The sequence below is a fragment of the Podarcis liolepis genome, assembly GCF_965112155.1.
Source record: "Podarcis liolepis genome assembly, chromosome: 11".
Lineage (NCBI taxonomy): Eukaryota > Metazoa > Chordata > Lepidosauria > Squamata > Lacertidae > Podarcis > Podarcis liolepis.
In genome coordinates, this window is record NC_139565.1 from 37,887,774 (window position 1) to 38,176,131 (window position 288,358).

The 288,358-nt window shown below is 41.5% G+C and overlaps 6 protein-coding genes across 19 annotated transcripts in view; 4 read left to right on the top strand and 2 right to left on the bottom strand.

The window, feature by feature from the left end:
- The window catches only part of LOC310688673 (betaine--homocysteine S-methyltransferase 1), a 16,464-nt gene extending 9,637 nt beyond the window's left edge, over window positions 1-6,827 (top strand). Inside the window, exons 5-8 of the mRNA XM_083465454.1 lie at window positions 109-256; window positions 1,433-1,615; window positions 3,065-3,293; window positions 4,922-6,827. Coding sequence (XP_083321580.1) covers window positions 109-256; window positions 1,433-1,615; window positions 3,065-3,293; window positions 4,922-5,114 — 753 coding nt within the window. The 3' untranslated portion in view covers window positions 5,115-6,827. The remainder of the gene's footprint in view (window positions 1-108; window positions 257-1,432; window positions 1,616-3,064; window positions 3,294-4,921) is intronic.
- Window positions 6,828-26,911: 20,084 nt separating this feature from the next.
- JMY (junction mediating and regulatory protein, p53 cofactor) lies at window positions 26,912-71,288 on the top strand. Of its 4 annotated transcripts, XR_014517059.1 has the most exons (12): window positions 26,912-28,990; window positions 40,329-40,502; window positions 43,858-44,008; window positions 45,929-46,098; window positions 52,911-53,076; window positions 53,749-53,936; window positions 56,842-56,922; window positions 59,145-59,240; window positions 59,836-60,367; window positions 61,550-61,860; window positions 64,055-64,110; window positions 64,215-71,288. XR_014517059.1 is itself a non-coding variant. In XM_083465226.1 (11 exons), exons 1-10 carry the CDS (start codon window positions 28,010-28,012, stop codon window positions 61,855-61,857), a joined length of 2,847 nt encoding a protein of 948 aa, XP_083321352.1. In that variant the 5' UTR covers window positions 26,912-28,009; the 3' UTR covers window positions 61,858-61,860; window positions 64,055-71,288. The 4 variants fall into 4 exon arrangements, 3 of the variants coding, with proteins under 3 accessions (XP_083321352.1, XP_083321350.1, XP_083321351.1); XM_083465226.1 differs by having other exon boundaries at window positions 64,055-71,288; XM_083465224.1 differs by lacking the exon at window positions 64,055-64,110 and having other exon boundaries at window positions 26,913-28,990; window positions 61,550-61,878.
- A 2,582-nt stretch (window positions 71,289-73,870) lies between these two features.
- Window positions 73,871-147,489, bottom strand: HOMER1 (homer scaffold protein 1). Of its 4 annotated transcripts, none has more exons than XM_083465457.1 (9): window positions 147,264-147,489; window positions 118,677-118,833; window positions 114,341-114,472; window positions 111,285-111,377; window positions 104,726-104,868; window positions 92,316-92,472; window positions 82,278-82,388; window positions 80,873-80,953; window positions 73,871-76,966 (listed from the first exon to the last, which is right to left on the bottom strand). In XM_083465457.1, the coding sequence occupies exons 3-9, from the start codon at window positions 114,440-114,442 to the stop codon at window positions 76,778-76,780; spliced, it is 876 nt and encodes a 291-aa protein (XP_083321583.1). In that variant the 5' UTR covers window positions 114,443-114,472; window positions 118,677-118,833; window positions 147,264-147,489; the 3' UTR covers window positions 73,871-76,777. The 4 variants fall into 4 exon arrangements, with proteins under 4 accessions (XP_083321583.1, XP_083321582.1, XP_083321584.1 ...); XM_083465456.1 differs by lacking the exon at window positions 147,264-147,489 and adding an exon at window positions 143,882-145,373; XM_083465458.1 differs by lacking the exon at window positions 147,264-147,489 and adding an exon at window positions 144,984-145,147.
- A 15,191-nt stretch (window positions 147,490-162,680) lies between these two features.
- Window positions 162,681-197,631, top strand: TENT2 (terminal nucleotidyltransferase 2). Of its 3 annotated transcripts, none has more exons than XM_083465363.1 (15): window positions 162,681-162,979; window positions 166,007-166,171; window positions 166,470-166,586; window positions 167,659-167,908; window positions 168,724-168,838; window positions 168,942-169,033; window positions 171,394-171,460; window positions 172,563-172,632; window positions 176,359-176,435; window positions 177,878-178,006; window positions 181,019-181,062; window positions 189,044-189,180; window positions 192,595-192,686; window positions 194,147-194,226; window positions 195,786-197,631. In XM_083465363.1, exons 2-15 carry the CDS (start codon window positions 166,044-166,046, stop codon window positions 195,858-195,860), a joined length of 1,473 nt encoding a protein of 490 aa, XP_083321489.1. In that variant the 5' UTR covers window positions 162,681-162,979; window positions 166,007-166,043; the 3' UTR covers window positions 195,861-197,631. The 3 variants fall into 3 exon arrangements, with proteins under 3 accessions (XP_083321489.1, XP_083321490.1, XP_083321491.1); XM_083465364.1 differs by lacking the exon at window positions 162,681-162,979 and adding an exon at window positions 163,427-163,604; XM_083465365.1 differs by lacking the exon at window positions 162,681-162,979 and adding an exon at window positions 163,791-163,813.
- Window positions 197,632-198,597: 966 nt separating this feature from the next.
- On the top strand, window positions 198,598-249,279 carry CMYA5 (cardiomyopathy associated 5). 6 transcript variants are annotated; one of them, XM_083465105.1, is made up of 13 exons: window positions 198,598-199,203; window positions 206,696-214,415; window positions 218,028-218,123; window positions 219,207-219,440; window positions 221,795-221,817; window positions 225,018-225,136; window positions 230,288-230,437; window positions 231,846-231,992; window positions 233,204-233,351; window positions 242,447-242,580; window positions 242,785-242,884; window positions 243,747-243,920; window positions 247,838-249,279. In XM_083465105.1, exons 1-13 carry the CDS (start codon window positions 199,118-199,120, stop codon window positions 248,088-248,090), a joined length of 9,384 nt encoding a protein of 3,127 aa, XP_083321231.1. In that variant the 5' UTR covers window positions 198,598-199,117; the 3' UTR covers window positions 248,091-249,279. The 6 variants fall into 6 exon arrangements, 4 of the variants coding, with proteins under 4 accessions (XP_083321231.1, XP_083321232.1, XP_083321233.1 ...); XR_014517054.1 differs by having other exon boundaries at window positions 198,617-199,203; window positions 221,795-221,847; XM_083465107.1 differs by having other exon boundaries at window positions 198,639-199,203; window positions 206,699-214,415.
- A 27,555-nt stretch (window positions 249,280-276,834) lies between these two features.
- The window catches only part of MTX3 (metaxin 3), a 13,645-nt gene continuing 2,121 nt past the window's right edge, over window positions 276,835-288,358 (bottom strand). The window contains exons 3-9 of the mRNA XM_083465524.1: window positions 287,369-287,445; window positions 285,824-285,916; window positions 284,329-284,511; window positions 283,181-283,257; window positions 281,333-281,490; window positions 280,896-280,984; window positions 276,835-279,056 (exon numbers count right to left, since the gene is read on the bottom strand). Coding sequence (XP_083321650.1) covers window positions 278,946-279,056; window positions 280,896-280,984; window positions 281,333-281,490; window positions 283,181-283,257; window positions 284,329-284,511; window positions 285,824-285,916; window positions 287,369-287,445 — 788 coding nt within the window. The 3' untranslated portion in view covers window positions 276,835-278,945. The remainder of the gene's footprint in view (window positions 279,057-280,895; window positions 280,985-281,332; window positions 281,491-283,180; window positions 283,258-284,328; window positions 284,512-285,823; window positions 285,917-287,368; window positions 287,446-288,358) is intronic.

Sequence of the window (288,358 nt, forward strand, 5' to 3'; positions counted from 1 at the left end):
TTCACACCAAAGGTAGTATTATGCTCTGAACTCTCTCTCTCTCTCTCTCTCTCTCTCCCTCTCTCTCTCTCTCTCTCTCTCTCTCTTACTCCTTTCATCTCTTTTTAGTATTTTGAACATGTTGAAGAAGCTGTGTGGGCAGTTGAAACCTTAAAAGAAGCTGGGGTTCCAGTTGCAGCAACTCTTTGTATTGGTCCAGAAGGAGATATGCATGGCATATTACCTGGAGAATGTGCTGTCAAACTTGTAAACGCTGGTAAGATTCTATATTTGATGTATCCATCGTGATACAAGTTAAAATATTCGTGATATGGAATGAGATGAAAGAAGCTCAGCAAAAGTAGGTGCATGTTTGAGTAGGAAAATATTGGACAAGGTGAAAGGGAAGGCCTGTTGGATCATAGTGGACCCAGCTGGGGGGGGGGGGGACATTGCCCCATTCTCCCTAATGGACCAATTACTCAAATAGTTCTACTTTTTATTTTAAAATTTCGAATCTGCTTTATTAAAGCTCAAAGTAAAAATGTCATTTTAACAAGTGCTTTGCAAATGACCCTATCGTCCACTTTAGCTATTGCAGCACAGAAAAACAGGCAAGTGGCCCCATCCACAGGCAAGTGGGGAACAGCTATCAATCTCTTGATTCTGCCTGAAAAGGTGCATGAGATGCAAATCCCGGCACAAAATACTTGAAGCTTGTACCCCACACCCATACTTGGTTGCTTTACAACACCAACAATTCCACACTTAAATCAGGCGGCTAAAGCAAATAAGCTTTGGTTGGGAGGAATCAGGAATGGGTTTTTGTGTGAAAGGACTTTGAGCAAAAAACAAAAACACACACAACCAAATTTCTGGACTGGGAGGTATCACTAAGAGGTACATCCTGCCCTTTAATTCTAAGTATACATTCACCTCCCTTTCTAACGTAGTATTTTGCATGTGATTCCAACCTGATAATTGCCACCTGCCCAGATTTTAACTTGTCTGAATTAATTTTAAGATGTATTTCAATTAATTGATGTCTGTTTTTATGCATATTATGTTGTTTTTATGATGTTAGCCCAGCTCTACCGGGGAGGGTGGGATACAAATTAAAATATTTATTTATTGATTGATTGATTGATTGATGCCAGCTTGTGGTCTTTGGGTTTTGTGGGTGGGAACTTAGCAAATCCACCTGCCCACCCCAGGTCTAGAGTACATTCAGCCCAGCCCTGCAAGGCGTGGATCTCATACTTTACTCTGACACTCCCAGCATTTCAAAGACAATAAGTACTTTGCTATTTATGTCTGTTTCCATACATGCATATTTAAAGTGCAGTTCAAAAAAAACCCACAACATCAAAAGGGGCCCTTTATGCACAGATCACATTAGTTTAAAACATTGAATTGAAAGACGTTGTGAAACACTTTACTTCTTGTTCTTTAGGTGCTTCTATTGTTGGCGTGAACTGCCATTTTGATCCAGCTACTTCCCTCAAAACTCTGAAACTCATGAAGGAGGGCTTGGCAGCTGCTAAACTAAAAGCGCACCTCATGTCACAGCCACTTGCGTTTCATACTCCGGACTGTGGGAAGCAGGGGTTCATTGATCTACCAGAATTTCCTTTTGGTAAGACTTTTGTTGTTGCTGCTGTTTTTAGCATGAAGCTGCGAGAAAAATAGCACTTATACCTCAAATAGTAAGTAAAATACAGTATACATCAAATATCCAGTACATGTACTGGAAATAGGCCCCATTGCCTTCAAAAGCATACAGTTGGTCTGGAACTGAAGCCATGTTGCATTGTATAAAATGTATTTATTAATTTTTTTTAAAATGCACCATCATTCTATTCATATTTCAAGAGTGATTTATAGTCAATTAGATTAATTATACGGATGCGGGTGGCACTGTGGGTTAAACCACAGAGCCTAGGACTTGCCGATCAGAAGGTCGGCGGTTTGAATCCCCGTGACAGGGTGAGCTCCCGTTGCTCGGTCCCAGCTCCTGCCAACCTAGCAGTTCAAAAGCATGTCAAAGTGCAAGTAGATAAATAGGTACCGCTCTGGTGGGAAGGTAAACATCGTTTCTGTGCAGTGCTCTGGTTCGCCAGAAGCGGCTTAGTCATGCTAGCCACATGACCCGGAAGCTGTACGCCGGCTCCATCGGCCAATAAAGCGAGATGAGCGCCGCAACCCCAAAGTCGGTCACGACTGGACCTAATGGTCAGGGGTCCCTTTACCTTTACTTAGATTAATTATAAAATACAACACTAAAACAGTAGGGTCAGAGTCTAAATATTTAAACCTAAAGATTGCCGGCAGGTAAACGTCTATAGCAAGAATAGGAACCATTTTTCAGGCTGCAGACCACATTACTCAGCAAAAAAGCTATTGGGGGGATGTCACATTTCATTCGTGGACAGAGTCCAAAAGTAGACAGGGCCAGTTACCATGCAGATCAGCTGAGGGATGTGTGTTATTTTCATCCACGGCTGGGCTTGATGTCCGTGCTGAGACTGGGATGAAATTGGGCCATCTGCTTCCCAGATGATCTGCAAATATCATCTAAGGAGCAGGAGAAAGCTACTGATTTTCATCCCCATCTCAGTATGCTTAAAGCTTCCCACCCGGCATGCTGAACTGGGGATTAAAAAAAATTAGAACCTCCCTGTTCATCAGATGATCTATTCCATTTGGTGGGGAAAACATGTAGGTAATTCTTGGAACTAGAAAAGAGTGCTGAAAAAATTGTTTAGATCACTTTGTGGAATAGGGAGCCCTACCTAAGTCAAGCCAGTTTGGAAACAAAAAACTTGTTCCCCAAGAGTGGCTACTGTGGCTCTGCCTTATGGTACCCGGAAAGAGACTCTTCCCCAAGGTTGATTCACTCTTTGCTGCTGTTTGCAAACTCAGTAGTTGTGAATAAATACACAATTGTCTGTCCTGGTTAGCGCTGTCTAAAGAAAACAAGCATATTTTGTAAAACATTTGAATGACAATGGTAGTGTTTTGCACAGATTTTTATCACCGAATGTTCAGATAATAATGAAGTTAAAGTAATTACATATCATTACAGCTTTGGAGCCAAGAATTCTATCCAGATGGGATGTTCACAAATATGCAAGAGAGGCCTATAATTTGGGGGTTCGGTATATTGGAGGGTGCTGTGGGTTTGAACCATATCACATCAGAGCAATTGCAGAGGAGCTGGCCCCTGAAAGAGGATTTTTACCACAAGCCTCTGAAAAACATGGCAGCTGGGGGAGCGAATTGAGCATGCATACCAAACCATGGGTCAGAGCAAGGTAAAGTATATTTTTAACTCTGATACTAAAATAACCCACTATATATATTTCTTTTTCAGAAATGCATTGCTTCATATAGCAAATTACTTGATAGTAGTTGAACTCTATGTCATGGTACAAAACCATGCACACAAGCAGTTTTGAACAGTAATTTTATAGACCTAAAGACCAAGATGGAAGTAATGGATGCAGGATATTACTAAATATGTGCATTTAGATCAATACAGTGACTGAGTTAAATACCCTCCAATTTACAAGGGTACCTGTTATTCAACCATTGTACAGTCAAGTTTCATTCAGATTTCCTGATGATATAAATGTTGTTCCTTTCATGTTAGGCTGGAAGCATTTGCTATGTATAGTAAAGCTAGAGAGACTGAATTCAATCAGAATACTAGCTTCTTAGTTGTGCAGTTTGCCCTCATGCTCCAAACATGTGGGGACATTTAGAAATCAATTTCATAATTAACTTGTTTTGTTCATACTACTTCTTGGGCGCCCGATGCAGTGCCCATCAAGGCCTTCTGTCCCTACCAATTTTTAATTTTTTAAAAAAAACCTGTGAGGGTTTTATTTCAGGCCAGGGGTTTCTCTTTTTGGGGGGTCTGTGTTTTCTTTGTTTTGAGTATGTAGATACGTTGCCTGGGCCCCTGGGGATATTTTTTTTCAGGGGGAGGGGGCAGTTCCAAGCATCACCACTTTCATTCTGTGAAATGGGTATTTTGTGGTGCTCATAACAGTTTCTCAGATTTCCAAATATTCTCCCTCCCTGACACAAAATGTTGGGGATTCTTTTGTTGTTGTGTGGTATTGCCCTCCTTTTTGTTGCAGCTAAGCCAGAGGGCCACTAAAAAGTTCAGCATATATCTGTAGCATGGTTGTGAAGGTTGTCTGAGGTCCTGAAACCTCATTTAAACGTCTTACATTGCAATCATTATATAGGTTGCCTTTGAAGTTCAACAATGTGCTGATGTGCTGCCTTTGAACATTCAACAATGTTTAAAGCTATAGTCAAGATTTCTGGGAAACTACTATCCATATTCCTGGGGCTACAAAGTTCATTTTAGCCCCCTCCCTCTTATCACTGTATTATATATGTCAATGTTATTTTTGACCTGGCCTTAGGAGGAAAAGAAACTAGGAAATATCCATATAATCCTTTCAAAAGCACCTGTATTTCAAAAGTGATATGTTAGGGTTTTATTCCTCAATATCCTTGGGGAGGTGGGGTGGGGAGAATTAGCAACAATACAACACTACCAATGTTGATGTGCCCCCTTATGCGTTTGAGGCCCTTGGTGCTAGATCTCCGTGTCCTGGCTGAATGATTACACTATTAATTCCTCTGGCAAGTCCATCCTAGGGTTGCCACATGTCCTCTTTTTCCAGGACAGGTCCTCTTTTTCATGGGTATGTAAAATCAGAGTCATCATAGTGAGCCATAGTTAAAAGTAGAACACCTTAAATTGAGTTATTAAAACAATCCTTTGCACTGTTAGGTTTACAACCAAAATTATTCTATGACAATCTGTTGATTTACATGCTAAAACATTTTGTAAAATATCTCATACTGTATCCCACTTTGATTAAAAATATATTGAATAGGATTTGTCCCTTTTTTAACCTAGGGCTAGGAAGGAATACTGGGAGAATCTCTTGCCTGCTTCAGGAAGACCATATTGCCCCTCGCTGTCAAAGCCAGATGCCTGGGGGGTGACCAAAGGGGATGCTGAGTTGATACAGCAGAAAGAAGCAACATCTGAACAACAGCAGAAAGAACTCTTCAAAAGACAGAAATTCAAATCCAGCACTGTAGCATAGATTATTAGCAATTTTGTCTATGCAAAAACAAGCATGTCACTGTATGATTGACAACTCAGTGGAAAGATCAAACAGAATTTATTAATTGCAAGTTGGAAGTATAATAAATCTCAAAACACTTTTTAAAAATGAAAATGCGCCCATGCTATGTGCTGCACTTTTATTGAATACTCCAACTTATTTGCAGTACACACAATTCAGAGCACGTTCATCCTCTAATCCTATTGAAATAATTGGGATTTAATGCTTACATGTAAAATAGTCCAATCCTAAGCAACTTTTCTCAAAATCAAGTCTCACTGCGTTTAACAGAATTTCCTTCCTAGTGAATGTGCTTAGGATTTCACCAAAGAACTTGGGTTAATTGGAACTTTATATGGATTGTGCCCATTATCTTAGATGGAGAAGTTTTATCTTCGATCCCCCCCCCCCCATAAGCATAGCACTCTCTATGAAAGCAAAAAAAGAGGTGAATTCTTACTTTGGAAAGATATATTTTTCTCAGGATAGGAATAGTTTAGATCACTGCAATTATATAATTTTAAAAAATAAAATGCTTCTGATAAACAGCAGGCTATTTTCAAAATATTTGTTGGTTTTATTCTCCTAGGCCTCAGATGCCATTGCAATCTCTAAATGCATATTGCAGGAGATCAAATTTAGCTAAAAATTATTCTGCATTAGAAAAAAAGTTTATTAAAAAGGGTTATTTACAGTCCCAATTAGAAACAGAAAAATGTAAAGAAGATACAAGAATATAAAACTCTTTTCTGCATGTGAAATCCAAACATGTAACTTCTGGAAATGTATAAAATCCACTTGGCTTTTCCATCACAAATTAGCAAGAAGTCTTATATAGATCATGACTGAAGTTTCCTCTTGAGCTGCTTAGCTTCCCAGACTGTGGGTGGTATCCAAAACTGATGGTACTGAAATAATCCACCAGTAGAGTCGAGAGGAAGCCATTTCAATGACCCCTAAATTCCATGCCCTCTCTAAATCCCTCAGATTTTTGTCCCCCCTCCGCCCCGTATATGGGTTTTGAGAGGTGCTAAGCAGGAAGGGGAAATGGACAAAAAAAAACCCTGCCTGTTTTGCTGACCAATTCCTTCCATCAATAGTTGCCACTGGATACCACTCTATAACTATGCAGATATTTAGGTCCACTTCACCATGTAGCATCTGTTGAAGCTGATCACATTTACTTTCACCACTCAGCATGATTGATCCATTCCAATATAATTCACTGGTGCACCTGATCAAGTAGTTGAAATAATCTTTCTTACATCTAATATCGTATGAGGGCTTTGGTACCCGCTTTTAGAAAGGGAAATCTCCATTTCTCACTGAAACTAAGGTCACATGTTAAAACCTTAACGACTGAAAATCTTCTGGCATGTGGCTTAGGGCCGGCCTGAGACATTTTGGCACCTGAGGCAAACCACAAAATGGTGCCACCCGCCCTGCTAGGGAAGAAGGGGTGAGTGAAGATAGGCATCAGGAACAAGGGGAGAAATAAAGATCTACATTGGAATCTGCTGCCCCCTGTGGTTACTGCCACTTAAGGTGCTTGCCTCACCTTGCCTGAAAAAGCTAAATAGATGACTAATATCTGCTATATACTGAGGGGTTTGGCCTATATGTGACATCATTCAGTTCTTTTATATCTAAGAGCAATGTTCTGTATTAATACCAATAAAGATTTACAAATTACCCTAATGTCTTGCTGTTTTAAGAGTGAAATTATATTTAAAACGTGCAGTGTTAAGAAAAAATGAATAAAGGTACCTAACACAATGTTTTAACATGCTTCGTTTGGCACAAAATATTTTTCCTGAATATGTTTGCCCTGACACCTTTCTTCTCCATGACACATTATAGAACTCTTTTGTAATTGTGCATACACATAAAAAAGGCTATATCAATCTTGTAACAATAAAGCAGGAATGGGAAGTTCTGGCCCTCCAGATGTAGCTGTAACTATATACATACAGTTAAACTTTGGTTGTCAAACATAATCTGTCCCAGAAGCCTATTCAGCTTCTGAAATGTTCAACAACCAAGACTTCTGGTTGGTTGCAGGAGCTTCCTGCACTCTGGAGAGCCAGTGTGGTGTAGTGGTTAAGAGCGGTAGTCCGGTGAACCGGGTTCGCATCTCCGCTCCTCCACATGCAGCTGCTGGGTGACCTTGGGCCAGTCACACTTCTCTGAAGTCTCTCAGCCCCACTCAGCTCACAGAGTGTTTGCTGTGGGGGAGGAAGGGAAAGGAGAATGTTAGCCGCTTTGAGACTCCCTAGGGTAGTGATAAAGTGGGATATCAAATCCAAACTCTTCAAGCAAAAGCTGTGTCAGATGTTCAGTTTCTGAAAATGTTCAAAAACTGGAGCATTTACTTCTGGGTTTTCGGCGTTCAGGAGCTGAAACATTCAAAAACGGAGGCGTTTGGGAGCCGAGGTTTGACTGTATATATATCATTCCTGTTCTTTGTCACTGGTGTCCAAAAGGTCTAGTCTAATACTGTAGCTGTCAACAACTTGAATCTAGGACTTTACTTCATTTTGTGTGTCTTGTGTCCAAGAAGATGCTTTGCCTGGGTGTTCTGGAGCAACCATAGTTTGTTTAAAAACAATAGCAACAGACAATTTTTCAACCCTTGAATGTTTTCAGTTAACCATCCACTGAGAATTGAACATTTGCTGCACATCCTGGAAGCCAAATAGGGCATTTCTGCAGCAGTTACTTTGAAGAGTTTGTGTTGCCTTTGCACACATTTAAAGTATTTGGATTCATTCTCTATTTTCTCCACAAGGAGGAGCTGGCTGAGGGAAATCATCTAACACCGTCTCACAATTCTCTGGGGCAGCCTTTAGGTTGGGCATAAGGGTGTTCTGTTCTGGTAATATACATGGTAATAAACAGTCCTTAGGAATATATGCTCCTTAAATCAGGGGTGGGGAAACCTGTGGCCCTCCAGGTGTTGGACTCCAGCTCCCATCATTCTTGGCCATTGGCTATGCTGGATGGGCCTGATGGGAGTTGGAGTCCAACAATATACGTATGGTGGCCCACAGGTTCCTTGCTTTACATTGACTGTATTTTAATCCACTGTTTAGAGAGCCTTCAAGTGGAAAAACATTTACAAGTAAATGTTAATAGTAACAATGGAATGCTTCTTCCTCACTAATGTCTCTGAGCAAGAGTAAATAACATGAATTGCTTATTAAACTGGAATAGATGGTTGCCTCAGAAGAATGCTCCATTAAGCAGTCATGAAAATCCACATCCACTCAACTTGAGAAACTTTTCCATTACATATAAAATGTCCATTCAGCTGGCAATAAAGTGAATTAAACCAAACAAAATGTGAAACAGGTTTTTTTATTAAAACACATGAAATTTCTCCTTAAGCTATGCATGGCCATAAACAATAGTGTGACTGTTTCTATATATAGTATTTTTAAAAAAATAAAGTAAAATCGCTGCACATCTGTTTGCAGTTTGTGGTAACAATGCAACTCTTCCCTACCATTGAGTGAGATAGCATCATGGAAATGCATTAACGTTCCCACTGCACTGGGATGTACTGAATGTGCATGACGGTCAGTTTTTAATTAAAGATAATTGAATTCCAGGATCTTCACATTAGAGCAGCTTTTTGGTTGCTATTCTGGGATCACTTCCAGACAACCTGTTCATTGAACTTTCATCCAGATTTGTTTGCAGAAGGTTTGCAGGGAGATGAGACGGTGTCAGCTAATTTTTGCGTATTAATTCTGATTTGGTTGCAGGGTGGTTAGTTGATGCTGAGTCAAGCAAATCTTATCCCATACTTTCCAGTGCATTTTTTAAAATATTATTATTTCCCCCACTGTTTTTCTTATTTATTATATAAATAATGTATTATTTGTTATACATTCCAGTGCATTATTATTATTATTATTATTATTATTATTATTATTATTTATTTCACCCACTGTTTTTCTTATTGCAAAACGTCTGGGGGCTTTTTGGGGGGGGGGAGTGGAGGAGGAAGCAGGATTGCTGCACAATAGATCAGAATCAACTTTTATTGTGTAAATTGCAAGCCAAAAACAGTGGCTGTCTAGAAGTGCCCTTGGTTGTCAGCCATAAAGTGAAGAATGAGAAGAAATTTGTAATTCAACAGGGATATCCAACAGTTACTATCTGATGATGACCTAATGGAATAGTATTTGTAGTTCTGCAGCCTCTGTTTCCGTCCTTGCCCCAAACCGAAGACTGGTGCTTAACCTGAAGAAACATGAGCTAAACACTGGCGAAACCCAAGGTGATGCATTAGCACGGAATGGATGTGCTTGTGCTGAATTTTGACATCAACAGTTTCGGCTTCTTTCTCTTTATGTTGTCCCAGAAAGTGGTGCAACTATGTGGTATTGTGAGGCATTTTGCCTTGAAAAACCATCGTAAGGGTGTTGCTCTGGCAGCAGAGCAGAACCTCACACTCTTTATTTGTAGTTCAACACTAATACAAAAAAATAATCTAGAAAAGCAGGTAATAGGTAATGTCCCTAGAAAACATCTTTATAATTATTTTTTCCATCTTAGCATTCCCTACCCCACCCCACCCCACCCTACACATCACTAGGTGGATTTTTTTAAAGTACTGTAAAAATGTAAAAGCACTGCCTCCTTGTGGTGAGCGAGATAGTTACAAGAGCAGTGAAAGATAAGGCAACCCTCCCAAGGGATTTATTCCCAGTTAATTAAGTTGTGAACAGTTGCTTTGCTTATTTTGCATACATTTAAGCTTAAATTCAACTGCCACAGGTGCTAGTTAATACATTTAATTGCCATTTGGCCCTACTGGTTACAATTTTTCTACTTAAATCCATGAGGATATATACTTGCAAACTGAGAATAAGGCTTCATGTATCTGATTGCATTCACAATACTTGTTCTATCTTTAATGTGTTCCAATATTGCATCACAACGACTTCCAATCGGGACTTCAATGCCTCGTACAAGGCTTGCAAAGAGTCCTGCACAGTTTCTAGCCAACAGGCTTGAAGCCAACTTCTACTTTCTGAAAGGATCCGCTGCATTACCAAGAGCCCCACAGGCAATTGGGCAACTCAGTTGTGCAGTTGATCAAGTCACATATCTACCTGCTCCACACCTAACAACAAATACACTGTCAGGTGGGAGGCTGCTCTAGGAGCAACGGACTGATGATAACTACGCCACCTTGTCATGGTGAATACACTCCAGGGACAGATTCTCCACGCAGGCACCCAGTGCTCAAGGTCTACGCCCATGTGGCTTTTCAGGTAGTACAGAGCAGACACTCACCAATAGAGATGTCCAAAGGGAGTATAGCAATGGAACATCACTATTGTGAAACACGGGAGACTGTTTCCTTCTTGGACATGGGGGGGGGGGGAGGATCACAGCCTGGGCCCAAGAAGATGTTGGGTTGATGAGACTGTGCGGCTCTTCACAGCAATATACATACTGTTCCGTTGCAGCCCATGACATTTGTGCGTACACAATCAACATATAAAGTTCACCGGTGCCACATAAATGTTGGTAGGTTGGGGTATTTTCCTGCTGTCCACACTTTGCTTCTTGAATTCTAGGACAGTTTGGAAAGGTCCTAACCATGGTTTATTTAAATTATTACATAGAAATGTGCCCATCTAGTGCAATTCTGTCTACACTGACTAGCAGATGGATTTCAGATAGGGTCATCTCCCTACCTAGAGATGCTGGAACTGGGACCTTTTGCATGCACAGCAGATGCTTATTCACTGAGCTATGGCCATTCCCCAGAGGATAGAGCCAATGTGGACAACAGTAACCAAAGTGTAATTTATTTTCTCCCAGTGGTCTCTTCAGCCCCAAGTTTTAGCATTCTGCTTTGAATCGAATTCCTGGTGTGTTATCCTGATTAAAAAAAAAATACAGATGAACAAATGTCACCATCATAATAAAAGCACAATAAAAGTCATACAGTAACCAAAACTGCCCAGACAGTGCATGTGGACCTTATCCTCCAATAAATAACTGTACATTATGCAAGTTACTTTGTTATCTGGAAGGGTTGGTGTGTGAACATGGCAAGACAGAGAACAGTTATGCCGAGGCAAATCCACACCATTTAACAGGTAGGTTGCTAGACCTGTTGAGAAGTTCAATGGGTGCAGCATTTACCTGGGTCCAGTTTCTTTTGAAAGGATGTCACTAGAGGCTTATTGACATTTTATAACATTTCCGTGGGTTTTTTTAAAGGAATTGCTTGAGCATAGGTGAAGGCACAGCTTAAAAAGCTCTGGCAAACAAACAAAGGCCACTGCTTCCACATCAGACTTCCAAATAGAATCAGCTAGCAGTGGCCCAAAACAGAACCCAATCTCTGCTATAACTTCGTTGGCTTTGCTAAATTATGGTACTAAACTAGTCAGCCAAAGTTATTACCCTCACAGATACAGGATCTCAGGTTTGGAAGGGTACCCAGAGTCTCATCCAGGCTGGACCCCCCCCCCCCAAATTAGATTCCACCTAAACATAAGGAAGAACTTCCTGACAGTAAGAGCTGTTCGACAGTGGAATTTGCTGCCAAGGAGTGTGGTGGAGTCTCCTTCTTTGGAGGTCTTTAAGCAGAGGCTTGACAACCATATGTCAGGAGTGCTCTGATGGTGTTTCCTGCTTGGCAGGGGGTTGGACTCGATGGCCCTTGTGGTCTCTTCCAACTCTATGATTCTACGATTCTATGAATTAATCAGCTCAGTATCAGCATCACTAATTTGTACCCCGTCCATCTGTCTGGTTTGCCCCAGCCACTCTGGGTAGCTTCCAACACATATAAAAACACAGTAAAACATTAAACCTTGAAAAGCTTCCCTATACAGGGCTTCCTTCAGGTGTTTCCTAAATGTTAAACAATTACTCATCTCCTTAACATCTGATGGGAGGGCATTCCACAGCCGAGAAGGCCCTCTGCCTGGTTCCCTGTAGCTTCATTTATTGCATTGTGGGAACTGCCAGAATGCTGGATCTCAGTGTCTGGGCTGAACGATTAGACTATTAATCCCTTTGGCAAGTCCATCCTAGGGTTGCCATGTGTCCTCTTTTTCCAGGACAGATCCTCTTTTTCATGGGTATGTAAAATCAGAGTCATAGTGATCCATAGTTAAATGCAGAAGTCAGCAAATGTGTCTGCTTTTTTGATCTTCAAAATATGAAGAGCAATCTTCTTTTGCTTTCAGCGTCTATCGGGTCCCTCTTTCTTGGGTAGACCTGCTCTCTTTCTTCCCATTCCCACTTTCACCTCAACCTTTGGCTATGCCCCAAAGTCTTGCATCCTCCTTCCTCTGACAACCTTCGTCTCTATTTCTAAAGCAGGTGGCTCTGGTCAGCATCTGGTTCCCTTCTGGATGCCCTCCACCTCCAGCTAAAATTTCCCCTTCTATCTTTAGTCAACATCTTTTTTCCCCTTGACCATTTCTCTACATCTTACAGTTTCTATGTGTTTTGATGCATGCTTTTGCAACTGGCAGCTTGAATCATTAGGCATGAATCATTTAAAGCTATTGTTAGTGTTAAATTGCTTGAATGATACTCAGTGATGTTTTCTGACTTCACAGGATGCCAATTTAGGGGCACATTGAGGTCTCAGTGTCAAAAGACACCAAAAGGAGGAGTGTCAAGGTTTTGGGGCAAACGGCACACTTTGTAAGCAAGTGTATATTGCTTTGTGCATAGTGTGATTATTAGGATAATGTATTTGTTAGCTGGATCAGAAGCATATTTACTCAGAAATTAGTCACACTTTTTCCAGTGGGATTTATCCCCTAGTAAGCGAATTTAGGATAACAATCTACCTTTACACATTGAAGTGATGCCTTTAACAGAGCATTTATCTTATGGAAGTCAGACTTTGTTCGCTTGGTTTTGTGTACTAGTTTACCCTGTTTAAGAAGTACAAAGGAAAATCCTGCTCTATTAAAAAATATTCCCTAATGTTTAGGTGTACTTGAATTTCAACAAATCAAGGAATCCAGTAAATAGGAATGGAGAATTGTTTATTGAGTTGAGAAATGAACCAACAGCTTCAGAAATGAATAGAAAGAGGTGTGTTGCTGTTTACAAGGATGTGTTTCTAATAGTTTTGATGGATTAATAACCTCAGAGTCTAAGAAATCCACCTTATTCATCATCTCGAAAATTAGGTATGCCTATGTCTTGTTTAATTAGCATACCAGACTAATGCGCTTTCATTTACAGTATGAATATATGCACGGTAACATCTACAATTTTAGAATAAGCCTAATTACCATATATGCAGCATAACTTTTTTATGTTTTTGTGCCCTCTCATTATGTCTTTAAACAGAATACAAACATAGCATTGAATAGGTGTTTTTGAGAGGCAATATGCTCTGTGTCACCTGCAAACGTGTATGAGTTATATAGTCATACATACTATGGCAAATATTTTTCAGATTTTCTAAACCCCATAGTAGTCACGTGAAGTTTGGCAGCACACTAATAACAAAACATGATCTCAATCAATCAAAAAAAATGCCAGGGGGAGGGTGGGGAGAGTAAGTCTTTAACTGGAGCCAGAAATATGTCATTTAAGGTGTCAAGCAGACCTTACTGGTGTGAACATTCCACAGATGGGGAGCCACAACTGAAAAGGCCCTCTCCTTTGTCACCACTCTCTGCGGCTTCCTAAGAGGAGGGACCCAGAGAAGTTCTAATGATGGGTAAAATAATAACAATACAGTAATAATAGTAAGCCTGAAGAACTGGGCACTGGGCACCAATTACATTTAACAGAAGAAACCCTGTCTATTGACATGCAATAAAACGGAGGGCATAAGACCTTAGAAAATAGGGAAAGATACAAAAAGAAGTGGGTTAAGGAAAGGGAAGGCTAGTATTAGAGGTCAAAGGCACAGGAGAATAAGAGATAAACTTTAAAAGCTGTTTGAACAGCAAGGAGGGAGAGGCTCAGATGCTGGGAGGCTGTGATTTCTAGAGAAAAGGGCTGAGGCATGAAGGAGAATAAGTGACTCAAGGTTTAGCTATGAGGAAAGTTAGGGAAGAACAAAGACAGCAAGAAGACAAATAAGAGACATGAGCAAACAGGTAAAAAGAAGGCAAAGGGTGTTAAGAGGTTTTAAATCAACTAAAATCTAATAACTTAAACATTATAGAATAAAGAAAGAGAAGTTAATGGCAGTTGGAGGATGGATGGTGGCAAACAGATTGAGGTTGAATCCTGACAAGACAGAAGTACTGTTTTTGGGGCACAGAGGGCGGGTGGGTATGGAGGACTCCCTGGTCCTGAATGGGGTAACTGTGCCCACGAAGGACCAGGTGCGCAGCAAAGGAGTCATTTTGGACTCACAGGTGTCCATGGAGGCACAGGTCAATTCTGTGTCCAGGGCAGCTGTCTACCAGCTCCAACAGGTACACAGGCTGAGGCCCTACCTGCCCTGCCAGATGGGCAGATATAAGTTGTTGTTGTTGTTGTTAAACTACTGTTTTTGCTGCTGCTATTATTCTTTAAATGCACCACTTGGAGATTCAAGCCCTCCACTGGACTTCAGGTCAGACCTGGAGGTGTGGCAACCCTATTTAAAAGGTATTTGCCTTTGGCACCGGCTTTCAGCAGCAGCTTTGAGAAACAACAGCCTTATGGAGTCCAGTAGGGCCTTGCCCTCTTAGGAGCTTGGCATTATGTACAATGTTGACACTATACACAGTTATTAGCTGTTAATGCTTTGGTTTTATTTTGTCATGGTGTTTTCAGCTTCTTTCCTTGTTCTGATAGACCCAGAATAACTGAGATTCATCCATCACCGTTGTCAGATTTTTATATGTATCAGAAAGGGCAGAAAGTGACGTGTGACCAGGATATGTGCGAAGGGGTAAAACCTATAAAATCTGTGACTTGCATCCAAACATTTTTTTTACTGATGAAAAATGCAAATTACTTCAGTAGGAAACTATTTTTGTTCTTTGGTAGCTTTTGGAAGGAACAACAGGACAATTCTGTTAGGCGAAATAATAACAATGATCAATCAAAATCAGCTTGCAAGCCAATATGTTAGGACAGCCAGAGTGAAATTCATAACCACAGGAAACTAATCAAAATCACCAAAATAGCTGGACTATAAATTGCTTTTGCCCTGAATAAGCCACCACTTCACTATTCCATTATCTCTCATTGAGTACAATTAAATGTAGGGATCAATTGTGATTTTAATTGTAAGTCTTGTCTCTTTGGTATGATTGTAATGTATAAATATGAATGGAAAAGTCTGGATCATGGGTACCAAAGCAGTGGAAGGAATTCTGGGATGTTTCAGGATGTGTAGGGAAGCTAATGTAAGAGAGAAAAGGCATTTCCTGATACAAACTGGGTCTATACACAATTAGGCATATTGTTGCATGTTAGAAGAAAACAACAAGGTTTATATTAAGGGATTTATAATGTGCTCATTATAATTGATAGGAATTAGGCATATGCCTTGGTGTCTCCCTTACTGTTCCTGGATGTTAGGAAAGTTTAGATAATCTCTGACTTTATTATTCTGTGTTGTTTTATTTTTAAGTTATGTATTTAAAATCATTTATAAATTGCTTGATATTTTACAAACCTGTTAGCAGTATTCTATAGATCTATATTTTGAAAACAAAAATACAATGTAACACCAATAAATTAGCAGTGTAAAAGCATATAATAGCAAATAAAACAAATGTTGAGGGATTCAAGCATAAGGGATTCAAATTATATAGATTTAATTATTATCCCTGTATGTAGCATTAGAACATCGAGGTACCACTGTAGAATGTAGAATTTGGGGGAAATGGTAGAATCCTTGAAGCAAAAACCTGTAACAATTGTAACAACTTGCAAGAGCAGGATTGTAAAATTGTTATTTAAGCAAAGTGGCATCAGAATAATGTTAACGGTACTATAGACCCACTCCATTAGTATTGCAACATCACTGCCTCATATAATTTTGCAGAAAACTCTTTTGCAGAACTAGTTCATAGCTCCAGAACGTTTCTCCTTTTTTACTTTAATTGGCAGACTTAACCAGAGCATAACAAAGGCTCTTTGTGTTACTGCACAGGGGAGCCAAAAAGTTCCTGAAGCAAAGTTTGTTTACAAGAGGACCAAATACAGTACTTACATAAAAGGAGCGATCAGTCTGTGTAATGGAAGATACATTCCTTCAGACTGTAAGGAAGACAGAGCTATTGCATACTAATTGAAGGAAATATAGGCCATTATAACTGCCTTGTCATTTCTGGGCTCGTGTCGATCTAATACCACAATCCTATATTCAAGACTTGTGTTCAAAACCTGGAAAGGTGAATCTGCTGCACAGATGGTAGCCAGACATGCTGGAATTGTTTCCAGATTGAAGCGCTTCCAGATGATTCTATGCAGCTGGCACCTGTAGCCCACGTGCTGATCGTTGCTGGTCCACAGGGCCAGATATATGTGCAAACTAAGCAGGCTGCAGTTTAGGGTCTCAGATTAAGTAGGCTAAGTAGGTTGCAATTTAGGGTCTCTAAATACAAAAACTAAACTAAACTAAATTTCAAGTTTTATGTAATTGGTTAAGAAAACAAATAGACTTATTTATTGCAAGATACACATTTTTGTTAGCTTTTAGTTGCATCCTCAGCTATGTACCAGTTTATATGCAAATACTGTATGAAAGTTAATTATTTCTATTTTCATTGTCCTTTCTGTTAAAATAACAGTTTGTTGTTGTTAAGGCTATGGCATCTCTTAAACTTGACATAACTTAGAACTTGCCTTGATCTAGCCCTGCATGGTCTAAATTGACCAGCTGGATCCATGTGGGTGATGCTGAAATGGCTTCACCTTGACTATATCTATAACAACCTTGGCTTTGAAATCCCATGCTATATTGCATACCTTCCTAGCATTATTTTCTACCCCAATTTGCTGTTGCTACCATTATTGAGAAAGTTTATTTGGAAGCATAGAGACTAGAATCCCAAGCCAGTTGAGAATGATGGCCAGTGCCACAATTCCGAATTGTAGGCTGCACCTTTTGTAGGTGCCCTCTTCAGGTAGCAAGACAGAGAGAACATTGCCCAGCGCAGTGTCTTGTGTCCCCACTAGAACCTAATAGTCGCTTCTTCCTTTCATACATCCTGATCCACTCATTCTGCTTCTGATCTTTCAAATCTCATATTCCATTTTACTCACTTACCTTTGTCTTTTCTTTGCCCAGATTAATTCAAAGAATGGGAGACTCTTACACTTCAATATGATAAAATCAACTTTATTGTCACTTTCATATTCTCAGTTATTGTATTTAAACATAATATTGGTCCTGTATATGCTTTGCAGAATTTTGTGCATATGCTAAATTAAGCTTCTATTGTAGTGTTTGAAATAACTATCATGTTGCTTGAAGAGATTGGACCCACCACATAATATACATTTATGTTTCCTCTTAACTAGTCCTTTCAAAAGCACACACACAAAATTTCCCATTCAATTTTAGTGTCAATGGGGGGAGATTTGCACATCTCAGGTATTCTGAAGTTACTTTAATCAAGTCGTTTCGCTATGTTTATCCCTTCTACCCAATTCTGAGAACCAGGTGTTTAGACAAGAGCCTGCCTTCAGATAACTGATGTGAAGAATAATACCTATCATTATCTGGAATCAATAATACTTAATAGTGACCTGCCTTGATTCTTAACATTTATGCTGTTCAATACAAGGAGAGTTGAAGTCAGCCAATTTTGTTCCCTTGTTTACTTTTGCCCCAATTCTTTTTAATGTTTCAAAGCCATGATCACCAGATTGATTAAGGGGCCTGGAATTTCTAGCAACTGTAACTGTGTGGTGACCCACGCAACCATCAACTGTATATTTTGTTACCTGACACTTTACTTTATTTGGTTGCCTCTCACTGGATTTTATGTACACAGTGTTAGCTTCTATTCTATAACCATTTTTAGAGCACGCTAGCTGTGTGTGTTTATTATCATGCCAGATGGATGAGTCATCCCAAACTGAACTCAGTACCTGTCAGCCTTCCTCCAGATGTTAGTTTAAAAGCCTCTCTGCAGCCTAATTCATTTTAAGTACCAGCAGTAGAGTCACATTTTAGTTATAGCTAAAAATATTTATCTGTAGCTAACAAATGTAATCCCTCTTTCCTAATACCATCTTGTCATACATGCAATGACAGTTTGAGACCATAAAGTTTTGCTTGTAAATAGAATAGGAAGCATTTAAGGAAATGGTACTTTGGAAACCTTAGAACTTTACCTTCCACCTAAGTTTGGGATCTGGGGTCTCTCATTTTTATTTCACAATATCTCAGAATCTGATTAGCTTGCATTCAGGAATGGATGTTGCAGCAGCAAATTTGGACTCAAATAAGTGGGGCTCAGAAGACCCCCACCTGTACCGCCTTGTACTCAGTTTGTGGTTTCAGGCAAGCAATTTATTTTGTCCAGCATGCTGAGCAGCACAGTTAGGTACTTTTAGACCCCAGTTTAACACGTGCTCACCTTGTGTTGAACATATGTATTACTCAGTTGTGAAGAGTGCACATCAACATTTATCTCCTGTTCCCACAGTCATTCAATTATTTACAACTGCTTCTACATTCAAGATATGTTGGCCAACACTGATAAAAAAGAATCAAAGAGTCTTGTGATATCTTAAATGCTAAAAATTTCCTATTTAATAAGTTTTTGTGGACTCAAGCACACTTCATCTGATGCCTTTGCTCTCTGTTTTACATTGTAGGTGGAGCCACAGCAGGATGCCGTGTGGTAAATATGGCTTCCTCAGCCTAGTCCTAGTCCCCTTTAGCCAGTAGATTTGTTAATCAGGGTTGCTCCAATATGTATTCTTATGAGTTTGTGGGTGCCAGACCAGTTTGCTGGAGGTAGGGCGGAAGTAGGCTGAATGGAAGACCTTCTGATTCCTGGATCCAGCATGGATTCAGTGGGTGAAATAGCCAATGTAGTCTGGGTTGAGAGAAATGAGGAAAGGGGGCTCTGTGCCAGAAGGGAAATGATTGGAGCCCTTCTTTCAGTTTCCTGAGATAGTGAGAAAAACAAAAGTCTGGTTTGAGAGCAGATCTTCCTGTGATGTGAGCTAGAGGGGAAAGCTGTGGTCTGGAAAGGCAGAGAGAAAGCCATGGCTGGTTTCTGCTTGAATCCAAGGCTATGGATATGGGAGAAACAAGACTTTTGGAGTGTTAATGCTGTGAACCTCTCCATTGTAGGCTCAGGCTGTATATTTGTGTAAATAAAACATATATAATAAAGACACCACAATCTCCTCTGCTCCACATTTCCAAAAGGAAACACAGAACCAGGGTAAAGAGCCTGCAAACCCTGAAATCTTGCACAACTCTGAGATGGAGGTTGTGTGCAACAGTATGTTTCTAATTTGGATTAAAGAACATTTTCATTATGGGGACACATGGTCATTAATATTGCATAAACTCAGTGATCTTTGATCTAGTAAATACAAAATGTTGTTTCATTACACAAAGGAATATTAAATTTCCCCACATACTGTGTGTAAAGTTAAATAAACTGTTTTTAAAAAACATTCTGATCAATGTATAGTACTGACATTGCTGACACATCCATTAAAACCAAGACAGCTTAGGATTTTCCATCTATCCATCCATCTTTACTGTATAGCTGTATGGACAAGCTAAAAAAGCTCATGAGACTGAGCTTTTTTACTTTCCTTAGCCAAAACAAGTGAAGATCTGCACATAGCTGATACCTTTTAAGTGTACCTGGCTGAAATTGCTTGATAGTTTTATAGAAGAAAGGAAATAAGCTGATTATATTCATTTATTTGAGAGATGTAGCTATTAATTTGTTGCAGCAAATACAGTGTTTGGATTAATTAGTAAACTGTTATTAAAGAAATTTTGGAATAATTATAATTCAGAGAGATGGTAAATTGAAGCAATGCACTTCATAATTACAATTTGGGAAACAATAAAGGAAGCATCACTCAGTTGATTTTAAATTTCACCAGATATGCAATGTTTGATGAGAAAATGTGTAAAATTAACGAGAGGAGTTTCAATTTTTCATTTTCATTTTCATTTTTATTTATGAGGATACAAAAGTTTTATTACAAATAAGAAATTAAAAACAATAATATCTACTAAAAGTGCCTGTATGTGCCCAAGTTACATTCCCCAAGAATGCTTCAAACAAATACTTCTGTTGACAAAGAGTTCCCTAAAGCCAAGCAATACTAAGTCACCAAACAGGAATGTATGACAACTGAGATATCATTTATATACTGCCTCATATGAAAAAGAATGCAAAAATTCTGACACACCTCTAGCAGCAAAGCGCTGGCAAAATAACTTGTCGAACCAGATAGAGATTGGGGGGAGAAAGGATAGCCTGGCTTTACTTCAGAGAAGCGCTTTAAGCTGATAACTATTTTAGGATCTAAAAATGCCAAAATGGAACAATATTTAAATATCTACTTTCCTGACACATTTGTCATAGCATATCTAATCTGTAATTCCTCAGTTATACCAAGGTAGGATGAATCCTTGGTCCTTTTGTTTCACTAAACAAGGGCACAATGTTTTTATGAATATACAATATGCAAGCTTAAATAGGCCATCATTTATTCATAGTATATCATTAGCATATGCTCACTTGGAAACTAGGTTGAGAGGTGAGGTAAAAATATATATTAAATAATATTGTTTGTTTTCTATGAATCAGTGTCTGCGTTAACAAGAAGGAAGTTTTGCCTTAACAATAACATACCAGCCTGCTGTTAATTAGACACCATATTTCAACATAGTTGTTACTTCTCATAGAATCATAGGGTTGGGAGAGATCCTGGAGGTCATGCATCTCAACCTGCTACTCAGTGCAGGATCCAAAATGCAGGATGTAACTACAGCAGCCTTGACAGATGGTTGCCTAATCTAGCTTCTGTTTAAATAGCGCTGGCAGAGTAAGTCCACCACCCCTTGAGGATGTCTGATCCATTGTTGAACTCCCCTTACCAAAGAAAGTTTCCCCTAATATTTAGCTGAAATACGGTTCTGTGCAGTTTGGACTCTTGGTTCTAGTCCTACCCTTGTAAACAACAGAGAACAAATCTCTTCCATCTTCTTTAGCAAACCTATCGCCTCCCAAGTTGCAAGGGTTGGTGTTTTCCATTGTGACAGTGCTGGGAAGCAAAGTGACATGAAGATATCCATGTCAAAATCTGGCACCTCAATTATAAGAACTGTTGTTGAAGAATGGGAGACTGGGAGATTCATCTAAAAAGCAGTGCTGAAAGGGTAAAATATTATTTGCTTCTTTCTGGAAAGTTAATGGGGAAATGGCCTGGACATTTTAGTTTATAGAATACAGTGGTACCTCGGGTTACAGATACTTCAGGTTACAGACTCCGCTAACCCATAAATAGTACCTCAGGTTAAGAACTTTGCTTCAGGATGAGAACAGAAACTGCGTGGCGGCGGCAGGAAGCCCCATTAGCTAAAATGGTACCTCAGGTTAAGAACAGTTTCAGGTTAAGAATGGACCTCCAGAACAAATTAAGTTCTTAACCCGAGGTACCACTGTACTAGAGTAGTAAAGTTCAACCTTTTCAAACTCAGGACCCACCTAGTGTTTTGGGACCCATTTATTGAATTTTTTTACCATATATTTGTATGGTGATGGTACTGCTGTCATGACCCACCTTGGATAAAGGTTAGGGAATAAGACCCAAACCCATGACCAGATAGTGGGTCCCAACCAGTGCTAGAGTAATGTTTTCATAGTTAACCTTGGTCAATCCTTTCTTTTATGAATGACTTACATTTCCATTTTAAAATAAATGTACCCAGCAGCTATTACATAATACATATTGTGTGGTTTGTGGCATTTCCCTCAGTTCCTGATTTACTGTTTGGAGGACCAGCTTCCAGTTGTGGTTACTTGCTAAATTACTTAATTCTGTTTTGTTTTTGGAATAAGTCTTCTGTTCTAGTGAAATTATAGCATTAGTCCATAATCTAGAGTGCCCTGATGCAGTCTTTCCTATTTATTTTATAGGGCAAATATATGTGCACACAACTGGACATGATTGTTGGAATGGGATACTTCTATTCTTGTAGGAAACACAAGTAGAGATTCATTGGCTAGTGAGGTTCTCCATCATTTCATTAAAATATAACCTAGGTAAAAAGGTAAAGGACCCCCTGGACAGTTAAGTCCAGTCAAAGGCGACTATGGGGTGCGGTGCTCATCTTGCTTCAGGCCGAGGGAGTCAGCTTTTGTCCACAGACAGTTTTCCGGGTCATGCTGGTATGCTTTTGAACGGCTAGGTTGGCAGAAGCTGGGACAGAGCAACAGGAGCTCACCCTTGCACGGATTCGAACGTCTGACCTTCTGATTGGCAAGCCCAAGAGGCTCAGTGGTTTAGGCCACAGCTCCACCCACGTCCCAGAATATAACCTGCTATTATATGATTCACAGTTGACAGGAGTCTCCTTATTAAGCAAACTCACTATGTTACTCCTTACCAATGTAATTCTCAAGACTAATTCTCATTTTCCCTTTTATATTTGCATAAGTGAATCTGGGAACAACCCTCAAAATAGCCTTTGGGTGTTTTGAAAAATTATATTTCCAAAAACACTTGGAAAGCACACCATGGCAGGGGCCATCAGTACCTGCTATGGTGCCCATGAAATGTCAATATCCCCTCAAAAATCCATTTTTTTGGTCTTCCTGCTCAGTTCCTGTTTGCACTGGCTCAGCTTCTCCCACATTGAACACCCCCCTCTGAAATATGCTCATTGATGGAGTGTCTGATGGGATGACATGCCAACATCATTTTGTGTTCTTGTCTCTTTTTCTGCTCTTTTAAATATGGCAGCCATTACTCCTGTTCTCACAGCAGTCATTTTGTGTTATCCCACTGTAGTCATTTTTTTTAAAAAAAAAATTTTGCAATGACATATTCCCACAGAAGCCATTTTGTGACTGGCACTCATGGCACTTTTTCAAAATTCCAGGTGTGTCCCCTGGTCCAGAAAGGTTGGCAATCCCTGCACTAGGGCATAACCCATTGCTGTGTAAACACAGGATTACAATTGACAGCTGCTTTAACTGGAGATGGTCTTATAATCTTGTGATGTTTCAAGGACCAGCAAGCTTTTATCTTGTCGGGCAGATGAGTCTTCATATGGTGAATGCTGCTTAGGGCTTTTAAACTGCTGAGCGTGTTTTAATATCTGTTGAGCTGGTTTTTATATTGCTTGGTTTTATATGGTGGTTTTATTAGGGAAGTGGTAGTTTCATTGTTGTAAGATGCTCTGAATAATGCAAATACACCAGAAAGGAGAGATATAAATCAAGAAAGAAAGAAAGAAAGAAAGAAAGAAAGAAAGAAAGAAAGAAAGAAAGACTGTATGTGCTTCAGTTGCATAAGCTGCAAGGAGAGCTTTGTTAATACTTGCAACTAATAACACTATGCATTAGAGCCTGGATTGCTAAGTAGCCAAGGCATCTGCTTGGAACTCAGTATGCAGTCTGTTTGGAGCACAGTGTTATATACATGCTGATGACACACAGCTCTGTTTTTCTCTAACATCTGAACCAGGAGGTGTTGAGCAAGTCCTGAACCACTGCCTGAACTCAGTAATGGGCTGGATAAAAGCCAATAAACTGAAGCTGAAGTTTAGCAAAATGGAGGCCCTGTGGGTGAGTGACTGCCAGATCTGGGGAAATGGTCTGTTGCCTGCTTTGGATGGGGTTTCACTCCCTCTGAAAGAACAGGTGCATAGCTTAGGGGAACTCCTTGGGGAGGGGGTACTACTCAGGTGTGCTCAATGTCTTTGAATGTCTTTTGCCAGCTTTGGCTGGTGTGCCAGCTACAATTGCTCCTGGGCAGGGATTGCTTTGATACAGTGGTGAATGCATTAGAAACTAGATTAATTAATAGACTTGATTATTGTAATACACTTTACTTGGGGTTTCCTTTGAATATGGTCTGGAAACTGCAGCTTGTAGGAGCATAGCAGGGGCAGGGGCCCTGGGTGCAAAATTCTTGGGGTGCAAAATTTCAAAAGAAAAGGAAAGAAAGTAGTCATAATAAATCATTATAATAATGAGTAATTATATATCTTTTAGGAGACATCTGAAGGCAGCACTGTATAGGGAAGCTTTTAAGGTTTAATGCTTTACTATGTTTTTATATATGCTGAAAGCCATCCAGAGTGGCTGGGGCAACCCAGTCAGATGGGTGGGGTATAAATTATTTATCATCATCATCAATTAATTAATTAAATACAAATTAGTGTCCCTTCCCCCTTGCATAGAAAATCTCCCAATGTTTGCACGGGCAGACTGAGGAGTGGATTTGGGCAACAGCTGGTTGCTAGGGTACCCTCTACATGGGCTTTAGAAATATACCTGCTCTCTGCCGCGCTTGGTGCTCACTGGGCACTACGCCTGCCACTCATGTAGGTTGCCAAGCTATTGCCCGTTTGTTCCGTCTACTGGCAGGTGGTGGAGAACATACAGTATTTTTCGCCCCATAAGACGCACCGTCCCATAGGACGCACCTAGTTTTTTGGGGGGGAAATAAAGGAATTTTTTTTTATTCCCCCCCCCAGGTGCGCTGCGCTAATCCCGAAGCTTGGGGCGTGCGGAGCTCAGCACGCCCCAAGCTTCTGGGTGCCAGCAAGGTCTCCGTTAGCCGTGGGAGAGCCGCGCAGCTCTCCCAGGGCTAGCGGAGCGCTGCGCTAATCCCGAAGCTTAGGCCGGGTGGAGCTCACCGCGGCCCAAGCTTCTGGGTGCCGGCAAGCAGTCCGCTAGCCCTGGGAGAGCCGTGCGGCTCTCCCAGGGCTAGCGGACCGCTGCGCTAATCCTGAAGCTTGGGGCGTGCTGAGCTCTGTGCGCCCCAAGCTCCTGGGTGCCAGCAAGGTCTCCGCTAGCCGTGGGAGAGCCACGCGGCTCTCCCAGGGCTAGCGGAGCGCTGCACTAATCCCGAAGCTTGGGGCGTGCGGAGTTCAGCGCGCCCCAAGCTTCTGGGTGCCGGCAAGCAGTCCGCTAGCCGTGGGAGAGCCGCGCGGCTCTCCCAGGGCTAGCGGACCACTGCGCTAATCCTGAAGCTTGGGGCGTGCGGAGCTCCGTGCGCCCCAAGCTTCTGGGTGCCAGCAAGGTCTCCGCTAGCCGTGGGAGAGCCGTGCAGCTCTCCCAGGGCTAGCGGAGCGCTGCGCTAATCCCGAAGCTTGGCGCGGGTGGAGCTCACCGCGCCCCAAGCTTCTGGGTGCCGGCAAGGTCTCCGCTAGCCGTGGGAGAGCCGCGCGGCTCTCCCAGGGCTAACGGACCACTGCGCTAATCCCGAAGCTTGGGGCGTGCGGAGCTCAGCACCCCCCAAGCTTCTGGGTGCCAGCAAGGTCTCCGCTGGCCGTGGGAGAGCCGCGCAGCTCTCCCAGGGCTAGCGGAGCGCTAATCCCGAAGCTTGGGCCGGGTGGAGCTCAGCGCGCCCCAAGCTTCTGGGTGCCGGCAAGCAGTCCGCCAGCCGTGGGAGAGCTGCGGGGCTCTCCCAGGGCTAGCGGACAGCTGCGCTAATCCCGAAGCTTGGGGCGTGCGGAGCTCAGCGCGCCCCAAGCTTCTGGGTGCCAGCAAGCTCTCCGCTAGCCCTGGGAGAGCTGGGTCTCCCACAGCTAGCGGATAGCTTCCTGAAGCCTGGAGAGCGAGAGGGGTCGGTGCGCACCGACCCCCCTCGCTCTCCAGGCTTCAGTGAAAGCCTGCATTCGCCCCATAAGACGCACACACATTTCCCCTTCATTTTTGGAGGGGGAAAAGTGCGTCTTATAGGGCGAAAAATACGGTACTTGCCTTGCCCGGGCCCTGGCAACCCATGCTACACCACTTGCAGCTTGTGCAGAAAACTTCTGTGTGGTTGTTCTCCAGGGCAACCTACTAGCAACATGCAACACGTGTGTTGAAAATATTGTATCGGCTGCCAATTTGCTAATGGGCTAGACTCAAGGCATTCAAGATTTCTGTTTCAATCCAAGGCTGCAGCTATGGGAGAAACAAGACCCTTTTGGAGTGTCCATGCTGTGAACTCCTCCATTGTAGGCTCAGGTTGTATACCTGTGTTAATAAACCATATACAGTGGTACCTCTGGTTACAAACTTAATTCGTTCTGGAGGTTTGCTCTTAACCTGAAACCGTTCTTAATGTGAGGTACCACTTTAGCTAATGAGGTGTCCTGCTGCCGCCACACTGCTGACGTGCGATTTCTGTTGTCATCCTGGGGAAAAGTTCTTAACCCGAGGTACTACGTCCGGGTTAGCAGAGTCTGTAACCGGAGGTGTTTGTAACCCGAGGTACCACTGTATCATAAAGACATCACAGTCTCTGCTGTACCTCATTCCAAAAAGCAGCACAAAGCCTGGGTAAGCACCTGGTGCCCCTGGAATCTTGCACCGCTTGGAGATTGGTGTGGTTGCTACAATATATTCCAGGATCAGAGACAGGTATTTTTGTGCTGGAAGTACAAAACAGCTTCTACAGACTAAACCAGCTCAAAATTAAGTCCTCCTGATTTCCAGGGGAATCAGAGATGTGCTTTCTGACCACCTGACCAGTAGCACATGAATGCCCGTTTGTGTTGTTGCACACATCTCCTTCCCAAAGCGTTTGGATATTAACAAAGACTCATTTGAAATGAATAGATTTAATTTAGGAATATAGACATTTACAATGAATAAAATACCACCCTCCTCCGAATAACACACCCACCGTCAACATTCATACTAGCAAAAGCTGGCGTGTCCTCATGAGGCGCAAAGCGGTTGTGAGATGCAGCTGTCAGGAGAGCCTCCAGCAGCTGGGCTACCATATTTATTCGCACACACCAGGTCCACAATCGCCATTGCTTTTCCCTAGGCACAAGGGCCGCTAGGGGTATATTGTTATGTTGGGAGGACGGTGAGGTTATTGTGCTTTTTCGGGTACGGTGCAAGTCCCTCAGCGAGGGAGGAGCAGGAGGCTAAGCCTGACGTGCGCTGCCTGCGTGGCTTGAATAATAGGAACATTGTTTGAGGGAGAGGGATAATGAAGGCGCTCCTGGCAGGCGGGAGAGGGAGAAACTGGAGAAAGGAGGCAATCTGGTCGGGCCGGAGACAACAGGAGGGGGGAGGGAAGGACTGTGCAAACGGCTTCGGCAGCCCCCCCCCCCCCGCTCCGTCGCCTCCCCACACCCAGGGCTGGCGTCGGAGAGGAGGAGTCCCCGTCTGCGCCGGGGCGCAGTGTATGTGTGTGTCGTGAGGGGGGGAGAAGAGAGTCCTGGAGGCGGGGCAAGAGCTGAGCAGCCGGAACGCAGCAGCTGCCGCCTCCTCCTCGTCGTCGTTGTCGTCGCCGCCGCAGCGGCTTGTAAACAGATCCGGGGCCTCCACGTGACCGCCTCAAGTACCTGTGTGAGGGGACTGTATTGACTTGCCTCTCGTATTGTCTCCGGCAGGCAAGCAGCAGCAGCAAGAGGAGCCGCCGTCGCCGCCGCCGGGCTCATGACAACAAAGCCGAGCGGGAGAGCGCGAGGGGAGCGCGCGCCGCGGCGGCAGCAGCAGCAGCAGTCGCTGACGACTCTCTGGCGCCTTCTTAGCCTATCCCCCTCGTCGTCCCTTCCCCTCGCATCCCACCCGGCCCCGCCAGTAGCGCATCCTTCCCTTCACGTTCCCTCCCTCCCTGCCGGCCGCCGCCGCTAAAATGGCTGAGGCTGTTGGGCAGTGACTTGAGCGCCCTCCCGGTTTGGTGGTCGTGAGGAAGCAAGGGAGCCGGGCGGCGGCGGGCAGCGGCTGCCCCCCCCGGCCACCATGAGCACCTTCGCCTTGGAGGAGACCCTGGAGGCGGACTGGGTGGCCGTGAGGCCTCACGCCTTCCACGAACGGGAGAAGCACAAGTTCGTCTTCATCGTGGCCTGGAATGAGATCGAGGGCAAGTTCGCCATCACCTGCCACAACCGGACGGCGCAGAGGCAGCGCAGCGGCTCCAGGGAGATCCGCCGCGGGGGGAGCCCCGGCCTCGAGCACCAGCGAGCCGCCGCCGCCTCTTCCTCCAAGGTGCCCGGGAGCCCCACCGTCCGCAGGAGCAGCCCGGCCTGGAGCAGCGGCGAGCCGGGCCAAGCCAGGAGCTCGCCGGTTTCTCCCGCCCGGGCCGAGCCGCTGCCTAGGAGCCCCGGCAGCCGAGTGGCGGAGGCGCCGCCGCCGCAGAGGAGCCCGGCCCGGGCGCGGAGCAGCCCTGCCCGGAGGCCTCAGCCTGCTGCGAAGGCGCCGCTCAGCCCCGCGGCCTGCGCGGCCGAGGACATCGAGGTGCTGGAGCTGGGGAAAGACGAGCCTGCGGGAGGCGCCGCTTTCCTGCTGCCGTCCCCGCTCGCCGGGCCTGCGGTCGCCCCGCAGCCGCCTTCGGCGGCCGTCTCGGAGACCGAGGCGCCGTCGGGCGAGGAGTGCAGCTGGGCCGGCCTCTTCTCTTTCCAGGACCTGCGGGCCGTGCACCAGCAGCTGTGCTCAGTGAGCTCCGAGCTGGAGCCCTGCTTGCCGGTCCTTCCCGAGGAGCCGTCGGGCATGTGGACGGTCCTCTTCGGAGCTCCGGAGATGTCTGAAGAGGAGATGGACGCTTTGTGCTGCCGGCTGCAGGTCTACCTGGGCCACTGCCTGGACACCTGCGGGTGGAAGATCCTCTCCCAGGTGCTGTTCACCGAAACGGACGACCCGGAGGAGTATTACGAGAGCCTGAGCGAGCTGCGGCAAAAGGGTTACGAGGAAGTGCTGCAGCGGGCCCGCAAGCGCATCCAGGAGGTGAGGAAGGTCCCCACTGCTGATAAAATAGAAACCCCTTCAGCCCGATCCTGAACATGCTTAGTTCCCCTGAGTCCCATGCAACTTACTCTCAGTATAAGCTTTCCTTGGATTTCTGCCTCCAACTCTGCTGCTGACCTGACTATATTTTCATGTAAAGTCTTTATTGGGGGAAATAAGACTTCGGAGAAGGGCAGAAAGATGCTAAAGGCTGAATCCAGTGCATTATCTCTCTCTCTCTCTCTCTCTCTCTCTCTCTCTCTATATCTCTAGCCAGCCACATGTGCTTCCAAGTAAACTTTCAGAGGATCTGGCTTTCTGTATCTAAGGCCCTTTTTGTATCTTTCCAAAACTGATGTATTCTTATACAGTACTTACTGGTATCTTGACTTTTTAAGGAGGAGCCATATGTTTTTATTTTAACTGGATGGGTCAGTGGGGTGGGTGGGTACTGGACTTGACCATGTTTACTCTGGTACTTGGATATGTTTGCCAGTTATTCTGCTAGCTAGACACTATTCCTAATACAAGGAAATGGATTGTAATAAAATCAGTCAGAACTAAATTGTCCTGTCAGATTTACATCTAAGATCAGCATCAGTGTGAGTCAATATCTTCTATTCACCTTGTGCATTTTTTATTTATAGTTGGTGGTGGATACGTCAAACAATACTTCCTATTTTTTTAAATTGGGCAAAAATTACATGCATCATTTTGCAACAGATACTGAATTTTTTATATATTTCCATTTATGATGAAATCATATTATTAGTGAACTTAATGAGGAAGATAATTAGTGAATGATGTTTCCAACATTGTCAGTTTTGAAGCAGAGGACCAACATTTTGCCCACAGTATTTCGACTCTGAGTTTGATCTTTGTTATCCTATTGTGTGAATACCTCACGAGTCTGTCTAGTTGTGGTTTTCATGAAGATATATATTTACAGTATTTGGAATAAGAGGTTGGGTAAGGACCAAAAATAGTCTCACTCATTTCCCAAGTAACTAATTACTCTTGTTTGCCCAACATGCTTGTCAAGTGAAACTTTGCAGCGTGATGTGAAGGCCATGCTTGGCTTGAATTAAATGTGATTCTAGAGCCATTGGCTTGGCTGCTTCAGAGTTCTGATGATTATATGCCTTTTATTGTATGGTGGCATTTGTAGGAAATGCTGGTTGTGGTTATTTTTAGAAAAGTGTGATTTGATTCATTTAATATATTTTTTTAATAATCTGCATGGATTGAAGGTTGCTAACTTTAGTGAAAATCTGTTGTATTTGTAATTTAGTGTTAATTGGTGTTCATTTTACATTTACCTAGTTGACCTGAGAATGCTGTTGCCAGGGTAATGAATAGTTACTAGTTTATGTTAAAATTCAATGCCTTCTGTGTTTCCTCTTTCTTTTTTGGTTTTTAGGGCCATGTACAACTGTTCAGCTTCTCAAAACAGAGTTGCCACAGGTATATTCTTTTGGCATGAATATATGCAAAACTTCACTTCTGACATTTTTTTAAAAAAAGGATGGTGGAAGACACCTGGTTGCCTAAGTGCCTAAAAACTTTGATACTGAAAGCTAGGAAAGAGTAATTGTTACCACCCGTAGTAACAAGCAAGCGACTTCAGTAAAATTTCAGTTCCTCTACTGTAGTTCTGTGGGACAAATGCATTATGGAGACAGAGAAAATGTGAGGCAGATACATGAATAGGTGAGATGCAAAGAACCAAAGGCAAATGTGTGGAACTTTCCAAAATAATGTGAAGTAACCTGTAGTGTAAAAAAAGGTAAAGGACCCCTGGACAGTTAAGTCCAGTCAAATGTGACTATGGGGTTGCGGCGCTCATCTCGCTTTCAGGCCAAGAGAGCCGATGTTTGTCCACAGACAGCTTTCCAGGTCATGTGGTCAGCATGACTAAAGCGCTTCTGGTGGAACAGAACACCGTGATGGGAACCAGAGCGCATGGAAACTGTTTACCTTCCCGCTGCATCAGTACCTGTTTATCTACTTGCACGGGTGTGCTTTCGAACTGATAGGTTGGCAGGAGCTGGGACAGAGCAGTGCGGGGATTCGAACCGCCGACCTTCTTAGCGGCAAGCCCAAGAGGCTCAGTGGTTTAGGCCACAGTGCCACCCACCACAACCTGTAGTGTAGATATGATCCAACTGGGTAGGATATTGTGTTTAATTGCAAGGCAGCTCTCTTGGTGACTCAATTAATTTAATCCAGTGAATATTAATCCATATCTGGTGTCAGTATCTCTGTTAGTGTATGTATGTGGTGTAAATTGACCCATCTTTAATTAAAATGTGCTTCATATTTAAGAAAGAAGATCATTTAGGTAGCTCTCTGTCCTTTGGCTCTCAGGTTTCTACTGTCTGTTACACGCTTGATAGTGGCTTTCTTTGAAACAAGAAGCTCATATCTCATTTGGCTAAGTTATTCCATGATAATGGAACAATAGATGACAGCCATTTAATATTAATGTGTAATTCTGATGCAGTGCTTTTCCATACTTCAGGATGAGACTGTTCTCTCCCTGAAATATGAACCTAACCAAGCTCAGATATATTTTCTTCCATGTTACTTTTGCCACCTGCACTTTGAAAGTAGCTTTCAAAAGACTAGAGATGCAGATAGAGATACTGGATTCTGGCATTTGTGTGATTAAAAAGCTAGGAGAACTTTCAGGAAAATGTGGTCTTGGTTTCAAAGGGAAACTATAAAAGTTGACATTGTTCATAAAATGATATATTGTGAACTGCCCTGTGATCTTTTGATGAAGGGCATTGTACAAATTTAATAAATAATAATGAAGATAATATTTTATTAGCATAAAACAAATGAAGAACATTACAGAAAACAAAGATATTCAAAAATGTGTGATGTTATTAGACTTCTGCTAAAACTCTTTCTAACCGACAGATTCTACTGTATGTATGACTCAACTTGTTTGAACAAAATTCTTATTGTTTTAGAGTGCTAACACTGCCAGTCTTTTGTTCAGTTGGTTAATATATCATTTAGTTTAACTCTGCAACATTTAAAACTTGTTCTGATCAGTACTGTACTAGATTTATTTGTAAAATTCTAAATCTTTCTAAATTATCGTATGCAATGCTTTTTAATGAGGCAGTGCATTAGAATCCAGGTTGGAAAGCTCAAAATTATAAACAAATAAAATATGAGAACTTCACCGTAAATGTTCTTCAAGGCATGAAAATAAAAGAATGGCTATGATTTGTGCTAAAATGAAGTATAGTAATTTTAAAAAAGGCCAATCACACAAAGGGAGCGGAATTCTGGTCTATCTTCCCACACAGGAGATTTATGTTTAAAAAGAAAACATAAGTTGCTTAAATTCTTCACTATGAAGTCAAACCACTGGAAAATCACAGTGCCCTCTGTGGCTGCAGAGACTGGTAACTCCTAACTGCTGCCTCCCACATGGTTTTCGCTGTGTTCACAGCACCGAAGTGACCTCTTTGGGGCACAAGGCTGGGCAGTGTGTATGGAGAGGTCTTTGGCTGCCCAGATGACAAGTCCGCCCTCTTGGCCTTGCTGATGTGGTCCAAAGGAAAGCACAGCAATACACTTGCCACCAGCTTTACTGCTGGAGTTGCTGGAAGGAGGCATACAAGGCGCCATCCAACTGTATTCTACTCCAGATTTGTGTAGGGTTTATTCCTTAGTCTTTTTTTTCTCCCAAAAAATGTCGCACAAGGATCAGTTACAGATTTTTCATTGGGGTTTACTCCCAAAGCCTTTGTCATGAATGTGCAAGGCAGCAGAGGTTTAGGATCAGAGTTTTCCTTCTCCTACCTTCCCAGGTTGACGAGCCCCATCTTCCCCTACTATACATGCCCAAGGGATCAAGATGGACAGCTCAGTAGCCAAGTGATTTCCTCTACCTGTGATTTTACAGTTCAAGCCCATACATGTCTACTCAGCAGTAAGTCCCATTGTTCTCAATAGGTATAAATTTGTATACTATTGTAGATCAAGGTGCTTTTTTAAAAAAACCCTAGTAAATGTAACTCCAGGCTTTTCATCCTTATCTATCCTTCTGCAGCTTTAATCACAATGTAATAAGTGAGGAGCAGTCATTTTATTTTATACAACAACTGTAATGCTTTATCTTTATTAAAATACTTTATTAGAGGATCAATAATTTGAATGGGCATTAATGACTGCATTTGTACTTTAGAAAAGATAAAACTTCTGCTCAATTAAGCCCAGAGTAATCTAGAATCCAAATTGGTAAAGACTGTGTTGTGTGTGGGCGGTAGGCCTTAAAATGCTTTGCTTACTTCTTATCTCCATCTGAAATGTTTTAAACTGAGCTTAGGTTGTAATAGTCTACTACTCCAACATATCTGTCATAAATTCTCAGTTCTGTGTAAGTTAAAAGAGTAGTTTTTTTTCAGAAGCAATGAAACTTCCATGTGCATCATGTGGGGTGCTACCACCATGTGATTCTCCATGCCCTCATATCATGTTACTGGTGGCTTTTGGTACGTACAGATGTGGAGTCTCTCAGTGCTATGGTGGCATTCCACATATTGAGTACTTCAAAATGTTATCCAGAACTCACTAATGGGGTTGGCATTTTTGGTGGCATCTCCGTAGTTGTCATAACGTATGCTCTAAGGCTTAGATATATTTCAAAATTAATGAAGGTTACCTCTTACCAGTAGTTTTGACATCTATATGGAATCGCAATATTCAAAAGGAGCAAACTGCTAATTACCACATAGAGAAAAATAATAGGGGGTGGTTATTCTTATTGTACTTTGCATGTGAGCGTCCCAGACACATTAGAATAGCTTCTGTTGGAAGATGTGTTAGGCTGTGGGTGCCTAGATCTGATACAAGAAGCCTGTTCTCACAAAACATCTGTGTTGGGTTTAGAACGGTATACTTCTAAGAAGATGAAGAGATTTATTAATAGCTGAAATAATAATAATAATAATAATAATAACAAATAATAATAATTTATTATTTATACCCCGCCCATCTGGCTGGGTTTCTATAGTTCTTGCACTTTGTGTCCTTTTAATCTAAATAATTCTCTTGCTATAAAGTGTTACTGCTTGAACCCTTTCCTGGTATGAACATAGATTCTCTTTTAATAGTATTCCATAATTTTTCATTCCAATGATGATTGAGTTTTTCCAAGATGTCATCTGCCACTGCTGACACATGAGCCTAGATTTAGGCTTTGGCTTGTTACAACTGCTCCCATGACATGGAGAATCATCCTTCATGTGTGTGCGTGTCAGTGGTTATGGGCCTAGTGGCAGGTCCGTGCAGAGGAGCAGGGCAGCTGGATACACTTGCCTTGGGCTCAGAAGGCTAAGCTGGTCGGGGAACCCCGCCAGGGACTGGCTGCTTTTTTGTTTGAGTTTATAGCTTTATTCTAACTAGACTCCTGTCCTGGGCCTCAGACAAGTGCTGCACAGGCCTGCCTAGTGGTGGTAGTGTGGGTAGTGACTTTGGCCAGAAAATGGTATTGTAGGCTAGGGACTATGTTGCTCACCCTTTTTTACTCTAAAATTTCTTTAGTACAGTATGTATGACCTTCTATTTCTAACAGCTACATGTCTTCTTGTAGATAAGTGACTTTATTTCTTTAAAGAAATAATGAACTGTCATTCAAACAAAACAAAATGCCCCAATATTATGTACAATTTCAGCCTTGAGCATCCTGACCCTATTAGCTGCATTTTTTCCTTTTATTCTTGACAATGTTGGCCATGTTTTTAAAAATACTAAGGTTTCTGACTTCAGCTTTTTCTTAATTGAGCATCCATAACACTAACTATGAAAGTAAACTCCTCACCGAGGAGTGGCATTTTAAAAAATACAGTAAAAGAGTAATTCTTTGAGCTAGTAATCTTTTTTGGGATTTTCTTTTGCAAGCAGGGCTGTTGAAATCCATTTGTAAGTTTGGAATTGTAAACAGTAAGTTTTTGGATATGTGTTTTTGTGGAAAGATGTTTAAGAATGCCACCTAATATTTGTTACAAGATAAAAATTTGTGCAAAGTCAATGCCTTTTTATCCAGGATGAAATGTACTCTGAAGAGACGCATGTCTATCAGTCACCCTTGCAAGTTTTCTGTGCCTTGGACAGTGGCTGAACAGATAGCAGCATATTAGGTTCAGTGTCACTCATGGCACCAGCATCAGCCCTATGCTTAGAATCATAGAATCGTACCGTTGGAAGGGACCATGAGGGTCATCTAATTCAACCCCATGCAACACAGGAATCTTTTGCAACGTGGAGCTTGAATACACAACCCTGAGATTAAGTATGCTACGCTCTTCCACCTGAGCTATCTCAAGAACGCCATTGGTAGGAACATCTTTGCCTGTTGCATGACTGTCACTCATTGAGCTTGCTAAGATATAGGAGGAATAACTGGAGGAGGAATAACTGGAACATCCTGGTCACTGTTGCTGGTCATGGTGTAGATCTCGTTTGGGACCTGCATAGAACAGGGTGTAAAATTAATCCTGTAGCTGTGGGGGAGACTGTGAAGAACAAAGGGAGAGACAGGGAGAATGAGCAATAGACCTCAGTCGGCGCTCATCATTCCTGAATCTAGATACTCAGTGGCTGTACGTGGGTGGGAGCAGAGGGCGTGGTGCCACCTGTATGTTTAGACAGCACTAATGCCTCAGGCTCCCCTCTCTCATGTGGGAAGGAGAGGAATGCAGTGACTGTGTGTGTGTTTATCTACATATCTCTGTATCTACCGTGTATCCATCCCTTGGGGGTTGCAGTGGAATCCAGAACATGCATGCAGTTGTTCCTCTAAAGCCAAACTGCTGATGAGTATTTGGCCAGCAGTTGTGATGGTTGGGGACAGAGTGCCTGGCCTTTGCCAACTGGGAGCTTAACTGTATGAGAATAAGTGCCTCTCCTCTGCTTGAAAGACACTGCTTCCTGCTGTTGATAGTAGGGAACAGCATTAGAGCAGTACATTTCAGACAAGATTTGATATTCATATACAGTGTTACCTCAGGTTACAGACGCTTCAGGTTACAGACTCTGCTAACCCAGAAACAGTACCTCAGGTTAAGAACTTTGCTTCAGGATGAGAACAGAAATCGTGCGGCGGCAGTGGGAGGCCCCATTAGCTAAAGTGGTGCTTCAGGTTAAGAACAGTTTCAGGTTAAGAACGGACCTCCAGAATGAATTAAGTTCTTAACCCAAGGTACCACTGTATGGCAAAAGGGGTAGGTAGGAGACAAGGGAGAGGATTCTGAAGTTATACTTCTGCTTAGCCTACCAGTCCTAGTTGTGAAGTGGGGTGTTGGCTGTTTGTGTTGAGAGTCCTGAGGCAGGAGTACTTCTCAGGGTTCTAGGTAGAGAAGTGTTAATAATGTCCCAGAATATTCTGAGGACAGTTTTGTGCAAAGTTCTCCTTTGCAGCTCTAAATAGTGTAACACCAGGACAGAGAGTTGTACTCCATGTCATATGTCTTATTTGAATTATGGTCTTCCTGTTGGAGGTTTGGTGCTAACATTATATCCCATGCTTGGTGGTCCTATTTGGTGATTTGGTGCTAACATTATATCCCATGTTTGGTGGTCCTCAATATAGTGGGGATTTTTAATACCCCCTTCATTGGAAATCAAAGGGAGGGAAATTTATTGCATCATATCCAGCTGTGCTGTCAGAAGTGGGATAGCTCTGATCTGGAGGGTTATGGGGTATGGTTTAAGTGTGTACATTCCTTGCTTTATTTTATGATGCAAGTTTGTGATCTCACAGTTTTAGTTACCATATACAGTAGTACCTTGGTTTACAAACTTAATCTTTTCCGGAAGTCTGTTCTTAAACCAAAGCGTTCTTAAACCAAGGTTTGCTTTCCCATAGCTGCAGGGGACTCAATTTACAAATGTAACACACCCAACAGCAAGCAGAACATGTTCTGCTTCCAAGGCAAAGTTCACAAACCAAAACACCTACTTCCAGGTTTGCAGCGTTCTTAATCTAAGTTGTTCATAAACTAAGCTGTTCTTCAACCAAGGTACCACTGTATGTCTACTTTTTGCTACTAGTGAAAAATAATTGATATTTACAAATAGTAATATAATAGAGTATTTGAGAGCATAGTATAACCTACATTCTGTCTACCTCAGCAAGGTAGTCAAAGCAAGTGGTGAATATGTTAACAGTGGGTCATAAGTAGGGTTGGAAGTATAAAATCCAGGTTCAAATAGTGTGGCCTCAGACATGTCTCTATTCCTCTGCCTTGATTTTTGTGAGGGTAGAAAGCCACTCTTAAGTTCCATGGAGGGATGGATGATGGATGGGATAAAAAGTAATGAATAATGTCTCAGGAGTGTTGCTGCCATGTGGGTCAGACAGATGTCATATTAAACAAAATGTGTTCTGGTCTGACAAATTTGCCTTGCATATTTTAGAGAAGTTCTTTATGCCTCATCTTTCATTTTAAAACATGGTACTGCAGCATATAATAGCCTAAGGCCATAAATTGCTGGTGTAACAATTTACTTTATTCAGTGGGTACAACTGTGGAGGGTTTGTGTACACAGCACACTTTTGCCTAATTCCCACTCCCTTGTCCCAATTTCCCTCTACCTTTACACCACATTGCAAGCTGTTTATAAACTCTACTTAATTTCACAAGTAGTATGTCATAAGATGCTGTACTTCTGCTTCGGGGAGGAGCCAAAAGACAAAAGCCCTGCTGTGTGAGCAGAGCTAGCCAGGCAGTTCTGTCAGTTGCAGCCTTAGTTTAATTGATATTTCTTTGAAGAATATAAAAGAAATATTGTGCAAATAATAAATGCAAGTATCTTCTTGCATCTTTTATCTTGGAATATATATTCTGATTCCATCAGATGCTTATCTTGGCATCATTTAGCTTAATGACTGTCCAGAAAAGATTTCCACTGTAAGCATTTATAAAAGTTCTTTAAGTTCTGTATATTGATTACATATTGTAAAACCATTAAAAAGTAGCCAGGGGCATGGACATTGTTTTCCCCTTATACCTACACTTTCCACTTTACTTTTAAATAAGTAACATCAAGGCATAGCCTTACAGAGTTTTTATACTTCAATTGGTAGATAAAACAGCATGAGAAGTTGTATTCCAGTTTTGTCTTGATATGAACTATGCATTTCTTAGTATGGGCAGTTAAACTCTCTGATCAGCTGTTTCCTGTTCAGGGTTTTAGAATATGGTTTGCACTATTCTTTGTTGTTTGAGTCACTTGATTCAAAGATAAGAACAAGGATATGGAGGAACAAAGATAAAGAGCTCTTGTCCTTTGACTGAGCAGGATTTTGGGCATACTTTGCATTCAAGGACCTAACACTTCTGGTACCATGAGATGGGGGTAAGCGGTACAGTATATACTTGCTTACATAGTGTTGGAGAATATCTGCATATATGTACATCTCCTGATTGAGAGGCCTGGATGCAGAGTCTACTGAGCTGGGTAGACCTGGCCTCTGAAAAACTGGGGCTGCATACATTTAAAGCCTTCTGCTCCCACAAAAAGAAATCTGGTAGCTGTAATATACCACTAACAGTTCACAGAACTACAGTTCCTGGGATTCTTGGGAAGTTGGGAAATGTGCTTTCAATGTGCTTTCAATTTTCTTCCTGATTCTAATCTAAAAGTATGATCCACCTCTTCATGAGCACAGCTGCAGGCACACAAAAAGGTCAGCATGGGACTCAGTGGAGCCCAGTTCCCTACTTCTTCCCCTCCCCCACATTGCAATCTGCCAAGCCATTACTGGGAATGGGAGGCTTCTGTCCGCCTCCCACAGCTCCTTGCCTGGTACAAATTACTCATGTTTAGTGTACTTCGTGTGGCAAATCTGTCCGCACCCACAAGGTGATGGGAGTGCGAACAGCGCACTCTGTTAAGATTTGTGGCAGTCCCTCTGTGCATGGGCAGCTGTACCTTCTTGGGAGTAGATCGTGCTATGTATTTTTATATTTTACTATTTGTTTAACAGTGAGATATTTCAACGTCTTAAATATTTACAGACAAACTATACATCTTCAAGCTCTGGACAGTTTAGAAAAACAAATTGGCTTTCTTAGTTTCTACTTATCAAACTAGGTTTCCTACTTTAGGAAGATTTCATCATAAAATTGTAGAGAACATAGAAATGATGCAGAACAGATATTATATACACTACTTCTACATAAAATTAGTTTGCAGAGGTTTCTAAAACAGGATGGATTATTATTATTATTACAGAAAGAACAAAAAACTTAGTTCAATGTAGAAATGGTATAAAAGGTAAAGGGACCCCTGACCATTAGGTCCAGTCGTGGCCGACTCTGGGGTTGTGGCGTTCATCTTGCTTTATTGGCCGAGGGAGCCGGCGTACAGCTTCTGGGTCATGTGGCCAGCATGACTAAGCCGCTTCTGGCGAACCGGAACAGCACACGGAAACGCCGTTTACCTTCCTGCCGGAGCAGTACCTATTTATCTACTTGCGCTTCATGCTTTTGAACTGCTAAGTTGGCAGGAGCAGGGACTGAGCAACCCATGTCCCTAATGGTATGTCTTTTGCTAAATGACAAAAAAAAATCTTAAAGATAGAATTGTAAGTCATATACGGGCGTAACAGTCCAACTGAAGGAAGCCAGTGTAATTTACACTGGGGTAAATTATACTGGTGTAACTTACCCCTGTTTCAAAAGCCATTTAGGAGTGAAGCTACTGCTGGCTGAGCCAGCCCAAGCCTGGCAGAGGGGAACAAAGACTTTAAAGTAGAATATGACTTACTCTAGCCTTTTTGCCACTGTAACTTCCACTGGGTTGCTAGGTCACAACTGAGTGGAAAGCGTTTGGAATAGGAGTAAGTCTCCCCTTGTGCCACTAGACCCCTTTTAGGGGGCTTATGCCAGCTTATTTTTTGACTTGGACAGGATGAGGGACTTCAGGCGCTGGAGCCCAGCCAGAGATTTGCTTGTTTCAGACTCCTCTCATTCTGTCAGACCATGATTTCGAATGCCTTCCTAACACTGTGTACTTCCTACATGGTTGACATATAATTGGAGATCAAATATTTTAGGTTGCAATCCTAACCACACTTATCTAGCCTCACTGAATTCAGTCTGGCTTGCTTTTAAGTTGGATTGCCCTGTTAACCCTTTTTTAGTTTTATAACTTTATGCAAAAGAGAGAGAGTAGGATTAAGTGATACTGGTGCTATTCACCGAGATATCAGAATACAAAACTTGAAAATGTTAGTCATTATATCTGGTTGCATTTTGATAGCAGGAAAATGTGTTTATGCTTTGATGTATTATTATTTCTCTTTACTTAGCTCCTAGAGAAACACAAGAATACAGAAAGCATGGTAGAGCTGCTTGAACTATATCAAATGGAAGATGAAGCATATAGCATTCTTGCTGAAGCAACTACAGAACTTTATCAGTACTTACTGCAGCCATTCCGAGATATGAGGGAGCTTGCAATGCTCAGAAGACAGCAGATAAAGGTACACATTAACATAAATCTTATAATTTAAATTTATTTATTTATTTATTTTGAAAAATAACAAAGAAGATAAAATGTATATAAATCTTAAAAGGTGTTACATGTGTTTATGCATAATTTGTTTTTGTCTTTTAGAAATTTTGGTCATTTTCAAATCACCTTGTGATGGTTCTGTTTGAAATTCTTGAAAGTTTGAGTTCTGTATTTACTTGTATGTTCTGCCTGTCTTATCTATATGATCTATAATTAGGGCATGAATTTGGAGAGTTTGGAATTTTTATTTGGAATTCCGTATTTTTATTGCTTTTATTGATTGATCTAAATTCTGTGCTGCTTTCCTGTTAAAATATCCAGAGTGACTTAGAATAAAAGTGGGCCCAGTTAAAACAATAAAAACAGTACAGGTGGCAGCAGCCATATGCAGCAGAATAGAGATCTAGTAAAAGTCAGGTGAACATCTGAAAATGGCAGAACCACAGGCCAGTGACTAGAAGTCTTGAAGAATAAAAAGCCACTGACCTGCTGTGTAAAAATATAGTTGTGTTTGGGTGCCAAATCAGAATGGGTCCAGCTAGTTAATGGTGGTCATAAAAGCTAAAATTGATCCTCTACCACAGAGCTTTCCAAATTTTTCATGTTGGTGACACACTTTTTAGACATGCATCATTTCATGACACATTAATTCAGTTTTACTAGCAAACCAGAGGTTAAACTAACCCCTTTCCGGTCCCCGGAGTAGTGCGGGAAGCGTTTGCGTGACACACCTACACACTGCAGCCGACACACTAATGTGTTGCAACAAGTTTGGAAAGCTCTGCTCTACCACCTGTGGAATCCCCAAATATCCCCCAAACTTGTGACTGGCTGATAGTTGTTGATATTTATAGTTGTTACAATAGTCTGCATCGAAGGAGGGCTTCTGATGTTGTTAGAGTTGATCTAATGACTGCTTCCTACAAGGTGGCAGGGACCACTCTTCTTATAATGAAGCATTAACCACCTGAGGTGTTACTGAAGTGCTTTGTCCTAATGTCATTCTAAGTGTACCCTGAGCGCCTTGACACAAGAAGCTTCATGCTGTAGGTGACTGTTTAGAGCAAAGACTTATGCAAGGCAGGGCAAGGGACTGAGCAGTGAAGTACCCCCCCCCCCTTTCTCATTTGAGTTATGTTTACCCTCATTGCCTCAGATATGAGAACTCTTGATATATGCAAATGTTTCTCTCTGCACCTGACCGCTTTTGCATACAGCCACTACAGGCAAACGCCTCTAAGGACATAAGAACAGGATCAGGCCATTGGCCCATCTCATACAACATCCTGTTTTCACAGTGGTCAACTAGATGCCTATGGAAAGCCCACAAGCAGGGTCTGAGTGTCAATTCCACTTCAGCAGAGCCTGTTCTTTGTTCTTCAATATGCTTGGTTATTTTACCTTTCAAAAAGTTTGCCTGGGGCAGATGGAACACACCTCTAGCTCTACCTTTCAGCTATGGGCTTTGAGTCTTTAGCACAGGGATAGCCAATATAGTGCTATCCAAATGTTGGACTGCAACTCCCATCATTCCTAATTGCTGGTCACGCTTACTGTGACTAATGGGGGTAATAGTCCAACAACATCTGGAGGGCACTGTGCTTTAGTAGCTAATCACCTACATCAGAGGTTTTCAACCTTTTTGAGTCTACGGCTCCCTTGACCAACTACATTCTTTCTGCGGCACCCCTGTGGGACTCAGGAACCCAGTTATGTTACCCCTTGCTTGCAGAGATCGTAGCCTCTCACCCTTTTTTGAACCTCTCCCATTTGGAGTGTTCCTTCAGCCTCCTCTCCTCTCCCCTCTCCTTGGGCATACTCTGAGCAGCCACAGCTGCCACCCCTGGTCTTTGAGCCTCCCCCCTCCGCCCCAAAGAGAGGTGCCTCCTCACTTCCCCACAGGGGCTTGGGAAGCACCCCCTGGCCAGCCCCAGAGGCACTATTTGCCTAGGGAGCTTGTAGCCAGGGCTGCTGCAATAAACAGTCGTGCAAGCCTTTGGGAGGCAGAGACGCAGGAGGGCATCAGAAGAGGGAGAGGAGGAAAGAGGGTCAGAGGCTGGTGCTGCCCATGGCACCCCTGACTATCATTCAGGGCACCCCAGGGTGCCATGGCACACTGGTTGAAAACCACTGGCCTACATGTTTCAAAGTATTTCCCCGCAGTTGCCTCTTTCTTTGAACAAAGGCTGAAATCATGTAGGAGACACCAGAGTCTATTTTATAAGTTGGATTTAAATTTTAATAGCCATGCAAGCACATTTCATGTACAAAATTCAGAAACAACACTAATACCCTTTAAAAGACAGTTCCGTGGATGTACTTTGTGAACCAGCCAATCAAATTTTCCGTAGTGCGAATTCACCTACCGGTGTAATAAAACCTTTGTTAAAGCAAAGATAAGTTGATGTTTCATTTTGCTCTTGTCCTTTGTACAAGGAATAGTTAAAAATTTAGGCACTCTAACATTTTTATAGTGTTCTAAGGATAGGGAACACAGGGTATAATTGTGTTTAATGAGTAAGAATGCTTTCCTAATACGCCTTTTTATAAATCTCTTCAAACCAAATCAGTTAGATCATTTAAGGGGTAGAGATTGGGAGATATGCCAAAATATGCTTTTAATATATGAATGGCATGTTATCCGTAGTAACATGCTAATCATTTTCATTTGTGAGGAAAAACAGCCCAAGTTAAGCATGCTTTCCCTACAGAAAAGTGATATATTACAATTGCAGACCCCTTCAAAAGCTTTTCATTAGAAGTAGGGTAGGATTTGTGCGCAACTGCTCATGTGATACTTGATTTGCAGAGTGCCTCTCAGTACAAATTATGTCTTGGAAATTTCTCCTTCCAGACAGTAGCATTCTGTGGGAGCTTTGATTGCTTGTGAATTCTCAGCAAGAAGCTGTATTGTTCACCTTTCCAAACCTTTATCTCAAGGATGGCTCTCATCCTATTACCTGATTCCTCCCATTGGTAGAAAACAGATGTCAGAGTAAATGACTGTGCTGTGACTGAGCTTGTCACTTCAAAAAGTCCCTTTCTCATGCTTCGATCCAATGCAAATTTATGAAGATTTACCCATGCTGTAATGCTTACTCAGATTAGTAGCTAAGAGCAAATAATTTAGGAAACATTTGCTTGTGAGATTTATCTCCCTAAGTTATTTCTAAACAGTTCCAGAAAGCACATGATCCTTCATCTGTCCTTCCCAGTTAAGTGATTTCATCCATATCATAATTGTTAGACAGTTTAACTTTTTGAAGTTTTCTGTGTAGCCTTTAAGCTTTGGTGGTGGATATAATGGACTGATCTATTTTCAGATATCCATAGAGAATGATTACCTGGGACCTAGAAGAATTGAGAGTCTACAAAAAGAAGATGCAGACTGGCAGCGGAAGGCCCACATGGCTGTGCTTTCTATTCAAGACCTCACTGTTAAATATTTTGAAATAACAGCAAAAGCACAGAAAGGTAATGGAGTTTTACTACTTCATGTTTTCCAATAAAGGCCTTTTAAGAACGAGGAAGTCTTATTTACATGATCCAAGGTCTTATAGCTGCACCTTCTTACTTTATCTCAAAGCACTGTCATTGCTTTTTTATGAATTGCTAGTAGAGATGGACAAATAAGACTTCCTCTGGTTTGTGTCACTTTTCACATGTATTCATCTATAGATTAAATCTGCCCTTCCATGTGGATTATAAAAATCAGTACAGGTTTAGCACATTCTTTTCATTAAGTACTTACAATATGAAGTCTAACATTACATTTTATTTATTTATTTATTTATTTATTTGTTTATTTATTTATTTATTTTAAAAAACCCACATACTAGCCGTCTGGGATGGCCAGAAAAAATGCATTAAAATGGGTCCAGTGTTGCCCATGCTAGCAATGGAACATGATTTTGTTTAAGGAAAGAAGGAGAGAGAATGAGAGAGATGGTATTGTACCCAGGGAGGCAGCCATATTTTCCCTTGCATTGTAACGGAGAATCTCCCAGGAACATTGTATGGAAAAAGATGGCGGGCTGCCTCCTTGGAGACAGTCATGCTGCTTTTGTACAAAGTCCATTGTACAATATGGACAATGTGGATTGATGCAATGGTTCTTGAAGCTTAATCATTTTGGAAAAGTTAGAATCTTAGAGTTTCCTTCCTTCCTTCCTTCCTTAAAGTCTTCAAAAACATTTACACGTTGGTGCATAGCAGTAGGTAAAGGGGCTGGTATAGGCTTTAATTGAGTCATTTCCTTCCTCCTCACCTTTCTCCCCCTTCCTCCTAGGATAGTATTTCTATGCATTATAGTGTACTAGCCACTTCTCAGATTGGAAGGCCCTGATATTCATTTATGCATCCTTCTGTCCGATTCTTTCTTGTGTTCATAGCCTCCCAATTACTCAACTCTTTCTCAGTCTTGAGGTATTGAGATTTCACACTAAATTTGGAGAGATCCCTTAGATTTTTTAAAAAATATGCTTGGTTTGTGATTCGATTTGTAAACTGAGTACTTGTATGTTCGAACTGAAAATTGTATTGATGTTGAAAGATCTTGACATTACTGCTGCTATAGGCTGCTAACAAAGTGAAAAGGGATTTTGTAAACTTCTACCATATACGTTAGTCTGTTCCTGTTAATTAATGTTCCTGTGAATTAATTAATTAATTAATTGTTCTTGTGAATTAATTAATTTGTAGAATGATGCAGTATAAGAAACAGTGTAATAGTTCATTCACAAGTAAACCCCTTGTGAAATGTATCCCTGTTCTCAGGATCTGTCACTAAACAGCAAAACAGGTTATCTGAAAATACTTAATTCAAAATTTGCTGGATATGTAAAACATTGTGACGTTTTAGTCCTCCATCTTGATTCAAAATGGCATCCAAATAGTGGCAAAGTTTTCTGCCCTCAGGAACCCTCGTGCTGTGTTTGGCGATGTTATGTTGAGATGTGTCTGAAGCTATACCAAAAAAGTTCAACCAAATTCATGTTTTGGTTCACCATCTTGATTCAGAATGGTGTCTGGCGTCCAAACATTGACAAAGAGTGCCACCCTCACCTCGGAAACTCTTGTGCCAAGGTGTCCGAATGTATAGAGAACAAATGGACAGACATACAAACCATTTTCCAAAATATATAGTAGCTTTTGGATATACCATACCTTTTCTTTAGGGGGCAATAAATTAATTTATGTCCATACCTGCCCAACCTTAGTCCCCGTAAAAGTTCTCTGTCTGATCCTGTGTAGGATTATGCCCTTGGCTAAGCAATAAAGATTTTGTTTTATTTCTGTACACAAACATATGCTTAAGTCCAAGTTTTGTAATGAAATATGAAGCATTTCCATATATGACAAACCTGCTGTTTTTTAAAAAATCATTTTTTACAGCTGTATATGATCGAATGCGAGCAGACCAGAAAAAGTTTGGTAAGGCAGCTTGGGCAGCAGCAGTGGAACGAATGGAAAAGCTTCAGTATGCAGTGTCTAAGGAGACTTTGCAGCTTATGAGAGCAAAAGAAATCTGTTTGGAACAGAAGAAACATGCGTTAAAAGAAGAGGTAATTTTTTAGAGTAATTAGATTTTAAAAAGACAAAAATAAATTGGCTTGTTAGCTCAAACTGATTTGAAAACAATATAAAATCCACTACTACATTGATTTATTGGAGGGACTGGATTTTTTTTTAAAAACGTAAATGTATTTATCTTTCAAGAATGCAGGAGCTAATTGTGATTTACTTTCTATGAAAATTTGAATGGCAAGATAGTATGAATATTTCCCCCCACTTGGAAGTTATCCTTGTATAGAAAAAAGTCACTTCAAAATATGGAGTGCCCCATTTGTGATTAGATTATTGTGACACTCACCACATTTTCTTTCTTCCTTTTCTTCCCACTGTCTCCATGTTGTCAAAATGCAGCTTATAAGCTCTTGAGTCAGGAGCAATCTTTGATTATAAAACTCTGTGAAGTGGCCATACACATTGATGGCATCATTTAAAACTGTAGTCTCCATTTGAAGCCAGTATAGAAAAATATTGAGCATTTTCTGTTTTTCCCCAGAGCTCCATTTTAAAAGGAATAACATGAACTGATTTGTACAACTGACTCACTGCAAAATCTGACTTATGTCTCTTTCTCACTTAATTGATTCTGATTCTCTTGAACATTTTGAGGGACATTTATCAAAGAAAGTGCTTATTCATGTTGAAATGTATTACCAGACATGCATTACTGCAGAAACTACCCCTGCAAGTAAATACTACTTCAGTAATTCATTGGAAGTTTGAAGCACACAAGTTGTTTCAACGTGCTTGTTGTGAATTAGTGCATTAGTTATTTTAAATAAATGTGCATGCTATTATATACATAGATTCTCTGGGTGACAAGCTACAGGCCTTCAGTATAACCATGGATTAAGGCTGCTGTTAATAGACAGGTCAGATGATAGAAATGTAAAAACTGCTGTTTCAGCTCTCCCCAGTTCTTTTCCCTGTCTACTTTCCTTCTTACCAATGGTTTTAACTGAGGACAGATTGATGAGGCAGCAAATGTAGGTGGGGAAAAGAGAAGATTTTCTTGCTGTCCTGTTTGATCAGCAAAGTCAACAAACACCACCTTAGCTTCAGGATTTGATTGTGGTACCCTCCGTCAATTACCAAAGAGGCAGCGCTCTTCAGGTAGCAGAAACCTAATCTTCCTGTCCATGATTATTGCCATAGAATTTGCACACATACCCCTTTCTGGATCAAGGCTGATTCATTAGACCATGGGTCCCAACTCCCTGGGTGCCCGGGCACCCACAAAATTCCCCATGAAGGGACCAGGCACCCACAAATTTTGGTGCACCCATAGCCCCAAGCACCCAGTTAGCACTTCTGTATTAGACTGTCCTTCCTTCTTTCCTTCCTTCCTAGGCGAAGGACAGATTTATTTGCCTTTCATTTTCGCCCTCTCAGGAGGCTGGATTGTTAAGCCACCATGGGCAGCACACACTTTTTCTGCAGATTAAGGATGGTCTTTCCCACCTGTCTAAACAAGTAGTTAAAACACATTGTAAAAGAAAGGTGTTCGCCCAAAGGTCAACAGTTTCCATTTCCCCATGTCTCTCGGCTATGGCTTACTGTCCAGGAAGGACTTTGATTGGGGTTGTCACCAGTTCTTTTTTGGACCGGTGGTACATTTTGAATTTTGAGAGAGTGCTGGGGGCATCAGTCACAAAATTGTTGCAGGTTGTCATGAAGGGCTGTAATAGAAAATTAAGGGGGAGTACTGTCATGGTGAAGCTTTTCCCCTAATTGTATTTCTATTCTAGAAAATGCTTAACTTACTGAATTTATGCCCACCATACAGCTGTCAAAGGTACAAGAACCCTGTTCCCGCCCCGCAGTGCCAAACCTAAACCAAAGCCTAGGCTGCCATCCTGTACCCACTTAACTGCAAAGAGACTTGTATCTAATTAGACTGTACTGTGGATCCTTAAAGAATGCCTGGTCTTTAGCTCTTACATAGCAGGAGACATGCTTACGCTACTTTGCAAAGTTTTAACATTTGCCTTCTGGGAGAGGGGGATTCTTAAACATACACCCATCCTTATTGTGTAATAGTATTTGCTGAAAATAAATTCTAGGGACTTTCAATTCAAAGCCCAACCCTTCAGTGTTGCTTCACTGCCCAGAGTCTTAACCAAGATAATGATGGTAAAGGTGTTGCATCAAGTCTGCAAGGTATTCACATTTATTCCTATCTAGACAACCTGCTGGTCAGGTCCCCTTTGTTGCTTCAAGCGAGGGAGGAACTTGTTACAACACAGTTTGGGGATGGAATTGGATAGTAAACCTCGAACAACAGCATTGCTTTGTGTGTGTGTCAAAGTGATCAGGCCTGAAAAACAGATAGCTCAGGATATTTCTTTGCACAGGGAATGCAAAGATGGCAGCCTGTGGTATTCCTTTGCAAGGGAATACAAGGACAAACAAACAGACCAACAATGAAGGCCCAAAGCTTTATTATTTAAAAATACTTACCCAGTGAGGTGTTCTTTCCCTTGTGAAGATTGACTCTGGAGGAAAAGGGAAATAGAAGTTGGAGTGAAGATACTACCCTACCCAGCACACTAACTCTAAACTCACACACCCCAAGGACCTGAGCTAGAGATCCTGTAAGAAAAAAATAGGAAAAACATCAGGCCTGCGGATACCTGCTGCCTCTTTGGATTTCTGCAGTTTTAAATCTTCTCTGAATTATAATCCTTTCTTCAAATTGTAATCCATTTCCCAATTGGCTTCTTCCAGTTGGCCTTCTCGGTTCTACTTGATCTTCTCCACCACTGGTGTCTCTGCCCCATATTTCCTCTGAGTTGATATTGAGAGAGAACTGTTTTTATAGTCATGTGTTGTGGCATACAAAAGTTCTTTCTCATAGAATCCATAATTTCAATTGGCTTGTGAAAACATCATTCATCTCTGCCAAGATCGAGGTTTGAATTGTTTCAATATTGTTCTCTATGCTTGCATAGGAACATCTTCCATTTGTTTATAGCAAAGTCCACATTGCCAGCTCGCTCATCTGCTAGGCTACATCTGTTTCTTTGCTTCTTAACCCTCTTTAAGGGAAATCATTCGTATAAAAACACATATGTAACTCCTGGTTTCCTTGTATTATTTCTTATCAAAGTTATTACATTCTGTTCTGCAAAGTTCACAAACAAATTTTCAGTCCAACTGAAAATGCAACTTTAACTCTCAAAATGATATAATAGAATACAGAGATAAGATGCATGTTCTTAAAAGCATTATATGTAATGCTTGAACATAAATTTATTTAACAAACATGTACTTACAAGGTTATCAAATACACAAGTTGGGCTCTAGTGCTTCTGCTTACTGGGGTTGCCAACTGACTAATACAATGTTTAAAGATACAAGATGCATTTTAATTGCGACAATCTAGCCAACAAAACGTGCTTGGTCTCCTGATTTCCAGCATCAAAGTTTTGCCGTGGGCCAAGTTCCACTCTGGTCTCATCCACTGGCTGCCCTAATTGTTTTAGATTCAATATTGCCCCTAGGGGCTCTGGAAAAGACCATCTAGTTTCCCCTCATTTGGCAGCCTCTTTTGCCTTCACCCATGATAGCCTATGGACAATACATCAGATCAACTGAGGAAGGTGTAGGGGAGAATGAACTAGCCTCATTCAATGCACAGGGAGTCCAGTCTCCTGTCCCACAAGACTGAGTACATTCTGGGAACTCAGAACAAACAGGAGGATTTTTTGAGGTCCTGCCCAATAGTTTTGGGTGGGTAGGATGTTTTGTTTTGTTTTTGCATTTTTCATTTGGATTCAGTATTTTTGCCAACTGAGCCTCCCTTCCTGCCTAAAGTGAACTCCTCATTTCACTGTTTGCAGGGAAAATTGCTCTCTTCCTTTTACCTAAACTCTCTCATTAGAGTGGCCAAGGCATTAACCAGATGTTTGAAGGGCTCTCACAATATATCTCTAAATAACTTAGCTAATTCAGAAATCTGACTTTCTGTTCATCTTTCATTCCATAACTTTGGGTAAAAAGATGTCCTTCTCTACACGGTCTAGAATCTAGATGGTTCAGTGCCTGAATCACTACAGCATATGAGGCTTAGTATCTCCCTTCACCCCCTGTGTGGTGTAGTGGTTAAGAGCGGTAGTCACGTAATCTGGGTAACCGGGTTCGCGTCTCCACTCCTCCACATGCAGCTGCTGGGTGACCTTGGGCCAGTCACACTTCTTTGAAGTCTCTCAGCCCCACTCACCTCACAGAGTGTTTGTTGTGGGGGAGGAAGGGAAAGGAGATTGTTAGCCGCTTTGAGACTCCTGAAGGGGAGTGAAAGGCGGGATATCAAATCCAAACTCTTCTTCTTCTTCTTCCCTAATGTTACTGCTCTTTTTACTAGGGCTGCAACTACCTCTGCTGCCTGTTCAAATAATGCCTCTTCATTGGAAATGTGCAAGGTCTATATGGGCTACTCCAACCACTTTTACCAAGCATAAAATGGACAATGCTTTAGCTGAGGCAATGTTTGGGGGAAAGGTACTTTAAAGGGTTATTCCTGCTTCCTAGTTTTCATGGGTAGATGAGTGTTTCCCGTCCTCAAGGGCTGAGCTTTGGCACATCCCATGGTGGTACTGGAGAACTCCTAGACATTATCCAGAGAATGGATCATTGGATATTTGCTATGAATGCTCCTTCTAAAATACCTTTGGGAAGACTCCAGGCCCACCTTGGATCTGCCTCTGTTGGCAGCCTTTACTTGCCTTTTTAAATCTGGTCCTGGATATTTTCTCTGGTTCTTGGACCTCTGGTTTGTGTCATGCCGTATAGAGGGAACTGATGGTTCTCTGATATCTCTTCCTTCTCTGTGTTACACTTTGCAATCTTGCCATAGTGTCCTATATGCTGTCATTTTTTAAACGTTTTCCAGTGTGCTTTTCTTTTGCTAGATAATTCTGCTTTAACTATTTGTGCTTAAAATTTGGGTCCCTTCTTTGAAAACGGCATACTGAAATAATGTTGACCATTGTTGTAGTTCTATCACTCATAAAAGTTGTTAATAACATAATTAGGGATTTTTTTGTCCCTTGTTGCATCATTTAGCAGTCCCTGCTGGATTTTGGGTCCTAATTTGACAATGTGGATAAAGACTTTTGATGCAAGGAAAGAAAACAAGACTGGGTTTCTATTTTACTTGATACCAAATACATTTAAACTATTTTTTTTTAAACCCATGAGCACAGTTAGTTTCTTCCTTTAAGCACTTGTATATAAATACATAGAATATGGGTAGTTACAGCGTGAAAGGAACAGTGAAGAGTTTTCTTGGAGGCATACCAGATCCTGTTTTGCAGTTCAGCTGCCAGGCCTTGTCTTTGTGATGACAGCCAGAAACACCAAATCATCAAGTAGTCTTTGTAGTTCTCTAAATGTGTAAAACAGCGTAGGTACCTAGAATAGAATGTTAGGACATTGCATTAAGGGCTAAACTGCATGTTCACAGGCAAACATTTCCCACTTACTGTAAAAATAGGGCTTTTTTTGGTAAAAAATTCTTCAATAGATTTCTCCAAAGCTTACCTTTCAGAGAGGTTCACAGCAGGTTTGGCTCCTCCTCCTCCTCTTCTTCTTTATAAACACAACTGCTTCCTTGTTTGCTATCATGTAGCTAGTCAGGTTTGGTTGTGCGACAATATTAGCAAGGGGAAATGAAAATAATTGTGTGGCAGTGTCACTGTTTTACTTGGGAGATTTTCTTTTTGCCATAATTGGTACCAGAGCAGCGGCCTCTGGGGGCTGTGAAGAGCCCGTTCTGTGATGTCATTGCTGCCTGAAATTCAAGTGCCAAGGGAACATCATGTGCATCGGGGCACCTGAATGTGTGCCAGGGAGACTTCCCTCTATACAAATACTGTTGTTCCCATTTCTGCAGTCTGAAAAATTGCCAAAAGTGAGGGTGTATTTCATGGAGCAGAAGAAAAAAAGTGTCCTGTTTTTCTTCAGCCCTTGTTTTATTCCAATAAGGTTTTCGGTGTGAAAATTAATTTCTGTGTGGCTGTCTTTAGTTTTATAAAACAATAGTTACACTTAGCATTTTTACAGCTCACATCAAGGGTTCAGTTTGCTTATGTACATTTCGGTCATTCCAAAAGGCTTGCAATATATATAGGTCAATATTATTATCCACATATTGGAGATATGTCCCTTTGAATAAAGTGGGGAGAGTTAGATGATGCATATGAAGCTAAGGTTTATGTAGTATTAGTATACTTTTTCATTTAAAATACCTTTAAATAGTTTTGTTTTATTTTATTGATGGATTGATTTGAATTTATATTCCGCCCTATAACCAGAGGTCTCAGGGCGGTTAAATTCAAATTATAAAATTCAGACAGAATAAATTCAAATTATAAAATCACAATGACGTAATTAAAATACAGTGGTACCTCGGGTTAAGTACTTAATTTATTCCAGAGGTCCGTACTTAACCTGAAACTGTTCTTAACCTGAAGCACCATTTTAGCTAATGGGGCCTCCTGCTGCTGCCGCGCCGCCAGAGCACGATTTCTGTTCTCATCCTGAAGCAAAGTTCTTAACCTGAAGCACTATTTCTGGGTTAGCAGAGTTTGTAACCTGAAGCGTATGTAACCTGAAGTGTATGTAACCTGAAGCGTATGTAACCCGAGGTACCACTGTAAAAACAACAAGCCAATAACCCACCCACCCCCACATAAAGCTCAATAACTTCACAATACCTCTTGATAGGAGGCTTTGTAAACGTTTTGTGACAGAGTTAAGATTTAATAGGTCATCTTGTTGTAACTATTATATATTTCCTGTTCAGATGCAGAGTTTACAAGGTGGCACAGAAGCCATAGCCCATTTGGATCAACTTGAATCTGATTATTATGACCTGCAACTTCAGTTGTATGAAGTACAGTTTGAAATTTTGAAGTGTGAAGAACTGCTGCTGACAGCACAACTTGAAAGCATCAAAAGACTTATTTCAGGTGACATACATTCATTTTACATGTATATTATTTATAACAATATGCCATAGGCAGCTGTAGTACAAGTTGGTTATTGAGATTATCCTGTGGCTGCAAATTTCCCACTCCAGTTCTTATGCATATTTACTCAGAAGTGAATCTAACTGTATTCAATAGGGCTCACTTCCAGGTAAGTGTGCACAGAACTGTGGCCTTAACTGTTTGCCTTTTGATTTCTTTCTCCTTCTGAGGTATCAAAGATTGTCCCAGCTAGAGTCAATATGTTGGATAAATTGAATTTATTATTGAGGGTGATGAGAGATGTAACTTCCATGTTGAGTGGAGTTTGCCACACTTGGAGTCGGTTCGAGCACCACAATCCTTATATCTGTTTGGGAGAAAATACCTCTGTAGCCTTGGTCTTAGTCATCTCTAATGTAATTTCCATTAGATGCTCTTCTTTCCTGCTCTGGTCACACTATAGTTGGGATTTTGTGTGGTATTAGATCAGTGTTGGTGTGTGACTATAACCCTCAAGCCCTTCTGGCTCTGTGACCCATTCCGATATCATTAAACAACTTATTTCTACATAATTCTGTTTATCACAACTGAAGGTTGATCTAGATTTTACTGCATTGTGTAGTTTGTGTGTGCATGTTTAAAATTATTAAAATTGTTAGTATTTTCTAACAGAGAAAAGAGATGAAGTAGTGTATTATGATACCTATGAAAGTATGGAAGCCATGCTCGAAAAAGAAGATATGGCAGCATCTATACACTTGCAAAGAGAAGAGCTACAGAAATTGCAACAGAAAGTCCGCCAGCTAGAAGCAAGGCGTGGGCGCATTTCAGCCAAGAAAGCCTACCTCAGAAATAAAAAGGTAAAACACTTAATTCATTCACTACTCAGCAAAGAGTTCCTTGCCTATTTGGCACAGGAACATAGGAGGCTGCCTTAGATCAGATCAGACCATTGGTCGTGTGCGCTTTCTTCTTAGTTGATCAGTTTATATGGGGTGATGTTAGAGGGTTAATGCAGGTAAAAAGGTAATAGGTAAAGGACCCCTGGATGGTTAAGTCCAGTCAAATCCAACTATGGGGTGCAGCACTCATCTCAATTCAGGCCAAGGGAGCCGGCCTTTGTTCACAGACAGCTTTCTGGGTCATTTGGCCACCATGACTAAACTGCTTCTGACGCAACTGAACACCATGATGGAAGCCAGAGTGCACAGAAACGTTGTTTGCCTTCCCACTGCAGCTGTACCTATTTATCTGCTTTCAATGATGTGCTTTCGAACTGCTAGGTTGGCAGAAGCTTGGAGACAGGGCAATGGGAGCTCACCACCATCAAATGGATTCAAACAGCCAACCTTCGGATCAGCAAATCCAAGAGGCTCAGTGGTTTAGACCACAGCACCACCCGTGTCCCTGCATTCTTGTCAGGGACGTTTAAACCTTTTAGCTCACCCCAGCACTGTAATGACAGTAATTTTTGTTTTGCTTTGGTAATAATGAAAAGTACATTGCACAAAGGGAAGAGTCTTGTCACTTCAGCCTACTGGTGATGTGTGTGTTACATATTTTGGTGTTTTCCTTTGCTTTGTTGCATGTATAAAGTTAGCATAGAGTATCAAGAACAAACTAGGCTAAACTCCTGGTCCCTAATGTGGAGGAACCTATTTCGTTTTACATACAGCAAAGTGTTGTGTTAAACACATAGGGGGAAAAGGTAATAAAGGTTTGGGGGCAGCAGAAGTTAAATGGATAAAACGTGAGATTTAGAATAGGAGGGGGATGGGAAAGAAAATACCTGGGAGTAGTAGAAGGGAAGGGAGACCACTAGCAGCAGGATGTGGGTGTAAAAAATGGTATTTCCAAACATAGTATTACTGGGAAGCATATTGATTCACAACATGCTACTTTCAAACATTAGGGCTGAAATTGTGGGGCTGTGGGTGGGAGTGGGGAAAGCCCTTACCATGGTAAAACCATTTCCTGCAGCATCTCTAGGGTGGCCATCGCCTGCAGTTTAAAATAAATGTTTTATTTTAAAATATGTTGAGATGTACACAAAATAATGCTAGTTGTAAGTACTTGCTTTCATGCCGTAAGCTGCATTATAAAAGTGATATATTGTTCCCTGAATTGACTATAAGTTTTAGCTAATATATTGCTGTTTTGATCAGCTGTAAGCAAAATCATGGACGTAATTTAACAGCCTTTTCTTCCAAAGAAACTAATCATTAGATTTTAAAGTTAAGGGAGTAAATTCTAGATTTTCACACATGGATTGCCTTTTTAATTTTTCACCCACTTTCCTCTGTAAGCTGTGTGCTGTGGAGAGAGGAGGAATATTTTGTTCAGCTTTTTTGGGGGGGGGTGCACCATCAAAGTGGTGATTTGGTGTTACTATACACAGTGGGCATGTATCCTGTTCCTGCATGCAGCGATCTCAGGTTCATGTTCATAGTGTGGAGGCTAGAAATTCCTTCATAGGTGGTGTCTGTTTTGCTATGGTTAGAGATTTTGTGTGTGTGTATTTGTGTATTTATGTATTTATTTGGATAATGTAATTCTTTTCATAGTACCTTTATAACAGCTACTTATAGGTAATGCTACCTTCCTGATAATGTCTTGATAGCAGGTTGATATGGGATCACTGTGGAAACAGTTTCCTATTATCCTGGTGCTACCACCTGCTGGCTAAGCACTGGTAGTCGTGGTTTATTGTATCCAGCAACTGTTGGTGTTAGGAAAGCTAGTTTTGAAATAAATTGGTAATAGGAGATAAATGCTGAAATTGTACACACTGTTTGGCAGAATATTTTAGTACTGATTGAGGTTTTCCTGTAGTAAACTAAATCAGCACAGCAGCCAGTGGATATATGTGTTCTGAAATATATTTGTCTTTGAATTCACAATAATGGATGTTGCAAACGTCTTAAACTATTAAGCAAACAGGCAGATACACACACACTGGATTGTTTCTGTAAACTCACTGACACCTTTAAGGCTGTCAAGCTGAGGCTATAGATTCCACAAACGCAGACCCACTTTACAAAAAGATACAGAAAACTGCACAAGTTTCCAAAGCCACACAATTGCCCATTTACCCCTAGTTCTGACTTTGCTGTGTTGAAATCTCCTTTGCAACAAACTCACTGAAATGCATAAACATGGACAAGGTTTCACACTCTTTTCCAGGGCATGATTAATTGTTATTATGTATTCCCTTTACAAAATCCTTTACGAAGCATATCTAGTTCCTTTCCTATCCTGACTGTGGCTTTCTTTTAGTCTAGATGTTGACTTTTGTGTCCATCTACACCTTACCAGTGACTGCTTTTCCAGGTTTTTAAAAAACAAACATACAGAAAATACTTAAAAGCGTATTTTTAAAACAAACCTCACATTTGTTGCTGTGTTTAGACTGAAATTATTTTGTGCTACTCATTTTATACTTTCTTAGCTTGATTACTGTTGATTATTTCAATTGAACCAGACAGAGGGCCTTCTCGGTAGTGGCACCTGCCCTGTGGAATGCCCTCCCTTCAGATGTGAAGGAAATAAGTAGCTATCTTATCTTTAAAAGACATCTGAAGGCAGCCCTGTTTAGGGAAGTTTTTAATATTTAATGCTGTATTGTTTTTAACACTCGATTGGAAGCTGCTCAGCCAGATGGGTGGGGTATAAATAAATTATTATTATTATTATTATTATTATTATTATTATTATTGTTATTTTATTTGTTAATTATATCTTATACAGTATCTTGTGTATTGACAGGAGATCTGCATTGCAAAACATCATGAAAAATTCTTGCAGCACTTTCAGAGTGAAGAAGAGTCACAGCATACTGCACAGTTTGTGAGTTTCATCTTGGTTAATATTAAAATAAGCCTCCAGCTCAAGGTTTCCCCCCAACTTAAGCAAATTTAAATCCCCCCGCCTTGCTTTTGAATGTTACTGTATACTGAGCAATACACAATAGGACAGTAATAGGACATTATCACTACAATCCTATGCACATCTCCTCAGAAGTAGGTCACTTTGAATTCAGTGACGCTTTGTCCAAGGTAAGTGGGTAAAGAACTGTATCTTAAATGACCAAGAGCTGACAAGAATATTATTTTATTGATTTCATTTTTCATGTTATTAACCACAATTCTGTTTTTTTTTAAATTGCTATATTTTTTATAAAGCTGCGCAATAACATTGTACTCTGGAAGCTCACGTATAAAATCATTATAATAAGATACAATTAAAATACAGCATCAGAAAAATAACAGTTTGTAGCATAATTTATCATCATCGTCATCTTATGCTCTACATTAGTTTATCTGCACTAACTACTATCTACAGATTCCTAGGCAGCATCACTAACATAGATTGAATCCCAATTTCTTCTAAAAGCATGAAGGAGTCTAAATATGCAGGTTATGCCTCTTTCTAAGTCATGATGCAGCTGAGGGACGTTCACCTATAATTTTGGTATCTGGTGGTGTCCTAGTTTGCATTTATGACTGGTCTGGTCCTGCTCTTGTTACAAAGCAATGAATGCTGTATTTGATAATTACTGTCATTTTTAAAATAAAAATGGCTGCAACCCTACAGCTAGCTAGAAGCTAACTGACAGATGTTATGAAGTATACAGTTTGCCTGTAAACTTGTAGTTCTCACATGCAACCTTGACAAACCATTTCTGATCTTTTGACATTGAGACCGGAACATGTCCCATACCTGGCAGTTTATGTAGTCAAAGAATACCACAGGGTATCATTCAAACAATTTATTACAATAAAAGGAAATCAGCATGTTGATTGGAGTCAATTAATACAGACTGGGGCCTAGGGCCAGTTGCTTTAGAAGAGATGGGGAAATTGTCAAGAAGAAGGAGGCTGGTATATTGTTTTTGGAAGGCTTTGGGAAGGGGTTAGGGCAAGAATTGGAAGAAAGCAATTGGATGACTTTGGGACATGGTTTGAAAAAAGTTCCATTTTTGTAAAGGAGCAGAACTACAGTGGTGCCCCGCAAGACGAATGCCTCGCAAGACGAAAAACTCGCTAGACGAAAGGGTTTTGCGGTTTTTGAGCTGCTTCACAAGACGAATTTCCCTATGGGCTTGCTCCGCAAGACGAAAACGTCTTGCAAGTTTGTTTCCTTTTTCTTAACACCTTTAATACAGTTGCAACTTGACTTCGAGGAGCAACTCATAGAACGCGGTGTGGTAGCCTTTTTTTGAGGTTTTTGAAGACTTTGGTGATTTTTGAAGCTTTTCCAAAACTTTTCCGACACCGTGCTTCGCAAGACAAAAAATTCGCTAGACGAAAAAACTCGCGGAACAAATTAATTTCGTCTTGCGAGGCACCACTGTACTAAGGAAGAATAAAAGGGCTTGGCAAAGAGCAGATCACCTCAGGACAGCAGAAATGCGGGTGGGGAGAAGGAGAAAGAAAGACAGACAGAGAGAGAGACAAAGCAGTAGGATGTCTGGGGACATGAAAAAGGGGAAGGGAGAGACAGAAGGATGGAGGGGGAGGAGAAGAACATGGTCAGCTGAGGTACTTGCCAGGAGAGGGGAGAGAGATTTAGTACCTGTCCTTAATTTGCAAAGCTGGACTTTGATGGGTGGTTGGTGTGGAGATCTCTTCTGCACTGGAATGAGAAGAGGCAGAGGGCAGAAGAGAAGAGAAGAGAAGAGAAGAGAAGAGAAGAGAAGAGAAGAGAAGAGAAGAGAAAGCTGTCCACAAGAAGTGGTGTTGTGTGGAAGTAGTGAAGTTTCTTCAGGAGGTTCCAAAGATTTATGGTTCCTAAGGCAAAAAGCAACTCTTTTTACACTTAACATTGAGCTCCTGGTGATTAAAATGAAAACAAAGATTAACAATCCCATTTTCCTGTCTCATCAAAGACAGGCTGTGTATGATGCCTGGATTAAGAAGTTTTGGTTTAAAACCTCTAACGAAAAGAAGAAAAAAGTTAACTTTAACTGGGACTAAGCAGTAGTGGGTGAAAGTTACTCCATCCAAATTCGTCCCTCCCAGCCTGGTGTTTCTAACCCACAGCTTTCATCTTTTTGTTTTCATTCTTAGAAGAGGGAGCAGTTGCAAGCTGAAGAAGAAAGAAAAAGCTCATGGGTTACTCAGGAACGACAGATAACACTGGACAGACTTCGAACATTTAAACAGGTAAATGGAAGAAGGTAGACATTCTACTGATGCTTCGTAAGTTACACACACATACATATACATATACATATACATATACATATACATATACATATACATATACATATGATTGCCCACCAATAATAGCGCCTTTGACACAAGTACTTGTTCCAGAGAGCATGCATTCGCTATGGCTTCGTGTTGTTTGCATATGTGATGGCAACCATATATCATTGCCATATAATGTGTGAAACAAACCTTCTTAATTATTAAACTATGTATTCATATTCACAAGAAAATAGAAAAGAACATTGGAATTATTCTTAGGAAAAAATTGTGCTATACTTCTCTTCATATTAATTAATTCCCATGTTTATGTTTCTCAATTTACAAGTTAACCTGACAATTTTGAAAGGGTTGAATCATAATTATATGTGAACAGTTGAGGTTAGCAGTATTAAGTCTCTTGGCCTGCAATCCTAACCCCACTTACGTGGGAGTAAGCTCCATTGAATTCAGTAGGACTTGCTTCTGAGTTTACAGGGTTAAAATTGTGCTGTTAGTCACCATGCTTTTGATGCTTGCCTAATTTTTAACTCATTTCCCCCCTCCTAAGCGCTATCCTGGACAGGTAATACTCAAATCAACCAGACTTCGACTGGCCCATGCAAGAAGAAAAAGTACGGCCAGTTCAACTTCATGTGCTGATCATCGTCTGTCGCTACCTGTAACTACACAGACTGATGTGGTGGGGCAAGAAAAAAGAATACAACCTTTACAAATCCAGGAGTCCAGGAATTTAGGACCTCTTGAAGATACTTCACCTCCCTGTGGTGTTATCTCTGAATTTTCTCAAATTCCTTCTCCTCCTGCTCTTCTCAGTAATGAACTCCAGCCCAATATAGTTAATGAGGCCCCAATGCCTCCTCCCCTTCCACCGCCGCCGCCACCACCTCTGCCCACCAAGGAAGAGTCTACTCAGTGCTCTGAGAAGAGCAGTAGCCCTGTGAAACAACCCAGCATTGAGAAGCCAGCACTGCTGACCACCATAGCACCATCAGCTCATTTCTTTGATAGCAGCCAGTTGGTCAGTGCCAAGAAGAAACTAAAGAAAATGGGCGATATGGAAGGCTTGCAGAGGAGAAGAGGTAACTTCATTTCTCTTGAATGTGATTCGGGGAAAAGAAAAAAGCAGTTCTTCTTACCTTGAGTAATAAAATTAAAGGGTCCCTACCCCCCAAGAGAGCATGGCTTTGTGATTTTTGAACATGATCTCCCCAAATCATGTTTGAAACTGGGGGGGGGGAGGGTCTTTTAATAGCATTTTGTGATGTTTCCCAGGGGAGGGGTGTTGGTGGCTTTGAGCAAAAAATAAAATAAAAAGTTTTTATACCTGAAGTCTGGATTCCAGCTGGTGGAATTAATGAAAACTCTTGATAACTCTGTTGATGTTTTTATCCAAATTTTGATTTCTGTTTTGACAACATTGAACAATGGGGGAGGTGGCGTTGGTATATTTTAATTAATAAATGGTGACATTTTCAATGTCTTGAGTACAGGGTGTTAGTCCGCAGCTCAAAGTACTTATTTTGTACTAGTACCAAAAGTTTTTTTGGTGTTTTTTTTAAACAGAACTTTTAAGAACAAGGTTCCACACCTCTGCCGGTAGTAAGTGGTGTATCTTAGCAGATCTGTGGTTTTTAAATGAAAAGAATAAATATGACACAGTGGATCTTAAAAATTAAAGGCATAGTCCAACCCGTTCCCTAAGCGGACATGCATTTGTGGGCAGGTAGACCAGGAGGTGTCCAGGTTTGGTTGTTGCCCCTGTACACAAGGACAGTTGGGTATGTAGAGGGATTGGGTTGGCTCTCTGAGGAATAGCAGCCTCCCTCAATACCAGCTGCATTATCCTAACATAGAAAGTTGAGCCAGATACTTACCGGACATTTTGTGAGAACCAAAGACAACAGTGGGGGCTCATCTCTTGATGCAGGAGCTTCATTTCACCTTTTGAACTACATAATCCTCCAATTGTTTTGATCTCCTTTCTTATGGGCTTGATTATTGTGATCTGAAAATAATGTAATTTTTTTCCAGAATTGTAGAAACAGTGCATTAGAAATATATAGCAGGTTTTATTTTTACCTTCCATGTAGGAAATGTGCTTTGTGGGTTGGGGAACCCAATGGAGAGGAGGTGGAGCCGCAAGGAGGAGGAGAGGAAAAGGAGATTTCAGACATTGTTGGCTTTTGTGACTGTCTTGTTGAATTTTCATAGCATAAAATATGAAAAGTTGCAATGCTTACTGAACTCTTGATTTTCTGCAGTGAGTTCCCCAATGGATGAGGTGTTGGCTTCCTTGAAACGTGGTAGCTTCCACCTGAGGAAAGTTGAGCAGAGAAATCTCCCGCCTTTCCCTGATGAAGACGACAGCAATAACATCTTGGCACAGATAAGAAAAGGTGTGAAACTGAAGAAAGTGCAAAAGGACCTTATGAGAGAATCATTCACAATTCTACCTGATGATGACCCTTTGACACGCAGCATCCATGAAGCACTACGGCGAATTAAGGAAGCATCACCAGAGTCTGAAGATGAAGAGGAGAACCTGCCTTGCACAGACTGGGAAAATTAAGGAGTAATGTTTCTTCTTTTGGTATATATCTGGTTTCCTCAAATAGTAGTAGCACCTATAATAGTAGATCCTTGTTAGGAATGTGCCTAAGTTCTCCTACGTTTACACAAGAGAAGTGCATGTGTGGCTTAAGATCCGCAGCCACTGTATAAGCTCAAAATAGGCAGATTAATGTATCTGGGTTTATTTCTGCTTTTAGACTAAAACACAAAATGGCTTTATCCAAAATATTTATTAGCAATAAATCATTTTCAAGTTCAGGCAAATTTTTGTATATTAATATTTCAGTGCAGAGCACTGCTGTGCATAAATAGATTAGTTTTATTTATTTTTATTTATTAAATTTCTGTACCACCCTTCATCTGAGCATCACAGGGCGGTTTACAATATAAAAACACAAAAATACATATACCATAGTAAGAAGAAAAAAACAATATGCCCCACAGTTTAAAAGGCCAAATATTGTTTAAGTAGCCAAAGGCCTGGGAAAAGAGGAATGTTTTAGCCTGACACCTCAAGATGAGCTTTCCACAAGCAAGGAGGCATAGTAGAAGAGGTCTGCTCTCATGTTGCCATCCTCCTGAACTTTCACAGAGGAGACGAGGATGTTAGTACATTTAGGAAATCCCAGAACTATATTCATTAATTGAGTAGGATTGAGGATTGAGGCAGGGGCGGGGGGGGGGGGAGTGTATGGGAAAAGAAAGTTGGAACTTCTCACAAGATACTTATCTGAAGGAAACTTGCTTTGTCAGAATGGATATAGTTTCCTTACTTCTGACTGACAGATGCCTCTGCTGCTTCCATTTTTACCAAAGTGTGTCTTAGCTAGTACTCCTAGAGTTATATGACGTGGCTTCCTTTCTAGTCATTGATTTGGGAGGAGTTTTCATAATTCAGAGATCTGTTGCCCATTTTTTCTGGGTTGTTGAGCTGGGTGGCTAGGGGTGTTATATTCCACTGTTCTAATCGGAGAAGAGAAATGCACACTATATTCCTCCCTAACTCATCTAAAACATCTAAATTACAGTTTGATGATATGGAATTTTGGGGTATATTGATGCTTGTGCTTATTTGAACAAAAGCTCTAGACATGTTTTTTTTTTTTAAGAAAAGCAAGATCTTTTCCCATTTATAGCATCTTTCTTAAATGGTGATACGTTTTCAGGATGCTGGAAACGTGGAAAGGCAGTATTTGCAAGCAAACCTTGACTGTTTGAATCAACAGCATGAACAAAGTGGGAAAGATTGTGATCATGGAGGGGGTTAAGCCTTAGTGAAAAATTGTGTGAAAACCTTAATCTGATTTCTGGGTTGCAGGTGGAAACATATGTTGCATTAGTGGAATGTAAGATTTGTCTCATCACGGTTGTTATCAATTTGACGGAGGTGACCCTACTGGATTAATGTGTGAATTGGCATGCCAATAACTAATTGCAATATATTTAATCAAAATTAAGGTCACTTCCAAAGTCTGCAAGGCAAGTTTTCCCGTAAAGGGGGAATCGATTTAAAGGATGAAATTACTAATTTACTCTGTAAATCAATCTGCAGTGGAAAAATCTCTATAAAAAGTAAAGCATACATAAATTAAAGCTACAAATGTTCCACTCGTCCACAGATCTTCACGTACAGTAGTTAGACCAGGCATAGGCAAACTCAGCCCTCCAGATATTTTGGGACTACAACTCCCATTATCCCTGAGCACTGGTCCTGTTAGCTAGGGATGATGGGAGTTGTCGTTCCAAAACATCTGGAGGGCCGAGTTTGCCTATTCCTGAGTTAAACGATGCTGCCTTACAGTGAGTCGGCTCATGAGTCCCTTTAGCCCAGTATAGGTGACTTAGACTGGCCGCAAGTCTTCTCAGGTTCTCAGAAATGAGATTCTCCGCCAGCCCTGGTATATAACTGGAGATTACATTAACTGGAGGTACTGGGGGATTGAAAATGGAACTGTTGATAAGCAAAGCAGGTACTGCTGTGGTATCTGTGTTTTCATATGCACACCTGCAAAACAGTATTGACATTGAGTTCTTACACTAGCACTCTTGTTGTGGGCAGAGGAGGAAAGGGTCCTCTTGATTCAGTATTCCAAGCAGGTGATGTGGGGAGGGAAAGACTAATCATATTAATGAGCTGTTGGGAGAGTTAAGCCTCTCCTTTTCTTCTACTAATTTTGTTTCTGTCATATCTTCAGCTAGAGCAGCCTGTCACAGAACGTGGCCTGCAGACTCAGATGCCAAGGAGGAATAGGTGCTTGAAAATCACATTTTGATGCGGCCTCTAAAGGAATAGAATTTGATTTAAAAAGCAACTTTATAGTTTGTCCTTCAGCTGTTTTTTGTTTGTTTAAACAGGTGGTGAGGATTCCACAGAATAATGATTTTCCTTTCACTTCTGAACATCCATAGTCAACAGTTTGCTCACCACCTTCTGTCTGGGAAAGGCGTCATCTGACAAACAATTTGATATGTGCAGAAGAGCTTAAAATGCATTTTTTAAAATTATGGTACTAAATTCTGATGGGATCAAAAACTACCTTATTAGATGTGTATTTTGCAGAACACTGAGGAGAACGAACCATTCAAGATATTTCTGGTTCTTAACTCACTTTTTACAGTCGTGTGAAACACTAAATCAGCACCTATTGCAGCAGAGCTTCTTCCCAACATACTTTACCAGGACAGGTATGCAATCTGACCTTTGGTTCACTGAAGACTTCACTGTTTAATCAACAAATTGCTACTTTCACATCAGCTTCTATTACAGCAACAGGAATTCTCCTAAAGGTCTTTATTTCTCACTATATTTGTCATGTAGGAAGTGGATTTCAGAGATATAATGCATTTTAACTATTCATTGTACAAAATACAAGTTATTTTGAAAATGGGAACAAATGGCTCTACAGAATAACAGGAAGCCCCCTAAGAGTGGAATACATATACTTAAGAATGTATTGTTTACAGCCTAGTACATTTAAAATGGCATATAGCAAAACCCTTTAGAAGGCCATGTATACTGTGTACATCTTGTATTTTTAAATTAGAATTTCCCATGCTCGTATAAATAGAAACATTTTAATTGCAGGACTGAGTGATAGATAATAAAGTTACATAAAATTTTATTTATAGAAGCAATATTTTGTAATGAGAATACTTAAAATTATTTTTGTCTATTAGTTTGACTTCTTTGATTACTCTAAGGAACCTTTATTTAAAGAAAATTCAAAACTGAAATCCCATTTTACTGTTAAGTTGTGGAAGTTATAATTTTTTTCCAGTTTTCATTATTCCTGTCATTGTTAAAATATTTGAATTATGTAACAGCCTGCTTATTTGAAAAACACTTCATTTTTAACCCTGGTTGTATAATGGTCTAAAGGAGGTACAGCCTTTGGTACAGTGAATATCTAAAGCAACGTAATCCCAAACAGCATGACTAATAGCTGCGGGCAGCTCATTTTTTAATAACAGAGTACTGTACGGAATAGTATTTCTGCACCAGGGCTAATCTTACCCTTATTAAAATGCTCTCTAATGAAAATTTCTGCTTGTAGGAGAATCTTGTGCTTGACAAACTATGATCCCTTATGATAGGAAATATCCATTTTAAAATGATTTACTATATTCACTGCCCTGTTATAAGTAGATGCATATTGGATGGAATGCATTTAGTAAGCCCACTCACCTTTCATAGTAAGAGGTTAAATAAATGTCTTGCTGTTTTTCATTTTAAAAATACTTGGGAGTACCCTGAATACTTGACAATACATGTAACAGTCCAGCTCAACTCTTGGAAATATTTGGGTGTGCAAAAGTTACTACCTAGGCCAGTAATAATAATGAGAAATATTTTATCAGGATACCTGCCATTCTGGTGTGTTTTTTTAAAAAAAGCTTATTGCCTTATATAGTCTGAAATGCTATCCTTTCCCAAAGGTAAGCTTGAGAATAGCATGAGTTCAATTATTGTGAGAACGCCTTCTGTTGGGGAGACAAAGAACTGTATTAGGAACTGAACATTAATTTTCTGAAAAACAAGACAACCCATTTCCTTTCCAAGTTACTGCATATTAACCAAAATCGCATTATGCACTGTGGGGTTACAGTCACAGGTAATGCAAGATTTGGTGGTGGCAATAATTAAATAGCTGCAAAATATAACTGTTGACCTTTAGCATAAACCATAATATATGTAGTTGGTGTGCCTTTGCCATTTAGTCACCTCCATTTAGTCACACTCCAAATTTCCACTGTATAATATATTGTGTTTGAAATTTTAGTTGTAGCCCAAAACACGAACTTCTAAAAATTAGGATGAGATGGATCATGTAAAGCTTTACACAATCAGTTGCAGCAGGAGCTTTGAATGGCAAATTTTGCTAGACAATTAACGTAATCAAGGAGACATAACTTATTGGAAATTGAGAGTAACACTCCTTATGCTAACACTCTTTTGCAACTATAAATTTTAAATTCATATGGAAAGTTTATAAAGCTCTCAAGATGATTGTGAAATGTTCAGGCTGTATATATGGAATCTTTGCCTTGAAAGCTCTAGTTTGTTTTTGGGTTTTTTTAAAAAAATATTTCTGACAGTTTAATTAATGCAAAAAAATAAAACCGGCTTTTGGCACTATAAAAATGGCTGTTTCAGAGGAACATATTTTATACATACTTGGCTGCTGTACAGTGGAACCTCGGGTTGCGAATGTGATCCGTGTGGGAGGCACATTTGCAACCTGCAGCGCCGCGTCTGCACACGCGCGGGTTGTGTTTCTGCGCATGCGCAAGCGCCGAAACCCGGAAGTAACCCGTTCCGGTACTTCTGGGTTCGGCGCGGTGCGCAACCCGAAAACACATAACCTGAAGCGTCTGTAACCCGAGGTACCACTGTACTGTGGCTGATCTCCTATCCAGAGTTTTCCTTTAGACTGAGTATAGTTTTCCCCCCATAATCTGTTAGGAAGAAGAGATTAATCTGGGTGCCAGTAGTGCCTGGATAGCATTTTACACAAATTTGTCAAGTTAGGACCTTGTCCATCTTATCTATGTGCAATTCCTTATAATTATATTCCCACATGTTTTGCTTTTGCTTTTAATTAATAGTGATTCCTAATTTTATTTCTTGAAGCCATTGCATACCAGCTGAGAACTCACAGTACTCTAGTCTAGTACATTTATTGCAGCAGACTTAGCAAATATATGTGCATTTAAGAAAAGTTATTGATGAATGCTGCTTGAACTGGCATTCACACCTAAATCTATGCAGCTGACAAGTATGCATGAAAAAGTGCATTCCGGTATTTTGTATGCTGTAGACGGACTGCGGTACATGGTTGTACTGCAGCCGTTGTTCTCAATTTATTGTCCACAATGCATTCTGTCAAGAAATGTGGTGATCTACCTGGATGCCCCTGAGCTGGTGGTAGACTAGCTCAAGGAACTATAAATGCCAGGAGGTGATGAGTCATGTGTTTGGCAGTTTGGCAGCAAGGGGGCCAATGTGTTTTATTTCCACTAGAAAAATAAATTATGTTGAACAGCAACATTTATTAAAGTGGTTTTATCTTCTGCAGCATGATCCCATAAGTCTTTAATTTTAGTTGCTTGGTTTATTTGTATACTGACTATATTCTTTAGTATAGATAGTTTTGCTTCTTATTTCAACCATTTGCTTGTAAAGCTTTTCAGAGTAGAGCAGCTTATATTATAAAATTGGTAACCACAAAAACTAATGAACATCACTAAATTATGTCTTGCTGGTGCAGTCTAAGTTTTTGCTTTTGAGTTGTGTTTCATGTAGACACTGTCTTCAGAGACTCATGTGCATTTTTGTCACAGTCTAGTGAAAAGGGGGAAAACTTTCACTCAAAGTCAATGTTCTCTTTTTATTTGCACTGACTTTAAAGAGCGAACTGTAAAACTATTTGGATTTATGAGCATTCTTTTATTTTCGCTTTAATGCTTTTGTAATTTGGTTACCTGTGTTACTCATAACGAACCCAGAACCATGAAACAAGGTATATCTAGTGTTGGTGAACTGTTAACAAGCAAATAAGCTTATTGAAAAGGAGGCATAAGAGATGCTTGTTGCAAGAGATGTAAGCACCTTATTGAGAGGATGTGGAATTCTAAAATGCTACTAGAGTCAAGTGTCAATAGTTGTGTGCTATCCATATTGACCCTAATCTATTAGCAATCTATTCATGGAAGCAGATGGCAGCACCAACCACCATGAAAGGGGACACCCAGAGTCAATATGGTGTCCTGCTCTTCTGACTGCTTTGATCATGCCTTAGGCAGGCTGATGCTCTGTGGTGAAGCAGCAGCCACACAGCCTTTTGCTGCACACTCATTTCCCTGGATTGGGGCCAAGTGTTCTTTAGTAGAGAAAAGCACATTGTTTTGTTCCTGTGTGTAATGGTTTAAAAAACAAAGCACTAGCGGTTTTATTCTATAACTCATTTTAAAGCCTCCAACAAAAAATAATGTATATTAATTGCTACATGAAATCTTATGTAATTAAAATCTAATTTGGGCCATGGTGAACGTTCTATTTTGCAAAGCTGTTTTCTAATGTTTTGCACAACCTTTTCTGCTATTTAAGACAATTTCCTGGGCATTCCTAGCTTTGAGCATAAAAATCAATAGCAAGCAGATAAACATAAGAAGAGCCTGCTGGATCAGGCCAATGTCGCATCTATGCCAACATCCTGTTCTCACAGTGGCCAACCAGTTGCCCATGAGAAGCATGGCAGCAGGACCTGAGCACAGCAGCAGTCTACCCACTACTGGACGTGGAACATGGTCAATGTGGCTAGCAGCCTGTTATACCTGGCCTTTATTGGTCTATGTACTCTCTAGACCTGGGCATCAGAATTTTATTTATTCTGTTTTCTAGTATGGGTGTTCACACTATCTTTGATTAAGAGTCCAGTTTAGAAAATACTTTCTTTGTGGCTCTATTCCCAGGAGGAGCTGAAGAGTGGGCTGCAGATTAAAATGGTCCCTCCCCACCATTAAATGTAGGTAAATCAGAACCTCTGGTCACTCAGCTTGAACATGTGAGGTCAAAAAGAAGGGGGACAGGGGTGGGCTCCCTCCCTCCCAATACCTTGCCAGGTTGAGTGGGGAGCTTCTAAGCCTGTTCAGCATGCTGATAAGCACCCTCATGGTTGAGATTGGGCTCCTGGTTGCAGAGAGATTTTGGGGCACTTTGAGACTTCCTTCAGGACTTGATGCTAAACATGCAAATGGCTGAAGTGGAAACAGGACTAGCATATGTGTCCCCAGCCTCCTACACATCTTTTGCCCTCATATGTTTGGGCTGAATATCTGAAAAGGGCTAACTGAGCCACAATCACTAGTGGCCTTCATAAATAAATTCTAGCCAACGGGAGAAAGCCTTTTGTATGCCGCACCATAAAAACAATGTTTCTTTCAGTAACAGCAAGGGCCAAGGGCCGGTTTGAATGTAACAGTAAGCCATAGCTTAATGTTACAGAAATGAGCTGCAAACCTTGGGCTTACACTCCTGTATATTCACTGTCTAGTTTAAACAAAGCACTGTTCGTTGGTAGGTCTGAAGTAGTGGTTAGTTTTAAAGTATGGTTTGTTGAAACAAACCAGGGTTAAACTCTTAAGCAGGCTTGTTCACGTGACACTGGCTAAACTGTGGTTTAGTATTATATCTGAGCCAGGCACAAAGTGCCTTCTTTCCAAATGTACCAGGCATTATCTTTAATTTGGAAATGGCAGCAGTGGCGTGGGTTGAAAGGGAAGCACCCTTCCCTGTAGGAAAAATGATTGCAAGCCCAGCTAAGACATCACTGGTCAACAACAATCTCCTGCAGTGAAGGGGCATGTCAACTTGACTTCACATTGGGTATAATCCTGGAAGTAGTCTCATTCCCTGAACAGCCCCAAGCTTGTATGATTTGGCATGTGGTGCTGCGAAGGGCGCTTAGCTGGTATGAGCATATAATAGTTGGCTGCGTTGCACAGTCGAGTGGTGGCTAACCTGTGGCCCTCTAGGTGTTGCTGGATTACAACTCCCATCAACTCCCGTGAACATGGACAATTGTTAGGTATGACAGGAGTTGTAGTCAAACTGTTTTCTCCACTCCATTGTCCTATTCCCCACTCCTCTTTTGGAAATTTGAGTTTATTACTTTCAGAGCTGATTCAGATATATAAACAGTTCTATGGCAGATTACAAGTGAGAATGTTTTCTGCAGATTGAAAGCTAGGAGATGGGGAGGCCCCTAGACTAATGTGATTGTTCCTTGTATGTGGGGAGTTTTAAAAAATCTTACAGGAAGCAATCATCCTCATGTACTCAGAAATCATACAGTCTAGGAATGACTATCACATGCGGTGTCTACACACTTGATGTAGAACTTCAACCTCAACAAGGCAGGACATTAGAACTAGGACCAGATCTTGCAAAGTTCTTTTTAAAAGGTGAAAGCATCCACAAGGTTCCCATATAGGAGTTGGACTGTGATGCATTTTTTGTAACCCTTTCCCTGCTTCTCTATTTTGCTGATTTGAATTGCCCCCTGAAACTCTATGTTTCCTAAGTGAGGTAAATGACAATTTCAAAGGGAGAGGAGATTTAAATAGGGGAAATAATAAATTAGGAATGAGATAAAAGCAAAGCAGCATTATGGCCCAAATTAATTCTCTCCCTCACTGATTGCTTTTAACCCCCCCCCCTTTCTGTTTTTTTAAAAACAAATCTCAGGGGAGCCTGTCATGGATCTCCCACTACCACATCTTAACTTTGGCTCTTTAGTCTTACATTCGTATGGCTACAGCCCACTTGTTGTTTGTCATTTTATGAGTTGCCAAGAGCAGAGCTGTGTTAACATATTTGCTGAAATGTAGAAGGCTGTTGATTATGTTGCATGGATAAAGCTTGTTAAACATTAATGGAACGCCTCATTTTTGAACAGCTAAAAAATTAAAAAGAAAACCAATTCACCATTCACTAACTTAGTGCAAAAAGAATGAAAATCGGTGTGCTGTGCTGCACTTCTTTAAAACAATTGTATTTAATGGACATTTGTAAATGGACATTGCATTTCTGAAATGCTCCAGCAAACTTGCAATACCTTTATAATGCTCAGTGTTCCAAAGTATTAAGCACGAAGTATAAACGAAAAGAGCATTGTTAGCAATATTTTGAAAACTAAAAGTTTTAACTGTTTGCCCTTTTGCTTTTTTCCCTTTAAGTGCAGCCTTCCTGCAACTTTATTGTACTGCTTTGTACTTCATGTTTTTTACTATCATGGCTTCGAAATTCAAACCTATACCCAAAGTCCTGAATGACTTGTCTCGTGTACATGCAATGTAACAACATACTTAAAAAATTTGGTGCTTAAAAGTTGTTCCTTTTTTTTCTTTAATAAAGGATATTTATTTGAACAGAGTTTCTTTCACATTCATTTAAAGGACTTGTGGAGCTCTGAAGCAGACATGCTAGTATAATATTGTACCGTTATGTTAAGCATAAGCAATCCCTATCAACTCTCTGTACATTCTTATACTGATGTGTCAGAAGATGATTTTTTCATTGCAACTGAAGGATCACAGGTAGTTCTGACCCTCTCATTCCACCATGCAAGATTTCCTTAATGAGACGTAAAACTCTGAAAACAAAAGATTTAATTTTGGATAAATTAAAAATGGTGGACAACCACTACAGTAGGAAGCACACATGAGTTCCATTCACACTGGCTGCAGAGTTGAATGGGGAGAGCAGCAAATGTGTTGCAGCCACTCCTGTGCCATCAAGGAAAAATAATGTGGCTATAGTGGAGTAGCAGGGGTTTTGTGTGTTTGTTGAGGACACATCAGGGCACCGCAAGACCCCTGAAGTCTGGTTCCAGTCCTGGATAGTCCTCTTTGGAGGCAGCTGGCTGACCAGGGATGCTGCAACCTTTTGTGTTGTGGGCCTCTTTGTTGGCAATGAGGCAAGTCTGAAGGTTGAGAAGGTGGTGTGTCACTAGAACCCTCATCATTGCAGCAGCAGAAAGCTCTGCTGCTGTCACTCCACTGATGGTACTCTGGCAGGGAATGAAAAGGACCACCTTGGGGGAAGGCTTGGATCTGCATGATTCCAATCCCTGCCCCCCAGTCCCCTGACATACCTCAAACAAACTATGCCAATGGGAGAAATAATAAAAAGACCAAGTTCAAAAAGAAGAGGGGAAAGCACATTCCATCTTTTGTGGCTCATGTGAACCGGATCAGGCTTAAGAAGTGGTGGCTCCTCTGTCATAGACTGTCCCTAGGATTACTCTTGGTAAGTCTGTTCTTTCCCCCCAAGTGTAAGTGTAAATTGGTACATCTGATTTAACACAAGAGAATACATTTGTTAGTCTGCACATTCAAGTGCACAGGTGCCACTTCACAGATTATTTTCCAGATTTGTAAGAGACTGTTTACAACAAGAGCAAACATAAGTCAAGACACCAATATGTATTTTGCTTTCTTTATTCCAAGGCTATGTCTTCAGAGCTTGAGAACGCTGCTATGATCACATGTACAGAACTAGTAGTCTCTCAGCAATGCTTCCTTTTTCCTGGTAGCAAAACCAAATTTCAAGCGCTTTTTGTGCCATTGAGACCAAACTTAAGAACTATGAACAAGCCCTGCAGATTGCTATGAGTTCCAACATGTAATTAATCAGATCCTGTGCAACTGGTTAGTCACCCACCTACCCAGACTACTCACATGAAAGACCTGCTTGCTACAAAGTTGCTATGAAGTATTAAACTCTGGCAGTATTCTATGTGAGTCTCCCTAACCATTACCCCCTCTTCTCTGCCAGGATCAGAAAATCTATTGGAAATTGTCCAATAATACTGCCATTTTGGCACAAAAATCAAAGAACCAGTACAGTGTGGAAATGAATTTTTCTACTTACGTTTTCCAAAAGGAACCTTGATTTTGTGGGGAGCTGGCTTGCAACAAAGGATGGGAAAAGCTAATCTGCTGTCTAGTTCCATACATGTTTTGTTGAAAGTAATTCACACTGAATTAATTGAGGCTGTTCAAGTGTAGGTGTCCTTCGAACTACATCCTTATTAACTTTAATGAATTATATTATCTATTATCACATAAGAATTTTAGAGAGTTATTTTGGCTTGGGTTCCTATGAGCAGAATTCCGTTCCCAGGATGTTCTTATGGAAGGAGTGGGTGGTGCCTCTCCAAAGCAGCCGCTTGTGTTCCAGGTGGGGGATTAACAGTGGCGGCGGCTGCCGCCTTCTTGTTGCTATTGGCTCTTGTGCCCAGTGCAGGGTTTGCCTTTTGCCGCAAGGCAAGAAGTTGAAATGGAGCTCAAGGTGGAGGCCCTACCTCCTGCAGATGATATGTAGACGACTGCTTCTCAAGCCCAGACATTGAGAGTTCAGCCTTTTCCAAAGAAGCTGGTCTCTTGCACCAGAGGGGAGAACAGGGCGGGAGGTGGCTTGGGGGTGGTGATGATGATGCAAGAGGAAAGGGGCATCTTGGGAGCATTCACTGGATTGTCATCCCTTCTATTTATCAAAGGGCAACTCTGGATCCAGCCTTACATTTACAATCAGATCTCACAGATCTCACAAAGCAGCAAGGAGGAAATTGGCCACATTAAACTCCAGATTGCCTGTCAATTGGTTTCTTGGAGACCTGACCAATCAATCAATCAATCAATCAATCAATCAATCAATCGGACTTTCTGTTATGCTCCATCTTGCTTACTAAGGTTCCATACATGTGCTGTAGTTAAGGTACTGTTGGGATGGAACCAGACTTGGTCATTATTACACTAGACCCACAGAAACCAATTAGACTTAAGTTACTCATGATTAATAATTCCCATTGATTTCAAAGCATCTAACTTCAGTCACATTTCTTTCAATGGATCTACTTGAATCCAGACTAGGTGTTGGGGGAAATATTGGAATATTCTGGAGTAGAGTTATGAGAAAGAGGCTCCAATAACCAACTTCCAGACGGGGATGTACTTATAAAACCTTTTTATGTCAAAGTCAGAATTTCACAACATGACACTCTAATTCAAAATCCAGTAGCACCTGAAGGATTAAGGTAAATGCTGCCATCCATTGAACAGTTTGTAATACTTAAAAAGAGCTGAAGAAGAAAAAATTGAGTAAAGTACATTCTCCAGAACAGCAATTGTATTTCAAAATAAAAACTGTATTTGTTGGGTTTTAAAAGAATGGTTTTTTTTTAAAACAAGTCTCCATAATTGTCACATGACAAGTACACAGGGTAATTGTTCTCCTATGTAATTTCTTGTTTGTTTGTTTGTCCACAGTACCCAACATTTTCTGGCATATATATTCCCACAGTTTCTCTTAAGATAGATACAATATGTAATACCAGTCTCTGGGGAAAACATGACTTTGTCCATTATGCCAATTATTACCTTAATAATACAGAAGTGTAGTGGCTAAAGTAGGTATGATTAGGAATTTCAGAATACAATTTCTAGAATACAATTTCTAAACACCCACCTACCGTAAATGAACATTAAAATATTCTTAAGAATAGGATTTTATTTATATGTGCACTTAATTCCACTTATCCCATATACATATTGGATGACTTTTGGGAGTTCAATGGTGCAGCCCTCATAGATTTTATTTTTACAAACAAAAGAACCCAAAGTCAAGCATCTTAATATACATGAGAAAAGAAATTCTCAAATATTGATTTCCAATTTTCAAATTTAATTTCAATAGGAAAATATTAAAAATGTGCACATTTAAATTTTTCCATGTGCTGTATATACATGTGTGTGTATGTGTACATATACAAATAAATTTCTTGTACCACACATATACACAGCATTTCAGTGGAAATATTTTGTAAACTATTTTCCCACATGTAAATGTCATTGTATTAAAAATTTTGATCTCATTAAAAATAATGTTACATTTTTTGCCATCAAATTTCTGTTCTAACTTGTTATAATTAATAACACTCATGAACATACTTCATTCCTCCTACAATTACACCAATTTTATACTTTTCTGAAGATGTTTCCAATTGACACTCATATAGCAAGAGAATCAGGTACAAACTTCTCCAGGTAAATTAAAATCAGGTAATCACTACTGTCCTGGACCTGATAAAGTTACACATCGTTAACATCTAGCTATAAAAAAAAAATCACCATAGAAAGCTTTTACGTATGAATGCAATGAACAAATATTTTCTCCAGTAATAAATAAAATAAGTGGCAGAATACTCTAAAATATGGATGAAACTCAAATGATGTGTACAGTACATACAGTATAATACATGATAATTTACTGTTAGCTAAACAGTAATCCTGACATTTCAGGAGACACCTGTTATATTACAGATAAAGAAAATGGCATTTTATAAATTAACCCACCATGTATTTCTCCCACTTTGAATACAAATTAGAATGCGTGTATTATACAGTATATACATACAGTACACACATAAAAAACCCGACTTATATTATCTAGTTTTGAATAGCAGTCCTTAAGTGGAAAAAAAATTCTATTGTACAGAGTTTATATTCAAGCTGGATTTTGCATTTAACATTCAAATTAATTTGGGTGTAAAGAAAAGGTCAGTGCATCTTTGTGTTTGATTCCCCCCCCCCATTCATTTTAAAAATCCTCTCCAATATTAGACAATTTACAGCAAGATTGTCCCATAATGCAACTCCCATTCAGTAAGCAGACATTTGACACTTGGCTTACCTTTCATTTTCCCCCCTTTAAAATAAAAAATATTATATAAAGAAATACATGTTTGGCAAAAGTCTTTGTAAATCACATCAAAACAACTTAAAAACATGTTCACTGAGGATAACTGAATTCAATTCCTGTTTTGAAATTCAGAATATTGCCTGGTGTGGTTCTGATAAACATGTGATGTGAAGGTTCAAAGAGGAGGGGAAAAGATCTCCAATTTCCTGTGATTATACAGTTTCTTTGAGCAAGGTCAACGTAAACACCCTGGCAATTGCTGTATATCCACAATATATCTATAACAAGCTGCACTGATTACTCTGAAGAAGTTTTGGTTAAAAGAATTATTAAAACATATGTTGGTAACAGTGAATATTAAACATATGTGGTATTAATAAATAAGACTAGATGGATACTTATCTGTATATAGCAAATTTGAAAATACTTTTCAGGGACTCACCTGTCTTCATAGATAGGCTTCAAAATGGAACACAGAACTTCTACATACATGAACTTAAATAGAGAAAAGTAAACCATACACTGGACAATATTAGTGAACACCAGAGTGAACATCGTAAATAAATACAGTATCTTCCAGTATAAAAAGGGGAAGAACTCTATACAAGCAGGTATGAATTAAAGATGCAACTCTCTCTCACTCCTGGCAAGAATTAATTAGTAATGCACTATTTCTTAACAGTGCAAAATATCCTGAGAAATTATTAAGATTACAACAAAAGAGAGGGCTGTCATCGCAAAGTTCTTGCACAAAACACAGCAATTGAGTGTCTTAACCAACAAAATAAAAACAAAATAAGACAGATCATCTACAATGTGTCTAACACTAAAAGGGATGCCATATGGGGCACTTCTTATTATTTCACTGGCTAATAATAGAAAAGGATTGCATTCAATTACTGTTAATATCTTTCGAGTTATCTATGGCCAATTATATACAAGGAGGTAATTTGTAGTTCAAGTTATTATTTTTCCCCAACTAGCTACAAGCTGAATTCTAAAATTTTACACTGAAATATATTGTTGAAAATTTAAAACAGGCCCTCCTGGAGGAGCGTTTTCCTAATTTTGTGCAACTTTGATGCAGAGCCCAACAAAGTCCTATGAAGAGAGACAGTGCATCTTTAAGAAGGTTGGCACTGAAATCCCGTTTTCTTTAGCTGCATTCTATTAGCTTGGCCAGGTTATCTCGTAGTTCTGTTAGTTCAAAGATTTTGCCATCAAGAATTTCTAAAAGTGTTTTCAAGTTATTGCGAAAAGCTTCTTGTTCATTCTGACTTTTCTCCAGACGCTGCTCTAGGTCAGACAGTTGTCCTTCTAGGTCCTTGTTTCGAACTTCCACTTCCTTAAAAAAAGAAGAAGCAGCAATATATGTCATTTGTAAATGCAGTATTATCTTTATCAGTTTTCTATACAGTTAACATGGAGCTGGAATGATCATCAGGCTCAACAGGGTTATCTCTTACTCACAAATAGGGAGAGAGGCTCACATTCCTAAATGGAGGTATCTACGTAGGATAGCATCTTCATCAGGGCTGTCCAACTTTTCATACCAAGTGGGCTGCAACAGAACTTTGACCCAGAAGCTGTAAGCCCCACACTGCTTTGTTGGTTGGGGGGCAGAGGCGAGGCCAAAATTTGACACACAGAGACCCTGGCAGGGTCCTAGAGCCCTCCCACCCCCTCCCCAAAGCTGGGAATGAGCTAACTAGGCTTTGGGATGGAGGAAGGAGGAATCTAGGACCCCATCAGAGTGCTCACAAAAATGACCTCGAGGGTCGCATGCTACCGTATTTTTCGCTCTATAACACGCAGATTTTTTCTCCTAAAAAGGAAGGGGAAATGTCTGTGCGTGTTATGCAGCGAATGTGTGGTCCCTGGAGCCGAAAAATGAGGCAAAAATCAAACCGCGCTTCAGGGAGAAGGGAGCTCCGTGAGAGAGGAAGTGGTGGCTTTCCTGCATTCTGCCTCAGGGTCTTACTGCCCTCCCTGCTCTGTTTCGTTACTGTGTTTGCTCAAACGGAACAAAGAGCAGGGAAAGCCCCTCCCCTCCAGGCAAGTAGAGGGGAAAGCAGAGCGTCCCTCTAATTCCTCTCCCTGCTCCGGAGGGAACAATGTTTGTGAAGGGAAGAGAGATTACAGGTTCGGCTTAAAATTCTGATTTGACTTCCTGCTTTTTGTTTTTGGAGACACACAGCATTCAAATATGCTTTCTTCCATTTAAAAGGATGAAATCCTTAAACAGTGTTTTGCCTGTAAATTCATGCGATCTGGAAGATTACAGTGTCTGTACCTCTTAAGGGATGGCAAAGCTTAGGTTTCGCTGCTAAATAGTTCTTAATGCAGTTAAAATGCTTTCTTCTGTCATGCTGGTGGGAGGGAGAGGGAGAGGGGGAGAGAGAGAGAGAGAGAGAGAGAGAGAGAGAGAGAGAGAGAGAGAGAGCGCACGCTGGCTGGCTTGTGTGGGTGGGTGGGGGGAAACTTTTGCCTTCCTTTCCTCACGTTATAGCCCTCTCCTGCATTCTTAGCCTTCTGTGTTTTTCCTTCCCTCCCCACTTAAAATGTGGTTACAAAGCATGGATCCACATGGATCCTCAGGATCTTTGCATTGGGTCACCCCAAATTCACCATCAGAGCACACAGCATGTCCATGGCTACAGCCTGCCCCCCCAAAATCACACACCCATTGTTGCCTGGGGCTGCAATGGTGCAAAAACGTGGTTACAAAGCATGGATCCACATGGATCCTCAGGATCTTTGCATTGGGTCAGCCAAAATTCACCATCAGAGCACATAGCATGTCCATGGCTACAGCCTGTCCCCCCAAAAAAAAATCATGCACCCACTGTTGCCTGGGGCTGCAATGGTGCAAAAACGTGGTTACAAAGCATGGATCCACAGGGATTCTCAGGATTTTTGCATTGGGTCACCCCAAATTCACCATCAGATCACATGTCTGTGGCCACAGCATGAAGCACAAAAATGATACGTCCACTGTTTCATTCAGAATATTTTTTCCCTTGTTTTCCTCCTCTAAAAACGATGTGCGTGTTATGGTCAGGTGCGTGTTATAGAGCGAAAAATACGGTATATACCATGATTAGCTTTCGCTGCTGCCTCACATACAATTAGGAAGGGAAAGGAGGATAGATAGAGATGCATGGACTAGCCTACACAATATGATTTAGCATCTAGTAAATATATATTTTAGTCATTTAAGCATCATTTAATTACAAATGGATTTAAAAGGAAAACTTTGTTTTTGGCAGTGTCAGGAGCCAGGTCATTGTTAACAGGATTTTAAATGGTAGTTAAGAACTCCCCCCCCCCCCCAGTTACAGATAACTCACATCTTTCACAAGCGTTCAGTTCTGTGAGTCCACGCATATATGCAAAAATGTGTAACACCAGAAGCCCCTGAAACCAGCCCCACCCAAGTTGTAAGGCTGCCTACCTGGCTGTGGGAGGGTGGAAGGGCTCTGCCAGGGTGCAAGAGCGCCTTCCTAAAGTTAGCGGTGGCCTGGCTTTGGGAAGGCAGTGCAAGGGCTCTGGGATGCTGCCAAAGTGCTCACACCGCCTTCCCAAAGCCATGTAAGTCCACAACCACAGCTTTGCATGGGGGTGTGTGGGTGTGGATTTCCTCTGCTCCTTATTTATTTATCCTTCCCCAGGCCCCACACAAAGCTGTGTTCACGTAAATAAAATAAGCATAAGATACGAGTTACCTGTAGGAAAGAACATGTAACCACGTAAAATTGTTTTGCAAAGGATTCTTTTGTTGCACTTATTTAAGATTTTTTTTTAAAGTTTGTCAAGGGCATAGATTCCACTGAATGGTCATACATGTCAAATGAAAATGCACTGTGCAGCATTTGGCTAATAACAGACCATGACATCATTTGAGTGTGTATATAATCTTGCTATCTCCAAGTAACTTGACCAGTCAGTTTTGAAAACACAGAATCTACAGGCAATCAAGATCTAAAACATACGCTCATTTGAAGAGATGAAAGACATCAAGGCCTGCAGCCATTTGTTAAGGAATGCCGCTTCAAAAGCTATGAACGCTAAAATTCCCAGCATAAATTGCAACAGATATGTATTTCTGTGTTCTAGCAGAAATTACTCCTACCTGCTTATCAAAGTTTGGTTGTTTGCCATTCAATAGAAATATAAAAATATAAAATGCAGTCCAAATTTCCAGATACTAATTTCAGCATTTTTACCTGCTTAGGAAAGCATCAGCATAAGGCTTTATTTTGGCCCTCCAGATGTTGATGGACTCCAACTCCCATTAGCTTCAGCCAGCATGGCTAATGGTCAGGGATGATGGCGGTCAGAGCGCAACTATGTTTAAATGCCCACATGTTCCCCAACCCTCCCTGCTCTAGACAGCCCTCTTCTGCTTCGTCCCAAGAAAATACACTGCCGTGTTCCTGACCATCAAATATCCCCAAGTAACTCAAGGGGCAATATATTGCATCTGAGCATTCTGTTGACCTGTCTGCATGAGATGGGAGGATTATCTTCGAACAGCTTGTGCTCGTGGGCTTGTAATTCTTTGCTGATCTTGGAGGGATCTGGAAATTCAACTCTAAGGGCCTTTCTTTGGAAAAGAGGCATAAAGCTTTGGCCTCCTCCCCAAAGCTGGGAAAGTGCTAACTAGGAAGGAGGCAGGGGGGCTCCAGAAGCCTATCAGAGCCCTCACACCTCCTTCTCAAAGCCCAGCACCTTGCTTACCCAGCTTTGGGAAGGCAAAGTGAGGGCTGTACAGGGACATCAAATGTTGCTGAAAGCCGCCAAAATAGGGCCACACATTGGACCACCCTGGAACTCTAGGAATACTTACCGGTATGTAACCTTTTATTAAGAAAAGGAAGTCTGAAAGGGAATTCACATACCCACACCAGAGCACATCACTTCTTTTATTTGTTTGCTCCCCCCTTGAAAGATGTACAGTCCTTCTCTTCAGCACTAGGACACTCATCCTCATGATTTGTTTGTTTGTTTAACATGAACGGGCTTTCCCTGCGCAGTGACAAAGCTTCCCTTCTTCCATCACACTTGTACAATGTTCACACAAACACTGCAGGAACACAGTTAGCCCCATCAAAGAAGCAAGGAGGTGGGGGCTATTCTGCACCCCCAAACTGTCTGTCTGTACAAGTCTTCAAGATCCAAAATTATCCAACTTCTTTCCTTTTTATTGTTACCTACAAGCAGATACAACCCTATTCGCCCTGTAACTTACTTGTAACTTCTGAGTCAAAGAGTCCCTCTGTGCCTGAAGCTCTCTGGCATTGTCAATTTCTTGTCTCAATTTTTCTATTTCCTAAAGGGGATAAAACAGCATATTATCCAAAGTCAACCTAACTTTCATCCTGGACAAATCCTCCTCATCCAATCTGGACATACAACACAGGGTTGCCAATGCTGCAGAACCCATTGGTACTTCTCCCAGGTACTTATGCAGCAAAACTAGAGTCAGAGAGTGGGCCAAACTGTATCACCCTGAGAGCCATCTGGCCAGCCCTAGAGCTTTGAACTTCAGCATGCTTCTCAAAACATGCACAGTTCCCAGTAGGAAGCATCATTTGTGCTTCAGGTTCATAAGCATAGAAATCTGCTAATGATTATGCAGCAATAGCTGAAACTGAGTCATAAGAATCGGCTGCCAGAGAGCCAGTTTCTCAGGGCTAAAGACACCAGGGAGGGAACGCTGCAAAGAACAAAGTTGAAATTTCAGTTACAAGGGACTGTGAACAACTGTCTATTTTATAGCAAGAAGAAAGCCAGAGGAATCGTAATGAAATATATGCAACAATTCATGACCAAGTCTAAAACAACACTGGAATCATTTAGTCAGGCTAGATACTAATAACGTTGGCTTAGAGCCTAACTTGCCTTCTGTGAAGAGAATGATTTCAAGAATTAAAGTAGACATCTGTGGAAGTAGTGAACAACTCAACACTTCTTTGTGCAATAAAAGTCTACCAGTTAGGTGACTAGGAAGAAGCTTCCCTGAAGGCATGCTATTTCGGAACTGCAGTGAGATATCTTGAACTGTCCTCTGAAACATCTGGCGCCAATTACTGACAGCGAAATAATAGCATGCTTCTAGGACTAGAGAAGTGATATAAAAAGCAATCCCTACCTATTATTCACTCTTTGGGGAAGTGAGTGTGCTTTGCCAAAGGCAACAAAGACGCTTTTTGAACTTCCCACCAATGCATGGCCTCATACTGCAGGGGTCAGTCTGCCGATCATCATCACTAGAGGAAGTACTTTTAATTCTAATACACCTGACTCTTCAGGCACTTTGAACCAGTATATAAAAGCCATCTTTTAGAAATGAGTTATGGCCTGTTTGTCAGCCTGCTTTCACACTTCTAGGAAGGACAGAGGAAAGCTACTGACTTTTGAAAGAAATGTGTGCTTTTTGGGGGAAACAACCCATATTTATCTAAATGGTTTTCCCTGTGCAAAGAATTTTGCATCTCATTCTAGATGTTAGTCAACAGAATAAAAAAACAACAAATTAGACAACTTATTTTTGTAACCCGTATTTTGATACAAGCTAATGCAATACTATGAATGGTGTATGAGATAAATAATCAGGGCTATTAAAAAGTCAATTAACAAATGCAAGCAAGTACCTCTTCCTTTTTCTTCAACGTTGCCTCTAATTCTTGTATTGTCTGGTTTAATTCTGTTTTATGTGTGTGGACCGCACTTGCTTGACTACTAACACACTCCAGCTCAGTCACCTGTAAAAATAAATACAAATGATAAATATACAATTATAGGACCATATGGGACATTTCTGCTTTACTAAGCATCTGTATCACAGCATTAACACTTATTGAAATTACAGATAGGTAGCCATGTTGGTCTGCCATAGTCAAAATAAAAAAATTCCTTCCAGTAGCACCTTAAAGACCAACTAAGTTAGTTCTTGGTATGAGCTTTTGTGTGCATGCACACTTCTTCAGATTCGTATCTGAAGAAGTGTGCATGCACACGAAAGTTCATACCAAGAACTAACCTAGTTGGTCTTTAAGGTGCTACTGGAAGGAATTTTTTTATTTTTACTTATTGAAATGGTTTCATTAGCTTTGCACAGTATTTTATGAAATGATGGTGGAGCACTGTTTAAGTTCTGTGCCTGATGCTAGTGCTTCTAAAAGTGACAAAGTTTGAATCAAATAATGGGTTGGTTGGGAATTAAAGTGATAAATATAAACCTAAGAATGGCTTATTTAATTATGAAGACTGTTCTCCTTCAAACTGCACTCTTCTAGTTGACACTATATAGTAGAATGATGTGTAACTAGTTTGCTAAAATGATTCACACAAAGATTTTAACCCCACACCTATGATGATGATGATGATGATGATACCGCCCTATACTTTAGTAATTCATAAACCTTTACCATCCAAAGACTTCCCCAAAATTCTAATTAACCTCTGTATTTTTCCACCAGCACTGTACAACAAAACCAATGGACGCTTAAAACAATGTGATTTAAACATCAATACTTACAATTCTACAGACCATGTGCATGTTGTCACTTAGGTGCTTGTAGAAAACATTAATAGAATTGAAGTATGCTTAACTTTCTCTAGATTGCGCCATTCAGTGGGACCTAACTGTACAATTAAATACTAATGTAGCACTAAGTTCAACAACTCATAAGCATGCTTAACTTTCTCTGGATTATGCCCAATGCTATTTTTTATTTAACGGCAGCCAAATCCTCTGAATGTGACTTGAGGGCATTAAAACATAAGCACAAAGGAAAAACTCTGCTGGATAAGAGGGCTCATCTAATCCGGCGCTGTTTTGACCAGCCAAAGGCCTGCAGAAAACCCACTAGTAGGCCATGAAAGAAACACACCTCCTCCATTGATTATTGCCAACATCTAGTATTCAGAGGCATACTGCTTTTAACTTCAAAGGTCTCATTTAACTATCATCATTCCACATAATAGCAAGCTCAGGTGTTTGAGCGCCTATCATTTTGGAAGCAAAATGGGGCCACTCAAATACAAGGCTGTAATTTCTGCATGCTTTGTGGACTCCCTAGGTACTCAGAAGTATAGAGGTTTGTAAAGAAAGAGAAAACGGAAATTAATAAAAACAGCTCAACCACAACATGTGAGCTCACAGAATGCGGTGGGGAGTTGAACCTTTACAAAAGAAGAGGGAAACTAGAAGTCAGGCAGACTGTATCCCTTTTCATAGAGAAGAAACTCTCTGTGATTAAAGCAAAGCAGGGTCATGCCACCAAGTTGACCTCCCTGGGATGCAAGCCTGGGCAGTGTGTATGGAGATCCTGGGCTGCCCAGACGACAAGATCCTTCTCTTGGTCTCACTGATGTGGAGCAAAGGAAAGCACAGCAATACGTTTGGTACCAGCTGGGCCTAAGGAGTTGTTGGAAGGAGGCGTACAAGACACTATTCAACTACCTTCTTGACCACTGGACCCACTATTGGTCTCATCCACTCAACCCACCAGAGCCTGTCTTTACATGCAGATGAAGTTTCTAATTCATTATGCAAATTATGAAATTTTCCCACAGCAGACAGCAAGGTGAATAACAGTATTTGATGGAAGATGAACTGCAGCAGAATGGAAACAGTGCTGCATATGACAAATACGGGGTGGAAGAGAAAATGATGCCTATCTCACATTCCTATAGAAAAATTAGTTGGCTGGTGTGTAATTCTGGCCTGAGATGTAGAAAGTGAGTTTTCCATGACATAGCTACTATAAAAATCCTGTAACTAGCAACTCCAGGACTTTTTTTTAGGGTAGAAGCAATAATTGTTCAACCCAGACAAAGAGGTCCAGTGCTGAGGGCCTTCTGGCGGTTTCCTTGCTGCAAGAAGTGAGGTTACAGGGAACCAGGCAGAGGGCCTTCTCGGTAGTGGTGCCTGCCCTATGGAACGCCCTCCCAGCAGATGTCAAGGCAATAAGAAACTAACTTACTTTTTAAAGACACCTGAAGGCAGCCCTGTTTAGGGAAGTTTTTAATGTTTGATGCTGTATTGTGTTTTTAATATTTGGTTGGAAGCCACCCAGAGTGGCTGGGGAAACCCAGCCAGATGGGGTTAATAATAATAATAATAATAATAATAATAATAATAATAATAATAATTTCACCTGGCCACCTTCCCACCTTCAACCCAGACCAGCTCAAATAAGCCATGATGGGCAGGGGTTGCTGGGGGCGGGGGACATATTATAGGCTAAAGAGCTGCAAGCACCTTGTCCATATTTTCAGGCCTCATCAGCTGAAACCAATCCCACAGGATTGGGCAATATGTTTTGCTGGACAGCTCCCTGGCTCTATAATAATGGTGGCACTAAACTTAGCATGAAGACAAGTACTTTTATCCTCAAAGGCCTGTCAAACTCGTCACAGCAGGCCTCCCATGGTTCCAACACTATTCCCTGGGACAGATGTCAACATTCCTCTCACCACATAGAACAGTTCTGCTGGCCAGCTACTCAAATATGCAGTGCAGTCAGCACACTAAGCCTTCTTTGCTGTCTTCACCACCACACAAAAGGCCCGACTGTGAACTCAAATATAAGTCCCATCAGTTTCATACTGGGTCTTTGGACATCATGCTAAACCAAGGATTGTGGTTTGTTGCTTCTGCCTATGCTATGGGAGTAGTGAAGCCAGAGACATCTGCATGTTCACAGAAAACCATTAATTAGGATCTACTGCCAATGTATTGGTCCTGATCATCTGATAATTACAATGGTTTATTAACAGCACACATGACTCTAACTGGATTTAGGCCCTATTGTCATGAACCAAATTACTCTTTGGCTTCTAGCAATAAGCTGTTAAAAGATGCTGGTGTGCTTACTATGTTTTGTTTTGTTTTTTAAATAATTTTTATTAACCGGCCAATCAAATCAAATCACATCACATAAATTCCGAATTACAAAGCCAAATTTTAAATTTTGTTGAGGGGACCCATATTTCAAGATCCGAAGAGGGATTCTGATCATCTTCTTGCTACTGCGTTAATGTCCAAATCAGTCCAAACAAAGTTCATAATTCTATCCAGTCTTATCTTGCTGTTTCCACGTCACATCTTGTTCATATATTTTCTCTTTTTTCTTTATGATCTCTTCTGATGGTCTCCTTAAGCCGATAAACACCAATAATAATCCTGTGTGAATTTTTCCGTTCTTCCAGTCCTCAAATCGAGATGGTTTCCATATATAATCGCCTTCATAGATAACATTGCTCTTTCCATCTTTAATTACAGAACTGTCGTTCTTAAGTCCCTCTGAGGAGTTTCACCCACAATATAAAAACAGCTCTATTTCTCTATTTCTCCTCCCAGACTTAAGTCCTCCGACAGAACTTCCCAATATGGCGACGGCACTTTTAACTGCGTCATTCCAAAGCCCTTATACATTCCACGCTCTTCTCAAAACATGCTTTGGTTTGAAAGTTTATCTCCACACAGCCTTAAATCCACAGCTTAAGTCCTTAAAACAACATTTCTGACTTGTGGGGGGGGATTCTTGTTTAATCACATAAAAGAAAGGAAAGTTTCCCTCCCCCCATCAGTCCCTTTGCCATACCGAGTCTTGGCGTATCTTCTCAAGATTTATACTTGTTCCTCCGACTGGTCTTGTTTTATCAGAGATCTCTTCTGTTAGCAGTCTTCACTCCCCCTCCTTCCTTGAAATATGTGCATTCGCTTCATCCAAATTGTTTCTTTTGAAGTTCTTGCAGCTAGTGGCGTGGATCAGAGACGGCGTCCAGGAGCGCAAAAATCCCACGGGAGGGCATTGTGCCTAGTGCCCCATCCCCACAAATTTGGGGGTGATATAGGGCACAGCAGGCAAGGGCAGTCCCACCCCACAATCCTGGGGGGGGGTAGTGAGGCTATTTACTCCCATCACAGCCTCCAAATTACCTCGTGTGGGTCGGAGAGGTGTTATTGTCAGCCATCTTCTGATGCGCCCCTAGTGGCCCCTCCGGTGTGCTTACTATGTTAAAAGGTATTGCTAAAGAAGACTAATCCAGATTTCCAAATTAATCAGAATACAAATCTCAAGGGTCTTGTTACAAAGTTTTTAAAAAGAGAGAGGAAAAAGAAACATCACACAACTCATTACATGAAGAACCAAGTCAAATATCAAACAATTCAAATAAAAGTTTTCTATATTTCAAGCAATGTCTCCTTGATGTTAGTTAGGCAATTCCTGATTGCCAGGGGGTTGAAAAATTGTCCAAGGATATCTGAAAGCTTAGAATTTACATTTTCAGTGTAGAAACCATTTTTGCATGCACTTTTAACCTTAACACATTATGGTAACATGTAGAATTCCAATAGTTAGTTGATTAGTTAGTTAGTTATTTAGTTAATTTACCTAAACACAAGAAATATGAACTCTCTACAAAATGTGCTTATAATAAATATACAACCAGCATGTTGCTTTAAAAGAAGGATAGTATCAGCAGAATCCACAATTACTCTTAAACCCCAATCCAGCAAAGCATGAATAGAAGACCCATATAACAATTTCTATCTAATTCTGCTTATCCATTCCTGATATATCCAAAGTTGCTTTTAAACTTCCCTTAGGTTAAAAAAGGCAACTTGTAATATAATTATGTACCTTCATGAAGGCACTGTTGTATGTAATCAATCCCTTATGTCAGTGGTTTTCAACTGGTGTGCCGTGGTACCCTGGGGTGCCTTGAATGATGGTCAGGGGTGCCGTGGCCAACACTGGCCTCTGTCCCTCTTTCCATCCCTCCCTCCACTGATGCTCTCTTGTGTCTCTGCCTCCCAAAGGCTTGCACAGCTGTTTATTGCAGCAGCCTGGCTATAAGATCTACAGGCGAATGGTGCCTCTGGCAGGCACCTCTCTTTGGGGTGGGGGGCGGGGCTTAGAGGCCAAGGGCAGCAGCAGCTGCCACCTAGAGGACTCCCAAGGAGAGGGGAGAGGGGAGAAGGATGAGGGAACACTCCAAGGCTGTTTGAAAAAGAGTGAGAGGCTGCCAGCTCTGCAGGCAAGAGGTGACATAACTGGGCTCCTGGGCCCCATGGGGTGCTGCAGAAAGAATGTAATTGGTTAAGGGAGCCGTGGACTCAAAAAGGTTGAAAACCTCTGCCTTATGTGAAGAAGCAAAATAGAGTGGAGCTCCCATTTATAAATGTATATGTTCTTCTATTTCTAAAACTCCAATTGAGAATAGGTGTTACATCAGCTGAAATGGAAATCCTTTGGCTTGCTAAGTTTATAGGTCACATTTCTAGGTATCCAGGAGGGAATGATCAACTTAAACTATGCATGGAAGGTAAGTTGTATATACAGCACTCAAAATCTACAAAACAAGTAACTGCATAGCACTGCAGTACAAGAGTTGTACAACTGAAAGTGGGAGCAAACAAAGAAAAGGATAATAGCCCCAGGCAAAATGTATGGATGGAATTTTGTTTTGCTCTGTTTCCTTAGCTTGTTTTTATTATAACTGATGTTCCAGGACCTGTTAAAACAATATCCTCTGTCCTAGAACATTCATGATACTTGGGCAAGAAGCTGAAGCAGGAATTGGGAGAAACACTCCGAGTGGAATGTAGAATATTCAGAATGCCTGTGACAATTTAAACAGTACTGGGCACAAAACACGCACAGAACAGCTGACACATTTAGCAGTTTGTTTTTTCACCTACAATATGAATGTATCAACTATGGTAAGATTCTGCATTAATTGGATTCTTCTCATGTGCATGGCTAACCTCAAATTCTACAATTCCAGCTCTTACTGGATGGACAAATAGAGGAAAAACAACAAGGGACACACTTTCCCCAGCAAATTAAGTCTTCCAGTAATGCCAATAAAGGACTATGAACAAATATGTGCTTTGGGGCATTTTTTTCACCTGGCCGAGGGTGGAAGGACTACACTATGCTTTATTGCATTAATATATTTAATATATAATATTTAACTGCTTTAATTAAGGGATAACCAATAGTATCCCCATGCTAACAAAAGCCTCTTTAATTCAGTAGAGGCTTCTGTAAGCGAAACAGTAAGGGAGACAATTTTCACCTTTCCCCCTCATCCTTTGAGGATATCGCTATGCAAAATCTGCTCTAGAGACCAGCTGACCCTTCGCAACAGTGTGGGCACAGAAGGAGGGGAAGCAGCAAACTTTGTTTCTCCCTGCATTCTGATGACAAGAGCCTTCACTGGATCAAAGTCTTCCACCAGCAGAAGGATGCCAGTTGAAAACAAAGAAAACTGAAGTTGAAATCCTATGCACACTTAACTGGATGCAAGCACCACTGAATACATTATGACTTCCTTTGGCATATACATGGATAGGTTTACACTGCATATCAGTAAAAGGGCCATAGTTTTATGACGAGATGGAAAAGGGAAAGGGGAAAAAATGCCACAAAACCTGTGTTCTCTGCTAAGGCTTGCCTGTCACCTACTAAGCATTCCTGAGGACCAATTATGCCAGGGGGAGAGAGGGCCAGAAAAACCTGCTATTGCTGAGGATGGAAGTAGCCCAGGAAGGAAGCAAACAGTGTGTGGTCAGCCTTTTACAGGAATAGGCACATTGATTTCCCAACTTTACCCTGTTTTGCTTCACCTCTACAGCTATTGAGGTGATCACAAATTGAAGTTGATTTGTTTTTTAAATACAAACATGTCCTAGGTTTCCTTGGAGAGTTAGATTTATTAGTTTGGCCGTGTCTGTCAGCTACGCTTAGTAATTCCCAAAGAGGACAGCACACTGCAGGAGCCTTCCCTGGTGTGATTTGTGGCCACGTTTATACACATTTCTCAGCATAAACATGCAGCCAACTTCATAACTAACCCTCTGTTATTATAACTTAAGTCAATAATTTCACAAAACAAAGGAGAAATTATACTAGGAAAGGAAGGAAAGAAAACTATAGAAAACAATGTGGCAAGGAGGTATCACATGCAAATCCAGCTTTTGCAAAATACACATTTTCTTATTTCTTTAAGTTTAAATTGTATTTGTAGGCACATGAACACGCTTAAAAACATCTGGAGTGAATTGGACAGTGTAGTTTCTTCATGGTGAATGAGAGACGCTCCCACACCTACAGTAGCAAATGTTCTTATGTGATGCCAATAAAGGTTACTCGACTTGACTTGACCTACAGTGGCCACAAAGTGCTTACTGTGCCTGTAAAATATTCTGAAGTTTTTATATATATTAATATTATGGAGGCTCTTGATGTACCTGTTTCAATCATCCTTACAGCTTTGAAGTCTGCTGTTCCCAGAAAAGTGGATGGATCAAGGGTTAACGACTAAGCACTGTGAAGGCTATAGGCCTTTTAGCAATATTGCTTGTCAGCAATTTGTGCCCATACAAAAAACAGTATTGAAGCTTACTGAAACATCTTGCTTGGATGGATTTTAGTGAAACAAGTGTGAACAAGACTACAGTCTTTTAGAGACAAAAAGAACCACGTGTGAATGCTGCTCCTCCAGCCACTTTTTCTGAAGAAAATAGGCTTTGGGAGAGAACCATTTTGAGCAGCGAAGCATTAGATAGGGAGCAGGCGCTTAAGCCTTTTCCCAACAGACAGACTTTTCTTTTCCAAATTATCCTAGCTGATTACCATCCTGATTACCATCAGGATGCAAGTATCTACAGTAGTACCTCAGGTTAAGAACTTAATTCATTCCGGAGGTCCGTTCTTAACCCGAAACTGTTCATAACCTGAAGCACCACTTTAGCAAATGGGGCCTCCTGCTGCCACTGCACTGCCGCTGCACGATCTCTGTTCTCATCCTGAAGCAAAGTTCTTAACCCGAGGTAATATTTCTGGGTTAGCAGAGTCTGTAACCTGAAGCGTCTGTAATCTGAAGCATCTGTACCCAAGGTACCACTGTATTTCCTTGTTTGAGAAGCTAGCTGTCAGGGAAAGGGTTAAAAGCCTTTCCCCACTTTTCGACTGAAGATATGCCCCTCCCAACCCACTTTTATTCAGAAATGCAGCTGCCAGGGATTTGTTACAAACATTTGCATATGATGTGTAGTTTGCCCCTTAGAGAGTTTCAGAACTTCCATCCTTTATCCTCTGAAAGGTTCTTATCACAGTGGCATGCTGGGATAAATACTTTGCAGTGATCCTCCCTGGAGAATGGGATATGCATAGAAAAATCTTTTGCATCCAGTGATGTTGGGCTTTAACAGATTTGCATACAAAATACAGCTCCCTTTTGTCTACAACCACCACCCACCCAAAATTCCAACACATTTAATAAAACTTGATGTAACAAAACAGTACCAAGGGTGTTTCTAACAGCAATGCAAGACTGGCTTCCTTCCAGCTCTACAGCTGAAATGACAGACACACATACCAACAAATCATGCGTGAGCTCAGCCAACATTCTTGACCTTCCCTCCCATACTTCAGATGGCTATCCACTTTTTAATTTTATTTTAATCTGCTCACTTGTCAACTCATAAATTGAAGACGGGGGAAAAATTCAAAAGCACAAAACTTCTCTAGGAGTATTTGCTTCTGGATGACACCAAGAGGAACAGCTGGGCAGAAGAGTACATTGCAGGCTTCTACTTTATCTTTGCAGAGCTATTTTCCTCCAGAGGTCAACAAGGTATGTTTGAACTGAATGCGGTGAATGTCCTTCCTGGGCAAATGCTCTTCTAAAAATGTTACATATGCCTTCACCCTTACAGAATCTTAATTCATGCAGTTACTTAACTTGCCTTAGTTTATCTTATTAACAGATCTAAAGAGAGAATATAGTTTAGAGTGGGAGGAATGTACAAACTAGAGGATAAATGAAACAACAAGAGATGAAAAAGAGAGCAGATCATTTTGAATATCCACAGTTGTCTACATTATGAGTTTATCGAATTAGTGCTCAGTTGAATATGAATCAATGCAGTATATAAAGTGAAAAAAATTGTGCTTGCTACCATTTCACAAGGCACATAAATATACACAGACAAAATGACACTGTGCCTGCCATATATCTGGACTGAGATAGTTTGCCCCTGCACTTCTCCATGAATAAAGAATTTATTTTCCAGCTTTTTTGCACTGGTTTCAGTTGTCTTAATGGGCACAAGCTCACAAAAGCAAACTTACAGTAGGTTGCAGCTCATGGTTTGTTTGGAGAAAGAAAAACCATGAGCCCAGGTTGAGACCTAACGCTAAACCAAACCAAACCATGGTTTAGCTTCCAGCACTGAAGCAGCAGCATGAGAAGAAGAGAAGCAAAGTTGCCCACCATTTTAGCCCCATGCACCAGTACACTGCACATTCACCTTTAAACCAAAATAATGCTTAGCTATGGTTTAAATTGACTCACATACAGGCAAGTCCAAGTACACTAGATTAATCTTATACGTCTGACCCAGTGCTATAGACATCACTTAGTAATACATATTTATATGATTTGTTAGATAAAACTCAAACTATATAATACAATAATATATAATTTATTACTACGGGATAATTTATTACATGAAAACTTTATAATATATTTCATCAGAAGAGAAAATAAAGCTCAGCTTGCATGAATGCTATTGTCAGATGGCCAGAAGATTTTTACTGCACCTTTTTCTTAGTTCATAACATGCAGATCCACTAACAATATATAGTCAAAAGCTTTAAACTTACCCGCTTGTGTAGACGTTCTGCTTCCTCTTGATATGCAGCAAGCTGTTGTTTCCATTGTTTCACGTTGGCAGTGGACTCGAGCAGAGCTGCTGTAAGCTTGGCATTGTTACCCTTGAGTGTTGCAAGTTCTGCCTCCCAGTGCTTGCCGATTGCTGAACTATGGACAAAAAAACAGTTGTCACAATAGTGGAGACCACAGCATCAGTGGGTTATTTTTGTTCTCTGGCTCATGCCTATACAATTGTCTTCAGAAGCCAGCAAGTCTTGTGGTCCTTCCCAAGTTCTATGATTATGATGCAAAAACACATTGCCTAGGGATTGGGGTGGGAGGAAGCTTAGTAGATAAGCACATATATTTTGCACGCTGAAGATTCTAGGTTCAAACTCTGGTTTGCCACTTAAAAGGACATCAAGGCTGGGAAAGACCTCTCCCTAAGAGAAAACCACTGCCACATTAGTGGGGCAGATGGCCCAATTATTTGACTCAATATAAGGTAGCTTTGTATGTTTTGAAAGACAAATATCTGACTGTGAATATGCGAATGATTTTTTGAATTTTCATACTAGATACTACCTAATCATAGAAGATAAAAAGTAAACAATGAAAATACCTATTGTTATCTTCTCCAATAACAGGTCAGGAATTAGTAAAAAATTAGTTGCATTATATTAATTAGCCATCTTACAATATGCAAAGAGAGAGTTTGAAAGTATGCCTAAGCCAAAGATTAGCAATATGGAAAATAACTTGGACAACCCCAAGGCCCATGGACTCTCCCTTCCCCTGCTTAACCTCAAGGAAGATAGAAACATTTGCTTTCATTTGTAAACTAACCACAGTTTGCCATTACATCTGTCATAAAATTTATATATCACTTGATTGTAAAAAACAACAACCTTGAAGCAGTTAACCAACATAATAAAACAAGAAATTATAAGTAAAAGCCATTAAAACAATAAAAAAATTAAAACCATAGATATGGTGTTGAGGAGACGCAGACTGTTGGTTCTGGGGGACTTTGGCATCCATGCTGAGGCCACTAAATCTGGGACAGCTCAGGACTTCATGGCTGCCATGACAACCATGGCACTGTCTCAACAGGCCATTGGCCTCACACATGTAGCAGGCCATAGCCTATACATCTGATTTCATTAACTGAGCAGAAATAGGGTGATCGGAGAGTGATCCAGTCTGTTGTCAAGATCAGATCACTTCCTGTTGCATTTTAGGTTTTCAGCAGCTTTCCCCCTCCACAGAGGCAGGGGAATGTCCTTGGAGGCTGAAGGATTCAATTAGTTCCCAGACCCTATGGAGGCTTTTCCAGCTGATATGACTGGCCCTGGTTGCCTGTAGAAAACATGGATGATCTGGGCCACTGACACAATCCCCCGAGTTCCCTCTGCCACTTGATAGAACCCTGTTTGGGCAATGAAACAAGCTGGAAGACGACTTGAATGCAAGTGGAGAAAATCTTCAGGCGAATGCAACAGAAAACTAGTGAGTGCTCATTATCAAGTTTACTCGGTGGCAATGAAGGCGGTATAAAACTTACTTTGTTTCCAATGTGTTTGTGGTTTATTGGTTTGTTTTTCCTTTTGTTTATTTAGTATGTAAAGTATTTTGTATTCTCATTTTGTATTTATCTGTTGTGAACTGCCCTGGGATATTGAGATGAAGGGCAGTATACAAATTTAATAAATCCTAATGATAATCTAGCTGAGCTAAAACCAGTGGTGGCTTGCTGTGATTTGTTTGCAGAGCAATTTGAAGATAAAATCACTTGAATCAGCTGAGACCTTGACTCCACTATTTTAGCATACGATTCTCAAGTGCCATCCAGAGTTTGTTAGTAAAGCACGAGGATGTGGACAAGGTGCTGGCATCAGCACAGGTGAACATTTCTCTTCTTAATCTTGCTCTTCAAGGCTGGTAAAATCTAACAAGGAGGCAGCAGCTTGCTTGGCCATGCAAGAAGGTCCTTGCTTGCCAAAAGGAGGTGATGGTAAGACCACTCATTAGAAACCTTTCCTGGATCCATAATCTAAACAATTAGTGACCAGTTGCCAATGTTTGTTTCTTGAGCAACGTTCTTGAGTGCATGGCTGCAGGTCAGATCCAGGCTCTCTTGTGTAAGACTAACTTTTCAGACCTATTTCAATCAGGGTTTGGGCATGGAAACCACCTTGGTCACAAAGACCTTTGTCAGGAAAGACAGGCGGTGTGTGTCTCTGTTACTGTTCCTTGATCTCTCAGTGGCTTTCTATACCATTGACCACAGTATTTGTGACTGTCCAAATTGAGGGTAGGCAGTACTGCTTTTCAGTGGTTCCAATACAATTCGGGATGGATATCTTCAGAGGCTGGTGATGGGGGGTGTTGTTCAGCCCCTACAGTCCTCAGTGCTGCTGGTTTAGGTTTTCCTATACTGAATGGGCTCACCCAGTGCTCTGGAGTACATTTTCAGTAATGTGCTGGTGATACATTGCTCTATCACAGCTGCAGACGTATTGTGTCCAGATTAAGGGAAGTAATAGTACTGCTTTATTCTACCTTGGTCAGACCCCACCTGGAGTACAGTGTCCAGTTCTGGGCACCACAATATAAGGATATTGACAAGCTGAAGAGTGTGCAGAGGGTGGAAACCAAAATGAAGGGTCTGGAAACCAAGTCTTTTGAGCAACAGTTGAAGGAGTTGGGTATGTTTAGCCCGGAGAAGTGATATGATAGCCATCTTCAAATATCTAAAGGTCTGTCACATGGGAAATGGAGCAGGCTTCTTTTCTACTGCCCTGGTGGGTAGGACCCAAACCAATGGAATCAAATTACAAGAAAGGAGATTCCAACCAAATGTTAAAAATAACTTTTTGACAGTAATAGCTCTGCAACAGCCGAATGGACTCCCTCAGAAGCTGGTGGACTCCCCTTCATTGAAGGTTTTTAAGCAGATGTTGGATGGCCATTGGTCAGGGATTCCTTAGAAGAAGAAGAGTTTGGATTTGATATCCCGCTTTATCACTACCTGTATGAGTCTCAAAGCGGCTAACATTCTCCTTTCCCTTCCTCCCCCACAACAAACGCTCTGTGAGGTGAGTGGGGCTGAGAGATTTCAGAGAAGTGTGACTGGCCCAAGGTCACCCAGCAGCTGCATGTGGAGGAGCGGAGATGCAAATCCGGTTCACCAGATTACGAGATTACCACTCTTAACCACTACACCACACTGACTCTTTAGTTATGATTCCTGCATTTCAGGGGGTTGGACTAGATGAGCCTTGGAATCCCTTCCAACTTTACAGTTCTACGATTCTATGTAGTCGTGGCAGTGAATCTGCTAGACTGGTGTCTTGCCTCAGTAATGGACTGGATAAGACCCAATAAACTGAAACTTAATTGAATAAGGCTGAGGTGCTGTTAGTGGGTGTTTCCCTCAGATCCATGGCTGCTCTGGATTGGGTCACAGTCCCTCTGAAGGAGCAGGTGTACTTCTGGATCCATTACTGCTGTTTGATGCACAACTGGCCTTGGTGGAGCAGATTGTATTCTATGCAGCTAAGTCCAGATGGCTATCTGGACAGAGATAAACTGACTTCTGTTATCTACAGTCTGGTAAACTCCAGTATACATTACGGCAATGTACTATATACATGGGGCTGCCTTTGAAACCGCTCTGGGTGCAGAATTCAACAGCCAGATGGACTGAGTATGTAACACCCATCCTGACACAACTTTACTGGCTATCAGTTAAGTTTCCATAACAGTGCTAGTTTTGACCTATTAAGCAATATGTGGCTCAGGACCCCAATACCTCAGGGATGCCTCTCCTTACATGAACCAACCCAAACACCGTGTTCATCATATGAGACCCTTCTCTGTGTTTCTCATCCACAGGGATGCAGAAGGTGGCAACACAAGTACAGGCTTTTTCACTGGTGGCTTCGCGCTGGAAAGCTTTCCCCCAAGGAAGCACAGCTGGCACCATTGTGGTCTACTTTTAGATGTCAGCCAAATTTTGGCCCTTAATTCAGTGGGTAAGTAGCTATACCTGTGGCCTCTTTTGTGCTCATCTTTTAAGGGGATAGGTAGAATTTTTTATATATGAATGAGTACTTGTATTACTGCTGTTCTGACATTTGGTTTTAATGTTTCTTGTTATCCTCCCCCCCCCCCCCGTTGGTCAGTTTAAGACACTTTGCTGTAAAAAGAAGCAAATAAATATAACATATTTGGTATCGAAAATGTACAAATTTCCTTTTTCATTGCCACTCTGCTTAAGAACTGGATTACCCTACTTACTGCTTCTCTCTATGCTCAAGGCAGAAAAATATATTCACCACAATAAAAGCTGTTGGACACTTTCTTTAAAATGTAAAAAGTGCTCTATAGTTGCTAGCTAAATAATCCCTTATGTGACAATTAGTTGCAACACCTTGAGTTATTATCTGTCTTTTGGCATGCAATGCAGGGTTTTTGAAATCTTCTCTTGGCTCTTGTAAACCTAGGATTCCCAAATGAGCTACCTTTGTACTATTCTACATCATAGAATGATTGAAATTTTATGCCAGCTTCATCTATGTGACCAAGAGTAGAATCTGAATCATGCCAGCTGCATCCCATTTAGAGAGAGGTCAGATCTTGCCTTGATTGCTCACATCTAGGCTGGACTACTGTAAGACACTCTGAGTGGAGCTACCATTGATGATGGTTCCGATACCTCAACTGGTGCAGAAGACAGCCCCCCTGCCAGATGTTTTCTGGTCCCATGTGACAGTGGTCCTGTACCAGTTGTACTGGTTACTGGAACATTTTAAAGTCCTAAAGAGTTTGTGATCAAGTAGCCTGTAGGTCAGCCTACACTCATACAAGCCTGCTTGGGTATGAAAATGTGCTTCAGATGCCATGCATCTAGATTTGATTCAGCTGCCAGGCAAAAGAGATAGGGCCTTTGTTGTGATGGTACCCAACTTATGAAGTTTCCTCCCCAATAAGATGGGCACAAACTTTTAAGTGGATTTCAAAACTTAATTATTTTGGGCCACTGCTTCTTAAATGCTGTTTGTGAAGAATGACTGGGCTATTTTTTTAAGTATTAAGTATTTTCATTTATTTAAAATAAATCTATGCTGCTGTTTTACTTATTTTTATTTATTTATATCTGAATGAACTATTTAATTAATACACACATTATATACATACGCTGCTGCCATCTTAAAATGTTTAGGTTTTCATTTAAAAATATTTTGATAGGGCTATTACTGCATTTTCCTAACTCAAAGCAGGTTGGGAAAAATATCTTTTAAATGTGTGTGAAGAGAGAGCCACATTTCATATGGCATCTGGTATAGTGATTTTGGAGTATAAATAATTATGCCTTTCCTGGACGCTGGGAGGTCAAGTGCTATCATTAGCACCATAATGAATGCAACTGCACGAGAGTCACACCTGTTCGATAATGCCTCCAGTACGGGTCAAGGCAAAAGGTCATAACTTCTCTCCTTGGCAGCCAGCAATATTGTGTGAGCTTCTGCAAAAGTTCTCTCAGATCATTTGCACTTTCTTACAGTATTTGTCATGTGTGTGTGTTAAAGTTATGTGGCCCTTTGGCATCCCCCCCCCCCCCGGTAATAACCAGCAAGACCACTCCTTTCCCTTCACAATTCCCTGGAAGTCTGTCATTTTACTTCTTCTCCAAACAGTGAAGTACACATGCCATCCAATTCTTTTCAGTGTAGGAATAGCTCCTGCACTAAGGCTTCTCTCCTTCCATTATGGATGGAAGGAAGAAATAGGACAGTATACTTGCGATGTTGGATTGCCACTAGTTTTATTGCAAGGGACCTGCAACAAAATTCTGTAGTGCGCAGTTCAGGGTTCCAACAATTCCACCCCCCCCCCACATTTTCTGTTTCATTTCCTCACAGTTAAGTTCCATTCACTGCCCACTGAGCATGCTTAGTCATCATTGGGCTGTTTGCCTCCATTTTTTTCTTTTAAAAAGTTCTGTCAGCTTTGCTGGTGTTGTGTGGATAGTGCGACATTGGCTACATAGAAAACGAGGAGTTTGCAATTAGTGTGTGATAGATCTATACAATCCGCCCCGCCCCCCAAAAGAATCAACTGGCTAATAACAGAATTTCAAGACTAAAATTTGTTTACAAATTTATTTATTTAAAATATTTATACACCACTATCCTTCAAAATATTATCAAAGCAGTTTGCGTAGTAAGCAAGTTGAATTCATCTTCTCGTTTACTGTTACTTCCTCATGAAAGGTAGTATTAACTGCCACAAAAACACAAATGCATTCCAGGGCAGGGGTAAAGAACTCCATACCCTCCAACATTTCTCCAATGAAAATAAGGACACCTTAAGAAAAAGTGGGACATTCTGGGATCAAATCAGATCAAAACTAGAATGGCTTCTGGAAAACAGGGACACATAGAGGGTCTGGAACTAGTTCCCATATTTGTGAAGGAAAAATACAGAACTCAAGAGAAAACCACACGATTAGTGTCTTGTGTAACCCATAGTGCTGCTATTGGCATATTTTCTTTTTGCCATAAATGAAGCCGCTTCAACTTGAATTATTCTAAAATCAGGGTTGGGAAACCGCCTTTGGCTCTTGAGACTCTCTCTAGGTTGTATCCTCTCTCTCCGAGCCACATGCCTCAGCAACTTTACTTCACACCCTTGTGTGTTTTGCCTTGAGAGGGTATATCCCTGTTTGGTATGGAAGCAGAATGGAGAGGGGTGTAGATAGAAATTTGCCTACTGTACATGCTTAGCATTTACATTCGCTTCTATGAGCACTTCTCTCTCAGTGTAAATCTTTACACTAAGCATAAATAAATATTTTGTTCAATTATGTTGAAGATCAATTAAGGCTCTGCATTGACATGGTATCCTTCTACTTCTACAAAAGACCTGGATTATAAAGTAAGCTAACAAGGATGTTCATGAAAGGGCAGTTTCCCCTCCCCGCCCCTTGCAGCCAAATGCGCCCTTTCAACCTTCCAGGCAAAGCCTCTTAAGAGGGTCAGGGACTCTGACCCTGCAGAAAGGGGTGTGTGGGGATGCAAATTAAAACTTTCCTTCTGTAAACTTGCTTAACATAGTTTTGGTTTCAAGCCCAATTTTGGGAAATTCTGCTTTCCTCCAGCTGCTCAACTCCTCCCTTCCCCTCCCCCCTGATCCATCCAGTTTTGTTCAGGAGGGAATTGCCAGTTCTACAAAGAACATTTAATAAAAACAAAATGCTTTTTGGAAGGGGGCAGATTGCTGCAAATGAAAAGGGGAGGGAAACTTTCCTTCTGTGAACTTCCTTGAATTAATTTCTCTTAAGATCCAAATAAATGTTTCTTATATTTATGAGATGATTGAGATAAACATATGATGAAAATCATTTAAGATTTAAATTACAGTGAATTCAATAAGGAAAAGAACTCCTGCTTTAAATCGCAATCCTATACACATTTACACGGGAGTAAACCTCATTAAGCATAATGGGACTTACTTCCAAGGAAATATGCACAGGCTTCTACTGTTAGGCTACGTAACTATATGCAAGCCTGAACTGGAGGAGAACTCTGAAAATGAAATATGACACTGCTTTGTAAATTTGAGCCATTAAAGACTATGTATTAAAATGCATTAACTATCTGTTATTAGATGTTTCCTGTGCTACTTTCAATTAAAACATATTTACAATGCATTGTGGTTTTTAAGAACGTTGGTCAGCAACATGTTTATTAAACATGTTTATTATTGTTGTTTTTAAACTCTATCCCCTGAATGTTGAGTTCCAAAATAATGTGTGCTTTTTGTCTGCTGACGTGTAGATATATCACTGGTTTAATAATAGAAACCTGCCTTCTACAATGTCAGACCATGGGGTCCATGTGGCTCACTACAGGGTTTCAGGCCAAGAGCCTTTTCCAGCCATACCTGGAGATGCCAGAGATTGAATCTGAGTTCTTCTGCATGAAAAGCATGTGCTCTATCATTGAATTTTTGTATTTATTTGTAAATAAAATACTCCAGCAATTTTTACCCTGACTTTTATATTATATTTACTTATCATTTGTGGCTAGGCACCATTGCTTTTAATTAGTTTGTTTGCTGCTAGAAAGGACCTTTCTCTATATAGTACCCATAACATATGAATCCGCACAAATCTTTCCTGAAAACTAGCACTGCAATATCTGTGCTCATTTCCCTTCAGGCAAGAGGGCTACCCTTGGGATGTCTGGCCAGATCCCAATAAGGGTTGACCATACTTTATACAAAAGTACTGTTGCTTCATGGGTATGAAGCAAAGGAAGGAAACAATATTGCTCAGAATTTAAAATCTGATAATTTCCTGAATAATTTACTTTTGAACAAAAGGCGGAATGTACAAGGATGACAACACTGATACCAGACCAGCTGGAGTTTTGAGTGCTTTTTTTCTGCAATGCATTCCACTTCTATTTAATAAGGCCTAGTTTGCTGTTATTTATATAAGATAATGAATTGACCTAACAAAAGGATTTTGGTTGTGGTGATGGTGAAACTTCTGGCATCAACTGATGACGCCTTAACATATTTGCAAACATTCTAAGAACTGAGAATGGGAATAGGAACCATGGAACGCACAGATGCAAGGTCCTTTGAGAGAAGCTAGGAGTTGGTGGATTGCAGGAGCAGTTTCACAGAGTTAAAACTGTTCATGTGCACATCTGCCTCTCTTCGTAGAGAGAAAAGACTCATCTATAGTCTAAGCTGTATATTGCTGGGAAAGAATGAAACAGGAGTGTTGTACAACAAGAATGCTGAGCATGAGCCAAAGAAGCTGATAGAAGAAGAAGCAGTAAGCAAAACAAGGGTTTGATGCAACTGTAAGTGGTGCAAGAACAGAATTTGGGGTAAAAGAGGAACCAAGGATGGAAAGGACCTATAGAAAAATTAATACTGGGCTAGGGTTGCTACATTTTTGCTTGCAGTGCCATTATATTGTTATAATCTTCTACCCTGGGACCTTATGATGAAGGACAGGTAAAAAGCCAATTTATCTTTACCATTTATTTATGTGATTTAAAGCAAGGAAGGTTGTGCAAATAGAAGATGATGTTTGGATTCAAATTTAAGATATTTAAGGAATATAGTAAAGCCTTTAATTAAAAAAAACCTTTTTGCTAAACAGTAAAGTTATAAATGCCTCAGTACAAACGTAATACATATTTAAAAAATGCAAGCCAGTCTTCAAAAGGTAAATTTCTATAGTCATTCTTTAATAATAACCCATAGGAGAGAAACAGGGTCTTAACAAATTTGTTACAGTAATGGATATACATGCAGCATTATCAAACGGTTTGCTATACAGAAAATAAAAATTAAAAGAAATCCATGATCTGAAAGAACCTCTTCACTATGGCAATAAATCAGGTTTGTTTGTGGGGGGTTTTTTTGCCAAAACTTTGAACAGAAAAAACAATTACTTAAGTAGGCAAGCAATCACATCACTATAAATCTATTTCTGTTAGTCCTACAATGTATTTTCCAAACACACTATATATTAAAATGTTCCAATAAGAAGATATATGACACAGTTTATGATACTGAAAAGATACTTAGGAACATCTTCAAGTCAGTGTTGACAAGCAATTTTAACAGGACATCCGAAATATCTGAGAAGCTGTCTCCAACCTACTTATTAATCTCCAGTTTTTAAAGGTTATTAAACAACATTCCACTTGTTTTCAAGCAGTGTTCTGGTTTTCTTGTAAAATGAACATTTAATAATGTAAAGATTGATTTTAGAAGCATCCAAAATTGGATTCAAATTTATAAATGTGGCTAGCTTTCCAGCAGCCCCCCCCCCAACTTTCACAATAATAAGTAAATTATGCAGAAACTTAAAACATCTAGGATGGCTCCTTTGAAAAATATCCAAAAACCCAATGAAGTTTTCTTATCAGGGAAAGAGCTCTATTGAAAATTTCGCCTTTTTGTTCTTCAAAAGTGGGCAGCAGATACAACAGTAAGTATAAATCTTCAGCATTTAAGATCCACAGAACAGGGGATGTAATTCCCACTCAGTTATATGTTCCTATCAGCACGATTACCACAACAGTCCATTTTCAGAAGTCAATTTGAGATTCTTCCCCCACCCTTTCATTCACTCATACCCGCATACACCCGCACACCCCTAACTGACAGAATGGAAACCAAAGCATTTGTGAACACAATTTTTTTTGATCTTCAAAGAAACATACCTTTCTGATAAAAAAAAGTCCTAGGAGTTTCTAAAAGTCTACAAACTCTCTCCATCAAGAAGAGCCCATAACAAAGCAGTTGTCTATAAAAATCTACACTGAACTACAACATATACCAGTATGTTGACAGTCCCCTCTGAATATTAAATCATAACTTGCTGGTGAAATCTAGCTGTAAGTAACTTAAGACGAGACTGTTCACATGAGATTCAGGCAATAAATATTCTTTTGTTTCAGCAGAAGGTTCAATACTGGAAGACCAATTCAAAATTTTGAAGCCTGATAGCACAATACTGTAAACAATTCTCTCTCAAAGTGTGTATACATATTGTAGAAATGTACATAGATCAGATTTAGACTTCTGTTACTAATGATACAGTTTAAACTGTAGTACAATTACTTATTTTCAGAAAAATAATAATATTATCTGCTGTTTGAGTGACAGTTTTTAAATTGTTATTAAAAACAGACACAATTTGTTGTTGTTTAGTTGTGTCCAACTCTTCGTGACCCCATGGACCAGAGCACGCCAGGCACTCCTGTCTTCAGACACAAGTTACCACAATATAAATAGGAATTGGTCATTTTGCAATAATCAAGATAGGTTACCAAAGTCACTTCAACATATACTTTTCAAGTTATTTAGCTCAACTCATGATCATATATTTTGATGGCTAGAGTAGTAAATGTGTCTGGACAAATTTGGTACGGTTTCACCTTAACCATAATCTGGATCCCAATATCCAGAACCCATATCTGCACATACAGTTCTCATCACTGGTATGCAATCTCAAATTAATCAGCTGTTTGATATGGGGATGAGGAGATTGTATTTTGGTCTTCTTTCCCCATCACACAAGTGATTGGGACTATCTAAAATAGAAGGTGGGACAGTTCTGTGCCCACAGATTTTTAGATAAGAATTGGAAACTACAGCAGCTCAAAATAATTCAAACACTCTGCTTCAACTTAATGTGCTTTAGTGCAATATATAAAAATTACATTAGAAAAGTTAAAGTTCAGCCCTTCTAGATGCGAAAAGATGGTTCACTATATAATAAATGTCAAACACCTGCCTGCTCATCTTCATGTGAAATATCACAATTGTGATTTTATCAGTGTTTTAATCATCAGGCTGAAGATATTATATAATGTCATATTTTCCCATAAAACATACTTGTTTGGGATATTAGCATTTCCTTTGACATTCAAGACCTGCTTAAGTGCCATTTTTAAGTGCAAAAGAGAATAATACCACGTAGCTCAAGAATTTGAAGTAATTCTCATTACCCACAAAATACACACACTAGACCAATAATTCTTGCAGCAGTATAAATTATTCTTGCACACTAGAAAGTTAAAGGTTGCAGCATAGTGTGATCACTTATCCTATATATTAATAGCAAACTCAATTCTCCTAGTGTGGATCCTTATGTAGCCGTAATAGCACCATCGACACACAAGAGGGAGGAACCTGCCAGCTGGGAGGAACCCAAAGGGCTGCAGAAATATAAACAATCTTTAAAGCCACTTCCCCAAAATAGCCCAGCGAGGAATGAGCATGCTCAGTAGGCCTGGATTGCTGACCAACAGCGGGTGAGTGGACGTGGGGGCAGAGAGGAAAACAGGGGATAGGAGGTAAGAAATTAAGAATTCTGACATGGCTGACTGGCACCCTGGACAGATGCACTCCACATTGCAACATTTTGTTGCAGCTTCTACTTTCCCCCCCTTCTTCTTTTAATCTGCATTTGGTCCAAAATATTAAAAGTCTCAGAGGCATCTGTATTGTGCTTCCCAGACAAAAAAATATTGAAGCTCAAAAGTAGCCATTCTATTCCATTTCCTTTTCTTTACTTTAAGAAAAGGGTAAGACATAAGTGGGCTATGCACACAGGAGGGCAAAACATGTGAAGTTCCTTGCTTTTGCTGCAGTGGTTTCCCTCCTGAAGAGACAAGCTTCTTTTTAAACTGAACAGTAGTCCCTTAATAATAGTGTGTCTCCTTCACTGCACCCTCTGCACAAACGCCTCTTTGGACACAGATCCACACTGCAAGCATTAAGTCTTTTTAAAAATTTAAATTAAACAAATGGAGAAAGAGGCCGTCTTAATAAAGTGCACACGTATTACTTAATAAGGATGTGTGAATGAAATCTGTACCTATGTGCAAATGGTAATGCATTCTGGGTTGGTTCAGCCCTTGGTTCTGAGTTTTGCGTCACTTCTGGGGTTGTTCTTTCATCATCTGTTCCATTAATACTCTCAGGTGTAAGAGGAGATTGAATATCACCTCCTGCAGATTCCTTAAAAAAAGAAAATTATGGTTACACACTGAATTATGCACAAATGTACTTCCAATAATAGACAAACATCCAAGTACCAGAGTTGAATTTTACACCCTAGCAGATATAAGGGGGTGGGGAAATGGCAACGTTTTCCTCCATCATTTGAAAGAAAAACAAATGAATTAATTGGTGTTCTTTACTTCCATAGGGAACTGGCCTAGAATGCCCATTAAGACCATTTAGTTTTATGTGGTAGAGTACTGGCTTCTGTTACAAAATAAATGTCATATCTCACCATAAGAGATCATATATATGACCATGTTTCCATCTTTACTAGTAATCAGTATGCCTTGGGCCACATGTATACCAAATTACAGCTTTCTGGTTGATCTGGAGCACTTTAACAATTTTGGGTTAAAACTTCAGACCCTTGCTTTTGAAGGAGAGAGGGACAATTTTCAGTTTTCTCTAGTTAAGCAGGTGTCTAGGATAATGTGCACTCCAAATTTCAATTTTGGGAGCAGTATGGTAGTACCCCAAATATTATGGATATGGTAATGTTTCCACTTTGGGGACTCTGGATCCCATTTTCTGACTTTTCTAGTAGATAAAGACATATACACCACATTTAAGTTCCATTTTGTATGGAAATAAACTAACAAATGCAAAAGACCTAAGATACCTATAGTAGTTTGTATATCCCATTGACTAAGACACAGCTGTTATTACATTTGCTGTATTTAAGATGTTCCTCCTTATATAACAGATATCCATTTAAATCAGTATTTGTGTACCAATATGAAACGGGAGTTTTACACAACAGCTTAAAAACATGTGTCCTAAAATCCAGAGCAAATGAATACAAAATTGTCCTGTACGTTTGCATAAATGACTCAAATTCTGTAAGTCAGGTTGTCATAGGAATTTTTAAAAAACCAAGATAGATCAAATACTTCTTGCCACATATTAATAAAAATCACATTAGCTGGAAAATTCTTTACCATCTGGTTGCAGCATATTTAAAGATGCCTTATCACCTAAGGCTAGGTCTGAATCAAATGGAAATCCCTCCCCTCTCTTTTTCCACACCCACCCACATCCTTGTGTGCTTGAGAATCCATATGATAGTCCGGGAACTTACAACACCTCATGAATTAATAGATTACTGCAATGCATTATATGTGGGGCTACCTTTAAAGACAGTTCAGAAACTACGGTTGATGCAGAACTCAGCAACCAGATTGTTGGCTGATGCAAGATGGTTTGAGTATATAAAGCCAATTCTGGTACATTTTCAATTAACTTCCAGACCCAATTCTAAGCTTTAGACCTATAACGCTTTATGGGGCTCAAGACTGCAATACTTCAAGGACCACCTACCGCTATATGAACCAACCCAGACCCTGCATTCATCACCTAAGGTCCTTCTCTGTGGAATAGGGGAAGTACAGAGGGTGGCAACATGAGGACAGGACTTTTCAGTGGTGGCTCCCTGCTTATGGAATGCTTCTCAGGGAGACATGTCTGGTGCCATGACTAGCAACTTTTAGGCACTAAGCAGAAATGTTCCTTTTTAGCCCAGCTTTTGGCCTTCAACCTGGAGAGTTTTAAATATTGTGACCGCCTTTAGTGGATGGGATGTGTTAGACCGTATTTTATATATATGAATGTTTTAAGGGTTTTGTTGTATTGGTTTTAATTTTTCTATTATATTGTAAGTCACTTTCAGTTTACTTTTTGTAAAAAATAACACAGTATTTCTGTTAGTAACTGAAATTTATTTAGGGATTAGAAGCACAGAATTAATAGTGCAACTGTCAGCAAAGGTGATCGTGCGATAATGATTCTTCTTCATGTTGGTATTTAATGTTAATTACCTAAAACTGTCTTCACCAGTTACCATACATGTAAACAGAAAAAAACTCATGAATTAGGAAACAGTAAGGTTGCCATATTTCAAAAAGTAAAAACCAGGGCACCCCAAATACAAAAAAGCACCAGCTTTCAGAAATTCTCCCCGAACATCAATTCTGCCTTTGAAATCTCAGTAATGTCTGGAATAATCCGGATGTATGGCAGCCCTAGGAAACAATACAGTTCAAACTGCATACTGCCAACTTTCTTATGTTAATAATAATAATAATAATAATAATAATAATAATAATAATGTTCCCTATTACGTTATCACCCATTCACAGGAATAAATATATGAGTCCTGGGTCTTGTATGAGGAAAACCTCAAGACACTCACGGCCATTTAAAGTAATGTAATGCAGGCTGACTGGTCAGGGAGGTTTACACAGTGTCCTGGATATTGCATGAACCTAACCCTTTGGACCAAGCTGCTCTGTGACATGCAGGTGGTGCTGTGGTCTAAACCACTCAACCTTGGGCTTGCTGATCGGAAGGTCGGCGGTTCGAATCCCCGCGACGGGGTGAGCTCCCGTTGCTCGGTCCCTGCTCCTGCCCACCTAGCAGTTCGAAAGCATGTCAAAGTGTAAGTAAATAGGTACCGCTCTGGCGGGAAGGTAAATGGCGTTTCCGTGTGCAGCTCTGGTTTCGCCAGAAGCGGCTTAGTCATGCTGGCCAAGTGACCTGGAAGCTGCATGCCGGCTCCCTTGGCCAATAAAGCAAGATGAGCGCCGCAACCCCAGAGTCGTTCGCGACTGGACCTTACGGTCAGGGGTACTTTTACCTTTACTCTGTGACAAAAGGGTAACCAGTTTCTACATTCCAATTATAGGATTGGGGCGGGGAGGGGCAAATGATTACTGCTATACAATCATTTAAGTATTAGAACATATTGCTATTAGTATTTTGAGAAAGTATTTAAGACATGCACTAGGTTCACATTTTCAACATCTCTTTTGTAATTATAACAACTGAAGTGTTCTCTAAGTAAAACCAAATAGCAGTTTCTTATTTTCAAGAAACTCCAGACAAAGCAACATGAAATTCTGCATTTTAACAGAAAGTTGCCTGATTTCTAAAAGGCTTTATTTTGTATTTCAGTGCAGATTGAACACCTGCGGTGGTTACAAGGATGGTAAGAGAACTAACAGGGGCAATGATATTATAATATTCACTGGGTATACTTAAAAGCTTCCCTCTAAGCTTTTCAACAACTATTCTTAAAGCTGCAGTGCCAGAAGACTTATAGGTAATAAAGGTACGGGGTTGCAATGACAAATAAAAAACAACAACTGACCATTTCTAGCAGCTATTTAAATTAATGCACCAGTAAATAATAAATAAATAAATTCAGATTAAAATATAAATACCAAATGCCACTCATGAAAGCCTTGTTGATACTTGCAAGTGAATTACTACATAAGGAAAAGAGTGAGAGGAGATAGAATCCACATGCAACACTGGTCCTGGTTTTCCTCCATATTTATAACATCTTCCTTCTAAATGAAGAATTTTCATACTGAATTTTTTATCCGATGGAAGCTTCCACAGAGCAGTAACATATATTTCACACCACACATAAACATTAATTTTTTTCTCATTGTTGAGAGTAAGCTTTGTGTTTGTACTCTATGTTCTTGAGCTAGTACCTAACACCAAACTACAGCTATAGCTTCAAGTGACCTCACCTCAGCCAGGAAAATTATGCATATACTCTATAAGTGTCTTGGCAATTGTCTTTTCTAAATGTTACCTGCTAGGACACCCTGCTAGAATCTTAGTTTGGGCGGGGGAGGACAGAGAGACTCCAGAATACACATAGGAGGATATTAGGATTTCTGCATACAGTGGTGCCTCGCAAGACGGAATTAATTTGTTCCGCGAGTTTTTTCGTCTAGCGAATTTTTCGTCTTGTGAAGCACGGTGTCGGAAAAGTTTTGGAAAAGCTTCAAAAATCACCAAAAACCTCAAAAAAGGCTACCACACCGCGTTCTATGAGTTGCTCCTCGAAGTCAAGTCACAACTGTATTAACAGTGTTAAGAAAAAGGAAACAAACTTGCAAGACGTTTTCATCTTGCGAAGCAAGCCCATAGGGAAATTCGTCTTGCGAAGCAGCTCAAAAACCGCAAAACCCTTTCGTCTAGCGAGTTTTTCGTCTTGCGAGGCATTCGTCTTGCAGGGCACCACTGTATTGTACTGAGGCCAAAGTGCCCAAGGATGTTTGGCCCCCAAGACACAAAACATGTCCTAGGTGGAATTGTCTGTAATGTAAGGTAGAAGCAGCTATCCTATAGAATATCTAGGATGTACTGTTGTAGGGTAGATGGGAGCATTTATCATTTGATTTCCATTATCATTCATGAGCTTGTGAAATAGAAATATTTTGTTGTAACAGTTTTAGTAGAAACATGTGCTCAGTAGGAAAAATCCAACCTGTGCAGTTTTGTCATTGGTATCTAATATCTTACACTGAACATATTGCACCCCAGATACATACACACCACAGTGTAAATTGATGCATGCCATGTGTGCATGTTTTTCATGTCATCCCACACAAAGTTGTCCTCATCCAAGTGGCAGCCCACATGTTCCTCCCATTTAATTCAGTTTTTCTCCATCCATGGATAATGTGGCAAGTATCAAAGATAACATCACATGTTACTTAGCTGTGGACACACTGAAGCATATTGTGTAGGTGGTTTGTTTTTTTTTAACTTCTGTGGTGATGTTTTCCCATCTATCACCACACCCTCTACTTCCACTGGTGCAGCACACACATTTAAAAATTTATTTTTTAATCCATAGTTTTGTTCAAGTCTGTTTTGGGAAAGTCTGGTATATTATAAAGTTTGTATCTCTCTCTCTTTTTTATGGCCATGTGCACAGGTAAATGAATGCATGTGTGCATGCCCCAAAATGGACCCCAGGTTTCTGGAACTCAGGAATGTAGGCAGGTACTAATTGAGGGGAGTAAACAACAACACACAGGGCGCTAAATTCCATCAATAACTACCACTAATGTGGACTGGAAAAACTGAGACAGAGTTCAATTGAAAGCAGTCATTTTTTGAGAAATATGCTCAAAAGCAAAGTGAGAAACAGCCACTAGCTGGTGTGTGAGACAAAGCAAGGACATAAGTATCTTTAGTACTTCCTTGCTTTTGCTTGCCTACTTGGCAGCCATGCACAGCCTAGGCAGATAGGATTAAATCTCCAGTCTTCCTTGCAGGTGTCCTGTGCCACCATACTTCTCTCAGGATTCCCTGCCCTCTAATCCTGGCAAGCTTTTTGGGGAAAGAAATAGCTATTGAGGGCAAGATATAACAATTTGAGGCCAGGAGCCCCTAAGTCGCCTTTTCTTTTTCCATCTTCCACAGCACACCTTTCCTCAGCATTCCCACCCACCCACTTTGCTTAGATTTGCCCTCCTCTATTATCCTCACTGCCCAAAATCCTCTCTGCCCTCCTCCCTAGCTCCTCAGTTGCCCTACATTGGAGATAAGAATGCAACTGCACACTGCAGCCAGTTGCCAGTCTAGGAAATAATCCTGCTGTCCTTCACCTGGTCCCTACAGTTTCTTACAGTATTCTAGAAAAGTCGCTACCTAAATCCTGAATAGGAGTACTCCTGCTAGAGGCATTTTGCATAGCAGCATTTTGTTGCAGATCTCCTTTGGTGCAGCATAAAAGTTAAAACCCAAACTTAGGTATTTGTGATTAGGTTAACAGGGGCATGAAATCATCTTCTTACAAAGGGTCACTGATTGACCCATGGGGAAAAAACAGTGCATGCACATGTCTTCTATGATGAGTGAAGCCAGAGCCAAAGGTGGGCTGAACTTGCAATACTAAAGGGCTGTATGCAAGCTCGCTATGCCACTCACCCAGTGTTGGTGCTATCCCAACCTTAGGTAAAGGTAAAGGGGACCCCTGACCATTAAGTCCAGTTGTGGCCGACTCTGGGGTTGCAGCACTCATCTCACTTTACTGGCCGGGGGAGCTGGCGTACAGTTTCTGGGTCATGTGGCCAGCATTACTAAGCCGCTTCTGGCGAACCAGAGCAGCACACGGAAACGCCGTTTACCTTCCCGCTGGAGCAGTACCTATTTATCTACTAGCACTTTGATGTGCTTTTGAACTGCTAGGTTGGCAGGAGCAGGGACCGAGCAACGGGAGCTCACCCCGTCATGGGGAATCGAACTGCCAACCTTCTGATCAGCAAGTCCTAGGCTCTGTGGTTTAACCCACAGCGCCACCCGCGTCCCTATCCCAACCTTAAGACAATATAAATTACTGCTACTGGGGCTGCATACAAACTCCCACAAAAGCCCCACAGAATCTATTACAGAGCATTCTTCAACATAACTATTGTCAAACCAGGTACAGGACTGTGAAACAGTTTGCATGCAACTAAGCACCTGTCTTTCCCAACCTGCAAAGTAAAATGGATTAATGAAGCCCATCTGCAAAGAAGTTAGTAGCATTCAGAATCCAATCTGAACAGAGACCAGAACAAACGCACCTGTGAGGGTGTACTTGTTAATTCCATCTTTTCTTGGGATTTTTCCTTAGCTAGCCGTGCAGCTTCTTTAAATTCCTGAAATTTTTCTGCAAACTAAAGGCAAAGATTACATAATTATACACTGTATATAGCATAGCTTTGCTAAGCAGAACATATTCTATATAATAAATCGGGCTAGAGAAAAACATTTGCTCTCCAATAATCAACAGGGGTTTATAGAGACCATTTTTGAAATACCATGTTCTAGTGGTGGTGGTCACAAAGAATCTGTCTTCTGTTTGTTATTCTATCTGCAAAATGCAATGTGGAACAGCTATTCAGATTGCTAAGCCAGGTTGCTACCTCTCAAAAATGTCCTAACCCATACTCTTCAAAAACTGTCATCTAGCCTGTAGTCAAAAGTCAGTTATGCGGCGGAACTTTTGGTATAACAGTTAACCATTTAGAGCCTGCAGTATCAGGGAAGAGGACCTTTAGGTATACTTGAATGCTCTTGCTCTTTTACCCACTGACTGGCTGGGTTTCTACTGAAGTAAAGCAAGGACTGCTGAAAGGCCATGGCTGAATATTCCTGCCTAGAGATTGATAAGGAAACTGTTGCTGTTCTGATCCTACTATATTTTTCTACAGTACTAGTCACCATTAATTTTCAGAATACAGCTTGCTAGCCTTTTTTTTTCCCCCAGCAAGAGGCTCTGTGGGTTTTTTCTAACCCTGTGTAAGTAATCAGTTTTAAATGGCATTTTACTTCAGATGATATGAATCATTTGTTCTTTAGGTGGGAGCCAAAGGCTCCTCTCCTCCACTGGAGAAAGGCTCTCTCTATCAGTGGATGAGAACCTTTGAATTCAGACATTATGAACAGTAAATCAGAGAAGAATTCTCCTAGTGTACAGGGTCTGGCATATGCTCCTCTGTTACACTTGCTGATGTCTCTACCTGCAGAGAGGCTGGGGAAACCCAGCCAGATGGGCGGGGTATAAATAATAAATTATTATTATTATTATTGTCATTGGTTCTCACACGTAAGTCACACTCTGAGCTGGGGAGCATATAGGAGGACAGATTCCCAAGGGCCAGTGGAGAAATTTGAGAGGAAAGAGGACAAGCTTTCCCTTATTTTCTTTAATTCTTTGTTGCATATAAACCTCTGGTTTACTTGACCATTTTATCGCCAAGAATTGTCCCCACACGTGTGCAGGCATCTATATTTGAAAAATAATCCTTTTGTAATTTGCCAAGAAGCCGTTTTTGTTCCAAATCTAACTGGCTTACACTTGCTTTTACATTTGTTTAATTTTCACTACTCAAGCACCTGTCTGGTTCCACAGAACTATCTGTTTCAGCAATTCTGACAAGTAGGCAGCACAACCATTTCCAAATTCAATGCTTTCTTCAGATACCGTGCACAAAACCACATGTACCCCACTACATACTTCTCTGTAGAACAGCTGCATGCTGCAACAATTCAAAAGAATATGCAAGAAGTCATAGAATCATAGAGTTGGAAGAGACCACAAGGGCCATCGAGTCCAACCCCCTGCCAAGGCTACATCTGTTCAAATACTCTGTTCCATATATAGGATACTCTTAAAAACCTACTTTTCCCACACAGAAACTAATAGCTATATGGATAGATCACAGCTTAGTAGGGAACATGCTTTGCATCTAGAAGGTCTTGGATACAATCCATTGGCATCCTTAGTTGAAATGGTCAGGTAACGGGAGATGAAAAAGGCCTACGCTTGAGGCCATGGAGAGTCACAGGCAGACAGAGAGGACTATATTCAGCTAGATGGCAAACAATATGATGCAGTATAAATGCAGCTCCCTGTATTCCTAGAGCTCAAGCTACACTATAGCACTATTGGGGTTAAACCCTGACTTATTAAGTGCCCACTGCCAAATCTCTCTTGCAACAAAGACAGCTCTGTTACCATGGCCACTGTAGGTTCTCAGCTGGAAGGGAGAGTGTGAACTGTGGGACTGGGCAAATACTCACTAGAATAGTCAAGTGTGGTCTTAAGAGGATGTCCTCCATTTGAGATCCCATACCACTTTAAAAGTGACTATAAACCCATTGAACAAGATTATATGGAGAGCTGAGGAAGACTATATCAGTGCTCTAACCATGTAGATCACCATTGCCTCTTCTCCAGCTTGGGTCTTTGCTTCATGCCTCACCATCATAAAATGAAAGCAAGCCAACCAAAGCAGAAATCAGATCAAAACCTGAATGAATTATGGTCTTCAGTGCCACTGGTTTGGTCAATTCAAGGAAACCACTCATTAGCCAATGTAACTTATACTGACTCCAACCCAACACATAAGGTTCACCTTCTCCATCAGGTTATATAACTAAGATTAGATGAAAGCACTCTCAACCCAAAACAGGTAATGCACATGGAGAAGTGCTGCCAAGTCCAATCCCGAACAAAGTTTAAGGACTTTGAATGTTGAGTGGGTTTTGGTCATTTGGCAAGCAACATGATGGCACTCACCCCATTCCATGTACAGAAACTAAGCAGAATGGCAGTTGTATCTTGGTTTGACTCTAGTGATGGGTCAAGCATCTTCCACTGCCCGCGAGGGCAGCAAGCTCATTTATGGGGCTCAGGGCAGGCCCATGCCACTCCAATATCTTGCTGCTACTTCCTGCACCACCCAGCACTTGCTACCTAAGGCAGCTGCCTCACTCTGCCTAACAAAAATCCTAGGCTTAGTTTTGGTATCCAGGGTTCTGCAAATTCATGACTGATGGCTTTCGTAGTTTTAATAACTTTTTATAGGTTAAAAAAAATCTATTTCAGCCTTTGGAATAGTAAAATATTAAAAGAGCAAAAGAATAAATTTGAGAATTAATGTTTATATGGCATTATTCTTCCCAAACCTGCAATTATTTTGCTTTTGCTGCTATGAATTGGAGGAATATAGTGGCAACTTATGGTTTCCTTGATGAGTCTTCCTCCAGGGCAGGGGTAGGGAGGCATCTTTGCTGACACAAACTAGACAACACTTCAAGACCCTGTTGAGATATTACCTTGCCTTTTACTTACTTTTGAGAGATGGTGTTCAGAGGAAAATCCCAAGCCATAAACAGTATTTGCTCTGCTATCTGCCCACTGACCAAACTTCTGTGATGTTTTAGTGAATGTCATGTTGGGAGTGATGGTGCTGTTTATTATTGCCTGCAAAAAAGAAAAGAAGAAGTTATGAAATAACAAAGTAATATACTCATAAAGCTTCCCTTAACGTCATGGGAGTCAGCTTCGCATGTTGAACAGCAACCTGAAGAGGAAGAAGGTGGAATTTTGTTAGTGATTAACAGATCAGTGTAGATCCAGCTATGGATTCCAGTTCCTGCTTGCTCTCAGAGTAATTGTAACGATAAAAGGAGGGCAGAATGGAAGACTCAAAATTTGAGAATAATGCTAGACCCACTTTTGGAAAGCTGGAGAGAGCTGTGCTCACCCTCGAATTTTTTGCCTTGCATGCTGAGCTTTTTCTGTTGTTATCCTAGCCTTTAATTAAAATTTAATTAAAAAACGGGGACACCTTCAGCCACAGCCCTGCCCACCCCTTTGTAAAATGGGTGTAATAATGACGGATCTTTCCCCTCATAGGATTAACAGAGATAAAGGTGGGGGATGAAAAGCTATGCAACCATTCCCCAGAGGAGTTTCTTCAGAGATAGGCTAACAGCAGCAACGGAAAGAGGCAGAGCAAGCTACCTTTCTTTTCTACCCAAACTCCCCTGAACTCCCCTGAACTTGCTATCCTGGGGATATTCTCTTAGGAACCTTTTCTCATTACAGTTATTTGCTGACAGGTCTCTAGCCTTACTCCAGGTTATTGCTACTTAGACTTGGAAGCAGCTAGATCTGCAGTGGACACATCACTCTATTCCCTTACAAGTCCCTAAATAGCCAGGGACTTTGGAAAAATCAAAGGCTGTACCTCTGAAGCAGGTAAATGTTTATATCCAGATGGCATTCAGAAAACCAGAAAATGGAAAATGTTAAAAATTTAGAAAGGCACAATCAAGTGCACTCTTTTTATTTACAATGAAGATTGCAAACAATTCCAAGTACAGCTTTTAGAAAGAGCACTAATGAATAAGCCATTGTGTCACCCTTAAAAATCGTGATTAAGGCTTTTATGGAAGGTTGAGACCAATCCTCTTGAAAGAGTCTTAGTACAAAGATTCAAATGAAGGTCGCTCTCTATTAGCCTGTTGTATGACAGCATCACTACACTAAAAATGTTGGAGATATTGAAGTTATAGAATTGCAAACCCATCAGGTTTGACAGATAGCACCTCCTTAAAATTAGGAAGCTAGCACAGGAATGGCAGAAACACATCTGGTGCAGCACAATCGTGTTCATGTCTACTCAGAAGTAATTTCCATTAAATTCAACAAGGCTTGCTCCCAGCTAATTGGGCACAAGATTATAGCCTTTAAAAAACACAACCTGCTGAGGTGGCAGAAACAGTCATCAGATAAGATTCAGAGAGCATGTTATTGCTTAATTCACATGGCGAGGTTTGCTATTAGCAGCCTTCCTGAAAAAGCTTACTGGGATTATCATTGTTTTAAGAGACTGAACAGGCAATCAGGAATGTTGTGCTTCCCTTCAGCAATTGCTGTAACATCAAAGCACCATGTGAACTGTGTTAGAAAAAGGGAGGAGTTTGTATTGGAAGGCTTCTTTCTTCTGCAGGTATGCACCAAAAAGGCATTGTTAAGAGAGGCTTTGAAACATGCTGCATTAGTTTTAAAAATGGCTGGTGGTACCTCAGGTTAAGTACTTAATTCATTCCGGAGATCCATTCTTAACCTGAAACAGTTCTTAACCTGAAGCACCACTTTAGCTAATGGGGCCTCCTGCTGCCGCCGCGCCGCCACTACATGATTTCTGTTCTCATCTTGAAGCAAAGTTCTTAACCTGAGGTAATATTTCTGGATTAGCGGAGTCTGTAACCTGAAGCGTATGTAACCTGAGGTACTCTGTATAGAGGAGTGAAACTGTACATTCCACAGAAAATCTGTAATTCAGTTTTCCAAAACACAGTTTTCCTTACAATTTAAAGCAACCACAGGAAAACTCCAAATTGGATCAAAGCTTGTGGGACTGAGTAAGGGTTGCTTAACTGTCTCATCACAAAGCAGCCACTAGCCCCAAAGGGAGAAAAAGTTACAGCACCTTCCCCCTCTGCTGGGCTAATAGCAACTTTGGGTAGTAAGATCAGGATAGAGTTAAATAGTCCCACATCTTCAACTTTGAGCTCTCCTACAGTTGCTTTGAAATGTTGGATAATTCGATCCACAGATCTTATGCATCACATGTACTTTTATAATGTGCTCTTGTATGTGACTCTTTGGATGAAACAGTTGAGCAAAAGTCAAGAACAAGATAGCAATAATACTCCACATTTAATTTATTTCAGAAGTCTAGGTTAATGAAACCTAATTAGCAAGTATGTGCCATAAACTCTATTCTGTGTTTTTCAGATTTTTCAGAAAATGTAGCTTATATAATATCTATGCACTTTGTTTTAGTAAACTACTGCTCAGAAACTGGAGAAGGTTCATTTTAAAGCAATAATTAGCTCTGAATTTAGACCAGGGCCTTGGGAAGTTTGACACCTATAGTCAGATCAATTCCTGAATCCAAAGGTCATCTTCCCTGGGATTAGAAATCGAGACTTACCACAGCAGCTTGAAATCTGCCACTCAGCAAAACTGGAGAAAGAAATACTCATTCAAACCTCAGTAACTTTAAATTGCGCCTCATTCCAAGGAATAGGTTTTCAAAAGATACAAATGACACTGAAGCCAATGAAATCCTAATTAAAATGCCTTGGTCAAAGGTTCATATTTTTTGTACTGACAGCAGCTGCCTTTCATCCAGATGAGGAGTTGGTACCATATAGTTGTCGAAAAATGAAGGAATATTTTAGCTTTCTACATTTAAATCATCCAGTTGGTGGTGCTAGATAATTGTGCAAACTGAATCCTTACATGAAACACTGCATGTTTATTCTGATGTCTGCAAGAGTCCACTACAGCATGAACGAAATTGAATGGCAGTGGAAATATTATCAGAAGTTTACTTTGTGCCTTACCAACAGGATACAATAGAAAAATTACATGATCTTTTATTGTTTGAAATAAATCGTACAGCATCCATATCTGCTTTGCATATTGACATCAATTAGTTTTCTTAATGAATTAGCAGACTGATTTACTCCAAGAATACAAACTGCTCATAATACTGGAGGCCAGGCAGCTGGATTTTATAAGTGCCTGATCATGAAATCAGCACATCTTTAGACACCCCAGCCCCAACAATTATAGGACAATTAGCAAAATGCCTTTTTTTAATGAAAAAAAACTTTTTCCACCACAGAGCAAACAATGCAGATGTTTTAATAGTATTCTATTGTCTTTCCTGCTATCAAAATTTAGACTGTGAACTCCTTTGAGGAAGGACCTCCATTTTTCTTTTGCTTATGTTACACCATGAACTTAGGTGACATAATCTATATTTTCTGCACAAGTATGCAGGAAGTTGGCCTTTTCCTTGAAGGTTTTTTTTAAAAAAACCTCTAGTCAGGAAGGATGAGTTTTGGATAATGTAATCTAAACACATTGATGAACCAATTTACCTAAGATATAATATATTTGAACCATGTCAGGATTTTAAAGAAAATTAAGAGAGGGAGAGAAAATGCCAGTTGAAATAATCAAGCTGTTGATTTCCAAATGGTAATTTAGACTTGAAATCTTCACATTCAATATTATCAGCATATCTATCTATCTATCTATCTATCTATCTATCTATCTATCTATCTATCTATCTATCTATCTAACATATATCCTGCCCTTCCTCCCAATGGAGCCCAGGGTAGCAATCAAATTTTAGTAAATGGATCAACTGTTGCTGTTGAACAGATTGATTAAATGCAAACATTATAACGTTCCTCAATATGCAGTGTTATGTTTAGTATAGACGTTTTGACATTCTGGCACACAGGGAAAATAAGACTAGATTTTTCTGGTGGGAAATGGATTTCTACATTAATATTAATAAAAAAATAAAACTACTCAACATAATATCTGTCATATTACTTAGAACTAAAGATATATACTCCAAGCAGAATGCCTTTTAGCCTCCTTTACAGTGAATTGAGAGACAGAGAAGTCAGAGGGGACAAGCAGTCCCCAAACAGGTTTCTCGACCAACTTCAAATGTTAATAAAGTATTATATTGTATGTTAAGTTCCAAGAGTGGTGCTCTCATTTTGCATCACTTTTCAGTAACGTTAAAAGGGGGGGGCACAGATTAAACGTAGAAGTTTACCTGAGTTTAAACTGTCAGATAGCTTACCTTTGAGCCATCCAAGCTGATTATCCTATAGACATTTCTTGTGCTGTCATAGAAGTAGGACACAGTAACAGCATGCTTGCTGGTGGGAACCCAGTTCTTCTTCGTGTTAGGGTCAATCTGGAAGACATGAGCTCGGGTGCTGTAGATGGGTTGCTCCCTGAAGGGCAGAAAGTAAAAGTGATGAATCTGATTTGGACGCAATATGGTTGTACACAAGTCATTTGGATAGTCCATCCATTGGCCCCTATGAACTTCACTTTGCATGAGTAATGTACTTGGCCCCCACAGACTTGCGTGCATGGAGTAGGATATATCTGTGAAGCACATGAAAAGTACTCACAGGAAAGGGAAGCACAAGTCCTTTAAAATAAATTGAGTGGCCAGCTGTACAGTCAGATAAAGGAGGCATATCTAAATATAGAGGCACTACTGATACACCACCTCCCCCTCCCTCATTCTCCATCTGTCAACCTCTTTAACACTAACTGTCAATAACAGAAGTGTGATTTTCTTCCATTGAGCGAAACCTAGTGAGAGGACTTTTCTCATCCTTTTCTCAATAGCCTAGAAGCCCTAGATATCATGAGCTATGACCTACTGAAAAATATTTGCTGCTTTCCTGTCAAATGCTTCACATGGTAGATCACAACTACTGTCTCTTTTAGCCTTTATCTCACAATCTAATATTATGGCTGTTGAGGCATGTATAAAATATCTGCTTATGTCTGCCTAGGAAAAAAAAGTACAGAATCTGAGCTGTCCATTAACACCAATGAATTCATTAATTCAATAATCGTGTTGCTGTGATCAGGAATCTAGCACTCTGTACAAAATGGTTTGCTTCTCTCCAAACAAGTCATGATGCTAAGCTAAGGTTTATCCTTGGCTTCCCAAACCTGGCTTGTTTGGACAGAAACAATGCGCTAGTTTGGACATCAAAGTAAGTCAAGGCTAGGGGCTTGTTGCTTGCACTTGAGGAGAATCTGCACAACAGGGGCAATTTGAAAGTGATAGCAGAGAATTATTTATAGTATTGAAAAGTTAATCAATGAAATATCAAATTAAGTGTCTTATAAGTGATTTAATCCCTTAGGATTAAATCTCTAAATCACAAAACTCATTGGATAGCCTAAGGCAAATGCAGAATATCCACCAGCCAACTTCATAGGATTGTGTGTAAATAAATGACTTATGTAACTTTGTACATTTAAAAGATCTAGAGTATTAATGCTACCAGTTTTTTCTCTTCCAGGTTTAATCCTTTCCATTTTTAAAGTTTAAAAGATGGAAAGATTTTTTTCCATATAGACTGTCTAGCATTGCTGATGTTATCTAGTAGCTACTCATAAGTGTTCTACTACTGCACTGCAATTGTAATTAACAATCTGAAGACTTTAGCACCATTCTCTAATTATGTAGGGGAGAAGTAGCGACTGATAGGTCTGTAATTTTCTGGATCCTGTCTCATTCTTTTTTAAAAAGCTGGTATTACATTGGCTATATTCTTATAGCCTCTTATTTTAGTGATGTGGCATAATTTATTTACTAGTTCAGCTACTTCACATTGTATGTCTTCACACATTAGAGGTAACTCTCAGGTAAATGCCATCTGACTCCTGTTATACCATATTTTCACAGTTCACTTCCTTCTACACTTCATAACAAAGTTATTTTAATATTTCGCAACAATATCCTAAGCACTGAGAGCTGCTACAACAGCTGCCACAACAAGGCTTAATATTTACCACCCTGAAACATGCTTGTACACACAAAGCAAAAATAAAAACCAGGTTTCTTGGCAGGTTCTTTCTGCATTCTTCAATCACTGTCTCCAAACATTACCAACACCAGAGGGAACCTTTCTGCCCCTTCATCCTACCCAAGGTATTCTTATTCAGTTACAGAATGTATATGTACACTTCACTACTAAGAACAGAAAATACCATTTGCATAAGAATCAAAATTCTAATTAAAATAGCAGGCTCAAATCTAACATCCCTAACAAGCCTGATAAAATAGAAAGGTTTTTGCCAGATACATAAAAAATAGCAGAGTATATACTAGGTGAGCCTCTCCGCAGAACAATGGTGTGCAGTGAAATTTTTCTTAGGAAAGAGTTAGGGCCAGAGGTGCCAGCTTCCAAGGGTGATTGGGGGCGGGGGGGGGATGGGACACTGTGATGTCATGCCTGTGAGCACTGCACCTCTCTCCCTAAGCCAGGCTGAAGCTTCCTGGGCTCTGGGAAGGAGACACCAGGGAAAAATTTAGGGAACTAGCCTTGTCCCCTTGGTCCACTGACCACACACCACTGCCATGTAAGGAGTCCCACAAGAGTTGCATGCAAGTTCTGCAGTGTAAATGCCAGCTCCTGGGGGCTGAGGCACTTTGCCTCCTCCCCTTTTTCCCCCTAAGGGGCGGGTCCCATCAATGTTCAGATGCTCCATTAAGCCTCATTTCCCACCCTAGCTACAGCCCCAGTTTCATACCAACATCTCATTTGGACTGACTTTGGAGAGATGAAAAATGAAGTAGTTTTTTTGACCAGTAGTAAGCAGTAAACTGGGACACGGGTGGCACTGTGGGTTAAACCACAGAGCCTAGGGCTTGTCGATCAGAAGGTCAGCGGTTAGAATCCCTGCGACGGGGTGAGCTCCCGTTGTTCGATCCCAGCTCCTGCCAACCTAGCAGTTCGAAAGCACGTCAAAGTGCAAGTAGATAAATAGGTACCGCTCTGGTGGGAAGGTAAATGGCGTTTCCATGCGCTGCTCTGGTTCGCCAGAAGTGGCTTAGTCATGCTGGCCACATGACCCGGAAGCTGTACGCCGGCTCCCTCGGCCAATAAAGCGAGATGAGTGCCACAACCCCAGAGTCAGCCACGACTGGACCTAATGGTCAGAGGTCCCTTTACCTTTACCTTTAAGCAGTAAACCATGCCAAAGATCCTTTGAGCCTGCTTGTAGCTGTTCTGCTTGTGTAGTTTCCATTTTTGAAATACAACTGTGATGTGACTGAACAGACATATTTTAAAGAAAAATTATAAAGAAAAAACCCCAACACACCCACCCAGCCAGCAGGCACCATCTAGTCTCATCTCCTGTTCTCCTAATAGCATTATCGCCAACCCAGAGTGGGTGGCTGCCTGGGCTGATTTTTCCCATTTCTATTTGCACTGAAGGAGCCAGAGTGCTATCTAGGGTTATACTAAGAGAAGCCTCAAATACTTCCACACTGTTTGGCATTAGTAAAGATAAAGCTGGATTATTGTGTTCACTTTGGGTAACTTCTCCTTAAGATGGATGGTGCTATGTACATTGATGACACTATCTATAATTAAGGAGAAATAGGATGGAAAGGGTTTAGGAGACAGAGGAAATAAAGGCACAGAGAAGACTCTAACCAGGGATTGGCAAGGTTTACCTCGCCTGGGCCGGTTCACTCCAGTGGAGATCCCTCCGTGGGCCGGATTGTGCACGCCCCCACGATTTCCGGCATCTGCGCATGCACAGATGCAATTTCCAGCGCCGCAGAAGTGAGTCCCCACGACATGCTGTGCCAGTTTAGCGCAGCATGCAGGGACTCGAGTGGGCAGTTCGGTTTGGGCGCGACTCGTGGGCTGGTTAAATGACCCCCATGGGCTGCTTGTGGCCCATGGGCCTTAGGTTGCCTACCCCTGACTTAAAAGGTAGTGAGTAAAGCACAGAATTATAGAGTTGGAAGAGTCATCAAGTGAATTAATTCATTATTCACAGGTTTAAATCTAGTCACTTTTGGAACTTGGAATAATTTTCTTAAAATGCTCAGCCTTGAACATTAAGGCAGTGTTTCCCAACCGGTGTTCCGCGGCACACGAGTGTGCCGTGAGACATCGGCTGGTGTGCCGCGAGATGCCTGGAGGGAGGCGGGCGAGTCGGGCGGCGAGAGGCGGGGCGGCGGCGGCGAGGAGAGGCCGCGCCTCCTGCTGCTGCCTGGCGCTCCTCCTCGCAGCCGGCAGCGCTGCCTGGGCGCCTCCGCGCGACTCTGCCTCGCTGGGTTTGGTCTCCCAGCAGAGACGGGTCACACGCGCCCCTCCCTCCCTCCCTCAGCCTGCGCGGAGAGCCAGAGAGAGGCATCGCTCCTGCGCTCCGAGGCGGATTGAGCGCAGCTGAGAGGAGCTGCCGAGGGAAAAAACTTTCACTTTTGTGCGTCCCTCCCGGCGTGACGCTGCGCGCTGACGTCACGGGGCGGGGCTTTAATGGTGGTGTGCCGCGAGATTTTTTTTCAGTAAACAGGTGTGCCGTTGCCCAAAAACGTTTGGGAAACAATGCATTAAGGTAAGAAATAATTCTTTAAAATACTTAAAAGCCTGATACAAAAAAAATATTTGAGTGAATTCTTCCTACAACTTAAGGATAGGGTGAGAAGGAATTAGCAAGGAGCACTATCACTGACCTAATAATTCTTTTTTTGTTAGTAGATCACTGGTTAAGGGTCCTTAAAGATTGGTTGGTGCTTTTTATGGGAGTTCATTGTTTCTTTATATCGAGACCTCTCTTGTTTGGCAAAGGGAAAGTCAGAATTTGGGGGAGGTGACCTATCACACCATCTCCAGCAAAAGATGTGTGTGCCAAGGCTCAGGTCCCTGGAAATAATTAGTTCAAACATCTAGTTCACCAACTTGCCTTTAAGACCCTCACAATACCTGCCACCACAACCTATTGAGCTACCGTAGATAGTACAGAAGAACACTGTATATTTACTGATATCACCTAATCTAAAATTACCAATTTTCCTCTTTATGGCTATCCTTACTTTTTACCTCTGCTTTCATACACTTTCTCACAACTCCACTTCAACTGTAATTCTCAGACACCCTCCACCTGTCAGTCACTCTGACTCCACCCAGCATTCCGTCACGCTCCATGGCTCTCAGTCATTCTTCCACTCACTCTTCTGTTACAGTGTATCTGTAGGGGTGGACAGATGTGTCTATTTCTGGTTCATGTCACTTCTGCATGTGATCATTCCTCAGTCTGTGCCATCCTACTTCTGCATTAATCTGATTTTATTCAAAGTCCACGCAGAAACGCATATTTAAATATGTCATTGGTTGTTGACATCCACATGTATCAAGAGACAATGGAGTGTGCCTCTGGGGGTGAAGGCAAACCACTGGAGAATCACAGCACCTCCTGTGCCTGCAGAGACTGGTAACACATAACTGCTGCCCATAGTTTTTGCTATGTTAGCTACACAGAAGTGACCTCTCTGGGCAGCGTGTATGGAGGTCCAGGGTTGCCTAGATGATAACAACCCCTGTTCATCCTGCTGATGTGGTCCAAAGGGAAGTAGAGCAATACATTAGGCACCAGCTTGGCTGCAGGAGTTGCCAGAAGGAGGCATACAAGATGCCATCCAACTGTCTTAGGGACTCCACTCTGGATTTGTGTAGGGTTTACTCCTTAACCCTCTCCTAGAGCAACCATACTGGGTAGGGCAGGGGTGGGGGGGAGACGATGGGGATTTTTTTAAAGCCGGTCTTGGACCACCTTGTAATACTATAAATATGTATTTAAACCAGGGGTCAGCAAGCTAAGGCCCATGGGCTGGAAGCGCCCCATGGAGATTGTTTGACCGGCCCACAAGCCACCCCCGAACTGAGCTGCCTGCTTGTGGACTGTGATAAACCAACGCGGCACGGGGACTCACTTTCGCGGCATCAAAAATTGCGTCTGCACAGATGCAGACACTGAAAATCGCAGGCGTGCATGCACAGACACAGAAAATCATGGGCGCACACACTCACATGCGTGATCTGGCCCATGAAGAGATCTACGCAGGATCGATCCTGCCCAGGCAAGATAAACCTTGCTGACCCCTGATTTAAACTATCCACTCCCTGATTTTTAACATGCACACCGTGGTAGATGGGTGGAATTTGAACAGAACTCTGCACTGAACACTTTGAGCATCCCTGCTTATATGCACATGCATGTGTGTGTATAAAGTGGGAGGTGCATGTTTGGAGAAATAGCATTTCTAGCAATTTGGAAACAGGTGGAAGCAGGTGGAAGCAGAGAAAGCAAGAAAATAGTGGATGGCACATGTGCCTCAGGATCTCTTTCTGGGGAATCTGATGTGGGGATGTGATTTGCTGCCTTGCAGGTGTGCCTGTTGTTTGTTCTCACACACTATTTGTGTAATTGTAAATAAAGCCAGTGTTACAGAAACTCCGTAAGTTCCCAGTGTTCTTTCCTTTCTCACTGCTCAAAGAAGTGGGGAGTGTGGAAAAGTCTATTCATGAAGCTACACTCTATCCAAGTCTAGTAGCCGGGTGACAAACATGGCAATATTGTGGCTTACGTTTATACTGCTCTTCTTTCATGGTGGATAAAATGAGTAGGCTTTTTTAAAAATGCAATGCATTATAATGCTTCATCAGTAGAGAAGGCACAAAGGGAAAAACCTAGTGAAAAAGTTAGGGTGAAGAAGACAAGCATAAATATTTAAAGCAGCTGAACCAACCTGGAAGAGTCCTTACTACAGTCAATCAAAATGCACCTCTCTTTTAAAAGCCAAGCAGTCCACCTGAAACATGGGAGGAGAAGCAAGACTATCTACTGGAATATACTGAATTCACTGATATGTGTAAGCTGTTGTTCTCATTGAGAAACTAGGGAAAAGATGGGCACCCTGCAGCCAAAATACCCACCGAGGGGTAGCCATTTTTATGTCACACATATTTTCAGCACTGAAAACAAGGAAAGCTGTGCTGCTGCTTCTTTAGCAAGTTCTGCTCCCTACAAAATATTAAGCCATGGGGTATTTTAGCAAACCGATTTAAAATGAGTGGGGAAATTGTGTGGGGAACACAGATGGAAGCAGCTGCTACATGTACTTGGTAGTGCAAACACATTGCAAATATGTCACAGCCTAGTACACTTTGCCATGCCTATAAAATTTCATCTCAAGCCAAGCAATGTAAAGTAATGCCCACAAAAATCCACCTTAGATAACAGGCTAAACAAAACAGTAGACAATATGCTTCTCAGTTAAGGTCATTGTGACCCAGGCATCTGTATCATGCACTCGTTTTCTCCTCTCATGGTGTGCGTGTATAACATGCTATCTTATATGGAATGCACCAAGGACATCTGACAAGACAGTTTTAAAAGCAACATTTGATAGTGATATTTAAAGGAAGACTAGCAACAACTACAAGGTATATTCAATTGGCAAGTCAACCTTAAAGCCAATCAAAAGGCCTAAATTCAATTACAGCTGCACTCGGCTATGCATTTCACACCAATACAGTACCCACTCCAATTTAAATGGGAAAAACAATTCTGCTACCAGTCCTTAAATAATTTTAGTTGATTAAAATATATGTTGAGACCTTGCTTAGATTAGCACTCCAGTCACTCCAGTCAACAACCCAATCACTAAACATATTCTATTCCTGATTCTATGAGAAGTGTTTGGCAATCTTGCCAGCTTTAAACTGCCCCTTATGAAGAAAACCATTAAATTTTAAAGTGTTAAAAAAACACCACTAGTTGGGCGCCTCATTAAAAATTATACAGTTAAGAGATCTGAAACTTAGGAGTTGTTGCTTAACTAGTCTAAAATTCAGTTGGGCAATGTATTTAACAGGACCCACCAAATTCTCACAAAAACAAAAATTGTCACAAGAAGTTGCACAAAGCAGTGGTTGTGGGGTAGAAATCAAGGAAAAACAAAAAGGTACAAGCATTGTGTTGGATATTTTAGCCATGAGGTCAGCTATGCAAAATCCTGGATGTGGTACACTTTTAGTCATAATATAGGTATTGTCCAACTGTGGATTTTCAACTTCTTCTTTATGGCCAATATGACAAACCTTTTTAAAAAAAAATGTGCCTAGCTATTGTATTTACTTGAAGAATATACCAGCGTCCCTCACACTGGGAACGTCCAGTTGTTTTGGGTTCAAAACATCTGGAGGGCATCAGCATGGCGGAGGCACGTCCCTCACACTGGGAACGTCCAGATGTTTTGGGTTCAAAACATCTGGAGGGCATCAGCATGGCGGAGGCTGGTATATACCATACCATAAGGAAAGCCATGGAAGCTAGAACTGCCTCCATCTTTTTATAATCTCCAGAGTTTTACTGATGCACTGGAACCTAAAATGCAGAGAATATTGTTTCTTGACAAACTCAGGATCACTTGCCTATTTTACTGGTGTACTGCCCATCCTTTGCCACAGATTTTCTCTAGGAGAGCTTGTTGAGTTGGTTCCTGATATTAGAATTTGCTATGGATGATTTCACCACTCGAGACCAGTTTTTCAGAACTGGCTTGTGACTGAGTTACCCCTGGAAATAGCTATGAGTCTATTTCTTTTGATAACTAGGCCACCACATGGGGCAGGACAAAATATGAACCTGGAATAGGGGGAAATGTCCTTTTGGTTCTGAATGTATGGTGGGGATGCCATTTTCATTGTCAAATCTTTCCATATAAAGGCACAAATCTCCATCCCTTTAGGGGCTGTAGGTAAATTAGCAAGTTTAATGTACGCTCAGATTCAGAGCTAACTAGATTTCAAAAGATATCTGGGGGAGATACATGTTTAGATTGTGAGCTACCAAGTCTAATTCACATTGGTTCCTTTGGGGTCAAAAGGAGTCTAGAGCAAGGGTAGGCAACGTAAGGCCCGTGGGCCGGATGCTGCCCAATTGCCCTCTCAATCCGGCCCATGGACTGTCTGGGAATCAGCATGTTTTTACATGAGTAGAATGTGTCCTTTTATTTAAAATGCATCTCTGGGTTATTTGTGGGGCCTGCCTGGTATTTTTACATGAGTAGAATGTGTGCTTTTATTTAAAATGCATCTCTGGTTTTTTTGTGGGGCATAGGAATTCATTCATTATTATTTTTCAAAATATAGTCCGGCCCACCACACGGGCTGAGAGATGGTGGACCGGCCCATGGCTGAAAAAGGTTGCTGACCCACACATGAACACACGTACATCTTATTTAGTAAACTGGATACCCTTGAAATGGCATCATTTTTAATGGGTTCTTTCCCCTACTCTTCCCATCACTAGTCACCTCTCTTAAAAAAGAAACACCCAGTGCAGGCAGGGTACTCATAATTTTTACACAGGATCTTCTCAAAACTGCCACTATTAAATAGGCCACCACTTTTCCACACAAGTGTTTTCCAATTTGCTGGTGATTCTATTGTCACCCTATGTTTAAAAAAATGTATCATTGAGATACATGCCTTTGATAAATGTTTTTGTGGTGATGACAATAACAAGAAGTACAATTTTACTCTGTAGTCTACCAAGGTAAGCTTTAATTTGATGGTGTTTTGAAGTTCACTGTGTAAAATCAGGCAGATTCATGAGAATCAAAAGAATATGTATGTGGACTCTCTTTCTCTCCTACTGTCCCTGTTTTATACGTAACACTATGGAAAGCAGGGAGAAAACCAAAGAAAGGGATGATGCCCACTGTACTCTCTAAAATTCCAGGTGTGCCTGCAAGACTACAAAAATTGGTAACTTCTATTATAAATGTAGATTTTTACAAATATTATATGTATTTAGTCTAACATACCAACAGACAAAAATAAATAAATGCCGGAAAGATTGTCTCAACCAGCCTGTCACTTGGCGGAGTAAAGCTCTTGATGAGACATTAGGCACTACAGCACCTCTTGCTGAGCCAGTTCCAGATGGTGACTCTGAAAGCTTTTGAGAGCTCAAGACCACTCTTCTTCGGCTTAAAATAAGGGCACGAACAATGAACTTCACCACCTGCATCTTAAAGCTCATCTACACATTCTTTACGAATCAGGTTAATCCAATAATTTTTCACATTCTCCAGCAGGTTTAATTTGCCATTGTTCAGAGACAGTAGGGAAAAGAGGTCTGCTGTACAAACTTAATTCTAAGGATAGTAGTGAGTATAAACCTGTTGCATTATTTATTTTATAGTCTTAGGAGGTTTCATTGTACTTGTTTCTGTGCACAACTACTTTGCAGAGGGGTGTTACTTATTAACTGAAGTTAACTTAATTGTTCTCCAAAAGTTAAATACACTGATGTTAGCAGTAGCAAGTTTAAAAGCGGAGTTGTTGTTACAGTATTACTTTGAAATAACCACCTGTATAAACACTATTATTTCAGTGATGTCTGCTCTTCAAAAGCATTAATTGCAATTTCTACCTTGGACACTGTCATATTCTTCCATCAATTCAATGATATGCCCCAAAACCTTGGATATGGAATTGTTCTCAATGCACACATACAAAGACAAAGAGGGATACTCATCTAGAGGATACTAGGTGTACCAAACTGCAATTGAAATCACCACATTTAAACAAAAACAATTAAGCAATTAAGTCTCAGTGGGATCACCGAGACTTCTGAATTGTACTAAACCTTTATTAAACTCTATCACTTTCTTACAGGATAGTAAGCTATTTAATACTATCAAGACTAGCAAACTTTAACAATTGTTTGGAATGTGCTTTCTGCAGGATATAGGCAGAAACATTTAGAATGTAGAACATCTTTACTATCCAGCCCCAGACAGTCCACTACCCAGAGCTTCCATTGTCTAGCCCTGTTCCCCCAGACACACCACAATTTGATGCTACACAGAGCATCAATATTTCTACTTCAAACTACAATTATTGTAGCACTTTACCATTTTCTTGTGTAGGAGAGAGAAATTTCTATTAGTTGCCATGAAAGAACTAGCTATTAAGGTTAGGATAAGATTTTGAAGTTGGAACATGTAGGGGCTTGCCTAGGGACATTGCCTTCTTTTTGTATTGGAGGAATAAAAGGGAATAAATAGGAACAGACAGGGCAAAGCATGAAAATCAGATTTTTATATATATATATCCAGTTTGGGATTTTAAAAAGCCAGGCTTCCTCCACTCTCTTGAGTGAAGGAAAGGGACACCTGCATGCCCCCATCAAAACACCCATGGGATGCTGCCTTTGGAAGGAGTTGTGCATGCTCTGAAACAACAAGGGTGGCCTGCTCCCCCAGAGAAGCAAACCTTGATGCAAACCTCTCTTTGTTTGCTTACAGCTTTTATGAGCCTCCAGGTGCTGATGCTCCAGGCTTGGTATGTGGCGAGCCATAAAATGGGAGAAAGAAACCTCCAGGCTCCAGCGACCACCAAAGATGCTGCCTTTGAGCCAGAGAACCACTGAAACAATCTCCTTCAACAAGCCATTGTTGTCTTCTTTTATGACTGGGATGTTGATTCTTAATTTAGTATCCAAATCTTAATCTTTTCCACCACTTAGTAGCACAGGTTTTTATCCCCACAGATAATATACTTAGAATAACAAATCCAGTTGCATTTTTTTTCGAATAAGAACTGAGATTCTGTGCATGTGACAGGTTTTTTAAAAAAACAATTTTGATTTCAGCAAGCCTTTCTAAACTACGAGAACACCTACCAAGTCTAGATGCATACAGATTTGATTTTAGCATATTTAGAGTAATGTTCAACACAGCTACCCTGACAAAACTATTGCGGTATTAGGTAATCTTCTGTTCTAGTCGTTTGTAATACTAGTGCCATTTTTAATCAGGAAGTGGAAGACTCCATTTTGAAAACTCAGTATTTTTCCATAATACATTCTTCATTAACTTGAAGGTAGGAGGAGCCCATATTATGTCTTCAGCTTTTAAAAGATACCAGAATTGGCACAGGTAGCTCTGGTTGTATTTTTGCTATGTATGTATTTCAGTGTCAACCAGCAAGCAGTTGCTGAGAGACAGCTGTAGGTTTTCAGTGTGTTTAAAAGGAAAATGAAAACTATAGCTCTGTTCCTAAACAGAAGGCACACACATCTGGTTTAAATGCATTCTTGCTATATCAGAACAAAACAGTGCAAGAGAAATTTCCATAGCTGATAGTGCTTAGCATTAAGGAGCTACCAGGCCTACTGCTATAATCAGCTTTAGGAGGCTCCAGTGCTTCTGTTATCTTCACAGCATTTATTTTAGATTTATTTTTCAAGTGCTTATCTGAAGCTCTTTATTTCTCAAGAACTGGTGCCTAGCATTATAGCTCTTAAAAGGTCAAGTTCAGCATTATTACATGGAAAAACGACTACTGTACCCATGTAGTTTACAATCTGCTAGCTTTTCAGTATGAGAGTTTTTATTTAAAATTTGTATTTAAAAAGCTTTATATTTTATATTTCTAAACATTTTGATAAAAAACTTAGCTTACTCTAACTTAAATGGCAAAATTCTACAACTTCAAAAGGCAATATAGAGGGCAAAACCCCATGTGTACACCCTCGTCTTCACCAAAAATCAAATCACCTTTCCTTAGTATGAATCACGGAAATCCCAAAATTGGATGTATTATTTTAGAGAAGACAACACACCAGATTTAGAATACAACTGAATGAAGTCAAGTTGCATGCGTCACTATGCAAATGTACATTTGATGCATAATTCTAGTTTGGATTTTTTATTTTTAAATATATGGTAGATTGTACCAGTAGATCAGGTAGTCAAGCTAAATAAAAAAAAAAAGATTTTCTTAAATTTTACAATTAATGTTTGAACTTGTTTACTAATAGAGGCAACAGTCCTGAAGTAACCTAGTGAGCTTCTCTAGGCTTCAGAGTTTTCTACAGGTCATTTCCTATAATAAGACAGAGTTGTCCAACTACAAGATACACTCTTTTCTTTTCTTTTTCTAACTGAAAAGGAGTCTTGGGACTTGCCATGAAAAGCAGAAGACCTGCTGCTTAGCAGTTTCCTTTCTGTAGTTTCTATTTTTCTCCCCACAGAGGGAACCAAAAAACCCTATAGACTGGGCTGGCTCATTTAACTGAATCATCCTTCATGCAAAAAGAATCCCGTGCACATAGAAAGTTATCACAGGGAAGGTTCTGGGCTAGGCTTTGCCTAAGACAAAGTAAATTCTGGGGGGCCTGGTGTATACTTCCCCTAAAACAAAATACCACAATCACTTATTGCTTTAGGGATGACATCCAGCTGGTCTTGCTCAGGCAATCACTAATCCTGTAGTAATGAGCAGGATCTCCAACTCAATACCCTTAGTACCTCTTTACATTATGCACCTACAATGGAATTAAAAGATAAGCTGGGGTGTCTGTCTGAGAGTATTCCTTTGTGAGCATGTGTTGGAAGGGTTTTTCACCCCCTGCCAACTGTTTCCAAGGACCTATGTGTGTGCCTGTACCCATAATTCTAGCCCCTACCAAGCAGAAGAAGAAGAAGAAGAAGAAGAAGAAGAGGAGGAGGAGGAGGAGGAGGAGGAGGAGGAGGAGTAGTTAGGATTTGATATTCCGCCTTTCACTCCCTTTAAGGAGTCTCAAAGCGGCTAACAATCTCCTTTCCCTTCCTCCCCCACAACAAACACTCTGTGAGGTGAGTGGGGCTGAGAGACTTCAGAGAAGTGTGACTAGCCCAAGGTCACCCAGCAGCTGCATGTGGAGGAGCGGAGACGCGAACCCGGTTCCCCAGATTACGAGACTACCGCTCTTAACCACTACACCACACTGGCTCTCACTGCTAATTTTCATGAGTCCCCACTTGCTATATAATATACTCATATATAGTGTTCAAATTTCCACCTATTGACCAAGTGAAGACGCCCGGGCACCAGGATAGCACCTGACATCTCCACTATCTGGAGGTGCTTGCCTGGGGATCATCGGATCTTGACTGTTTTCACAGACTAATGCCTCATCCTGTAGAATTCTATCAGTTATATTTTATCTGCACAATCAAGATAAATTTCAGGAACCAAAATGCTTTTTCTGTGCAGCCTGAGCAGAAGCACTGGACAATGTTATAGTTAATTGTTGTAGCTTCTCTTCACTTACCCCACCCCACTTTCCTGCTCACAGTTGTGAAGAATATTTTTATATTATGAATGGTCTGCATCACCATTAAGAAAAGAGGTAGGAATAGGCCAGTCTATACGTGGACTATCCCTGGATCAAGTGACTTTTCTTAAATTCTCGAAGGTTGTTATACAACTAGCTCAAGGTTGTCAACTGGACTAGCCAGATGTTTAACTGATAATCAGTCACAGTTAGTCCATCATTTGAAATATAAGACTTTAAAGCAATCTTGTCCAAAAATAGCAACTAGACATTCTGTTCTGGCGAGTGTAACCTTGGTTTAGGGAGCCATTTGGCACCTATACAGTATATCTGAGTTTCTAACACTGCTCCTGTAGCATACAAAAAGTACTTTACTGTTAGCCTAATAAGTCTGAACAAGATATTTAATATTAGAGAGAAGAGTGGTAAAAGATAGCAAGTTATACTCAAGGCTAAAAGAAAGAACTTTAACCCAGGCAGCTTGCATCCATCATCCCATCTACAACACCACACCAGTAATCTCAATTTAAATTAATGAAATTCACCAATATGAAAACTGGTGTCAAGCATATTCCATTGCCGCTTATCCAAAGGATCACTAAAAACATGTGGTTTTGCGTATATTTAGCAATGACCATTACAAATAGTTTGGGAATGCCACAGTGGCTTTAACCAGCATTGACAGTAGCATATATCCACGTGTTCCAAATGGACAGTTCTGCTATGCCAAAGGACATTATCAGAGCTAAGTCTTGGTCATGCAGGTGAGAAAAGGGAGGAATTCAATGTCACACTATGACAGATGATCTGCCCTCTTCTCCCACGCATGCACTGTTCCGGGGCCACAGGGAAATGTGATGGGTCAACCCTGCTACACTAGCTGGACTTGTGCTGGCTCCCACTAGGGTGTCAGGATTCTGTCAGCAGCTCCCGGCTGGTTGCCCAGGAAAGTACAAAGACAAGGAAAAGTTTCTTACCCTCCATTTTTATTTCAATCTTTACAGAGAGAGGCTATAGAACCCAGCCTCTTGGATAATGGCGTTGTCCCGAGTGAATCGCCACCCCTCCCCGTCTCTTCCACTTCCACATTCATCATTCTCATTGTCTCCTCTATGGGTGCTGCTACATGCCCTCTGTCTTTGAGCTCTTTAGTCTCCTACTTTTAAGGCTTGCTGGGTTCTGGGAGATTGAGGGTCTGGAATGCTTTAATGACAATGTGCCAGCTGGGTGTTGTATTCTAGACAACAGTCTCCTATCAGTATTCTAGAAAACCTACTACAGCAGGAACATATTAATTGTGCTTCTCCTCCCCCCCCAAAAAAGCTCTACAAGTTGATAGCAACAACTGAGTATAGACATTTCATGTGAAAGAATCTTCCACACTGCTTAAAAAGGAAAGAGCAGGTTCCCTATGGCAACCATAATACAGTTTGACTTGGGACCAAATGTCAAAACCTAGACACTAAATTAGTTTGATACAATTTGGTACTTTGCAATAAATTGTGCAACTGTTTTACTGCACATTCAGTACACAACTCATCATCTATGTTACCATGCAAAAGACATCTTTAAGTGGTAGGACATGAATAACAATAAGAAATTACAATTTATTCACTACAAGGTGAATTCAAGACCTATCAACATGTCAGTTTAATCATGTGAATTGGCTCTGCATGACCTTGCTGCCAAGAGCAATTTGTATATAGTTCATGTACAGCATCTCTATGCAAAAGGCCTGACAATCTGGCAGTACCGTATTCTATCAAACAGAAGATTCCTGGACATGGTCTGTGTTCAACAACTCCAAGACTATGACTACCTCTTCCATGCTTCTGCTCTCAGGAAGAAGAATCATGCAGGAAGGTTTGTAAGTACTCAGTACATCGTAAATCAGGATTGGTGTGACATGAGATAACCTGGCAATTGACACAGCTTAAAGTGCAAAGCAACTGCTCTACCAAATGAATCATGTGACTGGGTTGTGCATCAGCAACACAAAGCAACTCTGCTGTGTGCCCAGGAGGAAGTACACAAATATTGCCTCTGCAAGAGAGGTGCACAGCTCCCATGACACTGCTAGCAGACGTAGCCTTCATTACTCCAACAGTGTCTTCTTCCATTTTCTATCTGCATAGATCTATTTAGACAGTAACTTTTATGATGCCAGAGTGTGGCATCTTTAATAGCACATGATGATTAACATCAAATTCACTAAACATCCGCTCTAAAATTTCACAGTAGCAATGGTAATGGCATTTCATGCCTCTTCCCAGGCATGACTCTTCAAGTCAAAAGTGTGTCAGACATAACCCATATACTTCTGAAGCATCAAGGAGAGGCAGCGAAGCAAAAGGGTTCCTGAATCGACACAAAATCTGTCCCTTTGTTCTACTAGTGGAACCTTAATTCTAATCTTCAACTGGCAGAGTAGCAGCAGGTGTGATGGTGTTCTCTGCGAGAGCACCAATACCATGGAGAACATGATGGAGCACATTGTCTACACTTAAGGGCCTGCCTCTCCATCACCGGCACATTCTCTTACCAGTTTTAGTAACATAGAACAGGGGATATAGAGGCACTGTTAACAGCAAGTAAAACTGAAGTGAATGGCTGTGTCTCAGCCACCTAGCAGAGGAGGCCACTATATTAAATATCCCACTCTATTCCATGGGCTCAGGGCAGCTTAAAGCACTTTCTCAATGCTAACACTTCTGCCTCCAAGGAGCTCATAACAGCAGAGTTTTCTGACAACATTATATTAAACCAGGGACGGTTTGTCTTATGTGCAAAGTGGGGCATAGCTCTGCCAAGATTCTGAACCCCTCTCCACACCTTCAAAGCCATGGTCCAGTCTTTGACCTGTCACTCACAATAATATCAATACATTTCCAGTGACTGAGATGATTCTGTCCGTCTTTTCTGCTTAGCCTGTCATAAAAATCATTAGCAGTAGATTCCGCTGTCTCCAAGGGAAGGAAACAGTTAAAAACAGCAACCCAATCATAGAGAAAGCAAGGGAGGCAGAGCAGAATCATTCCTCTTCCCCCTTGCTTTCTCTTTCTCAGAAACCACCCAGGAGGCAAAATTTAAACAAAATTTAATCTCTCTAAGCCCCTGAAGGTGGAATCCAATGGGGAGGTTTCTGCAATAGACCCAAGCTGTTTGCTTCTTTGAGTGTGCACAGTTTCATTTATTGCCTCCCTCCCTCAATATGCTTGCATGTGAGAAAGAGAGGAAGAAGGATTTTGTCCAGGCACATTGAGTGAGGTGTGTAGGGGGGGTGCATTGTAAATCCTTTGCTTTTACTTTAGAAATTCTTGAGAAAATTAATGGAAGAACCCAGCTTTCTCTTTTGCTGAAATGGTTGTGAGAAAAGGTGGACATTTGCTTATTCGGGCATCCGGCCCCCTTGTGTGCAATTGGCATGTCCATGATCACTGATGCACACACCATTTTTGGCGCTGCAAGGAGGCGGGGCAGAATTCTATTATACTGTGATTTATAGAGGTACTGCAGTGTACAGGTTCAGTAGTAGGACTGCTGGGCTAGGGGCCTGGGAAACCTGGGTTCAAAACCTCACTTAGCCATGAAGCTAGGATAATTGCTATGATTTTATTTTGGTGAACAATGTATGCTGCCTGAAATCCTCTATCCACTTACATAAGATTATTGAGCGCTTCTCTTAACCGGACAGGGAAACAAGCCACAGAGTGGTTGATTTAGTATTACAACAGGTGGGCTGTCCTGCCTACCTGCCAAATTTGGCCTCCCAGGGATGTGGGAAATAAACATCTGGCCATCCAACCAAAACGTTTCTCCACCCCTGCTTTATACCACACATAATAACAAAATGTGATTATGACCATAAGTTGATGAAGAATTGTTCCAACCATAGCTATTGGCCATAATGGCTATGTGGAATCACCTGGCAAGGGCTATTCTCTTCAGGCCATCATTGTAGAGGCATACGATTGGTCACTGTGGGAAGCAGAATGCTGTACTAAATGGATGACTGGTCCAATCCACATGAGTACTTGAGATTGCAAATATATTTGTTTGTGTGGTTTAAACGCAACAAATGAATATGACAAAATTCTGCTGAAAGATTTTAAAATCATATAGTGAACTCTACAGTGGTTTCCCATGCTTCCATTCCAAGGATAATCATACAGTGGTACCTCGGTTTTCGAACGTAATCCATTCCAGAAGACTGTTCCGAGTTCTGAAACGTTTGAAAACCGAAAATTCAATAGCCTACAGCTAGGCCTCAGGATCTCACACTCAGTGGAAGCCATGTGGCATGTTCGACTTCCCAGGCATGTTCAAAAACTGAAACATTTACTTTCGGGTTTACGGTGTTCAAAACCCGAAATGTTTGTCAACAGAGACGTTCAAAAACCAAGGCATCACTGTAATCTGAAATAATCTAAAACTGATACAATGTAATCTACCCTGCCAGTCTCAACTGCCTTTGTTGTTCTGTTCTTCTGAACCACCATTTCTTCTCTGTTGTTGTTAATAATATTGATATTAATTAAATTTATATCCTGTCCTTTCTCCCAAAGGAACCCAGGGAGGCAAACACACAAATGATGACACATCTAACGCATCTCCAATACAGATGCAAACTAGGAAAGATCACTACTTAAAAGGTTATTGGAAGAAGGTCTTCAGTAAGCGCAGAAAAGGCAACAGAGATGGTGCCTGTCTAATATTTAACAGGAGGAAACTCCAAAGGGTAAGTGCCACAATACTAAAGGCCAGGTGCCTTTATTTTACAGAACGGATCTCCTGATAAGATGCATCTGTAAGGAGGCCCTCTCCAGAGAGACAGTCTTTCAGGTATCCTGGTCCAAGCTGTATAGGGCTCTACGTACCAAAACTACCACTTTGAACTTAGCTACTTGGCAGACAGTGCAATTCTTTCAGCGGTGGTGAAAGAATTTCTCGGGAAAAGTTGCAGCCTCTGAACAAATGTCAAAGGCAGTCCTACATACAGCAGAGTTCAGTAATCCAACCTGGCACTTACCTGGATGACAATGGTTAGGCCATCCAATTCAGAAATGTCAGCAGCTGTCTAGCCAGCCAAAGCTGATAAAAGGCGCTTTTACCCACTGAGGTCAGTTGGACCTCTAGTGATGAAGATGGATCCAGGAACATTCCCTGACTACAAACCTGCTCTATGAGGGGAGCCCACTCTTTCCAAAGCAGGCAACTGACTGATTGCCTGGAAAGCTGTCATGGTTAAGAGTGAGTTTATTGGCCCTCAACAGCCCACCACAGAGTCCGGGCACCAAACCAGGGCTTTCATGGCATTTCCCGATTCATATGTTACAATTAGAGCTGGGTATCATCATCATCATTTAATTATTTATTACTTGCCCTTCACCCTAAGACCCCGATGACATCTTACTCCATATTACTGTTTGTCAATACAATCAACACAAAGCGTGTTGTACATACAACTTACACCATTTCCTCCCTCAAAGCAGCCCTGAGAAAGAGAGAATGGCTGACTCAGGATCATGAAGTAGCATTTATGCCCAAGAAGGAATTTGAACAAGGATCTCCACAGTAAACTCTAGTACTAATCACTCTGCAACACTGCCTCTTGGGTCTGGAATTCCACCCCAGAACACCTGTGTGATGCCACCTCCTTGCCAAATCCCCCTTTAATGAAGCCACTGCTTAGTCCTCAATTTCCATCCCCAACTCCCACCACTGCATTTGCAAACACCCACCTGCCCCTGTCCTTGCCTCTCTGAGCACTCCTTCCTTCTTTCATTTTCTCTCTGCCAGACTTTATACTTTAAGCTGCATGGGGAAAGGGGGACTACTTGCCTTTGGGACAGATATTTCAAATAAGAGGTTCAAGTAAACGGGAGTGCTACTTACAAAGGATTATTCACTCATAGAATGCCACCTAGATAGCTGAAGTTTCAGATAATTTAATACTATGTATGAATGGAACAACAAGAGAGACAAACATCTGACAACAGTTAGAATAATTTCACATGCCAAACCATGCTGCTCATGCTTGCTTTTGAAGAAAACAAGTCCTTTTTCTGCACATGTCAGTACTAAATTATAACTATCTAGTCTAGGTCTGCAACTAAGAATTTTTCAGGAATCTATGAAAAGAAGAGATTTAAAACTGCAATAATTTGCCAGTCGTCAACATCATTCTGTCTCTAAGGCAATAAATAGTTGCATTTTTTTGCCACTACATCTGTGATTTAAGTACATGTCAATGGAGATACCTCCTAGTAAGTTACGGGTTACATTTAATAAACTATAGGTTAGATTGTCATTTTTCACATGCTAACTCAATGTGGGCAAAGAGGGAAGCAGTAACAATGTCACAAACATATGCAGGCAAACCATGCGCTTGGCATCTTTATCATCACCTTGTAAGAAGAAAGGGCCATGGTAGTAATGATAGCTCTCCTTGTGTTTAAAAATAATACTCCCACAATCACATAGAAAAGAGGGATGGGTTTTAAGAGGAAAAAGGGGCCGAAACAGTCCCTAATTCCAAGCACATTTTTGTCCAACTGAGTATTGTCATTTCTGGTACAGACGTCTAGCCAAGGAAAACAGTACTTGAGGAAGAGATGCTGCAGGAAGCAAAATACAGAGCTCAGTGCTCCACACTAATGCACACTTAAGCCACAACCCTATCTCAGGCTCCCCTACCTCAAAAAGTAGCCTATAAATACTTAAAAACAACAAAAAATATGCAATTGGAGCAGTTCTGGGTTTTAAACTCAAGTAGGAGCCACCATCACATATAGTCTGGCCTTTTTGGTAACATGATTTTAGAGCTTTCTTTAATATACTCTGTAGAAACATGAAATGTTAGCCAGCAGTGTTATGTCTGTAGCAGCTGGCTATCATATATACCTGAGTCAAAATTAGAGTAACCCAATGACTGATGGGAATGCAGCCAGGTGCCAAAAAGGCTTAGGCAAAATTCAACACACAACTTGTTGTTGATATCTGCTTCCATTTGTATTGGGCTTTTTATACATACAGTCTATGGAAGATTCTCTAGATGATCAAGCCTGCTCATTATAGCTTTTGCATAAGAGTAGATAAAAACAACCACCATTCCATGACTAAGAGTATTATACACTCCAGCAGTTGCTGATCTTTAGCAAGCCATACAGGCTCAACAAAGGTTCTGTTTTGGGTTAAAAAAACATTATACCAGTCTATACTATTGTTATTTTCAAAGGGTTATGCACTCACAGAATGCCATCAAGATAACAGAAGGGTCATTCCATATCAAGTGATCCATCTTTTTTACCTCATGTCATCTGATTTTCTTAATATTTTGTACACTTGTTGGATGATCAAAATTAAATCCAAAATTTTAATTTTTCCTCTCATCCTGTTTTTGAGTTATGACGGTTTGAAATTTCAAAAAATTGACAATTTTGGCCTTGCCGACTACACAAAAACCTTTAAAGCTCAGCCCAGGATTGAGATACATCAAAACTAAAAACACCAATCTTTTCAGAACTTTGTGGGCTTTAACAGGATATGTCACATGGTGGACTTACTTAAAAATGTAAATTTTAAATTTAAGTTGCAAAATTTAAAAAGTGATAAAAATATGATTAAAAGTTTCCAAAAAACTGTGTTCATTATTTAATATTTCTAATAGCTATCTGTAAAATTTTATCTTGGGATCTCAATGGGATCTGTCTGCCTTATACATGTCTGCATTATTGGCTTCTATTTAGGATAAATGGGTCTTCTTGGAGGAAATATATAACAAAATAAACAAGACTTCAAATATAATATTAGTCGTTGCAGGCATTTCTTTAGAAAGTTATTCAATTAAAAGGTGTCTGAAAAGCCAGTCAAGCTTTTCTTTTAAAAATGTATTCCAAAGCAGATTGATAGCTTGCTGTTGCATGATAGAATTAACACTTTGAAAGAATTCTTGTTAGTACTTCATCTTGTGACCATTGCAACAAAATGCATATCAAACAAAATTATGGGGAAAATGTGTAAGAAGGTCACAGTTGCTTCTTCACTTTTATAGTCCACCAACAGCACATGGGTCAACAACCATGTTAGCTTGTATTCACAGGTCGCATACCCAGTTATCTCAGCCATATCCAGAGATTTTGTACCTCCTTCAATGTCAAACTTCTCCCTCTCCCAAGTACACCTTGGTCACAATTTCTGTTGGACTGGATGTAGCAATGAAATCCTTGTGTTCCCCCTTGATCACTTTCACTCTTTTTGTCATTTTAGGAGCATTTCTTCTTTTCTGCACTCCTCATTTGTTGAAAATAAGAACTAGATAGAAAGGATGTTATCTTGGCACCAGTTAAACAGTTCCAGCAGTGTCATAATGTTGTTTGATATTTATTTTGTTGCTAAACTTAGTTTTGATCATTCAACAAGTGTACAAAATCCTAAGAAAATTGGATGACATGAGGTAAAAAAGTTGGACCACCTGATATGGAATGATCAAGAAGTTTCAGTTAATTTATGGATATGTATGGACAGAATGACAAAAGAGGAAAAACATCTGACAAGGATTTGAGATGTCAACACATACTCCCCAAAACTAGTCTGGCCCACCTTTCCAGTAAATACTTCCATTATCCCCGACAACTGGCCATGCTATCTTGAGTTATGAGAGAGCTGGAGTCCAACAAAGTCTAAAGTGAGCCAGGTTGGGGAAGTATTTGGCAAATCTGCAGAACATGAGGGGGAAACTTTTCACATGGGTGGCTAAGGCAAGTAGCAGACAGAAAACAAATTACCTGAATGCTACACAGAGGCATTTTGGAATGGGCAGTTTTAACAAAACTTAAGATCAGGGAGCTATATTGCCTGCATGTAGATGCAAATGTTTGCTTCTAGGTGTATCCAACCAACTAACAACTTCCTAAGGAATATCTGTAAAGCTTCAAGGTCCTTTGGCAAATGGGAATAATTTTTAATGCCTTAGATTTTCTGTGCTTTGTTCTTCAGTACAAAACATATGCAGTATGTTGTAAATATCCCACTGATTTCACTGGAATCCACATTCTAAGAACTGTGCTGGCAGCATTTAAATGTTACACAAAAAAGCATGGAAGTGAACACTAGAATCTTTTTGTTGTCCCAATAAGAGCCATGTTACAGAAGCATCAGGCCTTTTTGCATGCAACATAGATTCAGGCCTTTAGATTTAGGATGTAATAGATTAGGTTCTTCAAGGCCAGAAGCAGGTTTTCTAAAATAAAACACAAACCATTCAATGGCAATACTGAAGCTCAGATCCAAGTAGACCAAAAGCAAGAGAGAAAGCAAGGCCACAAAATCCCATGAAGTGGAAAAGCCATGGAAATCTACAGGCAAGACTGATTGTCCCCAGCAAGCAAAGAAAACCTAAGCATGCAGTCTCAGACTTCAGAAAAGAGTGAAGATGGAAAGTTGGCATTCTGCTACTTGGTGCAATCAAGGTACACTAAATCTCAAGTTATAGATTAAGCAATATTTTATAGTTATTTCTTCTTACTTTTTAAAAAACCAAATGTCTATGCGGGTAGGTAGGTGCTTAGCCCTTGTTACTCTATTCCCTATCCTCTCCATCTCTCTCCCATAGATAAAAAGACAGTTTAGGGAGGGAGTTTGTGAACTGAAAACCAGCAGCTTCTTTCTGCATGCCTTTCTTCCATTGAGATGCCCCTGGCTGGTTTAAGGAGAACAAGAAAGGAGAGAAACAAGACAACACACAGTGACTCTAAGTGGAAATAGGAAAAAGGTGTTCATCTACTCTACTAAGGTCTCTGGCTTCCTAGCAATTACGCTCACTGAAAATCCACAGCACACAGGGATCTACCAAAGAGAACATTACATTGTGATTAGCTTAGACCTGTACACAAAATATTACACATGCAGATGAATCCTTTCGCTGGGTTCAATCAACTAAAGAAAGGTCTAGCATGGCTTGCAAGCTCATTATGTATACTTGACAATGAGGAACTTGGACCACATCTTCCTAGCCCAAGATATTGCCTGGTCTCCCGAGCTGCCAACTTGAAGACAAAAATAGAGGTGCTGCAAGTTATATTTGCAGCAACAGAACTTGAATTCAGGGCACTTTAGGGCGTGGGGTTTCAGGCGCTGGCCCCTCCTTTGCCTTCTTGAAGAAACCATCCAGGACAATTAGTTAATGACCGAGCCCTACAGACACCGTAAGTCATAGGAGAACAGAAACCATAACAGTATTATTTGTTGCCTTTCACTAGTTAACCATGACATGCACTTTACTATGTAAACTAACCACACATGTATTATCTTGATACATAAGAAGCATCTAGATTACAGTTCATTTCACACATAGAATCATAGAATTGTGGAGTTAGAAGGGACCACAAGGATCATCTAGTCCAGCCCCTGCAATGCAGGAATTTTTTGCCCAACGTGGGGCTCAAACCCACCACCCTGAGATTAAGAGTCTCATGCTCTACAAGCTGAGCTATCACATGATCCTTAGATTCTTTGGGTGAGGAGAGGGGAATATGTAAAATAAGAATATTATTAACCAAAGATAGAAAGCAGAATATCATCTTTAAAAAAAAAACACCTCCATGCACATTCCAGCCAATACAGATTCCGCAACTGCAAAAATACACATATGTATACTGTATGCATTAAGTGGCACTTTCAAAAACTCTCATAGCTGTACTGGTGGTTGGCACCATCAACGAAAAGGTAGTACAGTAGTGTACAAACTACTTTGGAATAGCCATTCACCCAACCCACAAGCTGCTTAAGGAGCCATTTTCCTCACTTTTGAAAGCAACCAGCAGGGCTAAAAAAAAAATCCCCAGCATTTTAAAATATTTTGACTAAAGAGGATTTTCTCAGAGTGTTAACTGCTTGCAGGAAAAGAGAGTCTGTATATTCCTCTTTCCATTATCTTTCTAGTACTTATGGAAAACAGGATCACTGATTGTCAGACCTGGCTGACAAAACAAGAGCAACAAATGTTTCCTGTTTTATGGCTGAAGCATTCCAGTAATATTTAACGTTATCCATATTCAAAGCTGAATAAATAAGTCTCTGGTTTCATTGCCTTTGTGACATTTCTCGGTGCTGCTAACCAAGAAGCAAGTTATTTACTTAGCTATTACGGAAGGTAGTCTTAGTGCCGATTTAAATTCCAACAGAGTTACCTATTACAGTGCCTCTCTTACAGATAATAGTGGAAATGACGTGGCCTACCTTTAAAAGGCAAGCATTCCAGACTTCATGGAACCTGGACATGTTAAAGACACCCACTTCCCTCCTTTACAACTCCTAGATTCAGTATGAAATCCTTACCCCATGATGACCAATGGAGACGTGCTATGTGAGTCGTTTAAGCAGACCAATTCCTAAATGGATTTGCCTTGCACTTTTACAACGCGGCAACTGGACCCCAGCTAGTTAGCAGTGCTGACACTCCTTCTCGGTCTGGTTTTCTGCCTTTTCCTGTGGTAGATCCCAGGTGTTTCCACGAAATCCACGGGGCCCTATAATCCTTCTCAGCAGAATTTCAAACGCTAGAGTCTACAGGCATGTGGGAGCGTGGCCGGGGGAGGGGGAAGAAACCCTTATGTAGAGAAGACAGGGAGTCTGGCTAGGGAGTCGGCCCGAGGGGACTCTCCCCCATAGCCTCCCGGAGCCAGTCTCCTCCGCACCCCCTGCACCACGGGGTCCAGGGGCAGCTCCAGCTCCCTGCCAGGAGGCGGCGGACAGGAGGTAGAAGCAGCAGCACCAAGCCAACTCTCCTTCTGCAGGGAGGAGGGGGGGTTTAGAAACCCCACAGCAGCGCTTATGCCGTCGGCAGTTAATACAAATGCCCTGGAGCGGCGGCGAGAGCCCCGGATCGCCGTCCGTCTCAGGTGCAGAGCGGGACTGGGGGGCTTGCGGTGTGCGCAGCGCTCCGCGCCGCCCTTCCTTCTAACACCCCCGCCGGCAGCAGCAGCAAAATGGGGGGTGTCGCTTCATTTTCCCAAGCAGCAGCAGCGGCGGCAGCGGGAGGCGGCGGCGGCGGAGGAAGAAGCCGTTTCGCCGGCGCTGACATCGGGCTCCGGTAAAACGGCGGCTGAGGCAGGGCACCGGCCGCGCATCCCTTGCAAGGGCGGGATGATGAAGACGTGGGGGGCTAAAGGGGAGATGTGGCGGGTCCCCACTTCAGGCACGCCTGTTTCTGCAGCGGGGGAGCATCTTCCTCCGGCTCGGAGCTGGCAGATCAATCATTCACAGCAGCAGCAGCAGCGAGGCGGGAGGAGAAAAAGGAGGAGGAGTGGCGGTGGTGGTAACCGCGTCGATAGCAGCAGAGCCCCCTCGCGCCCCTCTCTGCAGCAGCGGGGCCACAGCGCGGGCTGCTGCGGCGACAGCGGGAGGAGGAGGAGGAGGAGGGCGCTTGCCCCTACAACACCTCAGGCACCGTTCCTCCGACGAGCGGGCAGGCAGGGAGTCAAGGCGCGGGGCTCTCCAATCGCAGGGTCAATCCGTGCCCGGCCGCTCCGGCTCTTCCCTGCCCGCAAAAGCCTCTCCGCGCCGCCCGCTCACATCCTCCCGCCTCACACCTCCTCCTCCTCCTCTCCCCGCCCTCGCACACGCCTCCGCCGATTGCTCCCTCACTCTCTCCCTCTGCCGGTTTCCCGCGCAGGACAGGCTGGGGGCGTGAGGGGGGAGAGCCGGGAGGGCGGCGCTCAGAGCTGGAGGCGCCAGAGAAGAGACGGGCGCCCCGCTCTCCCTTCGCCACGTCCTTCCCACCGGCGCCCGCAGCCACCCAAACCCAAAAAATACAATTAAAAAAGCGCGACGGTGGAAGGGCTGCGGCTGCAGCGGCGTGTAAGCAACCCGGGCTAGGCGCGGGGTCTGCCCCTCCACTCGGGCCCAGCTCTTTCCCTGCGGGGCTGCGCGGTGCAATGTCTTCTCTCGGCTACTCCGCAGCCACGAACCCCCCGCGCGGCAGCACCTGCTTATTCTGCCTCCATCCTCTACTCGGGGACCTTTAAATAGGGCACGTCACCACGCTCCCCTACGCATCGCCGTCACACACTGCTCCCGGCGCTGACGTCACCGGGGTGCGGGGGATGATGTCAGGTTGGTCCACGCCGCCGGAAGCGCTTCTATAATAGGGAATGGAATAGGGGCGCGCGCGAGTGCAAGGAGAGGGAAGGATAGGCTGGGCTGCTGCGACCCACCTCCAGGATCTTGGGCTTGCCCCTGGTGCGTCGTCTAACCACCCACCCCCCATAGTTACCCTCAAAAAATTGCTTGTCTAGAAAGGGAAGTTCTGACTCTTCGTTTTCCGACTAAAGACTGAAAACATACCGTGAAAGTAGCAAATACGCCCTGAAGCAAGTCAAATCCAGACTCTCATGCTGGGAGTCAGCGTTGCAATTTGAATTGCAAACCAGGCAGGCAGCTAGCTAGCACAATGCTAAAAGGGTCACGTCCTCTTTGATGTTGTTTATATGTTGCTTTGGAGATTTTTACTCAAAGAGCAACTCATAAATACTTAAAATAAATAGAATGTTATACTACCCATAGTCTAAGGATGAAGTGGGCAACAACTAGATTGCACTGTAAAATATTTTTAGTAGAATTTTACGCATCTTTGGGTTTTTTGGTTTTGTGTTAAAGATGACTTCTATGATTGCATATAATAAACACATTTTCAAATAAAAGATGGCTTGTATGATTACAGCTTAAATTAGAAAGTATGATGGCAAAAACGTTAAAATTTTAGAAAGAAGCCAATGCTGTGAATTGCTAAAGGGAATCCATCCTCCTCTTGAACTGGAACACAGGAAGCTGTTTCTACCAAGTCATCAACCAACAAATCAGTTCCTCTTGGGCAGAATTGTGAATGCTAACCAGCAGCTGCTTGCCAGGTCTCAGACAGAAATATTTCCCAGTTCCTATCTAGACACCAGGGGCAGAACCAGGGAGCTGAATAGAAAACCACTAGAAACCCACTTTTCATGTATCAACAGACATATAATTTAGTTATCTGTTTGCATTAAGAGTTTTACTGATTTTATGTGTTTTTGTTAATAATAATTATAATAATAATAATTTTTTTAGCAGTTTGTGGAATTCAGCTGTGTTTTATCAATAATTTTATTATGTACACCACTTAGAGACTGGTGGGATATAGCAGCTGTCTCAGGCAGCGGAAGCCCCCAAGGCAGCATTCCTGCAGGAGTCCCACCTGCCCTGCCGCCACCTGTGGAGAAGCAAGCACCAATTTCCTGCAAGATGTTTGTGAGATCTCAGCAGAACTTGCTGCCGCTGTACAACCTAGCTAAGGGATGCTTCAACGGGGGTTGTAGCAGGGCGGGAAGCACTTCCCATTTTGCCTCAAGTGGCAAAACAGGACACACTGCTTAGAGAGACTTGTGACTGAGCAGCCTCAAAATCTTTTATATAATTGTTACTGCTGGATCTGGAAGAATTTGTAAGCAGAATTAAAATAAGCTGCTAGTATTGTTCCACAAGAGTTCATGTAATACTATATATAGATAGGAAAACATTTCTATATTGGAATCCTGTAATGCTAATTGTTTGCGTACAAATATACGGCCAGGAATTTACACAGATGAATGAAAAGAAATTGAAACATAGTATTCTGTAGCATGATAGAAGAGTAACACTGTAATTTTTAGTCAAAGGAAGGAAATAAATGCAATTCAGCTCTTTCTACCTGCATGTCAATGACCTGGAGCTTTTGTTTCCTTTCAGTTTGTCATTCTTTAGCCTTTTTTCTCTTTATTCACTTCCTTGTGGTTCCTTTTTACCTCATTCATTCTTTGCTCATATTGAAACGTTTTTGGTGGTCTTAACACACATAGCCCTGTCGTTTACTCTTGTGATGTCCTTGTGCTGACTCTTCAAATCTCTCAACGGTCTCAACTGCCATCCCCATGGAAACCTCTAGAACCTTCTAATTCCAGAAGCAGAGTAAAGAAATAATAGTTTACAAAAGCACCTTGTTTCAGACTTGTTTAAGAACAGCACATTCCAAATGAGGCAGAGAAAATTATACATTTGCCTTGTAAAGGCCATCAGCCAAAGTGGGAAGAAGTAGATTTCCCCACATCTGATCCATTAGTTAACTCAAATCTACCTCAGGTTCTGATTAGCTAATAAAAACCAAAATGTCTCACGGGAAACATACATGCTGCTATTTATAGAGTTGCTTTCGCTGCCGCTGTTTAAAGGAGTATAAAGGAAACAACAAAGAAAATTAAATGAGTAACAAGCTTTCTAATTTGAAAACAGTTTGAATTAACTACATTGTTTAATTGGATGCTTTAATTTCCATGCATCCATTCAAAGTTTCAACAAGTACATTGGCCTCACATCGATACCTATCGCCTCAAGCAATAATAGTGAACTTCCCAGAGAGGTATTCTAATACTAGTAACACAAGTGCATGTAGAAACATGTATTAATTGGTATTTAATGTCAGTTACTTTGAAACTGTGAAGGAAGTATGTTGTTATCTCTATGGTTTATTGATATACTGATTTTCAGCTCAAAGGTGAGGCAGTCTCTGACTTAATACATATTAGGAAGTGTAATTATTGGTACAAAATTAAAATGGGTGAAGATAGGCTCTAGCTTTGGGTAATTTCTCATTTTAAAATGTTCAAATTTATGACAGGAGTATGGAATTCACTTGGAAATGTAAGGTACAGAAACAAGAGTTGACACAGTTGCCCTTTCTTCTTCAAGTATGGGTCAGAAAGAGCGAAACATTAGCAGCATCAATATGAAAACTGTCATATCCCAAGAAAATAGAATACCAGAAAGCTTTTACCTAACACTATTTAGAGCCCTTAATAAAAGATGTGGACTATTGGAGCATGAAAGAAAAATTAAGCTCTTGTTATAAGCTACTAATCAGTATGTAACTGGAAAGGGCACCTCCTGCAGTATAGGCCTCAAGCCTCAGGAAAATAAATGTTTGGAATCCATTTCCCAAAACTGTAGTGGAGATTAGTGAGTTTTCAGAATATAAATTCATTTTGACATATATCACTATGCTTATTTTATTTTTTAAATGTTAAATTCTTAGTTTTTTTAAAAAAAAATCTGTTTAATGTATATTTTATCTGGAGTTTTAAATATATTTTACTTTCATATGCACTTTAAATATATTCTATTTTGTTCTTTTTTTGATATGGTCTATGACCAATACAACAGTATTCTGTTTTATTCTATATTAGTTTAATAAATTACACAGACTTAGTTTATCTCCCATCTAGCCTCTGCAGGTTAATCTCCCACCCCATGTCAGCAAAAACTCCTACTCTTTACTGCTCTATAACTCCAATAGGATCTGTAGATTTCCCTTCCGGGTTGCCAGAATTTGTTTTTCTCTTTGAACAGGAGACCCTCATTGCCACAGAACAGAAACTGCTTTTGAAAGTCCTCCAGTGATGCTAGGAGCCAAAGTTATGTGGATCTAGTTGTCCAGTTTTATTTTTGTTTTAACATATTTGTACAAGACAGCTCACCACAAAGGAATGGGTCTTTCCCGCAAGTCTCCACTTGTTAGGGTTCTAATCTTGTTTTAAATGCATTTGTCATTTTTGTGTTTTTAACCATTTTAAATTATTTTATGTGTAAATCAACTTGTGACAGTGGTTTAAAGGTAAAGGGACCCCTGACCATTCGGTCCAGTCGTGACCGACTCTGGGGTTGCGGTGCTCATCTCGCTTTATTGGCCGAGGGACTCGGTGTACAGCTTCCGGGTCATGTGGCCAGCATGACTAAGCCGCTTCTGGCGAACCAGAGCAGCGCACAGAAACACCATTTACCTTCCCGCCAGAGTAGTACCTATTTATCTACTTGCACAATGATGTGCTTTCAAACTGCTATGTTGGCAGGAGTAGGGACCGAGCAACGGGAGCTCACCCCGTCGTGGGGATTTGAACCGCCAACCTTCCGATCAGCAAGTCCTAGGCTTTGTGGTTTAACCCACAGCGCCACCCGCGTCCCAAGGACAGTGGTTTAGAAGGTGATGAATAAAGTGTAATAATATAAAATGTACAATTAACATAAAATATCAAAAGCAAATCCTAAACACTCTCTAAAGGAAGAAAGCCAATAAAACTGTAGTACTACATCACCAGCAGGTTCCTGAAAGTGTCACAGATTTGCAACTTCTCTGCCTTAAAAAGTAAGAGTGATAGACATATATGTACTTTGGCAGGGAGCTCATTTTATAGCTTTGAGGCAACCATCTCTTATCTTTCCCCATGACTGTACAGTATTGACTCCACCTTGACAGCAAGATGAAGCTGACAGCAAAACCACCTTTTGCTTCCCTTCCTTAAAGGACACGTCCATATGGGCTATTTATTCACACAAAAATTGGCTGTCCCACACTTTCTACTGCAATTATCCCTTCACATAGCTAGCTGCTAAAGGTCCCATATGAAAAGCAACCGAAAATTGCATTGGAAAGCGTAAGATAACCACTAGCTGCCAGTGCCATTATCTACATTAAAAACAACAACTCCTGAGCACAGTCGTTAGAATTGCTCTCTTAGCACTGGCAGAGGAACAGGGGTACAGAGGGAGCAGACTGCCCCCGGCACCACTATTCCAATAGGGTGCCATTGCGGTGGCCGAGCGCCACACCCCCCAGGGGCACCAGCCACACCCCTGTCTGCTCTCCGCCCCTGGTAGTGGAGCATGCAGCTTCACCACTGTCTGTTAGTAAGAAAGTTGTTAGTCCAAAAGTTGGGTGGTACATTCATTGTTCCTTTTTTATCATAAATGACATATACATATGTGTATAAGTATATTTAATCAGTATAAATATTTAATTAATAGTGTCTCAGAGACTTTTTATGCTGAGAAGTCTATGCAGTTGTTTAAAAATTATATTCAGTAGCAATTTTAATTACTGTTTTGTATTGCTGTGAATGATTTTGTATGTTTTCATACACATGTACATTGTCTTGATATTTTATGGTGGTGATATACAATTTATTTATTAATGTGTGTGTGTGTGTGTGTGTGTGTGTGTGTGTGTGTGTAATTGCTTAGTTAGTTTATTAGCATCTTTCCATGCTCTTGCCTAAAGTAGCCTTGCAGCAGTTAATATATGTATAATATGGACATTACATACAAAGGTTTGCCTTGGTCAAAATTTAGTAAGCATGCTACAGGATCCAGTGGGTATTTGACATGATTTATTGGCCAGAACATTTGCCTGGTGCTGGGCATTTAAATAGTAACCCCTGGTTACTAAAGCATTCCTGATGATGGAACGCAAAATTATATATAGTGCTTGAAATAAAGCACAAAACTAGAATTTAAACACTAATTTGTAACATAATTTGTAACCTGAGATGTAGCACAAAAGAACCTGTGGAGGCCTAGCTGCTGTGCCACAGATGTTCCATTCTCTCTCTCTCTCTCTCTCTCTCTCTCTCTCTCTCTCTCTCTCCTCTCTCCCCCCCCTCTCTCTTTAAAGTAACTACCTAGTCCATTAAGTTCCATAAATATTAATCAGTAAACCTTCCAGTTCCCAATAATCCAGACAACTGACTGCAACACCGTTTGGATGACTGATAAACACTTAAAGACGTTTTTTTAAAAGCTTGGTTACATTTTTTAAAAAATGTTATTCAAGTATACAAAAACCAAAACACCTTTTTAAAAACCTTTGACTATTAAAAATAAAAAATTAAGTAAATTAATTATATAAATTTAATTTATATCCTGCCCATCTGGCTGGGTTCCCCCAGCCTCTCTGGGCTGCTTACAACATATAAAACACAATAATAATAATAATGATAAAAATTTATTATTTATACCCCGCCCATCTGGCTGGGTTTCCCCAGCCACTCTGGGCGGCTTCCAAAAGAATATTAAAATACTGTGATACATCAAACATTAAAAGCTTCCCTAAACAGGGCTGCCTTCAGGTGTCTTCTAAAAGTCTGGTAGTTGTTGTTCTCTTTGACATCTGGTGGGAGGGCGTTCCACAGGGAGGGCGCCACTACCGAGAAGGCCCTCTGCCTGGTTCCCTGTAACTTGGCTTCTCGCAGTGAGGGAACCGGCAGAAGGCCCTCGGTGCTGGACCTCAGTGTCCGGGTAGAACGATGGAGGTGGAGACGCTCCTTCAGGTATACTGGATTGAGGCCATTTAGGGCTTTAAAGGTCAGCACCAACACTTTGAATTGTGCTCAGAAATGTACTGGGAGCCAGTGTAGGTTTTTCAAGACCGGTGTTATATGGTCTCGGCGGCCATTCCCAGTCACCAGTCTGGTTGCTGCATTCCCGGATTAGTTGTAGTTTCTGGGTCACCTTCAAAGAGCGCATTGCAGTAGTCCAAGCGGGAGATAACCAGAGCATGCACCACTCTGGCGAGGCAGTCCGTGGGCAGATAGGGTCTCAGCCTACGTACCAGATGGAGCTGGTACACAGCTGCCCTGGACACGGATTTAACCTGTGCCTCCATGGACAGCTGTGAGTCCAAAATGACTCCCAGGCTGCGCATCTGGTCCTTCAGGGGCACAGTTACCCCGTTCAGGACCAGGGAATCCTCCACACCTGCCCGCCTCCTGTCCCCCAGAAACAGTACTTCTGTCTTGTCAGGATTCAATCTCAACAAAACATCAAACACTCAAAAACAAGATATCCTATACAAGCAACAAACCAACCAATACAGCAATAAAAACCAATAACAATAATAACAACAATAAACAATTTACAGTTATACCCAAATTAACCACCAACCCCAACTAAATATTTAACCAACACCAATCTGACAAAAATGAAATGGAGGATCCAAAATTAGAACAGTTTAAAACATTTTAGCCAGGTACCCCTACCGAAGAGTTGTTCCAACAATGTCCCTCCAGCCTCCCAGGAGCCTTTTAGCTGATCAGAGTGAATCTGGGTCCCATCCCCTAGGCCAGGTGGAAATGGGTCTTGCAGCAGGGAGCAGACTTTCTTCCAGCAGCAATCACAGGTTTTGCTGCTTTGTGTCTTTACATCAAACTATATACAACTATTAAAATTATATGATAAATCTGTTTTTGCAAAATTGTAATGCCCAATGGTAAAATCCTGTTAGTCAGAATGTAAATGATAAATAAATTGTTGATCCAATGGTTGGAATAAGGGGATGCACCAAATGCAGGAGCCAAAGGGGAAGGAGTTCTCAAAGATGCATAGAGACTACTTATTGCCCAATGAGCTTTGAGTAGTGAAACTTTTATTCAGAGGTGCTTCAGATGCAAGTCTTTCAAAAAGAACCCAAAATTGTATTCCATTGAATTTAGGATATGACTTTGCAAGCAAACTTTAAAAAATGTATCAGAATGTATGGAGTACCATAATGACATCCAATCTCAGAGTTACAGACGTTAATTGAAAGCCTTCATATGCATTAATTTATCAGCATAACCATTTCAAAACATAAAAGGCTGATATAGAATTGATTTTCTTCGCATAATGTTGTGCTCTCACGTCACTAGGACACCCATAGATCGAAGCTGGAATGCATGGATGAACTACTTATGTAGGTGATGGGGTACACTGAAAATCTAAAACTGCCCTTGATATAATTCAAAAACTCTGAAACTCTGGTAGATTGTAGCAGAGGAATGTGGAGAAAATGTTGCTGTTGTTCGTTATTATCTAGCCATTGCAAAACCTGCATTGCAAATATAACTCACAGAAGCACCAGTTTATGACAATATTTTAATTTGCTTTGGCCCATTTCATATTCAAATGGCATACTTTAGTTCACTTGGTTATTTTTTAGAGCCTTCAGGAGCTGGGAATATATTGTGTGCATCAGGAGTCTTGGCACCAGGCTCCACTAATGGATTCATGTCTGGAAAACACTTCAAGCGCTACAAAAGAATCCACATATTGTTAGCAATAGCCATGCAAATTTTGCATTTTTGAAGTTTTGTACATTGTAATGGTCCCATTTCAATAGAATTTATGAACCTTCCAAAACTGATTGCTGAGCAGCCTAATCAACACACATTATGTGAAATGTTTATAAAACAACACTCCAGAGCTCTAATGGATAAGTATTATGTATTCAAGAAATTGCAATCATCATCATGGATCAACTTCAAAATACCAGATGACACATATTGACATGGCTGGACTTTTACCGATTCTTTGATAGATCTTGCCGTACAAACGATGTTGACCTTTTCATCTTTGCTCTTGGCAAAATTCATTCAATATTTGTTGCTCCTTACCACCCACATTTATTTTGCTGTTTGGTTGACTTAACTGTAGAAGACACTGCAAACAAGGTTGCAGTGTCACAACAGGGAGGCAATCATGCATTTATTCACATGTGCTGCAAAGAGGAGGATGGTGATATGCATTTCAGTCAATATGCCTTTTAGTTGCCCATTATAAATGGCAAGGCTATTCAATGTGCGATGGTGCTTGCAAAGAGTAGTGGTGTGTGAACATCTCCATCATCAGCATCCAGCATGCCTTGAAACCCATTTGGGCAATTTGACCATTTCCTTCGAGTGCTTTTAAAACCACAGTGTTTTGTTCAAGCATTTTAGAGGAAGATCTGAAATAAATATATGGTGCTTCAGCTCCCTTCCCTGCCCGAGTGTCTGCAAGGGAACAGGAGAAACAATTGTTCTGGATGAGCCATAATCCTTGGATTTCCAATTAAAGAAGAAAAAAGAACAAGTCTCAATTTGTTGTATGCTCCAAGTTTCAAGGGGGAAGATGTTGGTACAATTCTGCCTATTTATTTTGTAAGAAACTAGCCTACTCCTGTCTTTCAGAGCTAGCTAATTACCATAGACAGAAATAAAGTTAGAGTGCTACATCTATTGTCTGGAGAAGGAACTTGCTGGTTTATTTTTAAGCCATTTGCTGCTCTTCTGGGGTGGAGAAGTGACTGCTTCCACATAGTAAACAAGTCAGAAATCTAGGATTTTTGTGATTAGGCAGCAGTGTGTCTACCAGAAAGCAAAAGATAGCAGTAAAGACAAAGAGTTCATGATCTTTCTAACTCAGATCTTATTTCATACCAAAAAAAATGTGACACAGCCCATTTGATTACACTGTAAATGGCAATGGATACAAAGCTGGTCATTATATTGCAGAGGGCAGAGCTGTGGCTAAAGAAGCATTTGATACACCAGCCCTTTCTTGCTGTAGAAGCAGTAACAAATTCTATGATAATTCATGATTTCAGTAGGTTTGATTTTGACAGAGTTAAAATAATCTGTGTGTGGCATTTCAGGGCTTTCCCTTTACAGTATGCAGAGAGGAAAGGCAATCTGGCCACGTGAGATCTCCTACTGCATTACCAGCTCACTTTGTTTCCTCACTGTGCACCGAGAATGAACATCTGGAGGAAGAGAAAGCTGTGCAATCCAGGTTCCTGATTGGGGGGAGAGATTTCAAGGGTGCTTGCAAATCACCTGCTTATTGAGCATGCATCCGGATTTGTTTGAGGGGAGGTTAGATGACGTTGTGACAGAGCAAGTGTTATCCCACACTTTCCAGTGCATTTTCCATCCCTTTCCTTATCACAAAAGCTCAGTCTTTTGGGGTAGTGAGTTTCTGTCACAAGAATTCCCAATCAACTATAACTGCACATCCTGAATTCGCCAATATGTGATTGACTCCCACTCAAAAATAGCAACAGTAAAAGCTTTAATGCCCAAATATGACTATTCAGGTGTTCAAAGAACATAAAGTGCAGAGTAGTTTAGCAGTTAAATCTTTCTTCCAAGGGAACTCTTCCAAGGGAACTCTTGATTACACAGGGTTCTAAATCCCACAGAAAGCCCAAGTGTGCAAGGCAAGTTCCCTGCTTCAGACCTTCCAGAACTTAGTTTCCATCCCCCCACCCCCCACCCAATGAAGCCACTCTGGCAAGCACTTAGCAGCAGTCCTCTTAAACTTTGCAGCTGCTTCCTCCTCCTTTCTAGTTTTAGGCTCTGTTTGGAATCATCTTCTGTGTTGTGGGTCATGCTGACGTATCATTTGGACTAATAGTGTAAGAAGTTGCAGTGGATTCCCACCGCCCCCGCTGCAGCAAGTGATAAATGTTTCAATGCTTCAAAATTTGTAACAATAATTATTTTATAAAGAAGAGAGATGTAATGGCCTCAGGATCAGACTCTCCAAGATCAGGAAATAGTGCCATGGATTTCTAGATGATGGGGCAGAGGAGGGAACTATGACTCCAACTAAGTCTCCTTTTCCAGAAGCCTGGAAGTTGCACTTTCATCGTCCAACAAAATCTGAGCAATGTGCCTGGGCCATCTCTTAACAATGCCCCTGGTGTAGAGAGCGAGCGTCTGATCTAAAAGACTCTCCAGTGTGTGCCTGATACAAGTTTAACAATAGGATTGTTATACACACCCCAATCTCTGAGTGGTGTGATTTTTTTCGGGGGGGGGGGAGGTGCACCATGTTCCTGGTTATACATGGTTTTATTTATACATATAAACTGACTGAGCATAATATGGATGAGTTCACAGCATTAGCACTCCAGCAGATCTTGCTCCCCCACTGGATTTTGGGTGGGAGGTTCCAAAACCATAGCTCTGGACCAACGTCATAGCCAAGTGGGGATTTGAACCCTGGTCTCCCAGGTCTTAGCCCAACACTCTAACCACCATTCCACACTGAGCATTTTTGTACATTCACCAATTATATCATCTCCAGATGACATTGTCTCCCACTGCAAGAGTTACTCAATGAGTTTTGACTACAGTGGTAACTCGGATTACATTTTGACTACAGTGGTAACTCGGATTACACTTCAGGTTACATATGCTTCACGTTACAGATTCCGCTAACCCATAAATAGTGCTTCAGGTTAAGAACTTTGCTTCAGGATGAGAACAGAAATCATGCTCCGGCGGCACAGCGGTAGCAGGAGGCCCCATTAGCTAAAGTGGTGCTTCAGGTTAAGAACAGTTTCAGGTTAAGAACGGACCCTTGGAATGAATTAAGTACTTAACCCGAGGTACCACTGTATATGTGATTTTGGCTTTAGGTGTGATCCCCAGAATGTAAACCCCTGTGTAAGTTGAAATCAGTTAGACTTTTGAGTAGACATACATAGTAGTGCAGTTAGATTTTCTTTTGCCAAAGGCACAGCTGTACTCTCTAGGCACACAACATACAAATTGTGATGAAAATAATACAGAATTGGAATGGTGTTTGTAAGAATCTCAGACTGTGGGTGTATTCCTGTAGTTCAAGAACTATAGCTAATCTCTGTTCCCAGCTATGCTTTTGTTAACTATGTTTTAAGGGGTGGAAACCTCACGTAGACTTGGTGTTTTCTGCTAGGTTCACGGAAGGACATATCTCAGTTTCATTTTTCATTAATTCTAAGCTTTTAGATAGTTCTCATCCCCCAGTGATCTGAAAACCTTATTTTAGAAAATAGTAGAATCAAGGAAAAACATTGTATAAGCTGAATTCATTATAATGCACAACTGCTGGGGCACACTTTTTATATAAAGTGGTTTAGTATACTCTTTGTAGGCATTTACCTCACGTGAAAGTTTCTATGTTTGTCCAAATATCAAATGATGGTTGTGTTTCAGTTCTTGATTTTTTACAGAAAGTGTAAATTATGTATCGTATTTTTCCATGTATAAGACTTGGGTTTTTTACCAAAAAATTGGTTTAAAATTGGGGCTCGTCTTATACACGGGTAGGGCTAAGGGGTGTTTTCTTAATTTGGAGTCCCCAGAAATAGGGGGGTGTCTTATACATTGGAGCATCTTATACACGGAAAAATACAGTATGTTCCCTTTAAAAGGCAAACTGAATTTAATTTCTCCCAGGGAATGATGGCAAGTCACCAACCGAAGCCACTGATGCTGCAGCACTCAAGTGGCCATAACAGACATTATGGGATCGTGACATATTAGGTGGCGAAGCTTCCTGAGAGCTTCAGCTTTCAGCAAACTGCCCATTAGTATTACAACTGCCTGATGGTTCTGACCCCTGGCTCCAGGCCTGGCTTTAATAAATGGTTGTTACTCTAGGAATAACAGTGGATCTGTTACTTTTTATTCTCTCCATTTCTGATATTCATGCATGGGTGCCGATGTTTATGTAGCCAAAATGGCACCATCTACACAAAAGAGGGTGGTATCAACAGGCTCAATAAAACTTCAGGATTTTCAGAGATGCCACAAATATTTAGGGGTGAACCCTCCCCTCATAAAACCTACAAAGGGTGCTCAGGCCACAGAATGCTGAGCAAGATTTGGGTGGAAGATGGCATAGAGTATGGCTGTCAGGCACACTAAAGAAGAACACTCCACACTGCTACATTTTGTTGCCGCTTCCACTTCTGGCTACTGCTTGCAATAGCTATAACACCTGCTGTGCTGTCTTAACTAAAGCTTATAACTCAAGATACAGAGTTTGTGTCCATATAAGGATTAAAATTACAAATCAGTCATTAAAGCTTTTTGGCATAAGGCAGATTTAAAAAAAAAAACAAGACTGGTAATAATGAACAAAGACCTACAGAACCATGTGTCAAGGAAATTTAAATATAATAGTATGAACAGCATGTTTGGAGTAATTAAACATTGGTTAATGAATTTAATAATTCAGAGCTCTTATATAAAGCTGATCAATAAAGGGGGTAATTAAACCCATAGCATATTGCATATATTAAGAGTTCCTGTTATGGTTGCCATAGAAACCTTAACTTTTGAGTTCTCTTCCATTTGCAGGTTTAAATTTTTAGCCTCAGTGTTGCATTAACATACTATTTTTTTGCATTGAATAAATTTGCCAATAGAGGATTATTAAGGAGCTTGACGTTTCTAAAGTGTCTAACCCTGTAGTTAATCTGCACATCAACATTTTAAATCACAAAAGTATTAATACTCAGCTCACAGAACATTCAAGATGTTCTGCCTTTGATGTGCTTATGCAAAGTTGGTCGCCATTTTAAGGCTTCAGTTGCACCAGCTTCCCGAAAAAGCTTCCCCCTTTCCAACTACATGTGTGTTAGGAAAAGGTGCAAACTTAAAATCACCAGAGCTAAAGGTAGGTGGGGTGGGTAGGTGAATGAATAATCATGGACTACAAAAAACACACCCTGCAATACAAGAAATCCATGCACATTTTATTAGCCCCATCCTCCAGAGCAGGGTTGCCAACCTGGTGCCCTCCAGGTGTCGTCACACTTCAGCTCCCATCAGCATTAGCCAGCAGGGGAACACATTTGCTATTCCTAATCTAAACTAATATCCTGGACCAAAACCCAAGTGTTCTTTATGACTGAGGAATCCTCAGCAATATCAATGGGTTTGGGGAAATAGGATCTTATTGACAGGAGAAGGGCCTCGAAACTAGGGGTTCCTTGGCCCTGTCATACCTTCTAGCACTGATCCAAGAAGGGCTAAATTGAACCTTAGATACCTGACTCTGCCACTAATGAACCCCTGCCAATTATCAAGGAGGTGCAGCTAGGACCCCTGCTCAGTTCCAGTAGGGATACCATGTCTCTGAGGGTCAGCAGGCGAATCAACCAGATGTGCCTGAGACAGCATGGTAGAGGCTGTGCAGAGAAGTGCCCAGGCAGACTGTCTATTTAAGGAAAACTTTCAGGAGATCCAATCTGCTGGGTGCAAGGCCAGACTTTTGCAGAGGTTTCAATGTGATCCAGTTCTTTGAAGACTTGCAGCATCAACCTTTAAATGAACGCTTAGGGGAACTGAAGACAACAGTAAAGTAATGCTAGTCTGATCTTTAGTCTGATCTTATATTGTGTGTGATATGCACAGAAGGATACTGAAAGTCACATTCCAATTTTCGCCTATTAATTTTTTAGGCTTTAAAATAAAGTTAAGATGTCATTTAGAAGCTTTGTTATTTTCTTGTCGGGCTCTGTTATTGCCCTGTTTCTTAAAAGTCCATTTTAGAATTGCATTTTTGGTACTATTAAAGGCCTATATTGCCTTTTCAGAGGGATGTTTTTTCACTGGAAAAGAAAATTTCTTTTACTGCTAGCTAAGCTGATCTTTTGGCTTTCTTCCCAGAATGAACTTCAAAGTACTTCATATGGGTATTATATTTTGAAAACTACAATTTTCTCTGTGGAAACTGAACGAAATTAAACCCAATTAATGTAATTTATGTCTGTGCTGCCAGAATAGAGTATTCAATACGTTTGGTTTACTAGGTCATATTGGTCCCTCTGATATATCATATAAATTAAATTATATGCAAAAATATAAAAAAAAGTCTTGTTGCAAACTGGCAACAAGAAAGAAGGGTCATGTTCGGGCTATGCACATTTACTTGGGAGTAAGCCCCATCAAACCTTAATGCAGTGCCATTTGAATGTAAGTGCAGCCCTGCTGGATCAGAACACAGGTTCATCTCAGCCAGGATTCTCTTACCAACAGCAGCTATCCAGGTGGTTCCCAGAAGCCAACATTAAGGTTATAAAGCTAATAGCCTTCCTCCATTCCTCACCATGAGCCACTAACATTGAGCTACGGTTACAGTTTCTCTGAACCTGGAGATTCCATTTAGTCAACATGGCTAAGAGTAGTCAATTGACTGATCCTCCATGAATTTGTCTAATCCCAAAGCCATGTAAGTCAGTGACCCTCACCATATCTTAGGGCAATGAACTACGCATCGTGTGAATAAGTTGTTTTCTTTTGTCTGTCCTTAATTGATATCAAGTCAATTATATGTCCCCAAGTTCTATCACAAAAAAATACCTCCATCTGCTTTTCCAACACCATGCATAATTTTAAAAAACTATTATCATATCTCCCCCACCTTAACTGTCCCTTTTCTGAGTTAAAGGTGACTACATAAGGTGCTCCAACCCCTTATTTTCATTTCTCACTGTAATATCTCTTTTTGAAATGGAATGACTAGAACTGTACACACTATTCCACACCAATAATGTGATACTGGTTGTTTTACTCCATCCCTTTTCTAATAAATACTGTGTGACTACTGCTGTGCAATGAGTTGACCATTTCATTGAACTGTCCACTGTGATCCCAAGATAGCTTCCTATTTAGTTAACAGCCAGTTCAGATTTTATCACTGTGAAGTTGGGATTCTTTTTTGCCCCAATATGCATTGCATTGTATTTATTTATGCTGAACACTTGATTTGGCTGCTGTCCCAGAAGGAAGGCTGAATCTTCAACCATTTTGTTGTTGCTTTTGGCAGAAAGGATAAAAAGGACCTTGTTATTGCCAGTTCAGCCTGGAAATAAGTAGGTATTGTGTACCATAGTTAACTTGCAACAGCTACGTACTTATTACCTTTTATATCCTGACTTGGCAATGTAGTTGGCCAGGCCTTTGTAATAAATATTCAAGGCAGCTAGCAAAACAACCCCCCCCACACACAAAAAAACCCTGAAAGCAATACAGAATACAGTGGTGCCTCGCAAGACAAAATTAATCCGTTCCGCGAGTCTCTTCGTCTTGCGGTTTTTTCGTCTTGCGAAGCACGGCTATTAGCGGCTTAGCAGCTTAGCGGCTATTAACGGCTTAGCGGCTTTAAGAAAAAGGAAACAAACTCGCAAGAACTCGCAAGACGTTTCGTCTTGCGAAGCAAGCCCATAGGGAAATTCGTCTTGCGGAACGACTCAAAAAACGGAAAACTCTTTTGTCTTGCGCGTTTTTCGTCTTGCGAGGCATTCGTCTTGCAAGGTACCACTGTAATAAAAACAGTGAATATATTAGTAAAACTACAGAGCAATCTACAACTAAAAGACAATAGCATCATAAAAGACAGCTTAAAGATGGAACTCTGCAAAGGCATTATTCAAGGAAGCAATACCAGGAAAAAAACCCTATAGAACAAATATGTGCAGCCAATCATATACAGAAATTAGGGGAATATACCACAATCTCTCACAAGACTGTTAGTCAAAAATGCAAACATAAACTGGAATTTTAAGAAACACATTATAAGTGCTATGGATTTTGCTGTTCTCTGAATTTCTGTGAATAGGACTGTTTCTGTGTTTTTGCTTTTTGATACTAGATGTCTTGGAATTGACAAAGGAGTGTGAATAGCCCAGAACAGGTGATGTATACTCATGGAAAGATGTGTCCCTATGGAAGGAAGTTAAGGTTAGAAGATGACTTCTTGATACATAACCACTGGGATATTCAGAAAAGGGATTAGGGGGCATACACTTCCAAACTCTATAGAAGGATGGTGTAATCTAGTTCTGTGTCACTGTGCAAAGGCACAAGAGCCAAGACTGCAGTTTTGGTAGTTAAGAGAGTTTTGGGGGCTCGGCAAGCTAACAGTACCAGGGAGTGAGGGAGGGACACCCTTTAGAGATTAAAGACTACCTGCTTCTCCCCACCTGTAATTGATGTCTATGCACATTATACAGCCGATTTATTCATCTATCTTATTTCACCTTTACATTTTAAGTATCCAAAGCAGTGTACATCATCAGTCGCAATGTAAAACGTTTGAAGAAGTCAGAAGCTAGCAAACAAGAAGCATAGCTGGTAAAATACACTCTCTGAGAAGTTATTGGCTGTTATGGCCCCTTAGTTGAGGAGAAACCCTAATAATTCAGAGGGACTTACTTCGAAGTAAATATGTATTGGGCTGGCTCAAGGCAGTCGTGCTCAAAGCAGCCCCCCTGACATTAATGGGACATGTAGTTTTAATTCCATTGCTTTCAGCGGGTCTACTCTACACTTGTATTTTACTGTTCTGTTGGAAGCCGCCCAGAGTGGCTGGGGAAACCCAGCCAGATGGGCGGGGTATAAATAATAAATTATTATTATTGTTATTACTTGACTGGATTCGCCTTCGTGTTTCTTAACCAAGCTGAGGAATTTTAGCATGCAAAATGGGTGAATCTTCCGCGAGGCTAACTCTCCCGCTGCCTTTTAAGGAGAAACCCTCACACACATAACTGGATAACATGTTCTTTTCAATACCATGCCTTTCCATTTAATTCTGAAATAAAGCCTCACTCTCCCGGAAGCACCCCGGATCACGTCGAGTTCTCAACCCTCGCCTGGCGCTAAGCAATACCAAGCCAACTCCAGGCGGTTAGTCGCGCTTAAACCCGGCTGCGGCGCATGCGCAGAGTGGGACCGGAGCCACTACTATGGAGAGGGACGCCGCGGAGCGGAGAGAGCGGCGACGGAAGAGCGCTCGCGACGTCTTCGAACACCTTCGCTCCCGCTCTGGCTGGTTCTGGATCCGGGGCAGAACGAGGCCTCAGCCATAGAGATGGCCAGGTGCAAGCGGTTCCGGGTTACTTCCGGAAGATCCCGCCTCTCCCTTCCCTTTCTCTCTAGAGAGGAGGAAGGGAAGAAAACAGAGCCGAGTTCGCTGGCTTCGGAGCGCGCTGGGCCTTGCCCAGTCAGCTGCTTCTCCCGCACCGGAGTAAGTTGAAGGAACGAATACCATTCGGGGGGCCGAGACTTTTTTGGGGGGGCGGTTTCTACGTGGCCGTTCTCCCGTTTCCCCCTCAAGATTCTCGCTTGGAAGCGAGCGGGGCGCCAGACCCGGCGGGTGTGTGAGGGAAGGGAGGGGTCGTTTCTCAGATACTCGAGGTGCTGGGGGGAGCGGAGCGGCTGGGCCTGAGGTACTTGTTCATGGGGGGTGGGGGTGTTAGAAACTCTGGGGAGTGGCAGGGTGGTAGACTTGAGGGAGGCTCCCGGCGGTCGCGAGTGCCTTGCGGGGGTTCTGGAGGGGCTCGAAGGCCTGGCAGATGCTCCGGGTACGGATTGCCGATAAGGAACAACAGCCCTTGTGACGTCAGTGGTGTTGGGGGGAGGCGGATTGCTGCTCTGGTAGCTTAGCGGCCACCAGAAAGTTGCCTCGCCAGCGCCGGCGATGCCCGCGTGGACTAGCGTGTGCTGCCAAATCCTTCGAACGGAGCTGTCTGCAACACAGGCAGAAAGCTTCTTCCCAAGGCCGCGCTGGATGGTTGCTCGGTTTCATTAAAAAATAAAATAGAATGTGAAGGTTTCATTCTGTATCTGGTGGGCCACTTACGACAGGCAAGGTTCTACCCGAGAGCAAGCCCATTCACGATTACTGTACTGGGGAAATGCTTTATCCGTGGGGCATGGTCTGCGCACAGTGGTGGGGATGTTTTAAGGTTTTAAGATTGGCCTTCTTGGAAAAATTATGTAGCAAGCTATCTTGGAAGGGAACACACAGATGCTTATATGTACGCTGGTACTAGTAGCCTAAAACGAGGACACCGTTAAGGTAGGCATATGGAGATCGGTGAAATCAGTGGGGCATGTTTATTGTTTAATGTGGTTAGGTATGGAAATGACAGGGAATCGTAGCTTTGCTGGATCAGAACAAACAGGTAGCATCATGTTTCCAACCACAGTGGTTAGCCAGATGCCTGTAGGAATCCCTGTAGGGCAGAGTCATTTAAAAAATGTAGAAATTTTTCCTTTTTATCATGTTAGGGTAATTGAAGTTGCCCATTACTATGCTTTCTTCATCCGATACCTTTTTTACTTCATTCCTTATCTCCAGATCACTCTTGAGTGCTTTGAACAGGGAGATGATAATTTGTGCCCTGTATTATATTGCTTTTGGGCCCTGATTTAAACATATAGGAGAACAAGCCTTGTTGAAGATGAATCAAAATGGGAGGTTACCTGCGGACAGTAACTCCTACACCAGCAGCCTTTTGGGGTTTGAGTAGGGGTGATCTAAGAAGAGAAGAGGAGGAGGAGTTTGGATTTGATATCCCGCTTTATCACTAACCCAGTTCATCTTGAAAGGCTCCTGAATAAATGGGAACTTCTCACAGTGGAGGCTAAAAAATCCATACTAGAACTGGTAATGTTTAACTTTTTCATAAGTGATCTGGAGTAATGGATGAGCAGACGACACCAAGTTGTTCACGAACACGAGGAAATTTCTAAGAAGTCTAATAAGGTGAATGAGCAACAAAATAGCAAATAACGTTTAGTTATGAATAAATTTGTGCCTATTAGCGCAAAGGACGCGGGTGGTGCTGTGGGTAAAAGCCTCAGCGCCTAGGGCTTGCCGATCAAAAGGTCGGTGGTTCGAATCCCCGTGGCGGGGTGCGCTCCCGTTGCTCGGTCCCAGCGCCTGCCAACCTAGCAATTCGAAAGCACCCCCGGGTGCAAGTAGATAAATAGGGACCGCTTACTGACGGGAAGGTAAACGGTGTTTCCGTGTGCTGCGCTGGCTCGCCAGATGCAGCTTTGTCACGCTGGCCACGTGACCCAGAAGTGTTTCCGGACAGCGCTGGCCCCCGGCCTCTTAAGTGAGATGGGTGCACAACCCTAAAGTCTATAAAGACTGGCCCGTTATGGGCAGGGATACATTTACCTTTATTAGCGCAAAAAGACTTAACCATGTTCACATACATACTGACTTTCTCTGAACTGCTAGCAGCTGGTCACCTGGTAAAATTGAGTGGCAGTAGATTGAGGATGAGCAAAATAACATTTTACCGGTATTTCCCATCACACATAATTGTGTGTGAAAAATTGCCACAAGTTTAGATGGCTTTAAAGGGGGATTAGACAGATTCATGAAGGACAACTCTATTAATGGTTCTTAACCATAATGGCGAAATGGGACCTGCTGTCTTGTGGGCTCTGCTTATGCAAATATAGACAGATTGACTAGTGGAAAAGTGGGTCTTAGACTCAGATCTGTAGAGTTAGAAGGGGCCAACAGGGTTATCTAGTTAAGTCTCCTGCAATGCAGGAATATTTTGCCCAATGTGGGGCATGTATCCAAGACTTGTGATAGTGACAGTCTTGTGCAACTGGATTCAGCATATTCTTTTATTTATAAAATTTGGAGGCTTCATTGGATTCTATACAAGTTTAATTTTTGAAGGGAAAAACTCCACTTGGACCGTTGTTTGGCACATTATTTTATTGGCATATTGTTTTATTAAGTTGGAAGGTGTCCTTAGAATCTATAGAAGTTTTAAATTCTGAAGGGAAAAGAATGAATTTACTCTTATACAACAGTTGGCTCCTACTCCTTGTTCAAAAGTGGGATCTTGTTTATAGAGGAAAACAAAAATATTTCTAACATTATTTTCATGATTGATTAGTCTTTATTTGCTTGTAGAGTTGTTGTGGGTTCTGTTTATGAACATTGGGCATTTCAAGGTAACGTATCTGGTCTGCTTAGGCCTTAACCCCCCCCCCTTTTAAAGATCATGAATTGGAAATATTAAGAGTGCCTACCTTGCTTTCCCAATTCATCTGGAAAATAATAAATACTAATTTTGATGTGTCTGTGCTTGTGAATATTTAAGGAAAATTATGTTGTAACAACATGTTATTGCCAAAAATTACTTGGAAGTTATCAGCTTGTAGTAATGGCTAATATACGTAAACCTTATGACTTACTTTAGTTGCCTGATTTCAGGTGTTTTTTTTTAAATAATAGGTAGAAGAATACATGTTTACTTTCAGCATAGAAGAGCATGTTCCCAAATTCTTCCAACTTGGGTCATCCACCCTTCCCACTAGAACATCAACAATACAACTTCTTCATTAATCTTCCAGTGAACATACCTCCTGTTCTTTTTCACCAGCAATTCCAGAGTACAACGTAAGTATGGTAGAATTTTAATCTGAAATTTGCTGCTAGAAGCAAATTTTAGATTTTTAAAAAGCCTACTTGCAGTGTTAACATTATCACATAAACAACCACAGAGAAGCAATTTAAAGCTTTAGGTTTGCAGTGAAAATAAAGTTTGAGTAATAAACTTGAGTAGTTTGTATTTCATCACAGTACTGAATGGTAGCATGCATGTTCACTTTATTACTTAAGTAATTACTGTATGAATGTTTAAATTTAAATTCAAAACACTGACCTGAATAATCATACTGCATTTTAATCTTCCTAGAACTCCAGTAAGTGGTAATCTACTGACCATCCCACCTGTTTCACCTCCACCTTTTGCCTATAGAAATGGCAGCCCAGTGCATACATCTGCTGCACCTGCAGCATTCCGAGGCAGAAAGTAAGTGCATTCTGTGGTTCTCTTCCATGTTATGTTCCCTTAGAATAAAGCACTATAAAATAATATAAATATAATACTGAAGTGGCCCCCTATTAAAGGTGTTACTCTTTGAGACTTTTTATGCCACTTTGCCCACATTTTGTTTATTATGATGCCTATCTTGTTTATTATGATGCCTGTCTTGTTAGATGCTGACACACTCTCAAAATGGGAAGTTTGGAGTCATTTCCCACCCAGCTGTATTTCTCCACTGTTCTCAAGGGTGCATATTGCTATGTGTTTGTGACACTGTTCATGCGTTTTTTTTCTATTTGCAACCACAGAAAAGCTAGGGAGTGACTATTCCCTTCCCATACCCACAAGGGAAAATGGCTGTGAACACATCTGTTGTAGCTTTGGTAACTTTACTGAAAACAATGGAGTCATACAATATGCAGATAAACAGAGGAGACCCTGGCATTTTTTAGGTGTTGATCCCTGAATCTTTACTGGTATTTTCCAAGTTAATAATATTTTTAAGACCACCAGAAGCAGTATGCTGGACTGGATAGGCTTTTGGTCTGGTCTGGAAGGGCTGCTCTTATGAAAATGTGTGAACCAGTTTTACTGCTGGACTGATAAGGGTGAAGAGTGTGAGGAATAAGAACTGGCTAGTAGACTGGATCCTGAGTCGTCATCGTCCCCCATGGACTACTTCCTCTTCCTTCCCACTTTTATCACAGGGCACACATTGCACACAACTTCTCACTGTAGCACTCTCTTCAGATTCAAAACTGCTCTCTTGAATAGGAAGTATTTCAGAATGAGAACTGTATTTGCTGTGCATAAGAATGGCTTGGCAATTTGATTTAGCATTGTCTTTCTATGGGACACAAATTGAGCACTTACACATTCATTTGAGACTTTATTTGCATCATATCAAAGTTGGGCATTCCTCTTTAAAAATAATACACAGTCTTGCTAGAATATTCACAGTGATTAATTGGTAGCATTGACAGTTCAGTCCCCCGTCCCCCCGCTTGCATATTTAAGCACTGAAACTGGAATAGTCAAACCCCTCTTACATTTTTAGGAGGCTGAAAGAGCAGGATGTTCCTTATCAAGTGAAGCGCCAGCGATTTCATTCACCTCATCATGAATCTGCTTCAGCTAACCAAGTAGTGCCTTTACCAGAAGATCACAGGCGGTCATTCCCTGGATCAATTCCTTCGCCATTATTTCCAGCACATTACATCTCTGATTTGACGGGATGTGTGCCACCCTTACAAGAAGCTTCATTTCCTGACCTTATAGAAACTGCACTCCCTGTGGCCAAAGATAAGGTAAAATTGAGAACGGGTGCTCTTTTCCTTTCTATAAAGTTTTCTGTGCAAGACAGTGGCTCCCAAATCCTGGGCTGCAAGAGGAGCTGAAGGGTATCTTAAAGAGCCAATGTGTTGGAAACATTTACACTGAGTCTTAGAGCAAGGATGTCTCTTTGAGCAAGTATAGATTTCCACTCCTGCCGTCAGTCAATATAGAACCAGTAACACCATTCCCAAGGGAGGGAGGGAGAGTTTGTTGGGATCCCTTGCCGCAGCCAGTGCTTTTTGTAAAAATAATAATAATAAATAGTTAAAATATAATTGAAGAATGCTGGGGAATGTGCATCTGAATTGTCACCTTTGCCCCTGACTGCAATGGGAATGGCAGAATGTTGAAGGATAATAGTAAATGATTTATCCTGTGGTTGCAAAGAGGATGCCTGCTTCTATTGTGGGAGCAGATTGAAGGAACACTGCTTTTAATAGTAAAGCTTCCACAGTGCTGATCGTGTTCAAGCAGCAATAGTAATACTATGCAGCCATGTATTATTGCAGCAAGAACAACAATTTTAATTGCCTGTGTGCTGTCCAATAACAGAAGTTTGTCTGTAGAATAGCAAAGTTTAGAGTGCTTTTAGTTAGACCAGTCTCACTAATCAGGCTCCTGCTAAATCATTTATTTACAGTGAATTCTTGTATGACTTTGATAGGTGATTTGGGGGGGGAACCTTTTTAAAAGTGTGTGTGTACACATATGTATTTACTATATATGTATAAGCGATCATACTGATAGTTGTATAGTAAATGCTGGTTTGTTTTTTGCACATGTTTAGCTAAGTCAGCAAATACTGGAATTATTTCAAGTGTGTCAACAACAAACCTATGACTTGAACAAAAAAGAGCTTTGCCGAACACAACTCCAGAGGGAGATTCAGCAGATCTTTCCAAGTATGTTATCATTCCATATGTTTCTGACACTCAAATAGTCATGCTTTTAATTATTCCCTTCTTTTAAAGAATAAGATTTTATAGTATAGTTCTTTCCTTGCAGATAGTAGACTCTTTTTGGTTGGATCCTCGCTAAATGGATTTGGTACTCGTAGCAGCGATGGTGACCTGTGTCTGGTGGTTAAAGAGCAGCCAGTAAGTACTAGAAGGAAAGCCTGCTGTCTGTGAAAAGAGCTTTCCAGGATTCTTAGTTTTTTTCTGAGAGGTTGGAAGGAGAGCTGCGGTGTAGGAAGGGGCTGTGATGCCAGAGATCTTTAACAAATTTAGTTAAAAGGAAATTAATGGAATTCTAAACCTGAGTCTTTTTCTTTTTGCATTTTCTGCCCATGCCTGATGACTTGGGCCCCCAACAAATCATGGTCAAGTGCAAATATTTTTATACTTGTAGAACGGTGGTGAAGAATTGGCGAAATTGGTGAAATCATGGTCAAGTGCAAATATTTTTATACTTGTAGAACGGTGGTAAAGAATTGGCCTGGTCCTTATCTCCCTTAACCCTTACAGGCCAAATATGATAGGTGGGCAGGGCCACCCACCCAGCTTCCGATCACCTGACACCACAAGGACTTCAGAGTGGCATGCCTGTCTTGCAAAGAACCCTGCACAGTACTTTGAACTACTTCAGATCAGTTAATAATTGTTCTTTAAAGCACTCCGAGCACTTTGCAAGTCTCTTAAAGAATTGACTGGCTATGGAGTTCCCAGGGATCCTGCTTTTCTGCTGTGATCAACTGGCTGTGGAGTTGCCCATGGAGAACTCAATTGTGCAACTGATCCTAGCTGGTTTATTTTCACTGCCAATCAGCTGATTAGTGAGACAGCAAGCCATGCCACATGTGGGATAGGTGGACGTGGTTTGGAGGAAGCAGCCAAGTTGGAACTGGTTGCCCCCAGAACAAAGGTTCCTCATCCGTATGGTAGAGCCAGTTTATATTACCTGGCTGTTCCTTCTGCCTACTGGGCAATCAGATGCATAAGGTCACATATAGCCGCCCCACCAAAGGTATACTTGCAGGATTTATGTACTGTATACATTCTTTTCTGTATGTGAAGGCAGAAAACAAGACAGCTGACAAAAGAAACTGAATTTATATTTAAGATGAGGGGAGGCACACTTCAGAGGAGCAGAACCTGTAGCAAAACCCCCCAAAATGAATCTGCTTCTCTGTAGCTGAGAAGAAAAAAGGGCAATTAGTGATGGATCATGTGCATTTTTTTAAAAAAGAGTACCTCTTAATAGAATGGAAACTTCACCAGATAATTTGAATAAAATAATCACATTTCTGGAACCATACTATCACTTAGATTAACAATGTAACTGCATTACACGCTGCATTAGCTTTAATCGTGCTTTTAAAAAGACCTACTTGCATTATTCTCATTCCTCATGAAAGCTGTTAATGATTAGCAATACTCATTATGCAAATACACCTTATTCAAGTAGGGGTTTAAGTTGTATTCCAGGAAGGGTAACTTAACTCACAGTGTCTCTCTTTAGTTCTGATAATTTTTCTGTTTTCTAATCTTAAGTGAAAAATGGCGTGTGAGCATAACAAGTATTTTTTTTGTAAATAACAGGGCAAGATCGCTCCGATTATTTTATTCCCGGTATCCCACACTCCCAGTATTATTATTATTGTTGTTGTTATATTATAATTATTATTTATTAATTTATATGCTGTCCTTCATCTGTAGATCTCAGAGTGGTTCACAAGATAAAAATACAAAATACATAATAAAAACTAGAACAAACCAAGCCAATAACCCCTTCCTCCAAGGTACTCTGGCCTGGAGCCATGTAACATTTAATACCTTAAAACTTGCACTATGAATTGAGCACTCGAAAAGATAACTGATGGAGGTGCTGTATTATCAGAGTTACATAATATAATTTGGGGGCCTGGGGTGGAAAAAACCCCAATGTTATATCCAGGGAATGAAACACACACACACACACACACACACACACACACACCAATTATCTGTCCTTTAATGATACCTCCAAACTGCACTCTTTACTTGGGGTATGCTGTAGGACCTGCCCTGAATGGGACCATTCCCACATCCTAGTGTGTTTTTATCCAAGCACCGATCATTTTAACCCTTTTTCTTGTTTCATAAATGATACATGAAAGTTAGGGATGCTTAGGTTGTTGCAACGGTGGATGTAGAAAGATGTGATCTTTTAATTAGCTTCTATTTAATTTCATGTGTTTTTAACAGATGCCTCCACTGGTTTGTTTTAATAGATATAAAATATTCAGGGTTGTATCCAACACTGCCATTCTACTTGCACAACAAAACCTCCCCCTCTTCCCTGCACCCCCCTGCACACCATCAAAAACTGCTGCAGAAGGTTGGGGGACCCTCTGAAGCAGATTGTGTGGGTGCGTGAGAAGAAGAGGGGAAGTGGAATGCAATTCATGCACTTTTAGATACAACCCTCACTCATTTCCTGAATGCATCTGAGTATTAATGGACGTAATTTGTTTCAGATTAATCAGAAGACTGAAGCAAGACACATACTCAGCTTACTCCAAAAACACTTCTGTCGGAAGCTTTGTAAGTTCTGGACTATGTTATAGTGAAATGATGGTTGGCTAATGCTTTGTGATATGCGCTAATGGGCAAGAAACCCTTACATGAAAAACTTTAAATTTAACTTAATTAAGACTGCATTTATGACTGCCCAACTGAATGGGTTGGATTTGAGGTTCCCCGCAATTCATTATTTGAGGCATATCTATGCTGCCGTTCATCACTGGTACCAAGGTGGCTCACAACAATACAAATACATTTCTCTTAAAATCAGCGCACAAATACAAAAGCTGTAGTAAAGCCGCCCAATTGTACTAAATGTTTGACATAATCATAGTTGGTGCTTACGTTCTTTTGGAAGAGGTCTGACCTGGTGGCGGAGAGAAGGAGGAGAGTTGGCGGCAGCTTCCCCTCCCCTCTCTTGGACACTGGTGCGCACGTGCACCCCCTGCGCCACTTTGCAAGGTGAGCTGCAGTGGGCTCCCTCAACACCCTTTGGATGTTGCCCTGGACGCATGTGCCCTGGGCGGCGTTAACATTGTTCCCTTCTGGTTATCTCAAGATGGATCTCAGTAGACTGGTCGCATTCTACAATGTCTATATAAGGGCATGGATGGTGTTCCTGCTGTTCTTGAGTTGTCTAAGGCTTTATAAGGAAACAAGAACATTAACCTTGGATTGGTAGCAAAGTGGCAGCCAGTGCAGTTATTTCAGAAGTGGGGCTCATGGTAGGTAGCCGCACTCAACAGCACAGCTTCCACATTCTGTGCTAGCTGCAGCTTCCAAACCAGCTTTAAGGGCATAAAGTGTCTTATTAAGGTCATCTTTCAGTGTGCCCAAGGCATTAATCTGCATGCTTGCTTAGTGTTTTTTTTAAAAAACAACTGCAGTCGGTCTTGAACTTGGAAATTAATGAGATCTGATGGTTGACCAAATACAATTTTATCCATGAACTGAATAAGAATGATTGAAATGTGTGCATGTTTGGTGCAGTACAGCTTAAGAATTGCTGTGTCATAAAACCCTTTATCTAACTCTTATCTAACCACGGTAAAACAGTGTAATTGCTTTGCCCAAATGCTGTTTAATATATCTGTGAGATGTACTTTCCCCCCTTCCCTTTCAGCAAACTATATTGAGAGACCTCAGCTGATTCGAGCAAAAGTGCCAATAGTGAAGTTCAGGGACAAAGTCAGGTAACTATAATTTCCATTAGTTTTTAGATCTTGTTCTTGAAAAAATGTGCTGGGTTCTTTTTTATTGTGTGGCATAGTTCTTAATAAGATAATGGTTACTGTTACCCAACCCACTGTATGCCCCTGTTGTATAATCAGTGGGAAATGAATCAAAAGTGAGTTGTTGTATATGAATTTCAGTGGGGCTTAAGGTATGTCCTGGTATTTTGATATGCTTGCCTTTTGTGCTGTTAGATTTTATTTATAGCAGAGTGATTCTCTGTGTGACAGCTGATTTAATTTCTCCAATAAATGGCTTCCATAATAAATGGATTGTCTTCCATTCATTATTTTGATACACTATAAAGGGGCCCTAATTCACTTTAGAGCTGGAGAGTAGGTTGAAAGGCGTACAGTGGATCTCTTCTTTCTGCTTTGCTATGTCTTTGTGGGAGGTTGTACTTCATCAGAATCCCAATGTGGCTAAAACACAAGTTTTCATGTCTGTGTTTACATCTGATTTGCATTCTTTATAGAAATAGCAAAGTCTGCAGGGGTTGCTTCTGCTTTTGTTTCAGCTGATTCTTCCAGCTTCTCTCTTAAGACTTCTTCTGTTAAGTCTCTGTTTTTGTTTTTTCCTGTCTTTCTGTGTCTGTCTTACTATTAACTGTGCTGTACCTCAGTGGTAAAGCACAAACTTTGAACGCAGAAGGTCCAACCCCTAGGTCAACACCTCTCGTTGAAAGGATCGGGTGGCAGGTGATGTGATATACTAGATGTCTGCCAGAAACCCTGGAGAGCTGCTGCTAGTGAAGTAGCCTATACCGTGCGAGATGGCTCAGTCATCTGAGCCTTTAGAAGGCAGCTTCCTATGTTCTTAAGGCTGCAAGCTATATTCAGTGATGGTGTGAGACAGCACAGAGGGGTTTGGGGTAGTATAAATAAAGTAACTACGCGATTGTCACCATTCAGCCCTTTAGCATAACACATTCATTTTTTATGTAGCAGCATTTTTTTAAGCATTCCCTTAACTAGAAGTTTGTTTGTATTCTATCTTCCTTGACCTCTAAAGCATGTTTTTTAAAGCTTTTCTGTTATTGCCTGGTTGGTGGGGATAGATCTTCTTCACCCACATTTTATTTAATCTTGGTTATGAAATACTCCCTGGGAGGATGGCTGAATGGTGAGAGGAAGTGCTAGATTGGCATGTTGGCCACTGGAGGTCCCCTGGGGCAGCATTGGAAAGCTCTGCCACTGTCCTGCTGCTGGTGGTAAGAAAAATAGGATAGAGCTCCAAGCAGCAGAGTTTTAAGAAATTGGTTGAAATGTCTGGGGAAATCCGGGTGTTTAGCAGCCCAAATCGGAAGTGTTGATTTTTTTGGCTCAACAACTTTGGCCCCACCAAAAAGCTCACCTTTTTGTCCGGATTTTCACTTTTTGAAATATGGCAACCCTAAAATAGGATGGGGGGGCATAGATCTGCAAGATCCTTACTGCTTTGGTTTCCCTAACATGCCCTGAACCTACTCCAGCCTTGAAGATGGCAGAATTAATTCCCTCCCACCAAAGTAAATGAGAGAGCGGGGATAATGAAAGATTCTCAGTTTAGAGAAAGGGCGAGTAAGAGGATACATGATAGGTAAAGGTAAAGGGACCCTTGACCATTAGGTCCAGTCGTGACCGACTCTGGGGTTGCGGCGCTCATCTCGCTTTATTGGCCGAGGGAACCAGCGTACAGCTTCCTGGTCATGTGGCCAGCATGACTAAGCCACTTCTGGCAAACTAGAGCAGCGCATGGAAACACCGTTTACCTTCCCGCCAGAAGGTACTTGCACTTTTGATGTGCTTTCGAACTACTAGGTTGGCAGGAGCAGGGACCGAGCAACAGTCGCGGGGATTTGAACCGCCGACCTTCTGATCGGCAAGTCCTAGGCTATGTGGTTTAACCCACAGCGCCACCCACGTACATGATAGAGGTATATACAATTGTGCATTGTGTGGAGAAAGTGGATAGAGGAGTATTTTTTCCTTCCTCATAGCACTAGAACTCAAATATCCAATGAAGCTGAACGTTGGAAGATTTAGGACAGACACGTACTCACAGTGTCATTTGTTAAACTATGGAGATTGCTCCCACAAGAGAGAGTGGTTGCAACCAACTTGGATGGCTTTAAAGAGGATTAAACAAATTCATGGAGGATAAGGCTTGTGTTCCACCTCCACTGTTGGGAGGCAGAATGTCTCTGAATACCAGTTACTGGGGAGAGTGCTGCTGCACACATGTTCACTTGTGGACTCTCCTTATGGATCTAGTTGGCCACGGTACAAACAAAGTGCTGGATTAGTTGGCCTGATCCACAAGACTTTTCTTAATGGGAAAAGAGCCCTCTCTTCAACACTGGTTCCTGCTAGTTAGCAGGGCTTTGGACGTGGCGATAGTTCTGCCACGGATTCTTGCCTGCATGGATTGCTCTTTGTTTCTATTTGCTATAGTACATGGTTTTCTGCCAAGTATCAGGGGGCAAGTGCATTATTTTCTACACTTCTGCTGCTCCAAACTTTGTCAGAATTTCCTGGTTCTCTTAGTAAAGTGGAAAATAATTTTGTACCTTTTGTGCTAACTTGCTACTTGTCACGAGGCTTTGGTTTCCAGCTAAGATCAATCCATTACAGTTACCTTAATTATATTAAGTTGTTCAATCCTGCTTTAGAATTCATTAGAATCCATTTTCCCAGGACCTTGATAAATTATGTGTCTGCTTAAATATGTGGCTTGCTATGGAGCAAATTGAGAGTCAGATTGTGAGCAGCGCTTAATTGTTGCCTGTGCTCAGTACTGGAACACATAAAACAGTAAATGCCTTTGAGCAGCAGCCAAGTGCATTTTACTTCCCACTGATCCATAGCCCAACCTTCCACATCTAGAATTCAGAGGCAGAGCTGCCAGGCCAGAGACTACCAGATCTGAGGTGGCATGATAACCTGCTCAGTAAAAAAAGCTTGCTTAAAGCTTCACATTTCTGGTATTGTCCACTCACTAAAGGGTGTTTTGGCTGTTAACACTTTTCATGGGGGTGGGGACTTTATCTGTAAATCACATAAAGGTGAAAATGGTAATATTTGCAAAACTTGCAATTGTTTGTGGCTCAGCAAAGATGCTTCTGGGTGTTTCAGCATATTCTATGGTTATATATTGGTATAAATCTTCCCAAATTTTTCATCATTGGCATGTACCTTGGGGAATGATCACTCCAGAAAAACGTCTCATTGAAGTGGGAAATAGGTTACAGTGGCAAGAACACTTGAGTTTTATTGCCCAGCTACTGGGTGGAGATGACAGCATGCTGTACCAAGAAATTATAGGGTTTTAATCCAACCTTTTCAGACGAGTGACAGTTCTGAAAACTCTAGCCCTGTTTTTGTTTACATTTGCACACAAATGAAACACAGATGGTATTCTGAAAAGCAAAGCAGGCTTGTGTTTGTAAATCAGTTCCACAACAATGTTTTTAATCAAACCATAATGAAGTAACTGTGTTAGGTGCCTGCTGCAAACTTTTTTGTTTCAGCAAACCTACGCAAAATACAATTTAGGGATCTTTATTTGTTTTGAAATGTTTTCCTTAGCTGTGTGTTATTGATTATGTACACTGGTTAAAGTCTTGTGATTATGCTATATAGAAGTCCCAATAAGTATATAGGATTTATTTGTTAAATTTGTGCAAATTTATTTTTTTTCTCCTCTAGCTGTGTGGAGTTTGACTTGAATGTAAACAATGTTGTAGGAATAAGAAATACATTCCTTCTCAGAACCTATGCATACAGTAAGTAGTCTGTACTTTTTATATATATAGATGGTCAGTTACCTAAGATTCTCTTTCTGTGTTTGCAAACTGAGATGCTACTCAGTATCTAAGCTTCAATACTAGATAGGCATACTTGGTAGTAAATCCAGCTATTTCAGTGGGACTTGCTTCTGAGGAAGCTTGTATAGGATTAAGCTACAAACATTATTATTAAAACACACACCAAATGTGTCGAAATTCAGTTGTTGAGGCATACTTTTAATAAATTGCTACTTTATTTTACCGTACTTTGTTCACTGCCTAATGCTTTCAGTTTAATATAGGCCTGATATAATTTAGCCTCATAATTTACTTACTGTTCTATTACTATTGTTGTTAATATTACTATTATTTAGACAAAAGGGACCTGCAACAAAATGTTGTAGCAAGGAATGGTCCTGCTGTTTTCCACTGTACTTCATTCCTTTCCCCATTCCAGGTGTGCTGTTTCCCTATCATCACCACCACACAAACAGTCAGTAGACCACTGAGCTGTTTTGGTGATTCCTTCTCCCCTCCCCTTGGATTTTTTTCAAGCTTTTCTGGACTTGTGCAAACGATGAGGCACCCCCCGCTAAACATGAATATATTTCTAATGCATGGCTGGTGCTAAGGATACACCTTCAGAGAATGACTTTACTGTTAGTATATAGGACATCACCATCAATGCCATTTTTACTGAACAATATAAGCTAAAAAGACAGGACTTGGCTCAAAGAAGCTTAAATATTCTAAATTTAAATTGGACCAGGAGACAGCACAGAGAGGAGGTGGTAAGGGAGAGCTTAGGGTTCGAAAACAAAGAAGGGAAATTGGGGAAAGGGAAGAAACTATAACACACGATTAATATGATCATATATTGTTGCTCTTTCTTATTTTGGCCAGGGAGAAGGACCAGCGATTAAGCCAAAAGGCTTCATACAAAAAGGTCACTATTATGAGAGGTGGCTTTCCATAGGTAGAGAGACTTCCAAGCATAAGGGACAGCAAGGAAGTACTGGTAAAAACTATTTAAAAGACAGTACAATGGTACCTTGGTTTAAGAACAGCTTAGTTTATGAACAACTTGGATTAAGAACGCTGCAAACCCGAAAGTAGGTGTTTTAGTTTGTGAACTTTGCCTTGGAAGCAGAACATGTTCCACTTCCTGTTGAGTGTGTTCCATTTGTAAATTGAGTCCCCCGCTGCTATGGGAAAGCACGCCTGGGTTTAAGAACGGACTTCCGAAACGGATTAAGTTCGTAAACCAAGGTACCACTGTACCACTTTTGATATCTACAATTTTGGAATTGTGGGTGGCAATGATATATTCATTGAAAAAGTGGGAATACATGTATGTGTGTGTGGAGCTTTATAATAGGTGTTTATCTAATGAGATTGGCTCAGCTGTTCTGCCTGATACATTTTTGTTTTGTTCACAGTTGAGAGTCGAGTGCGTCCATTAGTGCTTGTTGTTAAGAAGTGGGCAAGTTTTCGTGGCATAAATGATGCCAGCCGAGGCACTTTAAGCAGCTATAGTCTCGTGTTGATGGTTTTGCACTATTTACAAAGTAAGTATATTTTTAACTTTGGTAGTCTGCCCCCAACCCCTGACTGACTTACCTGGATTGCTTCCTGCTTACTTTAGCCACTGTTCTAGAACTTCTAGGAGCATCTCTAGATAAAGTGCTTTTTAACACCTTCACATGGTGCCACATTCTCAGTATATCACCCTAGAATATTTTTTTTTACATTAAGCATACATATTCCTCTTCTTTCAGAGTTTTGACATTCCTCTGTGATCTAACTTCATGAAAAAATACTGTAGGATTATTGTTGGGTTTCTTGCAATATTTTAAAATACAGCTAACAGCAGGAAACAAATTGGAATACCTCCCATCCATCTTAATAATCTTGTAACTAATTGTGTTTTAAAATGTAATATAAGTAATAGCTAATGTAAGCAAGTAACTAATGCTGCTGCTATTATTTATTATACATTTCTATTACACTTACGTGCAATAGAATGCTGTTCATCTTCCTTAAAAAATATCCATTTAGTGGATAGAGGTGTGAAGTTTCAATAGTGACCATTCATTAATTTTTGGCAAATTGAATATGTTTGGTTCTGGGTGCAAGCCCTTCATTTTCCCCCACTGCACCATTCTTGTTCTTGTCTTCATTCTTGTATAATGGAAGCCACTTACCTCATCACCGGAGGGAGCCTCAGGGCTGCATTCCCTTTGGGGGCAATCTTTTCAGGAGCTGCAGGGTCATTGTTCGGCAGGGCAGGAAGCAATAGTGGGTGGAGCAAAGGATTTGCCAAGGTTACATTCCAGCCATGGAAAACACACACACCTGCCTTTCCATCCAAGCAAGGAACTGGCATTATTGCAGTCAAAGGACACATTCCATCTAGGCAAAAAATGCGCAAGGACTGCTTGGAGCACAGGCACCAAGTATTATGACATGAGGAGTGAGGGTGTGCCCAGGGAAAATCTCAAGGGCTAGATGGATTTCACCCAGGCAAGTGAACAGGCTTCTAGAAGAGAAACAAAACATTCTGCCCTTGACAGCCTTCTGCATTTCTGGGCTCCGTATAGAATGGGGAGGACTTCATCATTTTCCCCCATGCGGCATAGTAAGCAAGCTGGAAATTGGCACCCCACCAAATTCCTTGTCCAGGGGCCACACTCCCACTTTGTGTTTATGCTGAAAGTGCAGGACGCAAAGCCTTGTTAGTTTATCCAGCACAAAAATAAGTGGGCTAGTGGCAGAGGTATGGATAGCTCTATCCTTCCACCAGTTGTCTATGACACTTCTGTGCTTGATGTGCAGGAGGCAAAGACTTTCCAGTCACTCAGCATAGAAGCCAAATGGGCTGGTGGCCGCTCTCCGAAGCTCTTGTGGAGGAGGCACACAAAGAAGGGCCTCAGAGGGTGATCTCAGGGTCCAGGGACATTCATATGGAGAGAGGTGGACCTTGAGGTATTGTGGTCCTGAGATGCTTAAGGCTTTATAGGTCAAAGCCAGCACTTTGAAATTGGGACTGAAAACTAATTGGCAGCTGGTGCAGTTGGGCCAGGATCAGTGTAACATGCTAAAACCATCTTGCTGTTCTGCACCAGCTGAAGTTTCCAAACTTGTTATTAAAATATTAAACTTTTTCAGAGCTTGCTTTTGGTAGGAAGTTCTTTTGCTCTATAAAATGGGAAATTCGGAAGATTAAAAAAATAGAAATCCTATAAATGTATTAGTACTCAGCCTCTGTGCACCTTGTTATTGTGGAAGCTTCCATTAGAAATTAGGAAGTGGACAAGTGTTTATTTTAGAAGAGGCTGGTATGAACACTATTAGCTTTATTTAAGAACAGGATTGGGGAACCTATGGCCCTCCAGATGTTTGCTAGACTAAAAGAAATCATTTCTGATGTTTGGCCATAGTGGCTAAGGCAGATGTAATGCCTTAACATAACACCTGGAAGACCACAGCTTCTTTATACCCATTCTAGACCAATTGGAATACATATGTTGGCAGATTTAACTGGTAAGTATTCACTTTCTGAATTACAGCAGTTCTTAAGGAGCTGGATGAGGTGTGCCATAAATTGGGTAAAACATATTGAATTCAAGGATTAAAAACATAGGGTGGATCTTAAATGCACTAGGAATAACACTAAACTTCATTATTCATTCATGCTTTCTCACAAAAAATGAGAATGCGTGAGCACTAATGTATTGTATTGCAAACCATTTTTGGATATAGCAGAATGTGACTTCTGTAGCTACTTTTTTGTCTTCCAGTTATGTGTTTTGATGTTAAGAGACCCAGTTAAGTGTTTTGACACTCCAGTTTATAAGATTGCTGCTTCAGTACAATTGTATAGATCATCTTCATTTGGTGAAGAGTTAATAAAATGCCAGCCCATTTCAGTTACTGAAGGGGAGCAATTGGAACAGAATGGTCATTCAGCCAAAGTTTGTAAAAGTTAATTCAGCTGGAAGAAAACTTTTTTTCCCATCCTCCTTTTGGCATTGCCATATATTCTGAGGCAGTTTCCTCAGTATTTACATGGTTTTGGGATTTGGTTAGGAATTGCAAAAAGATGTAAATAATTAGGAAGACTCCTTTTTATTTAGTATTTTTTAGTAACAGTGGCTGTTTTTATGGAGGCAGACTATGCTTTCTGTAACCAGAGAAATAGGTAGTATTGAAAGAGTCATTGCATTTTCATAGATAAGAATCTACATTTGTTCTTCAGAAGCCTGTGTTCTGTAACAAATTCCCATTGCCTTTATAGTGAAAAATGTCCACATTGCCTTAGATAAAACCCTGTGTAAACACACCAAATAGCAATATATTACTAAGTTTGGCTTAGATGAGTAACTTTCATATTATAGAATGGTTAACCAAGTTTCACACAAACTTATGAAAGGTAATTTTGCTTAATTTAAAGGCCTAGCAATTAACATTTGGAGTTAAGCATTTAATTCTAGACCTTCAGTTCACACCACTGGTGTAGCTGATATGTTGTTTTCTGTGAAGTACATGAATCACAGCGACTTTAAACTTTTTTTTTATAGCCCTACCTGAACCTATCCTTCCATCCCTCCAAAAAAATTACCCAGTAAGTGCTTCTTATAAATTACTACATAATATGTTTATTAAAAATTGATGATCTACAATATGAATGTTGCTTTTAAATTTGGGTAATGGCAAAATATGCCTATGACCATGCTTGTTAGATTTGTGCAGTGAGCCATCACTGTATGCCCGTGTTTGTAGAAAGTTTCCCTTGCAGTCTGGCTCCCTCCCCAATCCCTTTTGTTTCATACAAGCTAAATTTTTACAGAATAATTCTGATCAGGTTCCATTGCTAGGAAGTAAGACCCATTTATTTCCTTGGGACTTGCTTCTAACTGTGTGCACTTAGGAGTGAAGCGCACTGCGTTTAATCAGACTTGTGTCCTTTCTGTTCTGCATATAGGGCATGTCAGTGCCGTGCTATGATTATCTGGTACTGTTCTGGATTTTATTTCTCTGTAGCCCATTTGCCTTTGGTGGTCTTGTAGTTCACATGCTCCTGAAGCTGGCCTTCTTTCCAGATCATCTGCATGCCTCAAGATCCTGTTAAGTTGGCTGCATGATTAGAGATCGCTTGCCTCCCTCCTAGATCTTCTTATCATGCCTGGGGCAAATGTGCAGTGGAGTGTTTGCTATCCTAGAATAGCTCAGTTGCCACAAATTTGTGCTGTAAGGGTTTAACAAACAAACAGAATCTGCTGTGAAACAGGTGAAAAATGTCCCAACGTAATGGCCTAGATCTGACCAAGGCAGTAAATCTATGTCTGGACTATTTCAGACTTCAAGTGGGGTCTCACATGACTGAATCGGTGAGATCTAGGCCACTGTGTCCCAGACTGCTGAACAATGAGATACACTTTCTTCACATTATTACTGCTAACACAGTAACCTGTTAGGAGTATCTAGGGAATTCTTCCAAGGCAGCTCACTCAGTCTGCACAGATAATACATATATTTGGAAGGTATTGCTGTTACATAAAGTATCTTTTGTTATGTATTTAGGAAAGCGTGCTCCTTGACCTTCAAGTATAGATTTGAAAGTATAGATTCTTCAGTGCCCAGAGCGCTTGTTGTGTGGCTTTCCGGGACAGAGCAGCTGAGTGAATGGCAGCAATTGAGGCGTGACACTTGGGAAATAATTGTCTCACATTCTAGAGGGCTAGTCATATTGGTGTGTGGTTGCAAAGGCAACAAAGAGCCTTGGGGCACCTTGAAGAGTAATCCATTGTGGCAGAAGCTGTCATGGGCCAGAGCTCACTTCATCAGATGATTTAAGTGGTCTGCCGAGTGATTAGGGGTATGTTTGATTTGTTTCTTTTAAGTGAGGCTGGAAGGTTAAGCAATACAAGTGAGTGCTGTAGGTATATGTTAGGACTACGCAGTGCGTAAATGGATACATAATCTAATGAAATTAATAAGCTTGCTTCCACACTAGAGCTGCTTAGTGCTGCTGAGGCATTTCTTTTCCATAATTAGCTGAGTTTAGAATTAAAAAGGGGGTGCACTTCATATAGTAATACATTAAGTAGTAGTTCCCTTGTCCTGGAGCAGAATCCTTCTACAGTATTTACTCACAAGTAAGTTCCATTCAGCAAAGGTCCTTCCTAATGTCAGTTAAAAGTTTTAATTGCAGGGCCAGCTGTTTTGGTTCTACTTATTATAATATCCTGCCCAGGATGGATAACAGCAATAATTAAAATCATATTTATTTATTTATCTCCAATATTTACATACCACCTAATGACAAAAGTCTTCTGTGTGGTTTGCAAGTAAAAATTAAGAACAGGAAATACAACAGGAAAGTAAAACCTAACATAGGGGTCGGCAAGGCTTACTGGGCAAGGGCCGGATCTCTCCCGCGAAGATCCTCTGTGGGCCGGACTGGCGCGTTGGCGCTAGAAATCGCTTCTGCACATGCCCAGATGCCGGAAATCGCCCCGGGATCACAGACATGCACAGATGCAATTTCTGGCGCATGCACAGAAGCAATTTCCGGAGCCGTGGAAGAGAGTCGCTGGACGGCTCAGTTCGGGGGCGGCTGTTTACCTTCCTGCTGGAGCGGTACCTATTTATCTACTTGCACCTTGACATGCTTTCGAACTGCTAGGTGGGCAGGAGCTGGGACTGAACAATGGGGGATTCGAACCGCCAGCCTTCTGATCGGCAAGCCCTAGGCACTGTGGTTTAGACCACAGCGCCACCTGCGTGCTTACTATGTGACAAAGAATAGAATGGTTGCCTGAGCGGCCATAGTGAGAGGGATAACAGAATCTCGATGAGCAAAGAGCTTCACAGCTGCAGGGCTACCACTGAGAAGGCCCAGCCATGTGTAATATCCCCATAACAAATTCCCATTGAGAGTAGCACAAGCAGGGCCTCCCCTTCTGACTGGTTTTTGGTGCCGTGAGAGATCACAGCTGGAGCATTAGTATAGCCTCTTAAGTGCCCCAATGCATGTTCCCGTTAGTGGGGAATTAATTACCGGCTTCTGTGCCTTTCCCCCGTTTTTTCTTTTTCTGTTTTTACTGAAATAGCACAGTTTTGCTATTTAAAAAAAGCCAGGGAGAGGAAATGTAATTAAAGCCTCCCCTTGCAGAAAGTGGAACTGACATTGATGCAATTAAGAGACCAGCCTGACTGAAGCTGCAATTACATTTCCCCCCCCCTCTCTCCCACACCCACCCACATTCAAATACTGCCGGTGGGGGGGGGGCAGGGTGGAGAGAGAAACATGGGAGGACAATAAGACAGCAGGCTGATGATAGAGTAAGTAAATAAAGGATGGTAGTTCTGGAAAGCTGGGCTAATGTGGAAGCAGCTTAAAACCGAGCCCCCTCATAGGTCACAGTAAGGACTTCCGGGGCTCAATTTCGCAAGAATAAGAGATGAGCAAGGTTGCTTATTCCTTAATTTTAGTTCCTTAAAGCATGTTGTGGATGCTGCACGATTTGTTCAACAAGAGAAGCTAAGGTTGGATTGAAATGGGTGTTGGAAAGTTTTGTGTTGACAAAGTAATTCCCTATGCTGCAAGATAAACCCATCTTTTAAAAAAGTTTGTCATGCATGCATGCCGAAGCAAAGAGGTTTAAACTAAACAGTATTTTAGTTTCAAGGGTGAGAAGGTCGAAGCAGGCGTCCACTCATGCGGTGGGGCTCTTTTGTCCTTCCTTCTCCCAGCAGCTTCCCACATGCCCCTAAAATCTGGGGTCACACAGGGACTGGAAGCGGGGAGAAGAGAAACTAGAAGTTGCTTTGCGCAAGTGGATAGCCACTGTCGACCACAAAAATATATTATTTTCTATTTCTGTTCTTCATGTATCTGTGTGGAATCAAACCTTTATGTATTGTTTACCATATTGGTGCCTTACTACTTATTTAAAATTGTGCTGAGCAAACTGTTCTGTAAAGCATCCACACTCTCTGCATAAGTTTATCAACTCATATTGAGAATCTGCCTTTTAAAATGCTGATCATACACAGTTAGACATTAACATCAGCAGTTACATGCTCTTTTTTTAAAGGCTAGCAAGGAACAGTGGAAAACTTTCTGACATGGTAACATTTTAGAGTAAGCAGATTTATCTGTCTTCTTGCAATCTCATGTCTTGGGTTAGTGTTAATACAGCACTTTTAAAAATTACATAGTTTAGTAACTACTTAGTTACTGTACTCTGTAGTTTCATGGCTCGTTTATAATGTTGCAATAAATCTGAAATTTTGTTTTACCATTTTTGTAAATGTAAATAATACTAAGTATTCGTGTCACTTGACTTTGTAAAATTCAGTTTTTTAATGCTTAATTGACTTTCACATATCAGTTAAGTGTAGCTAGTACCACACACTTGTATGGTTACACTTTACTGTGTAACTTAAAATTCCTATTTTTAAACACTGTTGCCTATGAGCATAACCTGGCTACATTATTTTCTGTTCAGTTTCCATTGAAATGAATGGGAGTTGTGGCCAATGTATTGGTGCAGCTCCTAATCATGTGCTTTATTTCTAAAATTGTATATCTTGCCCTTCAATGGCCAAGTGGTGTTCCAAGGTTCGCTTACACAATGTTATGTTTTAATAAATAAGAAAAAAATAGCATTTATACAAAGCCTAGTGACAAGATGCAATTTGTATCCAAGTTAAGCACAACTTCCCATTCTTCTTGTTTCTTTTCACCGCATGTTGGCTATTTAGGGTGTGATACTTTGTGGTAGTGGTTTCTTTTACATATACTGTACAATCAAGGGCCCACAACTACAGTTGAGCACTGAGTGAGATTTTGGAATACACATACCAGATGAATATGTGCCAGAATGTGATAAACACCCGATTAGTAAGTTTCAGGTAGTCAGAAGGTTTGGGTTATATACCTGCTGTGTCATTGAGCTGATACTTGCATTACAAAATTAGTGAATACAGTGGTACCTCTGGTTACGTACTTAATTCGTTCTGGAGGTTCGTTCTTAACCTGAAACTGTTCTTAACCTGAAGCACCACTTTAGCTAATGAGGCCTCCCGCTGCCACCGCGCCACCGTTGTGCAATTTCTGTTCTCAACCTGAAGCAAAGTTCTTTTTTTTTAAATAAATATTTATTAAGTTTTCACAAATTTTTAAAAACACATACAATACACAGTAGAAAAATATACATACAGTAACAAACAAACACGTATAATTTCAACTCCTTTTTTCTTAAACTTACTTCATCGACTTCCCCATACCTCCCCTTTCTGCGTTCCAATTCCCAAAATTATTTCAGCAAATCCTTCCCCTTAATTTTATCCAATTTTTTCCTTTTCTTTTCTGTTACTTAATTTTTTATAGCTGTAATCCCTTACTTTATGTAACCACAACATTTTAACATTCATTAATTTTGCAATATTTTTTAAGATAAATTTTAAATTTCTTCCAATCTTCTTCCGCCGTCTCTTTCCCCTGGTCTTGGATTCTGTCAGTCATTTCAGCCAGTCCCATGTAGTCAATCACCTTCATCTGCCACTCTTCCAAGGTGGGTAGATCTTGTGTCTTCCAGTACTTTGCTATAAGTATTCTTGCTGCCGTTGTAGCATACATAAAGAACGTTCTGTCCCTCTTTGACACCAATTGGCCGACAATGCCCAAGAGAAGCAAAGTTCTTAACCCGAGGTACTATTTCTGGGTTACTGGAATCTGTAACCTGAAGCGTATGTAACCCGAGGTACCACTGTAAAGCGGTTTTTAAAAACAAAAAGGTTCAGTATGAAAGGGGGAGTTGGTCTCAGGCTCCTGCTTCTTGTGTCACTACCCTTTAGAGCAGTTTCAGGAAGATCCCAGGTAAACATGGTTTTGTACCAGGCATTATATTCTGCTCAGAGAAGCAGTTTGGAGTGAAGGCAGATGTGAGCTTGAGGCTCATTTCCGTTATAGTGTACAGAAAAATAAGTGTTTAGCAGACTGCATTGCTTGACATGTACTGATTCTGAAACATTTGCCTTGCACTAGTGCACTTTGAGTTAATATGCAATCATGTGTATTGTGAGGCTCTGGGTGCATGCCATTATCATGGGCAGTTTGTTTTTTCTCCTATGGGCTTAACTTAACAGTTAGTTTTACAGAAAACAAGAAGCATTGAAGTCTTTTTTAGGTTTAGTTAAATGTAACAGTGATATTCAGAACTGTGCCAGTAGAATTTGCCTCCCCACTCTTCTCCCTGTGTTCCCCATCTTCTCCAGAGGGTCCCCCAACTCTCCAGAGGAGAAGGAGAGCTACAGAGGGTTGGGGAGGAAGGAGAAGTCTCATTGTGGAAATCTGTTTTATGTATGGGCACAACTGGATTTCACCCACAGATCTTGGGAAACTTGTAAATCCTTATATAAGGACTACATTTCTATTTCTGGTTACTTTTGTGTACCTCTGGGAATTACCAGATGTAACTGCATTTTTCTGGCAAGTATTTAAGTAGAGTTTTATCACTTCCTAACTTCGCTAAATTTCTGGTACATGATAGGAATGTAAGAAAAGCCCTATGGATCCAGACAAAGTTCCAGTTAGTCAAACATCCTGCTCCCACAATGGCTGTCTTAAATGCTCTTGGGGAGCCCAACAAGAAGGTTATCAAGGCAATAATCCTCCCAAAGTTATGAGACCTGCATTTAAGTCCCATCATGCATACTGTCTGTGCCTGGGCTTCAGCTGGTACTCCTAGCTATAGTTCTCCTGTTGTAAGATGTGATTAGTGATGGACCTCATTTGAAAACTTTGAGGGCAAACAAAATAAATATTTCTAAGTCTTTTGCATCTAGAATGAATAACATGGTTTTACTTTACTTTGTCAATGTGCAATAGCGTTGATGAACTTTCCTGCTTAATGCACCTTATCTACTCTATGCAGTTTGGGTTTGTTAGAGTGGGGGAAAGGCTGGGTACTGTACTATCCTCTCACCTTTTTCAGTAAAACCCTAGCAAGGCCTGTGTTAAAGCAACACAGAAAGTTAGCCCTGTCAGTAAGAAGATACCCTTTGTCATCCTCTCCCTCCTTATGGCTGCCAGCATGTTGAGTATTTTGTATAATTTTGTCAAACTTTCAACACACATTTCTAATATTAGGGCTCCAGTTTTGGAGTCAAGCTATAGGGGCAAATTTGTACATTTGCATTCCGCCGTTCCATCAATAAAAAACAGCCTGCTGGATCACACCAATGGCCCGTCTTGTCCAGCATCCTGTTCTTACAGTGGCCCACCAGCTGCAAGCAAGACCTGATCACAGGAACGTTCTTCCCTCTTACGGTTTCCAACAGCTGGTATTCAGAAACAAACTGCCTCTGACTGTGGAGGAAGAGCATAGCCATTGTGCCTTGCAGCCTTGGATAGCCTTATCTGCCATGATTTTTTTCTAATCTTCTTTAAAACCCCAAGCTGGCAACCGTCACTGCCTTCTGTGGAAGCAAGTTCCACAGTTGAACTGCACTGTGTGAAGAAGTACTTTCTTCTATCTGCCTGGAATCTTCCAACATTCAGCTTCAATGCAAATCCGCTAGTCCTAGTGTTTCTCCATGCCATGCATAATTCTATACTCTTCTATCACGTTGCCTCCTTACTCGCCTTTTCTCAAAACTAAAAAGCTCCAAATGTTGCAAGTTTTTCCTCCTGGGGAGTTGCTCCCTTCCCTTGATAAGTTTGGTTGCCCTTTTCTGAATTCTACGGTATTCTTTTTGAGGTGAGGCAACTGGAACTCAAGGCTGCTCAGGCTTGTGTACCCAACAATTTCCCACTGTAGCCCAACAACTGTAGGAAGTAAATATATGCTGAGAGATGGTAACTTGTTCAGGGCCACCTACTGACCTTCATGGCTGATTGGGACAGGAACTCAGATCTCCTTGGTCCATGTCTAACATTCTCTTCTCTCCAAAACACTTGCTCCTATGTTTAGCAAGCAAAAGCTTTGCACCATTCCTTGTGCCTTCATTTTAATGGGCATCTTTTAATTACCTGATAGAGTTTAAAACCAACTTCCTTGCATGCTGCAAATCAGCAAAATAGAAGGATATATGCTGAGGTGGCATTCCTTTGTATTACAGATGAGAACATTTATATGCAAGATACAGACAGAGGAGCACTCAAAAGAGTCAGGGAGGGGCATTCCTTGCAGATGTTAGCTTTGTGCTTGGGATGGATGAGAGAGAATCTGTCTGAGGCTAGGAAGCTGATCCTCCAGTTACCAGAGTTATATTTTTCAGCGTCTGGCTCTTCTTCTAATGCTGATGCAGTCTGGTTTTCCCATTGGACAGTCAAACATGATGTTTTGAAAATAAGCTGACAATAATATGCTCAGATCTGGATTTCTTTTTTAAAAATTGCAATTTAAGTTTGAGTTTTTCAAGTCTCTCTGATTGTTCCAAACTGCATGTTAGTTGGAAGTGAGTACTACAGGTTGAATTGGACTTATTTGGCCTCATTTTTTTTTGCATGTTCAGTAACATATTAACAGATTATAGCACCAGAACCCAGACACATTAAGCATCAGTCTCTCTGTCTCTTATTGTTTTTACAGGAATCTTTTGATCCTACTATGCAGCTGCACCTTGTGCATCGAGCCCCATGCACCATTCCTCCTTACCTTTCAAAAAACCAGTCAACGCTTGGAGACCTGTTGCTGGGCTTCCTGAAATACTATGCTACAGAATTTGAGTGAGTGATCAGCTTGTCACTTAATGAAGCCTAATCTGCCTACTTTGCTCTGGTGGTTCTAATTGGTTCTGCACTGGTTGCAATTTACAAATGAACTAAAAGGTCTTGTATTTCCATTTGGTAGGGAATGCTTTCCTTTTGAATTTTTAAAAACATGCCCATGTGTAAAAATGCACATAGTGAGAGGTTAAGGCTGGGTGGCTTAATGGTTTACATGGAAAGGGAGGTTAAAAATGTACAGCACAAGCTAAGAAAAGTTAATAAATCAGTGGGAGAGTACTTGGACTTAGATCACAAATAATTTGGCAGTCTGCAGTTCATAGTTTACCAAAAGGGAGTTAGGGGGTGTTGTATATACAGTCGTACCTTGGAAGTTGAACGGAATCCGTTCTGGAAATCCGTTTGACTTCCAAAATGTTCAAAAACCAAATCGCGGCTTCTGAATGGCTGCAGGAAGCTCCTGAAGCCAATCAGAGGCCACGGAAGCCCCGTTGGATGTTCAGCTTCCAAAAATAGTTCACAAACTGGAACAGTCACTTCCGGGGTTTGTGACGTTCAGGAGCCAAAATGTTCAGGAACTAAGCTGCTTGAAAACCAATGTACGACTGTAAAGGAAAACCTCCTCACAGTTGTACCCATGTGCATTTAAGTACTGAGCAAGATCTGCCTATGGGATGGACCTGCTGTTCAGAGATACATATGCCACCATAGGACTATGTAGCAGCTGGTTTAGCAGGATGAAATATTGCTGAGCACTGTAATAGAATGGAAGTCAGTTTTACAGTAGAATTGGCAAAGCACTGTCAAAAGTACCATTTGTAAATACAAATTCAAGATTAAGTTTGCTTCACTTATTCTGCACAACGAAATTTGGGTGAATGCTGTTTTTACAGACTAGTACATAATTGTGGATGTCTTAAGCAAAAACTGTACTTCTGTTTTACTGAAAATGCTAGCTAAATTAAACATATCCTAGAAATATATTCTGTAGGGGAGTGGGGAAATGATCTGCTTCCTGAAGTCCTTCTGACTGCAAAAATTCTTAAATGTCCTATTTCATTTATACTGTTAAGGGAAGGTGGTAGGTTTCCAGCTACCAATGAGTAGCAAAGCAGTTACTGGTGTAAATGTCATGCATATCTCCAGTGAGAGGGAGTTTAAGATTAAATGATCCCTCTAGATAAAAATTTAAATATTTGCCACTTAATAGGAAAGTTTAAATTTTATGAAGCACTTGCACTTTTATTAAGAAACATGGAACATTTCGGAAGATAAATAGGCAGTAATAACATTTTCATAAATCTTCTCCGTGTTACAATAATGCAGAGTCTTAACTGCCCATTAGTTTGAATTTTTCATGGTATAAAATTGTTTAAAATGTCTCAGTGGGACATTTCAAAAACTCCTACTTTTAAGCTGTTGCTTTTTAGTTACATAACAGACTACCAAGTTCAGATTTAAGGTCAACCTATGGTTAATCTGTATTTTGATAGATAAAACTAAAATAAGTATGGATTTGCTGTGTCCTCCTGTGGCAAAGCTTAGATTGACCAGCAACTCAGAATGAATAGTATTAGATATATCAAGTGCATACACAATTCATATACATGGATTTAAATTTTCAAAAGCTTTCAAACTGGCATTCAGATTTGCTTCTCTACGTGTAGAATGGTGATTTTATACTACTCCCAGGACCGTTATTGGGATAAGTCTTGCTGCTGCCCTGGTTGTGGTGTTTCTTGCAATGTGTCGTCCTTTCGTCTCTCTTCCTTGCCTTTTATAATGAAGGGGGTTCTCCTAGTGAGTATTTTATATGTTTTAGTGGGGTACCTTTAGGTTAAACATTGCAGCCATTATTTCCAATGAAATAATTGCCCAACAAAAGTTCTGGAATCCTCTCCCCCCACCCCAACCTGGCTTGAGAGCAGTACATGTGAAAAGGATCTAGGAGTCTTGGTTGACCACCAACTTGACATGAGCCAACAGTGTGACGCGGCAGCTAAAAAAGCCAATGCAATTCTGGGCTGCATCAATAGGAGTATAGCATCTAGATCAAGGGAAGTAATAGTGCCACTGTATTCTGCTCTGGTCAGACCTCACCTGGAGTACTGTGTCCAGTTCTGGGCACCACAGTTCAAGAAGGACACTGACAAACTGGAACGTGTCCAGAGGAGGGCAACCAAAATGGTCAAAGGCCTGGAAACGATGCCTTATGAGGAACGGCTAAGGGAGCTGGGCATATTTAGCCTGGAGAAGAGGAGGTTAAGGGGTGATATGATAGCCATGTTCAAATATATAAAAGGATGCCACATAGAGGAGGGAGAAAGGTTGTTTTCTGCTGCTCCAGAGAAGTGGACACGGAGCAATGGATCCAAACTACAAGAAAGAAGATTCCACCTAAACATTAGGAAGAACTTCCTGACAGTAAGAGCTGTTCGACAGTGGAATTTGCTGCCAAGGAGTGTGGTGGAGTCTCCTACTTTGGAGGTCTTTAAACAGAGGCTTGACAACCATATGTCAGGAGTGCTCTGATGGTGTTTCCTGCTTGGCAGGGGGTTGGACTCGATGGCCCTTGTGGTCTCTTCCAACTCTGTGATTCTATGATATAATTGCCATATTGGATAACCCGATGACTTCCATTCAGTTTCATAATTTTTGCATTGCTTCCCTTATAGCTTCAATAGTTCTGGAAATTTTTTGGAGGTGTCCATAAAACCAGAAGTGTTTACGTGCCCACTTAGCGAAGAAATTACAAAATATGTTATTCTGTCTTTGATTTCCCCATGTGTATACATATATCGGCCTCAATAATTTAATATCAAAAGGCAGTTATTAATATTTGGGCTTTTTTGTTGTGCTGAAAAAGCAACTGCTTTTTTCCAGTGATTTTTAGAAGCCAGATGGATTTTGCAAAAAAAATGGTTAGCTTGGTTCAGAGTGCAGCGGAATGGTATTACTGTCTGCTGTGATCTGCTTAATTCTGTTACATAACTCTTTCCTTTAGCTTATTTTTTCTTAAATTTATTGACAAGTTGGGATATAAGCCAAATGATGCTATAATATTTCTCTTTTCACTGACCTACATTCACCCCCCCCCCCACTTTTGGAACTTTGCTAATGGGAGTCATTAGCAAAAATGGGGAATCCAAGATCTGAGGTCCAGTTTCTTATCTTCCAAATTTCTACCTGGTCCTATATATATCTTCCCTGTGACCCTGATAACTTTAGCCAAGCACAGCTTTTCCTGATTTCTACCACCTGCAACAGCCACAGTGACATTTCTAGGTTATTTTCCATTCTTCTGAGCTGCTTCAAAGTGATGTGCTTACCAAATAAATAAGGATCATTACACAATAACTTTTTTTAAAAAACCCAAATTGTAAAAGTTTATTACATTTGTTTTCCCTTTGCTAGTTGGAGCAGTCAAATGATTTCAGTTCGTGAAGCCAAGGCCATTCCAAGACCTGATGGTGTTGAATGGAGAAACAAGTTCATTTGTGTAGAAGGTAAATTCTGAAGCTTTTATGTAACTTAACTGTTATACATATATATTCTGTTGGAGTGAAGAGTGTTTTTCTGCAAGCTGAGAACATTTAAGCAGTACTGGGGCTTTTTAAATACAATGCCAATTTCTGGTTTGTTGCAAAGCATCCTTTGCTATTTTGTCCAAGTAGGCTAATGAATGTTTTTTGCACGCGGGGATTAGAAATTGCATATTGATGTTCAGAGGATGGGTGCATGGAAGCCCAAAGCTTGTTTTCATAAGTCGAAACTAGGGGTAGCCAATGTGGTGGTCTCCAAATGTTGTTGGGCTACAACACAACTAGTGGAAGCTGATTGAAGTTGTAGTCCACAGCATCTACCACCCATGCTCTAAACTATAGTTTGGCGTTAAGTGTGAACAGCCCCACTGCATAAAGATACAATGTTTAGTTTGTCAGTACAGTACGTCATTACTCAATTAATGCTTGTACCATTCTTACAAAGCCTCTCACTACTACTGTTGTTTTTACAAAGAGAGAATTAAAATAGAGACTGATTTATCCATGGAATCATTCCCTGCTGTGTATTAAGTATTGTGAGATATATATTTCACCATCATTTAAATACTTTTCATCTTGGAACAACCGTTACTCAGTCCTCTGAAAGATAGCTTCCTTACCCATAGACCTCCTCAGATGCTATGGGGTGGATGGGGCCCTTGAATAATTCTCCTGTCCCCTGACATCTGAGGGTTGCAGCTTGGAAGAGAAGTCCCTAAGCTGCAGAATTCCTGCTCTACAGAGCTGCCGTGAAAAGTGGGTAAAAAATCATATAAAGAAATCAATGTTTTCCTAGCAGTGGCCTGCCTTATGCCAGAAAAGCTGCCTTGAGGCTGTGTAGTCTGTTCTCTTTTTCACATATTGGTGTGGCTTTTGCTTGTTCTCTCCTTTTGATAATTGCTTTAAACATGTATGTATTTAAGAGAATCCTGAAGAATTGTGCAAAGCCTGGAGATTCTCAGGAACATGCAGCTGTTATTTGCATTCATTTATTCATTCAAGTAATAATTTCTACTAAAGTTGAAAAAAATACTCCCATAAGGTGGATCTAACCCTTTGTATCAGTTTCATTAAGATAAGCGTACATAATTGTGCACTGAAATTGTAGTTTGCAGATGAGTATGTTCATATGGCTCAACACAACTTCATGATTGCTAGGGTTTTGTGATTTGCTCAGATTATGGCCCTTGCAATGCAAAAAATAAACTACAGTGGAAAAATATTTCACTTTGGTTACCCCTCTCTCAGAAAATACAGTAAATGTAAGATCACCATACTTCCTATACTTTCATATAGCTTTGTTGATTCCAGTGTATTTTTTCCTAAGTGAATAGTTTTAGGACTGCCGCTTTAGAATAAAAAAACACACCAAACAAACCCTAGTGAAAGCTACATCACTGGTAATGCTCTTTTGACCTTTTCAGAACCTTTTGATCGAACAAACACAGCTAGAGCGGTACATGAAAAACAGAAGTTTGACATTATCCTAGATGAATTTCGCAAGGTAAAAATGCACAACAGTCCAATAAAGCTTCACAAAAAAGTGATTACATATAATTGTTTGAAGAAAATTGTGTCCCCCCCCCCCCCCGTGAAACTTGAGATCCAAGACATATTTGTGCTTCTCTGATTTTTCTAAGCAATTAATCCTTGGCTTTCTTCCCCCCCTCCATGGCTGAAATCCAAAGAACGGTGCAACTCTTTCTGTGCACCCGAAGGGATTTTGGCCTTATGTTTTTCAAACAGCAACTTCCAAAGGCAAATGACTTTGAAATTGAGAGGACTTTCAAATCAGGCAAATGTACCTGCTGTTCAAAGAAGGAAAATGCATCTCCTTAGGAGCCTTGCCATAGGACCTTTTTGTAGCCAGATTGCTTGTAACTCGCATGTCATGACCTCGGTGATCAGAGTACTGTCTTCCGTGTGTTTCATACTTGGAAACTAGTTTGACTTCTAAAATGAAGTATCTGGGAACTTATACAGTGGTACCTCTGGTTACGTACTTAATTCGTTCTGGAGGTCCGTTCGTAACCTGAAACTGTTCTTAACCTGAAGCACCACTTTAGCTAATGGGGCCTCCTGCTGCTGCCGCGCCGCCGGAGCACAATTTCTGTTCTCATCCTGAAGCAAAGTTCTTAACCCGAGGTACTATTTCTGGGTTAGCAGAGTCTGTAACTTGAAGCGTATGTAACCTGAAGCGTATGTAACCCGAGGTACCACTATGTAGCTAATTCAAGCTGTAATAAATGTAAATCATATTTTGAAACCTCTTGCAGGAGCAGGAAGTGGGCTTTGGCCAATGGAGGTGGGAGGGTCAGCCAGCCCATCAGTCATTCAACATGACAACTTCTGGTGATTTGGGTCGTTGAAATAATAATAATAATACTTTATTATTTATATACCATCCATCTGATGGGCTTGCCCCAACCACTCTGGGTGGTTTCTAGCAAATTAATCATGAAACACAGTAAAACATCACACATTAAAAACTTCCCTATACAGGGCTGCCTTGAGGTGTCTTCTAAAAGTCACAGTTGTTTATTTCCTTGACATCTGATGGGAGGGCGTTCCACAGAGCGGGCGCGACTACCGAGAAGGCCCTCTGCCTGGTTCCCTGTAACCTCACTTCTCGCAATGAGGGGACAGCCAAAAGGCCCTCGGAGCTGGATCTCAGTGTCCGGGCTGAATGAGCAGTTCCATTTGCAAACTTTTGCAGCACAGCCAATATCACCAGGGCTTGCTGTCACCACTAGTCAGCTGATCAGCACTGACAGCAAGTCTTGCTTGCCATGAAACAGTCGGAGTGCCCACTAAGACAGCTGTGTCTCTACCTGTCCCACACTTGATGTCACATATGCTGTCCGGTGTGGGGCAGGTGGATGTGGTTTGAGGAAATGGCCCTGCAACGATTCGCTTGTCAAGAGAGCCGGAAATTCTTATGGCACACTCAACCCCTTGCACACTGTGCACTGTACTTACTTTGGTTGTGAATCTTACTAATTTTGTTGTCTTTCTTTAATATGTTCCAGTATGTTCATTTTTGCATTTTGTTCTGTTTCATAGTCATGGCAGAGATTGAGAGACAGGAGGGACTTGAACTGTGTACTACCTTTAAGAGCAACTCTACAGAAAAGATAATTGGCTTCCTTCTCCTTAAGTGGACCATTCTGAAATACACAAAAGACATTACTGAAACCCCGGGATGCATTTCCCCCCTCCCTTCCCACTGATCTTATTTTTAAAGAGGAGATTATTCTTTCAAAATTTTGTTAAGGAAACTTTTGTAAGAATTAAATACAACCTTCATGAAATGCATTAACAATTTGAAGACTGGCTTTCCAAAACATATTGAATCAGTGATCAATAAAGAGACTGCTGTAATACTAATTTTGCAAATCTGTTGGGAGTTTGATTTATTGTTAACTTACGTTGTAGTGGTTTGACTCAGCCACATGGAATATTGAAATGTATAGATGAAATGTATGACAGTCAGGCCGTGACTTTAAAGTATAGCATACTGTGCACATTTCCTTACGAGAGAGAGTAGCTCCTGCTTTACAGCTGCAAAATGCAATATGCACTTTGGCTCTCCTTGGCTCTTTTCAGCTTTTAATAATCTTGTAATAAGAAACAGCAACTTTTAAAGAAAAAATAACAACTACACCCTAAATGATGATGCTGATGTGGCTTAATTCTCAATGAGCTCGCAAATGTATTTGGTTTGTGCTACTTTAGATTGCGTAGGACTGACTACTCCTCCATAGAACAGAATTCCCTTCCACATTGAAAACCAGGTGCTGGGTATAAGGAGGCCAGGTTAAAACCTTTCCTGACTTGCAGCTTCCTGTGTGGAAGGAATTTCGTTAAATGGAAGAGCCTGTTCAAGTTGTGAGCCCCCCCCCCCACTGCAGTCTGAAGTGGCACAACTCATGCAGCAGGTTTGCCACCTCAGCGAGAATTTCTGGGGGTTGAATTCTTTACTGGAATTTTAAAGCAGCAGAATAACTTCAAGGCAGTTGAATCATCTGTTAGGCTTGCATAATGTGTGACATGCTGAGCTGAATGCAGCCTGCCATCCATGTATGGCAGCCCCTTGGGTTTGAAAAGCATTTTGTGTGTTTCCGGCCATCCTGGGGCTGCAAAAAATCAGGATGTTGTCAGGCAGTTTGCCTGCCATTAGGAATGGTCAGTGGGCTCTGTGTTCCTACTTGATCTACAGGCACTGCAGGTAAGATTTTTTTTTATGGCAGACTGCTCTATGTTGCTTGATGCTCACTGCAGACTGAGGGTGGCGTTGAACATTACAATGAAGCAGAGGGAAAGGAAACGCAAGGGAGAATTGTACTTCCTCTTAACTGCACTTCCATTGTGATATATGGATCCTACAAGGATGGTACCGTGGCTTGTACAACCCCCTCCCCAGTTTCCTGCGCCACAAGAGCAGTGTAAGGAAGCATACGTTCTTTTCACTTCCTCATACACCCATCCCACTGCTCTGTTGTAAATTGTGGAGCTGCCATGAGTTGAGCCCTCTCCTACCGTTTTCTTTCCATATATATATAAAGTAGTGACAACTGCGAAAAATAGCTGCTACGATAAGCCAAGTTGTTGTTGTTTTAATTTGTTTCTATTTTTGTGTAAATATTTGTATGTTGGTCAGCTGCTATATAAATCAGGATTTAAGAAAACTTAAATTTTAACTTTCCCCCCAAGAAGTATGAGACTTATTTTAGATCTGCTGTTGCACAATTTGTGCCTCTTATATTTATTGCAGTCCAATTCATATGTTAACAAATGTTTACTTTTCACTGATGTCGAACTTCCTTTCCCCTCTAAGTTTAATATTTTTATTGTGTCAAGTGGAATAAAGTTTCTGTATTGAAAATAAAGCTATCTTTTGTATATTTCACCTTTTTCTTTCAATCCGCTTCTCGGCTCTTATTGTGTAGCCTCGTAGTATTGTGAAGAGTGCTTTATGAATCTCAGTGATGTGAAGAAATTTGGATTTAAACTTTTTAGCCTTGCACACGACTTATGGGGCTAGCCCTAATATGATGGGCTAGAAGTATGTTCTGGGACACAGTTTACATGTTGTTGCTGCTGCTACTGCTACACACACTCACAAACACCAGTTTCTTGGTGGCTGGGCTCCATGTTGCATTGATAGTGGGTTGCATGTGCCAATGGTGTGAATCACTCAGATCACCTCTCTCTCTCTGCCTCTGTGGGAGCCCTGCTTGGGTACTCATCAGGAGGAGTTAGGTTGATAGACACAAGACAGAACATTTTCAGCAATGATCCCAAGATAATGCCCTTTTTAAAATGTGCTGGAATGGGGTGGGGGTGTTATTCAATTGCTTTTGTGCTTTTATATTGTGTTTTTATATTGCAACTACCCTGAGACCTTTGGGTATACTACTACTACTACTACTACTACTAATAATAATAATAATAATAGAATGTCACTTTTTGTACAGTTTATAAATCTATAGACTAACCAAAGTTGATGACAAGAAGAAACCATTTCAGTTCTGCCATGTGGTAAGCTCATATTTTCCCAGCCCTGATGGTAGACTTTGGGATTGATTTTGGGACCTCCTGCCTGCAAGGCCAAATGTTCTACTGCTAAGCTGAGGTCCTTCTGCTTCAGAACTGAGGCGACTCAATGGGAAGGGTAAAGAGCGAATGAGCAAACATGGATGCTGATGGACCTCCTTCTGTTACTTGATTCCACGTCTGGACAGTAACATTTCTTGAGAATCCTGTGCCCCTGTACTTTTGTGTGTGTATGAGAGCATGTGCTGCATATAGACAAGAGAGCACATGCGAAAAGTTCTTACATAACACAAAGTATAAATGGCAATTCATAGCTCACTGGGTGACCTTGAGTCGGTCACAGACTCTCAGCATAATCTCCCTCATAGGCTTCTTGTGAGGATACAACAGGAAGGGAGAGACCATCTTGAACTCCTCAGAGGGAAAACATGATGTGAATATGATAAGAAACAAATATGTCTTGATCCAGCAAGAGAGAATGTGATAGTAGCCTCCTGGACTGTCTGGATGCTGCAGGGGAAGACCTATCTGCATTCAGAGCCACAGGTGGTTAGGCCTGCCTGAGCTCTGGCCCAGGAAGCCATAGATAGATCAAGGCCACTAATTTGCAGGCCAGCCACCTATTTGCTGGCCCTGGAAACAAGGTGGTGTTAGGACCCAGTGGCCAGTCCAAGGTGGCAGCAGCGGTTTGATGTTTCAACTTTCCGTCGTTCTATTTAAAGACTTTCCTGAGTCAGGAGAGCCGAGCTGCTGTGGATGACAGTTTGCTTCGGGCAACCCTGGAGAGCATTGAGTAGAGGGGGATAAACACAGCTAGGGAAAGTGACCTGGGGGACAAAATGGAGACCGACTGCAACTATGAGTCTGACGGATCACCTGACGTCTCCATGGAAGATGAAGAGGAGGATGAATATGAGCCAAACAGGTACGATACCTTTCAAAAATGAGACTCTGCAGCCTACTTACAGGCTGTCAAGAAGTTCTGGAGAACTGAAACGGGGAGAAGTGCCTTTGTGCAAATGCCGTGTGGCATCAAAAAGGAGATGAAAGTTTTGAGGATGAGGGGGAGCTTTCTGACGATTCTGAATGCAGCTGGTTGTGATTCTGAAAGTGCCTGGCCTGTGTGCAAAAGGCATTTTCTATTTAAAGATCCTGCGTTGTGCCAGTTGGATTGGCATCTCCTCCTGCTCCTTCCGAGCTGGCTCGTCACTGCATATCAATCTCCATTACTCTCAGGGTGTGTGTGTGTAAGTGAAGCGGACGAGTCCTTTATTCTTTTAAAAACGCCATAACCCACGGTGCAATGAGAGGTGGGGGAGAACTTTAATTAAAGAATCGATTGCTTGCGGGGTGTGTGTGTGTGGAAATGAGTGGTGGTTGTGACTCAGTTTGTGTTTGGAGGCTACAGGCCGTTTGGGCTTCATGTACTTTCGGCATGGCTTGTTGCTTGGTCTGACAGCACAGGGCTCCTAAAAATGGGGGGATTTCAGCTCTGCACCCAATAGATGAATGGAAAGGGCACCCCAAAAGCAGTAGCAGATGTACGTATATAGTTAAGGAAGATTCCTAGCCAGAAAAGTTTCCAATGATGGTTCCCAGTTTCTGGTTCAGGACTTTGTAGCAATAAGCCCATTTTGACTACAAAATAGAAACTCACACTGAAACCAGGGAGGTCTGAACTGCTGGAGGTGAAGACTTGGTAGTACAGGGAGCCTTGTCTTGCTGCTTTGGCTCAAGATCTGCTGTCACTTGGTTATTGAATTGTCCTTTTCTCCTCTCCCTGGAGCTGTCCCCCATGGAGACAGAGCCCTAGCCAGCATGCTGGTGGGTGGGTGGGTGGGCTACTAGATCACTGCCTTACCTGCACAACTGGTTTGCCCTACCTAGATTTAATAATAATAAAAGAAGAAGACATCTTGCTTTTAAAAGAGGGAAACCTCTAGCGGCAAAAACTGGTTCCCCCAAAGTCGTCATGCCACAGATCGGTTTGTTTGTTTCCTAAAATTGATTGTGAAAACCCTCAAAGTGGTTTACAGAAAGACAAAACGATAAAATTGAGGGGAAATTCACAACCGTACTTTAAAACCTACAAAAGTTAAAATATAAAAGCAGATTAAAATCAACTCAACTTTCTATGCATCTGGGAATCTTTTTATCAGGCACCAACTGAAGGTGCCTACTTGATCTCAATAGGCAGGGTGTTGCCACACTAAATGATCAAGTTCTTACAAAGGCAGAACAGGTATTATGCAGCTCCAATTTGGTCCATCTGCCCTCCTAAATAACATAAGAGGAGTCTTGCTGGACCAGACCAAAGCCAAATCTTGTCCACCATTCTGTTTCCCATAACAGCTAACCAGATGCCTATAAGAATCCCACAATCAGGGTCTGGGTGTCATAACTCTGTCCTCCTCACGCTCCTCAGTGACTGGTATTCAGAGACATATTGCTGCTACTGGAGGTAGCATATAAGCATGGTGAATAACTATTGATAACCTTATCCTCTAGTTTTGTCTAATCCCCTTTAAAAACTGTCCACACTGGAGACCCACCACTATTTTTTTATGGTAGCAAATACCGTAGCTCATTTACGGCACTGTGTGAAGAATTTCCTGAGGCTGAATTTGCAGCTCAGCTTTGTTCTCCTGAAATTCCCCTGGGGCAAGGTAGATTTAATACTGGAGGTGGTTTCAGATGGACGTTTTATTGTGTGATGGATCCTCTTGTAGAAAGTCCCCACAGGATATCATTGGCATCAAAATGCCAGGCCATATTCCCCCAGCCATTAAATCTTCATTTACCCTTTTTGTAGGAAACCCATTAAGTTAAGGCTGGATACTTCTTTTGTTTTCTTTGATGGGGTCCCTATTTCTTCATGCTAGCCATTTAAATGGCAACACACCTTTGCGAGATGGTTTGCCTTTTTAATTAAAGGGTAAACGCTGCATTTCATCTGGGCCGAAGATAATTTGTTGGTGCGCAATCATTTCTGGGTTGAACGGCGCATACAATTGCAACCACCCTGATACTTATATGCATGGTGCTTACATGTCCTGGTGCTCTCTGTTGTGTGCACATATCTCTAATAATTGATTAATACAATTGCCTGCATTTGCAGACTTTTCTTAGCAGTGCAGTTATGGGAGCTGTCATGATCGGCTCCTGCACCTCAGCATGTACCACTATGCCACTGATTAATATAGCAAGGATAAATGGCTTTGCATTACTTACACGTAGTTTAATTAGCCAAATGGATTCTCTGTGTGTGTTGCTTCTGAAGAAGAATGGGAATGTGATTAATGGAAATGACTAACGTGACTTGATAAATGTGTTGCCTGTCTCTGGGAACTCGCCCAAATGATCTCTTACGCTGCGCCCTGAAGTGAGGGTGGCTGTAGCATTAGTGGTTTTTAAAAATGTAGCTGCAAATTCATCTTCAGCACGAGAGCAAGCTGGATTAGGGAAGTGGGAGCAGAAAGTGAAGTTGTCTTGCCCTTTCTCTCTCTCAAGCACTCAAAGTGTACTTATGACCCAGTTGTGCCAGCTGCTGTGCTGAGGGCAGAACTACATTTTATGGGAGGCAGCTGCCAAGATCAGCGCTTCTAAAGCAATGATGTCAAAACACAAATAACAGGGGTTTTTAAAATGCAGATTGCATAGTGGGGAAGAGAGGAGGAAATTACACTATATTCCCCCACTAAAAGAGACCACAGGCACTCAAAACCATTGAAATTAAGAGCCCAAACCACTGAAGGTTTTTGCCTGGTGTCTAAAATAAGACAGAGATGGTGCCAGGTAAAAAAAAAAAAGTAAAGGTAAAGGACCCCTGTACGATTAGGTCCAGTCAAAGGTGACTATGGGGTGCGGTGCTCATCTCACTTTCAGGCCGAGGGAGCTGGCGTTTGTCCACAGATAACTTTCTGGGTCATGTGGCCAGCATGACTAAACCACTTGTAACACAACAGAACACAGTGATGTAAACCAGAGCACACAGAAACGCCGTTTACCTCTCCGCCTCAGCGTACCTATTTATCTACTTGCACTGGGATGCTTTCGAACTGCTAGGTTGGCAGGTAAGCCTCTCTGGGGACAGCAACCCCAGATGCAGGGAGCCACCACAGAAAGGGCCCATTCTTTTGTTACCACAGTGTGGGTCTCCAGTGAAGGGGCCACATGGAAAAGGGCCTTAGATGACACTTGCAGGGTCCAGTTTGGTTCACGTGGGGAGAGCGGATCCTTGAGGTATTGAGGTCCTGAGCTGCATGAGGCTTTATATGTCAAAAACAGCACTTTGAATTCAGCCTGGGCACCAAATTGGTAACCAGTGCAGTCATGCCAGAATTGGTGTTTATATGTTCAGGTTATCCTTCCCCAGTCAACAATCTGGCCACTGAATTCTGCACCAGTTGCAGCTTCCAAACCATCTTCAAAGGCTGCCCCACATACAACATATTGCAGTAATCCAGCCAGAGGTTACCAGAGCATCGACTGCAGATGCTAGGCTATCCCTGTCCAGATAGGGGCACAGCTGGGACTCCAGTCAAAGCTGATAGAGAAGACACTCAGTGTCACCCAGGCTCTTTGAGTCTCAAGCTACAGGAATGGACCTAGAAGCACCACCAAGCTAGGTGCCCCCTCCTCCAGAAGGGTTACACCCCCATTCAGAGCAGGCCCACATCCCAACAGAATCCATCATCATCATCATCATCATCAACCTTTTATTCGACCGTCAGTCAGAAAAAAGTACATTTGTCAATACACAGTTAAAACATCCAGGAAGATTTTAGAACTTAGCCAACACTAAAATGGGCTAAACAGATAGCCCCATATCAATACAGTCAATTATAGTCTTGCGACGCTTAAAAGCTAAAAAAAGAAATTTGGCCACCAAGGAAGGTATAGCTCTAGCGACATTATTCAGCAAGTGTAAAACCTGGTTTTCTCCGGGTAGGGAGCTAAATTGACATAGGAGTGGGTCTATAAAATTTTGTCTAAGCTCTGCATAAGAAGGGCAAGTCAAGAGAATGTGTTCAGTTGACTCAACCACACCCATGGCACAATGACAGGTTCTCTGGGCGTATGGTACTCCCCTGTACCTTCCCCACAATATCGCAGAGTCAAGGATACTTAATCTAGCCGCTGTAAGAAGTCTGCGGTATTCCACATAGTGGATTTCTGCAAGGTAGGGGGCTGGTATGGTCCGATAGATCTGGTCCTCTAGGAACATCCCTGGTTTTACCTGGGCTATGTCCTCTTGTCTGGCAATGTCACTCAGTCTCCGGGAGATCACAGCTCTAGCTTGATTGTACGTCATAGACTCAAAGTAAAGGTGAGACAATCCGCAGGACTGAACCTCGTTAATGACCTCCCTTTCCCACGATGATTGGAAATCGTCCCTCAATATCAAGGGGGCAATACCCACTGGTTTAAAACAAAGCTTGAGCCATAGCCAGAGCTTCGTCTTCAAGGCCACATACCGTAGAGCTTGCCAGCCACATCCCAACAGAATCCACAGAAGACTTTGGCTCTCACATAGTGCTACCAAGCGGTTGCAAAAAGCACCCAGAAAGTCAAGGTCAAGCCAAGGTTAGGTGCAAGAGATCAGATCCAGGGTGAAATGTAATCTGGGTGCAACTGAGGAGATGTGCTGGAAATTCACTCCCCAAGATGTAGAGATGGCTGTCAGCATGGGTGGCTTTAAAAAGGGATTCATGGAGGATAAGGCTACACGTGGATACTAACCACAATGGCTTTGCTCTGCTTTCATGGTATAATAATAATAATTTATTATTTATACCACGCCCATCTGGCTGGGTTTCCCCAGCCACTCTGGGTGGCTTCCAACAGAATATTAAAATACAATAGTCTATTAAACAGTAAAAGCTTCCCTAAACAGGGCTGCCTTCAGGTGTCTTCTAAAAGTCTGGCAGTTGTTTTTCTCTTTGACATCTGGTGGGAGGGCGTTCCACAGGGCGGGCGCCACTACCGAGAAGGCCCTCTGCCTGGTTCCCTGTAACTTGGCTTCTCGCAGTGAGGGAACCGCCAGAAGGCCCTCGGCTCCGGACCTCAGTGTCCGGACAGAACGATGGGGGTGGAGATACTCCTTCAGATATACTGGACCGAGGCCGTTTAGGGCTTTAAAGGTCAGCACCAACACTTTGAATTGTGCTCGGAAGGCAGTAGGACTGCAGTTGCTGAGAATCGGGGAGAGCACTGCTGCTTTCAGATCCTTCTTGCAAGCATCCCATAGGCATCTGACTGGTCACTGTGAGAACAGAATGCTGGACTAGATGGGCCATTGGCCTGATCCATCAGGCTCTTCTTATGTTCTGATGCTAAGTGGATTTGGCACACTTGAACACAAATCCACTCCCCAAATAAATCTACTGTATTTTTTGCTCTATAAGACTCACTTTTTCCCTCCTAAAAAGTAAGGGGAAATGTGTGTGCGTCTTATGGAGCTGCACAGCTATCACAGAAGCCAGAACAGCAAGAGGGATTGCTGCTTTCACTGCACAGCGGTCCCTCTTGCTGTTCTGGCTTCTGAGATTCAGAATATTTTTTTTCTTGTTTTCCTCCTCCAAAAACTAGGTGTGTCTTGTGGTCTGGTGCGTCTTATAGAGCAAAAAATACATAGCTTTCTTGCACTAAAGAAAGAGAGAGGAAAATACACTGGGAAACATGGGATAACAGTCGTGTGACATGATGTTAAATAGCCTCCCTGCCAGCAGATCATCACGAATTCTCAATAAACCTTGGATGCCGTATAACCTTCCTACAAACAAATCAGGGTGAATACTTAACAAACAAGTGACCCTAAAGTTCTCTGGTTTCCATATGTAGCTCAGTCACCGGCTTGGATGCAGTTCTGATTTTGAAGGAAATTGCTCAACTGAATTGGTGGGACTTGACTGTCTGCCAGAGCCAAAGCTGGCTGGCCTCATATCATCCTACGCTGGGAGGTTTGCTTCATTCAAAATAAAACACAGAAGACGTGTCAGTGAGGCATGAGACACTGATCGATTGCAGCAGGTCTGGGCAATCTGTTCGGCAGTGAGCACTGCATTAAAAAGTGTGAAGATTTGCTGCTATTACTGTACCTGGTCAATATTTCTTCTAGTTCAAAGCAAGATCCTAGTACATACTGCAGGGATAGGAGAGAGGAAGTGGACGAGGCGCCAGGAGACTTCTGTGTAGAATGCAGCAGAAATACGGTTCCTGTCAACATATTTGTTTATGAATCCTCTCTTACCTTTCTTTCTCCCCTGTTTAATTTTAAGAGTCTAAAACAATGGTTTGTCTCTATTCAAGCAACAAGAGCCTGGTTTCTAGTTGGGTTAATATTTTCCCATAGCTTTCATGTTTTAACTGAAACACCTTAGATTAATGTAGGTAGGTATCCAACTCTGAAAGGCACGTATTCTGTATCTTACAGGGTGGCCATGTGCCCTACTTTAGAGAGGACACTTCTCTCTTTGAAGGAGTCCTCTGTCTGAAGGGCTGTCCAGTTTAAAGATGAGGAACCACAAAAAGGGAGAGCAGGGACTTTGAAGTTGCCCATTAACTTTTAGCGCATAAATATCAGAGTGAGCAGGCACATAGACACTATGGTGAGATGTACTATACAGTGGTACCTCGGGTTACATACACTTCAGGTTACATACGCTTCAGGTTACAGACTCCGCTAACCCAGAAATAGTGCTTCAGGTTAAGAACTTTGCTTCAGGATGAGAACAGAAATCGTGCTCCGGCGGCACGGCAGCAGCAGGAGGCCCCATTAGCTAAAGTGGTGCTTCAGGTTAAGAACAGTTTCAGGTTAAGTACAGACCTCCGGAACGAATTAAGTACTTAACCCGAGGTACCACTCTATTTCTATTGAAAAATACATTTTTGCACCCTTCTGTGTGGCGTGTCTTGACAAATGAGGTGCACCAGCCTCTGTCACTCTATGGCTTCAGGCAGCATCCATTCCAAAGGGCCTGCTGGATCAGGCCAATGGCCCGTCTAGTCCAGCATTCTCTTCTTCCAGGGGCCACCTGAATGCCTGTGGGAAACCCTGATGGACAGCTGATGGTCTGGTGCTTGGCTTTGCTGGAATTGTTCTTGCGGTTTTGTGGTTTTTATTTTTTATTATGGGGGTTTAATTAGAGGATTTTAAAAAATACATTGTTGTTGCATTATAACTTGTTAGCTGCCTTGCATTCCTTAGAAAGTAGGCAGGGTGTAGGTTTTTTATTCTTGAATAAATGAAAATTCTTTTTCATGAGATCACACTTACAGTCAATGCTATAATGTGCTGTAATAGAAAAAAACACACGTAATTGATATATTTTAATCTTCTGTGATTCTGTTTTTAATAATAATAATAGTAATAATAATAATAAGGTTATAGTTTCTTAAAATCTGTTTTTTTTTAGCAGTTTAAAAAGCCTTAATCAGCATGAAGAGGTAAAATCAGATGCCATGGATGCCATTCATAGTGAAGATAGTGCACAGATGTGGGAGACAAGTTCAAGTAGATGTTCCACATCCCAGGCCTCAGAAACTAGTGCTACGTCTGGTGTTTATAGTATGGAAAACTCCTACATGGAAGGTCCTCCAGGGAAATCTATATCTTTGATGGATGAAGGAAAGATGGTACAGAAAAGAACAAGGAACTCACCATTTCAGGTGCCCCTGTCACCAAATGAGAAAATGGGCCCAGACAATGAAAAAGGTGGCTTTTCTGGAAGGCCAACAGAAGCAAAAGCATTGGAAAGAGAATTAGATCCTGCTGATCCACAGTCATGGACCCTTCAAGTGCAACCTTCAAAGATAAAAAACTATTTGGTACAAATTACACAGGAAGCGGTGGATCCATTGCCAGAAGAAAAAGAAAATGTTTTCATGAAAAAGGCAGAGCTGCCCCTCGAAGGAACGGTAAGAGCTAAGATTCAGCTACTCACTGCAGCATTGGAAGAAAGAAATAAAAAGATTTTCCGCCGGGTGAACAATATAGATTTGCCTCCGCCTACAGTTGTTGTAGTCAGGAAGCCAAGAGAACCACCCAAAAAATTCACCAGGCAAGCCATGTTCCAGGCATCTTTAAAGCATCTTGAACAACAAGCCACCATCAAGAATAACCAGAAGGAAATCCTGCATCTCAAGCGTATGCAGGCAATGCTTGCAAAGACTGTTCCCCGTAGCAGAGATGAGGAGCGAGTGCGGCGGTCTTTCCTGCCTGAACCTCCAGATAAGGCTTCCAAAATGGTACCACCAACTTCACCGCTGCATACTGACAAAGCAAAGAAGCTGGATACTGAGTCACATTCCCCCGCCACGCGAATGACAGCCCCAGAACAGGCAAGGTTTGCTTCACCAGATCGTCATGACAGAATGGAGAAAAGGGGAAAGCAATCTCAGCTTTCTAATACAGCAAATGCTGTGTCAGAAAAGTTGCCCAGCCTCCTTGTTGAAACAGAGGAGGAGGAGGAGGAGGCGGAGGCGGAGGCGGAGCAAATGCAGCCTCCTCCACTTGTTTCTACCAAACCCCTTTCCCAGCCTGCTAATGAAGCAGAGAATCAGGATGACTCAACTTTCTCTAAGCTATCAGAATCTGCAGCTCAGGATGTGCAGTACCCAAATAATATTGCTGCTGAGCAGTTTGAGTCCCAAGATTCCCTTTTTACTGAAATCAGAAACCCAGATATTGGCTTCACAATCCCTTCACAATTTGAGATCAAAGATTCCGGCTTGTTGCATTCTGCTGAAGAGGCCGGGAAGCAAGACATCCCTGTTTGCTCACCTGAACCCGCAGAGCCTGTGTCTGAGCAGGCAAAATTACCTCCTCCAGTTAGTGAAAGAGAAAAGCAAGAAGAGAAACAGCTGGAGGCGGAATATTCAAAAAAAGAAGAGGCGCAGGAGCAACCAACCACACTTTTGCAAGCAGAGCCGGCACATTTGATGTATCCGTTGAAAGAATGGGAAGTTGGGGAAGCTGAAACTGCACCCGATTTATCTTCTGCAGCTAGCAGAATAGAAACACAGGAGCCTCAGAGCGATTCCTGTGAAGTTGCAGAGGAACATATTGGACTTTCACAGCCCACACACTTCATGGGTGGAGCAGAGAAAAGAGAAAACGAGCACCTGGAGCCAGATTTGGCAAAGGAAGCTGTTGAGACACAGGTATCTGTGACAGCATCACTACAGCCAGAACAGTCAGATGCACTGCACTCAAGAAGTGAAATTAAAAATCAGACAGCACAGCCAGGATCTCAGTGGCTGGATTCTTCACTCCCTATTCCTGAAGCACAGAGAGAGGAAATCCAGCAACACTCTCTAGCGTGTGCACAGTCAGAAAGCGAACATCCAGTCATCTCTGAACCTATAAAGGCAACACAGGGATTTGAACTCTTGGAGCCACTGCATCTCAAAGGTAACGAAGTCAGTGCAAACTCTCCTGCTGAAGCACTCGACTCTTCAGAGCAACTGTCATCTGTTTCATCTGCTGAGAAGGTAGAAATGTTGGAGACTCAGCAGCCTTCACTAGAAACCGTAACACTGCTTTCAGAACAGCGATGCTCTGCTTTACCCTACCCAACAGAGAAAATGGAGAAAAAAGACAGCCTGCCTTGTTCTCCCGAGACAGCTGCTGAAACAGCAGAAGGATCACTTCCCACTGCCACCTTCCAAACGGCTGAAGTAACAAAAGTAGAAGTTCATCCCTTGTCTCCCACAGAAGTTCCATCAGAAGAATCAGAGTCTATTTCAAGAGAGCCGGATGTTGCCATAGATAGGAAAACAACTCAGCTGGTTTCGCCTTTATCTGTAGAGCCTCCAAGTAAAGCATCTGTTCCACCCCAAGAAGCAGCAAAAGAAGAAAACCAGCAATGCCCACCTTCAGATGCAAAGCTGGGTTCTGAGGACCAGGATGAGGAAGGCCAGCAAGATGGTTGGTTTCCTTTATTTGCAACCACACAGTTTGAACCAGAACATTCAGCTGAATGTGAATCAACAATGCAGAGCATTAAACAGGGTTCCTCTGCATCATTTCCGTTAGAAGAAGCAACTGCATTGCGTTCTGTTGATGATGCAGATAAGAAAGAGAGGCATCCTGACAAATCCATCACTGAGCCTTCACTGCATCCTGTATTCATGCCAGGAAAACAAGGGAGGGTGGAGTCAGAGATTGAGCAAACGACTCATCAGTTATCACATACAGTTCTTCCAATGGAATCAGTCAGTAAACTGCAGTCAGTGGAGGAAATGGAGGTCAATGAGATCCAGCCTCATTTATCTGCAACTGGACAAGATTTATCCCAGTCGGTTTATTTGACAGAACCACAGGAAGACCAGTGTGTTGCAGCAGCAGCAGCAGCCCTTGAATCTGGTTCTTTAAGTATACCATACACTGAGGTTGAATCAGAGAAATGTGACACTACAGAACCAGTATTGAAAGAGGTGACATATCAGGCTATTCAGGCTGTCACTGCAGAAATGGAAAAAGACTATCTGAAAGTGTCACATATGGTATCTGAATCAGAAAAACATTTAGAGGCACCTTTCCCAGCTCAGAACACAGAGGAAGGAAACCTTCAGTCACACACGTTTGTGTCTCCAGAATCAGAAGATGAACATGTCATCTCATCAGAAAGAGAAGAATCTGAATTTTATCCACTCTTAACGCCAACACCTGAATTGGGATATCCTACTGCTGGTTCAGAAACACAGGAGAGTCAAAGCTATTTATCTGATGCATTAAATGAGGCATTAAATGCATTAAATGAGCAGCCAAGCTACTCTTCCTCTGTTCTTGAGGATAAAGCCAAGATAGAAGAAAACCAAACCCCCTTTCCTGAAACTCCAAAAATGGCGCCAGATGAGTCACTGTCCTTTGCAGCCTTCCTCATTAGTGAAGCCAAGGGAGAGCCACTTGTGTCACCTGTGGACACAAAGATGACGCCAAAGGAATCAAATTCCATTCCAGAAGATTTTGTTTCTGAGGAAGTAAAGGAAATAGCCCCTCCTTCCTCACCTTTATCCTCAGAACAACTTTCTAAGGAAGTAATTTCATCATATGCTGCTGTTGAAGAAGAGAACCAAGATCAGCCTCATTCACTTCTGAGGGAAGAGTCAAAACATCTGGATGCTGGAGGGGCAGATGTGCAAGGCAGTCAGTCTCATTTGCTTGTTGCAGCACAGCCTGAAGCAAGGAGCCAGGACATTGAGCTGCATTGCCCCAAAACAGCACAACCAGAGCTAGAAGATGTGACCTTGCTGAATTCTACTGAAGAGATCCAGAAGCAAGAAACTCCCCTATATTCACCTTCCATTGTACCATCTGTACATGAAGAAATATTGCATCACAAGGGAGAAAGAGAAAACCAAGGAACGGTAATTTTGGGCACTGAAGAGACAAAGGAGGAAGATGCTCCTCTAAAGTCACCTGTCCTACCACAGGAGTTGGAACACCTACATTCACTGCAGTCAGTAAAAGAATCCCAGGTGGAAAGGGCTCAGCCTTACTCTTCTGCAGCTGTTCAAGATTCATCGCAGCTTCCTGGTGAGACAGGATCGCAGGAAGGTCAGGGCTACTTTAACAAACCTGCAGAAGTGGATTCTGGAGTTTCTAAGTTATCAGAGCTGACGGATGCAGTTATGGAGCAAGAAATCCAGGCACCAAGGACTGAAGCTGTCAAGTTAGAACACAAAGAGTCTGCTTTGTCAGTACAGGAAAATGAGAAAGTCCAGCATCCACTGGTAACTGCATCACTGGATCTGGAACATTTAGGTTCATCTTATTCCACAGAAACACAATTCCCACGAGAGCCACCACCAGGTGCATCTCTTCTCACTGAGAAAGCAGAGGAGCAGGAAGTTCGTTCACAACCAGCATCAGTCTCACCAGCATCTGTATTGGATCAATCCAGCTCTGCTTCACTGGATCTAATTGCAGAAGTTGAGGAACAAGAGACCAAGCATCCTCCCGAAGTAGCTAAAGTGATGCCAGAAGAACCCGTGTCTTTTGCAGCCTTTCTCTTTGCTAAGGCAAAGAAAATATATACTACTTTGACCTCAGAAAAAGAGAATCTAGACAGTCAGCCTCCTTTCAAGGAAGTTGATTTGTTAATAGAAAGACCAGAAAGCATTTCAACTAGCCCCCCTGAGACTAATGTAACTATTAACGAAGAAACTGAGCTTCCTACAACACATTTTGAAGTGGAACAGTTTGCTAGTAAACCTGAAGCAGATGTTACTTATAGAGATGAAAGGGAAAATATTTCTGAGACTCCTACGCTACCTAATTTAATTCCAAATGAGCCTTCTGATGCTGTAATACCAGAGCTCATAAATGATATTTTAACACACAACTTGCATTCCTCAGTATCTTCTGCAGACTCACATACGACTGACAACAAGACAATACAAATTAGTGCAGGAGACTTTTTGAAAACGGAAGAAATCAAGTGTTTGCCTAGTGCGGAGATAACTTTGAAAGAACCTGAAAAGGAATTAAAAGATCACGAGAAACTGAGGGAGATAGCCATACCTAGTGTTAAACTTCGTCAAGGAAAAGAGATTTCTGAAGGTAACAAGGTAGTGAATATTCATGCTGCTCCACTCAATTCTTCAGCTGATAAAGAAGAAGAGAAGCATATGCCGGAGAGATTAGAACACCTGGAAACAGCTGCATTGCAGAAAAGAAAACCATTCCATGATGCTGGAGATATGGCTGTTGACCAGGAATTTTCAAGGTGCAAAATAAGTGTAAAAACCTCAGAAGGCATAGAAGAGGACAATCATGAAAATAAGGAAAGCAAATCAAATGAACTTGTCAAGGAAAAGGGGGTCCAGGAAAGTGTAGAAAAGAAAAAGGAAGTTTCTATTGTTCAAGAAAGCAATGAAGATGGTGGTGTAAATGATAACGGTATAGATCACATTGAAAAGCATACTGTCGTTGATGAGACCTGCTTCATCCAGACAGGAAACGAACAGTCTTTTAAGGAAGTACAGAGGCAATTTGAAGTTACTGTAGAAAATTCTGCAACACTTCCAACTGCAGGCACAAAAAATATTACAGAGTTTTCTTCACTAGAAAGAAATTTGGATGAAGGCTTCGATAGAATGGCCGAGAAAGAAAACACAACAGCTAGTCATGAAGACCCTTCAAAAATATTAATCAAAGGTGAAATAATTGATGCTGTTAGGGAAAAGGATGAAAACACAGAGGATAAGCTTAACTTGGCAGGTGAACCCCTATCTAACACACAAAAAGATGTGCTATCCCAATCTCCATTAATTTCTTTGCCTGCCACTACAGTCAATCCTGAGCTTCTTGAGGTGCCACCTACTTTGGCATTTTTATATAAAGATCTTTATGAAGAAGCTGTGGAAAAACCTAAGGAAGATAGCCATAAATATCCATCAAATGAAGAGACTGAGAATACTGACGTATCCGCTCACACCAGAGGCCCTACTCGAGATGATGGTACTGGAATGTGCTTTGAAAGGGATGTTTCTAAAGATGACACTCCAACTTTGGAAGAGTCCCAGAAGAAACGAGTTCTAAAAGATAAAGGTATTAATGAACAAGCTTTAACCCTACAAAGCATTTCAAAATGTGCAGATGAACCAAGTGAAAAGAAGCCTCAGTCTCTTCACATTCTAACTGAAGCACATGCTGAAACAGAGGTCTCGTCACCAAGGGGAACAGTGGAACGGCTGGATGACGCATTGGTAGATAGACCAGCTGAGATAATGAGTGACATAAAAGTTGGAAATGGTCAGCCCACAAATGAAATTCTTTTTGGAAGTGGGCTCTATGGTTCAGGAGCAAGTAATGAGGAACTCAGTCAGAGAAGAGAAGATGAATCCTTGGGCTTTGAAAGGGATGTTTCTAAAGCTGATGGTCCAAATTTGGAAGAATCCCAGAAAGAACAGGTTCTAAAAGATGAGCCTAGGACTGTAAAAGCCTTAAATCAAGCAAGAGTTTCAAAAGGTGAATATGAATTAGATGACAAGGAGTCTCAGCCTGTTTACATTCTAGCTGAAACACATGTGGAAACAGAGGACTTGTCTCCAAAAGGAATTTTGGAGGGGTTGAATGATGCATTGATAGATAGGCCAGTTGAGATCATGGGTGACATAAAAGTTGAAACTTGCCAGCCCACACATGCAGTTCCTTTTGGAAGTGGGCTCTTTGGTTCAGGTGCAAGTAATGATGACAGCAGTCAAAGAAGTGTAGACGAATCCTTGCCTGAAGAAACAGGCCAAGCATTACCAGAAGAAACGAGCGATGAGGAGTCTTGTCCAATACTTGATTATGCAGCAAGTGTCTTTGAAAATGCAACATCTGTGCAAGATGAGTCAGAGGAAGTTGCAGTTGGCCAAAACCAGCAATCTGAAATAACAGACGCTCATGTGGTTGTCCCAAAACCTGTTGAAGAAAGCACACAATCTCATGCAGCATTCCAACATGTTAGCACTCCCCGGCAAAGTGAGGGACAACCAGAAGACCAGTTAATAGCACAGGATACACAACCTTTAGACCATAAACATACTCTCTGTAGGGACACTGAGGGACAAACATCTGAAAAAAGAATAGGAGAAAATATTGTGGGTGATCTAACTGAGTCCAACAGAGAAGCAGCATACCAACCACCACCTGAAGCAATATCTGACAAGCCTTTTGGGGAACTGGACTACTCTCTGTTGTCACATGATTTTGATACCTATCCATTATATTCAATTAAAGAGGAAGAGTCCAGTGACATTGATGAAGATCTAGCTGAGCTCATGGACTACGAAATGGTTAGCCGAGATGATGTCTTTGAGGAAGAAACATCATCAGAAGTGGTTCATGAAGAGCTGCTGTTTGATGACAGAAAATCCTCAGACCGCATTAGTGATAGTTATGAATTTGTGAATGAAAGAGAGGCAAATAAGTATGCTGAGGAAGAAGAATTTCAGTTGACGGGTCTCGACAAGCTACCAAGAAATGTTCCAGAAACTGAAGTCCTACAGAAAGAATCAGATCATGAACTGTTAGATAGTTATTGCCGCCAGTGTAAATGTCCCATCTCTGCTGAGGACAAGCTTTCTGGGGAGCATAAAGAGCACACTGTGACAAACTTGGATATAGCTGTGACCGAATTAAAGGTAAGCATTTAACATTTTTGGAATTACAGCCCTGTGTTCTCATTGAAACTGATGCTTAACTAGGGATGCTTCACTGGACTATATAAGATACACTGCAGTATCAGACAAGCCAATAAAGGTTAGTGACCTAATGTAGGCAGATTGTATTTGGTGACATCCAATGTTAGTCATAAACAGGCTAAGATTAAAGCCATTGATTTTCAGTGGATCTACTTTGATTATGACCAACATTGGATATCACCCATCGTGTTTAATTTGTCTCACAGTTGTCTCTGAGGAAGAGCAATTTTGCTTGGAAACACACCAGGCGCAACAGCATTAATGAAAGTGTTTCCACAATTGAACTATATTCTTAGCCCCTTGTGTGGGAGTGGTCACCTCTTTTTTCTGGCTGGAAAGAATGCAAATACTAAAAAAAAATCCCTTGTGCCAGGACCTCCACTCTGACCAAAATTAGTCAAAATTAGCTGGGTGATCCAATGATGGCTTTCCTGCATTGCATCTGCTTTGGCCCTTAGTTTGGAATTTTAAAGTCCTATTTGCAGAACTGGTCCAAGAGCTTTTCGTGCCTGAGCTGAAGGAAAAGATGGCACTTCCCTCTCCACCATTCTACATCCATAATCCAACCAGATGGGGCTGAGTCTTCCTTCAGCACTGGTGACTGGGCATCCTCCTCCACTGTACTTATGTACAGTGCAGGTTAGTGGGTGCAGGGGAAAGTGAGTGAGGCTGCTAAAACCACTCCACCCCAGCACAACTTGCCTAAGGTGTCTTTCTTATTCTGCCTAATGGTATGGTAGTTCTCCCTAGTTCTAAATAAGCAATTTGATTCCTTGTTGGTCCTCTTGAATCTAGGTAACTGGTTAGCTTTCTCTAATATACAGGCTTCAATGTGATGCCTCCTCAGATTAACCAGATCTTGAGTATCCCTATTTAATGATTAAATTTAATGATTAGGATCCAAATAACAGCACAATTTCTCATGAAGGCCCAAGGGGGTCTTTGCACCAGCACTGATTCAGCTGCAGGGCCCTATTCTGCATGGAAAATCATATTTCAATCTGAGGGGGCTTTCAAGAGCAAAATGTAGGCAAGATAGCATTAGTATGTACATTTTACAGATGAGGGACAGAGGCTGAAAAAAAGAATGGCTCGCCTGGCAAGATTTCTAACATGCCCTTTCATGACGTTTGACTCCAGTGAAGAGTTTCTGCTTTTTTTGTTTTTTAAAGGGTGAAATCCATTGATGTACATAGCCAAATTCCCACTGATTTTTAATAGCGCCTCCTTCTTAGTATATAGAGAATTATACTACAACTGTGAAAGAGAAGCAGTTGCTAAGAATATCAAAGAAGTCACATGCCTCCATTTCATTCCCTAGAGTGGTTTCTTCAAAGTCAAAGGACTTGAGCATGTCCCATGACATCATCCCCTGGCTCTGTAACTTGGAGAGGGAGCCAGGAATGAAATCTAGCCTTCATGTGATCTGCTTCACCAGGAAAAAGATGGCTTTCGATCCTTGACCAGTGTGTCTCATTTCCACTATCCACATGTTACTGAGTTCTTTGGTACTCAGACAACAGAACTCTGACTGCTTCAGTTTTCATCAGCTATGCAATATGCTCAGTACAATAAGCTATTGATGGTGGCTATTGGGGGGCGCACGGAATTAAACATTTCTTTCCCCACAAAAGCACATTCACCTTGGAAGTGAAGAATGATTTCCCCCATTTATGCACACAGTATAGTTTGCTGTGCATTTTATAATTTATAAAAGGTAAAGGGACCCCTGACCATTAGGTCCAGTCGTGACCGACTCTGGGGTTGTGGCACTCATCTTGCTTTATTGGCCGAGGGAGCTGGCGTACAGCTTCCGGGTCATGTGGCCAGCATGAGTAAGCCACTTCTGGCGAACCAGAGCAGCGCATGGAAATGCTTTTTACCTTCCCGCTGGAGCGCTACCTATTTATCTACTTGCACTTTGACGTGCTTTTGAACTGCTAGGTTGGCAGGAGCAGGGACCGAGCAACGGGAGCTCACCCCGTCGCGGGGATTCGAACCGCCAACCTTCTGATTGGCAAGTCCTAGGCTCTGTGGTTTTGACCCACAGCGCCACCCGCGTCCCTGCTTTTATAATTCATAGGTGATGCTAATTTCCAGCCTTCCTTTAACCTTCCTTTTTAGGCATATAGAGGAATCTGATTAAAGTCAAGAGTGTTTATGAAAACACAAACTGCTTTTGCACAGATGGGCAAGGGCACCAAAGGAAGGTCAAGGAGGCTCCTGCCTGGCAGACAGTTATAACTCATGAGTGCTGCCTCTATTATCTCAAGAACCACATCCTGGGCAGCTTTTGAGAAACAGCTTCAGGAGCACAGGAAAGAAAGCAGATCAAAAAAATAAAACCAGGCTGTTAGTCACTTAGATATCATTTAATGAAGATTATTTTACTGGTTTGAAGGCAGGCATAGGCCTTTGGGGAACCTGTCCTTAGTTTGTAATAAGAAAGCCTTTTTATTTAGATCAGTATGCTTCTGAACACAAGTTGCTGGGAATCACAAATGCATACTGTCCAGCTTTTGGAGACCCCAAATGGGGACAGGTGTCTTCCAGGATGTGCGCCTTTGGCAAGTCATGTGACCTGCACCTCGCTCTTGCCCCACACCCAAAAATACAGCCCCCAAAAACTGGGAGTTTTTTTCAGTGCAAGATTGCTGCACCCCAAATGGCCTTGCATGAAAAAATAGGATGTCCCATTTTTTCTGGGGCACTTGGCAGGTATGCAAGTGGGAAGAGTGCTGTTGTAGCTGAGGTTCCATGTTTGGGCTTCCCATGGGCATGTGGTAAGAGTAGGGTGCTTCTGGGTGGGCCTTTGAACCGATCTAGCAGGTCTCACCTTATGTTCTTAAGTGAACTGCTTGCTTAATTGATTCAATTATTAAAAACTGTGTATTGCCCAAGCTTCAGCCTGAGTGCCTTTTGAAGGATATGGCTTCATCATTGAATTAACAACCTTCTGTTGCTAGAAGGAGAGGCCATCTTTAATCGTTTATTTTCCATTCCCTATCTAAGTAATATCCCAAAGCCAAGGCAGGTGGTTTTTCTGTAAAGTCTGCCTGTCAGTCTCACCCCTCTAATGACAATTAATTCATCAACTAAAGTTTTAGTGGATTAATCAGTTTACTGCTTAAATCTATGAAAATTTTCAAGCTGCATAAAGAAAGGAAAAATGAAGAAACCCCCATAGTGCCTTCCAATTTATTTAATCTTTTGTGATACTTATTGCCTGGCTTAAAATCATCACACTCATTTGTATAATTTTCCTTATCCTGCAGTGTGGTTTTTGTTCTAGTACAACCTCACCAAGTGTCCCCGAGACCCCTCTGGGGACAGTGATCCCCAGAGGTGGGGATTTGGGAAATTATTGTCAGTGGGCGGCTACCAGGACAATGGGCCTGATCCTTGCAGTATATCAATAAAGCACTGAGCCATAAGATGCATTCTGAGATTAAACATTTTGTTTTGGTCTGGTGTTTATGTAAAATATAATAGCACCATCTCGCAACTTCCTGACCACTTTATTTAGATGATTGTGAAACTTTAATATTTCAGAGCCAATTGGATGGATTCCTAGATGTTTTGCAAGAAAGATCTTTGAAGATCGAGGGGTTTGTCAGTGAGATTGAGGCTCTGTTTAATTCTCTCGAGGTAAGTGTGTGGCATCTGCCTTCCTTCTCATTTGTTGAGAATTTATTTGTTGAGAATTTATTTTTGTTGATAATTTTTTTTAAACAATCATTCAACTGGATGGGCCACGATATGAACATAACATTTTCTTTCTATGGAAGAGGTGACTTTTAACAGCATGCAATGGACACAAAACTCATTCCAGCTTTGTATGAAACATTCCATCCTTCTGCCTTTCGGAAGCTGGTTGTCAAAGAGACAAACTCAGTTCAAATTATTTCATTGAATCCTCTGAATTTCTGGTTTCCTTTGCATTTCTGTGGCTTTATACTACTGTTTTTAGATTCTGTATTGGTATTCGTGATATTGCTTATTGTTTTTATGTTATATATCGCTTAGAGATTTTTAAAATATTAAGCAGTTTTCAAATAAATAGATAGAACTACTGAAGGGTTCAAGTCAACCATCAATCTTTTAGCCCAAGGGTGGGTGGTTTTTCTCTCTCCTGCCAAGCCTTTCGTTCCCTCAGGTCTAATCTCTTGAGAGCTACATGACAGCAGTGGGCAGGGCAGGAACTGAAAGTGAGTGTGGCCATCCTTTTTTTCTCCCTTATTTTTAACCACACACTTTTCGGATTCTGTCATGCCCTTCCTCTCCTCTCTTCCTCCCCATCACTCTCTCACTTTGCCACCTCCCTTTCTTTCTTTCTTTCTTTCTTTCTTTCTTTCTTTCTTTCTTTCTTTCTTTCTTTCTTTTCTCAGACCATTAGTTCAACTTTTCTGAATCAGACCATTAGTTCTACATTGTCTGGCAGCAAGCTCTCCCAGGTCTCAGACACAGATCTTCCCAGTCCTGCCTAGTCCCCGAGACCTACTCACTTGTCAATCACCTGACATCACTGTGTGATTTCCCTTTCAATCGTCTATAGTCTCTGGGCTGAACTAAAAGAGACCCTCTTTGTGAACCCCATGGAAAGCTGTTGCTAGTCACCACTGAACAATCTAAGCAGGGAGAAGTGGCCCTGAAATCTCCAGTGCTCAGGAGAAAAATTCACCAATGAATTTTATTTTGTTCCAACATCTGGAATTTTTTTTTAACCTCTAGGAAAACTGTAAGGAAAAGGAGCAGCTTTTGGATGAGCAAAATGAAAGCATCATCAAGACTGTGATAGGGCACCATGACAGAAAGCAGCAGAGCTTTGAGGAAGTAAAGAATGCAAAAATGGACTATCTTTATGAACAGATGGTTAATTTTCAAGAATACATTGATACAGCAAAGGACACGTTGGAGGCGATCTTAAAGGAAACTGAAGAAATGGATGATTTTGTTTTCCTAAGTGTGAGTATAAAATTACACTTAATGCTGATAAAAATTGTGCATTGTGCTGAAAAAATATATATACACAGAATATATATCCTACCCACATAACAAAGGAATAGAATCTATGTCCATTTGTTCTAAATCTACGTGCAAATGCTCATAGACCCATCACATAACTGGGATAGAAATTATAGGCTGCAAACCTATATACACACTTACCTGGGAGACTATAGAGGCTTAGGCTTCAATCCCTACCTAAGAGTAAGCCCTATGGAACACAGCAGAACTTACTCCTGAGTAAATGCACATAGGAATCCACTGTCAGGTTCCAATTCTGTGCACTTACCACTTAGTAAGGCCCACTGAGGAAGAGAATCACAAAAATGGGATTGTGCTGTTGGGCTCTAAGGTAGTGACCCTAGTTCAGTGCCCTTCCCCCCATGGACCTCTTGAAAATTGTTGGGGGTCTCAGCAGACCGCTTAAATGGTTTTTCTGCTTGTTGTAGCAGTCATAATGTGCTATGCTAGATGCTGGGTGATCTTTAATTATATTTTTGTTGCTTCTTTTATTTCTTTTGTCGCATCACAGTTTTTATACCATAGAATTAAAGAATAGAATTCCATACAATTCAAAATCAATATGAATATTTAGCACAGTAGACTAGGCATAGACAAACTCAGCCCTCCAGATGTTTTGGGACCACAATTCCCATCATCCCTGACCACTGGTCCTGCTAGCTAGGAATCATGGGAGTTGCAGTCCGAAAACATCTGGAGGGCCGAGTTTGCCTATGCCTGCAGTAGACTTTCTGAACGATGCCATAACCTCCAATAGAAAGTGGACTAAAACTGGGGTGCCAGCTTCTGGGACCACACTCCTGCACAAGTCATGTCACCCACGAGAGAGTCATGTCACAGTGTTTTTTTCCAGGCATGGCACCCCAAAATGCACAATTTGTGGCACCATGCAAGATTGCTGCCACAAAGAAAGCACTTTTTTCATGGATAAGGTAGATAATGGACTATGTAGAGCAATCAAAATTAACAGCAAAATTAAGAGAATCTAATGATGAGTGTTTTATGGAAGAATGGATGCCATTTTCAGATTACAGTGGTGCCTCGCAAGACGAAATTAATCCGTTCCGTGAGTCTCTTCGTCTTGCGGTTTTTTCGTCTTGCGAAGCACGGCTATTAGCGGCTTAGCGGCTTTAAGAAAAAGGAAACAAACTCACAAGAACTCGCAAGACGTTTCGTCTTGCGAAGCAAGCCCATAGGGAAATTCGTCTTGCGAAGCGACTCAAAAAACGGAAAACGGAACTCACAGGCAGAATTTGAGCTATGAGCAACATAAGTAATTAGATTATAATATTGTGAGATTGTGTGTAGAAAGTGAAAGTAGCCTGTTGTACCAAGGCAACCTTTACATTTCCTGCCCACCCGCCACTGGTACAGTGGTACCTCGGTTTTTGAACGTCTCTGTTGACAAACGTTTTGGAACTCGAACGCCATAAATGCTTTGGTTTTCAAATATGCCTCAGAAGTTGAACAAGAAATGCGGCTTCTGCTGAGTGCAAGATCCTAAGGCCTAGCTGTTGGCTATTGAGTTTTGGTTTTTGAACGTTTTGGAACTCAAATGGTCTTCCGGAATGGATTACGATTGAAAACAGAGGTACTACTGCATATGTGTTGTCCAGAAGGGAATGTGGCCTCTGGGATGATAAATATTCCCCTCCCCTGTGCTATACATCTGGCATATTGGAGAAGAACCCCCACATCTCTGAAACTATACCATTGCTAATTAATTTGTACAACTGGAAGTAATCTGAAATGCAATACAGTGGTGCCTCGCAAGACGAAAATAATTCGTTCCGCGAGTCTTTTCGTCTTGCGATGTTTTTCGTCTTGCGAAGCACGGTCCGTCACAACTGCGCCTCTTCAAGCGGCTTTAAGAAAAAAGCGCAAGACGTTTTTGTCTTGCGAAGCAAGCCCATAGGGAAATTCGTCTAGCGAACCAACGCAAAACCGAAAAACCCTTTCGTCTAGCGAGTTTTTCGTCTTGCGAGGCATTCGTCTTGCAGGGCACCACTGTACGGTTGTGGGATCCATGGTGGGCTCTTAACTCATGTTATAAAGTTATTGAAGCTTGCAAAGTCTCAAGTGCAGGTATTATGCATATCACTGTGGTGTTGCACCTCTGGAGGGCAAGATTCTGCAAAATGCATATGAGGTTAGAAAGGTTGTGCATGTTTGAACTGGTACAATATCAGAGCTGGGGCATATGTCCATGAAGGGGATCTTGTGGATTTGATGTCCAGTATAATTTTGTGACACGCATTAATCTGTTCCTTCCCACGTTCCTTTTCTTCCCATAGTCATCAGAAGAAATAAATAAAAGGTATATGAAATGTAGTTTTGGTGCATTATAGTGAGTATTAGGAACGGCATGTTTGAATGCTTTTTAATACTTCCAAGCTCCGCTGAAGGCATGCAGCCATTTCCTCGCCAGATATTAAGGAGGAAATTGTGTGCTTGGTAATGCAGCTGAAAGTGTTTGAAATATTTGCATGCATTTTCTCATTCATCATTTAAATACTAATAAATATGGCATTATTCAATTCTGTCTTTCCTGCAATAGCATCTATGTAGCTGATTTTTTAAAAAAGCAGGTGTTTATCACTGCTGTACACAACCATTTTAAAATTCCAGATGCATTCTGTTAAAATGCCAATATGTGTGAGTGTTCCTGTTTTGCTGATTTAATTTCAATGTTAGATGAAATGTTAATGAAAATGATCCTAGGCGTCTCTTTGGTAGGCTGAGCTAAATTTAGACCATAGTGAAGTCCTTCTAGGCCAATGAGTTTTGAACTTCTCCTGGCATTTCTGCTTCCTTTGCCAAGAGGATTACATTGAAGCTGCATGTAGTTTGAGATCGTTTTTAGAAGGGCTACTCCCCATAGTAAAATTAATATCAATCCAGGGACCATTTATTTGACTTTGGAAATGATGTATGGCAAGAGATAAGACTGTAGGGTTTTGGGGGGCGGGGGGGGGATGCATTTCAGACAGTTGAAAGCTTATTTGATAATACTGTTTTGCCCATGCACTACTAAAACCTCCAAGGCCAAATAAAATAGTGGAATGGGGGAATAATAATAATAATAATAATAATAATAATAATAATAATAATTATTTATATGCTGCTCATGAGATTGGGTTGCCCCAGCCTCTCTGGGTGGCTCCCAACAAAATATAAAAAACACAATAAGACACAAACCATAAAAAACCTCCCTTCAGATGTCTTCTAAAAGTCAACTAGTTGTTTATCTGTTTGACACCTGATGGGAAGGCATTCGACAGGGCAGGTGCCACTACTGAAAAGGCCCTCTGCCTGGTTCCCTGTGGCTTCACGTCTCACAGTGAATGAACTATCATGGCTGGCTGGGACCTTGAACAGGAACAGTGAGGCTTACACAGCGCAACTTTTTCTTGCAATTCCCACTTGCATTATTTAAAGAAGTGCAAACTCATTAGCCTCATTAGCACATAACAGCAAAGCATGTTTAGTTAATAAAACAGAGGTAGCCAATGTTGTGCCCCTCAGAAGTTGTGGACTCCAGTTTCCATCAGCCCCGACCAGCATGTGCAATGGTCAGGAATTATGGGGGTTGTCATCCAAAGTATCAGGAATGCACCACATTGGCTGCTCCTGCAATAAGCCATAGTCAAAGATGAGACATTGGACAGACAATGACTTACACCTTTTATGCCTCCCTTCCTCCATTAAAGGAGGGAGAGGTAAGCCAGGTAGACCTGTTCTTCACTCATGGCTCCGTAGCTTCTGGATGGTGACAGCTTTTTAAACCCATAGTTAAAGAGCAGCTCTGGGTTCACACTGAATGCTGAAATATGACTGACAATAGCTAAGTTTTATAAATCAGCTATAAAGCTTGGTTAATGAGCAATCTTTAAGCATAGTTGATAACCCATAGTTAAGCTGCTGGGTTGGTTTCCCACATAACAGGAAGCTGTTGTTTAACAAGCCATGGTTTAATATTAGGTACAAACTAGACCATTGTCTATTTGCTATTTAAACAATAATTCAGTTGCATTCAGCGGCACCAATCTTTTGCATAAAAATCTTTGGATGTTTCTTCTGTCTCAGGGTTAAAAATATATTCTTTTCTCCTTCTCTAAAATGAGCTCGGCAAATAAGAGCTAATTACTTCTAATCCATTTTGCTTTCATTTTTCCTTCTTTTTTGGGGGTTGTTAGCGACTCACCACCAGCTGTTGTACATTATCTCTTTGGAATCAGCCGGCTTCCTGGATGCTACAGTCAATTTTCTATTGCATTCAAGAAACACTTCAAAGGATATTGTCTGTGCATTTGAACGCCTGCATTTCTTAAGGGGCTTGCATTGAACTTTAATTCTGAACACTACTCTGCCCCAGAACTGGGCAGTTATGCATCTGCCAGGCAGTGCTATATCTTCAATTTCAAACTCAGGCATGAAATTCACTGGGTGACTTTCATGCTTGGGCTATGTCTCAGCCTAATCTATTTCATGGGTTGTTGTGAGAAGAAAATGGGGAGAAGGAGAACCATGTACACTGCTTCAAGCTCCTTAGAGCAGTGTTTCCCAACCGGTGTTCCGCGGCACACTAGTGTGCCGTGAGACACCGGCTGGTGTGCCGTGGGAGGGAGGCGGGCGAGTCGGGCGGCGAGAGGCGGCGGCGGCGAGGATCCGCGTCGAGCCGGGGGCGGCTCCGCGGTGGTGGTGCCGAGCGGCGGGGCAGCGCGTGCAAAAGGGAGGAGCGCGAGACAGCGGAGGAGGAGGAGGCCGGCATGTCCGGGCAGCAGCAGCAACAGCAGCAGCAGCAACTCCCGGCGACGGCTCCTCCTCCGCCCGCTATCGCCGCCACCACCACAACAGCCGCCGCCGCCTCAGCTGCCGCCGTCCCTCAATCCCTCGCTCTGCTGCCTCCTCCCACCCCGGCAAGGGGAAGGGAAAAAACTTTCACTTTTGTGCGTCCCTCCCGGCGTGACGCTGCGCGCTGACGTCACGGGGCGGGGCTTTAATGGTGGTGTGCCGCGAGATTTTTTCCCGGTAAACAGGTGTGCCGTTGCCCAAAAACGTTTGGGAAACACTGCCTTAGAGGAAAGAGGGTTGTTGTTGTTATTGTTATTGTTGTTGTTATTGTTATTGTTATTGTTATTATTGTATTAAAAAGGTCAGGGCTCCTGCACTTTTAGTAGTTGTGAAGAAGAGAGAGGTTTAGTACGAGCAACCTGTTAGTCTAATTCCAAATTGGGTTTTGAGGTAAGAATCTAGACATCCATCTTTTCCCTAAAGGGTTCTGAGGCAGCAGGAGAGAATTGGGCAGCTGTGTCTTCATTCTGCTGCTCGCCAATTGTTTTGCCTGCTCTCTTTTCCTGCATGCAGTGGGGGAAATAATCAATATTCTGATTGCTGCCAGAAGACAAGAAAGGAAAGGGGAGCTTGGGTCAAAGGTACATAGTGCAAACCATGAGCTGATGTTACACACATATTATGGAAATGCCTTTCAATGGGTATATATTTTCCTTTGCATAGGTTACTTTCTGCAGTGGAGAATATTCTGGCTGTGGAAAAGATACCACCTGCCTTCTCACAGTTTGAACATTTTGCAAGTGGCTCAGCGAATGGCAACCAGACCTTAAAACACATGCCTGGTAAGAATCTGTGCAAACATTTGGTGCATTGCTTGAAAACGCATGAAACCTAAAAAAATTAAAAAGGGAGGAGATGTACACAGGAACGGAACTGTGACATTGCTGGCTTCTGCATGTAATTAGTAATCAGCCGAGTCTGAAGTGAAGCCTGATTGTGATTGGATTATGGAGGAGGAAACTGGAGAAGGAGCAACTATCACTTCTTGTTCATGCTGAAAAGACAAGTCACCTGCAGGTCTAGATTAATCATGATCCCCAGTCATCTGTAGCAGAGCATCTTCACACATTACAGTGGTACCTCGGGTTAAGTACTTAATTCGTTCCAGAGGTCCCTTCTTAACCTGAAACTGTTCTTAGCCTGAAGCACCACTTTAGCTAATGGGGCCTCCTGCTGCCGCTGCGCCGCTTGGAGCACGATTTCTGTTCTCATCCTGAAGCAAAGTTCTTAACCCGAGGTACTATTTCTGGGTTAACGGAGTCTGTAACCTGAAGCATCTGTAACCTGAAGTGTATGTAACCCGAGGTACCACTGTATAAGCAAGGGCCCAAAGAAGGAGTTCAAGTGAGCTGCACTTCCTCTTGTTGTGCTTCCGGGGAAATATGAAAAAGGAGAGCTTGTTAACGTAACAGCCGGCTGGGTCAGGCCAGTGGCTTATTAAGCCCAGTGTCCCGTTCACACAGCGCCCAACCACATGCCTGCTCATCTCCCCTGGAAGCTCTCCTTGTGCTTGGAGTTTCCACCTTTTAACATTGCCCCTGCAAATACATGGCTCACTTCTTTATTTAGTAATTATTTCTGGCCAGGAAGAGTCAACATGCCTTGCCCTCAGGTCCCTTCTGGGGCTGAAACCCACATTGCCCCTCCTCCAGTCAAACAAATCCTGATGTTCTGAGCAGTGCTGAGCAGCTGCATCTGTGACAGGAACTTCCTGATGGAACAAGCCTGCCTTGGAAGAAGGCAAGGGTCTCTCTTTTGCTAGAGATTTCCTGCATCAGTTTGGAGGTAGCGGGGAGTTGACCCAGATTACCTTTGAGGTCCCTTGCATGGTCCTACATATCTAATAGGTTGGTTCCTCTTCAGGGACACAGAAAGCAACTAATTTTCCACCCCACCGATGTTGCTTTATTAGCCTTCTTGTAAAGCATTTTAACAAGAAATATGAATTCTGAGAACTGCTCATTTGCAGCCACCCACTCCTTCACCTTTCCCCCAGCATCTAATTTTATGTTTGTTGGGAGTGTGTGTGTGTGTGTCATTCTTGAGAAAAGTAGATTTTGGTGCCAAAATCAGCTATGTATAACCAGCTTTTTAAAGTGATACCATTTCAAATTGTGTTTGCGACGGCAACAAAATCCATCCAAATTACTGTTTTAGAAATTGGTCGCCTGCTATTTGCCCATAGGTAAAGCTGAGACACTGTGTATAAATATATGTCTCTTCACAAGAAGCCAGCTGTTTAGTTCATCTCACACCTTCCCTCAAAATATACAAGTGTTTTCCATTTGAAAAACACAAGAAAAGCAATTTTCTTTTTTAATAGAGAATTTTGGAGAGTGTCTAGTGTGTGTTGATTAACCACATATGGGAGTTGTAAGGGAACCAAACACATCCCCACAAATACAGTGGAAGACTACACAGTTTAGTGGATTCAGCCCTGGTGACTCCATCCAGATGAAGGATTCATGTATAAAGTCCTGCATCAACTTCCTTCCTTTCTTTCTGCAGCAGTTGTGGTGTAGTGGTTAAGAGCGGTAGTCTCGTAATCTGGGAAACCGGGTTCGCATTTCCGCTCCTCCACATGCAGCTGCTGGGTGACCTTGGGCCAGTCACACTTCTCTGAAGTCTCTCAGCCCTACTCACCTCACAGAGTGTTTGTTGTGGGGGAGGAAGGGAAAGGAGAATGTTAGCCGCTTTGAGACTCCTTAAAGGGAGTGAAAGGCGGGATATCAAATCCAAACTCTTCTTCTTCCTGTACTTAGAACTGAATCACTTCCTGTATTTGCGTGTTCAGACCCAGAAACCTCCCCCCTATGTAAATTCACACTTGACTCAAATTTTTGGTTTGGTTTTTGGCAGAATTTAGGCCACAACTTTATTGATTACATAAAGTGACTGGTTGCATAGGCTCTGGTTTGACTAGCTCCCTGCCACGCAGGTAGCCCTGACCCAGGGCACCAGCATAGGTCAGCCAAGGGTGAACACCTGGATAAGCGGAAAGCTGGGAACAGGCTCAGTCCACCACCCAAATGTCCCGCTGGACTCAGGCATGGACACAACCCCCTCACAGGTGTTGACCAAATCATCGAGTCCCTGGATTCCTTTAACGGAATACCCTTCCCATAGGGATGGCGAGAGCGTTCTCCCATCCCTATCACCTGAACCAGAGCCTATCCACAACCTTACAAGTTGTGACAATTTGCTATGCGGCAGGCAAAACCCAAATGGCAACAGCCAATCAGCCAAGTGGGGGAAATTCCTGCCATGCCCCTGTCCCAATGACAGACGACACACGACGGCATAGCAAGGTCAAGAGCAACAAGCCCTAAAAGTAGGGAGAGGTGGGCGGGTGTTCCGAATGCATGCGCCGAAAGAGGAAGCTCTGGGTCACATGCATGGGCATAAAAGGGTCCCGCGAACCGTTTGGACTGCGTCCCATTGGCCAGATTGAACCCAGCTTCGAGGGACCTACCAATCAGGTATCGTGGCTGACCAATCATACCCACCCACAACACAGGGTGTCGATTGTCCAGGTTTCACTGCAATATGTGCCCTCTTTAAGGGAGGACCCGATTTCTCGATTAGTGATGAATCAGTAGTGTGGGAAGCTATTATTTGGGCCAGTCCCTGTCAAGAGTATCAGAAACCCTTCCAGCTTAGATCTTGATTCTTCCACTGCCTGTCTTGCATGCCTAAGTGAAAACTCTGATTCACCTGGACTGATGTTCCACCACTACAGTGATGGAAACTGGACCACAACAAAAATGTTTTAGCAAGAAGCATTGGTACCTCGTGAGGTATGCCCTCATTTCTTTAGCTCCGACGCTGCCTCCAGACAAAGAGATTTTGCAGATTTTTCAGTCTCAATACCACTTTCCCAGGAATACAGAGTATATCACTCTGTATGTGATTTCATTGACAGTAATATACAAAAAACTCAGCACCTTCTAATACTTGAGAGTCTTAAATGATATTTACAATGCCAAAATAATAATGATATACACAAAATAATAATGAGAAACACATACACAATATCTCAAAGCCAAACAGTCAAAATTTCCTGGAATAAGTAAATAATAATAATAATAATAAATTTAAAAAAACCTCTTTGTGTATACTTATTGCTGGTGCGATTCTGACGGAACTCCGACAACGAGATAACTGGATTTCAATCTCTGTTTCGTAAATTTTTTTAACTCCACAAAAACTTGTTAACTTCAAATGGTAGAAAGGGGGTGAAACTAAATAGCAGGGGATCCATTTTTAAAAAATATCAGTCTTGGGGCTGGGATCTGATAGGGAAACACAATGTTGAAGAAGGTGTATAACATTATCCCCCCTGCACTTCTTTTCTTAATGGAAATTTCCAAAGTAGGACAAACAGCAGGTTTTTTGGAGGGAAATTTGTTGGGGAAATGGCATTGGGTGTGGAAGGGTTGAAACTAACCCCCCAATGTTGTGATGTACACTATTCCATCTCTACTTTAGCACCTACTTCATTGCCATGGTGGGTTAACAGGCTTTCATGCTCGCTGAAATAATTATTCTGTCTCCAGCCTGAGTAAATAAGGAAATATAATCTCATTTGTGTTCGGTGATGGGAAAGATGCATGTTTTGAATGACAGGCAGCTCTTTTCCTTAATCACAGAAAATCTGCTGGTGTCAGCATGTGCTTTGTTAGTGCCACAGGAATTCATGATTGCATCAGAAAATAACCGAAAGCAGAAAACTTTTTTTTTTAATATGGATCTTAATGTTCATTTCACATCAAATGGAAATCTGCCAAGGAAGGAGAGGAAGGGAGTATTTTCTTTTGTTCGACCAAGTAATTTAATACTGAGAGATGTTGGTTTTGAACCTCTCAATGCAGACATCCTACATAGTTAGGATCAATAGCCCCAATATCTGCATGCTTAGGTGGAATAGACACATTTTTAGATTTTCGCAAATCCCCATAAAGGTGTTGATCAGTTACCATATTTTTCGCTCTATAAGACACACTTTCCCCCTCCTAAAAAGTAAGGGAAATGTGTGTGCGTCATATGGAGCGAATGCAGGCGGGAGGCTCTGCTCAGCGCTCCCTTTAAAGAGCGCACAGAGTGTGTGTGCGGCTCTTGGGGGCTTTTACCTGAGAAGGGAGAAAGGCTGCCCTTCTCCCTCCTCGGGGAAAAGCCCCCAAGAGCCACACGTATGCTCCGTGCGCTCTCTAAAGGGAGCGCGGCTCTTGGGGGAGCCTTAATCTGCTGTCCTGGCTTCTGGCTTAGCCGCACGCAGTGGCGTAGCGTGGGGGGGTGCAGGGGGGCCGGCCGCACCGGGCACAACATCTGGGGGTTAGGTTTAGGGGGCGCAAATCCACGGGTTAGGGGGCGCAAATCCACGGGTTAGGGGGCTCAAATTACTTGCCTTGCCCCGGGTGCTGACAACCCACGCTACGCCACTGGCCGCATGCAGCCTCTTGAGGGCAGGGGGAGCCTTCATCCTGCTGCCCCGAAGAGGCTTCACCCGGCTATCCCAGAAGCCAGATCCCTCTTGCTGTTCTGGCTTCTGTGATTCAGAATATATTTTTTCTTGTTTTCCTCCTCCAAAAACTAGGTGCGTCTTATGGTATGGTGCGTCTTATAGAGCGAAAAATGTGGTACGTTGAAGGCTCAAACTCCTGAGCAGCTGGGAGGGCAGTTCTAGGAGTCATACATTTCTGCTTCAAAACTATATAGAAAAATATATTTTTTAGAGAGAATTTTGCACTACAATGCTAAGGAATTATCCTGAGGAATGTTTTTAAAGAAAAATGGCAAATGGTGGAAACGTGGAGGACTGAATATACAACTAGAAAAATGAGACATATTGACAGATTTATCCATTCCTCACTGCAGCCTGGAATGCTCAACAAACAGAGAGGTGTATGAATAACCGATTGCCTATTTTCTTGCAGTCCCACAGACTCCAAAATTACAACCTCAGGATCCAAACTCAGCTACAAGCACATCGATTGCAGTGTATTGGACTGTGAATGAAGATGATGTCATTGATTTTTTCCAGGTCTATTGTATGGAGGAATGCCCAGGAAACAGAGAACAAAGTGGTGCGTGAGTGATTGTGCCTCTCTGCTAGCTGGAGAAGCTGGAGAGGGAAAAGTTTATAGAATCAAATTATAGGAGTAAATCAAAAGCAATAAAAGACATGATACAAAAGCAATATGATAGCATCTAAGAATGTTTTAGAATGGCAGTTTTCATCAGCCACAGAAAATGTTCACTACATCAGTGATCTTTTGTTTCTTATGCTCCAGTTCCTAGGGTTATTTGCGCAAATGTTTGGACCGCATTAAACTTGCTGTTGTTTTGGTCACAAGTCTTGCATTGCACCACTTCCTGCCCATTCTCTCATTCCTCCTCTTTCCTTATTGGAGGGCAATCTTAATGTAAGTCTCTTACATAAGTGCGGCATCCCTATTGAAGCTAAAACGGCTACTTTGCTATCTTCATTTCAAGGTGCTGTTTTCCTGTTCTTACGTGTCCAGTTTTGTGACAACCCGCATCAAAATCTGGATGTGTGGATGCATGGGTGGAGTTGTAGAAATTCAGCATTTATTAAGGCTGGGTAGGAAGCCAAGGCTGAAGAATATACAGCGGTACCTCGGGTTAAGTACTTAATTCGTTCTGGAGGTCTGTTCTTAACCTGAAGCACCACTTTAGCTAATGGGGCCTCCTGCTGCCACCGCGCCACCGGAGCACGATTTCTGTTCTCATCCTGGAGCAAAGTTCTTAACCCGAGGTATTATTTCTGGGTTAGCGGAGTCTGCAACCTGAAGCGTATGTAACCTGAAGCATATGTAACCCGAGGTACCACTGTACATACAGGAAATGCATGGGTCGTAGTGACAATGAATGAAAATAAAAGTGACAAAATCATTGGCCCCGAAGTGCTCTTAGGCTGCATCCTAGGCACACTTACCTGAGCATAAGCTCCATTGAACAAAGTAGGACTTGTTTCTGTATAAAGGTGCACACTGTTAAGGAACAATATTAATAAGATACAATAGTACCAACTAGACAGAATTGTACCTCCCTAGATACTATGAATAGCAGAGCTGGTTTCTAAATATAGTATAGCCATACCTTGGTTGTTGAACGACCTGGAAATTGGACATTTTGGCTCCCGAACGCCCCTTTCCCCCTAGTCTTCCAGAACCTGCAGAGGTATGAAGAGGGCAGAGCAGAGACAAACAAGGTGGTGTGGTCTCAGATTGTTTGGAAAGGACCTGGAGGGAGGAGTCTTAGAGAGCGGTGGGAAGGCAAGGACCTTCAGTCCTCGCAACTGCCGTATTGGGGCAAAATCTAGCAGGAGGAGTTGCTGCGCTCACTAGGCCTGTGCTGTTTTGTATCTTTGAATAAAGAGTTAATTTCACTGACACCTTGTGAGTTATTGTTGACCTGCTGTGACATTCTCATGACTTCTTTCCTGTGGGTGTGGGTGTTTACTTGCTCTAGGCTTGGTAGAAGAATACCGCGTTACTGTGAAGGAGAGCAACTGCATTTTGGAAGATTTGGAACCAGGTCACTCTTATAGTGTGTGGGTTATGGCTGTGAACTACTCAGGATGTAGCTTTCCCAGTGGCAAATCCACATTTAGAACGGGTAAGTAGCTTGCAAATTTCCTCGGTGTTTGTAGTTTTTCTGTGTTTAATACAGAGGGTGTCTAATGGAATGCATGGAGAATGTGGCCTCTGTGCCCCTGTATTGATCTTTGTATGAGTGTGCCCTTGGAGATGTTTCAAATAGATGGATGTCTTTATGAGATGCATATTGGGCTGGTTCATACATGCCAATGATGATGCCAATGATGCCAATGATTTGTATACAGCTAAACATGACAAGAGGGATGCGGGTGGTGCTGTGGGTTAAACCACAGAGCCTAGGAGTTGCTGATCAGAAGGTCGGCGGTTCGAATCCCTGTAATGGGGCGAGTTCCCATTGCTCGTTCCCTGCTCCTGCCAACCTAGCAGTTTGAAAGCACGTCAAAGTGCAAGTAGATTTATAGGTACCGCTCCAGCGGGAAGGTAAACGGCGTTTCCGTGCGCTGCTCTGGTTCGCCAGAAGTGGCTTAGTCATGCTGGCCACATGACCCGGAAGCTGTACGCCAGCTCCATCGGCCAATAAAGCGAGAAGAGCACTGCAACCCCAGAGTCGGCCGCCACTGGACCTAATGGTCAGGGGTCCCTTTACCTTTAAACATGACAAAATGCAGTACTGCCCGCATGTACATTACTCAACACCTGGTGGCTAGCAATTAATTTATTATATTTAAAGCCCACCTCCCCCTCTCATAGTGGAAGGGTGGTGTATTCCCACACATTGTGGTACTGATGGAACTAGCTCCCTCCCAATACCTAGGATTACAGGGAGGTGAGGGGGAATCTCCTGATGTTACTGCAAGCAACACATTTAATCTAAGGCCACTAGTGTAGGATTGAAGACTTCATGAGTTAGGCTAATTGCACTCAGCTTTATTTTTAGTTTAATTGTTTTAATTGCTAGCTGTTATTCCCCCCTCCTTCCAAAAAAGCAAATGAAGCAAAGGGCCTCTCCTAATAATAATGATAATAATAATAATAATAATAAATAATAATAACAATAGTAATAGTAATAATAAGCTTGTCTAGATCTTATCACTGTGTGTATTATTCCCATTTGAGGAAGGAAAACATATGAAGGGGGGATAAGACTTTAAAGAAATTGATGAGGAGTGTCAGCTTGATATTAGCAATACTAATGCGCTCATTCCTTTCAGCGTATGAAGACTGCAGCTATCCCTATGTAGCAGAGCTAACACGATGTTGTATTCGCAGCTCCCCCAACCCCTGTAATAAAGGCAGAAGAATGCAGTGTGTGTTGGGACGCTGCCACCATCCGATGGAGCACCAGTAACCCAGAAGCAACAGACTCTTTCACGCTCGAGTACTGCAGACAGTATTCTCCTGAAGGAGAAGGTCTGAGGTCAGTCCCCTGTGCTCTGAAATGCAGATGGGATGGATTGGAAGCTAAAAGGAATGTTCCAGAATTGGGATTATTTTGAGGGGAAATAATTTTGTGCAGCTCGATCTTCCTAAGAGAGATCAGCTTTGCCATGGAGATTAACATTTGTGCCAGATGCTAATCTCTGAGATTATACTTGGAAAATCAGAAATACCTTTAATTTGTGCTGCTAAATAACAAAACTACTAGAGACTAAACCCCAAAGGCTTCCTTGGGTCCTGTCCAAGCCCTCCAGAAATGGATTAAATGTACGAGGCCTTGGGCTGACCTATCTGCACCAACATCCTATGCAAGCTGCTTTCTTTCCTGTTGAGTTCATCTGCAAAGACAGCAAGGCCGGCATAACTGCAGCACTCTTCCTAACTGCTATCCACTTAGTGGATGATGCTGGGCCTGTATCAGAGATACAGCAGTTCAGATTCTATGTGGACGTATCCCAGCTTCTCAGTCTGCTAGGTCAAGGGCTCTCACGCTAGCAAATGGGTGAGTTTTAATGTTCTGCAACAGAGGAATCCAACATAATGGTTGTGCCAATGGAAACTTGGTGCGTAACAGATTCCATTTGTGCAGCTCTGCTCCACTGGTGTGAAACATTTTGCCAGTGGAACAAGAATGTCAGTTGCTTTATATGCCACTACATTGTGTACAACCCTAAACTGATATTGTTCAGCCTGATGGAATGACTGTTATAAAGAGACAATGGGATATCCCTCCTATATGCTTCCCTGAGCTGCTTGGCGGACCTGTGGGCTACAAGTGTAATAAACATGCTGAGCAGATCTCCGCTGTCTTCCCCACCTGCAAAAAAATAATAATGCACTAGATCAGCTTTCTCCCAATCTGGCACCTTCCAGATCTTCCCCAGCTGGCTGGTGCTGATGCTGCATTGCAAACCTAAATATCTGGAAGGCACCAGGTTGGGGAGGGATGCCCAGGTGATGGAGCATGTGATGGAGGGGGAATTGTACCATGCTCTGAGTTTAGGAGCCCAGTCCTGGAAGAAGGATGGTGATGTTCTTCTTATCAATGAATTCCTTAGCTGAAAAAGGATAAGTTAGGAGGCTCCCATTTTGCTTGTGCCACCTCCTCTATAGTTTACTTAGCATAATGGTTCATTTGGACCTGAGTTCCATTTTCTCTTCCTGTTTTTTTGCTTTTTGTTTGCATTTTGTTTTGCTGGCAAATGCAAGTTGTTAAAGGGAGCAATGTGTATTTGCATACTGGCCTCCATCCCGGGAGCTGTGTCTGTCCTGGGGAAAGAAGGATGAGCTCCAGAGCAAAGACTGGGGTAATTAATTCATTAGGTTAAGGCAGGGACCGAGCACTGCTATGATTCAAAAGAGCTTCTTTTATTTTATTTTTGCAATTCATTTAGTGGTTACACATTTTGTTTTAATTTGGGTGAGTGGGGGCAGGTTAAGCAGCTTTGCAACTTTTCTGTGATATTGACTCCTGGGAAAACTCAGTTGGTAGAGCATGAGACTCTTAATGTCATGTGTTCGAGCCCCAAATTGGCCAAAAAAATTCCTGAGTTGCAGGGCATTTGACTAGATGACCCCTCCAGCTCTACAATTCTGAAATTCTTTGAGAGGGAAAGCTCTCCCTTCCATCTCCTCTAAAGACCTGCCACACTAAAGAAGCCATATTTTCCCAGACAGAAGGTGCGTACACAAAATGTGCTGGTTGCATGAAATAGCCACTGAAAGCTCTAGTATGATTTCTTATCTCAAGCACACGGTCTATTTGTGCTCATGATCGCATTTGAAGAACAGAAGTGATGTTCACAAGCTCTTCAGTCTTGCCACATCTGCTGTGTTTATTACAGCTTTGTGGAGACACAGAAAGCTGTCTGTTCAAAACAGCTTGCAATAGCAAAACTTGCTGAAGGAACACTTTTGTCTCCCTGTGATCAAAATTAAGAAGAGAGCAGCACTCGAAACCTGAGTAGAATTTTAGATGCATTAGCACCGCTTTGTGTTATGGAACATGATTTGAAAATCAGTCTTCCTCTGAGCATTTGTTACCTGGGTGAAGAGTAAGGTCCAACCTGAAACCAGGCCTACTCCCACATGGACAGAAGGCGCTTTGATAACTGATTCCATCACATGTTGTTGTTTTTTAAATCTCTGTATCAAGTAGCTTGCTGTCCCAAACTAGACTCATCTAAATGTTGCCATAACATAGCGCTTTAGTGTCAGGGTGGGGAGAATTCGGGTGGGTTTGGTTCACATTTTAATGCAAACCTGCCAAATTCACACTCCTGGGGAAAACAGGACTAAAAAACAGCTATCTGATGAAATTTGTATTTGCCAAATTTCTAGTCCACAGATGGAAGAGAGATTTGGTTTGCCTCACATTTTAATGCAAACCTATTTGATTTGTATTCCCAAAATGATATGCAAACTAAAATGAAGCTTGTATTTCTCTGCATTGTTTGATGCTGTTATCCAATCAAGTAATATGTTTATTAGGGCAAAGTGCATTATATTACAGGTGGTGGTTTGCAAGAATGTGTCAATTAGGAAAACTTTCATACAAAAGTGTGTGCAAGAGGAGAAATGCACACTTCAATGATGCTGAATTTTCATGATGACTTTTTGGGGGCTTGGGGAAATCACAAACTGATACAGAAATCTGGACAATTGAATTTAAGACTGGAAAAATGAGAGAAGTTGAGAACTCATCCATCCCTGTTTGAGTCCCCAGTCTATAAAGGTAAAGGGGTAAAGGGACCCCTGACCATTAGGTCCAGTCGTGAGCAACTCTGGGGTTGCGGCGCTCATCTTGCTTTATTGGCCGAGGGAGCTGGTATACAGCTTCCGGGTCATGTGGCCAGCATGACTAAGCCACTTCTGGTGAACCAGTACAGCGCATGGAAATGCCGTTTACCTTCCTGCTGGAGCGGTACCTATTTATCTACTTGCACTTTGATGTGCTTTCGAACTGCTAGGTTGGCAGGAGCAGGGACCGAGCAACGGGAGCTCACCCCATCGTGGGGATTCGAACTTCCAATCTTCTGATCAGCAAGTCCTAGGCTCTGTGGTTTAACCCACAGCGCCACCCTCGTCCCTTCCCCAGTCTATAGCAAACATCAAATCCTTGCTTTTTCTCTGACTGATGTTTCTATCCTGCTGCAAACAGCAGCAAAGAAAATGGGATAATTCCTAGCAGCCTCGCTCTCTAGCGTCACTTGAGGTCCATGATAAAGAATGCTTAGCTAGAGGGGAAGCTAAGGAGAGCTATTTTTGTGGCTGGTTTCTCTTTATTTCCCTTAAATAAAAGAAAACAAATTATGGAAGGCATAATTCCTTGTGTCTTTCATACAGAAAGAGGGGAATTGAATCAGCAATAAAGCAAATTTCCTAGAATCATCAAAGGAAGCCGCAAATGAGGGTCATTGATTCAGCAAGCAGTTGGATAAATGCAGTTGGGAGAATATAGCAGTAAAGTCTCTTGATGGGAAGTAAATTTTGTTTTATTTTTATTTTTTAAAAATAGAAATAAAATGCCATTTATATTCCAGCTTAACTTTCTCCTACAGTGCACCAACATTATGGCTTTACAAGTTAGAAGTAATATCATAGCAGAGGGTTTCCCCTAATAACAAAGCCCTAATGGAAACATAAATATTTATAATTAATTACTGTTACTGCATTATTACTTTTATAAATATATATCTGTATACATATTTATGGGTGTGGAGACTCTCCTTCAGGTGTACAGGGCTGAGGCCATTTAGGGTTTTAAATGTCAGCACCAACACTTTGATTTGGGCTCAGAAATGTACTTGGGGTCTTTCAGGACTGGTGTGATATGGTCCCAGTGGCTTCTCCCAGTTACCAGTCTACCTGCCGCATTCTGGATTAGTTGTAGTTTCCGAGTCACCTTCAAAGGGAGCCCCACATAGGGCATATTTCAATAGCTCAAGAAGGAGATAACCAGGGTATGTACCACTCCAGCAAGACAGTGTGCAGGTAGGTAGGGTCTCAGCCGGCATACCTGATGGAGCTGGTAGACACAGAATTAACCTGTGCCTCCATGGACAGCTGTGAGTCCAAAATGACTCCCAGGCTGCACATCTGGTACTTTAGGGGCACAGCCACTCCATTCAGGACCAGGGAGTCCCCCACATCTGCCCGCCCTCTTTCCCCCAGAAACAGTACTTCTGTCAGGATTCAACTTCAATCTGTTAGCCGCCATTCAACCTGCTTCTCTTCATCGCGGACTGTCAGGGGTCCCTTTACCTTTACCTTTACCTTTGGTTCATTATAAGTCAGAGGGAGGAGAAGCAAATGTTGATTAGCAATTTGTACAGAACCAACACTGAACTTGACAAAGCAGCCATTGCCAGCTGTGAAGTCCACCTTCATCCTCCCTGCCTGTAGGAGATGCTGTAAAAGAATTCCTGCTGCATTCATCCCCACTAATTCTCAGATAATTCAGTTGCATTGCTTACAATGATCTTACTGATAAAGTACTGACGTGCATAACAGTTCACCATTTTTTTATGTGTAGTAAAAGATAACATTGTACATTAGAGGGGAAGAGGAGAAGCACAGTTAGTCATAGATTGTAGCCAAAAGCAATAGAGTTTGATTCCCATAACTTTTTTGCAAGGGGGGGGGGCAGGGCGGGGCAGGGCGGGGCAGGGAAGAATCCAAAAATTGTAGAATGTGCTTTGGATCTTCCTGTCTTAGAGGAAGAGTAATGGTACCTTTAAAAAGTAATGTATTTTGTCCCTTTTTTTCTTATGTCCTCTGCATTCTGTCAAAAGCTCTCATAGCAACCGCGTAATCTTGAAAGACTGCCAGGATCTGTCACGCTCTGCTAGTACAATGGAGCCATTCTATTTTCAGTGGTACTTAAAGTGCGTAGCTGTAGTATATAGACTCTGCTATATAGACCATCTGTAGTGCTCAGCGTATTTTAAAAGACTGATTACCTCACCACCACCTTCTTCTGTGATAGGAGTGACATAGAGCTTATCCACTCTTCCCTTTTGCCTTGCTGTTTCTAGGCACAGGTCTGTGCTTAACGCTCTGGGTCTGAGCATCGGGGAGGTTTTTGGCCCTGCGCTTTCTCCACGAAAAACTGCTCTTTAAAGCTCAATTGGAGCAAATGTCAATTTGGGTTCTCTGCAGATTGCTGTTTGCTCCAGGTGAGCTTTAAGTGGGTTTTCATGTGGAAAGCAAACAAAGGTCGGGCACTCTCACACAGAACATGAACCATGCCTGGAAAGAGCAGAGGAAAGGTAAGGTGGATAAACCTGTTGTTCAGCAGATTGTGATAGTTTACATTATATTAAACCCCAATGCTGATCTGGAGACTAAGAAATGAATAACCATTCTCCCCTTTGCTATGATCAATATCTTAGCAATACATTATCTGTGCTCTTCCCTTGCTGTCACTTTAGTTACACTAGCTCTAGGGCAGGGTACCTCAGGTCCGGAGGCCAAATGTACCCCTCCAGCCCTCTCTGTCTGACTCTTGGAGCTTCCTTGGGCTATACCTCAGCTCCAGGCCATATTCCTCAATGTGCTCCACATCCTCCACAATGTGTTCCTGCTCCACATCCCCTTCTAGTTCATTTATCTGGCTGGAAGGTGCCCTTGAACTGTAATAATCCTGGGAACTATAGTTGGTCAAGGGTGCTGAGAGTTGTTTAAAAAAGGTAAAGGACCCCTGACAGTTAAGTCCAGTCACGAACGACTCTGGGGTTGCGGTGCTCATCTTGCTTTACTGGCCGAGGGAGCCGACGTTTGTCCGCAGACAGTTTTTCTGGGTCATGTGGCCAGCATGACTAAGCTGCTTCTGGCGAAATGGCGCACAGGAACGCCGTTTACCTTCCCTCCGGAGCGGTACCTATTTATCTACTTACACTTTGACATGCTTTCGAACTGCTAGGTGGGCAGGAGCAGGGACCGAGCAACGGGAGCTCACTCTGTCGCAGGGATTCGAACCGCCGACCTTCCAATCAACAAGCCCAAGGCTCAGTGGTTTACACCACATAATGCTTGGGGGAGGGAGCCATGACTGTTCAAAGTGGTACCCTAGAGACTTAAATATATGGTGTAGGAGTCATTTCACTCAAATTGTTATTTCTTTAAGACTTTTTATACCCTCCCTATCTGTCATTAAGTAAATAAACTCCCAAGGTGACCCACATTGGAAATACCTTGCCATGTCACATTCTGCCTTTGCAGTTCTGTTATGAGTTGTTCCCATATGGGAGGATTGACTGCATTTGACTGCTTATCTCTGTTTGCAGTGAGTGTGCATTTGTTTTCCTGCGCTTGCTGCATATGCTGGCACTTCCTCGGAAATGTGGAACAGCTAGCATTTGTTATGTGAAAATATTGTGGATGTGTGGATGATATGTAGGAGGGCACTGGTATCCGAGTGCCAAGGCCCTGCACATATACTGCTCTAGTCTTCATTAAGGCTGCACTGAATATTTTGCAGGAATCTCAGCTAAAGTATCCATGACAGATGACCATCCAACCTCTGCTGAAAAACCTCCAAGGAAGGAGAGTCCACCACCTCCCAAGCGAGACCATTCCATAGTTGAACGCCATTTACTGTCAGAAAGTTTTTTCCTGATGTTTAGTCAGAATCTTTCTTATACAGTGGTACCTTGGGTTACAGATGCTTCAAGTTACATACGCTTCAGGTTACAGACTCTGCTAACACAGAAATAGTACCTTGGGTTAAGAACTTTGCTTCAGGATGAGAACAGAAATCATGCAGCAGCAGTGCAGCGGCAGCAGGAGGCCCCATTAGCTAAAGTGGTGCTTCAGGTTAAGAACAGTTTCAGGTTAAGAACGGACCTCCAGAATGCATTAAGTTCTTAACCCAAGGTACCTCTGTAACTTGAATCCCTTGGTTCAAGTCCTACCCTTCAGAGCAGGAGAAAACAAGCTTGTTCTCTCTTCCATGTGACAGCCCATGAAATATTTGAAGATGGCTATCATATCTCCTCTCAGTCTCTTCTTTTCCAGGCTCAACATACCCAGCTCCTTCAACCATTCTTCATAAGGCTTTGTTTCCAGACCAGCAACATCTCAAAAGTCTCAGGTTTCCCACCCCTGATTTAGGTTTTGTTCACTGAATGTGGGTATTCAGAGCAGACCCTGCCACTGAGATCCCCCTTCCCAACTGCAACACGTCAACTGGACAGGTGACCTCTGTCACTGATGCTAACCAGGAGCACAAATGTTCACTTGATTGAAATGACACATGTGCCTTGTTGAATTGAGGCTGTGCAGTCACATTCCCCTTTGACAGGCTACTCGTTTTCATGAAGCTGAGTTGTATTTGATTTTGTATTTATTGTATTATTCTGGGATAAGAGTGAAGGAGCCTATAAATAGGGTCATATTAAAATGGCCGCTTACCACCTTTACTGGTGAGCAGTGGTTGCAGCCCGACGCGGCACCTCCTCTTCCCTTGGGCATGCTGCTCCATCTTTGCCTGTCTCCCTGTCCCCCTCGGCCGCTGCGAAGTCTCACAAGTTCCTGCCAAAACTCGTCCATTCAAATGGGCCAATCCTCGGCAGGCTTCCCTTAGGTCCGCCCTCCATCTACTTAGCCCATCCAGCCCCCAAACACGGCACCCAGTTGGGTGCGCCGGGGCGGGGCGGGGGCTCTGTGGCTGGGCATGTAAGAAGAATATGAAAGTCTTTGAAATCCACTCTAACTGAAAACAGCTCTCTTTGAAGTTGGAATGTATTTCAACCCTTCAGGTTTTTTTTAATGGCGAAAGGGCATTGTATAAATAAATGAGATGTAGCAACCAGTCCTCTCAAGGTCTCTGATGCAGAATTGTGTTGACAGTGACTGCTGTTTGCTCAGCATAAAGAATATATATGAAGTAAAAAGACATTGACTACACTTATGAACAAAGAATAATGCTTAAAAAAAGAAATCAACCATGAGAAGATATGTCCTTTATTTTTCAGCTTCTGGTGCTATCTGGTGGAAGCTGGTGAAAAAACAGCTTCTAGCATTACAGTCTGACAACCTGTTTAAGAGCATTGAAGCTGTTATAAGTAGAAGCTCTGTTAATTGTGATGTGGGCATGGCTATATTTTATCTCACTATTACCTTCAATCAAGTAGGGTTTTCAGGTTTTGGTGCAAAATTTGTTTATCATAAGCTTAAGGGATATCAAAACAATCCCAGTTTCACGCTGCCTTCAGCTCTCTGTTGTATGTCTCCAGTCCAATAGAAGTGTTATTGTGTGGTGTTGGTCTTTTGAGCTGGTGCAGCAAAAAAAGAACGCAACTCCTCACAAACACACTCCTTGTGCCCTGACAGGCTTTGGATACGGCAGTGAATCTGCTGGTCTGCATCCCCGGCCACTCATTAGGATTGCTGTCATCGTTTTTCTTTTGTTTCCACTTCATAGTCTTCTCAGTTTGGACCTGCTTTTGGGGGATTTTGTCATGTAGCCTTTTCTGAAAAGCTGATGCACCAAAGTAGGTTGGCAAGGGGGAGTGGTTCATCGAGATCTCTTCTTGCAAACATGGCTTCTGACAATCTCTTATAGGGAGAGTCTCCAAAGTTCCTTCCCTGTGATCATGCTCATCTTTTTGAAAGGACTGTTTTTCCAAAAGCAGCTATAACATAGCAGTCAGGAACCTTGTGGTTCCACGGGCATCACAGTGACACCTGGTGATTGACAGGTGGGTGGCCCCACTGTTGGTGAACTGCAGGAGGCCAGGTCCTGTTCCTCACCCCCACCATAAATGTTTCTTTTTGAAAACTGCACTTTGGGCAATGGTTTCTGTGAGAAAATGCTTTTTACCTTGTTTCTTCTTAGAGTTTTTGTCTAAGTTGGAACTGTTTTGTATCGATACTGATAAAATGTGTATGTGTGTGTAGATATTAAAAAATCCCAAGTTGTCTTCCTCCCCTCTTTAAGGAGAAAAATAAAGGTCCCTTTATCTTTTCCTTCTGAGAGAAAAGCAGCTTGAGGGCCAGGAGTGATTTTTGAGAGGGCAAACAGTTATGGATTTTCTTCCACAGAATTCAGTATATGTTTATTATATATTTCAGATCCCTGGCTGGAATTAAACGACCTGAAATGAAAGTTCACCTAGAATCCAATGTAAATTATTTCTTTTACGTGAGAGCAATTAACATCTTTGGGACAAGTGAACAGAGTGAAGCTGCTCTCATCTCGACCAGAGGTAGATAAACACTTTCTAAATTGTGGGAAAGGATTCCTTTTTGTCTCGGAAGGAAATGCAAATGCCTTTTAGTAAATTCTGTTGTACATTGTTTCAGTGACAGTGATTACTGTAGGCCTTAAGATTTTGTGATTCACTACAAATGCACAATGTAATAATAATCCCTGAAGTGGTGTTTTATTTCTTTCCTGTGAATCACATCAGGAACTAGATTTCACATAATGAAAGAAACAGCTGCCCCTGCTTTGCAAGTGTCACCAAGTGGAACCATGATATGCCTTCCTGAGGAAACTGAAGCCACTGGGTAAGTCTACTCATATTTACTCCACCTTACTATTGAGCATTATTGTCAACAGGATGTGAAGATCTATGTAGGTTAGGGATGAGAGAAATTCATTTCAGTTTGCCTCAAAGCATGAAACCACCAAATTAGCAATTTCCAAACCAAAACACAACCAATTCAATTCTTAATTCAGTTCAGAACCAAGGAGTGTGTACAAAAATGTGTGTACTAGGGTGAAAGAATGCGCAAATTGGTGAAAATAGCATACAAAATGCATTATATTATGCAAAATTGCTTTGTAAAAATCTATACTGGGCACATCTCCCTCCCTCCCTCTCTCTCTCTCTCTCTCTCTCTCTCTCTCTCTCTCTCTCTCGTTACTGAACTGGTTGGATTAAAAACAAAGCCAAACATTCCTATCCTGAATATTCGACAACGGACAAATTTCATACATATGCATACATTAAAAAATGCAACACAGGCTTGTTTCTTCTTTTGAGGCAGGTGAAATCTCACTGTTAAAGGTGAAGACCAGGGGTCAGCAAGCTTTTTCAGCAGGCGGCCGGTCCACTGTCCCTCAGACCTTGTGGGGGGGGGCAGACTATATTTTGAAAAAATAATAATGAATGAATTCCTATGCCCCACAAATAACTCAGAGGTGCATTTTAAATAAAAGGACACATTCTACTTATGTAAAAACACGCTGATTCCCAGACCATCCATGGGCCGGATTTAGAAGGCGACTGGGCTGGATCTGGCCCCCGGGCCTTAGTTTGCCTACCCATGGTGAAGACATTGGACCTTTCTGATGCCAAAGGTTCAAACCATTCTTTGACTTTGGCCAATATAATGCTGCATTTGTTTTTGTTACTTCTGTGTGCAGCATCTCCCCAGTACTGGGTGAGCTCCTGTCTGCTCGAGGATGGCACTACTGGGAAACAACTGTGAGTGACTGTTCAGCTTACAAGGTTGGGATCTGCTATTCTACTATGCCACAAGACAGCATCCTGGGTCAGAACAATGCTTCCTGGTGCTTCCATTGTCCTAGCAAGACAAGGTAATGATGAACATCTTATTTTTTAAAAAAGCTGTGAAATTACATGTCCTTTCCAGTCTATTCCTTCTCTTCCCTTCCCCTATGGGTGCAAGGGTGTGTGTTGATTTTCTGTTTGTAAGCCACTGGAAGAGGTACGTGGCAACTTTCAAAAGGTATACAGCGCTTACAGGGGCATCATTTATTATTAAGTGTTGTACTTCTGCATCCCTCAAGGTTCCCCCAGATTCACTGGAAATTTTGTTTGTGGGTAGTGCTGCTAGGCCTACAAAATGACTGGCTTGGCACCACCAGAGTTGAGCATTAGAGGGAGTGATAAATAAATAGTGATGTGTTGCCTTGGAGGACAGCTTGGATGTTATGGAAAGTGGCAAGAAGCATAAGCACAAGTGATGTCCAAAGGAGGACATCTTTGGACATCTTCTTGTATGTTGAGATTGTGGGAATGTTCAGGATGGCAGGAGAGGATATATTGTTTATTAACATCCTTCCTAACTTGCACTAGCAACTCATATGTCTCAGTGCAGGAGAGATGTGCAAATGCTCCCTCCAGATGTTACACTAGTGGCATGGAATATGGATGCTTAGTTGCACATTGGCTAAGCAACAGCTGGGGGCAGCAAGATGAGGTTCACAATGCATTGGGAGGAATGTTAGCCCTTTGTCCGTGCTCTGTAATAAGCTGCTATCAGCTGCAGGAGGGAAACATCTATTGGCACCCAGTTTCCCTTGCCATGATTACAACAACCCTGTGAAAAAGGCCCATTTACAGCTGGAGTTCTGAGTCTGAACACTTAGGATTATAGTGGCTCAAAGAAATCCCATCTCAATATTTTGTTCCCGTTTTTTCTGGATGGCACAACTTTCATCAACTGAAATAGGAGCAGAAATTTGAGCCTCTGGAATGTGTAGCTGTAATGAATACTCCAACCACAAGATCGACCCATCTGTTCCCTGGTCTGATTTTCCTGTGTATGTGAGACATTTCTACCATAGCTGCTTCACCCGAGGTCATCTTGATGATTTAGCAGGTGACAGGGCGAAGGAGAGGGATGTTTTTTTGGAGAGAATCCAGGACTCTGAAAGGCTGGATGATTGGTGACTGAGAATAGTGCTCTGATGATATACTCCCTGTCCTCTACACTGGCAGATAAGGTTACGCCGTGGGTGCTTCTTAGGCTTCCACTTTCCATAATCTGGTCAGGAGTTTTAGTATTACAGCCATAACCATCAATGGCAGGTTATATTTAATGCTTGTAATGTTGCATTTCAAGGTGCCCGCTTCCTGAAATATTTTATAGTATGTAACACATTTCAAGTGTTTAATTTGCATCACATAAATTATCTCAGGAACAGCTCTGTGCAACAGGTCAGAATTATTTGTCCTGTGTGATCATTTACTTCTGTGTAGAACTGGGTGTGCAGAGGGGATTGACCCAGAGGGGACTGGAATTGCATCGTCTAGACCCACTCCTAATCTCTGTCCATTCAAGGTGTGGTATCTACAGGAGCCTATGTGTTTTTACCCAAATGTATGTAGGCTTCCTATGCACAATGGTGGTAACTGGACCTCATGCTAAAACATGGTTTATCATGATGGGAATGAGCTGAGGCAATCTTTGGATTCATGCACTTCTCCCTTCCCATTCCTGCTTTGGTATGTCTGTAAAGAGATGCTTTCACAAACTGCAGCTTGTCCAAACCTGACAAACTGTGGTTGATCTTTAACTATCACCTGCTGAAACAAACCAACGTCAAACCATGGGCTATGACTTTGGCTTGTTTCCAACAAGCCATTGTTTAAGCTAACCACCTGGAAATGAATGAATGATTACACAAAGTTATTACTTTAATGTTTTGGGTGGGGGAGGGACTGTGGCTTAGGAGCGACCTGCGTATTTATTAGGGAAGTAAAACCCGGAATAGTCCATCCATCCAGAATGACCTAATACTTGTGTTTGGCGTCTCCTAGGTCTGTCATTTGATTAATCACTTGACTTTCAATCAATTACATTGAAATAAATTCCAGAGTTGCAGTCATGTTAGTCTGCTGCTGCAAAATCAACAGAGGGTTTTGTGGCACCCTAAAGACTAATAAATTTTATTATGACATAAGCTTTCATGGAGAGGAGTGAACCCTTAGACTGCAATAAAAGTTGTTAAGTCTTTAAGGTGCCACAGGACTCTTTGTTGATTGAAATAGATGTGCATATTATAGCAAAACATTTACAATGGGTGTCCTTTGGAGGATGCCAAAGGAAAAGCAGTTTTCTCTGCAGTGTGAAACATTCACTTTACTAAACAAAGCAAAAGCGACTGTTCAGGGTTAAAAGCTGAGGCCACCCTTGCTGCTTTGCTCTGCAACATGGGAATGTGGAATGCTTGTCTGCAATAAAAGGCCACAGAGCCAAATGCAATTCCATCAGTACCACTGAGGATCCAAAGTTAAAAGAGACATTGTCAGAAGCTTCTGTTGCTTTTGATATTCACCTTGAAATGCAAAAATATCTGCTGGCTTTGAACAGATAGTGCTAGTAAAAGCCATCTTAGCTTTTTTCATCAAGCTTGGCACAGCAGGTGGCTCTATATTGGGGAGGGGGGAGGACAACACGCTAAAACAAATGACAGAAAATGACCCTTGGAATGCATTGCTTCCTTCCAAATGAATATACAAATATGCTGAATTGGCCAAAGGACCATTAGAATGCATTAAAACAAGAGTGATGGATTGCTTGCTCATATGGCCGTTTTAAGGAACTGTCTCCAAAGGAACAACTGGGGTAAATAGAATAAAAAAGTCATTCAAATAGCCATTGAAATGCATTGGTATAAGCTGGATCTGGGTAAATTGCCCTCTTCGACACCCCATCACTCCATCCTTATAGAAATCAACTGTGTGTGTGAGTGCTACTCATAGGCATGCATTGAGAAAACTTGGATCCAGATAAATTGCCTGGGCTGGCCCTACCATTAAACAGAGCGAGGCGATTGCAGCTGTTGAGCGGCAGTGGTGGCAGCCTGCTAGTTGTTCCTCCTCAGCCGTCTGGCCATTCCTGTCTGTTCTCAAACAGATCTGTGTGAGCCATGCAGCCAGGCCTACACCTCCTAAGTTAACCCGCCACCTTAGGCACAGTGGATGGGGACCCTTTTTGGCCCAGCGTGCCAAATCCTTACCTGTCTCTACGCAAGCAGGCCAACTTTCATTGGGGACAACCCACCTGCCAAGAACCTGGCGTCATTATGACACCAGACGATTGACAGGTGGGCTGTCTCACCCATCCATCAAAGTCCCTTTGTGCAGCACTCAGGGGAATCATAGATGTGTAAAGTTGGAAGGGACCACGAGGGTCATCCAGTCCAACCCCCTGCAATGCAGGAATCTTTTTGGCCAACGTGGAGCTCGAACCCATGTGCCTTAGATTAAGAGTCTCGTGCTCTACCAACTGAGCTATTCTGGGAGGGCCAAGCAGTTGGCAGTGAGCTGTGTGTCACAGCGCTTCACAACTGCATAACAGCCAGCTTGGGAACTGCAGCGTAAGGCAGAGGTTCCGTCAGGCAAGCAGACATGGAGCAAGGATTACTGCTATGCTGAAGTCCTCCCAAGGTTTGGCAATTCTGACAACACCATTCATCCGGCTCCAGACTCCTTCGTTCCTTCATCCAATCATAATGCTTCCAAAATCATTGCAACCCGCCTCACGTTTCTGCATATATTACATAATCAGAACCAGATAGTACCCCCTTATTTTTACCACAGCACTCATCTGCACCAAAGGGGAGCATTTCAATGTGTGAAAATGTGTGTATGAAAGCTTTAGCCGCTAAGGGTTTCCATTTGCTAATATCTGGCAGATAGAAAGAAATATTGCGATAGGCTGTGCAGTGAATTCTTGTTGACCTAATCTTGCACTCTTCTGCAGTTTCCTGTATAAGGTCCTCCATCGTGGTGAAATGAGTGATGTCATTGTGACAGAACAGCCTCCCCGCATTGGCATTCTGCTGGATTATAATGCTGGAAGACTCTTATTTTTCAACGCAGAAAGAGGGCAGCTCCTGTTTGCCATCCGGCAGAAATTCACCGAAGCTGCTCACCCTGCCTTTGAGTTGGAGGAGCCAGGAGTCCTTCACCTGCATACGGGCATGGAGCTTCCAGAATTTGTGAAGCAAAGCTAAACATTTTCTTTCGAACTACGTGCAAGGCACACACACACACACACAAAACGGATAGAATGTGCTTGGGGTGGCCTTGTTTCCTTCTTCTAAGATAAGTTAATGTTTAAGAACTACAAGCCAGAGAAATGCTCTGTGAACTCAGTGGCTTCAACAGGACTTCCATCATACGTTCCCCCTTGCCAACACTACTTCGTAAAGCATTTCTTATACTTGGGGGAAGTTTCAAAAGCAGATCAAGGAAGCTCCTCTTAGGAACAAAAGTGTAAGGTTATTCACAGAGCCCACATAACTCACCCACATGCGAAGTCCCTGGGTGGTGGTTAACTCTCTTCCCAATTTCTTTTTATTCACTGGAATCATTCACATAAGGCGCACGTGCGCACGTGCACGCACACACACACACACACACACACACACAGCCATAGCTCAGTGTTAGAGCATCTGCTTTGCAGATTTGATCCCCATCATCTCTGGGTAGGACTAGGAGAGACCGCTCTCTGGTGCCCTGAAGATCAGCTGCTAACACGACTGAGCTAGACTGACCGGAAGTTTGACTCAGTATCAGGTTCTGTGATCCTGCATAGCACAAAGCCACACAGGTTATCTCTTTACTTACTACTTTCTGTGATGCATACTGAAGGACTGCCAAAATGTTTGTGCTACACTCACTGCGGGTGGGTGCCAGGAACTTCTCCATTGGTCCCTTTTGAAATGAATTGATTCCAATGCATTTTGACAGGGCCCAGCAAGAATAAATTATTGGGAGGAGTGTGCTCATTGTCTGCAATCCAGCTAGTCGAGGACTGACCCACACAGGCCTACCTCTAGTCAAGATGGGTGGGGCTGCTAGGATTTGGGGAGAGGGGACTGCTTTCAGTCTCTACACCCCATATAATCTCTGACCAGGTTAGCACTCCTATTAATATTAATAACATTGCCCATCTTGGTTTCAGTTACACTCATTTTTATTTTTATTTTTGACTGACAGGCAGAGCCTGGCACCTCAAGTGTGGCACATATAAACATATAGAGTTCCCAATCTGCTAGGATGTATGAGCATAAAATGCTGGATTCTTACTGTGTTGTCCTAACATTTGGGGCCTAACTGGATCAGGACAGTTTGTTCATATGAAAATTATTCTAATACTGTTTTAATGGTATTACGTGCAATTAAAAAATTAAAAACGAACAGGTTTTATTTCCAATGTCTTTGCCCAGAAAAACAATATACCATTCAGTGCTTTAAAAAGAAGTGGGAAATGTTTCTGATGTGTGAACAATAATGTGACAGCTTTCTGAAATTGCTCTTCTTGATGGTGATGAGTGTTTATTGTAGTATCAGTACTGCACATGTATGCAGATTTTTCCAGCACCCACACAGCGTTGTTGGCATCAAAATGCCAGCCCTTATTCCCCCTACCCCCATTTAGTCTGGATTTACCCTATCTGGGTAAATATGTTAAGTAAAAAAAAGACACAACAAAAACCCATTTGTGATACCCATTTTTAATATTAAGCTGTCAAATGGAAGAACACTAAAATGTAGGGAAACCTACAGGGTTTCACCAAGCTTTTCATACCTGTTATCTGGTGCTCACAATCACAGAAGGAGAAAGCATGTTCCACAAGCATCTGATGATGTGTCACCATTTATTCCTGTTGAGCATGCCTATTTGGGTTGTTCTCACAGAAATCCCAATACATCATTAAAAAAGGAGAGACTTCATGTTTTCCCTCTTTCCAGCCACTGCCCTACCCAATTTCTGTTTTTGTTTTTTATAATGATGAATTTGCAATGTGGCACCTGGGCTGGATCTACACTGACCTGTTTAACGTTATTAGAACGTTATTAGTTATTATGTTCTGGAACATCACAGAGCATACTTGTAAATTAAAGCATTTCTTTACCTTTAAGATTTTGACCCAAGGCAAAATCTTAAACGACAGGCTCCTTTAAAAGGAAATGTAAAAGACAAAGAGGGTTTATTTAAGGGAAACATACTAGAAAATAAAATAAGGCATGTAAGAAAGCTAGTTAAACAACCTATGATACTTATATCGGAGTGTTGCCAAGCCTTGCTCCTGTGACTTCCTCATGACTTGTCTTGATACCATTGCAGCACCGAATTGTGCACCTTAGGGACATTGTCCCCGTTTGCTCCAATGGGAGTTTTCTGTCAGGGAACTGCCATCAGCTCAGGGGCGAGAGGGGAAAAGCCGGATGGATTACAGAGAGCCCCCAAAGATCGTGGGAAGCAGACCTCCTCAGCGGAGGAGGGTAGCCACGCCTCTAGTGGAGATGCAGGCTCGGGGGAGGTGAGGCGGAGCAAAGTGGGGCGGAGAGAGGTCCTCTGTTACCCACGCCTTCTGTGCGCAGTAGGGTTCCGTGCAGAGAGAGGAGGCGCAGACTGGGTGTCAAGAAACTACTCTGCTGGGGAAAGTTTAAGGACCGCCCACTCTCAGATTCTGCCAGTGAATGAGCAAGACACGGAATAGAGGCGCTCTGCATTCCAAAGGTTTTTATCACCGATAAGAAAGCTGTAAAACACACTATTGAAGCATATTGCCTGATTGCTCTGGAGCAACCAACCTATGCCCCTTACATTTTCCTTCCTCATTATTAGTATTATTTACAGTAGCAAAACATGAAAATACGTAACATAATAACAAACAAAGCAATAGCACCCCCCAATGGTAATTGCCACATGGCTTTGTGTGTGTGTTTTTAGCAGTATCTCAGCTGAGAACAGTCGCTCCGACCCCAAGTCTGATATTTATTTATTTTAAACCTATAATGTAATTGCTAAGAATCTTGCTAGTTTCACATGTAGTTAGGCCTTAATTCAGCGATGGGAATCTGAGGCCCTCTAGATGTTGCTGTACTCCGACTCCCATCATTCCTGATCACTGGCCATGCTGGTTGGAGATGATGGAAGTTGCAGTCCTACAAAATGTTTGCAGGGCCCAAGGCTCCCCCAACTCTGCTCTGAATGCAAGCTTTAATTCTGTTGAAGAAATGTGTTCTTTATTGCTTATTGGCTCTAGCCCAGTTCTCCAGCCTGTCAAGATCAAGATCATTTTGAATCTCGAGTCTCTCTTCAGCGGTCTTGGCTCCCCCTCTTAGATTTGTATCTTCTGCAGATTTGATTAGCATTCCCTCTACATTTTCATCCAAGCCACTGATAAAAACGTTGAACAGCATGGCATTGCACTCAGTACTTCCCTCCGGCCTGATGCAAAGCCATTAATATCATGGTGGTTCTTCAACCAGCTATAGATCCACCTAACAGCGGGCCAGATTTTGCCATCTTGTCAACGAGGATATCATGGGGGACACTGTCAGATGCTTTGCTCAAATCAAAATATTCTGCATCCACATCATGAGTGAGCATGAGTGACTGCCAGCACACGTTCTACATTTACTAATACAGAGGCCCAGACAGAGGAAGAGGCAGCCGAGACCAGGAGCCTATTGCTGTGATCTGCCACTTTCTTCCTCATCCTTCTCTGCAGGTAGAAGCAGGACAACAACCTGGTAAGTTACAGTGAATACTCTGAATTGGTTAGTTTCCTTCTCCATGAGGCAAGCTTTGTGCTGTATCTTAGGACTCTGCTCCACAGCTGCAAATAAAATGTTTTAGATGTGTTGTAAAGTGCAATATACATATGCGACACTAGATGGTGAGCCATGCAAAATTTAATATATTTTTTCAAAACGTTTTTCACAGTGTTTTCTTATGTGTGTAGATTCCACCTTAGTCTGAGGATTGCAGGCTGCATAAGTACAAAGGAGGCACACAGGTTAGTCACATTCTTGCTCTAATGTGAGAGTAGAATCCTGTTTTTAGGGATAAAAGAGCTTCCCCCACAATATATTGCAAGTTGCATACATTCACATTGCGATCCAGATGTAGTTAAATGTCAGTGGCTTTGCCATTTTAACAGCACTGAAAAGTCACGACACTGGCTATCATCCTGAGGGCCACATTCCCTTTTAGACACCCTTCCAAGGGCCACATGCCAGTGGTAGGTGGAGCCAGAAGCAAAAGCAGACATGGCAAAAAATGTAAATTTTACCTTTGGACATTAGGCTAGTTTCTACACACATCCAAACTCCTCTCCATCTTCCATCCAGGTATGCAAAAGGCATTATCAGAGGACAAGGATGTGTTTCAGCCAGGGAAAACCACACAGGGTGCAAAGTATGTTGGGTAAGGGGTGTGGCCTAGGGCTAGTTCTGAGGGCTAAACAAGGAGATTTCTTCCATGGGCCTGAGCTTCCCCAGTTCTGGTGTATATCTTCCACTGACAGATCAAGATGTTCCTTTTGGGGCTTTGGAGACGGATGAATGATATACTGCTGTTTTTAATTGATGCTTTCAATCATGTTTTAAATTTATATTTTAATTGCTTGAATTATATTTTGGAATTGTACATAATCCACCTTTTTGGGTCAATGGTAGCTATACATTCTATCTGTCTCTGGTGGAGGAGCCATCCACGAAAGAGTGATGATCATGTCTTGAAGGTATTATGTAAATTAGATCCAACTCAATAACGATTTTAAATAGCAACTATAAAAGGATTCCCAACATCAACTTTATATTTGAAACAAGTTGCAACCAACGAGAATTCGCCAGAATAGTGGCTGTGCTAATCTGTTGCAGCAAGAATAACAAAGGGCCTTGTGCCATCTTAAAGACTATCACCTTCAATCAATTCTATTCACTGTGCAGCACAAAAAATGGACATGAATTTGACATCAGAAATGGCAACAACTCAGAAATCATCGGGAGAACATTAAAATCTCCCAGAGCCTTTTGTTTTGTTTTCACTAACAAATATTGATTAACAAACAAGTGCAAAACGACAACAACCCCAAAAAACTGTCTGACTTGTACAGTCATCTTTTATGCTAGATCCCACAATTCCGTGGCAATTAATCTTCAGACCCGGTTTGCACATGAATGCCAAGCCAAACCATGACTTAGTGTGAACCAGAAAGGAGACCACAGCCTCTGTGCTCCTATTATTATTATGCAGCCCTTCATCAAAGAACTCAGGATGGTTCACATGATAAAAATACCTACTCCAAGCTAATAATAATAATAATAATAATAATAATAATAATAATAATAATAATTTATTATTTATACCCCGCCCGTCTGGCTGGGCTTCCCCAGCCACTCTGGGCGGCTTCCAACCAAATATTAAAATACAGTAATACAGCAAACATTAAAACCTTCCCTAAACAGGGCTGCCTTCAGATGTCTTCTAAAAGTCTGGTAGTTGTTGTTCTCTTTGACATCTGGTGGGAGGGCGTTCCACAGGGCGGGTGCCACTACCAAGAAGGCCCTCTGCCTGGTGAGCTGCAACCAAAGTTTGTTCTCATTTTATGGCTCATGGTTTGTCTGCTGGAGGCTGACTGGGGAAGCACAGGAGAAGGCTTAAGGTTATGGTACAGTGGCTGTGATCTCCTCTTTGGGAACCCTCGTGAATCCACACTAAGCCATGGTTTTGTTTGGCTTGGCATTCCCTGCATAACTGAGTCAAAGACTCCCAGTTCTACAACTGGCCCCAAAGCATACTTGTTTGAAGATGTGATGCCCACTACGTTTTCTGAGCTATATAGGCAAATAGTCTACATGGTAGGAAGCAGATTCCTATGCTAGCCTGGAGAAAGAGAAACTGGCCCAAGATCAGCCAGTGAGCTTCTAAGCTGAGGGGGGTTATTTGAAGCTGGGTATTCCTGGCTCCAATCGAACACTTTCATACTGTGTCCACCCTGCAAACATCTGACTCCAGCCAAAGTCTGAATTCCTAGATGTATTTTTAAAAAAAACTTATTTTAAAGGATGTACCTCTGGGCTCCATTTTTGTTTCTTGCAGTGCCAGTTTCAGTATTGTACATAATTGTTTCTTCTGGTTGCAGCAGCTGCCTAGATCTAAAGCCTATTGAAGTCAGGGGAAAACCAAAACTTCAATAGGTGTGGATTGGCCTCAGTAATCCTGAGGTCCTGAGATGGAAAATATATAGCTGGCTGTAAGATAGAAGCGTTTGTTTTGCTATCAAGGGAGTGAGGAAGCAGAGTCTCAGTAGAATAGATGCTATTGATCTGCAAAACTCACAGTCTTTTCTGTTCTAGAAAAGAACATTAAGACGAGGTTAACGCTTTAGCTCAACGACAGCACCAGGGGCCTTCCAGATATCGCAGGTCTACAGTCCCCATCATCCTTGACCATTGGCTAGACTGGCTGCAGCTGATGGGAGTTGCAGTTCAAAACCTCTGAAGGGCACTAGTCAGCCACCATTGCAAGGTGTGAATTGTGTGTGTTTGTGTGTAAGCATATATACAAGAGTTTAACAGTTTCATTACAGGTAGTCAGATGACAGAATTAAAACAAAAGCCTCACCCACCTACCTTGTCCATTACCCACACATTTAAACCCTCCCACTATATATTTAAAGAAGGCTCATGCCACTTTAAGCAGTCATGGCTTCCCACAAAGAATCCTGGGAACTGTAGTTTGTTAAAGTTACTGAGAGTAGGAGATCCCTGTTCTCTTTACGGAGCTACAATTATCAGAGTGGTTTCTTGGGGGAAACTGAGAATTGTAGCCTTTTTTGTACATTGTCTGATTAAAGAAACCATGCATGCCATGCTTAAGACTACACAGAAGAAAGCTAAGAATGTTAACAGTTGTTGTCTTCAGTAGAAAACTAGGTTGCAGCCTAAAGCTAGGGGAAGGTTTATGATATGCTTCGTTTCCCTCAAGTGCAAATCACATGCTGTGGTCCCAATACTGATTTGGGGTGTGTGTGTGTGCCACAGCTTCTACACTGTTTAAAAAGTGTGTTGAATGCAAGTATGCCTTTAGCATTGCATGCAGTTTAATCCTTAAACATTGCTAAATTTAGCTACACTGGGCTTTTGGGCTTCAGAGAGGAAGGCGGGAAAAGGAAAACCTCTTTCATTAGGGTTCCTGACTAAGGCTGTGTCAGAGCTCTGCAGCTATATCATCACTCCGACTCTGTGCCAGAAACAACTGCACCAATTGAATTTCTGCCTGGGGTGTGTGTGTGTTAAATTCAAAGATCCTTTATGGGGGGGGGGGTGTAATTGGCAGTTCTGCTTTCATTCTTCATTACGGCATTTCTGCTTTTATATAAATTGTCAGGGACCAAATAAGAGAAAGGCAGCCGTTGTCACTTCCAGGAAGCTGCCTGCTTGCAATTAATTTGGGAAGTCCCTGCACATTAGGACCCCTCTCCTTTAACGAATGCTGTATTGATTTTGTGTTAAGCAGGTTGAGATGATCTTCTGCAATTTAAAACAAAAGCAAACCCCATCTCTTAGCAACTGAGCGGAGGGTAGATGGCTGTGGTTTATAAAAAGTACAGTAAATCGGTTGATGTGACTCAGTTATTATCCATATAAAATAAAGCTCAGCATCTCCAGATGCTCTTTTTGTATAGATGTTTGAATGCTTTGTAATATTATGCACGTGTTAACTTGCCGAAGAAGAGTAAAATCTGAAAATCTAAGTGTGGAGCAGAAATAACTGGCTTGCAAATTAAAGATGGTGCCTGTTTTGTGTGGCCAAAATTACCTCCCGCTTCAAAGGCCTCTCTCATTTGCAGTGGGGGGGGGGGTAGCAGGAGGATGAATGGCTGCTGTGGAATAGACTAAACAAGGAAAGCCGCTACAGAGTGGCAGCTTAAAGAGATGTTAATGAGGAGGGAAGCAAAAACAAATAAGGTGGCACACATGGAAGTTATAGCATGGGAGTTTCAATAAGGAACAAGCATGATAATAAGCAAGTAAGTAAATAAAGATGTTGGTTTTCGCTTTATTTACTGAAATCTTTATTGCTTTGATGAGAATGTGCAATGTGTCAGGGATAGCTGCCAATAAACAATTCACACATGAAATGCAAACTTGTAAACTCTGGTTTTGGATCCCTGTTGTGTTGTCCTCAGATGTTTTAACAAAGGAAAGATGGCCTTACTGGGCTTTAAACAGCTACACCAGTTCCCAAAAGGAACTCTAGTTTCTTACCCCTCATCTCTTTCTGTGTGTGTACACATTATCAGCTTAAAATGCAACTAGGTCATTTCCCCCCCCCCCCTTAATTAGGATCAAAGCTTGTTTGGAGAAAAACACATCAAATAGTATTTCGTAAGAAACAGCAGGATCGGTTACAGGATAGGTATGGATTGCGTGTGCTTCATTTCTCAAACCAGTGATGCAGTGATTGGAGGCAAAGTAAACAGGAGTGTGTACAGAGCCAGAGAGAGAGAGAGAGAACCAATTCACTGAAGATGCTCTTATTCTGTTACAGATATTACCCCTCTTTTATTGGCCATTTCCGGGTCGCCCAACCACTGCCACAGTGCCTTTTGTCCTGGCAGATCAAGGGGAGCAGACAACAGCAAAGGTTGCAAGGTTTTTAGCTGGGGCACTCAGAACAAGATCCACTGTTTGACTGTCTGACTGCTGATTCAGGACCCTAAACTGTTTTATTATAATTGACTTGTATTGCATTTTGTGTACATCATAATGCTTTTTACTGCTATGGCCGATGGCTAATGCAAATAAAGTTTCATTCATTCACTCTATTACAGATATAGATAAAAACATTACTTGTTTCCTTGTTCTCACCTGAGTTTGCATCAGTCATGTTTGACATGTACAGTGGTACCTCGAGTTACAAACGCCTCAGATTACAAACTCCGCTAACCGGGAAGAGTTACCTTGAGTTGAGAACTTTGCCCCAGGCTGAGAACAGATATTTTGTGCTGGTGGCGCAAAGGCAGCAAGAGGCCCCATTAGCGAAAGCATGCCTCTAGTTAAAAACAGTTTCAGGTTAAGAACGGACCTCCAGAATGAATTAAGTTCGTAACTAGAGGTACCACTGTAATGATTGCACTTCAGTGTTGATGTTATTTTGAAATATTTCCAGACTGTGCAGAATATCTAAGTGAAAGGTGTCAGGCCTTAAATCTGCATAGGAATTTACACCTTTCATCCTGCAATCCTTTCTCCCAATCCCTAGACGTGTCAGATATGTTTGTGGTGTTATCCCAAAAGACAGATTGAGCTAAAGGCTAACACTAAGCATGTTGTTGAGCAGCCTTCCTCAACCAACAGCTGTCCAGATGTTTTGGACTACAACTTGCATCACCTCTGATCATTGGCCGCTCTTCAACTTCATTGAATGACCCTGAATTCTTGGCAACAGGTCATTTGAACAATTTATTTCACTTATCAGATTTTTTGTGAAAAGATGTAAATCCTAATTAAAAGAGGGGAAATATAGGTTGATAGTTTGATGTAGACAATATTGTGTGGTTGCGACAAAAAACACACACCAAAAACTCAACCATGATGAGCAGTACTGATCCCATAATAAACCCAAATGTAAGCACTGTCTCTCTTCTTCTTCTTCCTCTAGTTTGGCCACAGCATGTGTCATTTTACACACTTGCATACATTGCACCCACAAGTTCCCAGCATCAAATCCTGACATTTCCTGACAAATTTGGGAAGGCGAGAGGTCTGCATAATATGCTTATTTTGACCACGTGGATGTGTGTTTATGGAGCCGAACATGAACACTTAAATGTATAATGGCCTTAATAACATCCCTTTAAACAGTGCAATTTTTCTTTATATAAAAAAGGAGGTGCCGGACTCACCATGAACACCTTCCTTGTTTTCTTATAATGGCAATGACACCCACCAGAGAGGTGCCAGAACTGAGTTCCAGAGAGTTCTGGCTGAAAAAAAGAGCCCTGTCTATAAGCATTTCTGAGATTTTATATACTGTATGTAAGTCACTTTGAACAACTCCTTTGTGCAGAGGTTAAGATATATATATGAGATTAGTAAGGGTTGGTGTTTCTTTAACTCCAGCATTTTAAAAACCAGCTATGGGAATAAGCCTGACCACAGTCTGGTGGACTATCCAGCAACTTCTGGCTGCTTGCAAAGATTTCTTGCTGGACCTGCTTGTGTTCTTAAGCCAAGAGTGTACATACCCAAGACCTCTTAACTCAGATTAGTTATACCTTCATATCCTGATTGCGCAATATTGCTTTCCATATTTAAACCACACGGAGTGGAAAACAGAGCTTCTTGCTGTGCAATAAAAAGTAGATCATTCAAGGCTTAAGTCAGCTCATCCCTGCCTTCAGTACTGTATAGAACTAGCCCCATCTGCTGACAATTAGTGAAATAACCATACGATATATTTAGACTTGTTTTGAATCAATGCAAAGCTAGGGACCAGGCACAGAATCATAGAATTGCACAGTTGAAAGGGATCACGACGGTCACCCAGTCCAAGCCCCTGCAATGCAGGAATCTCAACTAAAACATCCATGACAGGTGACCATCCAACCTCTGCTTAAAAACCTCCAAGGAAGGAGAGTATGACACTGTCTATTTGCAATATTCCCCTTCTGGAAGCAACCTTTCTGCATGCTGAGAAAATATGGGAGAACTACAGAATGACAATGCTTGGCATTGTGTGGATGACGTGGGTCACCTCCAGCCTGTACATATTTTGTAGCATGGATTAAATCACATATCAGAAATTTAGGTTTGCAAAATTATGTACAATAATCCACTTTTTAAAAACAAACAAACAAAAAACCTCGACTTTCTGTAGTTACATAATGATGAGGAAATACACTCAAAAGTGTTGAATAAACCATTGATTGACGATAAGGTGTATGAGCTCTTTGCAAGCAGATCAAGGTGAATGAAGAGCAAACAGACACAAGCTTTGGGGCAAGCAAATCAGAATGAATGTACAATAAACAGGTTGAATGGAGAAGCCCCAGTGAAGAATGAGCGAATGAAGCATAATAATTCCACACTAAATGCCTAATGTAGAAGCCCCCATTCCCCTCCAAAGAATAGAAGAAAGCAATATAGCATTGCACCAGATCTGCCAGTGGATGAGATGACATACAGTAGCATACAGTGGTACTTCTAGTTACGAACTAAATTCGTTCCGGAGGTCTGTTGTTAACCTGAAACTGTGCTTAACTAGAGGAGCGCTTTCGCTAATGGGGCCTCCTGTTGCCACTGCGCCATCGGCACACGATTTCCGTTCTCATCCTGGGGCAAAGCTCTCAACTCAAGGTAACTCTTCTAGGTTAACAGAGTTTGTAACCTGAGCCATTTGTAACTCAAGGTACCACTGTATTAATGCATCATGGGAGGATAAGACTGAGCATGGCAGTTTAGTCTACTCACTGGCACCATTTTCTTTCACTTTACTTCTTGAGCCACCATTCCCAGGCCCAGTTCTGTTACTTATTTTCCCTGTGTTTTTTAAATCATCACCAGCTTCCCAGTGTCAGTCAATCAGGACGGTTGCTCTAGTAATTTCCACCCACATGGCACTCACTGTGTGGTATTTTGAGGTTGGCACGTCAGAATGATATGGTGCTTTGTGAGTCACAGAGAATATCCCACTCATCTCCATATTGTCAGTGGTGTTTCAAGTTAGGGAGATGAAGAGAACCCCTGATGTTCTCCAAAGCCCTTTGCTTTTGGAAGAGACAGGCTGACTGCTTCATTTCCCCTCACTATGGAAAAAGTGGGAGTCTCAATACACTGATGCCAATTCTCTATGGCAATTATTTTCTTTTGCAATGTTTTCCCCAGATCACTATGAACAACAACAACATACCTAGTTGAACATTAAAAAATGAACTATGATGCTTTGGCTAAACGAAACTCGGGAATATACCAAAGTCCTGATGCCCACATAGTAACCTGAGCAGCCAGCTTAGCCACCAAAACTGCTCCCATAAAAAACTTCTTGCCATAAGAAGGTGTACAAGAGCAGTTATTTTGGATGGGAAACACTGGGGCTTTTGCAAACCAGCTGATACAAAAATGCAGATTGATCAGTTTTGCTCTCTGAACATTTCTGGTTTGTGAAACAAGAAAAGGAAGCAGTTTCACATGCAGTAAAAGTGCCCTTAGTCCTAGGAGCCCACACAGGGCCCACAAATAGGTGGAACAGACACAGTTTATTCAGTGCAGGGGCTCATGGCCTGAGGAAATCAGGCTAAATTGTATGTTGTGCTTATAGATGTTTATGCAAACTCCTTTCCTCATAGCTTTGTAGCTATAAGGTCTGTCTAGTGTAGAGCCAGTGTGGTGTAGTGGTTAAGAGCAGTGGACTCATAATCTGGTGAACCGGGTTCGATTCCCCGCTCCTCCACATGCAGCTGCTGGGTGCCCTTGGGCCAGTCACACTTCTTTCAAGTCTCTCAGCCTCACTCACCTCACAGAGTGTTTGTTGTGGGGGAGGAAGGGAAAGGAGAATGTTAGCCCCTTTGAGACTCCTTAGGGTACTGATAAAGTGGGGTATCAAATCCAGACTCTAGGTTGTGAGAATTGTTACAGCCAATTGGAAGCAGCCCTGTCCTTTTAGCCACCCAGAATGGCTGGGGCAACCAAATAATAAAAATATTATGTATTATTTTTTATTTAGATTGAGAGAGAGATTGCACAGGAAACTGTCAAACAGGTGTGGGGAATATTTGATCCTCCAGCTATTACTGCTCTGTATTTATAACAATCAGGCAACCAGAAACTTAATGAGCTTAAAGAAAGGGAAATTAAAAGAAACTAAAGGACATCAAAGGGACGCGGGTGGCGCTGTGGGTAAAACCTCAGTGCCTAGGACTTGACGATTGCATGGTCGGCGGTTCGAATCCCTGCGGCGGGGTGAGCTCCCGTCTTTCAGTCCCAGCTCCTGCCCACCTAGCAGTTCAAAAGCACCCCTAAGTGCAAGTAGATAAATAGGTTTCCTTGAATAAACGGCATTTCCATGTGCTGCACTGGTGCTGGTTCACCAGAGCAGCTTCATCACGCTGGCCACGTGACCCGGAAGTGTCTTTGGACAGCGCTGGCTCCCGGCCTCTTAAGTGAGATGAGCGCACAACCCTAGAGTCGGACACGACTGGCCCGTATGGGCAGGGGTACCTTTACCTTAAAGGACATCAAACAGACAGAAATTGGGGTGGGGCATATTACTAGTTTGTACTAAGTCCAGGCAAATGATTATGCTTGGGCACTGAGTATATATATGACTATTGTCCAGCTTGTGTAGGGAATGAGCTCCTTTTCCATTCTAGAATTCTATTATTCCAACCACATGTTCAATCGTTTAAAAAACATCTTTGTGAGATGTGCCCCAAATAGCCCCAGAGACACATTCACTTAGGAGAACATAACATGTGCCCACAGACTGGAGTGCCTGAAGTGATTCCTATAAACAGGGCAGCTGGGGAAAAAGGTGCTTCTGCAACTGTGAAAGCTGCCAGGAAGCTGCAGCTGTAGCTCTGGGTGCCTGGGGCAGAGGTTATATTTTTCACATGAATTCGCATCCAGGAATAAGCAGGATGCATCACATATTGATGTTTTGACATGCCCGGATCAACCCAAACGAGTCAGTCTGCTCAGATCTCCAGCACAGAAGCTAATGAGAAAATTGGCCCTAAAACCTAAACACTGCCTGTTGCTTAGAATCGTGCTTGTATCCTTCTTGTGGAACTGGCATAGGCATCTGATCAGCCGCTGTAAGAAAAGGTTGCTGGGCTAGATAGTAGAGCTCTTCTTGCACTCTTTATTGAGGATCAGCTGAAGCAACGGCAGGGAACCTGTGGCACTTGAGGTGCTGCTGGACTCCAACTCCCAGCAGTCCCAGGCAGCATGGCCAATGATAACAGAGTCATAGAATTGTAGAGTTGTAAGGGATGTGGGTGGCGCTGTGGGTTAAACCACAGAGCCTAGGACTTGCCGATCAGAAGGTTGGCGGTTCGAATCCCCGCGACGGGGTAAGCTCCCATTGCTCGGTCCCTGCTCCTGCCAACCTAGCAGTTCGAAAGCACCTCAAAGTGTAAGTAGATAAATAGGTACCGCTCCAGCGGGAAGGTAAACGGCGTTTCCGTGTGCTGCTCTGGGCCTAATGGTCAGGGGCCCCTTTACCTTTTTTTTAAGGGTTGATAGGAGTTGTCGTCAAGCAGCACTAAGTTTCCATCTAGGTAGCAACCCAGAGGGTTGCCATGTGTCCTCTTTTTCCAGGACACATCCTCTTTTCCAGGGGTAAAATTTCTGTCTGGGTGGCTTTTTAAAATTTGCCAAAATGCCTCTGGCTATACTTTCCGGATGAGACATAGACATAACTGGTGGTTGAAGACTTGCTTTCCTCTTCTCTTCTCCTGCCCCCCCTCCAACAATATATCAAAGTTTCTATAGCCTGCATATAGTAGGGGCATTTAAAATGAGAGTTGTCATAGCGTCCTCTCTTTTTTGCTCTTCAAAATATGGCAATCCTACTTGATATGTACAGGAAAGTAAATTTAAAGCATGTCCAACACAGGTTTAAAGTGCATGACTTCCTCCATAGAATTGTGGCAACTGTAGTTTGTTAAGGGTGCTGGGGATCAAAGAATCCTGAGAACTGTATTTAGATGAAGTACTGAGAATTCTGCTGGATCCCTACCCTTTCTTAGAGAATCATAATTTACAGAGCTTCCTAGGGTACAGAAGGTATTTAACCTGCAATGTGGTTCAGTGATTTTATATCAGAATAATATACCTGTTTATTCAGAGGTAATTCCAACTTAATTCAAATCAATCCATAAAAAGTACACGCAGGATTGCAACTACAGAAACATGTTATGCATGTTGACGTGGAAATAATTTTATCATGTTCAACAGGACTACTAACTTTATGGTTTATATGTACCTGTAGAGAAAGCTCCACAGAACTGTCTGATCATTTTTAGAAAGAGAGAAAAACATATATGTTAGGAGAAAAGAACCTGAATTATTCTTCCCTCATTAGCACTATGACACTGATTCTCTCATAATCTCGTCCCACACATCTCTCGCTGAGTCAACCACCAAGGACTTAGAGAAAGCATCATAGTCAAGAGGGAAGCGAATTGAAAGAGGATAATGATTCTGCAAAGGCTATCTCTGCAGAATGATTCAGAAAAGTGACACTGAAAGAAAGAAAACAAACTCAGGAAATATAAAAGTGGAAAGGACGTAACAGAGACGTAAACTTATGAAATAAACCTACACCAAGGATGGGGAGATGGGTGTCTTAAGAATACAAAAGGGGAGTGATGTTTTGCGTACACAAAAATAAAAGGTGGAAATGGGTCTTTTGATGTCTGAAGTGTAGCTTTACATCTATAAAGGCTTAATGTCTATTAAGTTTTATCTGTTGTTTAGTCTTAATAAGTTGCTTCACGCATGATTTTTAACAGTTCAACACTCCGTTCAACAGCTCAGCAGATGTCTACTGAGAAGTAGACCCCCCTCACATACATATTCATAAAGACCCTGATTTAGCTCAGCCCCCACCCCCCTGTATTGGCTGAGTTAACAAAAATCAGCTACACATTGCAGTACTTCATGACAAACACCTTATCTAGCTAAGCCCAAACATTGCCACCACGACCACAACAGGAAGGAGCCAGCTGTCATTTTCAGACAATAGATAAATAGATTGATGCATCAACATAGGATCTTAGAAACGAAGCTTTATAAACTTGGAGCCTGTATATGAGGGGTTGTATGTCGAAATCCAGCATGGAGGAATTGTTTTTACATTTCTTATTTCGTAGAAACCAGTTATGTAAAAAAACCATATTAGGCCTTGAAATAAGAGCCATTGTGATTCAGAGGACTTGTATAGAAGGAACATGTTGTAATTCCCTTATGTTTAAAATTCTGCCTTTCCTATTTGGTAATATGGGGGTGGGAAGAAGGTGAGATTTTATTCTTTGCCTTGCTCCGATTTCATAGTGGCATGATGACAGAAAATAAAGTATGCATGTCCTCAGGAAAGCTGAGGGCTGAGCCATTTCAATGAGAATTCCAGATACACCGTGTGATGCTAGAAAAATATATATTTCAGGTTTAAAGGCTGCAAGCAGCATTTTTAAGTCTGGATTTTCTTTCAGCTCCCTTGGTTTTATCGACATAACACTCCATGGAAAAAATTCCAAGGTGACCAAGACTTGGGGATGGAGCCATGAGGAGTTTCAGCTTCAATATATCCCATTCCTTGGTCACAAGAGCAGATGTCTGAATCCCGAAATGTGCTTTGATTGTAAACCAGGCCAGGAACTCTGTGGTGTTTGCTCCAGTCACCACAAAGCATTACAATGTCAATGACAGAGAGCGCTTGCTTTTTTAAAGGCTGCTGGAAAAGATGGCATTGGCCACAATTCTAGACTCAGATGCTACAGCTTTAAATGATGTCAAGATTAATATTGAGCTGGGTTACAAAAGGGTATTTAGAGGAGACCACCACAAGGCAGGAAGGGCTACTGTTTTAATAATAAACCTTATTTTTAATGGTTTCAGTTCAAAACAATGGTAAAAAGATTCTGTTCTGGTCGAACCACAGATCATGTTAAGACTTTAACAAATTACAGTCTTTCCCCATGGTTATTTAGAAAAGTGATACTGGATCTTAAGTAAAAATGTTTAGGGATTCTGCTGCCTATACAAAATGTTTCAGTTTAATAGGCTAGAACAGAAGTACAGAAATATCTACTAATGTTAATGAAACTTTTATTTAAACCATACAGAAACAAGAAAAGAAAAAAGAATTGTGCTTTATTCCAAGTTGGCTAGACCCAGTTAAAGAAATGAAAAAACCACAAACATTCTGTTGCTCTAGGGATGTTTTTTTCTCTAAAGCACCGGGCATCTATTTTATTTTCTCAGATATAAATCAGAGCACCTAAATAGTGCAATTGTATGCATGTCTACTGAGTTAAATGGGGCTTACTCCCAAGTCCCAGATATGGGTATGTAGGACTACAGCCTAAATCTAAAATGTTCCCTTGACATTCCCCCAGGTGAAGACACTGTAAAGGACAATGGCACATTAGGATTTAGATTCTATATTAATAAGCCAGTGTGGTGATGTCATGGACTGGGTGGACACAGAGGAATGGTGGGGGCACCAGCTGGGGAACCTCCAAAAGAATAAGGTTCAGAGCCCGGGGATTGGCGGTGGGACAACAATGAGCGGTTAGAAGGAGAAGAGGGGGCCGACTGGGAAGAAGAGGTGTCAGAAGCTGAAGAGGTAACAGGGTTGAGTGAGCAGGAAGATTCTGGGGCAGAGAGCAGTCCAGAATCAGAGGCAGAATCAGAGGCTGGAGAGGAGAGGCAGAGATGAGTCAGGCTGGTGATGAAGCCAGGTTGTTTCCCCCTCCTGCTGCAACAAGCTCCCCTCCCCCAATGTCCCAGGGCCAGAAGAGGTATGAAGAGGGAGGAGCAGAGACAGATGTGTCAACGTTGTCTCAGATTGCTTGGGAAGGACCCAAGGGAGAAGGAGATTTAGACAGCTGGGGGTAGACAGGGATCTTCATCCTCTGCAACTGCCTCACGGGGCAAGACCTACTGAGAAGAGTTGCTGTGCTCATTAGGCTTGGCTCCCTTAGGAGGCATGGTTTCTTCTAATAGTTAACTTCGTGGACTCTGTGTGATTTATTGCTATCTGGCTCCCTGATAGACCCTGACAGGTGTAGGCATTAGACTTAGACTGGGAAAATTCTTGAGAGCATTCAGGGGTATACAGGATTCCATTAGTCTCCAGGTATGGAGCAATTTTGCTGCAAATCCTTACTTGTAAATAAGTATTCTCTATAGAATAATTCTTTATATATCTATATAATAATACATATTGCTTCAGATAAAAAGCAACGTAGCACATTTAACCAAGATACATTATATGCTAGCTGCTTAGAAAACACAAAACAAAGCAATGGCATTATGAGTTGGGGCCGAGAATGGGGCTGAGAGGAACAAATGTGTACAGAGCAAAACTTTAGAAAAGGGCTTGAGTAGAGCATCTGGAACTTGGATGTGGGCAGTGAGGAGCCCTGGCCTGCAGCAATGTTTTAGCAAGACAGTCTTAAACAGTGTTGTGGGTTTTGCAAGCACAGAAATCATCCTATCAAGTGAATTGTGAAACCCAGCATGAACGAGCCCAGTCTGTGTTGTTGAGAAGTCCACCCCACATTTCCCCTGCAGTTCAGCATATTAGAATCTGGAGGAGTAGTGATTCAGGGGACATCCTTTTTATTCTGCATCCATGATTATTTGTGCTCATGATGCTATCGGGTCAGTCATACACGATTCTGTTTCAAAGATGGTTTGCCCCTACAAAAAGTTTGGAGAGATTCATTTCCAGTTGGTGCAAATCCCATCACTTCCTGCTGAAATCCCACTACTTTTTGTACCACAAATGTTCAGGTTTTTGTCCCGCCTTTGCTGCGCTATAGCCCTTCCAGACAGTGGCAGCTTTGGGGGAGCACTGCAGAACAAACTAAAGCAGACTATATCCACCACCAACACACTACCATTGTGGCAAGAATATGATACAGAACACATCCACAATAAGACATCAGTCTAGACCTGTTTAGGCAGCTGTGAAAGAATCTTGAAGGCCTCAGTCTAAGTACTTATTTGATCCCAAAGTTCTTATAATAAAAATAAAAAAAATTCCTTCTAGTAGCACCTTAAAGACCAACTAAGTTAGTTCTTGGTATGAGCTCATACCAAGAACTAACTTAGTTGGTCTTTAAGGTGCTACTAGAAGGAATTTTTTTATTTTGACTATCGCAGACCAACACGGCTACCTATCTGTAACTATTCTTATAATAAAACTGCACTTTGTTTCAAACCACTTCTCTGCAATTCCCTGGGTCCGTGAAGCATCTTTTATAGCCCTAATCATGTTTATTCAGACCGCCACAGAGGATTACAATCTTAATAAACTGTTTTATTAAAAATGCATTTAAAACAGCGTGGTTTTTTTTATAGAGAAATCAATTAAAAGCCAACTAAATAAAACCAGGTCTAGCCCTTGAACCTTATCAAAATCCATTTAATTTCCTAGAACTACAAATTCTACGTAAGTCCTTTTAAAAAATCATATACAGGCATGCAATACATGTAAAACCCATTATATTCGCCACCTACTATCTTAAAAATATCTTAACACTGTTTATTCTAGGCCTGTTTGTTTCCTTATTGAAATACAAGCAGCCCCATTTATACTGGCATTCCATCAGCTTTTGAAGATGCACACTGCACATTAAAAAAATACTCTCAAGAATCCTGGGAACTGTAGTTTGTGAAGTGATGGGAACTGTAGCTTCCTAGGATTCTTCTAGGTTCGTGAATGGAGGCTTTAAATGTATTGTGTGTACGCAGCCACAGTTACACACATATTCCCTTGATTTCTTGATCCAAGTCTCTTGTTTTTAATTTTCTATGTTGTTTTAATGGTATTGCTTTATTATGTATTTTAAATATGGATATTTCCACTTTAATGGTTTGTGTAACTTCATTTTTATACTTTGTAAACTGTAGCAAAGCCTATTTGGGCATTAAGTGTTACATAAATAAATGAATAAGAATACGAAAAGGTCCGCCTGAGGGGGGTGGAAATGTAAAAGGCCTCCCACCTCTTTTCAAGCGCCGACTATAGATTGCGCTTTCACAGCACTTCAAAACACAATGGAAAAGCTTCCCACACTTGGCTGTGAGTCATCAGGTACCGAGCAATAAATTAAGAGATGCATGTGTGTGAGAGCTAGACTGTGGTCAGCAAAGCTAAACATGGCACAGTCGGATGTTTATCTCAGTATTCTCACCTGAAAAACCTCTTCAGAATATAAGTGAAAGGGTGAGAGGTAGACAGACATCTCAAAGTTCAGCACAAGTGGTGTCAACACACGCTCTCTGCCCTGAATTAGGGGACTTAATGAACCTTGATTGCTCTGGTGGATTATCTTTTTCTGGAACAGGACGAAGGAGGGTGTGTGTGTGACTCTGTTATCCTTACCTGATTTCTCGGTGGCTGTTGAACCCATTGACAGCGGTATCTTTCTGAGCTGACTGAATGGAATGGATATTGGAACTACTGTTTTACAGTAGTTTCCATTGCATCTCCAGGGTCAGTTTCAGATAATAGCATTGGCTGATGGTATTTTGGCCCCCTGCAGTTCAGTGGGCTATAAATGCAATAAAGAACCAAAAAAATAATTTGTGGTAAAAGAAATAAATAACATGTTTTGGGCTACAACTCCCAGCTGGGGCTGAGAGTTTTAGTTCAACACATCTGTAGGGCACCAGGTTGGAGAAGCCTGGGGTACTCCTGCCTTAAGACAGCCCTGAAAATCACCATAGAGCAGTAGTAGGAATAAGAGGTGCAGCACACATCTGTTGCGTTTTAGCTAAAGTAGTATTTAAGAGGGAGGCTTACAACATAGCAAATATAAACACAACAATCATGGATTAAAACAAACTCTAACAAACAAGGGGTTTTTTAAAAAAAAGCAAAGGAAGAGATTATCTTTATTAACTGTAAAAAGGAAAATGAGTATCAGCTGTAGGCTTCAAGGAGTATTTCATTTAATTTCCTGTTTTCTTTGTTGCTTGACTGTGTTAGCATGATTTTTAAGAGGAAAAGAAGGCATCTACTGTTTTGCTTTGAAGATGGTACAGAAAATTTGGGGAACTTGCTTTTTTATATATAAAAAAAATCTGCACGTTTACAGGATGAATATATTTTGCAAAGCATGTGTCCATTCCAAACAGCGAACTGGTTTTCAGTAAAAAGACAGGGACAAGCAGCCTGCCTCTGGCTGTTTCTTTCTTTCCTTCCCCCTTTCCCTTCTTTGCAAGATTAAATAAAATTGTTTGTGTCCATATGCTACGCAGCAGATTCAAAATGCTACGTGGAGAGGACTTCTGGTTTGTTTAATATGAATATTTCCAAATCTTAACAGAAATCAAGATAGCAAAACCCAAATAAAAATTCAAAACCAATAATAAAACAGCAATAAGACCAATGAAGTTTTTTTAAAAAAAACAAAACATACAGGAATAAGGCAGCAGATAAAACTTAGCATGGAGTGACTTTCAGGAAACATTAAAAGGCCAGGGGAAATAAAAAGGTCTTTCTTTACTTGGTACTAGAAGACATGGAATTGGGCAGCTGGATAGCTTACCTAGGACTCAGAGTAGTATTCCACAGGGATGAGGTGCCATCACTGAAAAGCCCGTCACCTTAGCTCCCACCTGCCTCACTTCAAATAGTGGGGCACTAGGAGGAAGCAGGTTTCTAAGGCTGACCTCAATGAGGAGGCAGGTTTATGTTGGAAGTGATTGCCCAGTTCCAAGCCATTCATCTGGTATCCTTCCCTGACAACTGTGGTTTTCTTGCTCACCACAAAGTGGATGGATGACAGGACCCATCAGGGAACGGGCAGCAGAGCCTTGGCTGTCTTCAGGAGATCAAAAGATGTGTGTAGTGTTCTGGTTGCAACCATGCTTTTGCCATGTCACTCACTCTCAACTTAACCTACATGAGCTATAATAAAAAAATTCCTTCCAGTAGCACCTTAAAGACCAACTAAGTTAGTTCTTGGTATGAGCTTTTGTGTGCATGCACACTTCTTCAGATACACAGTGTATCTGAAGAAGTGTGCATGCACACGAAAGCTCATACCAAGAACTAACTTAGTTGGTCTTTAAGGTGCTACTGGAAGGAATTTTTTTATTTTGACTATGGCAGACCAACGCGGCTACCTATCTGTAACACTACATGAGCTATGTATTTTGCTCTTGTTCATTCATACCCCTTCCTCCTTTGCACACCATGAGAAAAAAGAGTGAAAGCCACAGTTACCTGTTAGATCCAAACTCAGGAAACAGTGGTTTAGCTTAACTGTGGTCAGCGAACCAAGTTCAAACTGTGGTTTCAGATCCTGGTTTTTGTGCGATTAACTAACCTGAGTTACAATCATCCAGTCTCTTGAGTTCATATTTTACTAGAAACTGGAGCTGATTCAAAACTGAAAGTGGTTGCTTTCAGTCTTGTTCCCTCCTATGCAAAGGAAGAGGTAAAGGCATATAAGCCCAAGGCTCATCACCACTTATTCTCATAAAACTAAATGAAAGCTTAGAGGTACATCTAAACTGGGCCTAAGAGAAAGCCAGGGATGTGGGTGGTGCTGTGGGTTAAACCACAGAGCTTAGGGCTTGCCGATCAGAAGGTCGGTGGTTCGAATCCCTGCGACGGGGTGAGCTCCCATTGCTTTGTCCCAGCTCCTGCCAACCTAGCAGTTTGAAAGCATGTCAAAGTGCAAGTAGATAAATAGGTACCACTGCGGTGGGAAGGTAAACGGTGTTTCCATGCGCTGCTCTGGTTCGCCAGAAGCGGCTTAGTTATGCTGGCCACATGACCCGGAAGCTGTATGCCGGCTCCCTCGGCCAATAAAGCGAGATGAGCGCCGCAACCCCAGTCAGCCACGACTAGACCTAATGGTCAGGGGTCCCTTTACCTTTAAGAGAAAGCGACAGACACAGAAATTGCACAATAGCAACAAGTGTGAAAGAAACCTGCTGCCCCACCTTTGCATCTGGCTCCTAGAAAAACTCACCATTTTTCAGAACTAAGTTGTGTTCCTGGAGAAAGCATATGGAGATAGGAAAGAGGCTGTCAGAAGCTGAAGAATTTCTTAAGACATGTAGGCCAACTCTTCCTTGGAGGATGGGCAGGATATTTATGTAACCGAGAGTAATAACAAATGAAAGAGGCCTGATTAACCTACCTTTTTTCTCCATAGCCCAAATCAGATTTATTTACAAGCTGTTTTACCAAAATGCTGATCGCAAATATCAAATAAAGTATTAGACATAAACCTCCCTGTGCCAAAGTATTAAAACATTAAAGAAAAACACATGTCTAATAGAGATAGAATTACACACTATAAATCCGTTAGATCAAAGGCTTTGGGTCTCAGTGGGGCTTGAAACCACATACTCTGGCCTCCTACATGGAGCTCTGCCCCCACTTCTCCTGGTCAAGCATACCCCTGACGATCCTTGTGAAGTTGCTACTTTACCCTGCTCTCATTACCCCTGTTTCTTTTTATAAGAAACATCCAAGCCCCCCTTTTCCAATAAGTAATCTAAGTCATTTAAAAAAACAATTACACTGAGGTGGGTGGGTTGTGGGGGGGGGCAGTGGTTAGGAGAACACACATGACGAAAGCACATGTTTTTCTAATCACGAAGCGTAGCTATTGTGGAAACTGCTATTTTGGCCTTTGCAGCTGAAATGAAGGTCAAAGTTAACTTCTAACTAGCATGTTATTTGCCCAGCTGCAATTAGAAATTAAAAAAACAACAAACCAGAATACAGCAAATTTGATACACAATTCTGGGTAGTGCTATACATTTATATCTGTATATATCTGCTATACATTTAATCTGTTCTTATTGAAAACTCCCCTTAATTCTCCATACACAAACACACACTCAATATAGGATGCCAACACCACTTTTCAGACAGACATAACTGAGTATGGTGCAACCATCTCCCTTCTCCCATTTTAGAAATATGGTCATGGGTCATAGCTGTAGTAGAGCATCTAGGGCCCATAGTGGGGTAGGAGAGCTTAAAAAAAAATCACATCTGGCAACCAACGTGCCCCTTGGGTTTCAGATAGTACATGGATAGGCAAGTCTAAAAAGCTTGGGACACCAATTTTCATGGCCCTTTACGGGCTATGGTGGCTCATTTACCAGAAGTAATGTATTTAGAACCAACTGTATACTTGGTTCTGACCAAACTAAGCCTCCTTGGATGCTTTTGCTGTAGGAGTTAATGCCAAATATATAACTTCTGGTAAATGAGCCACCATAGCCACTCAAGGGCAGTGAAAAATTGTGCCCTAGTCTTTTTAGACTCGTCTACCCATGTACTATTTGAAGCCAAAGAGGTGCATTGGTTGCCAGATGTGAAATGTATTGTCATTATTTTCAGCTCTCCTACCCCATTACCAGGTTCACAATCCACAGCATCTCCAGGCGGACCTGGCAGTGCCCCCTGTCTGAAAGCTTACAACGCAGCTGTCAGTCAAGGCAGATAATGCTGAGCTAAATAGACTAATGGTCTGACATGGTACACGGCAGCTTCCTATGTTCCTAATTGTCCCACTTCCTTCAAAACCATCCCACTCTGGGCACTGGGCAAACTGTTCTGCCTCCCTAACACGTTGCTACGTGGGAGATTTTGGAACCAGAAACTAAGCTCCCCTACCAAAAAAAGATGATGCTTCAAGGTGCTGTTCACCTAAATAGGATATTCTTGTCTTCTAATATTCCCCGGCATACAGTCATTACCTTGGAAGCCAAACGGAATCCGTTCCGGAAGTCTGTTTGACTTCCAAAACATTCGAAAACCGAAGTGCAGCTTCCAATTGGCTGCAGGAAGCTCCTGCAGCCAATCAGAAGCCACAGAAGCCATTGGATGTTTGGCTTCCAAAAAGTTCGTAAACCAGAACACTCACTTCCGGCTTTGCGACGTTTGGGAGCCAAAACATTTGAGAACTAAGCTGTTCGAAAATCAAGGTACGACTGTACAGTGGTACCTCGCAAGACGAATGCCTCGCAAGACAAAAAACTCGCTAGACGAAAGGGTTTTTTGAGTTGCTTTGCAAGACGATTTTCCCTATGGGCTTGCTTCGCAAGACGGAAACGTCTTGCAAGTTTGTTTCCTTTTTCTTAACACCGTTAATACAGTTGCGACTTGACTTCGAGGAGCAACTCATAGAACGTGGTGCGATAGCCGTTTTTGAGGTTTTTAAAGACTTTGGTGATTTTTGAAGCTTTTCCAAAACTTTCCCAACACCGTGCTTCGCAAGACGAAAAAAATCGCAAGATGACAAAGCTCGCGGAACGAATTAATTTCGTCTTGCGAGGCACCACTGTATTAGGATATTGAAGTCACAAAGGCCCAAAGTATGTGATAGTTTTTAGTTTCCCCTTACGGGTCTTTCCTTTATTTCAAAGCAGCAGCTGAGGTAGGTGTTCAGGTCTAGGACTGTGGGGTGTGTGTGGAGGGGGAGTTTAACTCTTTCTGCATTGCAGTCTTGACAAAAATCCCCCTCTTGAAGCTGTCATTTAGCATTGGAGAAGAGGTACCATTGTCATCAGGACGTCATGCCGTTACTCCTGAACATATCCTAACTTTATTCACTGAACATTACAGGGAGTTTAATTGATTTTTTTGTTTTGTTTTACACTGGAGACATGAGCCGAGAAAGGATTGTCACTTTTTGGCATACTAAAGGCCTGTAGAGGCAAGCATTTGGCATAATAGCTGGGCAGTGTTGAAAAGCTGGTGTGTCACGGCTCCCACTTTGCGACAAACTGAAAATACACAGTTGCCAAAAGGCAGAAATTCAGCATGCACCTCCCTTACCACCCATATATACTTCCCAGCTCAAAAAAGGAATAATGCTACGCAACTACCTGTCCTCAGATACCACAATGTAGAAAAGAATGCAGTTTAGAAGATCGGAAGGAGTGGAACATGAAATTAATAGGTACATAACCACAGCAGGATGAATAAAACCTGTCTGGCATAGAGCATTTAAATGGAGTGGGTTATGGAAATATGAAGTTAAACTGCACGACAACTTTTGTTGCTTCTTAGAATGTGTGCCATTTACAGTATTTTTCAAAGCCCTGGCTCCTAAAATGGTTGCCTAAAGGCATGGCAGAAGAAGGCTCTTTTTAAAGTAGAAACTATGGGAGTTTATATCCGAAAATGCCGAGCATCTCTGCAAAAATAAACTTTTCAGATGCCACATCTGTTTTCTCTCAACCCTGGCAGCGATGCGGTCATAAAGCAACATCTTGCCCTCAGAAATGTTCAGCACTTTAGAGCCAGAAGCCTGACTATGGTTCAGAAGTGTAAGGAAATTATCATAGTGACATAAGTAAACTTTGCAAAATCTGCACCCTGACCCCCAAAAGCTTTTTTTAGAGCTAATTTTTTCTCCAGTTCCTTTCAGGTTTTAAAGCCCTCAAACAAATTGATAGCAGAATTATTAAAGAATTCTGATGCAAATAAATAAAAATATATGTGCAGCTAAACTATGTGATTTATTGGAGCCGCCTCCATATGTATATTTCCTTAGAAGCAAGTACCCATGAATTCTGTCTTGAGCCCAAAAAGTGGCTCCATATGACACTATCATGAAGATTTGACTGTGAAAATTGGAACAATTGATTTTTTTAAATAAACATCCTAATCAAGTAGTTAGGTAACTTTCCCTATGGATTTCTGGACCCAGAGTCCAAAAAGCATTATGGTACTTTAAGAATTGGAAGCATTCAGCTGAACTAAGACCAATAACAAGAGAGGATCGACAACTTGGATAGCAGGAATTCAGTATGTCACGTTGTTTGCAGTATGTCACATCACGTTGCATTTGTTTTGCACCAAAAAGGTCTTTAAAAGCATAACTGTGAAAGCTCACATATTCAGTTAAGGGTTAGAGAAACAGCATGTAAGTAGTTCTCTCTGCACTGCCAAAAGCAATAAAAATAGAGTAACTGAAGATACATACCTTAATATATCTGGAAAACCACTTTAACTATAAGCAACTTCAACAATATTTTTAAAGCAATTAAATTCTAGTGAGTATGCTGCAACTTTGTAAGAATGCAAGCTCACATGCTCCTTCCCAATTTTCTTTCGTGAAAAAAGCAACAGAATTAAAGCTTGCCCTTGAAGATGCTTAGGAATTCCATTTTTATATATCAAGGTAAAAATATTTCCCTGCCTATGTCTAAACCACATTTCACCACCCCACCCCACCCAATGAAACCATCAGGTTTAATAGCTAGGCTATTTTACTAAGCAAACTAGTGAAAGATTAAGGAACAGAAGTAGGAATGTATGCTGGCTTCAGTCAAGTAGGTTATCATAAAAATGCCTTAAGCAGCCATCCTTTTTTTGCTCATACGTCTTTCCTCTCAACTAAGTGCATCCCCACATTCTGCATCAATTAAGCAACAAATGGGCAGCCAATGATGGGCAAAGCCAGAGGCAAAAGTCTTAATAATTTTTCTGCCTGTTGTAGCAACTGTAATTTATTTTCATTTTATTTGTTAAATCTGTATACCGCCCTTCATGCATAAATCTCGAGGTGGTTTACAACACAAAAATACAATATAAAAACACAAAATACATAATAAAAACAATAACCAACCAACCAACCCCCCCTTCCCTTCCCTTGAACACATTTAAAAGGGTATAGAATGTTAACCAGCCAAATAGGGTGAAGGTATTACAGTGGTACCTCGGGTTAAGTACTTAATTTGTTCCGGAGGCCCATTCTTAACCTGAAACTGTTCTTAACCTGAAACACCACTTTAGCTAATGGGGCCTCCTGCTGCCGCCATGCTGCTGGAGCACGATTTCTGTTCTCATCCTGAAGCAAAGTTCTTAACCTGAGGTACTATTTCTGGGTTAGCGGAGTCTGTAACCTGAAGCATATGTGATCTGAAGCGTATGTAAGCCGAGGTACCACTGTATTGTATACGCAGCTAATCAAGATGTACAAAAAACTGTCGTGGGATGTTGGGTGGGAAGTTCAAAAGAATTACTGTAAGTGTATATGAATGGAAAATGATATGAGTGTATAACTGAAAACCTATAAATAAAATGTTTTTTTTAAAGGCTGTTAATCAGCCAAAGGCCTGGTTGCTGGGAGGGGTAGCTCAGTTGGCCGAGCATGAGCCACTTAATCTCAGTTGTGGGTTCGAGCCCCACATTAGGCAAAAGATTCCTGCACTGCAGGGGGTTGTACTAAATGACCCTTGTGACCTCTTCCAACTTTACAATTCTATGGTTCTACGATTCTATGAAGAGGAACGTTTTTGCCTGGCAGCTAAAGGTGTATAATGAAGGCACCAGACGAACCTCCCTCGGGAGAGCACTCCACAAATGAGGAGCCCCTGCGGAAAATATGCTGTGCTCTAGATGCTATAAGGGTTTCAATTGTACTTTTACAGACATGCTGTGGACCATCAGAATAAAGGTAGCAGATCACTGGTGGTCTGTGGACCACAGTCTGGAAACCCTTGTGCTACAGCATTTCCTATTAAATAAAACATGACATTTCTTTGTAACAGAAACACATTTTATTAATCTATGACCTACCTCTGAACTGGCCCTGATTTTCTGCTAAAATCGACATGTCTCTTCCTTGGTGATCATCCACAGATTTTGCTCTTTCAACCAGGACACCCCAAAAATAGAAACAATACTTCACAATGCGTTTCCCTCATAACTGAACTTCCTGTCTTCTCCCACAAATGAGATTACTTTTTCTAAAAAGAAATGCAGCACATATTTCTATAGTATTAGACTAGAACAATACTTTGCAGTAAAATGTTATGTACTAGGGAATCTGAGCAATCATTTTACTTTTCTCTCCATCACAGTCTTTAAGGGCCAGCTCTCCTATGGGAAACACTGCTCAAAAGAGTGCACCATTTATGCAGTCTGATCCTATGTGTGTTTAACTTGGAAGCAAATCACGCTTTCAAGTCACTTGCCCTGCAGGTAAATATTCCTAGGACTGAAATACAAATACACAATTTTCTTGGTCAGTCACAAATGCTTACAAAGCAAAGAAAACCATGTTTGTGTTATGAAAGTTTTGTATAAACCAAGTAATATTATCTCATTTGATGTCCCCTGCAAGATCAGACACAAATAGTTTTTGCTTTAACATATATCCTTATGATTATCATGATTTGGTGTGTGACATCTCCAGCTTTAAATAACCAAAGCAAACATTCAGGAAGTAACATGAAACTTAAATTTATTCTTGTTAGACATCCAAAATTATTGTTATAAACAACAAGATACATTAAGGATCTTTACATTCCTTAGGTTTATAAATACTCTGCAAATACATGTATATACATTATTTACAGGTTTGTTTGTACAGCTATTTGTCTACATATACAGAATACTGGAGGTAATTTAGAGAAAAATTTCAGATTTGTTTGACTTGGCAAAATGAAGTCAGATGAAAAGAAAATGATCTTACATACATATGAAAACTGTTTCTTGGGAATCAGATACCATAAGATACATTGGTTAATGGCAGTTGCCATTTTGGCCAAGTAGCTTTTCAAAAATATTGCTGATATATTGGAAATTTCGAGTCAGTCCTTAGAATAGGGGACGGCAACTGATGGCCCATGGCCCTTAACCCATTTTGCACAGCCTATATTTCATCTAGCGTGTTGAGACCTCAAACAGGCTTCTGCGGTGTGTTGCCACTTTGTGGCACCTGGAAGTAGTGCATAAAGGGCTGCTTTGAACCTGGCAGGTACCCCACACCACAGAGGCCTCTGCAATAGCACAGAGGTCAACGCTGTTTTCAGAATGCACACCTTGCTGTAAAATACTCCCAAAGCACCTGTTTTTTTAGGCACTCACCCCCAGTCCAATAGTTGCAAACCTTGATTTATTAATGGAACTTTTGGACCAGTTGATAGCAGCTAATAATTTGAAATTACAATTATCATCACCATAAAAAATTGCCAGCATGATCTACTAACAATTGGTGTAGTGGGGCACCATTGCTCACCTGGCTTCCCAGCATAGCAGGTCTCTGGTGCTTTCCAAGGGGAGGGGTGAGTTGCAGGTAGCTTGGTCCAGTGCAGCATGTGATAGTGGAATCAATATGACATTCCCCCTCCCACGTACTGGGCCAGGCTCCCTGTGCCTCCCCCTCTCTTCTCAGCAAGCCAGTGGCCTGCTGTGTTGGGTAGCTAGAAAAGCAACATTGCCCCACAAGTGCCACCTCTGCTGCTACTGGCCTGATCTAGGGCTTCCCCACGCATGTAGAAATTCCAGTGTATGTACAGTGTATGTGCTTGCTTGCTTGCTTGCTTACTTACTTACTACAGTGACAGTATGCATCAGTAAGAAATGGTGGGGTGTCCCTGTTGTTTCAGTGCACTGGGCAGTTTAGTTTGAGCTTTATGCCAGGGCAGTATCTCTTTATACCCAACAATGAAAGTTACTAATCTAGGGAAAAATCTAGATTATTTGGGTGTTTGATATTGGATAAATATATAAAAACAAGAAGCTAATGAATCTGCAGGGGCAGACAAAGTAAAGTGAGACAATGTTCATACTACATATTCAGTCTTGGCCTGCAACAGGTTTTCTAACTTGACCTCTTACATGCATTGATTGATACTGTCAATCCGTGTACTGACATTTTGAACGTAGGCATACTATCACAGAAGTTGGTCAAGCTTAGCTTATCCTTTTCCTGATTAAGACCAAATCTGAAAAAAATTCTAATTAATGTTCCCAAGTGATCAGTTTAGTTTTTAAACTCTATAGTCATTTAAAAATGGCCAACATACACTGATCATTACTGAAAAAAACAAAACAAAATGGCAAATACCTTCTAACTGCTTGTCAGCTTACCTGTCACAAAAGATCGACATTTTAATTTTCTCTCTGTATTTGAACCACATTGGAAATCTATACAAATGCTTAAGTAGCTACTCCACATGCAACAACCAAGTTGAGCTATAACATGATTGCAGCCAAAATCAAAAGCATCTAGCAGAAAATGGTGATGCATTTGCATATTCCAAAGTGGAATCTTAGCTTTTGGTCAACTAACCCTAAAAGACAAGCATTATGCAGCACTTATGGTGACCTCATACGGCATTGTACAATTACTCAACAATTCTGTCTGTGCTTAACTTAGACTTTTACTGGTTCCTTATGTGACTATAGATAGCATTGGTTAAATTAATGTGCTTGTGCCTATTTGCCAATTCACATTTTTACCTCGCTTCATGTACCTACAGAATTAGTGCAAAGATTGTTCAGATTTGATGTCAGCTTCTAATCACACACATAAATATGACAACTAAAACTCTCAGGGTGATAAGCGGTTTGGTGAGCTATTTCCTTCCCCACCTGTAGAAAGTTTGAGAGTTGTCAGCTTACGCGGAGGGTGCTGAGGACTCTTACGAAGGTTATCATCCATCTGCAGAAACAACATAAATAGCAATTCATATATCTAAAGAAGATATCTATAACGAAATCTTCACAAAGATTCAGAAATGTGCTCTACAAAGCTGTTTTCTAGATATGCACTAGTGCAGTCTAACTGAGATCAAGGAGACCAGACCAATGTGAATGTTCAATAGAACTCCTCATGGATGTGATTCATCATTCCTTTATATTTTAGCTTTCATACTGCACTTAGCAAGCCTAATTCTCACTTATCCATAAATGTATTTATCATATTGTGTACTACTTGACCTATCATACGTACATAAACAAGAGTCAGGACCCCTTAAATGTTACTGTGGATATGTAGGAGATGCTTTTTTGTAAAGGCGGAGACACAGCTGGCATGATGTTTAACTGACTTAATCACATGGGAAGGGTCCAGTGCATGGGTCTTTCTCATAGGAACTGCCTTCCCCTCTTCCAACACAGTGCCACTTCCATGGGTGAGACCCACAAAACTGGCCCCCACCTGTATGACTGGAACATTTAAATGCTACTGAAGCTGCACAGAAGCCACTCATTGAAAAGAAGATCTCACATGACTCTAGGAGAACTCTTCAAAATAACTTCTTCAACACTCCTGGCAAAATCTAGCAAGGATGTTCGTTAAGGTTATCCAGCTTTAGAAAAGGAGTTTAATATGAACACAGATTAAAAGTAAAATTACAGCAATAATGAGTTGCCAGTATTTTCCAACATTATGTGAAGATGGCAACCATCTAAAAAGAGTCCATTAGGCAAGGACTGGTAAGACAGTAGTGGCTGGTGGAGCAGGATGGAAAAGCCCTCCTGACTCTGGTGTCACTGCATTTACTTGAACAGGACTGGGGTAGCGCAGAGCAGAGGGAGAGTCGGGCCTGTGCAGACGCACAAGTGGAACCAATCCAGCACTCTTTCTGACCTGACCTCACTGCCACAATGCCACACCCCAGCCCGTCCAGGTAAGCTGCAGCAACACCATGCCCCACCACACTAGTTGTTACAGCTGAGAAAAATGCATTCAAGAAAACAAGGCACTTCAGATGCAATTGATGTAGGAATGCAAATGAATTAATTTCTGATGGAAGCAATAGAACTTGAATCAATCAAAACAAAATGCAGCCATATTATTTTAATTTGCAAGATTTTGTCAGATTATTGTAGGTGGTCATATTCAAAAAGCACGTTGTGAACTGATGTGATGCGTGCCAATGTCCTTAAGTATCTTTTGCGCCTGGTAATAGATTCCATGTTCCAACTCTGTACATGAGTGTTGAAATCCAGGGTTCATTCTTGATACTCCTACTGAAGTAAATATAAGCAACTTGTGTACTGCTGTCTAGCTCACTTTTGAAGAAAATGAATTTTCTAAGGTATGCAATATAATATGCATACCCTGAAACAAGTATTTCACAGTATGTAATTGCTAAAATTAATCTGAAGATTACATGACAGTGACTAGGAAGAGGGGCCCTGATTTTAAAGCAAATGGAACCTAATGGGGAGAAATGCAGAATTATCCTTCATCCAATGCTTACCCTGTCTGCAACCCTGCTCCTCAAATGCTTTCCTTCAAGCTAAGCCAAGGGCAACTTCAGCATCACAGCTTGGCAGAGGGAGAAAACACTTGGGTTGACAAGCTATCGGAAAGCTGGACAGGTTTTATTCTCTTCACTCATGTGTCCCTTTTCTGACTTCCATCCTCTCTTTCAACTTGATTAGACACAAATGGTCCAAACACATTGAACTGCCATGGTCATGCCTAATTTGGTCCCTAGTTATCAACAAGAAGAAGATCGGAAAAATACAAAAAGACAGAAACAAAAATGACCTTTTCAATTAAGTTGGATTCTTTGTTTACAAGCTGTGTGAGTTTCTGTAGATTTGCATCAACTGTGTCTTGACCTGCTGGAGTGGCACCTAAATAAGCAATGCACACAGAAACAGAAAGTTAGGAGGGACTGAAACTACATTTAGAAAGCATTTCCTTATTTTCATCAGGGCACAGAACATAAGAAGATGCTGGATCAGGTCCATGGCCCATCTAGTCCAGCAACCTGTTCTTACACTGGCCAACCAAGTACCTATGGGTAAGCCTGAAAAATCAATTTCACCTCCCCACCACGAACCAAATCCTCTGCTACCTCCATTCCACAACAGATAAAATTTAAAATGGTAAGACTTCCAGAGCCGTACAGATTCAGTGCAAATATAGGTATACCTCTTATGAAAATATAACACATGCTGAAAGAGAAGCATATGGCTTACCTGATAAGTTTGATCTGAAGTAACAAATCAGAATGTCATCACAGAAGTGACATAAATTGGGAAGCTGCTTCAAATGATCTTGTAGCTGGGTTTTGGGGAACGGTACTTTATAAAGAGGAGCAAGAAAACCAAACACAAAGGCATCAAGAGTTGTAGGCCTGGGGGTAACAAACATGGGATACGGATATCTCAAACCCGGTAAGTCACTTTCTAAACAGAGAAAAATATCAAGCAAAGTGTCGCTGTTTGAAGACACTCGTATTTAGCAAAATAACGTGAGTGCTAATGTGGAATTAAACCCATGATGGAAGATTAAAAATATGTTTGACTCAACATATGGTATAGTCTCTTATTTTCACAGCAGTTTAATAAAGTTGTGTTTTGTCATAAAATATCTCCATTAATGGGATAAAAGAGACAGATATTCATGGCATACCATTTTACTAGACAATGAGCAAGATTCAACTGCCTGCAGGCTGCACATATAATTACAAAACAGCAGCTGCTGTCATGTCCCAAGTCTGTTTAGAGACATTAATGTTGAACACTGTCATAGTTTCAGCTGCTCCCTTGCTACAGATATACAAGAGCTGATAAATGGAATATTTGGTGATCACATGCCATCAACAAAACTCAGATTTGGTTCACAGATTACTCCAACATCTGCATTGGGATAGATTTTTATTTATTTTTTGCTTATTTGGAGCATTTGTACCCCATTCTTCTGCCAAATAGTTCCATGCTGTTCCAGCAACATTTTGATGCAAAAACTACACAGGCAGGTCAAATCACATAATTATTTCCTGTGCCAGCATTACTGACTGAGCCTCACTTGAAGTGGCTTCCATGACCACCACTGTGGTAATTTTTTAAAAAGTATATAAGACGAGTTCTTAGAAGGAAAACAGTGTTTGGCATGAAAGGTCAGAATTGCAACAACAACTGAGGTGATTGACTCCTCTCTTCTGTCTGAAGTGCAGGTGGTACACAGACTGACACAATTCGAAAACTGGCATCCTGTGGAACAGGAAGGTTTGCTGCAGTACAGTATATCCAATGAGGATAAGACTCCCCCCAAAACAATGTGCCAATGTGCTCTTAGAAATAAAAATCTGTAAATAGGGCAGCCATGGTCTGGTTTTCATTGTCCAAGTTTTTTATAAAAAAAACAACAGTCACCAACTGTGCAGGGAACAGATCAAATGGAACGAAGACATACCATGTATAGGGCAGTTAAGTTAGGTTGTTCAGCTGCAACCTATCTATTCCTCTGTAGGGTCAAGCTGCAAAAAGTCCTGATTCTTGAAGGCTGCAACAGAGGCAAGCTTTGCACAGGACTGATTGGCTGGCACCTGCGAATCTGCCACTATACCACCCGCAACATGGGGGGAGGGAATGCACTTCAAACGGATTTTTTTTAAAAATAAATAAAGCAACAAATGATAAATAGACAAACAAACAGGGATGTGCTTTTAATTAAAAAGAAAAGAGAACAGAAATCACACTGCCTGCCTGAGGCACAAGGGAAGACTGATGGCTGATGGCTGAGCCAGCAATCAATTCCCTAGCATGCAAATGTGTCATTTCACTTGCAAAGCCAGAAGCAAGCCAAGTTCACTGCTGGTGAGCTCTTGTTCATATTTTTATTTGCCTCTGCACATTTAATTGGTCACCCTGTGGTTTGATAAGCACTAGAAGAATGACATCTGATTTTAAAACTTGAATACATACCAAAAATCTATGTTTCGTTCACAAGGAAAAAGAAAACCGGAAAGCATACACAAGTATTTTGGCATTAATAGTACCACACCGCATATGTTGCAAACACTGTAAACATTCTGTACTCACATGTTTCCAAAGAAAAATGGAGATGTCCCCAGTCTGTTTGATAGAAGATTCAGGCATTCCTTGGCATCTCTGTAGATCTAAAACAAACAAGCGCCACAAACCCAGAAGTGATTGTTCAGGTTTGCAAACGTTTTTTTGAAACCCGAATGTCCGGTGGGGCTTCTGCAGCTTCTGATTGGCTGCAGGAGCTTCCTACAGCCAATCAGAAGCCACAATTTGATTTCTGGACGTTTTGGAAGTCGAACGGATTCCATATGACTTCCAAGGTACAACTGTAATTTCAATGGGAGTACTCTGAGTAAAATGTAGTGGCTACAACCCAATATTTGAGAAATTGTTATGTGTCCTTGGCCACACATATACATAACCTGCCTGTGGCCACTCCTTTGTATGCTGGCTTATTTTTTTACTTGTTTGCAAGAGTGTCTCCCTCCAAACACCAGCATGTTCGCTATGTGACCATGTTATTCCTGTACCCTGCTGGAATATGAGGGTCTTATGCTTGCTATCCATGCCTTGATCATTTTGTGGATTAGTTACTGCAATCTGCAATATGTGAGCTTGTCTTTGAAAACTGTTCAAAAGCTTCAGCTAGTAACAAAATGTCTTTCTTCCTTCCTTTCCTTATTATGCCACCCTTCGTTGGTTAAGATCCAGAGTAGTTTACAAAATACAATTAATGTATTCAATTTTTAAAAAAACTTCATTATAACATAAAACTAATATTCAATCCATCAGAGCACTACAGCAGAAGAGGGCAGAATCAGTCCACCTGGCATAAAACACACCAGTCCCTCCCCAAAACATGAGTGAAGAGATGCCAGGCAGAAAGAATGTAAAACACTAGTTCTTTCCATCTGCATGGGTTGACAAATTTGTTAACCAGAACGATAACACAAGGCATGGGAAATTTCAGGTGGCCACTAAAATGAAGTAGAATCAGGAAAGCCCTCTCCCGAACCTTCTTTTGAATCACTGGTTGATCAAGGAAGTTGTTGGACCAGTAAACTTCACTGATCCTTCCAACATTACCTTGAAGAAATCTATTGTCTCAAAAAGTATTAAAACAAGCACCATCATATTTAGCGTCCAATTCTAGTACATCTGCATCGATTATAGGCCTAAATTACTCATAAAGCAAAATATACCTGTGCTTCCACTTCAGTGAGACTGTAGAGCGGAGGCCCTCCCTTTGTCAGCAAGATCCTATTAAGGGCTTCCCCAGACATCTTTCTAGGCAGATACCAACTCAATGGAAATGGGATCCTTGAAGCAAACCATGGTTTTGTCACATTGTAGTAATTATCAGCTTCAACCCAGAAAGTGTGCAGCTATATCATGATAACAAAGAATGTTAACATTCGATAATGAACATCAGCTTCCCTGTTACTAAAAAACCCAAACCTGTTTTTGTTTACCAATAGATTTTGGGGATCTAATAAGCCTGTCTCAGTGTTCAAAAACCAAGTTATTTTCTCAGCAGAGTGGAAATAAAGTTAAGACATTAGACTATTACAGATATGCAAACACATTTTTAATAATTAATTAATAATACGAATAGGACAGATCTCGATAAGAGTGCATGTCTCTACACTTTTACATGAAAATAAGTCCCAATGAACTCAATGTGGCCTTCTTCTGAGTAGATATGAATAGGACTGCACTATATTGAATTAATTTTATAATGAATGATTTTAGAGTGTTGTTTGTGTTGTACTTTTGTACTGTTTTATTGTTGTTAGCCGGCCTGAGCCCAGCTTCGGCTGGGGAGGGCGGGATATAAATAAAATTTATTATTATTATTATAGAGGTAATTATAAAAGTCAAAGTATACCAAGCATATTATTTTTAAAGAAACAATTTATATTAAATTTAAATTATTCCTACCATGTCAGCAGTGTTTCAGAACAGTGAAAAGTAACTAGTTTAAATAACACACATACTTGCTATGAGTTGCAAGTCTCCTCTATCCATTACCTGAACTTCTGTGACGTTACTGGCCTAGTCCTTACAAATAGCAGACTGAAAGCTTCGCATAAAAACCTAGCACATTATGGGTAAGTCAAGGTCTAAGAAAGTCTGTGGCTGTTCTTCTCCTGCCATTTTGTATCTAGTGCAAGATTTACCCAGAAATGGTAATGAGCTATTGTATATTGCATCTGCTCGATTAGTTTAACTTTGTTTTTAGGTTGTAGTGCTTTTTATATGAGCAATAGAAGCTTATCACATACAACTTTCATTAAAACCACACTAGAACTCATCTTATCTATTTCTAGTTTTCTTTGTGGAAAGAATTTCTGTATAGGAAAAATTTAGTTATGTAAGTCTTCATCTACAGAGTGAAGAAATAAAACCCAGACAGATGTTTACCACCATGTCTACTGTTTGTGAGAACAAAGCCACAGAGCAGGGGTGGGGAATCTGTGGCCTTCCTGATGCCTTCCTATTGTCACTGAGCTCTTTAATATGAATGCTGATTTTAAAGATATCTGATTTTAATGGTGATTACTGACTCCTAAGACATCTCATGGGAACACACAAGAAGTTCAAGACACATTAATTTCAATGAGCTGAATAAGCATGTTATTGACTTTGGTGGGTGGCACTGCAAAACTTTGGTCACAAACAACAACTGTATCTTACCACAGCAGGAAGTAATTTTTCTTCGAGTAGTGCAATGTACGCCAGTGTGTCTGCTCCTTCTTTTGTAGACAACTCATAATCAGCATTATATTTCTGCCAGTGAAAAAGGCAATACATTAATGCAGCAAGCAGTCATATGAAACTTTCCAAAGAGAAAATAAAGCCAACAATTGAAGGTTCCTGTAAAAAGTGAATTATATATTCAGTTTCAAAAAACAGAAAAGCAATAAATAATAAAATTAAACTGTTAACTTTTCCTCCAAGTTAATGGTTTCAATGTTGAATAATAATAGTGTTAACTGCTGAAGTTACAGAGGCACTTAATTCTAAGATCAATCTGCCTGAAGTCAATCTAATGGGGATATTTTAACAAAATCAACTTGCACTTTAGTTAAGGTGTGCATGACCTTTCTATTTAAACTGCTTTTAGTCATGGTGAATCCTGAAAAATTGAGTTTAAAAATGCATCTCTATTCCCTTAAAATATAAAATTTACTTGTGCTCCTGTTTGGCTCTTTTATTGTACAAACAGAATCTGAAAGAGTTGTGAATTTATGAGCTACAATCCTGATCTCCTAGTGAATATATAGACAAGAGATCTTGTGGAATGGCACTCTGTAGGATCCAAGGAGAACCTTTTCCTCCCTGTCCCTGATGTTGGAGCATCAGTCAAGATGCAGCAATGCCTGAAAGCTCTATCAGCCAAGCATTTCACTTTACACAGAAGCCTTTCTGTGCATTGCATAGGGCGCTCCTGAGCTTGCCTATGCAGGGTGCTGTCAACAGAAGCTGAAATTTTGCCATATTCAGGGCGAAAGGACAAGTAGCCTGTGGGATTGTTTTGTAAAAAGCATTAGCTCCTGCCTGGCTATGGTAGAGGGTACGGGCACTGCTGTGGCTTGAATGGCACAACAAAGTTTTGCTTCGCTGAGGCGGGGATCCACTTTACAGGTTGATTTCCATGCACTCACATATGGTAGAAGAGAATGATTGCAGTGAGTTTTATTTATTATTTTATTTCACACTATTTATATATTGATTGACTGTAAAAAAAACAAACCCAACCCTCAAAGAGTTCAAGTAGTATTGAGTCTGGCTGGTGGAGTTCAATTGACTGGTAGACTATAGATTTCTTGGGACACATTTTGTTTGTTCTCATACCTTAACAGGAGAGGGAGAGGTGGCAGTCAAACCCTAGCAAAGGTGTCCTCTCTCCAGAATGTTCCTTAGTCTTTGGAAACAGTTTTAAGAATTCTGCCTCAATATCCTGATTTTTCAGCTGTCATTTCCTTGATTTTCCAGTCTTCAGTGAAACTTCCAGGCTAGCCAGCAACTGAATTTCTAATGTTAAAATTAAGGAAGGGGAAAAAATTCCTTAATCAAGTGAAAGATACATTTTATTCCTTTTTTGTAAATAAAGAAGCAAACAAAAGCACAAGTAATTTACCCTCAAATCTCACAAAGCTTTTGAAATGAAAGTTAGAGATTCGCTAATCTTTAAAGATTTAACTTACTAGATATGAGATACTATTTATGGAAACTCACCTGCTTTCTTAAGAAGTTTAGTATTTTTGCTGGCTGAGAAATAACGGTGTCATTCGATATCAGCAATGGTACACTCCCTAAAAATAAATGATCAGTCAAAATAATGCAATCAAAACAACCCTATTAATGCTAACATAAAAGGTGTTTAAATTTGCTCATGTAAGAATTCTGATCAGCTCAATACCAAGGATTGGTAGCTTTCACTTTTGCCACTCATTAAAAATGGCCTTATTTTGTAGCTTCAACATAAGAAGGCTAGGGGTGATCCTTCATCCTGCTGACAAAGATCAGATGACGCTAAGCACTGTTACTTCATCATCCAGTATCATTCCGCTACACCCACATTTGATTCATAAAAGGCCTTTCACAGTGCAACTGCACTCCCTTAAGTTGTTCCCTGTTCAAACATCCTAGGCCTTTTGCTGCAATAGTTGCAACACATAGCTTGGAATGTAATGCTCACACTGAACTGAATTTCATCTGATATGATCCACTCTTGGCTTTGCACAACGGAAAGTAAGACTGGGTTGTAAGCTAGGGATGAGGATCTTCCTGTTTGTACATAGTTATGTATGTATGTAAGGGACGCGGGTGGCGCTGTGGGTTAAACCACAGAGCCTAGGACTTGCTGATCAGAAGGAGGGCAGTTCGAATCCCCGAGACGGGGTGAGCTCCTGTTGCTCGGTCCCTGCTCCTGCCAACCTAGCAGTTCGAAAGCACGTCAAAGTGCACGTAGATCAATAGGTACCACTCCGGTGGGAAGGTAAACGGCGTTTCCGTGCGCTGCTCTGGTTTGCCAGAAGCGGCTTAGTCATGCTGGCCACATGACCCGGAAGCTGTACGCCAGCTCCCTCAGCCAATGAAGCGAGATGAGCGCCACAACCCCAGAGTCGGTTACGACTGGACCTAATGGTCAGGGGTCCCTTTACCCTTTATGTATGCATGTAACCCAGAATATGCAGGGAGGTAGGGCTGCTGCATCCCCAGATG

Excerpts from the sequence above, each read along its gene's own strand:
- JMY (XM_083465226.1), top strand. The coding sequence starts at position 28,010 with ATGAGCACCTTCGCCTTGGAGGAGACCCTGGAGGCGGACTGGGTGGCC. Across the intron at positions 59,241-59,835 it reads GACTTCGAACATTTAAACAG|CGCTATCCTGGACAGGTAAT; the intron begins GTAAATGGAAGA and ends CCCCCTCCTAAG. Across the intron at positions 60,368-61,549 it reads AGGCTTGCAGAGGAGAAGAG|TGAGTTCCCCAATGGATGAG; the intron begins GTAACTTCATTT and ends GATTTTCTGCAG.
- HOMER1 (XM_083465455.1), bottom strand. The coding sequence starts at position 118,940 with ATGCAAAGTGAAGTTCATAGGGGCCAATGGATGGACTATCCAAATGAC. Across the intron at positions 114,473-118,676 it reads TCAGCTTGGATGGCTCAAAG|GCAATAATAAACAGCACCAT; the intron begins GTAAGCTATCTG and ends TCTTTTTTGCAG. Across the intron at positions 104,869-111,284 it reads TAACAAGTACACCCTCACAG|GAATCTGCAGGAGGTGATAT; the intron begins GTGCGTTTGTTC and ends TCTTTTTTTAAG.
- TENT2 (XM_083465363.1), top strand. The coding sequence starts at position 166,044 with ATGTTCCCAAATTCTTCCAACTTGGGTCATCCACCCTTCCCACTAGAA. Across the intron at positions 176,436-177,877 it reads TCTCAGAACCTATGCATACA|TTGAGAGTCGAGTGCGTCCA; the intron begins GTAAGTAGTCTG and ends TTTTGTTCACAG. Across the intron at positions 181,063-189,043 it reads CCCTCCAAAAAAATTACCCA|GAATCTTTTGATCCTACTAT; the intron begins GTAAGTGCTTCT and ends TTGTTTTTACAG.
- CMYA5 (XM_083465105.1), top strand. The coding sequence starts at position 199,118 with ATGGAGACCGACTGCAACTATGAGTCTGACGGATCACCTGACGTCTCC. Across the intron at positions 219,441-221,794 it reads ATGATTTTGTTTTCCTAAGT|TCATCAGAAGAAATAAATAA; the intron begins GTGAGTATAAAA and ends TTCTTCCCATAG. Across the intron at positions 233,352-242,446 it reads CCTGAAGGAGAAGGTCTGAG|ATCCCTGGCTGGAATTAAAC; the intron begins GTCAGTCCCCTG and ends TATATATTTCAG.